At 44.8% G+C, this 232,890-nt stretch overlaps 1 protein-coding gene and 1 non-coding gene across 2 annotated transcripts; both read right to left on the bottom strand.

Annotated features, from left to right (window-relative positions):
- Positions 1 to 19,363: 19,363 nt before the first annotated feature.
- On the bottom strand, positions 19,364 to 181,319 carry MICU1 (mitochondrial calcium uptake 1). The gene is made up of 11 exons (XM_056849440.1): positions 181,159 to 181,319; positions 146,744 to 146,927; positions 135,869 to 136,031; positions 121,477 to 121,520; positions 105,345 to 105,459; positions 94,238 to 94,320; positions 89,096 to 89,293; positions 67,424 to 67,561; positions 53,919 to 54,027; positions 29,475 to 29,564; positions 19,364 to 19,637 (listed from the first exon to the last, which is right to left on the bottom strand). Exons 1-11 carry the CDS (start codon positions 181,317 to 181,319, stop codon positions 19,477 to 19,479), a joined length of 1,446 nt encoding a protein of 481 aa, XP_056705418.1. The 3' UTR covers positions 19,364 to 19,476.
- On the bottom strand, positions 180,329 to 180,400 carry TRNAA-UGC (transfer RNA alanine (anticodon UGC)). Its single transcript has one exon. It is a non-coding gene; the product is annotated as a tRNA-Ala (tRNA).
- Positions 181,320 to 232,890: the final 51,571 nt, after the last annotated feature.

The raw sequence follows: 232,890 nt of genomic DNA, 5'->3' as shown, positions 1-232,890 counted from the left end.
AGCTCAAACATAAGGACACTAAAATGAACGTTATGTTGTTGACATTTCATACCTACCGTGCACATCCCTTTCGGTCTCAGACAGAGCTTGTGCTTTCTATGTTCCAAATACTGCTGTGGAAATAAAGAGCCATCTCTCCTGTGGGTTGGATTTTGTTAGAAAGTTCCCATTTCAAATGTGAAAGGCCTTTGTATGCATTCATTTGTAGGGTTGCCAACTGCCAGGTAGTAGCAGGAAATCTCTGGCTAATTCAACTGATCTCCAGCTGATAGAGATCAGATCACCTGGAGAAAAATGGCAACTTTGGCAATTGAACTCTATGGCCTTTAAGTCCCTCTCCTCCCCAAACCCCGCTCTCCTGAGGCTCCACCCCCAAAATCTCCCGCCAGTGGCGAAGAGGGACCTGGCAACCCTACCTGTGTGGCTACAATATGGCCTTTTAATCATCATTGTGTAACCTACAGAAACATTGTATAGCATTCTAATAAAGGCAGTACACAGATTTTATTCTTGTTTTTGGATTTTGTGTGGACCAATGTGGCTGTACAACTTTTTTTCGACAGCAGTCAAAGCATTTCATTCCGTGCCTAGCCAATGTGCGTAGCCTCCAAGGGATGTCAGATATGATAATAAATTCACTTCTGTACCTTGCCTGGTCCACCTGTGTTATTGGCACTTGTACTGAGGCTTTAAAGGAGTGCTATATTTTTCTTCATTCTTTTCCTTAGAAGAGCTCTGTGAGTACCATTAAGAGGCTTAGAGACCGATTAGACCAAGTTTTGTCTTTTGTTTTGCTTTTCCAAAGGGAGACTCTTCCATTTGCTTCTCTGCTCCAGCATACCTCTAGATCTGTTCATCCAGTGACTTTTCATCCTGGGCAGTTTGCAAGGGCTTTCTTCATTGCCACCTTGACAACCAAAACAAACATCAGGGTGTGCTGGCTAGCTGCCAATGCTCAGGTCTCCACTTGCAGTGTCTCTGAGATACTGCTCCAGGCGGTTGGCAACAGCAGGGAGAGGGTAAAGCAGCGTCCAAAAAACAAGTCCTTTTGTCAAAGCCAAAAATCAGAGTCCAGTACTTGCCACATCAGAGTTACAGTTTGTAGTCCAGGTAGCCGGACCAAGATCAAGGGTCACAGAGAATCAGAGGTCCAAACAGCCAGTCCAAGGTCTAATGGCACAGAGAGTTCATTGGTTCTTGTAGGTTATCCGGGCTGTGTAACCATGGTCTTGGTATTTTCTTTCCTGACGTTTCGCCAGCAGCTGTGGCCGGCATCTTCAGAGGAGTAACACTGAAGGACAGTGTCTCTCAGTGTCAAATGTGTAGGAAGAGTAATATATAGTCAGAAAGGGTTTGGGTTTGAGATGAATCATTGTCCTGCAAAAAGTATCAAAGGTAATGTGCTAACCATTGTCCTGTAAGTATCAAGATAATGTGCTAATGAGGGTGTGGTATGTTAATATGGACCCATTGTATCCTGAAGTGATCTGTTAATGTGTGAAATCCAAAGCTAATCCGCATTGCTATTGTTGACTGTAGTCTTTGTTAGTCTGGAGGTTTTCAGGACAGGAAGCCAAGCCTTATTCATTCTTAAACTCTCTTCTTTTCTGTTAAAGTTGTGCTGATGTTTATGAATTTCGATGGCTTCTCTGTACAATCTGACAAAATCTTGACAATCTTGACACTGAGAGACACTGTCTTTCAGTGTTACTTCTCTGAAGATGCCTGCCATAGCTGCTGGCGAAACGTCAGGAAAGAAAATACCAAGACCACGGTTACACAGCCCAGATAACCTACAAGAACCAATGAACTCTGCCCGTGAAAGCCTTCGACAATATTTTGCACAGTTCAGGCGTGGGAGGCAGCAGGTTGCTCAGGTATGCACTGTGTCGCTTCCTCAACCCTGGGCTGTTCAGCGGAGGCTTTTCTGGCATCTGACTTCTCTGTCAGTCTTTCTCCTGCGAGGACTCACTGATCTGCTGCTGTTCCAGCACACGCCTGTAGGCTTCCAGCCGGGCACTATGTCTTTTAGCCACCAGTGCCTTTCTCTGCTGCTGCCTCCACCTGTCAGCCTTTGCTGCCTTAGGAGCTTGAGGGCTCCCAGCTGGGCCACTGGGTCCAGGCTCTGAGCAGGACGGGGTTGGTTCTGCCATGACTTCTGACTGCAAGTCTCGTGCCTGCTCTGGAAAGTCACCAGCCTCAGGGCTGCCAGCCTCCTCGCCAGGCTGTGCTGAATCAGGCCCCACTTCAGGCTGTGAGGTCAGAGGCAGCTCCATTGGGGCTGAATTCTCCTGGTAGAGTTCCTCGGAGGAGGAGGACCCATTCTCCAGGGACTGCCCCATGGCACAGAGAGAGAGAGTCATACAACTATGCCCTCTCCTCAGAACGTCTTTCAGCTTTTGTTCACATCCAGTCGGAAGAGACTGGTGTGTAATTGAAAAGCCTGTCCTGACAGAAGGTAAACGTTTCACCCCACTGAGCAGGAGCAGTTTGCAGCTGGTACTAGTCAAACACATTTGAATGATGGCTGCAGTCGTGGAATGGAAGCAAACACTGCAAAGACCTGTGCCTTGAAGCCAATATGGAAAGCAAGAAGGATGCCAGCGCACGTGTTTGCGGTGGGAATAAAGAAGATCATAATATTAAGAACAGAATATTAACAGGAGTTCAGAATACCTCTCCACATATGACCTTGGTTCCCCACCCTTGCAATTGCAGGAAAATTACCTTTGCAAAATAAGCCCTGTTAATATGATGCTATCATATTGCCTACCAGAAAGCGACTGCTAACACTAGTCAAGGCAAGAGGGAGGTTTTTATTTTCATAGCATATTGCATGGTACTGCCACTGGATGTCTACTGTTGCTTTCTTTTTATCAGTAAATACGAATTATCCAGATATGGAAACCAATTTTAGCTCTGGTAAGGATGCTTCCTAGTAATGGAGCCAATATAGATAAATCTCAGCAACAGAAAATATCTGGCAATACATAATTCCTATGAAGGGTCTTATTTCCTGCAGAGAGGGAACCTCTGGACAAGCTGGATGATGCATGGGAGTGCACAAGCACGATATTGGTTTAACTGCAAAAAAGAAGGGTAGGAGAGCTCTGGGAATTCAGTTTTGCAGTGATCGTGTTCAGGCTGTGGTTTAAGGAGCTTGAGCCGGAAGTCGGGTTGCCAACCTCCAGGTACTAGCTGGAGATCTCCCGCTATTACAACTGATCTCCAGCCAATCAGTTCACCTGGAGAAAATGGGCGCTTTGGCAACTGGACTCTATGGCACTGAAGTTCCCTCCCCAAACCCCGCCCTCCTCAGGCTCCATCCAAAAACCTCCCGCTGGTGGCGAAGAGGGACCTGATAACCCTAGCCAGAAGCCTCTGGACATGGATGTTATCGTTGCCCTCTTTCAATATGATGCAGTCACAAAGAGTCCAGCTGGTAGGTGTGTCCGCATCACCAGACATGTTGAGGAGCTGCGTTGTGAGGGTGGTGTAGAAAAACCAGCAGTAGCTGCTCCCCTCAAAGCTCTTCCGGGAGCACTACTGAAGAGCAGCTTGCTGCTGACAGTGACAGAAATGTTAGGGAAAAAACGAGACTGAGCTTATACAAATCTTGCCACCCACTGATTTTGGGGAGGATACTTGCACAGTGTTGTCAGTTTTAAGAACCTTGGCTCTCCAGTGCTGAGTCCTGGGCATCCAGGAATAAGTTTTACCTTAGTAGAAAAGAGCAAGAGTCCAGTAGCACCTTAAAGACCAACAAAAATATTTTACCTTGGTTTTTTTCCCCCTGGCTTGCATGCTTTCTGCTCGCCACACCAGGGCTTTCCTTTTAACCCATTTCCTATTTGTCTTGCTGGCATTTTGACATGCAATTAAGACATTTTTCGGTCTCCTAGTACCAGTGCATTGGCAGTAGTTGAATGAGCTCCGGCAGGGAAACTTTGTCTGGCGGTGACAGGTTTTGTTATGTTCTGTTGGGAGAAGGAGGAGGAAAATGTAGGTGGCACACAGCAGCCCCTGCCTATCCAGGTTTTCATAAGGGGAGGGGGCCCTTAGGCTGACTTACAGTCCGCCAGTGGTGGCTGGTGCCTGCCCAAAGGGGTGGTGTTCAAAACTCCTTTACCCCATCCTCTCCAGCTCTTTCCACCTGTTCCCCAGGCTCTCCCTCCAGCATTAACAGTGACTGAAGGAAAGTGATGCTTCCCAAGCCAAACCGAGTTTATGTGACAGATATGACCTTACTCTTACTTCTTTGTGTGGTAATATGGGGTCCACAGGCTCTCTTTTCTGCTCGAGTGAGGAAAGGTCCAGACCTCAATGAAGAGATTGCCCCCTTTGCCAATCTTTTATTCTAATACCCAGCCAAAACATTTCTGCTGCCCCTCCTAGAAAGAAAGGGCAGAACTACACATTTCGTGCTCCTGTCTAGTAGACAAAATCAGGGGTTCCCAACTTTGTTGAGCCTGTAGGCACTACTGGAATTTGGACAACAGGTAGCTGTCACCGCTGCAAAATGGGGGTTCAGTCAATCAGAAAATGGCTCCCGTGGGTATAGAGGGCGAGTCATAAAATGTAGGGAGGTTCCAAGCGAAGCATCCTCCGACGAGGTTGCTCTTTCTAAACGGGTGCACCATGGAGAGGGAAAAGTGCCGCCAACGAGAGTTTTCTGTATTTGAAGTCCACCTGTTCATGATCAAGGAAAACCCTCTCCCTGGAGGCCTCTCATCTGATTTATTTGCAATGCTCCTTTTCACGTATGCAGAATGAAAAAGAATTTTCATATAGCCACAAAATGAATGGGAGACATTTTGGAATCTTTGTTTTCGATTTATTTTTTAAAACCAAGGGTTGGATTTCTCCCCCCGCCCTTTCAAATTGCTCCGATTTTTGTTTTTTAAAATGCTTTTTTATGCTGCAATTGGTTTTTTGGGTGGGGGGGGTTTCTCACAGGGGCGGGACTTGATCTGAGCTTGGAGACTGGTGCAGAGATTCCCAACTGGAAAGTGTGGATCCAGCACTAACAAACCTCAGGTTAAAGTCCCATGCGTAAATAACCAAAGTGACCATGCATAAAAGCCTTTTGTCTTCCAATACATCTGTTTCCCCTTTCTTGTAGGCCTGGGCTAAATGTGCCCCAGAATACGCAGGGAGGTGACAGAGTGTGAAGTCGGTACAATGGACAGCACCAGTTCAGACTGCAGGTGCGGAATTACATTTTTCAAGATTCTCCTGCATTACCTGTAAGTGGGAAAACAGCACAGAATATGAAGGCTAGGCCTTCTCTGTCTGATGTGCTAGTTTTTTAATTTGCAAAAAATGTTTTACATGGGGAAAGCTTTCAGATTAGAGTCTCTCCACCTGCAGTCTAAACAGGCACCGCATGACTCACTGTGCCACCTCCGGATTCTGCCCCTGGTCTCTGAGTGGTTATGGAGCTTCCCTTGACTTTGTGACGGCTTCATCTTTACATGGCTTCAACTGTTCCTTCAGCAGGTTGAGCAGGAGGGACACAAACACAATTACACGTCCTTGCCCTCAACACTTAAACAGGCCACACATTAAGATGCAATTTGTGTGTGTGTGTGCACGTGTGGGCATGCATGAGTATCTGGGGTGAGAGAAAAGTTTACATCTCTCCCATCGTCCTCATTCCTGCTTCTTAGCTATACTTTCATTTTCCTCAGAGCTAGCTGTGCTTGATCAACACTCTTCAATTGCATTTTTGTACACACAGGAGACAGGAAGGGGGGGAGTATTACTTTTAAACAATTATACGGGCAGCACCAGCTCCCTGAGTGGGCTGGGATTTGTTCTGCCATTCCCTTTTCATACCAGGAAGTGAATTTGCAGAAGTGAATTTGCCTGGGCAATGCATGAGGGGCTCTGCAGAACCGGCCAAATAAACTTAACATTTAAAAGGTTGGTCACTCAGTGTTTCAGTCGCATAATACATTCGACAAGTCTAGAGTCATACTAAATAGCTTTTAATGGGAATTTGCTGACACTAATCCTGAAAGACATGATTGTTGGATTGCGGTTTCCGGATCTGACACTGTGCCAAAGCACTCTTCTTTGGGGGAATAAAATGGCAAACTGAAAAGGTTCCTGCTCCGATACAAAAGAGGGGAGGCTTGCTTTCCCCTTTCCCCAGTCAGCTGTAATTTTTTAAAAGCCCTACTTCCTCGCTGTTTCCACCCACCCCTCTCCAGCCCTACAAGTGCACTGTGATGTACTTTGGAGGTCACCAGGAGAAGCATTACAATATCACCCGTGTTTTCCTCCCATGAGGTAAAAAGAGTTCTGCCCTCTTGCAATAGCTCAAGCGTTACGGCAGCACAAGTTGTTGCTACCACAACTAAAACAGTTGCTGAGGAATGAGCCACCCCTTTTTTTTTTACTTCACTAAAATGCCAACATGTGGTGGATTTCAAAATAAAAATATTGGCTGCCAGAGATATACCAACGCAGCTAACTCATAGACGTCCTAACCTTTATCCACAAGACATCACTGCTGTCTTTGAGGTAGAGCTTTATCTTTGGGACGTAAATTCTGTTGGGACTAAGTCCCCTATATCTTTCCACATATGTCACATAGCCTGGCTTTGACTGGCAGATAAAATAGGACGCTCTCATTTGTACCCTTCTGACATTTCCAGCACCAAAAAGGAACGGGCTCCCAGGAAAAATGGCCTGGAAACCATCCCTTTAGAAAGCCCAATCTAAAGCTTGTCCGTTTTGGGGGAGTGGCAACATCTCAGAAGCCAAATTGCCTGCAGCTGCTTTTGCCCTCTTTCATCCTGTACTACCGACAGTTCTCACATCCTCGCAGGGCAATGGTTCTGGAGACCCTATTTCCACCGTCACCAATTCTCCACCGGAGTCGGTTGCTGCAACTCAGTTTAGCCAGTAGATGGCAGGGTTGTCCCTTTAGCTATTAAGGGCTACCTTTTGATCATTTTAGTAGCTATAATGTCCTGAGGCAGGCTGGGGGAAGAAGGCCTGTAGCTGCAGTGCAGGCAGATCTGCTATGGATAGCTCCCATTTTTATTTTTTGCCCAGGATTTCGCTTCTTATGTAATCTGCACCTGGCTCTGCACAAACCATACGTCGCATGAGCTAGACTTACAGTTGCGAAACGGAGTAACCATCACGTGTAGCCCTAGTCTATATACGCTTACAAAGGCCGTTAACACATGGCTAAGTCATAATTTGTTTGCCCCTGTTCTGTCGCACGCTTTCCAATCTCACGTTAAAAACATTGAACGCATGGGGCGGAAGAAGGGGCGCCCGAAGGATGGGTGGAAGTGGGTGGAGGCAGTGGCTGGAAGTGTGTGGCATTGGCACTGCCGCTCCACCTCTGATGGTGGGGCTCTGTGCTCTGGGCTGCAGGCTGCTGGGCTGAAACCCCAGCTGGTGCTGGGAGGAGTGGAGAGGGGGGAGGCGGAGAAGGGCATGGGAACAGGGGGAGAGAGAGGCGCGGGGTCCAGGGGAAGAAACGTGCCGCTGCCACCACCATTGGGGCCGGGCAGTGGCTTCTCCTGGTGGGGAATTGACCCGAGCGCTTAAATGCACCAGCGCTGAAACCTACCGGCAAGTACTCGCAACTGCTGCAAGACTTAATTTAAAATCGGGACAAAGCAGGAATTGGAAAACCCGGGGAATAGGGCTGTCGATTCGGTTCCATCAGAACTGAAAAACAGCCGAATTTCCCCCGATTCGGCGGTTTTCAGTTCGGATGGAACCAAACTAAAAAAAAAGGCAGGAAAACGATGCGCCGAATTCGGCGAGGTCTGGCGATCGTCGGATAAATTCGGCGAATCCAGGGGCTTTGAAGCAGCAGCATAACGGTAACTTAGTAAGCAGCATTCTATCGTGGCCAATGGTGGCCAAGCTGGGTCTTCTCCTGGCCAATCAGAGCAAGGATTCTCACTTTTGAAATGGCCAGGAGAAGAGTCTAAAAACTCCCGTCCCTCCCCTCCCGTCCTGACTGTATTCATTGCCTTCCATTTTGGTGCTGCTGTTGCGGAGACTCTGATTCCTGATTGAGCAGAGCGGCTGCTGCTTACTGGAATAGGATTGGATTTACTTGTCCTCCGTGCTCTTGCGTGAAGAAGACATCACACGGTTTGATTTGTGGGGTTTTCCTCTATACCTTTTCTCATGTGTGTGTGGGGGAAGCAGAGGCTGTATGTGTATGTGGGTGGGGGAGCAGTTTCTGTGGGTGGGGGGGAAGCCAAAGGGGGGCTTTCGCCCATTCTGCCGAGGGGGTTGTGTGTCCGCTTGCCTCTGTTTTGTGCCCCTGGCCTGGGGTTGAGTGCGACGGCGCGGAGGTTTTTTGCCCTGGCCACCCTCGCCTGGAGTTGAGAGTGGGTTTTCTTCCCCATTTGGGGGCAAGAGCAGCGGTGCGCCTTGCATGAGTCTCTCCGTCCGCTTTGCAAACACGTCTCATGCGCTTTGGATTCCCCCCCCATTTGGGGTGCGGCGCAGCGCCGTACTGGTTGGAGAGGTGGGGGAGTGAGACTTGCGTGAGTCTCTCCATTTGCTTTGCAAGTGGCAAGCGCACCTTGTGCGCTTTGGATTTTTTTCCCGTTTGGGGTGCGGCGCAGCACCGTATTGGAGATGTGGGGGGGGGGTGAGACTTGCCTGAGTCTCTTCATCGGCTTTGCAAGTGGCAAGCGTGTGCTTTGGATTTTTTTCCCCGTTTGGGGTGCGGCGCAGCGCCGTATTGGTTGAAGAGGTGGTGGTGGTGGTGAGACTTGCTTAAGTCTCCCGCTGCTTGGCAAGTGGCAAGCGCGCCACATGTTGCTTTGCATGGTTTTGCAAACTCCGAGACCACTCCAAACGGTCTTTTTCTATTCATTCCAATGGGCAGACAGGTGGGGTGACCCCTTCCGGGCCCCATAACTCGCCCCCCCTGCCCCAATCATCACCAAACTTGGGGGCTCTTGCAAGAAGGGCCCCCTCAAGCTACGCTGAAAGTTTGGGACCTCAAACCCCAAAAATGCCCCCCCCCGGAGCCGCGGAAAGGCACGAATGTGTTTTTTATGGCTTTATTCGGCAGAATTTCCCTCTGAACTCAAATCTCGCGCCGAATTCCACTGAACCAAAGCAGGGGAGTTTGGACTGCGGCATTTTCCAGATCAAAACGGGCCGGATTTTTCCGGATCCGAATTTTTCTGAATTTTTTTTTCAACAGCCCCACTGGGGAATTTTTGAAAGTAGGTGGGTTGATCCCGCAGGCCGGAGACAACCATGTGTGTTGACTGGGGAGATTTGCTACATTCGCTGGAGAATCGCAGGATGAAACAGCCATGCGTTTTCAACCTTTGGTCAGTCAGTCCAAGTTTAATGAGACTTATTCCCAGATATATGCATGAAGCAGGCAGCCTTAAACTATAAAATGGGGTGGGGGGTTCTCGCATGTGTATGCATGTACATGAATGTTCATGGCAGTAGCCAGCTTTGCATATTAAAATATGCTGTATAAGGAGAATAAATTCTAAGGCCATGGAAACTGCTCTGCTCACTCTCCCCCATTCTCTCTTGTTATAGCTTGAAAGCTTTTAGATAGGGTCACCAATGGAAATCCTGTTCAATGACATTTACTGCTTCTCTTGCTGCATCCGGGAGGTAACCACATGTGACTGAAAGCCAATCTACACTTGAAAATAGATTGCCTGTTCCAGCCTCGCTGGGGCTGTGGATAGAGGATTGCCTGTTCAAATGCTCCCCTGGGGAGGAGAATACGCTTCCATATAGAAAAATAGCCTCTCAAGAAGAAGGCTAGCCTAGAATGCTTTCCCTTGGGTGTTAGTTTTACACAAAGAAACGTGAAACTGTGTATTGGCCAGACCTGCAGTCTGAACTGATATAATGGGGGGGGGGGGAATCCCACAATTTATTGCCATATATAGATTAACCCTGGAGGTTTCTCTTATAGTAAAATAAATGTCTGGAATACGTTTTCAGGCTCCTAAGTGGTTTGACACCCGTTATACTAGAAATGTCAAAAGGTAGTGATAGGTCTGAAGCAGTAGATCTCAAAAGTTGCAGGCTCACATACATTCAACAATAGAAGATAGTCTGTTACAAGAGCTATATCTAAACATTCTAAGATCAACATTCTAAGTATATCTATAGTAATTGTGTGCATGTTAAGTGCCATCAAGTCATTTCCGACTCATGGTGACCCTATGAATCAATGTCCTCCAAAGTGTCCTATCCTTAACAGCCTTGCTCAGATTTTGCAAACTGAGGGCTGTGGCTTCCTTTATAGTCAATCCATCTCTTGTTGGGTCTTCCTCTTTTTCTGCTGCCTTCAACTTTTCCTAGCATGATTGTCTTTTCCAGTGACTCTTGTCTTCTCATAATATGTCCAAAGTACAACAGCCTCAGTTTAGTCATTTTAGCTTCTAGGGTCAGTTCAGGCTTGATTTGATCTAAAACCTATTGATTTGTTTTTTTTGGCGGTCCAGGGTATCCATAACACTCTCCTTCAACACCACATTTCAAAGGCATCTACTTTCTTCCTATCAGCTTTCTTAATTGTCCAGCTCTCTATAGTATGTGTGTAAAGTGCTGTCAAGTCGCAGCCGACTTATGGTGACCCCTTATGGGGTTTTCATGGCAAGAGACTAACAGAGGTGGTTTGCCAGTGCCTTCCTCTGCATAGCAACCCTGGTATTCCTTGGTGGTCTCCCATCCAAATACTAACCAGGGCTGACCCTGCTTAGCTTCTGAGATCTGACGAGATTGGGCTGTACCATGCTTCCTCCCCTCCTCTCTATAGTATACACATCAATAAATATTTGTCATTCAAAAAACTGGAGATTTGCTTGAGCAATCAATCCTAACTTAATTTTTTTTAAAGAAACCTTCCACCAATTTCAGTGCTACTTCCCACTAGGCATGCTTAGAATTGCAGTCCCCCAATGTTGTTTTTTATATGCTGGTTATATATCGAGCATTTAGAATTTGGATAGGGTTAGTTATTTTAGCACACGTGTAAAAGAGATGGACTAAATGTAAGGAAGTGTCACTGGAGTCCAAAAGCGAGATAATTCATACTATGGTATTCCCTATTACTATGTATGGGTGTGAAAGCAGGACAATGAAGAAAGCTGGCAGGAAGGAAATTTATTCATTTGAAATGTGGTGATGGAGGACACTTTTTATGGATACTGTAGACTGCCAAAAAGACAAATCAGTGGGTTCTAGATCAAGTCAAGTCTGAATTCTCCCTAGAAGCTAAAATGACTAAACTTAGGCTACTGTACTTAAGACCTGAGCAAGGCTGTTAACGATGGGACATTTTGAAGGTAATTAATTCACAGGGTTAACATAAATTGGAAGTGACATGTAACACATAAATTGGAAGGCATGTAACACACACAAACAACAACAGAAGTCAGGATTTGGGATGATGCATAATATATTGTTCTCAGAATTAAGTTCCCAGTAAGGGAACATTTTAACCTTCCAGGACATTCAGTTGCTAATTTATGTGTAGTTCTCTTACGAAGGAATTTCAAAGGGAGATTAGAAAGAGAGACTGCTGAATTACAACTAATAATGAAGCTCAAGACTATACATTCTCCTGGATTGAATAGAGATCTGGGATTCCTATCTCATTACCAATGCTGATTTCTCCACACCTACTACCCGTCTGCCTATCACACCTAATCCAATCACGACTGCTAATGTCATTTACTTGCTTTTGACATTTACATGCTATTGCCAACGAGTGTCCTAATTCAATCTTCTCTACTTAAGGATAGATGGACCCACATTCTAGCTATATCTGAAGAAGTGAGCTGTGAGTCACAAAAGCTCATACCCTGCCAGAAATTTTGTTAGTCTTTAAGGTGGTATTGGACTCTTGCTCTTTTCTACTGCTACAGACAGACAAACAAACACGGCTACCAATCGTGATCTATCAGGATTAAGTGCTGTGAGTTGTCTCACTATGCTATGTGCATTAATCCAGTATTTTACCAATAGAACTGTCTGGGATCGATTTTTGCCAAGCGTGTTCTTCGTTTTCTCTATTTAAAAGGCAATGACAGCAGGAGTGGGGCAATTTCAGACTTGTGTGGTCTACCTTTTCATTTTCTAACCAGAATCCCTGCGGTCCAGTGATGTGGCTACACACTCTAAGCCTTTGACTCTCACAGAGAGGCACAAATAAGATCATTGTATACTGACGAGTCCAGACTGTCCCCCACCCTTTACTATAATTAGTAACTGGCAGTATTCTCTGCTACTAGAGTTGGGGGTTTCATCCTTGCTTCTTTCCTATTGAATTTAATCAATCATGCGGCTGTTCCAACTGAACTAAAAGAAATTTCTTCATGCTACAGCAGTCAGAAGGAAACTGTCAGTTTTCCTTAAACCAGATATTCCCTCCCTCCCATGCACAAATAGATTGGTGGCAATGAAGTACCATTGGCAGTGTCTGCAAATTCACACAGCTATGCATTAATTACGGTAAAACAAAGGTGGTTGGTTGTCATGAGTCAGCCTGTGGAGACCTCCTCTAAGAGGAAATACAAGCCAGAACAGAGGGACATCTGCAGGCAGAAGTCACACAGGAACAACCACAGGGTCTACAGCCTGCCAGAACAGAGGAACAGCCAAAGTCAGGAGATGACTCACCATGCCTGCAGTGTGCTGGCTCGGGGACTCCAGCGGGACCTGCACAAGATGCAGTGTCCCCAGAGGCCTCGCCAAGGCCACTGGATCAGAGAAGGAGACGGGTTCGTCTGGCAATGGAGCAGCGATGGTAAAGTGTGAGATTGAAGGCCCAACGTAGAGGCCTCCTTGGAAGCAGTGATGAGGAAGAGCAGAGCTGAAGCACCACCTGTGAAATCAGCCTAATTGGCAACAGCTGGCTCTGCTGCAGCAGCAGAAGGGATTTAAGCCATCGGTTAGGCTTGGCTGTTGTGCAAGCAACTTGTCACCATCCTCCTTGTGTATCGGCCTTGTCTCCCTGCTATACTTTGGATTCCTGGTATCCTGACTTCTTGGCCTGCCCTTGCCTGTATTGATATCTTGGACTCTGCCTGAACTGTGAATGACCTTGGACTGCTTCAGGCTCTCACTCCTTGCCTGCAACATAACACTGGTTTTTGCAGGAGGTAATCTACTCATGTCTGGCATCTTGGGGTGCATCAACAGAGGCATAACATCCAAATCACAAGATGTCATAGTTCCGCTGTACACTGCATTTGGTCAGGCTGCACCTGGAGTATTGTGTGCAGTTCTGGAGACCTCACTTCAAAAAGGATGCGGACAGAATCGAACAGCAATATTCTGCGAAAAAGCTCAGAAGTCGGCCTAGAACCACTAGGGTTCTAGAAAGTAACAATGGCTGTTACCGCAATAGGTATTCCCAGCAATGTATCAAGAGTTCGGAAATGTTATAAAAAACATCGCTTTAAAAGGGTTTTTGGATGCCACGGCTAAAAAATGGTTGGAAGACGTCTTCACAGCTAAAGGGGCCAAACGAAGTGCGAACAGTATTTTTTATAACAGTTTCAAACTCTTAATACATCAGTGGGAATACATAGGATGTGTGAACAGTATTTTTTATAACATTTTCAAACTCTTAATACATCGCTGGGAATACCTAGTGGGATAACAGCTAATGTGTTGTCAGAGTACAGTAAGGTTGAAATATGAGTTTGTGCCAATACCGGGGGATGGAACTGTTGGTTATTTAATCTGAGGGCCATGTCATTAATATAGAGGTTAAACAGAATGGGAGCAAGCAAACACCCCTGTCTTATTCCCTTCTGTAAAGAACAGGAATCGGACAGTTGCCCTTCAGAACTACAGCAAACCTGGGCAGCCAAGGGTTCACAAATTTGCATTAGCCACAAAAGTCTCTGATCGATTGAGGTCTTCCCTCGTTTTTTCTCATAGGTACTTCTTTGGTACTGAATTGAAGACTGTAGATCTATAATGGCCACAGAAAGGCACCCTTTTGTAATGGCTGTATATTTCTTAGCCAAATGATATAATAAGATACAACGATCAACTGTTGATCATCCTTTAATGAAGCCTGCCTGCTCGGGACGAATAATATTCTCTAGGGAAATCCAATCAAGTAAATGACGTAACAGGACAGAGGCATATATTTTCCCCAATACAGATCTTAAACAAATAGGACAATAGTTACTTGGATCATTTTTATCCCCTTTCTTATGGATCAGGACAATTATTGCCCTTTGCCATATATTATGGACTTGACCTCTCTGGTTAATGGCAGTAAAAATGGGTGCTAATATATCACACCCAGTTGATTAAGATTAAACATTATTAATTCTTGATTATTTATGCATTTAGTTGTTATACCCATATATCTTAATATATATACCTTAATCAACACCCAGTTGATTAAGATTAAAAATTATTATCTCTTGATTGTTTATGCATATATATCTCTTTTCTTTTAGTCTTATTCTGACACTGTTCAGAGCTGAACTGGCTGTATGAGCATTATCATTAAAGTAAAGCCAAACTAGACTGTGGGAGGTCTTTGTGCAATGAAGCTTATCCCGGCCATCAAATACAATTTTCATATTTCAGTGTTGTGGGACAAAATATGATCAGAACTATGAATTGTGTATCTGATATGAGAAGGCTGAACTTCAGCACAGGATGATTAATAGACCAGCCTGCATGATTCTGATATGCCAATTCATTCTGAAGAAGCAGCCCTACAAGAGTAATAAACATTTTTTTGAAGGGGAGACAAAGGCCAGTTTGAGGTGGCATCTTGGGCTAAGAGCTGTCCCAGGTCTTTCCCTGTGTGACCCAGTGTTATGTGTGTGTTTGTTTGTATAAAGTGCCATCAAGTCACAGCTGACTTATGGTGACCCTGTAGGGTTTTCAGGGCAAGAGACTTACAGAGGTGGTTTGGCATTGCCTTCCTCTGCATAGCGATCCTGGAGTTCCTTGGTGGTCTCCCATCCAAGTACTAACCAGGGCCGACCCTGCTTAGCTTCTGAGATCCGACAAGATCAGGCTAACCTGGACCATCCCAATCAGGGCTAAGTTATGTACTAGTGTGCCTTTAAGTAGGCCATACTGTGGCCTATGTGTCACAATTAAGTGCACCATCAGATTCATGTTGTTCTCTATTTATTGATTTTATAGGGCAGATTTTAATCAGTGTTTTAATAAGTTTATATTTTGTTTTATTGTATAATCTATGTTATTGTGTGAGCCGTCCTGAGCCCAGCTTTTGCTGGGGAGGGCAGGATATAAGCTTAACTAATAAAAAAAATAAAAAAAATAAGTAGGGCTTGCTGTCTGTTACTCCCCCCCCCCTCCTTTCACAGTGCCACTGACAGACACAGCAGTGATTTGAAAGATGTTCGGTCTCTCTAGTCCCTTTCTCTATGCTTCAAGGGGGACGTCTCCCTTTTAATATTTTGAAAGCACAATACATTTACACATTAGTGTGGATTCAACCTTAAGTTGGGACAGGTTCCTAAGGGGCTCTTTCATTGGGGGAAGGCTCCTAGTTTTGCTTGGTGGAGAGAGAGGATCCACATCATTCCTTTTTTGGGGTAGGAAAGACCAAAAAACAATTTAAGTAGATACAAAAGTACTTCAAGGATGGGAAGCTGGGTTTGCAACATTACAACCAATAGCCAGTGACTACCACGCACAGCTGGTGATACCATTCATAGCATGCAATGCAACTATAAACTGGTTTCTCCTGAGCTTAGTCTCGGAGGGAGTTGCCTGTCTAGCAGTGTATGCACTTCTGCAACAGCTTGACTACTCACATAATCTCCATCTAGTAATTTTTTAATCTCATTCTTCCTCCAGAGAGTGCCATGCATGGTCCTCCCTTCCCTATTTTATCTTCACCACAACCCTGGAAGGGAGGCTGGTTCGCCTAGTCAGCTTCATGGCAGAGTGGGGTTTTTGAACCTGGGTCTCCCAGATCCTACACAACACTGGCTATATAATATATGTTAGTATATGTCCTGAGCTACCTAGAACTGGGTTGTCTGCTGCTCAATCCATGCCATTGGTCAGTGTCCTCCAGACTATGTACCACGTTACAGGCTTGCAGCTTTCTGGGGAAAGGACATTATGGGCAGATGCTGCTACACCACATGGTAAGTGTTTCCTCAAATTCATGGTTGCCATAGTGAACCTCTCACAGTTCCTACCATCTTTTCTGAAAATGCTGATGTGAAGAACTGCTAAATTCCAGGCTGTTCTGGCCTTGGAGCCACCTGATTGACAGCTGTGGAAATCTGGGAGTGGCCATTGGAACCGTAGCAGTTTAGAACTGGGAGTGTGAGCTGAGAGTCAGTTAGGCACAGACAGAGCTTGAAGCAGCTTAGGTAGAGGTGTGAGCCCCCTGGAGAGGATTTTCTCCTCAGGTGTTTAAATCAAAGGAACACGGAGTCGTGTGATCCAGATAGGGTCAGCAACTGGTTATTAATAAGGACAATATCTCTAAGCGTGGAGAGTGAGTCCTAATAAAGTGGGAACCAGCTCTGGAGGAAAGAGTGATCTCTAAACTGGAGAGAGGGAAATCACTCTGGTGAAGTGAGTGATCCCAAAAGGGTTTAGGAGAAATGTTTCTGGGGTCAAGAGTGATCCCAGTGCAGGTTAAGGAATAAACTGGTAAAGTGTTTTTTTGCTATTTCTAACTCCTAAAAACTGAAGGAACATTGTGTTTAAGTACATTGCGAGTGAAAACCAAACAGAAACTGTCAATCAAAAGCGTCAAGCTGTTATAAGTGAAACTTAGTAGTACAATCTGAGACAACAAAATATCTCACGTGTATGTGTATATATACTTCAACTCTATATATAGATATATATAGATATATCTATATCTATATATAGATACTCTATAGATATACTCTCTATATAGATAGACATAGATATATAGATATGAAGTGCCTACTCTTTGTCTGTGACCAGCTAAATACCTTTTCTGAAACCTAGATTGCCTGTTCTCAACCTCGTCCTCTGTTGCTGTTGAAAATAAAATCTGCTGTTTAAAATTTTTACCTCACAAAGCCTCTCGTGTGCCATCAATTTCTGACGGTCTTATTATTTTTGGAAAATCAATCTCTCCCTCGATCCGTGACGGCTGACTATAAACTCTCTTTCAGGTGATACAGACCTATTTCTTTTACTTTGCTACCTCATTGGGGTGAGATGACATTGACAAGAATGAGCTTTGTGTAGCTGGGCTTCCCCACTTTAGGTCCCAACTTGAAAGGAAGCAAGTAGCCAGCAGGCCAAGAACTTGCACCTGCAATCCCCATCTTGTTCTGGAACTTGGCAGGAGGAGGCAGGGGATGGTCTCCCATCCCATATCTAGGGGCCTGATTTCATTCATCTGGGTGTCCAGTACATCCATTTCAAACATACCCACTTTCAAAACCTAGAGAATGACTGAGGGCATGAAGATTCTTTGGGAATACGCAACAAATACTGCTGCTTTGAAAGGATGGTCAACAATGAACCTCCTTTTAGCATCTAAGATTCTTTGAAAGTCAGGGGTAATCGGGAGCCCTATCTGGTATTTTTGCCTCTTGTCTTCAAATCATCCCCTCTAAAACATATGCAAAAGTTCAGGGCTAACTAGATTTGTATTTGCGGTAGAATGAGTAAAAAGTCACGCACCCTCAGGAAAGGAATACTTGCCCTATTCCTTGGGTTCTCTCTGAGATCACTCTTTGTGTAGAGGCAACGGTCTATGGCAGTGAAGCTGAAGAAATCCACACCTGTGCTCTACACAAATATGTTATTTTCCCCAGCACTGTTTGTGCCTGCATTTATCAGAGCTTCTGCAACAGGACAGGAGTGCTGGCTGGCAAACCTCTGTGGGTAATGATAGAGGAGGCAGAGGCTGCGTTGAGCTTTTCACACTTCCAAAGAAGTGATCATGGAGCAGGCCTCTGGATCTGACAGTCTTTCAAACAGATCTGGAAGTGACAGACAGGTTATTAGTGAGCAGGAAGATTTAAGATTACAGAAACGGATGAAACCCTGGGAAGGAGCGACCAGCATTCTACACCGGATTCACAAAAGAAACCCCTGATTTAATGAGGGAAACATACTGCGCTCGTTAGCAGAACTTGCCTCTGAGCCTATACACTCAAACGACTGCAAATACTCCGAATTCTGGCTAGCTCTGAACTTCTAAAAGTGTTTGTTGAGGGAAGATGTGAAGAGCCAAAACAAAAATAAAGAGTTTCAAGGATTTTTGCATGCAAAAAGCAAGTTCAATATCTATGGTCCTTTCTCCAAGCAGCAAGAAAGCCAGGCTATTAGTGGCTGAGAACAGAAAACCTTCCGTTGTTTTCCCAACAGCCCGTAATCCTTGCCCCTACCACCTTCCCAGTGAGACGCAGCAGAATTTTATGGACTTGCTGCCAGGACAAAGTCAAACCTAGTTAAGTTCGTGAGGCTTCCCAGGAAGACAGAGATGACATAACAGCCCTTGCTTTTTGTTGGGAACTATTATAATTAAAGTAATATTTTACAAGTGCACAAAAGCTCTGTGAAGAGCAACTTCAAGACAATATGGAAAAACAAATCAGGATGAGTAAATGGGCTCATTAACAGGGACAATTACAGATAGGTGCATATACACTTGGGTTACATACAGAAGTCAAGACTGTGGGGAAGGCGTGGTGGGAGAAAACGACCAGCGCCTTCCCAATCTCTTTGAACTCTTTTACAAAATGGAACAAGAGCCTTCCCATTCCTGAGCATTCACAACCTTTCCTTGTAGCACATGCCGAAACTGCTGAGGAAAGGGAGAGATTTGGGGAGGGGGAATGAACCTCTTCAGGCAACATTTTCATCATCACCCTTCCATCTTGCCTTGAAAGTACTGGACAACTTAGAGAAGAGTACAAATTCTGACATTTATCACAGATGTAAGGTTCCCTTCAGGACATTTTTTTTGTTTTTGGTGTAACTTCAAAACAAATTCCAGATCGGGCCAAGATAGCATCAGTGGCATTCCTGCCCCAACGACGCATCAAGTTCTGTCTAAAGCTGATACAAGCAGTATTGTTCTTCCGAGCTCCACCGCACTCAGCCTTTTATTGGATGCAGGACTTTATTGCAGAGATCATGCGGGCAGCTGCAATGTTCAAAGCTAATTGCTGTGGTGGTCCATTTGTTTTTCTTCCTGAGAGATAAAGACAGAAAGGAAGTGGGAAGCACTGTCGAGATAAAAGCCGAAGAAGACGCCATGTGCTCAGATTTCTGCTTAGTTCTTTTAAAGGCATTTGTAGTTAACAGGGCTTGCTGGCAAGACCCCCCTTTCTTTTGTTGCAGCAATAGATGGTTGTAACTCCCTAGGAAGAGGCCTTCACCTACTGAGCATCAAAAAAGATGGCCCTCGGCATGCAGAGGCAGCTCAGCGGTATCCGTGCTTCCCCTCTGCAGGTCGCCTTCCCTCCTGGCTTGTGGTTATTGTTTGGGCATAGCAAAATCCCACGCAGTCTCCTGTGCGCATTTCCACATGGCTCTCATGAGTCGTGTGAAGCCCATGTCCTTGGGCTTCTCCAAGCCCCTCATGAGCCGCTGCTTCATAATGGCGACAAACTCCTTGTTGCTCAGCTCTCCATTCCCTAAGGGAAGAAGGAGGAGGAGGGGGAAACATGGTTAATAAGTCCGCCTTAAACATATATATTTGTTTCCGAAATCTTGGAAGGCTGCAGCCCAAAAACTTTAGGGTAGAATTAGAAAGGAGTTTGGCTTTTGTTTTGGAGCTTGTCTTTGTTGTCGCTCGGCCAGGCATTCATCCCACTTTGATATGAATGTAGTGCGCATCTTACTTATAACACCCAAAAACCACAGCAGGGCAACTGGTGGAGCTCCTAAATCACTGTGCCCCAACCTTCTGCGACTTGATGAAGAGGGTTAAAAATCGGAAGCAACAAGCAAAGCAAAGCACCAAGCAACTGCTGTTGTGTCATAGGGAAACAGAGTCTATCCTACTGTTCCCCCCCTCCCCCACCATTCACAATACCCCTCTCTGGTACAAAAGAGGTCCTTTCCAACTATCCTGTAGCCTTTTTATTCTCTGATGCAGGATTAACATTTTGAATGCACAGCAAGCATGCAAGTCTTATAACATATATCAAGAGGAAAAGCAGATAACAGGGTGATCAGACACGTGACCGAGGCTTCTCAAAGAGACAACCCAATAATCCTCAAAGAGTTGAACATATGCACGCTCCACGGAAGAGATGAGATGCAGGCATTGCAAGGTGACCTTTAAGAAAAAACCCCCATAAATTCTGTAACTTCACCAACTGAACTATAGAAAAGCCCTTTAAATCAAAGGAATAGGATGTAAATATGGAACAAGAATCACTCTACACAAAAGTTGTCTTATATGAGGCTGGGAACAGGGTCTAAGTGTTCATGCACTCTCCATCCATTTAGTTTCTTTCCATGTATCCTGCACTATTCCCTGAAGACCCGGTCTCCTTGCTATTCAGTTTATCACGCTTTGTAGTGTGTTATTCATAGCGTCTCAATACTGTAAACTCGATCAAAATCACAGAATCAACATGGAGGAACCAACTCTGATGGTGGCAAAAAAGGAACTGAGGGAAGGGGGCGCATCTCCCTTGGAACGCACGGCAGTTTTGGTGGGAAAACAAGTTGCTGAGGCTCCAAGGAGAAGGGGCGCCCCTGTGACCTTTTTAAGCTGAAGAAAACCTTCTCTGCAGCAGGCTTGATCGTGAGCAGTCCCAATGTCGGACGCGGAGGAGACCAAAGATGAAGCCTTAATCCACCATCATCAGTCTGCTGATGGTGTTTTGGATCCAATCCTGTATCAAGTACTGTATTGGGGTTACCCCCTGCTTGTTACCTTCTTCTTCATTGGCTAGTGCTCCTCAGGAAGAAGTAACTTCTAACTGGGTTGAACTTGGCAGGTGACTTAACTCACCTACACCACCTTTACTGCCTATATTTCAAGCATTCACACAGAAACTAAAGGCAGCATCCTCTTTCCATTTTTATTCTAGTGACTTCCACTCTTAGCATACAAATAAGAAATACCCTGCTTGCAATCCCGGTCTATGAAAACATTTTTATAGAGAAGGGCGGGGGAAGATACTTGTCTATTTCTATTGCAACTGAAGCACATGAAGGAGCAGGTGGCAAACACGTTATAAATATAAAGTATCAACACTGCATGTATCACCACTGGCAAGTTCTGCCCTAGCCTGACTCCTGGAAGGAAGGGCAGAGAGAGGCATCAACAGGCAGTACTACTCATACAGACGTTTGATGATCCACAGCTGCTACACAGCTGCCGCCGCCACAGCATCATACCTCTCAGCAGGGTGGTGATGGGAAGCACTACGCCTGGAAATCACGCTGCAAAATAACTTCTCCCCTTCTCCTTATACATGCATAATTCAGTTTATGGATGTGGACCAAAACAACTGCAGATTTCTTTTGCAGCATTTGTTACTCGTCAGATGTGGCAATCTCAGACCTGCTTTCGAACAAGCCCTGTTTCCTCTTTTAACAAGTCGACTTGGCTCATTGAGTTAGTTAACTCAGCTATCTTCACTGCAAATACACTTAGGTGAGAAACCGTCATGCATTCTGTGAACAGCAGGTTTCCTAATGGCCCAATCCAAAAGGCCGCTTCCTACTACCCTGAACTGGGTGTTAAAACACACAGCAACCACACGTGAAGGTCAACTCATATGCCAGAGCTGGTTCGGTGCCAACACATTTGAACAGTGTGGACTAGCACATCCTGACCGCAGAGGGAGAAACATGGGCTTATGTATACATCCTTGGTGATACCAGGCCTATCTGAACAAGCTCCAACCAACTTCCCAATACCTAAGGGCATTCAGATTACAAAGGAAGTATATACTGCCAGTGGAGCTCAGGGGTTGAACAACTTGTCAGGCAGCTCATAGTCAGCTGGGATCTGAGAAGAGACCTGCTGGAGAGCTGATTGAACTTAATTGCGGAAGGTGATTGTGGAAGCTGATTGTTGTAGATTGGGGAGGGACTGCTTTGCCTGGGGCTGACTGCTGGCTCCACCCTCTGCTGGGTGAACCTTGAACTGTGTAGGGCTTCTCCTTGCCAGGGCTCTTGCCCTGTGGCTCTTAGCCTGGGGGTCAGGTCTGGGGGACCTGAAAAAAGCTGAGAAGTTTGTACATCCTATATGTGTTAAGCTTTTTGCTTCTGCGAGCAGAGAGTCTAGTGAGGCAGTTTGTCAGGGGAGTTGTCAGGGAAGTGCAAAAAAAACCCCCTGAACTACTTCTGCAGCGGATTGCAGCAGCATGGCTGGTGAGGGAGCTGAAGCAGTGACATGCAAGGTCTATGGCATGTTTGTATTCTTACCTGAGGGTAACAGCAATTACACTTGTAGCAAGTGTAAGTTGGTAGCCCTAGTTGGGGAGAAGATTCAGGGACTGGAGGCACGCTTGGCCACACTCCATTTTGTAAGGGAGGGGGAAGAGTTCATGGACAGAACACATGAAGCACTCTTGAGAGGGCAACAGGAGGAGGAGAGAAAGGTATCTCATCTTATGGAGGAGCACCCAACACAGGAGGAGGGCTCATGGAAGACAGTAACCCACAGGATCAGGAAACTCAGGAGATATCCTGAGCCTCTAGTGCTAAGCAATCAGTTCCAGGATCTCCCCATAGATATTGATTCTGGCCTCCGGAACAAGGGCTACTCCCCCAGCCTCCCAAAGCTTGAAGGACATTTCTCCGGCCCCTGTGGATGAGAGGAATTGAGCTTCCACTCCCCAAAATAGGAGGGGTGTGCTGGTAATTGGGGATTCCCTACTGACAGGGGTAGAGGCTAAAGTGTGCCGACCTGACTTGTTGTCTCGAGAGGTATGTGGTCTACTGCGTGCAGACATCCAGGTTGTGACGGAAAAGGTAGAAAGACTCAGCAAGACCACAGATTATTATCCTTTCTTGCTAATCCATGTGGGAACAAATGATATTGCCCGGAAAAGCACAGAACGTATTAAAAGAGACTATGCGGCTCTGGGTAAAAAGGTGAAGGATCTGGGTACACAGGTTGTGTTTTTATCAATTCTTCCTGTTGAAGGTTGTGGCTTAGGAAGGGAAAGAATACCATCGAGGAGCTGGCCACAGATAGCAAAGAACACTCTTATTTCCAGTTGTTATTAACTTTCCATAATAGAGAATCTTGAAAAAGAATACCTAGAGAAATGGGGACACTTGCTCAACTGGCTGATTATTCAATTTCAAGGAATGCTGCTTGGGCCGAGAAGATCTCTAAAAGACCATAACCTTAGATTTTTCACAATTTATCACCAAGCCCTCTGTGGCACATCAGTTCTGAAATGCCTTTATCAATCCACACAGACCCACTGGTGATCTAGATACACGTACAGCATCATCTGAACAGAGTAACAATGGGATCTGACTGGTAACTAGAACAGGGCATGGGAATTCACTGCCAAGGCCCCTGGAAGATCACAGATATAGAGATTAAACAGGAGGAGATGTCCTTTGTCAGTTGCCCCTCAAGGTCTTAACCAACACGAGCAGTGGGGTTATTATATAATTGCTGAATTAAGTACAGAAGTCTGTGATTAATGGAGGACTCAAAGTTTGGCCCACAAATGTTCTCTACGTAAAAAATCAAATGCAGCCTTTAAGTCCATAAAGGCTACACAAAGCATGCCCTTTGGGTGGGCTATATACTTCTCTGCCAGGTGAGGAAGAACCAAGCAATGATCCAATGTTGAATGCCCTCTTTGGAATCCAATCTGCTCTCTCCTCAAAACACCCTCAGTCTCCAGCCATGAAACCAATTTCAGGTATAAATAAGAAGCGTAAAGTTTCCCAGTGGAGAAAAGCAAACCAATGGGACAGTAACTGCATGGATCAGACCTACATGCTTTCTTGTAAATGGGTACAATAATAGCCTGGTGCCAGGGCTCTGGAATTACACCTGTGTCATTGCTTGCAGTAAACAAGGTTGCTAATAGAAGTGCCAACTCTTCTTCTTCCACCAGCTCAGTCGAAGTGGCTGGAGGAGGTGACATGTTGTCTAATCCAGCTGGGTCTCGAAAAGAATCAACTGCAGGAGGATGAGCCCTTAAATGCTTGCTATTCAGCCTAAGCTGGCCTTGCTGAGGCCTTAACGGGGGTGGGGGCAGTCACCAATGTATTCCTGAAAACCCGTGCCATTGTAATCTGAAAATTCCCCAAGATCTCTGATTGCTGAAACTTACCTGGAACTCTTTTGGAAGAGAAGTACAAACAGACCCTCTGACAAAAAAAAAAAGGGCCACTAGGTAAGATCTCTACCCTTAACAAGTCAACCAGCAGCTCAGGAATACCTAGTAGATGAAAACTTCCAAGCTACCCTCATATCTCAAAAAGGCACGTCTCCTCTAAAGGGCTGGATTTTCAAAGTTATCACCAAATGGTCCAAAACCAACCTAGTTGGAATACATAACTTCTTAGGTGGATTCGGTCCCCCCCTTAAAAGAGGAGAACTTCAGAGCGGATTAGCACTAGCAGGTGGTTGGGGAATGGCTACCACAGAGTAGGAGGGTTTCAATGCTTTAGGATTACTAGAACAGAAGTCCCCTTCGGTTTTTTGCTTGGCTGTGGAATCAAGCTGGCAAGAAATTCTGTACAAAGGTCTGATAATGAGATCCATTTGGTCTGCCAGAATTCGAAAATATCCAAGGCCCAGAATCAAACATGAATTAATCCTCTCCAGGTGCTGGGCAGCCAAGTGAACTCCCCGCACCGAAATTAGGAGCTGACTCTGTGTCTCTGGCATCGAGGGAGCAAACGTGTTTGTAAGCATGACTGGGGAAAGAAATGATTCCATACTAATCTGTTTTGGGCTAGGATACTGCCCAACATGGCTAACTCTAGCCTGCTGGAAGAAAAAAGAGGGGAATAAAACCCAACCTGAAAACAGAAGCTGGGTACCCAAGGCTGAAACATTAAAATAGCACAATGGCATTTCCTAGGGTTGATATCTGTAACCACATACCAAACGCGTTTTGGCCTATTGGGCCTTCATCAGTGGTTAATTAAAACTCATGTTAAGCCTGCACACATTTACAGAAATAAATAAATACATATACAAACAGTTCAAACCCAACCAGGCATGTGTATAGGTTGTAAAATATATTACCAATTACTCAAACATCTGGTCAGATTGGTTCTAGTTGTAATACTAGTTAGTATATGTCATATATTATCTGTGCAGGTATCAACCTAGTAGAGCAACCTAGTCCTCCTCAGTAGTCCCAGAGTAAATAAAAATGAAGTCACAGAATCATAGAGTTGGAAGGGAGCTCCAGGGTCATCTAGCCCAACCGCCTGCACAGTGCAGGAAATTAGTCAATTCAGTTCTTTCTGTTCACTCAAAACGGAGTCACGGGTCCAGGTCAAAAAGAGCTCCTCATTTTCTCTTGTTTATCTTCCTCTTCTTCCAATGATCCACCAGGTCTCAGTCTTCCACAACAGCCTGCAGTCACCAAATACCGAGGGGCACAGAAATGACCAGGCTGAGACTGGCTTGGGCAGAACCTGGGCCCCCCTCCCCCCAATTTCAAAGTGTTAAACCGAGTGTGTGGCCGTGGTCCTTAAGATACTCTTTCTGGCAGCTTATCTGGTCCTTTTCCATGCATGGTATGGAAACCAAAGAAATACTGATTCTTACTGGTTCAGCCTCTCAAAACTACTGGTACGAATCAGCTGCAGCTGGTGGTACCTCAAGCTCCTACAGCTCTTATCAACGCCAGTACGGAGGCCGCAAGGCCAGAATGGCCTCCGACCCCAATATGTTAAAAGAAATGAAGATAAAAACTGCAGTTCACTGTAAAACAAGCAGATAAAAACATTATAGTCAGGCACAAATGTGCTTTCCTGATAAAAATAAGGCTAAAAGATAGTCCAGAGAAGGAGAAAAAAACACTTTAAAATTGAGCCAACACTCAGAATGCGCCCACCAGGTACGAAGCACCGGAAGCTCCCTGTCATTAGTTTCTAAAACTTCAATAGAGTTGTGCTATCTAACAACGACAATTTTGAACGCCTTCCCCACCGTACAAGCAGCCTTTTGAGAATTTGGATGGACTTAAATTTGAAAAGCGATTACTGCGAGTTTGAATGAAGGCTACTCGCACAATGATGTCTCAGGTTCTTTCAGAAACTGTAATCTTTGCCTCCCTACTGTCCCTATGTAAATATATCATGTGCGGCTCTCTCTACCTCTTGGAAATGGAAGAATTAACAAGATGGAAATCAGAACCTATGGGTGAGCTTTCACCAAAGAAAAGTGTCACAGGACAACAATGATGTGCGTTTATTAAAATTGAAGGTAGGAAATGGCACACACACAAGCAGGGGAGACTCTACCGGTACCCAAGTAACTGAATACGAAGCCATCTTAAAAACCTCTACTAAATATGTTAATTTCTCTATTCTCCTATGCTGGAAATCATTCTTTGGATAAGTTTTACCTGGAGACAGTTTCCAGGGGAAAGATAGAATGCAAAACACTGACGCACCAAAGGGGATGTTACCAACAAGACAGGCCCGTTATACGTTGTTTTTGTTTTCCAGTTGATCTGCTCAGGAGCCAGGGGGGCTTTGAAGTCCCACTCCAATTTACTAGCAATTGTGCAGGTATGTTTGCTCCCCCCCCAAAAAAACCTCTTGACAGGGAAAGAAGAGGCAATTTGTGCCAACCCCAATCCCAGTGCTTTTTGCTCGACAATTGGAGCTTCACCTAAGAGGCAACCTGTCTTTTCCAAATTACTTCTTTGTGGTAAATGGTCCCTTGCTCATTCCCTAGACACAAATCAAAGAATGCATGATGGAAGTGAGAAATGCAAAAACCATTCTGAGAAGCTTAGCCAACACTGTGCCCTTTAAGACCAACTCTCCAGTATTTTATTTGCCCACATTTATACTCTGCCCTTCTACCTAAGTATCCAGGGCAGATTGCAAAGGTTTAAATGTTTAATATGCAAAATTAAATAACTAGACAACTCTCTGCAGCTTCTGCTTAAACCAAGACACTGTAATGCTTACTCTGTTCTATTAACAAGGCAGATTTAATACAATCCATTTCCTCTGACTGCATAAGAATTTGAATCTTCTCTCAACAACTTTCAGGCCTTTTATGCATGGCTGTTGCCCCCACAGTCACCCCTCCACGACTTCGGGTCTTCGTTTTGATTATGCATGCCGTTTCCGACCATCAGAGGTTGCCTCGCTCTCCCCCTGCGTTTCCCTGCATTTTCAAATTCGAAATAAAACAGGTCCCTGAAAATGCGGGAAAAACGCGGGGAAAAGCAGAGGAAGTGCGAGGCGACCTCTGATGGTCGGAAACGGCATGCATAATCAAATAAACGACCCAAAGTCGTCGGAGGGGTGACAGCGAGGGTAACAGCCGTGCATAAAAGGTCCCAGTCACGTGCAAGTAAAATGCTGTGTTTCTTTCAGAGGATGATATTGCAAAGTCCTCACATAAGGATCTTTCCCACTCCCTCTCTCCCAGCACCCCTTGCCTTAGCTCTTTAACATGTCAGAATTAAGAAACACTTCCAGATTCAAACTGTAAAAAAGCAAGACATCAGAAATGTCTTTATAATGACGAAGCAGGTTACAGGTTCCTCTAAGAACACTGTCTCTACTTGAGGTGAGACTGCTACAAAGCTTGCAAAGCCACCATGACCTGAAAAATATGCTTAAAAATCTCCCCCCCCTCCTTTATACTTTGTAATAGCTGGCCTGATAAAGAATTCTGGGGAACTTGGAAGACGGCACACTTCTGCGTATCACTGAGTTGGTCCTAATAAACGTATTACATAGATTGTAGTCCTGGCTTTCAGGAAGGAAACAGACATCCCCGTTTGTCTTAAGCATCTGATAATAAGTGACGTATTGTTTCCTCAGCATCGACATTCTCTTGCCAGCTGCTGATCAATCAAAACAAAAACTATAAACTAGAAAGCCTTCCACAATATTATAAACTAGACCTTTCCAATTTCCTAGTGTTCCTCAGGTATTTCTCTAGTTGACCCCTGGAGCTTGTTGACAGAACCAACATTTATTACTTCTGCGGTACAAAATCTAGAAGCGAAAAACACCTTAGCAGGGCATTAAGTGATTGGAGCCCTTCTAGCTACCTCTGCCCATCTCCTAAGTATATCTGGCTAAGTGAAGCTGAATAACATTATCTGCTTCAGGCATACCGTTCAGATTGCAGAGCAATTTCTTTGCACAAACCGCCAAGAATCTCCCAAGCTGGCAAATTGAAAGCACTTCTCTTCACCTTAAGCAGAAAAGGTTTGGAGTGCTGGGGAGGAAATTATGCAGGCATTAAACTAAGGGCATATGATTGGATGAAGCATGAGGGGGCATATTTTGTGTAGAGACACATGCCTTGAGTCATTGCTGTCACTGGCTAGGCTAAGCTGATGATGCAGACAGGTGAGCAGGAGAGACCTTAGCTACAAAGAGTGTAGAAGGAAAGGGAGAAGACGGTGAAGCGACTAACAGGAAGGCAGTGGAAGTGGTGAGAGCCCAGAGAGAAAAGGGCAATGGGCGATGGGGGAAGGGCTATTACAGGGATGGAAACAGTCCAGGAGATGCAAAGAAGCCTAAGAAAGATGGCAGCCAAGCTTTAGCCTAGGATTCTGGAAAGCTTAGGTAAGCCAAAACTTCTGACTCTCTACAGACGGAACAACTTAATCTGCCTTTATAAGCTTCACAGGAAAGCTAGAACAATATTTATTATACAGCTTTTGATCTCTCCCTCCACTCCCAACTTTGACGTTGGGAAGCAGTCTTATAAATAACTGAAACAATATGGCAGTATAAAGCATTTCAGGAGATAATGCAAGCAAGGAAGTGGGTAAACGTTGATCCTGATATCCCCAATGCTAGGGGGCAGAGGAAACACCTGCTCTTCACATGAGCCAGGTGATGGGGTGAGTGCTTGGTTGCTAGGATAGCGACTGGCAGGGAAAACTATACTTAAATGGCATCATTAGACAGCAATAGTACATGACCAAAGTCCCCCCCCCCACATGGGAAAGGGAACTATGGAACTAACGGAAGGGGACACAAGTCTTTTTCTAGGCAGGCCGCAAGGAGTACTTGGCATGCCACCCATATTACCCGCTCTAAATGGTGCAACGGTGAAACAAAATGCAAACTGAAGCATTACTGAGTTTCACACGAAATCACCAGCAGGGTCATTGGGGTGCTCTAACGGACATAGTGCTTCCACAGGGACACAAGTGAAGAAAGTTTGTATTCTGATTCTGAATGCTTAATATCAGGAATGCAGTCGCTGTAGACAAACCAAGTGACTACTTTGCTTTATCTTTTTTTTTTATAAGAGCTACAAGGTGAGAAAAAAGGGACAATATTACGTGGAAACTGACAGCACTTACCATCGCAGTCAAAAAGAGCAAAAACCACGTCACACACGTGGTCTGACAGCTCCACTTTCGCCACTGTCTTGGCAACCTGCTGCATAGTGTCTGAAAGAAAAATGAGGATTCAGTGTAAGTCCGATGTCAATATGGTGCGGGAGATTAAAGAACACACTCCTGATACCTGTGGCCAGCATCGCAGGCTGGATCTCCTGCCTACGGCTCGCCCACCTGCCATTTCCCCCTGAAGCAAGAATTGCTTCTAATTTTAAACTCTCCGAGCTATCAGCCATGCAAAGGGTGCTTGAAACCAGCATGTAATTTCTCACTCTCCTGTGGGCCAACCTCTCAGAGAAATTAATGGAGATTCAGTGATGTATCCACCGTTACTCCCATTTGTTTTACTGGAGGTTGAACAAGAGATTATCACAATGGCTTGTGTGCTTTAACAGTTTTTTAAACATGCAGTTACCATAGAAGGAACAATACATTATAATCCACCTCAGCAATACGCAGCTATGTATGAAGGAGGAACAGAACATAATAAATCCCTATTAATTATCAGCAAAGACACCCGTTCTAAATCAACATTTTTACACACACACACACACACACACACACACACACACACACACACACACATGTAGTTGCTCTGCTTCTCACAAGACAGACTTCTTTTTTATGGAAAATTTTAGAGCCTGATGCCAGCGGAGAGAATTTCACCCCAAGCATTCAACGTACAATAACGAAAGTGAGAAACGATGGCCGTTTCCGTACCAACTTTAAAAAATGTTTAATGAAACAGTATATTTATTCTTGGCCGCACCATTTCCCCTCCGTTTGGGATTGGAGCCGTCTCGCAATCGTTATATCCCCGTTGTATCAACAGTTATTCAGCCGAGTTTTCCTTTACTTTGTTTCCAACACAACTCCCCCCGAGGTGCGGACCTGTTTGGGACCGCATTTGTTTCTCCACCCTTCCCTTGTGCATGCCCACTTCTCCCTCCTGTTTCCCCTCCCCTCCAGTCAGCCATTTCCAAGCGTTGCCCAGCATTTTAATTTTTGGGGGAAATGCATTAGAACTAATGATGCAACGGAATAACGAAGTAAAGAAATAAAAAAATTAGAGTGTTTGAGCATTTGAATCCCCCTCCTGTTTATTTGCACATTGCTTTGTGTATTATTATGTGTGTGTAGAGCATCAAAGGGGTGGGGTAGGGTACAAGGCACACACACGGTGCCTCATCCAGATTGTGTGTGTGTGTGGGGGGGGAGATAGCATCCCCCCCTTTATATTCCTTTTAAGGCTCAGGGGAGCTGAGGTGAGAGCAAGGAAGAGGAGGAGGACCGTGTGCTGACTCGGCTCCCCCACTGGCCTCTGCTGCCATTACGACGGCGCTGAAGTCAGCCTGCCTGCCAGCCCACCCAGCTAGGTAGTTAACGGCTGCTAGTCTCCACAGCTGAGGCAGGCAGGCGGGGTAGACAGGCACGCGCACTCCCTCTAACATCTCTCTCCTCTCGCTCTTTTTTACATTTGCACAATCACAAACACACTTCAGAAAAGGATCTGAGTGTGCATGGGCCTCGAGCATGCATGCGCTAGGGGGGATTTAAGCTGGGGAGAGCCGGATCCTCTCTATTAAAAATTATTGCTGGCTTGCTTGCTTGATGAACTTAAAAAAAAAAGGAAGCCAGGCCCGGCAACCAATCAGAGGGCACCATTGCTGCAACGCATGCTCATAAACCAAAAAAACTGGGCAGGGGGAAGCAACCACAACGTAATGAATGACGCCACGCTCCCACACGTTCTTTTTTGGAAAAGTGCAGACAGACTACCAAAGTCTTTGGGTAGAATGCATACAACATCATGCAGACAGAAATTTTGAAAATGCAGCCAAACCTCTCAGGTTGACCACAAGGATACATTGCTGTAGGGGAGCGGTGCGGAAACAGCCTACATTAAACTATATTAAAGGATATACATTCAGTTCTTGCTGGACCCCACTGAGAAGGAATCAAAGCATTCTCTAAAGAAAAGAATGCAACAAAGAAACCGAATTCATAATAATATTTGGCACTAAGCATGATCTTTCCCCTACAGGGGAGAGATTTCTAATAACCAGAGAGCTAACATATCCAAAGATGGACAAGTATCTTCACAAACAAATGTTCCAGGGAAAATTGATGGAGAAAGAAAGTTAGGGTAAATGTTCAGTCAGGGGCATTAAACATTTCAAGTCATTTCTCTTCATCATCTACAAAACAAGATGGCCTATCTAAAGCCCTGCCTGTGCCTCCATTCTGAATCTACCCTACACTAATTTGCCACTAACGCTGACTTCAGACAATGGGACCTAAGACCTTAGAGAGTTCTGCTCTAGAATTCTACCTAGGCAGGAACAAGGAGATGCCTGATAAGCTTCCCCTTGCCTTTTCCAAGAGGAAAGAAGTTAATTAATTGACAGATTCTCATGCTGTAGCACCCTGACCTGGATGGCCCAGGCTAGCCTGATCTCGTCAGATCTCAGAAGCTAAGCAGGGTTGGACCTGGTTAGTATTTGGATGGGAGGCCACCAAGGAAGTCCAGGGTTGCTATGCAGAGGAAGGCACTGGCAAACCACCTCTGTTAGTCTCTTGCCATGAAAACCCCAAAAAGGGGTCGCCATAAGTCGGCTGCGACTTGACGGCACTTTACACACACACGCACACGCTGTAGAATCAGGGAGATGTTCACACGATGTGTGGTTTTCTCTAGTGCTGTGAGATGGGGTCTTCCTGATTAATTTGTTCTCTTCTTCCTGCCGTGAGAAAAACAGAAGGAATGCCGTGCGGGATTCCCTTTGGAAATGCTTATTAAGGGTTATAGTTACTCCATTTGCTCTCCTATGACTGTCATTAGTTTCCTTCCACCCACACCTGCGCTAAAGAGGCCGATGGAAATACTGCAGATCTCATCAAAATGAAAGGCAAAGTCCTGCAGAGCCAACTGTCACCTATTCCCTTGGATTCCTTCCTGTTCAGTGGTGCAAAGCAGGCCAATGTCTTGCTAGAGGTTAACGACCTGAAGAATGGCCCCCTTCATTAGCAAAGAGACAAAGCAACTTGGCAATCAACGTAACTGAGCCCCCCTTGACTGGCTAAGACATTGACCTGTGAACATTTCAAAGCACAGAAACTGAAAAGCAATACACAACACCACGTAGGTTTTATCCCAGATTTTGTTTTCCTGGTAGAACTGCTGATCTCTCAAAACGTAAGAAAAATTATAATGACTCTGAAGATATGGTTCAGCGTGTAACACGTAAGAACATAAGAAAAGCCATGCTGGATCAGACCAAGGCCCATCAAGTCCAGCAGTCTGTTCACACAGTGGCCAACCAGGTGCCTCTAGGAAGCCCACAGACAAGACAATTGCAGCAGCATTATCCAATCCCCCTCACTACTCCCTCCCCATGTTCCTTTCTTATTCCAGTAATCTTGTGGATGAGAGCATGAAATTATACATCTCCCCTGTCTGTATGTGGAGGGAGAACATGGCCTTGTCTCTTTTTAGGGGGAGAGATCATTCTAAAGTTGTGAGTGAGGCACCCATTAAGAGTACTTTGTATGTACTTTAGCAACCTCAGTTTGGTTTACTATACCTATTTGTCTTCCCAATCTTTGTAGTCTTTAGAATTTTCCTGTATGTTCTGTATCTTATATATAGATTTGTATTTTATGTATCTATCATTATGTATTAAAATAAAAATATACGCCAAAAATAGTATTTTTCTATGTACCCTAAGAGAGCATTCTTTGACAAGGGCTAAAAAGGCACTGTACTACTGTTTTGGATATACCCAACTGAAGCCACATGGGACTTTGAATCCTACCCAGACAACAATAGAGTGCCAGTACACTGCATACACACCTGCAAGGATGAGATGGAGCAAGAGAGGTGGCCAACAAATGGTCAGCCCATGAGCTGAGGAGCACTGATTGCCATTAACAATGCACTGCGAAGCGGTAAGCTATGGAAAGAGCTGGGCAACTGCCAGGTTGCCAGGATAGCATTTGCACAATTAGCAAGACTGCCAGTGAGGGGGAGCTCACCACCTCCCTAGGTAGCTGATTCCACTGTTGAACAACTCTTACTGTAAAAAAGTTGTTCCTAATATCCAGCCGTTATCTTTCCGCCGTTACGTTAAACCCATTATTGCGAGTCTTTTCCTCTGCTGCCAACAGGAACGGCTCCCTGCCCTCCTCTAAGTGACAGCCCTTCAAATACTTAGAGAGAGCAATCATGCTCCCCCAACCTTCTCTTCTCCAGACCAAACATTCCCGACTCCCTCAGCTTTTCCTCATAGGGCTTGGTCTCCAGGCCCCGATCATCCTCGTAGCTCTCCTCTGCACCCGCTCAGTTCTGTTCACATCTGTTTTGAAGTGAGGCCTCCAGAACTGCACACAATACTCCAGATGCGGCCTGACCAATGCAGTGTACAGCGGAGCTATGACATCTTGTGATTTGAATGTTAAGCCTCTGTTGATGTCATCCTCCTCCCAAGCCACTTCCATGGTTCCCATCCCCCCTTTTGCTCTGATGTTTCTGGGACCTGCTTTGATCTGCTGCTTCTGGAGAAATATTGTGGTCAAGGCAGGATTTCCCGCAGTGTAGACAGGAAGGTGCAGAACCTTCCCACACACATCCAACACCACTTTCCTCTTGTCATTCCCTCAGGCCTGCCTTTTCTGTTGCATTTGCAAGCAACAATAAGCCCACAATGTGGAAAAGTCCCCATCTGGATCAGCGTGGTACCTGAACATTTTTTTTTATACGATGGGACCTTCTCTTGGAACACTCATGCACATTTGAGAAGTAATAATAATAATATATGCTGATTTTCTCTACTAGTTAAGGAAGAAGCAGACCGGCTTACAACCACCTTCCCTTCCCCTCCCCACAACAGACACCCTGTGAGGTAGGTGGGGATGAGAAAGCTGTGACTAGCCCAAGGTCACCCAACTGGGTTCATGTGTAGGAGTGGGGAAACCAATCCCGTTCACCAAATTAGCCTCTGCAGCTCGTGTGTAGGAGTGGGGAATCAAACCCAGTTCTCCAGATCAGACTCCACCGCTCCAAACCACTAAACCACGCTGGCTCTCTAAATCCTGAGAGCCCTACTCTGTGACCCTGTAAAGCTTCCCCAGTGCTTCAGAAGAAGGTAAATGAGCAGCATTCCTGCGACCCGCTATGAAACAGCAGCGTTTTTCTTGTTTAGCTGAAAGCTGGGGAAAGCCCAAAGGTACTCGGAAGGCTGCGTTTTACCAGATTGTAGCCTTTTTGTTTTTAATCTACAGAGGCGCACAATCTTAATGCTCTAAATATTTCCTCTGCAAGCACAGGCAAAGCACAGAAAACGTTCCGCAGCACATCTCCTGCACTCTCTGCACCATATGCCTGATGTATCTATGAATGCCTTCTAATCGCGCTGGGAGCCCTGAGTGGGCAGGGAGTGTCGAAATTTATTCTAAGAAGTGAGAAGAAAAAAACCCCCAACCCTAGTTCCCAAGTAGTTTCTGTGGAAAATCTGGCTCAGTTGGGCTAAACAATTCTGAATCATTATTTTGCCAAGCGAACAGCAGGGGGACCTCATTATGTGTAACCAACGCTCACACAAAGACACATGGCAAATTATACCGCATCGCTCAAAGTTTCAAGGAGAAAACAAGCATAGATGCATCGAGGGAAAACACCAAGTCCATTTATGGCATGCTAGTGCTTTAAGCTTTTAAAGATTATAAAACTTGCACACCTGTTGTAGTCAGGGGGGAATCCCCCCCCCCAACAACAGGCGGTTCATTCGAATGATTCCCTCTAGGCATAAATTACACTTGGGGAGATGCAAGGCATTTGACTTGATAATAAACAGTAATTCCAGCTAATGGGATGTGCTGGATGAAGGCAACCATTAGCCCCACACGAAAAAGGTCCCCCCACCCCCCCAAAAGCCTTTTGTGGCAGTGGAGTTGGGTTTCCCACCTCCAACTTTTAAAGGGGAGGCAAGCCAATCAAGCGCAGGGTTTTTGCATCTATCACCATGCCACACTGTATTAGCCACGGTTCACCTTCCTATTCAAGTTGGTAAGGACATGCTTAATGAACGACACATGCAAAACGTGTTGATGTTGCGCCTTCCAAAACTACCTCTAGAGAACCCAGGCCAAAAAAACAACACACACACCGTGCGGCTGTCTTGCTGTTAATGAATCTTGGGTCAAATTGACCCAAAACAGATGGGACGAGCCCACCTCTGAATAATGCTGTTGATTATCCATAATCCACAGCTAATAACCTGGCACAGAATTGCTACTGCCTCTCTTGAAATGGCTTTCACAGCCATCCTCTGTAAGACCTAGCAATTCAGTTTTAATGTGCCAAGAAGTCGTCACCTTGATGAAAACCAGGCTGAACAAACTGATCAGAATCACAAGAACTTCATTTACCAAATGATGATGGATTCTCGTTTGTTGAAGCTTGTGCACCAGTCAAACTGTTAACGTTTAAAGGTGCCATTCTTTAAGAATCTCACTGTCTTTCTTCTACACAAGCAGCTGACACTCAAGCACCAAAGAAAGTATAGGGAAATTGCAGTGTCCATTATATGGGCTAGCATCATAGGCTCACACAAAGGACTTCAGCTGGTCCAGCAGAATTTTCGACGCTTTACTTGGAGCAAGTGGACTCTCATGTCATGTCATAAACTGCTTTTGAGACACCCCTTGGTTTCACAGGAATAATTTACTTCATTTGTACCCCTGCTTTAATCTCCCAAGATCTCCTGGGATTACAACTGATGTCCAGGTGACAAAAAACAGTTCTCCTGGAGAAAATGGCTGCTTTGGAGGGTGGAGTCTATGGCAATATACCTTGCTAAGGTCCCTCCCCAGGATTCACCCCCAGATCTCCCGGTATTTCCTAACCCAGAGCTGGCAATCTTACCTAGCTGTGAGACAGGTTAGGCCAGTGATGGCGAACCTTTTACAGACCTAGTGCCCAAACTGCAACCCAAAACCCACTTATTTATCGCAAAGTGCCAACACGGCAATTTAACCTGAATATGGTTTCCAGGCCAGGAAATTCCTGGAGATCTGGGGGACAGTGGAGTTTGGGGAGGGATTTCAGCGGGGTATAATGCCATAGAGTCCACCCACCAAAGCTGCCATTTTCTCCAGGGGAACTGATCTGTGTAGAGCGGCGGTCGGTTGTAATCCCGGGAGATTCCCAGGCCCCAACTGGAGGTTGGTAATCGTGTGTGTGTGTGTTAATCAAAGTCCTCCAAAAAGTCCTATCTTTGGCAATCATACCAGCGGAGGAATCCCTGCAATAGCGGGAAAGGTGACGTCGCAGTGTTACCTCAGGATCGCCCACTTACTGCAACCTCGGGGAAGTTGGCCAGGCCGCACAAGCAGCAGCAGTTCTGGGTGAGAAGCGAGGGCGGAGGTTGCCCCGGCGGGACTCCTCCTCCGAGGGCAGGGCTGGGGGCCGTGCAGGCAGTTGGAGCCAGCTCCAGTCCCGCCTCCGCTCGCGCCGTGCGGGACAGACGCTGGCGGCTCAAAGCAGGAGCGGCGCAGCGGCTCCCACTCGAGGAGAGCCCGGACCCGCCGCCAGCCATCCCGGCCAGTCCCGGCGCCTGGGGGGCGGCCGCAGCAAGGTCGCCCTGCACTGCAGAGGGGGAGAGAGAGGGAAGCTCACAGGTGCCCTGGCATTGGCGAGAGGACCCGGGGAGCTCAACTTTCTCCCCCCCACCCCTCCCCTCGTGGCTCCCAAAAGGAGAGAGGCTGCCCGGTGCAACAGCCGGGGCTGTGGGTAGGGTTCGCCACCATGAGGCGGCTTGGGGGATCTCTCCCACCACCTCTCCTGCTGCTGCTTTTCTGTGCTGGGGCAACGGCACGCGTGCCCACAGAGAGGGCTCTGAGTGCTCCCTCTGGCACGCGTGCCATAGGTTCGCCACCACTGGCTTAGGCTGAGCGTGTGTGACTGGCCCAAGGTCACCCAGCAAGCTTCCAGGTGGAGGTTTAAACCTGCGTTTTCCAGAGCTAGTATGACCCTCCAACCATTACATGCTGTTTGAGAGAAAATAGCCTAAAACCTCTCCGGGTTCTTTATTTAAAACATTTCTACCCCACTGTTTTGGAAACTCAATATGACTTACAAGGCAGCAATTATGACATATTACAAAAACAAGTCTAAAGAGATGTCCAATTTGGCCATATTCAGAATTCACCAAATCCTGCTATATTCAGAGTACTTCCTAATTCAATGTTATAATTCTGGATATTTGGAATTCTACAAAAAGCAGGCTGGGCTGCCAAGGAAATGAAAATTAAATATGTTCTCCAGACAGCCTGGCACCAAGAGTGGTTTGGGCAAGGAGCCAAGTGCCCTCTGATGGATGTTGGTGTGGTTTTGCTGGGGGTAAAAGCACATCCTTTGATTTATGCCTGCCTGCACTTAGGGAATCCTGAAGCAGGCACAGACAACAGAAAGTACTTCCACATTGATCCTTGTCCATGGAGAAAAAGGCCTTGCTGCTTTGCAGTTCCTCTGCTGTCCTGGGACTACTTTCTCTTGATGAAATAGCTGCCTGCTGAATCTGGCCTTTCGATGTCCCATTCAAAGCACCTCATCCTTCACTGGCTTCCCACTGTTCAACCCCTTAATGCTCTATATCTAGGAATCAGATTTAGGATTTTTGGATTCACAGATTAATTAGACTGTAGATCAAAATAAAAAAATATATATATATATATATTTCGCTTAGGCCTCTTTTCCCCTGACCTGGATGGCTCAGGCTAGCCTGATCTCGTCAGATCTCAGAGGCTAAGCAGGGTAGGCCTTGGTTAGTAATTGGATGGGAGACCACCAAGGAATACCAGGGTTGCTGTGCAGAGGAAGGCACTGGCAAACCACCCCTGTTAGTCTCTTGCCATGAAAACCCCACAAAAGGGGTCGCCATAAGTCGGCTGCGACTTGACGGCACTTCACACACACACACAGGTCTCTTTTCACAGTATTTTAAGGCATAAGAATAAGGTTTAGATAGTAGGTATATAGCCAATGTGGTGTAGTGGTTAAGAGTGGCGGACTCTAATCTAGAGAACCGGGTTCAATTATCCACTCCACATGAACTCTAATCTGGTGAACCGAGTTCGATTCCCCATGCCTGCACATGAGGGGCGGACTCTAATCTGGAGAACCGGGTTGGTTTCCCTACTGCTACACAAGAAGCCAGCTGCGTGACCTTGGGTTAGTCACAGTTATCTCTGAACTCTCTCAGCCCCACCTACCTCACAAGGTGCCTGTTGTGTGTGTGTGTGTGTGTGTGTGGGATGGGGGGAGGCGATTGCAAGCCGCTTTGTGACTCCTTCCAGTACAGAAAAGAAGGGTATAAAAACCAACTCTTCTTCTTCAGGCTGATGAAGACTTATAGGTAACTCAAAAGTTGAGCATGGTTTTGCAATGCACATGAGTTTGTGATATTTTGGTAGGCTCTAATAAAATGAATGGTTTGGGGAACAAAACTGAGAGTTGCCCTCCCCACTTATGAAATATACTTGTTGCTACTAATGGGCAAGGTGCCCCCAACACCAACCTAACAAGCCTGTTGTGCAAATGAGTGCAAAGGTGTTTTTTTTTAAAGCTATTTCTGATCTATGAACAGACTAAGGATAACTTGTACAGAACATGTGCACAATATTAAATAATATTAAAACGTAGAAACCAACCCCGTCATGGCAGAGTAGTCCCCATCCAAAAAAGTGAGAGCCATAGCTGAGATACCATGGTGAGATCACAAGAACAGAGAGAGAAAACACTCGAAGAGCAGGCAAGTCACTTGAAGAGACCATGCATTTGCATAGATAGACTGTATCAAACACAACAGACCTTTTGGGCTTGACTATAGGTTGATTCAGACACACAAAGATTCCAAGGCACAAGCTTTGCTCCATGGTCGTGACTTGGGTTGCTGGGTCAAGGGAACTGCCAATCACTTGTCTTCTAGTGCAATTCACTCAGGGTTCTTTTGCAGGTCCTGAACGGGGGACTGAAAGAGTTCACCTTGTGCATCTCCAGTGAGCTCTGGCCCAATGAGGCAACCCAGGCATATCCAAAAAGGAAGCCTTTTAAGAAACAATCAGCCAAAGCCTGACCCTTATTAAAAGCTCCGTCCAGGTTAGGGTTGCTCAATAGCACAGAGAGGCAGAGACAGTGTGCGTGCGTGTCTCTCTGCTCCTCCCAGTGAGACAGCATATTTGCCTTGCCTTTAACACAGCTCTTGCCAAATTCAGCGGCGGCAGCAGCGCATTACCTCGAAATACACCTGGTTTCATCCCCTGCTGATTTATTTCATATTAATGGAAATGTGTGGGAGGGAATAAAACACACTGAACTCTTATGCAGCCAAGGAAACTTCACTGCTATGGGGCATATTTTAGTAGCTCTACATTTCTGCAGGCATAAAATTAAAATCTCTAATGTATAAGCAAAACGAGCAGTGAAATGAATTGCTGAAGTGACGAATGGAGGCAGCAGCCCTTGGAGTATAGCCGTGTTACTGCCTTGATGCAAAAACCCTTTCCTAAGCAGTTATGTCAAGGGTGATCCAATCTAGACCATCATTCTTTCTACTAAAATATATGTAAAAAAAGAAAGGGGGGTAGGCTGAGAATTGAAATAGTTCCAACTGTGCAACAGTCCTAAATAATGGGCTTAAGATCATTCTAAAAACAGTTAATGAATTTTTTACAATTGCAAAGCTCTCTTCAAGGTCAAAGAGGCAGGTAGGCAGGGAAACGCTCAATATTATACTGTACACAGTTTTGTATAAGATGATAATATTTGAATATATTTAAATACCCTTCCCCCTACTAGCTTTATTCTAAAATTTTAGGAAGTGTGCCATGCATACCGATTAGCCAAGGTATTCTGGGTAGCTAAAAGCTTTCAGCCAAGGTCACTGTCTGAACTCTCTCGGTATAAAAATTAAATTACCTCCAATACCTGAGAAAGATCCTATTCATATAAGTGATGCTCAGTAGTCAAAGAAATATAGTTCTTATTCAGAAGTGTAATTCAAAAGGATAATAGAGGCAAAATGCAGATGTTAATGGCATACATCTCTCTCTTGTAATACACATGGCATAATGGCATTATCCTATCAGCACCCTAGAATTATTGTGCATATAAAAAGGAGAGGATTATAATGTCAGCTGATTTGGTCACCACTGTGGAGAAAGGCATAAATGAAATAAATAAGTAAAAAATATGGCTGAAGATGGGAGGCAGATAAAAGGTAGGTTGGTAAATGGCTGAGGTGAGAATGAGGCAGGAAAAGGGGAGAGGATATAGGGGTTGCCAGGAGGAGGGAAAGAGGAAATAGTGTGGGGAGGGGGATTCAGGGGAAAAGGAGGTGCCACCCCACACACCATTGAGGGCTCCTTTCCATGCAAGTGGGCCTGGCTCAGTGGCTGGCACCCCACAACTGGGCCACAGTTTTCCTAGTTAAAGACTGCCCGGGGAGGGGGGAGCTTAAAACAGCAGGGCAGATAAAAGTAGGTTGGCTGTTGGGTGGGAAAGAGATAAGAATTACCAACTCCAGGTTAGGAAATACCTGGAGATTTGGGGGTGGAACATGGGGAGGGTGGAGTTTGAGGAGGGGAGAGGTCTCAGTAGGGTATAATGCCACAGACTCCACCCTCCAAAGCAGCATTTCCTCCATGGGAAAAACAGAGTTGCACTTACCTGTAACTTACCTGTTCATTGAGTGGTTTTCTGTGCAGGCACACATGGGAATGTGCATGTGCAGACCAGCCATGGAGAAAGATTTTCTAGCTTCCAGAACTATTGGCTCCTCAGAGTGCTTCCCTCCCCCTAGCTTAGTGCTGCATTTCCCTGCCCAAACAGATACCTGACTAGGGGGGAGAGAGCGCTCTTCCCTCAGTTCTCCTACTTGCCGCCGTGGAGAAATCGATCGACCAAAAGGAAACCTTAGCATCCCACAGCGGGGAAGGAGGGAGGGATGTGTGCCTGCACAGAAGACAACTCGATAAACAACAGTTACAGGTAAGTGCAACTCTGTTTTTCACCTCTGTGTCTTCTGTGCACTCCCACATGGGAGAGTAGCAAGCTCTCTTACTGAGGTGTATGTGGGACCTTTCAGTGAAAAAGTTACTATAGCCCTGCTCTCCCCACAGCTGCTTCTCTTTCAGAGTCCACATCCATTGAGTAGTTTGGTGGAGTAGACCCTGTTGCCGCCCTACAGATATCCCGAAGGATGACCCTGGAATGGAAGGCAGCAGAGGCAGCCTGCAACCTGGTGGGATGGGCCTTGTCCCGAAGAGGGCACTCTACCCTCGCCCTCTCATACACCAACTCAGAATTAGAACTGATCCCTAGATGACACAGACCAATACCCCAGGAGAATATGACCGCTCTGGAGGTTGGATTCTATGGCATTGCACCCTGCAGAGGTCACTTCATTCCCCAAACCTCACCCCCCCCCAGGCTACACCTCCCAAATCTCCAGGAATTTCCCTACCTGGCAACCCTGATCTCTGTGGCTGGGAGATCTGTTGTGATTCCAGGAGATCTCCAGGCCCCACCTAGAGTTTGGCAACCCTAGAAGGAGAGAAGGGCTGCTCTGTCTGGAGATGTCTCTTGGAAAGAGGAGCTAAAGGATCCAAAGTTTGGAAAGGTATCAGGGTTCTCTGCTTACTAAAGGGAGATGAGATGGGTGGTGAATTGTGACTGCCCTGACCTGCCAGCGGACCTAAAACCCACGTGCGGAAAAGTGAACGGTGGGAGGCAGAGTAGTTTGGTCAAAGGGCCCTTCATTCCCATCCCCAGCACAAGGCCCCCAGCACAGGAACGCCTGCAGTTTCCCCGTCCTTCACTCCCTCTAACAAGAGGTGGTTTGAGGGGGGAGGGAACCACCTGCCAACTGCAAGCCCTACCGGGCAACGGCCTTGCTCGTCTTCATGGAACATGGGGTGAGCATCACACTGAGGAATGATGCCTGGAAGAGCCACACGTGCCTCCCGAGCCGCTGAGTAAGTATCAAATTCAAATACCTTTATTGGCATAGTATAGTTTGTAAAAATAGATAAAGGAATAAAAGAAATATATATTTTTTAAAAATAGAGTCTAAGTATAATTCAATCCTTGGTGATGTGGTCCTTCTTCAGACTGAGTTCCCATTGATTGGCCGCTATCATCAGGAATCTTGCCACGTTTTCAGTGATCTGTGAATCACGATCGGCTAATAGTTTGTAAAGCGTTTTTCTGCTGTTTAGAGAAGAGTACGGGACTAGAGGTTTTATAAGGTTTGAGTAAGTGTCACTCCTCTAGCCACCCAGGCTCTCAGTGGCAATCCAATTACGTTGTTAATGGAGTAAGTTTTCACTAATTATTTGGACTTATTCTGCTGAGGCTTCACTTCCCTCCCTAGGCTTCCGCGTTGTGTCATTTGACTTATCCTTGTTTTTAGCACACGCATGTTTATTTGCTTTCCGTGGCCGTGGCTTTTATAGCTTTAATTAGCACTTACCTTAGTCAATTACAAGCCTCTCTCCCTAATCCTGCCCTATGGTATTGCCTTTGCTTGCTTTTAATATTAATTGATTGACACACTTCTGTACTGAGCCGTAGGACAGCCAGAAATCCCTCTGCCCTCATCCAAAGTTACAATCATTTCCTTTCCCAGTCTATTTCTGTTCCTTTGACAGCTTTATTATTTTTTGTCCTGAACAGCAATAATGAATCCCACCGCAATTTGATTTTTCTTTTTGTGCATGCTCCCCCAAATCACACCACTTGCTTGATGGCAAAGATAACATCCAAGATAGCCTGTGAGTCAGAGAGAGAGAGACGTTTAAGGAGTTGAGAAAGCTCCTCATAAAACAAATGTCGTAACACTCAAGTTTGCTTTCAGGACAATGTCAATCTTTTCATATCAAAGCTAGCTTATCTGAAGCTATTTACATTTTGTTCCAAAGCATGTATTTTTTAGTGCTCACATTACATTCCAGACTGAAAATGTTGTCAATACATGGAGTGTCTTTTTTTTAAATCTTGTGTGCACCGTGGACAGAAGTACTCTCCAGCACGGACAGAGCTTCCCCGCCTTCAAACTCCTATAGCGGTTTTGAAGCTAATGCTTCAAATCTGCTCTGTAAATGCTACACCCTCCCCAAAGAGTCTCAGAAGATTCTAGCCTGATCTTAATCAATGGAAATGGCAACACAAAAGCTGCGACTTACAGAAAGGCTTTATCTCTCAGGGTCAGGGAGAAGCGCCCCACGAGTCTGGGAAAGGCTCGGCAACACTCATTCCTCTCTTTGACACGCTTTCACGCATTCATCCTTCCTGTGTGACATTTTCAGATACAAAGAGTGACTTATGATAGCATTTCCATGGAATGTGAATGTAGCACCGTGACGAGCTTGCTGGATTTGGATCAGAAAGACCAGAGAACAGAAATCCCGCTCAGCCACGTGCGGAGAAAATGGTTACCGACCATTCACACTAACCACAGCTGCTTGCTTTAACCCTGATTAAAAATCACAGAGCCCCGTGGCGCAGAGTGGTAAGCTGCAGTGCTGCAGTCAAAAGCTCTGCTCACGACCTGAGTTCAATCCCGACGGAAGTGGGTTTCAGGTAGCCGGCTTGAGGTTGACTCAGCCTTCCATCTTTCCGAGGTGGGTAAAACGAGTACCCAGCTTGCTGGGGGTAAAGGGAAGATGACTGGGGAAGGCACTGGCAAACCACCCCGTAAACAAAAGTCTGCCTAGGAAACGTCGGGATGTGACGTCACCCCATGGGTCAGGAATGACCCGGTGCTTGCACAGGGGACCTTTACCTTTTACCTTTTTAAAAATCACAGACACACAATGACTTCATAGAGTTTAGCTTGCCTAGTGTGACGGAAAAGGTTTAATCTGCAACAAGAGCTGACAGACAAAGAGTGATTGAGAGAGAGAAAAGCATTCGAAGCTTGGGACCAGCCAGAGAAGGCTGTGATAGATTCAGAGCTGGGTGAAGAGACAAAGAAGAAGCGAGATTATACTCTGTGAACCTGAGGGTTCAGTGAAAGCCAAAGCTATTGACACACACAACCTGTGGTAGTGACAGGAGTGAGAATTGGGTTGGAGAGGGCCCATTCTCAAGTCACAAGGGGGATTAGTCTCTGAGGTTGAGCTATTCCAGTAGCAGGGAGGTGTGGAGGATTACAGCCACTAAGGTGAGGTAGTCAGAGAGAGCTAGGCTAGGGACAGAGTCTGAGAGTCTGAACGTCTGAATAATAGTTCTTAGATATTGTCGAAGGCTTTCACGGTCAGAGTACATTGGTTCTCGTAGGTTATCCGGGCTGTGTAACCGTGGTCTTGGTATTTTCTTTCCTGACGTTTCGCCAGCAGCTGTGGCCAGCATCTTCAGAGGAGTAACACTGAAGGACAGTGTCTCTCAGTGTCAAATGTGTAGGAAGAATAATATATAGTCAGAAAGGGGTTGGGTTTGAGCTGAATCATTGTCCTGCAAAAAGTAACAAAGGTAATGTGCTAACCATTGTCCTGTAAGTATCAAGATAATGTGCTAATGAGGGTGTGGTATGTTAATATGGAACCATTGTATCCTGAAGTGATCTGTTAATGTGTGAAATCCAAAGCTAATCTGCATGGCTATTGTTGACTGTAGTCTTTGTTAGTTTGGAGGTTTTCAAGACAGGAAGCCAAGCCTTATTCATTCTTAAACTCTCTTCTTTTCTGTTAAAGTTGTGCTGATGTTTATGAATTTCAATGGCTTCTCTGTGAAATCTGACAAAATAGTTGGTAGAATTGTCCAGTCTTTCAGTGTCTTGGAATAAGACCCTGTGTCCTGTTTGGGTCAGTCCATGTTCAGCCACTGCTGATTTCTCAGGTTGGCCCAGTCTGCAGTATCTTTCATGTTCTTTTATCCTTGTTTGTATGCTGCGTTTTGTTGTCCCGATGTAAACTTGTCCACAGCTGCAAGGTATATGATATCCTCCTGCAGAGGTGAGGGGGTCTCTTTTGTCTTTTGCTGATCGTAGCATTTGTTGTATTTTCTTGGTGGGTTTAAACACTGTTTGTAGGTTATGTTTTTTCAAAAGTTTCTCCACCCTATCAGTGACTCCTTTAATAAATGGCAAGAATACCTTTCCTATGGGAGACTGTTTTTCCTGAGTTTTCTGATTTTTGTTTGGTTTAATGGCCCTTCTGATTTCATTCTTGGAATAGCCATTTGCTAGCAGTGCGTGATTTAAATGATTAGTTTCTTCCTTGAGAAACTGTGGTTCACAGATCCGTCTTGCACGGTCCATTAACGTTTTGATTATTCCTCTTTTCTGTCGGGGGTGGTGGTTGGAGTTTTTGTGTAAGTAGCGATCTGTGTGAGTTGGTTTCCGGTAGACCTTGTGACCTAAAAACAAACTTCTGCCTTTTCTTAAAAACCAATCTCTGGAAGTTCTCTTTAATAAACTTCCCTCTTTTGTCTGTTTACGTTGAAAAGCCTCTTGTCTCCTATTTCTCACTGAGGTAAATATGGGTGTGGGACTGGAGGAGAAAGAAATAATTCTCCTCACAAATATACTCAGGCCAACACTTTTTCCCTCAGCATATACGGCCGGGCTGAGTGAGTGGGATACTGAAGTGGTTGAAACGGGGGTGCGTCATACCTAGGTTAACTCCAGCCCCTCAGAGGTTGGGTCTAGGGAAGAGATCTCCAAAATGGTACTTATTTGCATCACAGTGCCTACTGGTGTGTCTCCTGGCGCACATGTGCCTTTCGCCCTTAAAGCAGAGTCTTCCATTTAACTAGAGCGAAAGGTGCTTCAGCAGGCCTTTGGAGGAACCCATTTTGAAACAGCTGCATTCATCATAGGAGGATGCCTGGCATGGAACCTCCTACCATTTTGTGGAACTTCCCAGTAGTTTGTGATTATATCTAGACTTCATGGCAGCCATTTTGTCATTGGTCCCACACCACCCCCGTGGCAGCCATTTTGTTGCAGTGCCCACTGCCTGTTCACGAAATTCTGAAATTGCCCACAAGTTCAAAAAGTTTGGGAACAGCTGGTCGAGAGACATGCTCAAGCAGGAGGGCCTGGCGGGGGAGAAGCTGGATCATCTAAAACTAGCAGGATTAAATATACAACTTCATACAGTGGGAAAGGAAAAATATGACCCACTTTCCTAAACACCTGAGAGAACAAATATGTCTTCGTCCAGTGATGGAAAGATAACAAATACAGAACCAGGCAAGTATCTGGAAATGGGTATTTTAAAGCTAAGGCCCTGTGATTAGAGAGGCCCTGCTTCTACCAGTTATACACCTCACCTCTGAACAGGTTGAAGGTGGAACAGGGCCTTGGAGCTGGAGATCTCTTGAAATTACAGCTGACCTCCTGATGACAGAGACCACGTCCCCTGGAGACTGTGGCAGGAGGGGGAAAATGTCTGCTTTGATACAAGCTAGCTATGTGTGTGTTAAGGTAGTAGGGGAAAAGTCATGGAAAGTCATGGTGAACGATAACGGAACTGGATGGAACCGCTGAGCGCTTAGGCTCCAGACTATGTAAAACAACTAGATGAGCACGGAAAGTTGACGAGCCCCGTCAGAGCATGGATTTGGGATAAATGTCTCTTCCCCAGTACAATCGGGGCTCAGTGATATTTCACTTGCTAAAGTAAGCTGAGCCGCAGCTGCGAATAAAACGGTTTTTCTTGATAACGGTCTTGGGTCACTCTCTCCCCCACGAACCCCCGTTTTCTGCAACAAGACAATAACTGCTTGGAGCATGGACTCTATGGTATTATACCCAACTGAGGTCCCTCCCCTCCCCAAATCCTGCCTTCCCCGTGTTCTACCTGAAATCTCCAGGAATTTCCAAACCCAGAGTTGGCAACCTATGATGACCTTAGACTTCCAATCGCTCAGAATGGGATAAGAAGGGGCTTGCTTCATCTGATTCTGTCTCAGGACGGACAACAGCTCTTCCCAAGCCCAAAACTATGCCTTTCCATCCTCTTTAGCCTCTTACAGGAGCCTGTTTCAGGAGCCCTTTTTAAAAGAGGTTTCCTAGCCCCACCATTCACCACCTGCTAATTCCCACCTTCCCAGCCGCACCTGGCATATGCCTGGGATGTGGTGATCGAGCTCTCCTCCTCCTTTTGCCCTGCAAGACTGCCTCCTCCAACCAACCCTGGCTGTGCCTGGGGCTGGCTGGGATAGGACGTAGGCCCTCTGGACTCCAGCCGGCACTGACTGCAGAGGCAGCCTTGCTGGCGGAGGCGGCATGGAGTCTGGTGCTGTCTCTGGACAATATATAAAATCAGAGCATGGGACCATTTAGACTGGAAATGGCCACAATGGCTCTGACAGAGGGTTAGATGCACCCAGAGGACTTTTAAGTTAGAAGATCTTTCCATGGCAGGCTTGCTCATGAACAGTCCTGATGTGGGACACCCCAGAAAATCAAAGACGAAGAAGAGTGCTCATGTTAGTTTGTGATCACTCCGTGCCAAAAAACAAACAAACAAAAAAACAGTTGGAGTGGCTTCAGCTACATGTGTGACATGCTCAAGGGACATCATCAAACTTCTCTACGGCAAAAAAGGTGAAACCAGATGTTTTTAAAAGCCCCGAGGAGATACAGTTTCAAACCAGGGACTGCATCAGTTATTCGACTCCAAAGGAGATGCTGGGAATAGAACAGATAATTCTTTCCAATAGAAATAATCTCCGGAATTCTCTACAACCAACTAATTAGCAAGAATCTTCTTCAAGGTCACTTGTTGGTGTTTAAAACACATTACAGAGACGGGGTTTTGCCCATCAATCACCCATCTTTATCTCTCGCACTTTTTGGTCCCCTGAAGCTCCAGTCCAGACCTGACATCTTCCCTCTCTAAAGGAGCTGTATGAACATGAGTTATGACTACTGCCGCACTGATGTTTTCAGCAGACTTGTTAAATCGTCCTGTCAAGTAATGATGTGTTGAGCCTATAATTCTACATTCAGCAGAGATCCCACAATGCTTTGTTAGTATCCAGCAACTGTGCGTGTGTGGAAAAACATTATTCATGTTCAATGCCAACGATGAGAATGGTTCTCCGAATAGCTAACACAACCAAATAAACAGCAACAATGACTATGGGTCTCTGTGGAGTACCGCATTTATGTTTGTGCATAGCCGGGCTTAGCCTAGGAGCAGGGCTGGATCTACCAGTTTTTTGAAGGGGGGCAAAAGTAAAAAATGACTCACCCCCATGTATTACATACATTTTTTTCCTTTATATATACCTATATAATTAACGTATATGATGTACATATATAATCAACAGTTCTTTTAAATGATAGAATAAATTGTGTTGGCCTCTATGAACTGTTGTCCTTTTGAATTGTTGGGATTTTTTTTTCTTTTACAAAACTTTAATCAGAAAAGGATATGCATTGAATTGGGAATGCAAACGCTATGAAGTTGTCATGGGGCCTTTGCGTCCCTGTTGCGTCTGAACTAACACAGCCAACGACGCTGATGGGCAGTAGATTCAGGATGGACAAAAGGAAATACTTCTTTACACAGCTAGTGACTAAAATGTAGAATTCGCTGCCAGAGGATGTGGTGATGACCACAGGCATAGACAGCTTTAAAACGAGATTGGACAGATACATGGAGGAGTGGTCTATCAGTAGCTACTAGCCGTGGTAACTAAAGGGAACCTCCATGTTTGGAGGCAGTCAACCTCTGAATCCCAGTGCCAATCTTGAAAGGGAAAATTCAACTGGAGTTCTCCCAAAGATTTCATCAGAAATCAAGCCCACCCAACCCAATGCCTTCTCAAACATGCAACAAGCACACATCTTCTCCCTGAAACATCTCAGCGGCTTCAGTGAATTTTCAACAGGTGGAGCCGCCGCCCCTTTCCCTAGGAACGCTGTGTGCCCTTTTTGCAAGGCCTTCACCACGCCATGACCCTCCTTCTTGCCAGAGCCTCTCCCTTGCAGGCTCCCCTCATCTTGAGACAGGTCTTTCCTGGGCAGCCTCCCTTTCCTTCGCCCTAGATGGGAAGCGCCAAGAGGCCGGTTTGTGCTCAGTACTCCAGAGCCCGGCTGGTGAGCTGAGTCCTACCCATCCCTCTGGCGCTCTGCCACCCAGGAGCTGGCTTGGTCCCCAGAGCCCTGGAGGTTTAATGCCAGTTCCCACAACCCAAGTCCAGCATCAAGTCTTCCACTATTCTGGTTTTCCAATTGCACTCAGGAGGCTACTGAATGACCACCTCAGTGGACTGTGTTTTCATACATAATGGTTTCGAGTGCAGCTCTCTTTCAAAAGAGCAGTCCCTTTAGAGTTTGAGCCTGCAGTTTCATGCCGATTCTCAGCATGTGCCTTTTCTTCTGAGTTCTTATAACAGAGTCTAATGATTGCTAGAGACCATTGAGGGCTCTGGCAAACATTGAAGGTTGGGCAGAATTGGCCACAAGTCCCTCTCTTGCCACTGGTGGAAGAGGGACAGTTCCCCATCTCACTGCAGCCCCCGTCCCACATGGCATTTCGTCCTCAGGCCTCCCCTCCCCAACATCAGCTTTGGAGCAATTTCAGGAAACTGCTAAAGGAAGGGGGAAATGGGAAAGATCTGCATCTATGAATTGTTCATAGGATCTAACCCATAACTTTAACGTGAAACGAGGCTGCAGTTAGAAAAGAGGGTTTCGTAACAAGACGACTGCCTAGGATTCATAGTCAAATTACACAAGACATTGGAAGATCTGTGGATGGATCTCCTTCATGTTTGTTCCCCTGTTCAGACTGGAGCAGCAGCCTGGGGTGGGTTAACACTTCTCCCCCTGCTCTTTGCACAGTCCCCTGCAAAAGGGGTGCCATATTTGCCCCACTGCAGGAAGCCCTGGTGCAATCGGTGTGCTTGTATGTTTCCTCCCAAGGGGCAAACAGCAAGTTGGGTGTGTGTGTTTGAGATTATGAAAACAGCACGGGGAGCCATTAAGAAACCCTTTCTCCCATGCTATGGCTCTGACGGATAAAAACCACAAGGAGGAGCCATTCATAGATTTCCTAGCATCTCATCTTATTTGACTGGCAGAATGCATACTCAGTTCTGAATTTTTCTAGCCATTTTTCTGTGGGAAGTTGTTTCACAGACTGCTTTTAAAAATAAAAACAAATTAAGGATTTGGTACAAATGTGTAAAGAGAAAGTGTGAGTGTGTGCGCGTGCATGTGCAAATGGGAGAATTAACAAACAACAAAGGCACTGGCAGCATGATGCCTTTTGCAGGGAATGTGTGTGTGTGTGTGTGTTAAGGGCCGACAAGTCGCTTCTGGCTCATGGCGACGCTATGAATCAAAGTCCTCCAAAGTGTCCTATCCTTAACAGCCTTGCTTAGATCTTGCAAATTGAGGGCCGTGGCTTCCTTCAGAGTCAATCCATCTCTTGTTGGGTCTTCCTCTTTTCCTACTGCCTTCAACTTTTCCTAGCATGATTGTCTTTTCCAGTGACTCCTGTCTTCCCATAATGTGACCAAAATACGATAGCCTCAGTTTAGTCATTTTAGCTTCTAGGGTCAGTTCAGGCTTGATTTGATCTAGAACCCACGGAGGGGAATAGGGTGAGCTTAAAGAGCAATGTGGGGATTTTGCAGTGAAAGAGCCTCTCTCAGAAAAAGTGTAGGTGTGTTTGCATCCCTGATACTCAACACAGGCTTATACAACTTGGAAAGCAAGATGGTTCCACAGATGTTAAACTGGATATGGTATCGCAAGAGTCTGTGAAAGATGGTTGCTTTGGCTTGCTTTGATTTTTAAATGATGTGCTGCTAACTCCATTGTCAGAAATGATATCTTGAGTTCGGAAAACTTAACTCTTCCAAACCTGCACTTCCTACTGTATTATTTTTCAGAAACAATTTTTACAATACGATCCTAATATTGTAAGAGCTACATCCTGCTAAGCCCTTAGACCTCAACAGATTTACAAGGGTGTACCTTAATCCCTATTAAGGGTTGTACTGTTAACGTCTGCCACTGCAAAAAAAATGGGATGCAAGCAATTCCCACCCCTACCCACTCCTTTCAGTTTGCAACACCGTGGAAGTCTTATAAACAGAATATGCTGCAGTGAAGCAAGGAATGATCTAGGTTGAATACATAGGTTATATTTAATGTTCAAATAAAGGCGTTTTTTCAATAAACAATTCATTTCCAATTCAGTGCATTACCAGAGGGAAGATTAACCTTCCTCTGTTATTTAGTTACTAATGCGAAAAACAGCAAAGATAGCCTTGACTTCATTTAGTGAAGCTGCTGATTTGGCTAGGAGCATATACTGTATAAAATAGGATAAATGCACTCTGTCAGCAAACCGAAAAGAAACTGCCTCAATAATGGTATTCTAAATCATCCTCTGAAATAGGTAACTGTCCCCAATTCTGGCACACCCGCCAACGTTTCGCAGATGAACAACAGGGCTTGCATGTACCACCTGCACCCTCCTACTAAGGATCACTGCCCCCAACACATGTGCCACTGGACGGTCTATTCTGTGTGCTGCAGAGCTGTTTTCATTTATTCCGCAACAGCCAGTCTGGCAGCATTTAAAAAAAACAAGAGGGTGGCTAAGCGAAAGGTATGCCGGGGGGGGGGGGCAGCGGGCGGAATTACCCTAATGTTTATGTCAACAGTCAGAGGTGGTCTTAGTGATTCTGGGGCCCTGGGCAGGACTCCGGGATAAGACCCCAGAATCACTGAGGGAGGGGGCTCCTGCCCCATCGATGGCGGGAGGGGGAGAGAAAGAAACAGCCAGCCCCCCGGCCTGGTGGTGTGCATCTTCGGCATCGACTAGCTGGGTGCTTCTTCCCTCCCCACCCTACAGCTGATTTCCTCCCCGCTTCCCAAGTCTCGGGCAGTGCAGGGGGTCACCAGCTGCTGCCTGAGTAAAGCCACAGTGGTGGGGTGTGCCCCCCCAACACAGGGCCCACAGCAGCTGCCCCACTTCTAAGACTGCCCCTGTCAGCAGTCCAACGTGCATCTCACCGCCGTGTGAAAAGACAGACAGTGTCCTGCACAACATCCCAATGTTCACACATCCAGCCACACAGAGATTTAACCTCTGGAGACCCCAGAGAAGGAGCTAAACCCGGGCCACTTGTGCAGCTTGGGCTAACAGTGTTTTCACAAAGCACCACCAAAAGTATGTGTGTGTGTGTGTGTGTGTGTGTGGGGAGGGAATCTGACAGAATTGGGATGGTGATACCTGATGGATAGGTACCAGAACACAGAAACTGCCCCAGCTGAAGAGGGGAGAATTGCTGCAGGAGTCCTACTAAAAGAACAAACATTAAATTGCCTTTCCAAAGCTGCACCCCAAACCCTGCCCAATATGCTCAAAATGCAGTCTTCCTTCATTTTTAAACGCTTCAACTTTCCACCATTAAGTTCACACTTACTAAAGACATGGCACCCTCACAGAATTGGGACAGTGTAAAAAATTCATGTTTACCTCAGCATCAAGTATGCAAATATCATTCTTATATTATTTATAAATCTGTCTCTTTTCCAGTCCTGCTAGTATTCCTCACTGTCTGGAAAATCTTTTTGCTACTTTGGGAAGTATTAAGTCAGCTGCACCAGATCTGAGAACAGGTAACAAAGCTGTGCAGTAAAACAGAGACTGATCTGCAAATGACTTTAGCAATTAACTAAGTTGACTTCAAATGCCATCTGCATCTTAGATACTGATATGCCGTGCTGAACATATGAACACATGAAGCTGCCTTATACAGTATCAAAGTCCCTTGGTCCATCAAAGTCAGTATTGTCTACTCAGACCGGAAGCGGCTCTCTCACGTGGTGGTCTTTCACATCATCTCCTTGCCTAGTCCCTTTAACTGGAGATGCCGGGGATTGAACCTGGGACCTTCTGCATGCCAAGCAGATGCTCTACCACTGAGCCACTGCCTGAGGATGGGTTATCAGGACAAAGGGCTTTTTCTAAGAAGCGTTGCAATGAAAAGGTACATCTTCCCCAAGTGGCATCCTCGCAAACAGGGTGATGAGAACGCAGAGAAAGGAAGAAAATTCTTCTTGCCATTATTCCAGTTTCTGGAGCAAGGCCAGAGGTCACAGCTAAGCTAGCCGCAAATATTTAAGAAATTCGAAAGTAGGCGAAAAACAGTTATGACATAATTCTGGCAAATCAACCCCACCAGGGCATTGAAGTCCCTCCCCTCCCCAAACCCCACCCTCCTAGGGCTCTGCCCCCAAAATTCCAGGTATTTCCCAACCTGGATCTGGCAAACCTAGCTAAAGCAGACATGCGAGATTCATATGAATGGCCCTTGCCTTTAAAAAAAAAAAGTACAATATAGCATTAAATGCATGCACTGTTCAGTACCTTTATCAAGAGAGGCTCCAGCCATGTGATAAAAACTTAAAGCTGTATCCACATCATTGATATTTTTCAGGAATGTGAAGAAGTTCTCTACTTCCTCAAATGTCAGGCCCTGTAATGGAATACAAAATGCCTTCAGTTTAGGACTAAAACAAAGAAATCTTACAGGAAACTCAAATAACCAAGAAAAAAAAGTTATGTGCAGTCTTGTATGGTCTATTTTAAATAAGCCATCGGAATATTTACATTTGGGCTTGAGATTCACTTGCACGCCTGCCTATACATTCCATCTGCTACCACTATTTTTACAATAAGCAAACCACCTGCTTCAGCCTTGTTCAAAAAGAACAGTCAGTTTTCCCCGCTCACAGGGTCACCCAGGAACAACCAAAATGGGGAGGTGGGGAACAGCAGTTCAAGTCAACGGACTACTTAGATGGTAACGCTCACTTTCTGAGCTCACACAAGACCAGTGTCTCAAGGAGCCAACAAGCACTTGGAGGTGGGGAAACTTTTTCCCCACCAAGGGCCATTTGGATATTTCTAACATCATTCGCGGGCCATACAAAATTATCAACTTAAAAATTAGCCGACCAAGCCCCAAGCAGGCAGCTGCCTGCAGGGGTGAAATGAGGATACACTGGCTAAGAACTCTCCCCCCCCCATGCATTCCGGCTCTGCCCCCTTTAACCCTTCCATTGTCTCCACTTCCGCCCCCAGCCCTCTTGTAGTACAGAGGGAATACATTTCTCCACGGCCCAGGTGGGAAAGGGTTAACACAGTTTCTTGGGCAGTCCTAGCAGCTCCATAGCTAATGACTCCTTTGCAAAGGGGAAAAAAGGTTCCTTTTCTCAGCAAAACAAACTCACATCCACCTCGAATGGTGGCTATACCGGTCTTCGGGAGCATCCCCAGTCTTAGATCCTTCTGAACTAGAGATCTGCCAGGACCCACGAAGGACCAGACCAAATGACTTTGCGGGCCTTAAACAGCCCCCGGGCTTGACATTCCCCACCCCTGAGCTAGAGGAATGTGCTCTGCAGGTGCTTTGGTTTTTTGCTGTCGAGTCGCAGCCGACTTACGATGACGCCATACGGTTTTCAAGGCCCAGAGATGTTCAGAGGTGGTTTGCCATTGCATGCCTCTGCACAGTGACCCTGGTATTTCTTGGTGGTCTCCCATCCACATACTGACCAGGACCAACCCTGCTTAGCTTCTGAGATCTGACGAGATTGGGCTAGCCTGGGCTATGAAGTAGAGGTCCACAATCACAATGAGTATGGAACAGCTCAAGCAGAAGCAAGGCTGAGGATTCCCCCCCCCCCCCCAAAAAGGTAAAAACCAAAACAGTGGAATCAACTTCCTAGGAAGGGGGCGAGCTCCCCCTCACTGGCAGTCTTTAAACAGAGGCTGGACAATCACTTGTCAGGGATGCTCTAGGCTGATCCTGCATTAAGAAGGGGGTTGGACTAGATGGTCTATATGGCCCCTTCCAATGCTATGATTCTATGACCTCTGAGGAAGAATGTGTGGTTGTAAGCATTATAGGTTAGATCCTGGGGAACTTCTCCGCTAGAGATGCCCTTTCCTCCATCCAAAGCAGCCTCCCCTGGTGGTGGCAGGTCTGCACCATCTAACCCTTCGCTTCTCTACCCTCGTTTTGACTGGTTCATTCGCCAGTATTCACCTGCTCTACCTGGGGTCTGATTTTCATTTGCAACACTATCCTACCATGGACAAGTTAAGCACTGAACATACATGAAATATGCCTGGTTCTTATCACAGCCTTAAATCGGATACTTGGAGAAGAACACAAAAGACAAATAATTGCATAACAAAGCCCACAGATTTATGCATGCCTCCACATAGACATGGCATAGTAAGTTGGAAGAAAAGGCTCCCATCGCTCATAATTTTGCTGTTCTCTGTGCATTTGATCTCTTTCGCACAAAAATCAATATACAGATCAAAACTCATTTGCTGAAATCCCTCTCCGGCAGCAAGTGTCAAAATAGTGGAAATGGAGTGGTAAGTGGAAACACTGAATGGCAAAAAGAGCATGTCATTTTACATTTTCATATTAATTGCAAAATCTGCTATTACATGGCCTGATACTTGCCCATAGCATTAAGTACATTTAGGGCCAGAGGCAGTCGTACTGAAGGTAACATTAACACCCCCTCACCCCACCACACTAATAACCTGCAAAACCCTTTTTACACACCAAAGAAATGATTTGGTAAATAAAAAACCTTATTTTTCAAAGACCTGTTAATGATCTCTTGCTTAGAAGTCAATGGGCTACGTAATTGGGGGGGGAAGTCTACAAGTTCATTCTGATCTAACGATATACCATTTAAAATGAAACTCTCTTTTTATATTGAAGGTCATACAGCATATTGTTGTAAAATCAATTTCATTAGCAAGTTCAAGGGAGAAGATTAGAGGTGTGCAAACCAAGGGCAGCCTAGACAAGATACTGAGAGATTTTCTGAATGGTTCTCCCAATGGGTCTTTATTGGTAAGTAACTGTGGCAGCACGGGTGGGTGGCCTGTACACCTCCCCCAGGAGGGCAAACAGCAACTCAGGGGAGTCCTTTGTAATCTGCTGGAGCTTTGCTTTCACAGGAAGCCAAGGAGGGCCCCAAGAGGCAAAGAAGGAATGAGAAAACCATTGAAATAAAGAAGACACTGTCCAGCTATTGGGGTGGTGGTGGTTGAGGAGTGCTTCAAGCAAATATCCCCCAATCAATAGCACAAATAAAGAATCTCGTTAAAAAAAAAAGTAGAGACATGACATTTCTAATAAAATTTATTGCTCCATCAGAGCTGTGGGGAATGAGGTGTGGAACAGCCTCCCCTTGAATGGATTTCAAATTAAAGTTTAATTTCTCACATGCAATTTTTTCCTTTAGAAAAAGTTACCTGGATACATTTGACCCATTAAAAGCATGGCACGTTTCAAATGGAAAAGGTACTTGCAGCTAGCCAGTGAGCAGACGTGGGAGATGAACCCCTACCCAGAGGCTAGGGGGGGATTTGTCTTATCCGAGGGAAACCCAACCTGCCCTGTGAGAATCCCTCACTGCTCCCCAAAGAACTTGGGAGGGGGGCTTCTTCTTTGGTAGTCACAACCACCCCCTCCTGAGTCACAGCCCTCTCATGCCAAGAGGGGTCAGGTTGGTTAGCCCCACTCCCAAAAAGTATCTAATGGTACTTGGAGAATGCGCAATGATATTTTCTTAAATTCAGAGGTGAAAAGAAAAATTCAAAATGAATTAGAAATGTATTTTAAATAAATATGGATAATAGAACCTCAGACTTTCTGTATGGGAAGTTAGTAAAGCTTTCATATGGGGCAAAGAGATCAGGTATTCTGCTTTCCAAAGCAGACGAGAAAGTAAAAATAGAATGTATTGAAAAAGCCAGAAAGCTAGCAGCGCAGCATTAAAAAAAGATGGAAATTAGACAAAATAGATATTGCAAGAATATACAAGGATGTTACACGTACAACAAAAGCATTTTGAAGCTGGCATTAAAACAGGGAAGTGACTAACTTCTAAATCATATAAAATCTTATATCTGTATACCTTAGCACAGCCAAACGATCTACATATAGATAACTGTTTGAAAAAAAGAATAGTTACTGGATGACAATAAATTATACCAAGATTGATAAGGCCCTTTGCACAGTGTGCCTAGAGTGTCAGACTAGGATCCGTGAGATCCAGGTTTGAATGCCCACCCAGCCACATAAGCTGGAGGGATAGACTAAATGACCCTTCTTGACTCAAAGAGGTGCATCTAAATCAGAGGAAATCAATGGTCTGGATGAAGAGGTGAATACTACCATAAAGATAATCTAGCGAGCTGCAAAAGGAAGATCTTTAACCTCAGCATTTCTTCCCAAGAATTCTCCTTTTCTCTTGCTTTGGCTGGTCACAAAACTTCACTGGCATCAATTTACTGCAGTGTTATGCTGCGAGATGGATGAGTGGCTTTAACGCCGTAACAATCTGGACCACATAACAATCCCTCCTGGGCTCCTCTCACTCTCTGCACTTGCAGCTAGCCAGCGAGCAGCCCAGAGGCTAGGGGACAGGGTTTGTTTTGTCTGAGGGAAACCCAACCTGGCCTGTGAGAATCCCTCGCTGCTCCCCAAAGAACTTGGGAGGGGGGCTTCTTCTCTGGTAGTCACACCCTTCTCATGCCAAGAGAAACATCAAACAGGCCAGTTTGATAACATGGGCACGACAAGGCTCATAAGCAGGAATCAATGCAGTCTCTTTTTTCCATAAAGAACACAAAGATTTATTCCGCCATTAACATCTCTTGAAGATATACAGGATACAGGATTAGGGTGCAGGTTCTAAGGAAAAATAAAAGAGAGAAGGCTTTCCAGCCTAATTTGAAAACCAGAGCTACCTGGCATTTACCTTCTCTCCCCACCCCATACTGTGGACTAGAGCAAATGGGTTAGGGCCGCCAACCTCCAGGCGGGGCCTGGAGTTCTCCCAGAATTATAGCTGTTCTCCAGGCCACAAAGATCAGCTCCCCTGGAGAAAATGACTGCTTTGGAAGGTGAACTCTCCTCCCCAATCCCCCAACCTCTCCAAGTTTCACCCTCAAATCTCCAGAGATTTCCCAACCTGGAGTTGCCAACCCTAAAACAGGTGTCTACGTGTGGAGAAAGTTCCCTGGCACTCTCTCTCTCACACACAAAGCAAACAGCTCCTTTTCGGTTTCCCCTCTCTAGATGTGTCTTGGGTCAGTCAGGACTGGATGGCGGTGAGGACTCATCAGAGGAAGAGGGGCCCTGTGTAGCCAGCCCAGAACCAACAGAAGGCGGCCAGCAAGTGACTGAGGCTTAGACAGAGCTGGGCGAGGAAGCATGCCCTCCCCCCAGTCCTGAGTCAGCAGACGAGTCGTGCCCGGGCCCCAGCCCTGAGCCTGCAGACGAAGGGCAAGCAGGAGTGCCCAGCCCTCCCAGCTCACCTACACCTTTGGAGCGACGTATGAGGAGATTACATTACTGCGAGAGGGAAGGTGCAGCGCTCACCTCCAAAGCCGAAAGCAGCCGTTTTCTAATAGTGGAGACGAGTTGTTGCAGGATGTTGACTAAAGCAGTGGGAGCAAAGGATAAAAGGCTCTCGGGGGAATCGGTACCTACCTGTCCCGCAACTACAGCGACACCCTGGTTGTGGTGCTGGCTTCAGGGGTGGTGTTGCTGGGGCCATTCTGCTGCCTGAAACTGAAACTCTGACCTTAGTTGGATTAATAGTGCGTGCTGAACCTCTGGCAATTAACACCAGGAATAAAAAAAACTCTTTCTCCCGGAAGCATTCTTGCTCTCTGCTTCCAAGACGCTGCAACCCGACTCCGGTAGCCTGCTAATCAGTACAGATGCGTTGGAAGTGCTGGGTCAACCCAGCTCCTAGACCCAGGAGCCGACAAGAATGTAGCAGCCCATAATGGACTGATGTTGCTGACATCAGAAAGATTAATTATTTTCACCCCAGGAAGTGACAATATATTTTTCTGGGGGCCAATGAGAGCTTCCCAGCCTAGCTGTCTCCATCCCATTAGCTCACCACCATAAACGTTAGCCCTTCCTAAGATGAAACCATCTTCTCTGCTCTCGTTCATAACAAACGTCACTTTCTGGAGATCAACGGAAGGGACCATCTCCAGCCCCCGCTAGAGCTTTAACACAATGACTCTTAACTTTTGCTTGGTGGGGAAGGAGATGGGAAAGGAAGCTGGTTTCTTCCTCCCTGCAGATCTGGTCAGCTATAGATAAGAAACAGGATGCTTCAAGGCAAGATTATGGAATCAACAGGAAGAGAAGATCCTTGTGACAGTCCCCTGAAGCCTACTGTGTGCTTGGTACCGAAACCCAACACAAAGAAAGCAAAATAGCTCTGTGTATTCAATCGTAGGCAGAATGATTTAAGTGAGTATTATTTTGTTCCGTAAAGTATCAGAGCTGTACACAGGTTCGTGCACTGAGAGGTATTATTTTAGAAGACTTCCTGTACCCACTTTGTCATAACTCCGGTGATACACTGTAGTTGTTTCTGTTAGGTTAATTTCAGTGGTGTCAGGTTGTTTCATCCACAGCTTTAGAGATGATAAATAAGACTGTGATTTAATAGGCACAAGTCCCAGAATCCAAAGCAATAAACATTTACTTCTGCCAGTGCCACCCTCACTATATTATTTCAGAAGAGGAGTGCTGCTAATCTGTGGCAGTTTAAATAAAACAAAACAGGGAGCTGCTAACTAGTTTATTAGAAGATGAATTTTCATAGGAGGGAACTGGCTGTAGACATTGAGGCAGTTCCAAGCCAACCGAGCTTAACAGGTGAAGAGGAGGAGAAAAACAAGTGTTGGTGGGGGGGAGTCTCCCTTACCGGAAGCTCTCGAGCAGTAGATGGAGCCCCATCTGCCAATATTCTCGCTTGGATTTACTGCATGAAGGAAAAACTACACTAGATGGCCTAGGGAGAGCCAGTGTGGCGTAGTGGTTAGGAGCGGCGGAGGCTAATCTGGTGAACTGGGTTGGTTTCGCCACTCCTCCACGTTAAGCCAGCTGAATAACCTTGGGCTAGCCACAGTTCTCTTAGAGCTCTCTCAGCCCCACCTACCTCACAAGGTGTCTGTTGTGGGGACAGGAAGGGAAGGAAATAGTAAGACGGTTTGATTCTCCTTAAAAGGTAGAGAAAGTCGGCATATAAAAACCAACCCCTTCTTCTTCTATAAGCCCTTTCCAACTCTATGAGTTTATGAATGGGTTCCAAGTGGTATATGGGTGATATACTGAAGCACAAGGGGAGGAATAAGGCAAAATTAGACAGCGAGAACTACAGAATTCCCAGAATGCAAATGGAGGCTGCTTAACTCCCCCCTCCCATTGCTTTCCACTAGTAGGCCCATGCCACACCTGGGTGCAGCCAACTGCACAACTTGGGGTGCAGCCAGCTGAATACCTCCTCTCTCCCTGTCACACAGTTCATAGGACTGCGGGGTAGGATGGGGGGGAGAAGTGGCTGGGGGCAGAGATTTGAGAGGAAAGGTGGTGCCAGTGGAATGGGTTAAGCACCCTTCCATTTACCTACAAACCTCCCACCCATTGCTGTGCCACTGTAAATGCTAATTGCCCCCTTTGCAGCCTTTTATCTCTGCTCAAGTCCATTTCAAAAACAAAACAAAAACACAACAACCCCAATTTGTTCCCGAGGTTACTAATGAAGTGGTCTCATCCAAGAGGAAAGAAACACCTTGAGATTTTCATGGCTCTGCAGCCTCATGCCATTTATAAGAGATTTCTTGCAAAGGAGGCACATTTGAATTATTCCCCCATTTCTAAAACCTTGGCGTTGATGAAGAGCTGTAGTGGACCTATTCATTAAAGTCTAAAGTAATTTAACAGACTGGCAGGACGGTCATCTTTAAAACGTCAAGTGAAAAACCTGGCTCTGGGCATCGGATTTCTTTTCTCTTTTCCTCCAGCAAGGGGAAAAAACTTGCCAGAGTTAAGGCAGTAGATGCCACCTGCTGAGGGTCCAAGCTGAGCCCCGGTGGCACCAGCAGCGTCACAGGGGATTGCTTTGGACCCAGGCAGGTGGCCTGATCTGGTGAAGCATTTATCTTCCCATGCCGCAGCTGTTTCAGAGGACGTAAGAACACAAGAAAAGCCACACTGGATCGGACCAAGGCCCAGCAAGTCCAGCAAGGAGAGGCGGTCTCGTAGATATGAAGGTCCCAGACTATGCAAGGCTTTAAAGGTCAAAATCAGCACCTTGAAACTGATCCAGTACTCAGCTGGGGCCAGTGCAGTTGGAGGAGCACTAGCTGAACATGGGATCACAGCGGAGCCCCCATAAGGAGCTTTGCTGCGGTGTGCTGTACCAGCTGGAGTTTCCAGGTCAGTCTTGAGGGCAGCCCTACTTAGAGCGAGTTGCAGTAATCTAGCCTAGAAGTGACCGCTGCATAGATCACAGTGGCTATGTCCGGGCGGGATTGCCACCAATTGCCGGGCCCGGCGGAGAAGGAAAAAAGCCGTCCGGGCCAAGGCTGTGACCTGAGCCTCCATTGACAAGGAGGCATCAAGAGTCATGGCCAGGCTCCTGACGGCGGGCAAAGGTGTTAGCTACATGCCATCAACAGCTGGGAGTCAGCACCCCACCCCAGGGCTGCCCTGGCTGAGCCACAAGACTTCCGTTTTTGATAGATACTTCTGCTTTTGATAGATTTAATTTCAGCCGGCTCTTCTTCAACCAATCAGTCACAGCACCCAAGCACCTGGCCAGTGTGTCCGGAGCAGAGTCCGGATGGCCGTCCACCAACAGGTAAAGCTGGGTATCATCAGCGTACTGATGAAATTGCAGCCTGGAACTCTCGACAAGCTGGGTGAGGGGTTGCATATAGATGTTAAACAACACAGGGGAGAGGATTGCTCCTTCCGGCTCACCAAAGGGTGCCACTGAGGTTCCTCTTCCCCAAGCGCTGCTCTCTGTCCCCGACACTGGAGGAAGGAGTGCAGCTGTTGAAGGGCTGAACCGCAGATCCCAGTGTTGGCGAGGTGGTGGTCGAGAAGATCGTGATTGACCATGTCGAAGGCTGCTGACAGTTCTAGAAGAATCAGCAGCCCCAACCTGCCACGATCCAGCTGTCATAGGAGGTCATATGTGAGGGTGACCAGAGCCGTCTCTACCCCATGACCAGGGTGGAAGTCAGACTGAAATGGGTCTAAAACCCATTATAAAGAGCTGCAAAGTGCTGCAAACTATGCTAACGGCACATGTAACTTAGTTTTTGCCATCTGAGAGACAAAAAGTAAAAGTTGAAAATAAAAATCAAATTCTATGGTAAGGATAAGTGGCAGTATTTGGACAGAAAGTCTCACTCAGTCATAAAAAGGATATCTGGGTACTGAGTTAAGCTTTATAGCACTGAAAACATTCAACTTTTCAACAGTGAATCATCATCACACACATTATAGTATATTATTTGTGGACAAAGATTAGTCAACATTTAAAGAATAAACATATGCTGGAAAATATGTTTAATAGCTCTACAATATACACAAGAATTATTGTTCTCTGCAGCCTGTCTTATGTAAAAAACCTTCGTACCACACATTCCACATAACTTCCCTTTATTCCAAAAGATAAAATAATTCACAGGAAATCTGTTCCTGAATTTTTCCTCCCAGTCCTTCACATCTCTAACAGACAAGGACTATGTAGCCTTCATGAAGAAGAGTTGGTTTTACCCCCCACTTTTTTGCTGCCTTTAAAGAGTGTCGAAGCGGATTGCAATCACCTTCCCTGCCCCCCACCACATCAGACACCTTGTGAGGTAGGTGGGGCTGAGAGTGACTTGCCCAAGGTCACCCAGCTGGCTTCATGCGTAGGAATAGGAAAACCAACCCAATTCACCAGATTAGCCTCCACTGCTCTTAACTCTACACCACATTGGCTGAGGTTGTTCTCTTCTCTCTATGCTGTTCTCTTATCCTCAATTTTATCCTCACAACAACCTTGTGGCTAAGACAGAGTGTGACAGCAAGCTTCCATGACAGAGTGGAGATTCAAACCTGGGTCCCCAGATCCTAATCTAACACTCTAACCACACTAAAGACAGAGAACATTCACATGCAAGGTGGGGAGCATGTGTGCCTGGGAGGCACCACATATTCTAGGGACTGGCTTCTATCCTCCTAACCCTAGCAAATGGACCTGAGGAGCCCAGATGAGCATGCCAGACACCAAAATATCAGATATGTAAAAGCAGCAGTAAAAAGAAAAGTTAAATTGCAACAAAGTGAGAACTGTATTTTTTGCTATGTAAGCAATTGTCCCAAGGATTAAAACCCTTTTCAGGGTAAGTACAATGAAGAGCCCCTTCTAATGCAAAGCAAGCAAGCAGACCGTATTAGGAGATTTACTAGTGGAGAAGACATTAGCTGATAATGAATGAGATCACACATGCTTCCGCAGCAAAAGGACACAGGGCCTCTGCCAATTCTGAAAATACCGTGACCAGGTTGCTCCGGAGGAGGCCGTCTTTCCTACAAACTATTAATGAATCACCATTCCAACACAGAGTTGGCAACCAGAGCATTACTAGTGAAATATGTCATTGGCGCCATAGAGCTAAATTGATCTCCTGAAGAACTGAAATCATCCCTGGCTCGAAGAGATTCTTCCAAAGGGGTCAGGTTGGTTAGCCCCACTGCAGTGAATTACACTTATGCTTTGTGGGTTTCCTTACAAAAACAAAAGTTCATGCTTGGAACTGCCAGGAAGCATACATTTCAAGCATCGTCTGCCTCCACAATCTTCACGGGATGACACCAGAGCCATTTGGCTAATCTCTGTGTTAGTCCACAGCTTTTGCTGGCCAGAGTCATTGATGGCCACGGAGCCATAATAATGAAGAATTCCAATGGCACCTTCAAGACTAGCAACATTTATTCCAACGTGTAGCCAGAAGCCTATATTTCAATTATACCAACATTACATAGAATCATAGAGTTGGAAGGGGCCATTCAGGCCATCTAGTCCAACACCCTGCTCAAGGTAGGATCAGCCTAGAGCATCCCTGACAAAGTGTTTGTCCAGCTGCTGCTTGAAGACTGCCAGTGAGGGGGAGCTCACCACCTCCCTAGGCAGCTGATTCCACTGCTGAACAATTCTTACTATAATTCCCCCCCCCCTTAATATCCAGCTGGTACCTTTCCGCCAGCAATTCAAACCCATTATTGCGAGTCCTATCCTCTGCTACCAACAGGAACAATTCCCTGACCTCCTCTGTGACAGCCTTTCCAATATTTAAAGAAAGCAATCATGTCCCCTCTCATCATCAAGCTTGCCAGGGGTCATCTGATTTTTGCTGCCTCTTATGGGTGGTACGGCTCACTTACTTGAGTGATCTGAGTTGTTCTTCTGAGCTAGCATTTTCTGCACTACCATTTTCAGAATTAAACCTGCATCATCATCTAGAGGGACGATTTAATGTGTGGTGCAGATATGGCAAGCTGAGACTGATGTTGTGAGCATCATGAGAAGTCAGGTTGTCCTGAACCTGCAGAAAGAACCAAACATGGCTAATTTGCTCATTTTTAGGCCTGGCCAGCTGAAGATTGAGTTAAGGGAACTAACCTTGGATCAGTTGTCTACACTGATCAGTCTTCAGTTTCTTTAAACTTAAGTAGTAAAAAAGTATCTAATGGTGTTTGGAGAATGAGCAATGATATTTTCTTAAATTCAGAGGTGAAAAGAAAAATTCAAAATGAGTTAGAAATGTATTTTTAAATAAAGATGGATAATAGAACCTCAGACTTTCTGTATGGGAAGCTAGCAAAACTTTCATATGGGGAATAGAAATCGGGTGTTCTGCTTTTCAAAGCAGATGAGGAAAGAAAAAATAGAATGTATTGAAAAAGCCAGAAAGCTAGCAGCGCAGCATTAAAAAAAGATGGAAATTAGACAAAATACGGTAGGTATTGCAAGAATATACAAGGATGTTTCATGTTTAACAAAAACTCTATGAAGCTGGCATTAAAACAGGGAAGTGACTGACTTCTAGATCAAATAAAATTTTACATCCATACACCTTAGCACAGCCAAAGGATCTACATATAGATAACTTTTTGAAAAAAATAATAGTTATTGGATGTCAGGAAGTTAGACAAAGATGATGATAAGGATCCCACCCTTTACACAGTGTGGCTGGAGTGTCAGACTAGGATCCGTGAGACCCAGGTTTGAATGCCCACCCAGCCATAGAAGCTTGCTGGGTGACTTTGGGCCAGTCACACGTTCAGCCTAACCTCCCTCACAGGGTTCTTGTGAGGATAAAACAGAGAACAAAGTAAGTTCTTCTGGGTTCTCATTGCGGAGAAAGGGAGGGGTACGAAGCAAATAAATAAATATTACCTGGCAGGAAGGCCAAATGCTCACAGCTGGGCTGATTCCTCAGTAACCACGCAAGGGTGGGTTTCTTAGCTGAAGAATATTGTAATTTCTGTTCCCACTAATTTATTACAACAAACTCCATTCATTTGTTCAGCTGACAATTCTGTCTCCATATATTATTTATTACTGGCCTATCCGCATTGCTATTACTCCTGACTTGGAATTCTCATTTTGAATGTATTGGAAACTGTGCTGGGCCTTAACAATAAACTTTTGCGGGACAGAACTCCCTCCCTCAGATGCATGAAGTGCTTCGCGCAGCAGACAGGCACAAACACACCCGTGAGTGAAAACAGAGGGAAGGGGGCAGGGAGACAACGTCACAAAATGAAACCAGCAATCCAGGTGTGCCCCACTCCTGTGTAGGGCCAAACCAGATCAGTAAAAAAAAACCCGAAACCATCCAGAAATCAGAGTGGGAACAGACTATTCCCAGCTGGTTTTGAGTTGGCAAAATAAAACTGTGCATTTAAATCTCTGGACAATTTCACTGATATCACTCCCAGGTCCTACTGAGCCCCAGTTTGAGAGTGTCAAGTCCACATATGAATTATGCTGCAGCCATAGAGACTCCAGTGAGAAGCTGTTGAGCTGGAATTCACAAGCAGATCTGACACTACCAGACCAGGAGGGGGCGCTCTAGGGATCTATCTGCTCAAAGCTGGATTCAAGCACTTAAAGAAATGAGGTATCGTTGGCCAGAAGTCACGCTTACTAATTCTAGAAACAGAATTCCTTCATTGGTTCTCAATTGGGTTTAATGGCTATGTTCAGATAATAGCTAATCAGAAAAAGGAGTGCTATCCATCTTCAAAAGGAACAGATGTGAAATTGTTACAAATTCTTACTTTCCTTAGCAGATCAAAAGATGTCCTTCCACTACCAGTGTTTCATTCAAGGCCTCTTACTATGCATTAAGTACTGCAGCAGCAGCAACCTCTTTCCCCCTTTAAAATTATGCGCCTAGTTTCCATAATTTATCTTTCTTCACCTGAGTTCATAGTATAATGATAAATTATCCAGCCATAATGGACAATTAAGCCAAGGTCACAACAGTGGGGTAATACATCTTTCTTTGGTTTATTTATTTTTTTTAAAAAAGACCCAGAGAGCAGGCTACCATAAGCACAAACCGTTAATGCTTATAACTGTCTGTAGTAATGCATCTTCTAAACTGTACGTAAGGTCAGTTTCACAAATCCCCAAGTGACAGTAATGCAGAGGACAAACCCTAGGGTTGCCAACATCCAGGCGGTGGCTGGAGATCTCCTGTTTTAACAAATGATCTCCAGCTGACAGAGGTCAGTTCACCTGGAAAAAATGGCTGCTTTGGCAATTGGACTCTATGGCATTGAAGTCCCTCCCCTCCTCAGGCTCCGCCCCAAAATTCTCCCACTGGTGGCGGGACCTGGCAACCCTAACGAGCCCTTCTATAACCATCACTTTATAGTCCAGCCAAACATAATGATTGCAGCGAAATCGTAACAGCCTCTCTCCGTTTCACACTGTCTCAAGGCCACTAACCTCTCCATCTTGGAAATGCTTCTTGAGTTGCTTCAGCATGAGGGTGAGCTTTTTGGATTGCACTCCGCTGTAAGCCAGCAACATGCTGCCAAACTGGCGCTCCGTGATCCGACCGTTTACAGGGTCATGTCTTTCAAACTGAAAGAGAAAGGAACAGTTCATCACACACACATACAAAACCATTAAAATGTTTATTTGGAATTCCTCGTTCAACCTGTATGACAATGATGCATCAATCAGGAATCTAGGCTGGTAAACAAACAGGTTTGAGCAGAAGAAATTCTAATGATAGTGGAACAGCATTTTTGACATCATCCTAATTTCATGTGCAGTACTCATAAAAAAGCTATTGTATTATGTGTTCTATTCGTCTGTTCCATACATCTTGGTGATGTTATTTTTATGGACATAAAACCTTTATTTATCACTGCTATCTGGATTAAAGTAGGCTGTTCAGAATCATCTTCAGTTCCAAGAAAATGCTACACCTGCTTTTTTCAAGTTTCTCATCATACTACGAGGGTAGTATTAACAACTTCATTTGTTAACATGATGACAAAATTCTTTAACACTGTTGCAGAATGAGTCACATTCAACAATCCCCAAGCAAATAACTAACTTTATCACAAAGAATTTTAGCATTTCACTTGAAATATCAAAAGGCAACAACCTAAGGATGCCATTTTTTCATTCAGCGCCTGACTTGAACAAAAACGCAGAGCCGATATGTTTATTTGGGACTAGAGAAAAAGGATACTTCTTTACCAAAGTCGCTGCCAGTAATCCAGGCAGCTACCAATTTGGGGTTTTTTTTTTTTTTTGGTGTCTAATACAAGTAGCTTTCCACAGTTAACACACACATGCTGTAAGTGGAGCACACAATATCACTGCTGTCTGAGCAATGGTTGGGAAAGTATGTGTCATTTACCTATATGACTAATTAAGCAAAGTATCTATACTTCTTTTTCATGGCAAAAACCTTCACTTTCCCTGACTCAGAAACAATGTACCAGCAATTACAATTCAAAAGAAGAATCCACATTTCTCAAATATCCTGAAAATGAGCAATGTGTTCACAATTCCCAGAAGCCTCCCAAAAGGCGATTTCCATTTTATATCCAGATTTTCTAAGGAAGAATCTCCATTAGCTCCCTTGATTAGCCATACACACACACCTTTTCATTTCCTACTAACGGCCTATATTCTTTTCAGGAAGCAAGGCATTAGCTTTTATTAGCATACCACAAAGGGCTTTAAAACCACTGTGCTTGACTTATAACAGGTGAAGGCGGGTTTATAATCAGCTTCTGAATTGCTTACGGTTTTTCCCACCCTCTACATATAAAAAATATATAAATCTGAATGCATATGAGCATGAAAGCTTATGCTGGGAGTACTTTTTTAAACCTTTAAGATGTCACTGGACCCCTGTTTTGTTCTGCACATAAGCAAGATTCTTTTGCCTTTTGACAAAACTCTACGCAAACCTGAGAAGCAGGGGATTACACTAATGCATAATGCTAGACTGCATTGACCTAGAAGCTTAATGGGGTAAAAAGTTAACTTTTCAGACCTCTTTGCATGCATGGAAGTTTTCAGAACTGTTGATAAACAATCCAGGCATCACAGTCAATCAATCAAGTTTTATTTCGATACAATATCAGCTCTGAATAAAAATCAAAGTTAGGTTAAAATAATAAAATAAAATAATAAAAAGTTGATGATTCTGGGAAAGATGATTTGAAGAGGAGGAAAGATCTTCTATGGGGAAAGGTTTTCAATTATCAGTTTACGAATCCCACTAGACCGGAGGCAGAATTTGGCTACTTGAATGGTTATCTCCTGAGAGGAGTCTGCTAAGAGAAGGGAAACTTTAACTTCTTCTGATCTCCCAGGAAAGGATGACAATATGGGGAGAATGTACTGTGATCTTATGTCGTTGTAGAAGGGACATTGCAGCAGAACATGTTCTATTGTTTCCACTTTCTCTGTTTTGCATGGGCATAGTAGTTGGTGAAAGGGAGTACGAAGATACCTGCCTTCCAGGAGAGCTGAAGGTAAGGCATTGAAACGCACAAGAGTAAAGGCCCTTCAATGTTTGGATACTTCCAGGAATCCAAGGTAGTCTGCAGGGTGGAAAGGTTTGATGTATTGCAAGATGGGTGAATATTTATTAATCTGAGCCCTATCTGATTGAAGGGCATGGTCCAAGAGTCTCAGTCATGCCAATGGTTCGACTGCTAGGAACATGGCAGTGATCTGAGTGCTTAAATCCTCCAACTGCACGCCCCATTCCCTCATCTTGCTAATTGTACTACTGTGATATATTCATTCATTCATTTATTCAAGGAAGTCTATATACCACATAAAAGTTTAGACAAAATAATACAACATTAAAGAAGGAACATTTATCGCTTTGGGGGGAAATCATTACATATATATTTTAGATAGCAAATTAAAAGTGCAGTTAAAATATTCACAGAATCACAGGATATTTAGATAAACACTGTTAATAGCAGTCATTCAAATTTTTAGTGCAGACGAGATACATTTGGCAACTGCCAGAGATATGTGATATTCATTTCCAGACAAAAGATTAAGTGATAATCCTTCGAAAGGCCGGGAAAAGTTGTGAGAAGGGGGGGTTATCAGAGAAGCTCTTAAATGGCCACTAGAATTTGCACGAGAGAAGAAAATGTGGCAGGGTTTCAGGCACTTCGAGACCACAGGAGCAAATTCTTTGTCCACGTGGTATGTTAGAAAATCTCTAGGGACCAGGGAATGCTGATGAATCTGATATGAGAAGTGGATTCAAGATGGCGCCTGGAAACCTTACTACATTTATTCTTCTCAAAATTTGGTTTGTGAAGGTGGGACCTGAGAGAAATATGTTTGTTGAGATGAAATTTTAGATTAATTAAGATTGTTTTGTATCATGTCTGGATATCACAAATAAGATATTACAAATAAGAGGCAGTTTAGGATCATATAATAGATATAAACTAACTAAAACATTTGCATTATTGTACTTTGGATATAGATTATCTAGACATTAATGGTATAATGGGATGGAGTCAAATACAGAAATGACAGCAGAGATACAATGGTCCTGAAATGATATATTTTCTAATGCTGTAACTTGGGTCTATCAATGACTGGATACTTGGCGGTTGTTAGAGATCTTGCCTTAAGCATGTCAGATCAATTTTATGTGTAGTAGCAGTCTCGGTGTTATTTATATTTTCTGTTTATTCTTTTACTTTCTGTATTTTTCTATTACTATTTTTTTTAAAAAAGATGATGCCTGGTGCAGACGCACCGAGATCTTGCGCCTCCTAATCTATTTTATTTGTTTTCACTTGTGCAAAAAGTTTTCCTTTCCAGGAAGCAAGAGACAGAACTTGGAAGACTGGATGATTCCTGATCAGAAGGATATTACATCTGGTTTACCATTCATGTTTATCTCTGGAGGTCCAGTGGAATATTAATTGAACACCAAGATATGGAACCTACTACCGTTTGTTACTGTGATATATGAATCAGGCAAGCGCTGTTTATTGCCTCCAAATCAAAATCAGAAACCTATTTCGAACCATGCTGCCAATTACGGTTAACAATGAATAGCAATGTCATTGTTTTATATATTTTTATGCAAACAAGGCCCTCTTGCCTAAAGCATTCAGAAGCAACACAGCACCCTGTTCAGAGGCTGCCGACATTCATACTTAGTAGCTTAAATAAGTTCTCATTAGTTTCCAAAGAAGCTTTATTTATTTTAAGATAATGCTGTTAAAAGTTATATTACCCAAGCCAATGAAAAAAGGAAGGACATTTTAAATCTATTGGTTTAACACTGCATGCCAGATTTCAAACTTTAATCAGAATAAAACTCTTTGATATTGCCAATATATGGGTTTATACAAGATGCCAAAGGATGGGATTTGGAACAATAAAAAATAAAAAGCAAAAGACTACTCCCTGGGTGTTTTTACAACAGGAGATTTTAAAAAATAAGGAAAGGTATTTCTAGCAGGAAACTTGCCTCTCCTTGATGCCCCCCTTTTTCAATCAGAATCCTAATATTGAGACCAGCAATCTGCAGTCACCTTAAAACTGTAGTATAATGTGGTCATTTGTACTTATGGAAGAGAACTGCCATCCCAAAGTACCCTGCAAAATCAAAGAATGTAAACAAAAGCATATTTGGTTTTTGCAGAGTTTCCTTATTCCTGGGAAAGAAAACATGCCAATGAAGATGTGAGCCACAGAAATACAACAGCCTTCCACTAACCTGACAAGCTGTTCTTCAAACAGGTCCCTTTGCCTTCATGCTGTCAGAACCTCTCTGGAATACCATCATTTCATTTAGACAGGGCTGCGTAATAACCCAAACCCATTCAACCAGATGCAGTTTGTCACTCCATCTGACAGCACTTAAGGTTCTCCAGATTTCCCAGAGTTTCACCAGAATCGGACAAGTGAATCCCTGCCGTGCTCATCAAACTGGAAAAAGACGGTGGTAAGCATTACGCCTTCCGGCGCTGGTGAACCCCACACGCTCTACGCAAATGTCAAAAGATGTGTTCTTTGTATTTGACAGGGGAAAGCCAGAAAATCCCTAGATGCATAAAAAGATATGTACTTTGCTGATGCAAGAAAGCACGGACAAGGAGGAAATTTAGAATTTAAAGGGAATGTCTTGTTGTATAAAGACACCTAATACTTCCAGTTAGCTCCAAAGGACAAAATGCTAGGAAAGGGAATTCCTCCCACTTTCCTAATAGAGCTCTGCTGTAGTAAAAGGAGAGCTGCCATAAGGTGTGCCTGCTGTGTTCTCTGTTCTTAATGTCCCACTCTAGCAGGGAGTGGAAGGGATGCAAACACCTCCTAATGCACAAACTGCACTTTGTGATCCTCTCTGGTGAGCAGATATTTGAACTCATCCCTTGCCCTCTTTAAAGAGGATCTGAAGTTGGTTTATGATACACAGTTTCTCTCAACTATGGTTCAAGGAGAAAACAAAAAGAGAGCCAGTGTGGTGTAGGGGTTAAGAGCGGTGGTTTGGAGCAGTGGACTCTGATCTGGCGAACCGGGTTTGATTCCCCACTCCCCCACATGAGCAATGGAGGCTAATTTGGTGAACTGGGTTGGTTTCTCCACTCCTCCACATGAAGCCAGCTGAGTGGCCTTGGGTTAGTCACAGCTAGAGCTCTCTCAGCCCCACCTACCTCACAGGGTGTCTGTTGTTGGGAGGGGAAGGGAAGGTGATTGTAAGCCGGTTTGATTCTCCCTTAAGTGGTAGAGAAAGTCAGCATATAAAAACCAACTTCTTCTACTAAAAAGGCTGCACCAGTCACTATGAGATTGAAAATAAGGCCAAGGCGCAAGTCAAGTAAGAATTACTACTGAAAGACTAACAGACTCCTCTGAAGAGACCTGTTGATGAAACGAGTGGGGGATTTTAAAAAATACCCTACGCATTTCATCAATAGTCTTCTTCAGAGGAGTCTGTTAGTCTTTCAGTGTCGCTTCAGCAAAGTACAAGATCGCTAGCTTGACTAATAAGACTAACAGAACCTGCTCTTGCTTTGCACCGCATCTTGCCAGCAGTGCATGCTGGCCCGAGACATCCCACCCTGTTGCCCCTGCCCATCAGCACCAAGGACAGCACCTCTGCTGCCCAGCTTGGAGCGCGGGGGGGTACACATCTTCTCCTGCCTTCTTTGATGCTGCCACAAACTAACTACAATTAAAATAAGCCAGGGCTTGGGATCTGGTCTGAACTGGCTCAGGATGAAAAAATATGGATATTTTTGTCCATATTGTATGCAGAAGCGGCTCAGCAACTGCAGTAGCTATCACACCACTACGGGGTTTGACTTAAGGGAGGTGTTGTAGTTCCGTGGTAGTGCACATGCTTGGCAAGCAGAGAGTTACAAACTCAGTCTTTGGTATCCTCAGTTAAAAGGACTGTAGGCAGCAGAGCTGAGAAAGAAGTCTGAAAGCTTGGAGAAGTTGGTTTTTATATGCTGACTTGCTCTACCACTTAAGGCAGAATCAAACTGGCTTACAATCACCTTCCCTTCCCCCTCCCCACAACAGACACCTTGTGAGGTAGGTGGGGCTGAGAGAGTGTGACTAGCCCAAGGTCACCCAGCTGGCTTCATGTGTAGGAGTGGGGAAACAAATCCAGTTCACCAGATTAGCATCGGCCACTCATGTGTAGGAGGGGGAAATGAAACCCGGTTCTTCAGATCAGAGTCCACTGCTCCAAACCACCACTCTTAACCACTGCACCACACTGCTGCCAAACTAGATTATAATGGGCTAGATACACCAATGCTGTCTGCATATAGTGGCTTCATATTATTTGATTTCCAGTACACAGCTGATGTCCATTAAAATGTAGAAAATGCTAAATTTCCCCTTCCTAGTAAACTCTAGGCTACCGAACCCTATTGTCTTAACTGGCAATGCCAGGGATTTAACCCAAGACCTTTTGCATACAAAGCAGATGCTCTACCACTGAGCCATGGTGCCTCCGAGATGCTTGTCTTCCCATGTGAGAAACTGCATTAACCCCAGAGTTCATCATCCATGTGCATGCATCTTTCCTGCCATGTGTACACTGAAGGGCCATTTACAGATTCACATAAATTCTTGCACAGCAACATAAAAAATTTATCTCGGATGAAGGCAACAACCTCTAAATACACTTGCTGGAGAAAAGGCCACAGAATTCCACACCATTTACTTCTGAATAAATATGCTTACGATTGCATTTCACACCATCCCGAAAAGCTATGAAAAAGGAAGAGCAGCATACAAGAAAACATTCTTTAAACATCCACTTCAAGGAGGCTTGCCTGAAGTTCAAAATTAATCTATCCAAACAAGTTGTTTCAATATGCAATATGCAAATACACTATAAGAGCACTTAAATATGTAATAAAAATGGCTAATATAGCTTCCCCAAGGAAAACACTCCTCCATGAATAATCAACCGCTATTTGTTTTCCAAGATAATATCGCTTATTTCAACTCCCTCTTCGGCTGTACCCTTGTTAGAATATTGTTTTTAAAAGGGGGTTGAACAGAATTGCCTCCACTGAGAATTTGAAATATAACAAATTTGAGATCAGGGATAATGACTTTTCACTGAAAGTTAAAGACACCAGCTTCTGTTGGATGAAAGACACATGGGCTCAGTGCAAACCTAATGTGAAATCACTGAATAAAGAAACTGTAGTTAATGTGACTGTCTGAACATGGGCTTCTCCATAGTTAGTTGGGGTGCCAAGATCTGAAGCTAAGGTTTAAAGCTGGTTTATCAACCACAGCCTTAAATAAAATTTTGCACAATGTGTGAGCATGGATATCATGAGTTCATCGTGACTTGTTCCCCAGTGCTGCCTTCACACAATCCTTGGCTACAGAGAAGCCTGGCCAAAGCAACAGTAACAAAACCGATTTTCATTGTGCAAACCGAGATTTGAGTCTGCGAGCTGAATTCTGGTTTCACAAACCAACCACAGTTAAAATAAACCATTGTATTGCATTGTGTCTTATCTTACCTGAGGAGTTCTCCAGTTTGCAATATCATGGTAAAATTGATTCCCCCCCCCCCAAGATTTGCTGATTGATCTTTGGGCCTGTTGTTGACCTGCACAGACACAGGCATGTACAAGTGCAAACATTCATGCACTTAAGACTCACTCCAATGACATAAGCAAATACCGTTGAAGAAAGCACAGCCTATTTTACTGCAAAGCCGTGTCTCGAATAACCTGACTATACCTGCTGGTGTCAGAGGAAGTGGGGCTTGACGTGCGATGTAAGCAAACGCACCAAGAATGATGGATTCTGTTGGTTGCACAAATGTCAACATTTTCCCCCTGTTCTAATTATTATAAAGCAGCACAAACAGGAAAGCACTTCACAGCTTGGACTAGAACTGGCCTACAAAACAAAGCAGATCTGCATCTGTTGCTAGTATTTGAAATGAGAATCACAGAATTTCCTGGCAACTGGCTGCTATGCATACAATGACGAAATCCAATGTAGCACCCGGGGCCTGACATTTAATTTACTTTATATTCCACTCTGTCAATCAAAAAACAAGAAAAGCACAAAGTTTCCCCATGAGTGGCTTGAAGAGGCATCAAGCCAGCAACCAGCTTCTGCACTTCACAAATCTCAATCGCAGTCAAGAATTCTGGGGCCAGGCTGCGCAAGAAAAGCAAGCCGTTCTGATGACACTCGTGGGAACAGTTTCCCACACTGCCGCCACTTATACTGTGCCCACAGCATCGAATAAATGAAACCACTGTAATTATCTCTGAGAAAAGCAAGGGAAAAAAGGCATCAGTATTTCCAGCTAGGCCAGAACATGAGAAATAAAGTTAGGACCAAAAAAAAATGTTCAGATGAAAAACACTCAATATTTCAGAGGCATAGATTACCATAGCAAACAATTCTACTAAAAGCAAGAGGAGTACTAATGCAAAGTATTTGTAGGAAGAAAGAGGTGATATAAGAAGAGTGTGATGCTATTACTGGTTTAAGTACTGTTGTATCAGCATGGCTGCCTCTTTTCCGTAGCCCGTGAATCTTTAGAGCTTGGCTCAGACCACTGTCATCCATGTCATTCGCACTGATGTGTGGGATGCTGCCATTGGCCTAAGGCAGAAGACACAAGGCTCCATAGGCTGTGCAGCCACCTACCTTCCACACCTTTCAACTGACCGATTGGAAGACTACACATCCCCAAAGATGAATACACGAAGCTGCGTATCCCATGTTGCAACAGCTCTCCAGAGACCCCAGCAAAGGTCCTTCCCAGCCCTACTTTGCAAGATTCTTTAAAGTGAAATGTCAAGATGAATCTGGAGCTTTGCACGTGCAAAGCATGTGTTTCAGCTGTGGACACTCACACCTAATTTTAAATCCTGCTAAACTTCAGCCAGCAGGACTGTCGGGTGTGCATCCAACACCCCAGAGGTGTTGGTCTAAGATGTAGTTTAGACTATACAGTCATCATGGGGATATTACTGCTTTCGTGTGACATATTTGTTCACTATCATGTGCTTTTTGGAGTCTTTAGAAGGTAGAGTGTCACCTCAGGAATTCACCTTAACAATTCTGTTTCTTGTGAACTTTCTGGTCCATAGCAATTACAATGTTTCCATTATACTAAAAGTCTCCTTCCTTTGGAGTATCAGCGGGCTCCACAGAGTTCTGATTCAACACCATCTTAAATAAATAAAGCCTATCTAGCTGCTTTTATGTCTATGGTTCTTCTTTCAAGTTTATATCTATGGTTCTTCTTCCCTTAGGAAGCCTACAATGACTTATAGGATATGGAATCTTTGACACTCGTCAGCCATCACAGCATCACTTGAAACATGATGTGCACAATAAGGTAGTAGAATGGGCTGTACCCACCACACTGTAGCTAGTGAGATTTAGCTTCACTTACTTAAAAATCCCTAGCAAACAAAAAGTTCTCCCTTAGCGCCCTTTGCATGCTGTTCTAGTTTTCCACTTAACAGGATTATTAAGCCAAGGGGACACTGAAAGATGTAACCCCTCACCTGCAAGCTAAAGTGGCACAGTCCATTTTACCACCTCAACACTTTACTACCTCATTCTCTCTCAACTGTAAACCAGATCTATGTGCGTGTACCAGGCCCTAGCCACCAAGCCAAAATTCTTGTTCTTCTGAAGGCCCAGAACTGGGCTCAGCACCTTCCCACCATCCATCTACATACAGGACGCACCCTCTCAGCAGCTCTTAGCTGAGGGTTCTGTGCTGCCGTCTGTCGCTCTACCCCAACTCCTGGTCACTGGGTATGGTTTGGGGGGGGGGGCAGGACCAGGAGACTTCCCTCAGGTCCATGCTGGTCCTTCGAAGGAGGATGGTGGCTCATCCTCTTGGCCAGCACAAGATCAGTTTCTGATAGCGTATGCCTGAAAGCTTCATACAGAGATTACCCCAGCTCTTTGTACATTCAGAAAACTTGGAAAATGTCAGTGGAACAACAACAAAAGAATCTTGTTAAAGGCTCAGATTTATCATGGCATAAGCTTTTGTGAGCCTTTGACAGATGCATGAATGAATCTGATGTATGAGCTTTAGCTCATGAAAGCTTATGCCATAATAAATTGGCAAGTCTTTAAAGTGCCACAAGACACTTTTGTTATTTTGACTCCTTAAACACAGCTACCTCTCAAGAATAGGTCCTAATGGAAAGATACTCTCAATCAAACTGACACAGGAACATAGTCTAAATGTTCCTTAAGAAGCAGAGAAACCTTGTGGCGCTCAAGATCAAGAACGTACTGTCATGGGACAGAGTCCACTTTGTCAGATGCTTGGAGTTGGCAAGGGGACAGAAGAAAGAAAGGGAAAGTTACTCCCAAGTTATTTTTAAGTACATTGCCCCATCTTCACATCACCCTATTTGTCTTTGTACCCATATTTTACTCTTATCTGCCAATGGAGGGCAATACCTCATGCAGCTGGCCAGTGGAATCTGGACCATGAAACCCTGCACCCATACACATGTTTTGGCCTTTCAAGTCCCTCAAGACTCAGGTTTTGGATGCAACAGACCAATGCAGCTATTACTCTAGAATGATTTTAGAAGGTCTGTGCAAATAATACATGCTGTGAGGTCTGTTACTTTGCAAATGGGCAACTGGAAGGTTAAAAATGTGGTTTATATGTGGTTACTGAATCTTGGGTTAATTGACATTATATAAATTGCTTTTTATTAGTTTTAATAGTGTATCATATGTTCTATGTGTATCATTGTATTTATACTGATTTTATATGCTGATTAAATTGATGTAAACCACCTTGAGCCCGACTTGTCGGGGAGAAGCGAGATATAAGTTCAATAATAAATAAATAAAAATCAATGTTATATTGTTAATCAAACAACACAGTTTATTTGTGAAAGCGCTCTGGTGTTTCTTCCACCATCTAGCAAGTATAAAAGACTGAAACTTTGGCTTTTAATGCAGACCTAAGGGTTGTTTAAATTAGCTGTAGCCTAAAAAATGAAGCATAAGCTGTACAGACTCCTTTCCTGTATGTCAATGATGGGCTAGCCAAGGCTATATGATAGCATTTCACTGGTACAGATATGCACAGAAAATCTGTGTGTACCCCTTCTCTGTTCTAACCAAAAGTCAACATGGATGCACATGCACCAAGCCGGGGATAATAAGCAGTCCAGGAGAGATGGCTTTTGTTCTGTTAAACTCAAGTGGGTGCATACCATTCTGGTCTTAATCACCTGGTCCTGAAAGAAGCACATGCTCAAAGAGCTGTTCAGAAACCACTGAAAGTACTTGCATGAAAACTGCTATGGAGATGGCTCTTCTTTTTTAAAAAAAATTTTTTTATTGGTTTTTTATAATAAATCAAAAAAAAGAAAAAAAGAAAAATATATATAAAATACATAAAAAAAGAAAAAGAAAATAATACATACAATTATAGAGCGTACAATTCCATTAGTACATTGTTATTCATCTAAAAATATATATTACGCCCTAATTCAAACTCCCACCCCCCACCATAGTGCCCATCACCCATGGACTTCCGATGGAGTGTCTTGACAATAAAGAAAAATCACATTATTTTACATTAATTAAAATCACAATATACTATAATTCGTTAACTATATTTTTAAATTCTGTTTTTGCCAATTTATCCCAATATGCAGCGGCCTTTAACCATGTAATTTTAAATTCATCCATGTCTTTACCATGTAAAGATACTGTAATTTTGGCCATCCGCATATACATCCATAATTTTTCTCTCCACTCTTTAACTGAAGGTTTATTTGTTTGCTTCCATTTTTTAGCAATAGCAATCCTTGCTGCTGCAAAACTATATTGACATATAACTCTGTCACCTTTATCCAAATCTTTTTGTGGTATACCCAATAAACAAAAAGCGGGATCTCTCTTAATTTTAACTTTAATCAAGTTATTGGTCTCGTTTATAACAAATTGCCAAAATCTCCTAGTTTTTTCACAAAACCACCAGGTATGCATAAATGTACCTATCTCAGTGCCACATTTCCAACAAAGCGCTTTATCATCTTTCTTCATTTTGCTTAATAAGACCGGAGTTATGTACCATCTGTAAAACATTTTATATAAGTTTTCCCTTATTTCATTTGAAATAGTAAACCTAAATTCATTTTTCCATAACTTTTCCCAAATTTCCAAATCAATATTATAACCTAAATCTCTCATCCATTTCAACATAACCGGTTTGATCCTTTCCTGTTCTAAATTCAATTCTATAAGTATTTTATAAATTCTTCCGATCAAACCTTTATTACCCTTTAAAAGTATTGTCTCAAAGTTAGATTTGGTACAATTGAAACCCAACCTATTGTCTTTAATAAAAACATCTTTTAACTTGTAGTACATAAACCAGTCTTTTATTTGAAGTTGTTCACGTGTTTTCAATATCCATTCCCTATCTCTATAATCTAACATTTCTCTATAATTTTCGCAATCCAAATTTAAATGTGCACCTCTTCTCATGAATGCTTCTATTGGATTTAACCACCAGGGAGTTTTACTTTCTAAAACATCTTTATACTTATTCCATATTTGTAATAATTTTTTCCTAATTATATGTAAGTTAAATTCTTTGTTCACTTTCTGTTTCTCATACCATAAATAAGCATGCCACCCAAATCGAAGCTTATATCCTTCTAATTCTAGTAACTTTGGATTCTCCAATAGAATCCAATCCTTAATCCAGGTGAAACATGCCGCTTGATAGTACATTTTTAAGTCCGGTAATCCCAATCCTCCCGTTTCCTTTAATTCTATTAGGTTATTATATGCTATCCTATGTCTTTCTTTACCCCAAAGAAATCCCATAATATCTTTTTTCCAGTTTTCAAATATCTGTGCACCTGTCACTATTGGTAAATTTTGAAACAAAATAAGCATTTTGGGTAAAACCATCATTTTAATTACTGATATTCTTCCCCAAAGTGATAGGGGTAGTTTTCCCCAACTTATCAAATCTTTTTTAATTTGTTGCCATTGAATTGCATAATTATCCTGAAATAAATTAAGATTATTATTCGATATCCATATGCCCAAATATTTGACTTTGTTTTCAATACTGAGTCCCGTCTTTTTGAGTAATATTTGTTGCTGTGCAAGAGTCATATTTTAACCAATATTTTAGTTTTTGCTTTATTAATTTTAAAACCTGAAAGCTTTCCATAAACCTCCAAAATTTTATTCCATCTATCAAATTGTTCAATCGGATCAGTCAAAAAACATACTAAATCATCAGCATATGCCTTAAGTTTATAATGATTTCTCCCAATTCGTAGCCCTACTACCGTGTTGGCGAACCTATGGCACGCGTGCCATTTCAGGCACGCGTCGCCCTCTCTGCTGGCACGCACGGCTCAGCTGGGTGGCGGGGCCCCTGCCCTCCCAGCCGCCAGCTTTGAACTGCTCTGCGCTGCCTGCAGGCAGCGCGGAGCAGTTCAAAGGCCCTGCCCCCTTCCCTGGACTCTCCGCCGCCCAGCCTTTCCCCTCTCCCCCCCTCCCCGGCCGAAAACTCCTTTGCAGAGCGCAGAGGCGGCTGCCGCCCTCCAGCCCCCTTCTCCCTCTCCCTCCCCCGGGCAAAAAACTGTTTGCGGGCGCACGAGGCAGCTGTCCCCCTCCAGCCCCCTTCTCCCTTTCCCTCCCCTCCTCCCCAGCCAAAAACCGCTTTGCAGAGCGCAGAGGCGGCTGCCGCCCTCCAGCCCCCTTCTTCCTCTCCCCCTCCCTGGCCAAAAACCCCTTTGCAGGGCACACGAGGTGGCTGCCGTCTTCCAGCCTCCCTCTCCCTCCCCCAGCCAAAAACCCTCTTGCAGGGCACACGAGGCGGCGGCTGTCTTCCAGCCCCCTTCTCTCCCTCCCCCCCTCCCTGGCCAAAAACCCCTTTGCAGGGCGCACGAGGCGGCTGCCGCCCTCCAGCCCCCTCCCCCCTCTCCCTCCCCCTTCCCTCCTCCCCAGCCAAAAAACCCTTTGCAGGGCGCACGAGGCGGCTGTCGTCCTCCCTCCCCTCCTCCCTCCCCCTCCCCTCCTCCCCAACCAAAAACCCTTTGCAGGGCGCACGAGGCGGCTGTCGTCCTCCAGCCCCCTTCTCCCTCTCCCTCCCCCCCTTCCCGGCCAAAAAACCCTTTGCAGGGCGCACGAGGCGGCTGCCGCCTCGCGAGCCGGCCCTCCAGCCCCCTTCCCTTTCTCCCTCGGTGCCTTCCATGGGCAAAAACCCTTTTCCTGGGTCGCAAGGCAGCTGCCCTGCAGCCCCCTTTCCCCTCTCCCTTCAAAACCCCTTTCCTGGGCGCGCAAGGTGGCAGCGCGCCGGCCCAGAAGCCTCATTCTCCCCCCCCCCACCAGAAGCCCCTTTCCTCAGCTTGCAAGGCTGCAGCTGCCTCTCATGCTGGCCCAGAAGCCCCCTTCCCCACCAAAACCCCCTTTCCTTGGCGCACGAGGTGGCTGCCGCCCTACTCACCAGCCCAGAAGCCCCCTTCCTTCCCTGGCCAGAAAGCTCTTCCTTCCTTTCTTCCTTTCCTTTTCCTCCCTCCGTCCCTCCCTGAAAACTTTCCTGATTCCATCAAATGCCTGCTAGGTCTCTCCAGGACTTCCTCAAGAATGGAGAATACAGCCCTCCCACAACTGGTAGACTGCCTCTGAATGTGAAGGTACCACTATGGATGTCTGGTTCCCATCTATATTAGGTCTAATGCAGTTTTTGTTCTAATGCAGTTTTTGCAGGCAGCGTGGAGCAGTTCAAAGGCCCTGCCCCCTTCCCTGGACTCCCCGCTGCCCAGCAGGGAGTCCAGGGAAGTTGTTTTTTCTAAGCTAAAACCTCAGTATTCAGGTTAAATTGCCGTGTTGGCACTTTGCAATAAATAAGTGGGTTTGGGGTTGCAGTTTGGGCACTCGGTCTCTAAAAGGTTCGCCAGCACTGCCCTACTACATCATTAGACTTTCTAAGATTATTCAGTAAAATCTCTAAAACTAAAATAAAAAGTAAAGGGGAAAGAGGACAGCCCTGTCTCGTTCCCCTTTGAATTTCAATCTTTGGTGATAATAGTCCATTTACAATCAAGTTAGCTGTTTGATGTGTATATATGGCTTTTATAGCAGTTTTAAAACTTTCGCCAAAATCCATGAAATCCAATATCTTAATCATAAACTGCCAATTAAAATTATCGAAAGCTTCTTCAGCATCCAAAAATATTAAAGCTATTGGTGTTGTGTCTTGCTCCGCATATTCTAAAAGATCTATTACCACCCTTACGTTCTGACTAATCAACCTTCCTGGTAGAAATCCAGCCTGATCATCATGTATTAATTGATTCAATACTCTTTTTAATCTATTGGCTAAAATTGCTACATATAGTTTATAATCAATGTTTAATAGTGAAATTGGTCTGTAATTTTTAACTTCCAATATGGAGATGGCTCTTCTTACAGTTCTGAAAAAGTCCGTCAGTGCAGTCACTAAAATGTTGTGTCCACCGCTGACAGGAAAAGTTTTACTCCGTTCTAGGATGCATTGATTTTCCAGAAAGGCTGTGAAGTACTAATGCTGTGGGATGAGGTTGGTGAGCCCTTATTTGGATGAGTGCCTAGTTTTGATCATTCATATGGCAAAAGAACAGATTCTGGCTTGGATGCAACAGGGCATTTCTGTGGAAGGAGGATTTCTGCCAGCACAGGATGAATTTCTTGCCAGCCCTCTCCTTCTGCAGGCCAAAATGATCCCCAGGAACAGCATTTTGGGAGCACATTTTGGGGAAGTGATGATGCAATTAGGAAGCTTACTGGAGGAATCATAAGAACCTGCCTTAAAAGGCTGGAGACGCTAGGCTATTTTTAGCCCTGACCTGGATAGCTCAGATTTCCCTGATATCGTCAGATCTCAGAAGCTAAGCAGGGTTGGCACTGGTTAGTATTTGGATGGGAGACCACCAAGGAAGTGCAGGGCTGCTACGCAGAGGCAGGCAATGGCAAAACCACCTCTGAATGTCTCTTGCTTTGAAAACCCCACGGGGTCGCCATAAGTTGGCTGCGACTTGACGGCAAAAAAAGGAGGATGGGTGGCGCTGTGACTTACAACAGAAGAACAGTATAGGCTAAGGTTACCAGTGGGTGCAGGAGAAAATGAATTGGACATCACTTGAGCTGTTGGTAGCATGTTTTCTTGAAATACCTTGGTCAGTATAAGACTTTAGCTAACTTTTAAGAATATTTGTTGCCTGCCAGTCATCCATGTGTATAACACTTATAAACACATCAAAAATATGTCGGTTCCACTATTATGTTTCCAATCGCTGAAGCAAAGCAAAAAAGCTCCCGTTGTTCCCAGCAGCTTGTATATTGCTCTTGGAAATGGTGATTCTACTTAGCATGACTAATGCTATAGAAATTCTTAACTGGCAAATTCATGGGGGGAAGATTTACCTGATTTTTCCCTCTACTTGGCATGCAGAAGGTCCCAGTTTCAATCCCTGTTATTTCCAGTTAAAGGGACTAGGCAAGTAGGTGATGTGGAAGACCTCTGCCTGAGACCCTGGAGAGCTGCTACTGGTCTGAGTAGACAATACTGACTTTGATGGACCAAGGGTCTGATTCAGTATAAGGCAGTTTCATGTGCTCATATGTCTTCCCCCCCCCCCCCAACTTCTGCTGCTTTGGACTTCCTGTTGGCAGCACAAGTATTAGGATTCATGTTGGGGTAATGGGCAGGGAAGGCAGAGTTAAAAAGCAGTAGAAGCAATTTACATAGGGTCGCCAACCTCCAGATACTAGCTGGAGATCTGCTGTTACAACTGTCTAGAAGATGAGGTCCCTCAATTTCTTGGATTGCAGGATTTCTTTGGGTTCAGGCCTAGAAGCCTATGAATCCTAAAGGTCATTTTACACTTCTTTTGTGCTGAAGTGGCAAGCGTGTTTGTTATTTTGTGAGGTGCTAGTTAGGATTATTTTCTTTGGAAATGGCAAAGGAAAGACTGTCTTTTGAAAGGAGAGGCAGCAGCAGTTTTGTAACGATGGATGTGACTGGCTCCCAGGACGCTTGGTCTAGGAGGGAGAGAGAAGAATTCCTGAGAGGAAAAGATAAGCTCCAGCGGTCTTCAGCCGTCCTGGTCATGCCCCGAGCGAAGGAATTTGTAAGCAGACAGGAGGAATGGGAGAGCGTTGTTGAGAGGAGACGAAAGGAGCTGGAGGCTTATATTGACTGGGATGACCGGTTTTATGACCTGCCAAAAGGACCGAGATGTCAAGGCTACAGCCAAGAAGCCTACACGGGTGAGAAATGGAGGGGGAGGAAGGAGATTCCCCAAGAAATTTCCCCGGGAGAATGGCACTGGAGTTTTGTGGAGGGGGGAAAGTCCAGCCATAGAGACTATGCCAGACAATGGGAGAGAGAGCGGAGCCCCCCCCCCCCACTATGGAGAAAGTAGAATGCCCCGGTCCAGAGACTGCCTGACTCTTGAGGAGGAACAGTACCATGCCTGGGCCCGAGCAGAGCGGAGCAGGGCTGGACGGAGAGATGAGTGGGCAGACTGGGAGGATTATAATTCCATGAGACGTTTGAGGCCAAGGAGGGTCCAATGGAGAGATGATTTGGTGTCTGAAGGTGAGGAAGATTTCTCCCCATATAGAGCCAGAAGCCAGAGGGACCCCCTTGCCACCTGGAAAGCTAACAAAGATCTTTTGCCCTCATATGAGGATGGTATGGATATTGTGGCCTATTTTGTGCTTTTTGAGAGGGCTTGTGTGGACTTTTCAATCCCTACCAAGCACTGGATGTGGGTGCTAAGAGCTCAAATATCTGGACGACTACTGGACCTTATGGGAAATCTGCCCCCAAGTAAAACAAGGGACTATGGGGCATTTAAAAAGCTAGCCCAACAACATTTTGGTTTGTCAGCTGAGTCCTACCGCAAAGCATTTCGGAAGGTGGACTGCTCTGAAAGTAAGAGTTACCCGGCAACAGCAGCCCAGTTATCTAGGAACTTTGACAGTTGGCTGGCGGCAGAAGGGGTGCAGACTTTTCAGGATCTGAAGGATATTTTGTTACTGGAACAGTTTTTCCATCTGCTCCCAGGGGAACTTGGAGCTTATGGCATTGAAGTCCCTCCCCGCCCCAAAAGCTGCCTTCCTCAGGCTCTGCCCCCAAAACCTCCCACTGGTAGTGAAGAGGGACCTGGCTACCCTATCTTCAGGCGATAGAAATCAGTTTCCCTGGAGAAAATGGCCGCTTTAGAAATTGGACTCAATGACATTGAGGTCCCTCCCCTCTCCAAACCCTGCCCTCCTCAGACTCCACCCCCAAAATCTCCAGGTATTTCCCAACCTAGAGCTGACAACCCTAGTGAGGACCAATAGAGACTAAAACACAAAGAATAGGCCTAGTCAAAGGTATTCTCTCTTACTGCAAAGGGAATAATGGGAGCCAGAAAAACCCTTCCTGTATTTGGGACAAGACTAGGGTTCCCAGCTCTAGGTTGAAAAATACCTGGAGATTTTGGAGGTGGAGCTTGAGGAATGTGGGGTTTGGAGGGAGGAACCTCAGCAGGGTATAATATAGGGTTGCCAACCTCCAGGTACTAGCTGGAGATCTCCTGCTCTTACAACTGATCTCCGGCCGGTAGAGATAAGTTCACCTGGAGAAAATGGTCATTTTGGCAATTGGACTCAATGGCATTGAAGTCCCTCCCCTCCCCAAACCCCGCCCTCCTCAGGCTCTGCCCCAAAAACCTCCCGCCTGTGGCGAAGAGGGACCTGGCAATCCTAAATTTACACGGTAGGCTTGAGGCTTTTGGATCCAGTGTTGCCGTTGAGGCCCTGCTTTCCATTGCTTCTCCTGATCCCAAGTCTCAGGCATCTGCAAACTATAGTTCTGCATTTTGGGGGCTCCAAAGCACCAATAGAGATCCACATGTTTCTTTGGCAAGATTTTTAAGCACAAAAGGAATGTCTGAAGCGGGAGGTGGTTGAGCAGGTTTTCATAGAAATCTATATTAGTCCTGTGTATCCTGTGGTTTATGTCTAAATCAATAGTCACTTAATGCAATCATAAGTCTCACCAGGCCAAAGACGAATATGCTAATCAGATTTCAGGCTGTATATAAGGGTTGTAATTTAGTGCTATTTTTGTTAATTAAAATGGGTTGTCATACTCAGCAGTCATCTGAAATTAATCTGCTTCTTCTGAGAAATGTAATCAAGTATATAATAATGCTGCTTTAAACGCAATGTGAAAAACCATCTGAGAGATTATGTTGCCACAAATTGTATTTGTCAGGGCCAAAAGTACTTCCATACATTAGTGAATGTGATCACTTCAAGTCTGGGCCATTATTCTGCCCTGAATTCATTTTCATTGGAGTCTTGTGTTCAATTTTTGCTTCCCGTGGAGAAGAGTTGGCATTGTGGGTAGAATGAAGTGGGAAGTCTTGCAAACAGACCAAACCTAAGAATGGGAGAATTTTATCGATAATCTATGTATAATCTGATTTAATTTCCTTCCTAGGGTTTTAAAAGCCCTGTAGACACCCCACCATGCCTTTGGCAGAAGATCCTTTTAAAATGTGAAACCAAATCAATGTCTTTCAAGGGGAAGGGTACCATTTTTCAATTCCCACTTACTATTACTTTCCCCTTGGAGCAAAAATGCTAGTTTCAAAAGAAATAGTGTAGAAATGAAGCATTAAAATAAATACTTTTACTTTTGATTGATTTAGTGCTAGCTGTTTACATGCTTGGGTATTGTATCTTAAACTTATCAATAATTGAACTTTGAATAGGATGCCAGAATCTTGTTCCTTTATGTAAAATAACTATGCCCACACTACTGATTCAGCATTTGAAGTTGTACATCTGTTAATTTTACAGTGGCACATAGGAGACCACTGGAACTTTAAAAGCACTCGGTTTTCACTTGTGTACCTTCCTTCCTAGTCCTTTCTCCCTTGCTCTTGCTGTCCCAAGGAATTCTTCCCCTGCCTGTCTCTGGGACTGGAAGGGAAAAAAGCTTGCCCGGAGTGGTGGGGATCTGCAGAACAACTTCTTGCAGACTAAGCTACTTTAATGCATGACTTGAAAGCTAAAGGTTCAGTGCTTCTTTACATAACCTTTTTAATTGCTCATTAAAGTGTTGGAAACTGCTAGAGGCTGTTATTAATTCCATCATTCTGTTCCAGACTGCAGTGGATTTGCAAGGTCAATGGTATGTCAGAAATATCGCTCAAACACCTGGCATCCATGAGGATCTTGTTGCCACCAGGAGGTATATTTTTAACCTAGTTACTGCCTGTTGGTTTTTTAAAAAGGGGGGGGGTCTAAAGCAGCAGGAGAAAATGTGAAAACAATGGGGCCAGGGGTTTCTCACAAGTAATTTTTCTCTCTCAACCCAAATCTGCTTTTTGTGGAAAGTTTTCACTGGGCCAGAGTAGACGAATTATTTGAGAAGACCTGAAGTTGTTCTGCTACTAGTCTCTTAATTACTTTGCCCCTGGAAGGGCAGATTAAAGACTAGGCGATAATTGGCCACATCGGTTTTCTCTGTGTGTGTGTTAAGTGCCATCAAGCAGCTTCCTACTCATGGCGACCTTATGAATCAATGTCCTCCAAAATGTCCTATCTTTAACAGCCTTGCTCAGGTCTTGCAAATTGAAGGCTGTGGCTTCCTTTATAGAGTCAACCCATTTCTTGTTGGGTCTTCCTCTTTTCCTGCTGCCCTCAACTTTTCCTAGCATGATTGTCTTTTCTAGTGACTCTTGTCTTCTCATAATGTGACCAAAGTACGATAGCCTCAGTTTAGTCATTTTAGCTTCTAGGGTCAGTTCAGGCTTGATTTGATATAGATCAGTTTCCTGTAGAAATGTTTTTTAAGTAGTGGATGGATAACTGCCTTTCTCCCCAACAGGGAACCCAAAGTTGCTTACATCCTTCTTCTCTTCCCACTTTATCCGCACAACCACTTTGTGAGGTAGGTTAAACTGCAAATGTGTGACTGGTCCAGTGTGACCCAGTAAACTTCCACGGCAGAGTCTCTCAAATCCTAGTCCAACACTCCCGGGTCTCTCAAATCCTAGTCCAACACTCTACCCACTACACCAAAGGCTGAAATTCTAGAGAAACTAGCCTAACACCTCTTCAGGTTCTTTATTTAAAATGTTTCTACCCCACCTTTTTGGGAAAACTCAAGGTGACTTACAAGTCAGCAATTATGACACATTATAAAAACCAGTCTATAGAGATGCGCTGGCTGAGATTCACTCATTGCTCTTAAATGAAAGCACTGCATTTTCAAGGTAACCTTTTAAGAGCCAATTAACCACATGTCAAGTACCAGCAATATTCGAATCAGATGCGGGCTAGGAAATGAGTTCATCATTCCTTCTTTTGATTTCAACAGTTTGGCATTTTGGTCCCTTCATTCAACATGAAGTATACTGATATAATCTGTAGAACTGCTCATTAATTACCAATGGCCTCAAAATTCTCATGAGTTCCAAAGGCTCGTCTTTCCCAAAGCTAAGAGATAGTTGATGGAATCAAAGCCTAGCACAAGAGTAAGCGGCTGAGCCCCCAAATCTTAATGTGTCAGACACTAACCTCAAGCTTCAAGATGTCATGCTGAAGTTTGCGCTGGAACTCCAAGAAGTGAGAGATGGTCAGTTTCCCCTTCAAATCAGCTCCAAAAAAGTAAGTGGTCAGTGCAGAGTTGAAGCCAGTCTTCAGGGTGTTCCCTGTAGTGGAACGGTCCCTGTGACGCATGCCCATGCTCGTCTGGGAGCGAATGATGCTCTGAACCTGAGAGATTGTGGAAGTCAAGAAAAACAGTTATGGCAACGGAAGCTGCATGGTGGACCTGTAAATCGGCAGCCTTGCTGTGCAAATCACCTTACTGCAGGCAACAGTGTTTGGAACATTCCAATTTCTTAACACTTGGGGAAAAGGTTCTTTTTCTTGTGAATGAACATATGAATAAATGCTTTACCTTCCCAACTTGATTAGAACTTCCATAAAGTCACCAGAGGGCAAACAGCATTGCTTCAGGGGCATCCACCAGCTGGCTACTCCCTCCCATCATGCATGAGCTCACCAATGTTGTCCTGGGCCACCTAATAAATAGGGGAGGGGCTGTGGCTCAGTGGTAGAGTATCTGCTCGGCATGCAGAAGGTCCCAGGTACATTCCCTGCCATCTCCAGTTAAAGGGACTAGGTAAGTAGGTGATGTGAAAGACCTCTGCCTGAGACCCGGGAGAGCCGCTGCTGGTCTGAGCAGACAATACTGACTTTGATGGACCAAGGGTCTGATTCAGTATAAGGCAGCTTCATGTGTTCACGTGGGGGGGGGGCGCTTTGATTCTCCTAAGAATTACTGAAGACCAAGTAAGAGGAGCTCAGCAATCTGTACTCATACTTGTGAACCTGGCCAACTTAAAGAAAAGGGTAGAAACGAATCGCACCATACAACCTCACAACATGCTTGGAAAAGTCTGGAAAAGCCAAAAACATGTAAAAATTCAGCACAGCTCATGGGCTCACAACACCAAGTTACTCAAGTGGAGGTGGCCACTAGGTTATAGGCCCCATCCAAATTTCCAAAGGGGTGGCTCCATCAGCTACAATAAAACACAGGAGTCTTAGTAGCATTTGGTGTCTTAAAAGTCTTAGCCTACAAACAGTAGAATCTAAAGTTTATGACTTGATCACTCTGTTTAAATAATGGCATAACATTTAGATCCTACCTATTCAAAGACGTGTATAAAGCCTGGGTAGGTAAAGCAGATCAAGGAAGGAGATCAAATCTCCCAAAGAATATTATTGTGTGTTCCTTGAGGATTCCTGTCTCTAATGTTCAGAACGATCAGTCTATTGTAGTGAAATCAAAGCCACATCACAAGAATATAAAAATCACACAGAATAAATTAATACTAAGCAAGTACACTAACGTGTACTATTGTCAAACAAGTAGACACACAGAGAAACCAAGTTTCTGTGGCAGAATTCCACAATTCCTGTAGCAATCTTCCAAAATTATCCCAGGCCTGAGATTTAAGTGTATAACCAGAGAATAGGCTCTAGCACACATTAATAACTGGCCTTATGTTTCAACACACAAAAGGTCAAAATCAAATTCCAGCAGCTGCCCAGCTGCAATGAATCTTGACAGCCGCCACCATAAAATGTCATCAGCAAATATTAGGAATGCAATCTGCCAAAACCCAGCAACAATGTATTTGCACATGTAAATGTGAATATATGCAGATAAAAATTATCTAGTATCTAGCAGCGAGGCAATACAAATACAAAAAAAGAGGAGCGGGTGAGTGGTGGGGTAGAGAAGCAGTGAGGCTAAAAACAAAAGTAATCAACAGAAAACCCTAGCAGGTCTGATGCCTCACGTCTTGGCAGCTTTCCTACATTTATTCTGGGATTCAATAGGGGATTGCTTCAGAGATTTACTCATTTTTATGCTGCAGTATTTAAATGCTATCTATCATGAGCTGTTGCAAAAGAAAAATAAAACCTCAAATCTTACCATGGAAACATGCCCAAAGACTGTAGACCAGGGGTGTCAGACATATGGCCTGGGGGGCGGATCCAGTCCCCTAAGAGCTTTTGTCCAGCCCACGAGCCAGCCAAAGCAAAACACCCCCCCTCACTCTTGATCTGGGCTGGGAAACTTGCTGTGGGAGGCAGCCACCCCCAGTCCTGATATGGTCTGGTGAGGCATAGCATGGCTCACCAAGTGACATTTATGTCATATCCGGCCCTCATAACAAATGAGTTGGACGCCCCTGCTGTATGTTCCTATGAAGGAAAGGATAACTTTCCATTTTAGTCACAGGCCTATCCACTCTAAATATTCAAATTCCAGGAAGTTGATTTTCTTTTAAGTAAGCACAATATGCTACATTGCCAGGATGCTTCGGCCTGGCCCTTGACACAGGTGTGACGGGTGGTGGTGGGGGAGAAATCTCTCCCTTGTCACCTACTTCGCTTTACCTCAGACAATTGAGACACCTGAGGCTTTACTCACTTTAACAATAAAACAACAGAATTTTATTATATTCCACAGGGAAAGGTACGCGAGGGAAAACTAGTATTAAGGAAAGGTGCAAAGTTTCTATACATATAATGAGTTGCTCAACACTTATTGCACAGATGATATTTTATCTAATTTAGGTTTCCAACACTTTAAGGCAGCTTAGTCCCATAACCTGCACACAGAGGTTCATGTGTATACTCTGTTGCCTCAAACTAGGAAATGTGGAGATTCTCCCTTCTCCTTTCTCTCTGTGGAATTACTTCACAGCACTTAGTCATTTTCACGCAATGTTTGGGCCAGGAATACTTCCCCAGAGACTATTCCTCCCCTCAGTGACTAGAGTAGGGACCTTTCTCCCCAAACTCTCTTTCGTCACCCTTCAGGTTTTTGCCCCAGTCACACCAGGCACAACCTATCACACCCGAACCCAGAGTAGAAGACCTCTTCTCTCCCAGCAGCTCAGAGTCTCTTCCCTTAAGCTCCGCCCACTTACAGTTATTGACAGATATTAACCCTTAATCTGTCACAACAGGCTTTAAGCCAAACCCGCATAAAAGGTTCTCAGCACACCAGTCATGAATCAGGGCTTCTTGGGTACTTGTTGAGGCCTCAGGTAGGAGCCCTTAACGGGGGACATAAACATTTCCTTACGTAAGTACATAAGAAAGGCCCCGCTGGATCAGACCAAGGCCCATCAAGTCCAGCAGTCTGTTCACACAGTGGCCAACCAGGTGCCTCTAGGAAGCCCCCAAACAAGACGACTGCAGCAGCACCATCCTGCCTGTGTTCCACAGCACCTAATATAATAGGCATGCTCCTCTGATACTAGAGAGAATAGGTATGCAGCATGACTAGTATCCATTTTAACTAATAGCCATGAATACCCCTTTCCTCCCTTCAATTTTATGCCACACACAGATGGGTAAGGCCTGTTTTTAGAACAATATACACATGTTTTTAGTGATATTCCCCTTTTACCCTCTGCCTAGTTTCATGGTTGACAGAAGACCACAGAGACCTCACTAGAGTACAACATGCTGGCAATTGTTTAAAGATACCAGGTCAAACCAATGCTTTTGAATACGTTGTGTTTTCAAGCAAGAGATGCTGATTGGATCTTCAACCCACATAAGCGATGAGCGACAGAATGTGGCGCTGTTAGAAGCTGCTGTTTTGTGCCAGGATGACTTAGTGGTAATTGAAACAACTGGTAAACAACTTGTTTATTTCTCCCTTTCTGAATGTGTTCCTTAGGGTCCTGCTTGGCATGCATCCAGCTTAATTGTGCTCCATCTGGAAATGCTTTCACCTTTCCTCCCCACCCACACCCGCTGTTGTTCTGACTCTGCAGCAGTTCTCTCAATTTACAAGTAAAGGTATTTTAGCATTCTCAGAGCAGTAAAAGCCTTTCTGACACAGAAATAACAGGTTAGAAGAAACTAAAACATTCTGAATGTAAAGCAAAATAAATTAATTACATGTCAACACATACGAGAAGCTAGCTTTGGGATTTTCTGTTGGTGATGTGTTGCATCATTGGAAAGTGGGTTGTTTTCCCAATACTTGGATCAACTGTTTTCCTAAAATCAACTTGTCTTGTTCTAATTTTCCTGAATATGAGATATTAACAAATATGGCAGAAGCTAATACTTTTTGGAAAGGAAACAGACAACTCCACAAATGCATCCAGTCGAAGACCAATGCTTTTCTGAATTTTGCCAAAGTTGTATCCTTGCTAGACACTCTCACTGCTTACTTGCAAGCATCCTACCTTGGGATTCAAGTGTGTACAGTGGAAAGGAAAACAAACTTTCAAGTAGACCTGGGGCTAATTCACACAACTTTTTCTACCAAGAGGAGACTTGGCCCCTAAATGGAGATCACACAAATCCTATTCTTGTGAACCAATTCTTGAACTTAGACTGTACATTCCATCGTACATAGATCATGCCCTCATTTTGAGTCTTGGCCCCCCAAAAAAGGCATGGTGGAAAAATGGCTCTAAATTAGAGAATGGAGACGTTCAGGATACATTATGCAGAGAAAAGTGTGACAAGTCAAGTTTATTGTATAAGGCCATAGGCCGTTACAATCTAAAACAGTATAACAATATAACAGGTCAAAATGTACAGAACCAGAATCATTAAAAAAATACAAAATTAAGAAATTAAAATGCGCCCATTTGGCTCTATCCAGCTTTACTACCTGTTGTGATTTGCTTTGCCCTGATTTTCTTGGCCACCAGGCCATACAGTGCCATTTTTTGGGAAATATAAGGGTCCATATCTGATAACAAATAGTTTAATCTGTCAACATCAGATGATAATTGTGACGCTGAAAGTATGTTTGCCAAAAACTTGTTCCGGGGCTCAGTGTATAAAGGACAGGCCAGGTGCGACAAGTCAACAGCCAGTCCTCTATTATAAGGCACACTACCAACAAGTGATGCACATACCTTTCATCTCAAGATCTCTTACAGAGAGAGACAGAGAGATGCTACAGTCAGGACTTTAAAGATGATATATTTGCTCACACAACCAGAGAATAAAAGGGTGCTACATTTAGCAATCAGAAGCAGAGGAAACATAATTCTTGACTTCAGCGCAGCTACAAAGGTGTAGCATTGGGTTTTTTTAAAGTGTGCTATAACTTAGCACAAGGAAAGACATTTCACAGGCTGAAGCGCCCAGAAAATTTACCTGTTCAAACTCTTCCATATCCACTTCTCCATCACCATTCAAATCAAACATCTTGAAGGCAATTTCAAAGTTCCTCTGAGGAGCTAAAAGGAAATACAGACAATCACAACCACGAAGAAACAGAACAGCAGAAATCTGTACCAAGGCTACACACATTGGTGTTATTTCATAAACTGAGGGAGAAACATCTGTTTCCTTCTTTGGCGTAGTTTTTAAATCTGCTGCATATTTTGCTTTAGCTAGTGTCCTTGTAGTAGTCTTTTGAATGGTTTTTATACATTTGTGTTCCCCTCTCTGAACTACAGGCCTCCCTTGTCCCCCGCTATGACTATCATATTTGAATAATTGTATCTGTACATCCATTCACAGTAGAAATAACTGAGATGACACTGATAAGTTACTGGGCGCATCCAGGGCGGGTGCTACCATTAGGCGAAGTAGGCGGTCACCTAGGGCGCGGACCTCAAAGGGGCGCAGAACTGACCTGAGGGGCAATTTCGAGTTTTGTGCTTTTTTTCCTACAAGACATTTGTTTTTGAAAATTGGTTTGCAATGGGGGGAGCATATAGTTAGCCTTGCCTAGGGTGCAAAAAAGCCTGGCACTGGCCCTGGGTACATCGTCTGCTAAAATCGAATTTACTGACCCAACACAAGGATGAAAATGAATCAGTACAAACAAACAGGCTGTGATAATTGGGGATGTGAGAGTGGGGGACAGCACGGCTGGAAAAAGACAGGGCAAGATATTTCCCAAGACCACACGCAGGAATGCTGGCAACCTCTTAAGACAGGAACAAGCTTTTGCATGGGGGAACAGGTTATAGCCCAGGTAATGTTTCCTTGGAAGTAAGTACCAGTGAACTCAGTACAGAAAAGAACAATAAAGTCCTTTACCAGCACTACCAGGGGGGGAAAAACTTGTGCAAAACCAATGTACTGAAGCACCTGCCTGTGCCACCAGGTAACTGCTACTATTCTATAAAGATAAAGGCAAAATTGTCCAAACATCTGTTCGGTTACTCTTTGTGTCATGGACCATCTTGAAGGGGGGAAATTAGGGCCCAACAGCATTCCATTCGCTGGCCAAACTTGGATGGAAGCTCTGTTTATAGACCCACAACTGCCACCATTAAACTGCAAGCCCCAATACAGGGTTCCACAATGAACTCAAAATGAAACAAACAGACAAAACATGACTGCAGTAGCCCGGCCTTCACGCTGCCATCTGGCTGTCTCCAGCCCAAACCAACCAGGGATTTTTTTAGCTTGTCCATACAAGCCATTTTAAAATTTCGAACACATTTCAGTGGAATGTTTTTAATCGTTTCTTCCCTCCAGAAAAGCATCATGTCCATTTTTGCCTCTGGCACAATCAGCCTAAATGAACATGGACAACTGAGCCATAGTCCCAGAGTATTATTTCACCTCTCTTCAGAAGTAACCCAACATCAACTGCAAGAATAAGGATCACCAAAGACGATTTCTAATGCTAAAAGTGGAGTCCGGCACTTGGAAGGAGGGGTTCACAGTGTTAAGCTACAATGATTCCACCTCCCTCTGGTAATATTAAAATTTATCTCTGCTTTTAAATGAAGCATGAAAACAGCAAAGTAGAATGTAAATAAGCAGCAATAACCATGTCTTTTTCCTTTGGGGTCAGATGCCCTGGCAATAACTTAATTTTCTATACATCGTGAAACTGTGCAGAGGCACTGCACTCTCTGCCCCACACAACATTTTCCAGCCTGAACTGGAAAGAGACCTAAACAGGAATTGGGCAACTATGCTGAAATGGTGAAGGTGTTCCCCTTTCTGATAGATTGTGCCCTTGCTCCAATGAAGAGGCTGAAACTATCCAACATGTTTTCTTCCGGTGCTCCTTCTATCAAACGTTACGTTTTAAATCCTATCTTGACTCAGATTGAGGAATTTCCTAATTATTCAATGGCTCTCACTCTTCTTAACAATCAGGACCCTAATATTATTGAAACCGTGGCTAACTTTCTTGTTGGTATGATTACAATTTGTTCTGCCTTATAACAGCTTTTCTGTGTTCTACTGTATTTAGCGAAATGTTTGTTATGCCAATAAAGGTACCTGAACTGAACTGAAATTTTAAAAAATCGAATCTTCGGTTTGAACTGCTTCACAGACATCTTGTCCTCTCTTTTATGCTACAGCCAGCATGGTTTGATTGTCAGAGTGTCAGACTAGGAGACCCAGGGTTGAAAACCCGCTCTGCCATAGAAGCTCACTAGGCGGGTCATTTTCCCTGAGCCTAAACTATCTCATATACAATGGCGATTGAGAGAATAAAATGGAGGAGGGAAGTATGATCATGTAAACTGCTTTAGGTCCCCAGTGTAGGTTTGCCAGCCTCCAGGTGGGGCCTGGAGTTTTCCCAGAAATGCAGAAAAAGCCCTCATCAGTATACTTTCTTGTTCCGGCTAGGGATGCCAGCCTCCAGATAGGAACTGGGGTTCCTCGGGAGTTACATCTCATCTCCAGACCACAGAGATCAGTTCCTGTGGAGAAAATGGCAGCTTCGGAGGGTGGAGTCTATGGCATTCTACCCCACTGAGACCCCTCCCTCAAACCTTGGCCTCCCCAAGCTCCACCCCCAAATCTGCAGGGATTTTCCAACCAGGAGTTGGTAAATCTATCCCAGTGGGGAGAAAAGTCAGGCATAAATATCTAAACGAATAAATAACGTTGCAGGGATTTAGGAATCCTAAAGCCTGCCCTCTTGCCCCCAAACTCTGGTAGGTAATGGAATAGAAATTGTTTTATTAAATATTACTTAAATCACAATTCAGAAGACTCTTTTCTGGCACATCCCTTACTAACCACACACATTTAATTACGTTGGAAGAGTTACTCAGCTATGAAACCCTAGCAAACAACTTCACTTGATCTCTTCCAATTCTAGAGCAGCTGAAAATTATCCCAGAGGTAACACAAGGTAAATGAGGAGAAACAAAAATCCAATTAAAGGATGCTAGAATAATGAAGATTATTAGACATCCTGGATTCTCCTTTGGCCCCTCTTATAAGGAAGAGTGGGACAGTATTTCAGTATGGAATATATATTTTTTGCCCTAGTTAAAGGAGGAAGCAGACACACTGGAATAACTTCAGTTAGCCTTCCATAACAGCTGCATAGCTCTCCCCTAACTTTATTGCTACATGACAGCAACCAAATCTTTGCCACAGGTCCCAAAATGGTTTTCCAGAGCCCTGGAAGCTTTGGTTCATTTTGAGAAAGCAGTGCCTTGCTCTTTCCTGTTCGCTTTGGTCCCCTATGCCATTATGACATATCGTGGTGCTGGGATAGTTAGGGGGCCTAACACCCAGGCTTCCCTGGAATTATCAAACCAGTACTGTACTGTGCTTATGTCTTTCTGGACAGTGAGAAGAAGGATGCCCTCCAATTTACCTGAAACCCCCAAACAAGTGACCTCTCACATCTTTTATGAAATACATCACCCAAGAAGTGGCTTTCTATTCCTCTAAAACTGTTACCAAACTATATAAAATGAACAGCATAAACCATTAGAAACAATAGCTCTGAATTATACTTGTGTCTCAATACCATCTCTAAACAGAAGCACTGCGGGGCTCTGATATCAGTCTTGGTATAAACTCCACACAAGACTTGAGGAAAGAAATAAGGCTCTGTTAGGAATAATTTTCTTTCCCTAAGTCAGATCCACAATTATTAGCACCCATGCCTTAATGTTTACTATTGATGAAATCTAGAAGAAACTCCAGACTTCACTAAAACCAGAATCCTCATTGTTGGTGGTAGAAAGTGCCGTCAATTCTCAGCCAACTTATGGCAACCCCATAGGGTTTTCAAGGCAAGAGACATTCAAAGGTTGTTTATCATTGCCTGCCTCTACATAGTAACCCTGGACTTCCTTGGTGGTCTCCCATCCATATATTAACCAGGGCTGACCCTACTTAGCTTCCGAAAACTGACAAGTTCAGGCTAGCCTGGGCCATCCAGATCAGGGCATCAGGCATCTAGTTACTCCAAGCTATTTTCTGCCTGCCAAGTTTGGTTCTTCAGCAAAACATTCTCCTCCTTTAAACAGTGAAAGGGTAAGGAGGGGAACAATGACCTAGTTTTCTATTCAGGTAAATAGGGTACCTAGGCTCACATTATTTTATCATTACTATTTAAGCAGCACTTCTGAAAGGCGAGGCACTCTAAACTGTATCAGCTCTAACAATTCTGCAGCAGATGGGAAATGGAAAAAGTGACTTGCCCAAAGCCACCAAATGAGACCACAGAAAGGCTTCCAAGCAGTTCTCCAAGATCCAGTCTAGCGATTTGTCTCCATTGGACTACAGTTCACTGATACGCTCAGGATTCACTGATTAGCATAATGTGGAGTCCAAACCACATATATAATCCATATTTACATTTGCTCTCTACACAGTGGCATGTTTTATCAACTACGTGTACAGTGTATGTTCTTTAAAAAACAACAACCAAGATTCTCCAATAAATTCTTTACATAAATCATGTGGTTTGCAAGTTGACTATTTCTGGCACCTACTGAAAATGCCAAAGTGATATGGGGGGCACTGAACCCTACTCTCTGGCTACAGAGAAGCCTGCTCAGTCATTAGTCAGGCTCATTTTCATTTTACTGATGGAGAACACAGCCTCAGAGATCATGATTCACTTTATAGTAGACAACAAACTCAATACACAGACATGATCTGAATCGAGATCAAGTGACTTATACCAACCAACTATCCATCCGTCAACACTAATGCTTTGCTGCTATGCCACTATGAAATCATCCTCCAACTATCAGCTATTTCTTTAATTGACAGCCATAGGAAAAGTATATTGCACTTCCAAATGATGTTCAGGGTACCTTACAACCAAGCAGAAGTACATTCTTTGCACATTTAACATCTGGAGACAAAGCAAACAGAAGCCCCATATTAACGAAATTTTACTATTTGGTATAGTATTGATTCAGAGGTTAAGAGTACTCCCTGAACATGAAAAATGATTGCCCCATGATCAAAACTTCTAAGGAGACATGAATATATATTACGAAAAAATAGGATGTTCAGGCCGAGTCTTCTCTGAAAAGGATTTAGGCCACAGCAGAGTTAATATACCATGCTCATAATTTATATATATTGGAGGCATAGATTGCTTTCCTATCACAACTCTACATTAAGCCATGAAAGTTGTTACTTGAACAGGATTAGCTGAACACCTTTTTGGTAGAGCTATGCTAATTCTCAAAAGACTGCATTCATTTTCAGTAGAAATGCACAGCATTGAGGATTTATCCCTCCCTTCAATGTTTGCATAACAAGAAGATTAAATGCAGACATTTCTTGCCAAGAATCTCTACAAGGTCACATTCAAAAAATCCATATACAACAGAAAAGAAACTAAAGATCCAGCTTACTCTTAGTGTATTTATTCACTTTTCTTCCTGAACTGGCCCAAAGCAGCTTACAACAACAATAAAAATACGAACAAAACACAATAGACGGAAAAAACCCACTATTTAAATAAAACAAACAAAAAATAATCTATAAAAACATAAGAAAAGCCCTGCTGGATCAGACCAAGGTCCATCAAGTCCAGCAGTCTGTTCACACAGTGGCCAACCAGGTGCCTCTAGAAAGCCCACAAACAAGATGACTGCAGCAGCACCATTTTGCCTGTGTTCCACAGCACCCAATATATTCGGCATGCTCCTCTATATCTTGGGCCAGTCCCAGAGCCAATGATCATCCATAGCTATAGGGTGGGCCTACCCTGTGGTGTAGTGGTTAAGAGCAGCGGTTTGGAGCAGTAGAGTTTGATCTGGAGAACTGGGTTTGATTCTGCACTCCTCCACATGAGCGGCGGAGGCTAATCTGGTGAACTGGATTTGTTTCCCTGCTCCTACGAAGCCAGCTGGGTGACCTTGGGCTAGTCACAGTTCTATTAAGAGCTCTGTCAGCCCCACCTACCTCACAGGGTGTCTTCTGTGGGGAGGGGAAGGGAAGGAGATTGTAAGCCAGTTTGATTCTCCCATAAGTGGTAGAGAAAGTTGGCATATAAAAACCAACTCTTCTTCATTATCAGAAGGTGGCTCAGGCACGAGTCGTCTCATGCTGCTTCAGGCCCAGATGATTTCCCAGCCTTGCTTCGTAAGCCATCATGGCGGCTGAGCAAGAGGACGCTGGGAGGCTGGCTGCAGAGGCTAGAAGGCACTGCTGTCTCCTGTGCCTGTACCACTTTCCTCCACCATGCCAAAAGGAGGCCAGGCTGGAGGTTTATACATGATTTATAGTTGACCTCGCATGTACACTGTTAAGCATGGAAAACCTCCCCGTGCCTTCTAATGTAGCGGGTACATGCCCGAAGCCAACCTTACAGACTCAAGAATGTGAAATTCTATTTGTTTAAAACTGAAAGACAAGCAGTTCTGCCTGAATCCCATCGTCAATGGTATGGTTAACTGCCAGGGACTTCTTGATAATGCCTCTATATGAGGTGGTACTGAAGACACCCTTGAAGATTTTTCAGTGATCACCAGCCAGCTATGGGGCTGCCATCTCCTGGAGATCGTGGAGATAAAATAGGTCATTTTTACTGGGGCAAACATTCAGTAGCACAGGAAATACAGGGGGTGAGTTCAAGCTGTATTCTTAAATAGCGTTTCTACTCCTGGGTGGAGGGGGATAGATAATCTCCTGAGCATATGAAGATTTACCAGGTTAAATTAATTAACTTGGTTAAATACAGTTATACTTTATCTCTTCCAGCTGCAGAACAGAGATAAGAGACAATGTCCTAGACAAGCATTATCTTTTAGTAATGCTACTTCAGTTACTGGATGACCTTCAGGGGTCTATTAAAATAAATAAATTTAAGAAGAATACTTCCACAGCAAATACTGGACAAAGCAAGGTAGGAAGTGCCTGCCACAGTCGACAACCCTTTGCCTAGCCAAAAGTCTAAAAACTCTTAGGACTACATGGTGAGCAGTCACGTGATCTTCACCTGAATTCAAAAGTTATCAATACTATCATGAATTTATACATTCTTACCCCCAGTTATTTTTGGTCCTAAATCTGCCACAGATTTGACAGACTCTTCTGTTTCTGTTTCAGAAAGCACAAATTGTTGATGGTGGATAGTGGCCAAGGGGCACAAGAATCCTGCTCAGGCACATGTATAAGTAAAGAGTGTTTTACCCACACACACACCGGTTTTGCTCATCAGCTGTTACCAGATTCTCAGTAATGCACTAAAGAAGTATGCCCTTTACTGTAGTCTCACCAGTTAGTTAACTCAGTGGCCCAGGAGCCAAAATGGCTCTTCTAAGCACCCATGGCTCTTCTAAGCACCATTCCCCTGATGTGACACAGGTCTCATGTTCCAGGGAAGTGGGCAAGGTCGTTGCTCAGTAGGGCTTGGAGCTGGCAGGCAGTCTGCACCTTAAAACAGATGCCGACCGGGAAGCTTGAGAGCCCTCTCTAAGCTGTGAGCCACATGCCAGGGATGGAAGCAGAGCACCCATCTTCCCCAACAGCTGCCCACCCTCCCTTGCAGCCTCTCCACTCTCATCTCAGCACCTGGAGAGCTACAGGGAGGAGAGCAAGTTTGGTGCAGGTAAAAGAGAGTAAAAACACCACCATCACCACCACTTGGGAAAAGATCCGGCTGGCCACAGTGGCGTGGTGATGTTTTCATTCATCTTACTTTATCCCCAGCTTGCTCTCTGCTGGGTACCTTGGCCTTCTCATCCTCTAGCCTGAGATGCTGTGCCAGTTCAACAGATTCGCCTCTGCTGCTCATGTGGAGGAGTGGGGAACAAACTCGGTTCTCCAGATCAAAGTCCACTGCTGCAAACCACCACTCTTAACCACTACACCAAGCTGGCTCTCAATGATGAAATCCATTCAAGGCCCCTAATATGGTCAGAAATGTTACCAATACCACTAAAGCTACTTGATTGCACATGGTCAAACTGCTCCTTAATTTATCCTCATAAATGGGTTAAGGGAAGCTTCCAGGAAATGCACATATCTAGACCCCACCCCCCAAAAAAGCTACTGCTTTTCACTTTGCAGTCAAAATGATCTGTTCATTCATCTTAGTTATTTTCACTACTGTAACCACATGATTACAAAATTAAAATAATAAGACTAAAGATAAAGGACCATCAATCATGGTGGCTATATGGAGCAGAACAGTAACCAAAGCCCAGCCCACCTCCTCGCCCCAGAAAAAGAACCAATTAAGGATCCATTTAGGAGTGGCTTTAACTTTGGGGAATTAACAGGAAATAACTGAGCACAGAGCAGCAGATGTGCTCCCACTGTGAAACAGAGAGGGAAGTAATGAAATTTAAAGGGACAATTGCGGTAATAAGCAAGACCTTTGCAGGGCAGAATTTACATACCGTACATAAATTCAGCATAAACACACAGGAGGACCTTACTCTGCTACATTGCTGGATTTCTAGGGGGAATTTTGTACTGTATCCATTCCTGTGCGGAACCAGGGTTTACAATTCCATTTATAGCTGCTTGTGAAAAGAAATCAATTCGCAGTGCAGAACGGTTTTAGTGAGGAAGTTGCCCAGCATGGTTGGCATCTTTTGGATAAATATGCTTAAGGATTGGGCTGCAAACGCAAGGGGAAAACAACAACCACAACAATCCTGTCCTACTACTGTCATTCCAAACTCTCACTAAAATGGGTAAAATGCCATTTCTTACACCCCATGTTTAAGGATGTAAAAAGGAAATTTTCACCTTGCACCTCATTCACCGAGGAAATTCACGCCAATAAAAATTCACATTGGGAAGCAACTAAAGCAAAGAAACCAGCATGCTGTCTTCCAAGCCATTTTGCTAGAGCAGCCCTTAACAGAAGTACTGAAGATTTTATAACGTTGCTTTATTACATTTCGGGGGGGGATTATTTTTCCACTGAAGCACACCTCAGACTAGGAAAAAAACAGGCCACAGGAGAGGAGAAAATTACTCATAAATAAAATATGATGACAGGCCTCATTTTCTATGCATCACGCACACAGTTCCATGCCTGTAAAATGCAAATGAGTTTTATTTAAGCATTGGACAGCTGATGAGAGCGGCTGTTAACGGCCGGAAGAATAACTAGAACCAATTTCCTCAGGCTTATTGCACTTATTCCTCATAACCTTACCCTTGGGATTATGCAGGAGGCCCATATAGAGGGGGGAACGCCACCGTTTTTCAGAAGGAGCACCACAAGGGGGCCACCAAGGATGGGCTGATACAACGAAGCATGAGGGGAGGGCGCTGGCGGAACAACAGTGGCAGATAGCATCAAATATCTTAATTTTTGGCATTCAAATTCTCCTCGCTTGTAATTAGGTTCCAAAGCAGAGTTGGGCTGAGTGGTGTAAAAGCGGTAATTTAAAAGGATTAAAACCAGAATGTGAATATAGCAGCAGCTGACTCAATTTGCCACACTCAGGGTTTTCACACCCCTGCTGTATTAGCTCTGGCAGTCTGCCACCTGTGGAGGAACCTATTGGTAAGGGAACAAAAGTTGAGGATGCCACCGTCTTCCAAGTATGTTCTTGAACTAATTTGGGTTCTTTAAAGAAAACTAAACCACAATTCCGAATAAGCAGGTCATTAACATTTCATTACTCAATACTGCATTAATTAACATTCTATTTATTTTGCTACTAACAGCTTACTATACTACAAGCGGTAACTAATTGTTTTATTACAAGCAGTAACTAATTGGGTTATTAGTTCAGAACAAATTAACAAGGGCTATAGGAGCCCCGTGGCGCAGAGTGGTAAGCTTCAGTACTACAGTCCAAGCTCTGCTCACGACCTGAGTTCGATCCCAATGGAAGTCAGTTTCAGGTAGCCGGCTCAAGGCTGACTCAGCCTTCCATCTTCTGAGGTCGGTAAAATGAGTGCCCAGCTTGCTGAGGGTAAAGGGAAGATGACTGGAGAAGGCACTGGCAAATCATTCCATAAACATAGTCTGCCTAGTAAACGTCAGGATGTGACATCACCCCATGGGTCAGGAATGACCCAGTGCTTGCACAGGGGACCTTTACCTTTTTTTAAGTAGGAGCAAACATAAACAGCTCCATTTGTAACATCATGCTAAACCAGAAGTCTTCAGTCTTTCCAGACATGGGGACCACCATTAACAGACGGAGTTGCATGCATGTGACCAAACAAAGAAATCGCATAACAGGAAAAGGGGCTCCAAAGTTATACCTCATTAACATCAAGGCCAGGGCTGTAGGCAGCTGGGTACAGGAAATACAAACCAAGCACCAGACGTATGTAGTGATAATGAACAAGCCAGGGAAGAATTGTTTCCACCACTGAACAACCTTGCCCTGTCATCCTGCATGAGTGCAAAGAGGGGCAGGAGGCATGGCTTTCTACATATGCGCACCAGCAGTATGTCCTGCCAAAACATAGCAAACACAATATGGAGGCTCTGTGGGGTCACGTGGCCCTGCAGGTGAGGCTTCACAACCCACCTGAGCATCCTAACATTCATGGGTTGAAGACCACTACCTTCATGGCCCAATCCAAGGCCCCGGCACAATTGATGAGCCTCCAGCAAATAGCCCTGACCTCGGTCGGATGGGAAGGTATATGGTTCTTTCCTAGCAGGCACTTTTCCCAACCAGGAAGTTAAGGTTAATCTCATTTCCAATTGGGAAGTGCTTTTCCCCCTTCGAAGCTTCCGTCATTCACCTTTTGATCTTCAAATGCAAATTGTGACAATGTTCACTGTGGAAATGTTACATCCAAATGTTCATCTGTGGATACTGTCATAATCTCTCCCAGATAAATCCAATGCAACATTCTGTACATTTCCCATTACCATTATTCATGTTATGCTGGAATTATGGTATTCGTGGTATCATGGAGAGCAATGGAGCCTACTGAACTGATTGTGGAGCATCGAACAGGAGTGCGGAATACAGCGGCCTTTCCTGAGTTAAGAGGCAGCTGTGCATCATGTTATATCCGTTCACAACCAACAACCAAACAGAACAGCTGTAAGGAAAAAAAAGCAAAGAATCCATGTACTTACTAGAAAGGACTGTAGTGAGGAAGATATAATCTGAAAAGGAAATCAGACCGCATTCTCCAAGGGCGTAGAATATGCTGTCCTCATCTGCAAACTTCTCTCTTTCCTGGGAGATTTTCTGTTTCAAAAAAAAAAATCCAAGGCACCACATTCCCAAGAGGAAAGAAAAAAATAAATTCAGTCAAACAACCAGAAGTGAAAATCGGACCGCAGTTTTTAATACAACTAGTACCGTTGCCTCTAACCATTTTCATCAATACGTCCCTCCTATTATCATACAAGATACCTTTCCAGCCTTTAAATCCGGCAGATGTCCCTTGATCATCAGAAGTTTAGAATCAAGAGTCTTATTCTGTGTCTTGCAATGCATCCGCCCCCTAAGAACAGTCAAGACTGTGCCTTCAGGTGCCTTGCAGAGAATAGGGGGGCTATTCAAGAGGGCTCTCTGTGGCTATTTCCTACAAGGAATTTAACTCACAGGTTGGTGCATCTAATTAAAACAAAGCACCTAAGTTTTGAATAAGCTCAGCAAAGCAGTTGCTCCTGTTGCGCTACGGGTTGAAACGCAGACGTAATACTGCCCATCTCTTAAGCACGGTTAAGACTGGAAGTGGGCTGCGGCGGCTGGTGTTGACCATGGTTTTGCGTTACACCGATTCAAACCATGGTTAATGTGAAACACGGCCCCCCTCCTGAAATCAGTAACTGTAACGGAGGCACAGCCTCCTCAGCTGCACCTCCCCAACTCCCTTCAGAGCACCCTGTGTGTGGCAGACACCTACAGGCTATCCCCTAAACCCCAGGCAGACCCCTGGATGGCGATCCAATAGTGCCCGTGTACCATGGAGCAAGACTCTATTACCCCTCACAGTGCAGGGGCAGAGGTGGTCACATGGCCCAGGAAAACAAGAAAGGCCCAGAACCAAGGAGAAAAGGGGTAAAACATACACCCTGCATTTCACGGGATCGTTTCTTCTCGGATCAGCATGGAGCAAAAGGCAGCACTAGGCAGCCTCCAAATGAGGAGAACGAAGAAGCAGAGGAAAGATTAAGAGCTAGGCATTCTTTTCTTTCTCTCCTTAAAGACAAGCCTTTTATTAAGTGGAAGGTATCGAAGCCAAAAGTGTGAGAGCAGGAGGAAGAAATGGCTCCCTGGAAAAGCAGCGGTTTCCAAGGAGACCTCAATGAGGGAAAAGGGCTTCTTCCATTTCAAAGTCTCCCTTTCTCTAAAGGCTTCCCTTGCCCATCATGCCCTACATACATAAAGGGAAGGGCAAAGGTCCCTGCTGCCTGACAAGGCCAGGCACATAGGAGCCTACAGCACCCCACCCACACAAAAGGCCATCAAAGCATTCGGCTGTGGTTCCCGCCTTCCTTTGCGTACTGAGCCAGTGACAAACATGGTTAGTAGGTTTGCAGGCCATGGTTTCAAGGGGACCTGGTTAGCATTAACCATGCGTATCAGTGCATATATAAAGCAATTCTGTCATTAAGCACACCAGACACAAAAGACATGGAAGAAATTTCTTCCGTGAGGGGAGAGTCTGAGCCTATGGCCCACGGCCTGATGTTTTTACCTTGGTTAAAAGATTGACACCATTACATCTGCAGAAGGCCAGAGAGACCAAACCCGCTTCTAGCGATTTTAACACAGACTCAGCCCCTTTGATTAGGACAGCCACCCCCATGTTTCCCCACCCACTGGATTAATCGCTAAACAGACACACCAAATGATTTTTCACCTCTGCAGCTTTAAAGACTGAAAAGGGTATATGCAGCGGGTTAGAGGGTGGGGTCTACATTTCCAAACTGGCACTACTTCAGAAGTATTAGACAATGTCACACACACACACAGGCACAAGGGAAAGAAAAAAACATTAAAGGGTTAAGTCTAGTTGTGGTTAATGTACATGAAAACATGCAAGCACAGAAGCACAGAAACCGCAAGCATAAGTTGAGGAGCAGTATTGGGGAACAAGAGACACCACCAACAGCACACCAGGGTCCAATTATACAACTGTCCCCCATCGGTTACCTCTGTCTAGCGAGGATCCCATCATATTCAAGATAAAGGAAAGACAATTTGTTAAGCAGTGACACTTGAAACATATTGAAAATATTACAGCATTAATCACAGTTGAAGAGCAAGGAAAACTGGGAGGAGTTTCTGGTACCATAAGTTATTGTAGGTGTTAATGGGGAGCGCTCCAGAAACCTATCAAGGCTTATATCTGCTTTCTGTCTAGTTGTGCTGACTGTACTTAGTGAATTGGAGACAATCTACCAAATAATTTAAGGTAAAAAAGAGACCAATTCCCAAAGCCACTATGGAAAACAGTAGACCAAATATGCAATTTGTAATAAAACCCCAATTTACCCACCAGTGTGGACACAGTTCTTATTTTTGTCAGTGAGAGATGGTATAAAAAGAAGAAGAGTTGGTTTAAACGTGGCCTTTCTCTACCACTTAAGGAAGAATCAAACTGGCTTACAATCACCTTCCCTTCCCCACAACAGACACCCTGTAGGGTAGGTGGGGCTGAGAGAGTTCAGAGAGAACCTGTGGCTAGCCCAAGGTCACCCAGCTGGCTTCATGTGCAAGAGTGGGTAAACCAACCCAGTTCACCAGATTAGATTCCGCCGTTCATGTGGAGGAGTGGGGAATCAAACCCGGTTCTCCAGATTAGAGTCCACTGCTCCTAACCACTATGCCACGCTGGCTGGTTGAGAGAGACAAACATCAATCATAATAATGCTTTTTGGGGAACCAGGAATGCATCCAAATGATAGGTAGAGAGCATTTTTGCAAAGCAGTGTTTCTCTCTCACCACCCGCTGCCTTTTGAAGTTCTTCCCAATAAAGCACTTCCTAAGGAAACACTGAAGAAGCCCCCACCCCCCTCAAAATAACCACAAGCTACACCAATCACGCTAAACGTTAAAAGCTCTCTTAATGCAAGCAACCTACGGCAATATCTCTATGATCCTGCAAAATATGTCTCCCGATTATGTTATGACAATATATATCCTCTAGAAGCTCGTGCACTGTGCTCAACATGTTTGATCCTATTAAGATCAAAGAAAGCAGATTTGAGAACTGAAAGCAGATGAAGACTGCACAACCAACACTCCTATTCCCTATCAGCTATATTTAGAAACATACACACTATGACACAATAGGGCTATGAGAATTGTGCTCCCAAGATCAGAAGGCTGATATTTACAGTTCTGAATTATTCATCATTCTCAGAAGCCAGGATGCAATGTGCTTGGGAATTCTTGACTCCCCACCCCATTTTAATGTACAATCGACGTGTTATCACAAACTCTCCGAGTTTCAAATAAAGAGTACATTGTGCAGCATGGGAAGGGGTTATTCAAGCAAAACATCCTAGGATATTCCCAAGGTAGTCACAAAATTCTGTGGATTACAAAATTCCTCAAGATTACAGTAAGCTTGGAAACTCTCTCTAAAGCATGATCATAGATTTGGTGCCAAAAATCTGAGCAAGGACTACTTGGAAGACCCTTAGCATGAGGCAACATAAAGGACCTTGGAAGCTCTCCTGGCAGGGTTGCCAGATCCAGCTTGGGGAATACCTGGAGATTTTGAGGGTGGAGCCTGAGGTGGCGGGGTTTGGCGAGGGGAGGGACTTCAGTGGGCTATAATGCCATAAAGTCCACCTTCCAAAGTGGCCATTTTCTCCAGGTGAACAGATCTCTATTGCCTGGAGACCAGAGAACTCCAGCCACTACCTGTAGATTGGCAACCCTATCTCATGGGGGTTCCAAAATCTGAACAGATTTCATATAATGCTGTTCTATTCCTATTCATCTCCCACTGTAAACTTATAAAGGCACATAGAAAATTAACTTTCTTTTGTACTTAGGATCCTAAACACACTTAATTTGCAAGTTTTCATTTCCGTGGGATTCCTCCCCCCCAGTGCATTTTTACTGGGTTAGCAATACAATTTTTCCCCAGAGCATATTTGAAATTAAAAATCACTAGAACGCTGTGTTTCAAATGAGCACCCTGCTGAGTGAAAGACAGCAAGAAGCCCCCATCAATAATCAGGGTGTACTTTCTTGTTCCAGCTAATTTTTAAAGATACTATAAGCGAGGGTAAACCATGACCATCAGACCAAGAAAACAGAAGTGATTACAGCTAACTATTATTTGATTAGAAAAATTCTTATGTTTGAATTTATTTTTTTGCTAGAGTTGATTATCTAGTTTTCCTTGCACCGAGCGACATAGCAATACAAAATCAGTAGTCGAACCAGATCAGAACACAACAATGCAGGCGGGCGCTGGAAGCCCTGCACGCCGCACTCCGAGCGAACACCTTCCCACTCCTCCTGCAATTCTACCAACTCTATTAATTTTACAGACATAAAGTCAATTGCTTGAGAACTCCCTATTAAAATTCATTTTCTCTTGTGCATAAAACTGAATTAAGGAGCTCAATACCATCTTCGCCTGATTATCCTTCCTGCCATGTCACCTTGATGCACAATGCATTTTCGTATTTGAAATCTGATGCAAGGTGGTGTTTTTGAAAAACCAAATTAACATGCAAACAGGGATAAACAGAGCTCTAAAATGCACACTGTTGGTGTTCAATACACCTGCTCCTCAAATGTTATCTTTTATCATCAGTATTATTCATAGCATGCACGGTCACCCAGGGCAGGGGCCTGGGGCAATTTAGCATGTGTGTAAAGTGCCGTCAAGTCACAGCAGAATTATGGCGACCCTGCAGGGTTTTCAAGGCAAGAGATGTTTGCAGGTGGTTTGCCGTTGCCTGCCACCACTCTTAACCACTGCACCATGCTGGCTCTTCCCCGACACAGGCCCTGACAAAGCAAGGGCACCCCTGCGTCAGCTCCTCTGGATACCACTGACCCCTGCCATAGCCCTGCCGCATTCTTCATCAGAATGCTTGGTATTTTGTTTAAACAATTCTCACATGCGACTCCCCCAGCCACACGTGGGTTTTTGCAGGGGGGAGCAGCAGCAGCCCCAACACCACATCTGCCCGCAAGCCCCATAAAACCTGAGGATGGTCCCAGCAGTTAGTAAAGGAACTTCAGCGCCATCTTTCTGTTGCAGGCCCTTTTCGCATCCGAACGCCAAAACAATTCTGAGCACCCAATTATTAGTTCGTCAAATTAAGAAAGAGAATTAATAACTTTGCTTTCTAAAGTTTGCCCAAAGTGGAAATATTAATCTTAGCAGGGCTGTGGCAGTGATCCCTAAAAGCAGTTCAGCTTATTGAATTTTTTTTGCATTTTCAAATCACCAGGGACTGCTCAGAGTATTGTCTGACGTTCACAATATATTTAGGTATACAAAAAAACACAATCAATTAGTATGGAGCGTATATACATTTTTCTTGGAGCATTAAAATGCTGTTAGGCTCAAGCATACAAGCAAGCATACAGAGACATACTTCCGTTAAACATCCATTCATTGTATATACACCAATGCAAGCAAGAATATGCATAGACAGGAGGGGAGAATTCAGTCTCCGTCAAATGGATTCAGACCATCAGCTAAGTGAAACAAATCAAAGCAATGCTTCTTGCAAGCTGTGGCTGTACATGAACCATGCAAGAAGAGTGAACAGCTATTTCTAAGAGGGGGGGAAACAATAGCCTGTAAGTAAAAAAACAACAGCAAATCAGCTTTTGAACCTCATTTTTTTGTCTAATGGGTTAAATTAAATTCACCCAAGGCAATGCTTCCAAGTGAATGGTTGCTTTCCAAGGCTCTGCTGTTACCACTAATAACAACAAGGGGGGAGGTAGAATCCACATTTATGTGTACTGACTGATTTCAGAAAGACTGACATAACTTTGAAAGCATTCCCTGTACTAAGAAGGAAATGCTTCAGGATTTCAAAACTGGCGTTAGGTCTCTGCAAGTTAGAGTCCGGTCCTTTACCTCGCCCATGATGCAGAAGGACTTGGGCCTCAATGCAATCAAAGTTTCTAGTCATACTATTTCAATTAATTGAGTTGTGAAGTACTGAAAAATATGTCACCCCCATGCCTAATGGTGAGTGAGAGTGTGTGTGTGTGTGTGTGTGTGTGTGTTAAGTGCCGTCATGTCGCCTCCGATTCATGGCGACCCTATGAATCAATGTCCTCCAAAATGTCCTATCTTTGGCAGCCTTGCTCAGATCTTGCAAATTGAAGGCTGTGGCTTCCTTTATTGAGTCCATCCATCTCTTGTTGGGTCTTCCTCTTTTCCTGCTGCCCTCAACTTTTCCTAGCACGACTGTCTTTTCTAGTGACTCTTGTCTTCTCATAAAGTGACCAAAATACGATAGCCTCAGTTTAGTCATTTTAGCTTCTAGGGTCAGATCAGGCTTGATTTGATCTATAACCCACTGATTTGGTTTTTTGGCAGTCCACAATATCCGTAAGACTCTCCTCCAACACCACATTTCAAAGGAATCTACTTTCTTCCTATCAGCTTTCTTCAATGTCCAGCTTTCACACCCATACATAGTATGGCGAGTACAGCCTCTTTTTTCCCCGAATCGGCAATTTAATTTTTCAGAGGAATATGACTAACAAAACAGCAATATGTGCCCCATAGGTGTCTAATATTTGCCCTTATCAGATCATGTGTTGGTCTTTTTATAAGCAGACTTGGTAGTGCTGTTGCAGAAGACCTTCTTCAACCCATATTTTTTTAAAAAAAGGCATAACTGACTGAAGGTGGTTTGGATGCGCAAATCTGCGTTCAGAGAACACATGCACAAAACCCCATCCATAATGCATTTTCCACTGCTTATGGGCAGTGCTCCCCAAACACCAATACGTAAGCCATCCTAGTTCAAAGTCGTTAGTGCATGAATTTTTAAGAGCATAACAAAATCTCACAGTATGTTATTTTACCTTTTTAAAAACCCTACTTGGATATTAATAATCAGCATTTGTGCACCTCAAACAGTTTCACGAACAATAATGTAAAACTGACCACTCGAACTGAAACATGAAGGAAGGAGGTGAATGTTCAGTGACGTTCTCCATGCCGTTAATGTTTATGCTTCAATACTTCAACACCATTTTTAAAACATGTGATAATCTTAAGCAATCATTGAACGATTTCCTTCACCCAAGCGAAATAAATCATGTGGGGGGGAGGCTGAGCCCGTAGCATTATTTATTGCCGTACATTGACCCAAATAGGTATTTTTCACCAAAGTTGAATAGTTAAACTTAGGACAGCCTCTTCTTTTGTGTTCTGGAGCTGTGCACTACCTGAAAAATGAGTGCTTAAGATTGTGCATATATTTCAGTTTGCCGTAATGCCATTCTCTTTCAGTCCCCACTGACCACGTTCAACTTGGCAAGACACCTAGATCTTTCTCACTGACAACTACTGCTACAGTCCTATGGGAGTAAGTGACATTCAGCTCAGTGAGACTTCTTTCCCAGTAAACATGTACAGGACAGAAAAGGCAGGAAATATTGAGATGCAAAACATACATTTTAAAAGTTGGATACTCAGCTGACTCAGGACTCCCAACCCTCATTGATGTCAGAACAAGTTCTGGTTTTAACACAGGAATTGCAGAGTCTACTCAACCTATATTTCTTTAATCAGAAAGGCACTATCGATCTCTCTTTTCTATTGTGAAGACATCACATGTAGACACAGTATAAAGTTATCCTTTTCCAAGACATTATATAGCACATTTTATTACCATTTACCTCCCACAGATAAGGAGAGACAGATCGGCCTTTAAAAATCTTCTTTCACTCATCAGCTCAGTGAAGTGATATCTTAATGGGTATTAATTAAAAAAACCCGTGTGAGCGAAACATTTTAAAGTATCACTCATCTTCCTGGTCTAGACGTTAAAGTGAAAAAAGGCACACAACATTTTTTTATAAATGTCTACTCAAAAGTGCCTCATCAAAATTGACTAGATCAGCTGGAGGAAAACGAAGCCTTTTTAACCATGGATTTGAAGCTCTATAAAAATGTACCTGTTGGCCTGCAAAAGGGCAGATAAAGCCTATCTGCTCCCGCAGACAACTGTGGGGAGTGGCCTAGGTTCACACTTTTTGCTAAAGAACAATTGATAAAAAGTTACATTTCTACATGTTTTATGCTTTTAATGACTGTACACAGCCTCAATATTTTTTCCCAGAGATAAAAGATAAGTGAACTAAATAAGTAAAAGTATACCGATTATCGAGGTAGCTCTTAAAATGCATCTTTAGGCATAAGATTACATTGCTCGTTCATTAATGGCAAGGATCTGTCTTAAGAAGTTCTATGAAATTATGTATTACTTTTTATCAATGGTTCTATAAGCTCAATATTTTGTTTTCCTCAAGGTGTCAGAGGTGGAATTATCTCAAGTAAGATATCATTGCATGTGTGTGTTAAGTGCCGTCAAGTCGCCTCCATTAGACCAAAAAAATGAGGTTCATGGCGACCCTATGAATCAATGTCCTCAAAAATGTCCTCTCTTTGACAGCCTTGCTCAGATCTTGCAAATTGAGGGCTGTGGCTTCCTTTATTGAATCAATCCATCTCTTGTTGGGTCTTCCTCTTTTCCTGCTGCCCTCACCTTTTCCTAGCATGACTGTCTTTTCTAGTGACTCTTGTCTTCTCATGTGACCAAAATATGATAGCCTCAGTTTAGTCATTTTAGCTTCTAGCTTCCTTGCATATAACTGTAAAAACTATAACCTCCAGAAACGTTGAATGTAACCCCACCACGTCACATTACACTACCTTTCCGTCAGTTTAAACCAGGAGGCTTTACGTATATTATCAATCAATATTTCACACTGAAACCAACAGCCCGGTAGGGTGATATTAGGATCCTTTCCTGCTTTATTTTGACAATATGGTCCCTTTTTCTTGGATCCAGGTTTGGATCCAAAATCTTTTCTTGTTCCAGTAGAATCATGCTCCACTGATTTCCCCTTCTTGTCTGCAGATCCTGTGCCTCATTCCATCCTCAGCAACGGCAAGGGACCTGCTTTCTATGGGCACCAAGAGGGATATCTGCTGGGGGCAGGAAGGAAGAGGCAGAAAAGCCACATTCCACCAATAGAGCTCTCTGCATGCTTTTTGTTGGATTCAAACCACAGGACATTTCCACACCGGTTATCTGCCCCAGTTGGGTTCAATGCTGTTGGGAAGTGGGCTTTTTTCTTGCTTCCCAACAGCATCAGGGCGCATTGGTGCACCTCGTGGGGTTTCCCCAGCTTTTCTCCAGTCTTCATCAAACCTACTTTGCTGCAAAGTTTTGAGAAAGACTGCAGTAAAGTCTGGAGGGCTGCTATGTGGGTGGGAAAGTTTGGATTTTCCTACCTACATGGCAGCCATTTTCCCTAACACTGGTTCGGTGGCAGCCGTTTCCTCCCCACCACTGGGGGCTTTTTTTGTTTTTAACTAGCAATTTAATATCATTATAATGTTAGAACCTGTTGACACATATTGTTATATCGATATAATGATATTCAATTGCTAATATTTTTAAAAATTGAAAATCCCCAGTGGCCCAAGAGATGGGGGGATGGCCTCTGCTAGGGGACTGCGGCAGAGAAATTGTGGGGCAACCTGCCATGTGGAAGCCGTGTTGCCTCTGTGCTTTATCAGCAGTTATCTGCCCCCCCATGTAAACCATCTCAGACTTTAAATGTACAGCCTAATCAGTCTCTTATTACTGATCATTATCAAGACAATTTCCCAACACCTTGAGAGGCACTAGAATGTCGAACAATTCTATAACACTCTGGATACTGTTTATTATTTTAAGCCAGAAAGTTTTGCTTATCCTACGGGCAAAATTAAAAAAAAAAAATTATTCCCGAAGTTATCTTGTTGATTGACACCCTCCCGCCCAGCAAATCATCATCTTGAAATCTATCCTATCTTCCTTTTCAAATCAAGTTCAGCAAAGGTTGAGCAGAAGAGCTGCTACAGGTGGTCTTCGGAGGCTAGAAAGAGAAATGTACATGTACCCCCTTTCAAAGCGGCAGAATAACTATCCATCACCATTTTTAAAAGCTGCACCTGAAATGCAAGGGTAGCATTCTATAATCAATAGGGGGAAAAACAAAACAAAAACAAGACACCAATGTCCCAAGACCCTTCAACAGGCAGCAGGAACTGAGCATGCAAGGGAGAAAACCCTTGCAAGGAAAGCAAGAGGGAAATGCCTCTTTAAAAGGGACAGAATATATTGCATTCCCCATTAGTAGAACCTCCGAAGTTTACAGATGGTTCCTGCACATCTGCTCAAATGTTGTTTTCTTTAGAGGATAACTTGCATTTTCACATCCTTTCATTCTTTCAAAAAAAGCCAGGTTTAGTTACTTTAAACCTAAAGCGTTTTACATTTTTAGCAAAGGGGACAGAAGACACTGTAAATGTGGGCTCCTTCTGAAATTAATGAATTTGTATGCATCAGAGACCGGAAGAACAATGGCTGAAGTTGTGGATGAACTGTAAACTGCCTCGGCCTAAATAAATATAATTAAAAATGTACTTATTGGGTTAAGGTACAATTTACAGAAGATAGGCAGAACTGCCTTCCACAATGCAAGCCTACTGAAAGTCCACATTATATCACAGTGGAAATACTACAGATTTTATTAGGGAGGTCTGCGATAATCCTCACAGGTGCCCTGAGCAAAATCAGGTATGCGCACCACAGCACACTTGAGAGATCAAGGATTGCATGTGCAGGTTCAGCACTTGCCCAGGGAATCAGCAAGCGCCATTCTACTAGCGAATGGCAGCCACTACAACGGTCGAAGCTAAAATGCTTCTCTCTTCTCCCACAACAGCAGGTCTTTTGACAAAGTTACTGGTTGGATGGAAACTAAGGCTGCCAGCTCCGGGTTGGGAAATACCTGGAGATTTTGTGGGGTGGAGCCAGAGGAGGGCAGGGTTTGAGGAGGGGAGAGACTTCAAAAGGGTATAAAGCCATCGAGTCCACCTTCCAAAGTTCTCCAGGTGAACTGATCTCTGTTGCCTGGAGATCAGTTGCAATAGCGGGAGATCTCCAGCGACCACCTGGCAGTTGGCAACCCTAATGGACACTCAGAACCGTCTTTTGCTCCTGCTTCTTGACAGTTATGTTCTAGCAGACAACAAAAGAACGAACTTATAGGTTGTGGTTAGCTTTTAGATATGAAGAGACAAATCTGAAACTTGAGGGTTTTTGTTTCATTCTGAAAAAGCAAGTAGCTCCTCCTCTCCTAACTTCAACAACATTTGTGGTCTTCAACATATTTTCTCCAGTTTTTCATGGGATGCCAACTTGTGGGAGTATAGGAAAAGCTCTTGGATTTTTCAAAAGCAAAAAATAAAATTCTTATGGTAGATCCTCATTTCAGCAAATGGTCTTTGCTGAAATTTGTGCTGAGGGTTTACCAACACTTCCAAAAGATTTGGGATTTTCCTTTCTAAGAAACAAGAACAAAATTTACCAGTATTTAAAAATGCCTCACAAACAGATTGTGATTACAAGGGTTAAAACTGCCTTCAGGAAAAGTCTTTCCCAAAAATCTAAAACTGCAATTACAGTCTAGTGCCGGACAATACAGTTATCAGAGGATGATATCTCCCCTGAAAAAAGCTTTTTGAAGAGTTCAAATTCTACTGAAGTAATGCCCGTTTGCTTAGGCCATAATCCTTCCTATCAAAAAGGAAGTTCCTTATAGGAACATTAAGTCACTGCTTCTTCCACAAACATACAAATTTATCAACTCAGCACAGGACTGCGGCAATCTGAATTTATGCATCCTTATTTAAGAGAAATAATCAGTATGCAGGTCTTTTCTCTCTTGAAAATACCCCCAAGGCAGTACAAGAGCCCTCCAGACATAAACATCTGCAAATGTAAGAACCTAAGAGTCTTAGAAAAGATCACTGCATTTAATTAGACACATTTTTTGTCATTATCCTGCTTTTCCTTTAATTCCCTTAGTATCTTTCAGTTAAAATCCTGAGGTGAGAAAGCACAGGCAATGCATTTTAATAAGGCAAAACCTTAACAGGGTAGCTAGGCTGGCTTTGGCAGTCTCTCATTTTCCTCAAAAAATGTCTGTCCCTGGACATCTGACACAACAATTACACAAAATAAGGGATACGGAAAAGTTAAGACGGTTTTTACCCGATGAAAGTAATCCAATCAATGCAGGAAATGCAAATTCTCAGATTACACATAATTTAACGGTTTGGATCCTGCCTAGAGTTTCGAGGGCATGGGGTGTGTGTGTGATTTTTGCCAACTGCTCCATCCCGTGGCAGTCCAAAACGCACCCCAAACTGCTGTTCCTGGGAGATGGGGATTCTCAGGAATAGCTTTGCAGGGGGGACGGGGGACAGAGGTCTCCCATGGGAGCGGCAGAATTGCAAAAATCACCCCCACCCAATGCCTGTGGAAATCTTAGCTGGATTTAAGCCATTCTCTTCAAGATTCAAAAGAATTCCACTCTGTTAGATTAATTCTACTTAACTGAAAGTTTGTATACTCCTACATCATCAACTCTGCTCAAAGTTTCATGTAAATTTCTACCCAGAGACAACCTTTAATGTCCTACACAGCAGGTCTGTGGCAATGGCATGACCTCACTTCCCAGTTTTCCTTGGAAGTGATGTCATGCTGCTAGCCTAATGAATTTTTTTTTCTCCCACCACCACTCTGAGCAGCAGCAGGAAGAGCCAGCAGGAGGTCTCCCAATATAGGGGGGAAACCCAGCAATTCTAGTACTAAATCTATTATAAGACTTGTTTACACAAAACTCAAGACTCTGAAGAAAAGTCAAATAACAAAAATAAGAAAAAGGCAACTAGCATCTAGGTGCTTGCGATTTTACCAAAAGTTCTCTGAGTGAAATAGCTTAAACTAAATTCTTGGTTCTTATTTTGGGGGGGGGGGGGCATCAAGTCACAGCTGGCTTAAGGTGACCCTGTGGGGTTTTCAAGGCAAGAGATGTTCAGAGGCGGTTTGCCATTGCTTGCATCTGCATCGTGACCCTGGTATTCCTTGGTGGTCTCCCATCTAAATACTGACCAGGGCTGACCCTGCTTAGCTTCTGAGATCTAATAAGATCAGGTCTACTGTGTGGTTGTTTTTTAAATTAAAATTTTTTTCTGTTCCATATTTTAAAATAAAGCCATTTTTTTATTTCTAATAAAGAAAACCAATTTTTAAGGTAATGGGGAAGATGGTAAATATAGACTGTCCCTTTTCAAAGAAGGCGCACATGGGATTTGAAGCACAAATTGGTTGAATGAAGCACATGCTGACAAGTCAGTACCTGCCAAAAATCCTGATGAGAGGGGGAAAAGTTAGGAAGAAAGGGAAGAAATTGAGCAAAGGTTTGGTTACAGGAACAAAAAAGTAAAACAAATTAAAGAATTACCAATATTACATCATGAAAAAGGAATCACAGCACAAAATCTGTCTCAGGAACAAGAAGCTGACACACACTTAAAAATTAAGTTGTAAAGAGGGATACGGGAAAAAATTAGTGACATAAAACAGTTACCTGCCAACATGTAAAAATTAAAAGTAGTAATTACTTTACAAAAACAATTTTCACTTTATGGCAACAGAACAGTCATGCCACAAGGCTTAGACAAGGGTTGGCCAGTGGCCCAGAGTAACCTGTTCATGGGCATAAACTAATCGGCACAAGAACGGGGTGGATTTCTTTCCATTAACCCCTCCATTAACACAGCATGTAAGCTAATGCAGCACTGTTGTAATCATTCACACCCTTGGTTTCTGAGCAGAAAGGAAAATCCAGGAAGCAACTCCTTACAAAAACATAATACCAATGATGTGAGGGTCCAGGGCCAGAATACAAAGGCTTTTACAAAGACATTTTCTTACATTTACAAGAGTCGTCCTCGATGGGCAATACTGATATTCGAACTGAACCACAAACTCATTCACCATTGCCATTATGAATGAATGACTAATCCCAGGTTAATAAACAAGCAGCCTTCAGAATCCTCCTCCATGTGGAATACACTGGAATTCTTCACACTTGATCTTCAAGTGTGATGAAAAGGGCACTGCTGTGTGTGTAAATAATGGGTTAAATCGATGGATTCGTGGGCACAAGGATCACAAAACTTCCCCATAATCCCCTCCATACCGCAGTCCTTTCACACCCTGGCAAAGTCGATGCCCGGGGCCACGGGACCCACGCTAACAGCCAAGCAAGCAGGGAACAGTCCCGAAGAAGAGGTCGGGGGCAAAAATCCCCTTGGCTTGTTCTTTTTTTTTCACAACTCCACCGATGGGAGAATCAGCAAGGGGCATTTCATCCCCTTGCCTCTCCACACTGGAGCCCCCCTGACCTATTAGTCCACATGGGTCCTCCAACTCACAAATCAACTTTCCCAGGGATAGGGAAGGACTGCTAAGAAGGGGAGAGGGGAAAGCTGCAATTGTCAATGCCTGCTGCTGACAGAACACTGGATCCAACTCAATCATTTATCTCTTTAAGGCAGACACAAACAAGATGTCACACTATATCCTTTTCCAGGCACTATACATTCTAAGGGCAAAGCAACAATCCATACATACACATATGTGCCCTTCAAAACTAATGAAGGCATGTGAATTTTGGATTCAAGTTTTGCATACTGAAACACAAAACACAGCATGAGAAATCATCCTAAAAAGAGAAATGAACAATCTACTGAAGCCAACAAGTTAAGGGAGCAAAAGACAAGCAACTGTTAAGTGACAGATTTGATTGACTGTTAAGTGACAGATTTGATTGAGAGAGGCTGAGCAAGCGAATGTACAATATTCACTGTACATTCTTTTGTGTCAAATATATTCTTGTATCTGTGCAATGAAATCTCTCTCAGGCTAGGTTTCTGACAGTTTGAATTTCTTCTGTTTAGTCAACAGAAGAGCAGAATGATAAACATGTAAAAAACCTTCCTACAGAAAGAACAGTTCATAAAAAGATCATCATCATAAAAAAAAAAAAAAAAAAAAGACCTGGAAACATTGTGCACAAAAAATCAAATTATCTGGATGGATTCAGACATTTCTCCTTACGTGATGATATGACAGGCTGGCCCAGTACAAGTTCAACAAAATGTATTTATCACATGATGGACGGTCAGTATGAAACCTTTGAAGACAGGCCATACTGAGGATTTTTTGAAAAGCCTAAAATGTAGCACATGATATCGGTCTCAGTGGATTCCTGTGTCAAAGCAAATCCTTTCTCCCAAAAGTTAAATCTTGTATTTTTCATTTATTTAGTTATTTATTTTCATTTATTATTGATTGGGTATGATTGCTGCGTGCTCAAGAAACACAGCAGTGCTGTGAGGGCAGAATTGGTGTCTTGTTCTCCAGGCCCACCAGGAACATTGTAGTTCAATTAAAAATTAAAGGCCAGCCAATAAGAACGAAGGGACAAAACAAGTCAGCAAGCAAACTCTTTCATTGGCTTGTGAATGTTACTGAACTACTGCTTTAGAGGACAAGGCAGAAATCACCGCTGGGGGGATTCTGCATGTCCCTTCTTAACATGTAGCTTTCGTAGAGTAGCAATTCTGAAAGAAGGATGGAGGTAAAGCTGGTTATGGGTGTCCAGAGAGAGAACAGTTAAAATGACAAACAAGCTATTTTCCCCCTTCTGAAATCTTAAGGAAGAAGGGCTGTTTCACATATTGCACTACTCCTACACAGAAACTGTTCCAAGTAATGGGGAAAAATATGTATCCACTTATGAAAGAGAACTGCCAGCATTAACTCTGCTACAATTTCACATTTGGAAGCTGCCCAGGGGTGGAGTGTAAAGTAGCCCAAAGAGTGATAGAAAGAGACCTGTATATATATGTGTGTGTGTGTGTGTGTGTGTGTGTGTGTGTGTGAGTGTATTCCCCCGCCCCCAAGCAGAACACCGCTTCTTCAGATTCAAGCCTTGTGGGTTTGGATGCATCTACCCTAGTAAGGCCTGGGGGGGACGACCCTGCTTTGATAGCCTTCAAAACCAAACACAACTTTGCTTGTTGCTACAGGGTATCATTTAGAACAGTAGGAGCAGCCAACCCTTTGTTTAAAATGTTAACTAACCCCCACCCCCAGGTTTAGGAAGCTCACCTTCCCATCGTAGCGTTTCACCACATACTGATCCAGGCCGAGGTCTGAAAGAAAAAAAAGAAGAAGCACAGAACGGATGTAATATTGTTTGAGTATTATGAGGATCTTTTCCACACCAATTTTATAAACGTTGCCTTAAAGCTGTAACCGACTAACCACAGAAAGCAGGGGAAGCACCATCTTAGGTTAATAGTTTATTTTACAGCTTATGAAATATTTACAGGCCTGGGTAAAAGCCTTCTCTCTCCATCTCTGAAAAACAAAGCGGTTATCATGGGAGGACCACCCGCTACACTCCACTTCAGCAGAAGTCTAAAGCACAAGCTCTTTCTGAGCTATGTAGACTGATCACAATGAATCATTTTACTGTTCAGTAACACATATTTTCTATGTGTTAAAAGTTGTTTTTAATGCTCCCCCAACTAAAGGTACAGGTAGTCCTCTGTGCAAGCACCGGGTCATTACTGACCCATGAGGTGACATCACATCACAATGTTTACTAGGCAGACTATGTTTATGGGGTAGTTTGCCATTGCCTTCTCCAGTTGTCAACACTTGACCCCCAGCAAGATGGGTACTCATTTTATCAACCTGGGAAGGATGGAAGGCTGAGAGCGAAAATGCATGGTCGCTTTAGCCTCCTTTATTCCCTGTTTCAGCCAGGATTCAGCCAGGATCGACCACATGCGTTTCACCGAATGTGCATTCGATCCTGGCTGAATCCTGGCTGAAACAGGGAATAAAGGAGGATAAAGCAACCATGCATTTTCGCCCTGAGTCTACCTTGAGCTGGCTACCTGAAACCGACTTCTTCATGAGCAGAGCTTTTGACTGCAGTACTGCAGCTTACAGCGAGGGGAAAAAGTATTTGATCCCCTGCTGAATTTGCCCGTTTGCCCTCTGACGAAGAAATGACCAGTCCATAATTTTAATGATAGGTTTATTGTAGCTGTGAGAGACAGAATAACAACAGGAAAAACCCCAGAAACCCAGAAGACAAAAGTCAGAGATTGATGTGCATTATAATGAGTGAAATAAGTATTTGATCCCTTTGCAAAAGATGACTTAGTACTTGGTGGCAAAACCCTTGCTGGCAATTACAGAGGTCAGACGTTTCTTGTAGGTGGCCACCAGGTTTGCACACATCTCAGGAGGTATTTTGTCCCACTCCTCTTTGCAGATCCTCTCCAAGTCAGTAAGATTTCGAGGCTGATGTGTAGCTACTTGAACCTTCAGCTCCCTCCACAGATTTTCGATGGGATTAAGGTCTGGAGACTGGCTTGGCCACTCCAGGACCTTAATGTGCTTATTCTTGAGCCACTCCTTTGTTGCCTTGGCCGTGTGTTTTGGGTCATTGTCATGCTGGAATACCCATCCTCGACCCATTTTCAATGCCCTGGCTGAGGGAAGGAGGCGCTCACCCAAGATTTGACGATACATGGTCCCGTCCATTGTCCCTTCGATGCGGTGAAGGTGTCCTGTCCCCTTAGCAGAAAAACACCCCCAAAGCATTATATGTCCCCCTCCGTGTTTGACGGTGGGGATGGTGTTCTTGGGGTCATAGGCAGCATTCCTCCTCCTCCAAACACGGCGAGTTGAGTTGATGCCAAAGAGCTCGATTTTGGTCTCATCTGACCACAACACTTTCACCCAGTTCTCCTCTGGGTCATTCAGATGTGCATTGGTAAACTGCAGATGGGCCTGTACATGTGCTGTCTTGAGCAAGGGGACCTTGCGGGCTCTGCAAGATCTCAGTCCTTCATGGCGTAGTATGTTACCAACTGTTTTCATGGTGACTATGGTATCAGCTGCCCTGAGATCACTGACAAGTTCCCCCCGTGTAGTTCTGGGCTGCTTCATCACCGTTCTCATGATCATTGCAACTCCACGAGATGAGATCTCGCATGGAGCCCCAGACCGAGGGAGGTTGACAGTTAGGGTTAGGGTTGTCACCTTCTCACCAAGCTGCTTGGCAATAGTCTTGTAGCCCAGTCCAGCCTTGTGCAGGTCTACAATCTTGTCCCTGACATCCTTGGACAGCTCTTTGGTCTTGGTCATGGTGGCTAGTTTGGAATCTGATGGATTGATTGCTTCTGTCGACAGAAGAATCCTAACCCTAACCCTAATCTGGCTGGTTGATAGGGGATCAAATACTTATTTCACTCATTATAACGCACATCAATCTCTGACTTTTGTCTTCTGGGTTTCTAGGGGGTTTCCTGTTGTTATTCTGTCTCTCACAGCTACAATAAACCTATCATTAAAATTATGGACTGGTCATTTCTTCGTCAGAGGGCAAACGGGCAAATTTAGCAGGGGATCAAATACTTTTCCCCCTCACTGTACCACTCTGTGCCTTGCGTAGGGTTGCCAGCTCTGGGTTATGAAATACCAGGAGATTTTGAATGTGAAGTCTGAGGAGGGCAGGGTTTGGAGAGGGGAGGGACTTCAATGCCATAGAGTCCAATGGCCAAAGCAGTCATTTTGCCTAGAGGAACTGATTTCTATCACCTGGAGATCAGCTGTAATAGCAGGAGATCTCTAGCCACCACCCTGGAGGTTGGCAACCTTAGCCACGGGGGCTCCTACGCTACAAAAGATAAATTTGCAGTGTATTACACAGAGGGGGAAAACAGCAATTGAAATTGGGTCTAGAATGAGAGGATGTTAGTTAAGAATCTAAAATTTGGGAGAACTTCGACAGAAAATCTATATAAATCAATGAAATAAAGCAAAAAGGGTTAGCAAGGCCAAAGACAATTGTATTCACAACTGCTTCTAGTACAACCAAACATAGTATCCACTGTAAACAAGCCAGGGGAAGCAACCTGTAAAAAGCAAACACTACTGTGATGTCCCAATGCATGCTTAGGTAAGCTCCACAGTATATTATAAATGGTTCCATTTGTTTCTGTCAACCCACAAATGTAGCGGGTGAATGTATGCCTCAAACGTGCAGGGGCAAGAGATAGCTGAGCATCCCCAGATGAATAATTAGAGAGTATCCTTAATATTACGGAAGAAGAGAGTCATATTTCTGGATACAAAATTAATAAGGATAAATTTACTAGGGCTGAAACTTAATTAGGAACAGAGGCAAGAATTAAACAGAAAACCTTTGAACAGCATGAATTGAGCATGCAATGAAATATTTGGGACTATCAGACAATCTCAGGAAGTGATTCATGTTCAATTAAGAGCCAGTTATTTTAAAAAAAAAAAATAAAGGGCTTAAAAGGATGTGAAAATCTAAAATGGTCCTATTTTGGCTGTGCCAAGATGAATATTTCACTATTTGTGTTCAAAACATTTTCTTCCAAAGGCCCAAGATTAATCTAAAGAGCTGGCTAAAAAATACAAAAAGGTATCCAATTCTGTTTGGGGGAATGAGCTTATAAGGATCAAACTTGCTCTATATACTAGCTATGGCAATGTACTCACTTAAACTCATTACGCAAGGACAGGATACTGATTAACAACAAGGAACCCTGATGCCACTGAAAGCTTCACTAAGACTCTCCGGGCAAGACAGTTAATTGTATTTCACAGTGTATTCTAATACATGATGAGACACTCAAAGTGGAAACCTATAGAAGAACATACAGTTAGAAGATCTCCTTTTGAATCAATCATAAATTTTAAGAACTTCAGTTTACAAATCAGAAGCCTGGTCTATTTACCATGGGAGAAGAAAAGCCATCTCTATACATATATTGACTAGACCAGGGCTTCTTAAACTTTTTCCACTCGCAACCCCTTTTCGCCCGAGAAATTTTCATGTGACCCCAGGTATATAGGTATATAAAATAGGTATACAAATCAAACATTTACTGATAATAAATTATTTTAAAAATTACTGTTGCCAAATTTGGGGTCGCGACCCACAGTTTAAGAAGCTTTGGACCAAAAACAATCCCAGCATATGACGAAGTAGTCCAAAAGAGGCATAGTAATAAATAACCTTTTATCAATAGAGTCAGGTCAGGCATTTAATTACTCAGAAAATAGGCAGGAAAACAGACTTGTGGGAATTAACGAAGGGTGGAAAAATGCCCATCAGTGACCATTTGACAATAAAGGATTATGTTTAAACTCTATAATCTTATTAATGAAGGGGAAAGTAGAAACCAATGAAGAGCTTTTTAGGCAAACTATACAAGTCCAGAAATTGCACAAACAACCCAACTTGAAGTGTTACCAGTGTCAAATCATTCATCAATAGAATATACTATTTTCAAAAATTAAAAGATACATAGAATGAAAGTGGTAGAATTTTATAAATGTTTGGGTTAATCCATTCCCTATTATGGTGGCTGTCCCCAAAAACTGGGGGGAAATATTGGGAGAAGCTAGTGTGGTATAGAGGTTAGAGTGATAGGACTAGAATATGAGAGACCCCAGGCTCAAATCCCCACCCCACCATGGAAGCCTGATGGATGACCTTAGGCCACTCAGATACTCTCAGATTAACCTACCACACAGGATTGTTATTTAGATAAAACGGGAGAAGTGAATGATGTATGCCACTTTGGATCCATTAGGAAGAAAGACGGGGTATCAGTGAAGTAAATACATAAATCAATAGGTCTTGGAAGTGATTAGCAGACCTAAAAAAAGTACAAACTAGGGGTTTCTACTGGGGTAGTTGGAAATGAATGGTTTGATTCAGATGCACCAGCAACCTATAGACAAACCAAGGGGATCTTTTCTATGTACGCCATTGGTTTGGAAGAGGATGAATAAGCCATCGCTTACCTTTCCTCTTGGCTTCCTTCCCATCATGCATAGTCCCTTTTCAACTTCCTGCCAAGTACCTGAATTGGTGAACTACACTTAGTGCTTGACCTCCAAACCAGAATCAACTGCAAAGACTGTTTTAGCCAAACAACAGAAATTAATATTACCTCCTATCAGGAAAGAATGGTGTGTGTGTGTGGGGGGGGAGTCTGGTGCAGAGCTGAAGTGGAGAAACTGTAGACATCGGGTCTTTCCGTAACCGCTGGATGAAATCTGTGTTATTCTTGAAGAATTACAATAGCATTGGACAGATTCCAAGTTATTTTTTCAATATTATGTTGTTTTATTTGTTTTTCAGACTTTTCACTTCTTTAATAAATAAAATACAGCTATATGCAAATGAAGTTATTAGACAAGATTTCCTACAATTACTATTATCATCACTGCGTTATTCAGACTAACAAAAGTGAACAAATTAAAAAGGAGGAGGCATGGGGAAGGAGTGGGGGAAAACAGCCCTTGATCAGAAAGGTAGAGAATATATCACTGCTGCCTGTTTATGAGAGAAAGTGATAAAATGCTTCCTATATACCCAAAACTTCGTAATGGTCATGGGGCAGAAAATGGAGTTATTAATCAGCTCGGAATCTTTTAGATTCTTCTAAGCTAGGGCAATAAAAATGCCTCTTTCATCAGTTTCCCAGACTGAGAAGTTATAAGATTGTCAAACAGCATTCTGGATTTATGGGTTTTACATTGAAGAACTATCGCCTGTGCGTTCCCCCCTTTGCTTGCTTAAAGACAAGCACGTGCTTTTAATTCTCTCTAAGATCAATGGGAAAGTTAAGCAGCTGCTTAAATGTCTTCCAGAAAACCCAATGAGAAATAAGTGTGGCTGGATCACACCCTGTGTATTTACTCTGTAAACTTTATGGCTAACACTATCTCAGGGGTTACAAAAATGGAACCTCCATGTACAGAAGTAGGATCTCTCTGAATACCAAAAGGCAGAGACCAACAAGGGAAGACCATCATCTTCATGCCCATTTGTGACCACTTGGAAAACATGGCAAGGTAATTCTTGCGTGTGCACAATAGCCTCTTCCAAGCCATATTTAACAAATTTGCCTGGCTATTGTTGGCTTGGATCTGAGATGCTTACCCAACAAGGCCATTAAAATGATAAATGACAAAGTACCATAAATTGCTTCATACCTCAAGAAATGCTACGGACATGAGGAATTGCATATAGCCTGTCAAAAAGGTTCTTAGGAACATTTTTCAAAACACCTACTCCTGACAAAAGAATACAGTCATTAAAACAAGCACATACACTAGACTAAACAAACAAATCAGACTGAAATCTTCATTGAAATGAATTACTAAATATTTTCCTCTTTACAACAAATTAAAAAAGCTACTCTTCAAAAATCCCCCCGATGATATCAGAAAGAATAGAAAAGAGACTGCTGGGCAATAAGAGTCCGTCACAAGGTTATTAAAAACCTATCAGACAGTAACCCAGGTCACTAACAACCAACATTTAATATAATGAAGAGCCTCTCACAATTCTTAATCATTTTCCATAAGCATCCCTCTACGCCTATTGCCCATCCCAAAAACATTCTCTCAGTAAAATCTGCCATTATATCCAAATGTTACATAGCTGTCCACAGCAACTATATGGTCCTGTGACAATACTAATGTTAAAATAATATCTGACCAACAATTGCTGAACTTTCCTCATTTTTTCCTCATCCCTTCACTACTGCAGCCCTCTAAACATGGTCCGCCATTAATGCGTCTTCCTATACAGGCTGCAAGAGCAGAGCACAGAAATGATCAAATAGCTACAGATGAGTTAAGATAAATGTAAACTTTGGGGGAATCTTTTAAAATCCCAAAGCGTGAGACAGGATTAACTAGAATGCAACATCACATAATTCATGGCAGGCTAGTGTAGAATAGAGGCAAGAGATTAGAAGAAGAAAAGTTGGTTTTTGTATGCCGACTTTCTCTACCACTTAAAGAAGAATCAAACCGGCTTACAATCACCTTCCCCTCCCCACAAGAGACACCCTGAAAGGTAGGTGGGACTGAGAGAGTGTGCCTAGCCCAAGGTCACCCAGTTGGCTTTGTGTGTAGGAGTGGGGAAACAAATCCAGTTCATCAGATTAGCATCCTCCTCTCATGTGGAGGAGTGGGGAATCAAACCTGGTTTTCCAGATCAGAGTCTACTGCTCCAAACCACCACTCTTAACCACTCCACTACGCTGGTACTCCATTCATTATAAATTATTACGTTACAAGTTCACACCTCAAATCTCACCTCTGCTTGTAAACACCATTCTAGGAAAGCCTCTTCCCATTTCCAGCCTCAACCCTCCTATATGCAATATGGGAATAGTAAGCGATCAGTGTTGCAGGGGTGTAGTAAGTCTTACAACTGTATCAGTGGTACTCACTTGGTGGCTCACAGAGAGCCACTTTAGCAATTACCATCAACCAAAAGAGCCACATCCCTGGCATGAGGCCTGCACCTCAGGGAGGCTCGCAGCTTACCCACTCCTCAGCAGTGGCTGTTTCCAGGTGGGAACCACCTGCCAACCACAAGCCCAACCGGGCAAGAGCCTTGCCCACTTTCCTGAAACATGGGGCAGGTGCCACATTGGGGAACCGTGCTCTGAAGAACCGCGTGTGGCTCCCAAGCTGCTCAGTGAGATTAACTGAACTAGACAATGGCATAAAAAGAACTTTGGCCATTCCAAAGCAGCATATGAACGCTAGCAATTAGCACCCAGCACCCTAGAGGAAGAGGAGGAGGAAGAAGAAGAGTTGGTTTTTATATGCTGACTTCTCTACCACTTAAGGGAGAATCAAGCCGGCTTACAATCAACTTCCCTTCCCCTCCCCACAACAGACACCCTGTGAGTTGGGTGAGGCTGAGAGAGTGTGACTTGCTCAAGGTCACCCAGCTGGCTTCATGTGTAGGAGTGGGGGAACAAATCCAGTTCACCAGATTAGCCTCCGCCGCTCATGTGGAGGAGTGGGGAATCAAACCTGACTCTCCAGATCAGACTCCACCGCTCCAAACCACTGCTCTTAACCACTACACCACGCTGGCTCTCCCTACCTTTAGCTGTGGCAGTTCCCAGTGCTCCAAAGAAAGGGGAAACCCCTTCCATTGAGAAGAGAGGGGTGACCAAAACAGTTATTGTTTTGCATCAGAATTGAAGGTCATTTCACCCATTATATAACAAGCCTGTGTATGCTACAGTGTACATTCAATTGGAAGCCACAGTTAGTACAAACTCTCTGGCGAATATACCTATTTGATGTACAAAACATAAAAACAAGTTTACTGGCCCCTTAAAGGCTAACAAAATTTTATAGTGCTATTTTAATGTTTTTAAATATTTTAACCTTTACATAGTGTTTCTAATAAATTATATTTTCAGTATTTATATACATATATATATATTTTTCTTTCTACCCAAACTTGGGTACCGAGCTAACAAAATTTTATGCCATCATAAGCTTTCATGAGCTAGAGCATACTACTTCAGATGCAATGTAGTGGCTCCTCACAGGCAGACCTTTTCTGCAAGCGATACATCATGATTTCAGATGCTTATTGCTACTTTACATGCTTAGGTGTAAAACCTAAAATTGTACTGTCCGAAGAGTCCCAAAGACCTTCCCTTCCCTCAATACAAGCCTATTAACTAGTTTTACAGCACCCACAGAGAACTTCTGAGTTTAATTTTTTTCCCCAGAGAATGGGTACATTAAGGCATTTTAATTTTTGTTTAACGATTATCTTGGCAAACATCACATACTTGCCATGATTAGTGACTAAAATCCACCAGAAATGTACATTTTGAATCTGTTTATAAAAGAGATTTCCAGTCGTAACTCATGATCTCTGTAAGCTGAACCACAATTAAAATTATGAGTGAACACTCATACATATAAGCTTTGAACTTCTTGTATGCCAAGCCCCGCCTTTAGATAGGAATTAGTTTGTTTATTACTATTTTATTATTATTACGGGGCTGTCCCACCACAGCACATTAAAGCCACATGGATACCCCTGAAGGTAACCACTGAAGTAGGGGTTAGCCATCCCCCAACACTACCTTTCAAGGAGATGAGTAAACATCTCCTTCCCTAAAATGGGTGCTGTCAAAGAGTTCCCTCCTTCAAAGCCTAGCCCCGAGGAGGGAGCTCTTTATCGGGGACTAAAATGCAAACAACCTTGCCCCCTGCAGGGCACCTCGCCAGTTTCCACCAGGCAAAGGTCCCTAATATGCAAACCGGCAAGAGTTGCTGCCAACACAAAACGCTTCGCTCAGAGAGCTTCCCCTCTGAGCTTAGCGGGTAGAACTGCCACCAGCCCTTCAAAAGGTTTTCCAGCCGGCAGAGCCTAAGGGCAAAGCTTCTGCCAGCTCCTTAGCAACACAAAGCAAGCTCACCCTGCAAGGTAGAGACCCAGCAGGGGGAGATTTTACCTTCACGCAGGGTTACAAAACTGCGGTAGCAAACCTTAAGGCCTCAGGCACTCAGATTTAGCTTGGAACCACCAAAACAAAAGTCACAAAAGCCAATTTAGAGGCTAACAAGTTTTATTCCCAAATGCTGCAATTCCACAGCCAAGTTTCAGAGAAGCAAACAAGCAAGAAAATAATAAAACTTATTCTTACTACACATTTCAAAATTAGGCAAATTTTGGCAAGGCATACAATACCAGGTTCACAAGACGTTTTTGTCAGCAACAAGTTGATTGTATCAGGATGCAAAAATCATTCCAGCAGAGGTTCCCCCTCAGATGATAAGAATACCAAGCGTTTGGTGATCTCAGGGAATGGACCAGCCATTCCCCAAAGACACACAATCTTTATGGCCCCATGGTCTGTTTTATGTTAAAAACCTCCAAGGCCTGGCCAATACCATTAAAGGTCAAAAACAATTATTCTAAACCATGAGGTTGCTAAATTGTAAATCCCATTCAGCTGACCACGCCAGAAGTGCAAGTCGACTCTGTAGTATCGACAGCACCTGGCCTGGCAGCTGAACTAAAAGTATTTTGTTGCTAGGAGACAAATGGCCCCCAGATGTCTCCAAAGCAAGGCAAAAAGGGAGTTACCGACCTTCTTCAAGCGAGAGCCTTCTATACTCCCTAAATACCTCTTGCAAAAGTGAAACCCTTACAGTTACCACACGGTGTAACTTGCCAAATTAGCTGAGGCCTGATGATCTGCCTCTCACTATTAAGCCTAAACTATTGTTTCCAGGACCCCAAGAAACATGATAGTCCTGTTTCTTGACAGGTGCAACCTTGCCCAGATGTACAGAAGGCAAACCAAGACTCCCCGCTTCTTCAAACGAGAGAAAAACAGCAGCAGGGCATGTACTCCCATTTTACCACAGAGAAGATGTAGAGAAATGCTGAACCACCGAGCCCACATGGTCTACATCTGCAGAGCCACCCACCTCACTTTTCACAGGGGGTCATGTCCACAGCCAGCTATTTTCAGGCTAGATGAAACCTCATGCCAACAAGATTCAAGTTATTTTGACTACAACAGCAGGTAGACCCAAACAAACAATAGTAATAATACATTGGGGATGTTGGGAGGAATTGCAGGGTTGGGAAATAAACCAATTGGGAATTCCTTCTTCCATGAGACTGCTGAGCTCCAGGAATGCAGAAACATCTTCCCGCTACCCTGGTCTTGAACCTCAGTAGCCTAGCACCACAGTGCAATTACCCTATAACATGGGAGGTTTGGGGCAGATTAAGCTTCTGCTTATCTACCCTGAAACCTAAGTAGTCCAGCACACAAGAAGGGAATTTTTACCATCTTCTCCCTCTACTTTATGGGAATGCAGGGAGGGGGGGGAGGGACAACTCAACCCAAACAGGCCAATTTTCTCTCTTCTAGGCCTGCGTGGTGTAGTGGTCAAGAGCGGTGGACTCTGATCGGGAGAACCAGGTATGATTCCCCACTCCTCCACATGAGCTGTGGAGGCTGATCTGGTGAACTGGATTTGTTTCCCCGCTCCTACACATGAAGCCAGCTGCGTGACCTTGGGCTAGTCACACTCTCCCAGCTCCACCTACCTCACAGGGTGTCTGTTGTGAGGAGGGGAAGGAAAGGTGATCGTAAGCCGGTTTTATTCTTTAAGTGGTAGAGAAAGTCGTCATATAAAAACCAACTCTTCTCCTTCTTCTTCCATTTTTGGATAGACTATCAACTTATTTCAACAATTTTTGCATCATGGAGAGTGGGAAGCTGGCTCAGACCTCTTCTGGGATGGGGGGGATTCTGCTGCTTTTAATTTATGAAGCAATGATTCATCCATCCATCCATGCACTCGACAAAACCAATACCTTTGAATTTTTGCATATCGCACTAGACAACTTAATGTGAGCTTTCACCCTTAAAAAAAGAAACCAGAACAATTTACTGAAGCAAAGAAGTTAAACCAGCAAGGGAAAGTGACAGCCTTGACTGAGAGAGGCTGAGCAAGGGAATATATAATGCTCTCCATAAATTCCTTTACAGTTTTTGGTCAGTGCAGTGCAATCTCTGGTATTCCTTGACAAGTTTGATTTTCTGTTAGTCAACAGCATGTGCCTGTATTTATACACCAGAGAGGGTAAAAACTGACCGGGACAGGTATTTTGCTGTGGGAAAGCAGCAGCTCAGGAAAGGGCTAAAGCTCCTCCTCCTTCCTGGTTTTCCTTCTTGGAAAAAAAAAGCCTCAACTTGAAAAAAATGGGAAAAGTCCTTAAAATGATCACAGAACTAAGCATAATGCATATTTCTGCCCTAACAGCAGCCATTTCCGCACAAATTTTTTACAACGTTAATTGAATTGTGTTATTATTTCGTGTCTGCACTCCCCCCCCTCCATTTGGGATTGGAAACGTTGTGCAGTCGTTTAATCCTCGTGTCATCTGCAACTACTAATACCACAACGCTTCCTTTAACCCTGTTTTAAGGACGACTTCCCCCAAGGTGTGGACATGCTAGGGACGCAACTCATTTCCCTGCCCCTGCATTGACCCTGTCCACTGTGCAACCCATCTCCGCTCCCATTCCCACTTTCCTCTCCCCTCCTCCTGGCAGCTATTTTCTGAGCTTTTTTTTTTTTTTTTAATGAACTTGGTCTACCAAAGGGAAGTTGGTGTGTTGGAAGAACACCCCCCCCCGTTTTAACTAGGAGAGGGTTTTCAGCCTCTGAGGAGCCCAAACAAGGCTCCTAAACTTAATTACGACACTTAAAATAAGCTCCCTCCCCACCACACAGACACCAGGCACCGGCACTACTATCTGTATCCATCGATGCAGATCAACTCAGCAAAGATGGCCCCTGTTGGAATGTTTTTAAACTGAACAGAAGGGGCAGATGGGGGGAGGACCACAGAGGGAGCTTTAAAAGTAGATCCTATGTTAGGCTGCCATGCCCCTTCTCCCTCCCCACTTCCCCCAAAAATCCACTTCCTTCTTGCAGTTTGATGGATCACCTCAAGTTCCACATTGTTGGAGGGGGACATGCATTTGAAAGAGCAAAATAAAACCAAGAGCCAAGCAAACTTTGCGTGGCCAAGGAGAATCTGCTTTCCGCCCCCACCTCCAAGCCAAAGTGAAAACGGAGGGCTCTGACAAACCCACATCCCCACCGAGACACTATTAGGGACATAACAATATCCACTCAAAAAAAAAAAAAAAAACCTTCAACAATAGCGCCCGAGCACCTGAAAAGAAGGTCCGGTTCAACCAGCCCCACTCTTGAGAAAGCAACTAAAGGGTTAACACTCGGGCTCAGGATGTTGGGCACATGGGCAGTCCAGGAGGGGAAGGCCAGTTTCCACATTGAGGGGAAAACAGAATGGACCACTGGAGCAGGATGTTTTGGGAAAGTGCAAAAAGGGTGTAAACAGAAGGAATGCTACAGTGAAGGAGGCTACAAGCGAACAAAAACTTAGAATTCACTGCCAAAACTATAGTATCAAACACGAGGATATGTGGTAAGTTACTGTGCAGAAACAGCCAGTAACAAGGCCTGCGCTTTGCTCTCATGCTGTCACAGCATGCCATAGCACATGAAGGCTGTATGCACACATGTGGCTCCCACTTCCCTACTGAATGGCAGTAACTGCTGCTACCAGAGGGTACCATGATCTGAACGATCCACAGGAGCCCGGTCTTCAGGCTGGGGAGGGTGGGGTAGAAATGTAATACAATAAAATTTAGATAACTGCTTTGCAGCGTTCAGATGTGTTTCACTGTAGGTGAAAGGATATCAGGGAGAGAGATGGCAGCTTGCATGAGACCCCCTCAAAAGGGACTGGAAATGGGGTTTCCCTGCTTCATGGGCAGTCTCTTAGCCACTATGCTAGAATGAATGCACACACCGTTTAACATAAGGAGGAATCCTACGAAGGACCAGTGTTCATAGAATGTTGTGGCTACAAGAGGCGGAGATCCAAAACCTGGCTCAGCCCAAGTCCTCAAGGGCAAGTTAGTTTCTCTCTGCCAACCTCCTTTATGGGGTACTTAGCAGGAACACACAAGAACTGCGAAGCCCATTATACATTAAGGAGTCTGGTACCAATGATTAATTGCAACCTTCATTACCAATAAAGGCCCAGATCAAGCATGCAGCATGAGCTCAGATGCTTAGTGACATCTTTTGATGGCAGGAGACGGCTGGCAAGGAAAACCCTCCCGCTGCAAAAGCTCCCTTTCAGAACAAGGAACAGACTCGGGGCTGCTGTCTGCCAACTGTCTAGTCTGGGGTTACCAGAATACTGAGAATCAAGGATTCCACAAGGAGGTCCCCGTCTGTCTTTACTAGTCAGGCTATTTCAGCTGCATGAGCAATACAACCACCTTGTTATGATTTTGAAAAGCCAAGCAGGGGACTTCAAGGGTGGACACCGAGGCAGACTTAATGGCCACCTCATAGCTGTTGGGTACCTTTCCGCCCCCAAATTTCTCCCCAAGCTCAAAGGCCAAATCTTAAATGTCTTCTGGAAGCACTGCAAGATATTTTAAATTGAAGTTGGAATTTAGTAACATAGTGAAAAACGGGGGGGGGGGACTCTTTCTTTCACGCTTGTTGATGTTATACACATCCTGAGAAGCTTGACATCATATACAGGGTGTGAGCTGGCAGCCATGTTTCAATACACATGGGCTAAACATTTCTACATAAAGCCACACAAAACAAAAAGCTTTTATATATCTTTTACCTTGTATAATGTGTATATAGATGTCAGGATGCGTATTATAAAATTGTTTTATGTATGACCACTGAGGAAGGCCTACATAAGGCCGAAACGCGTTTGGTCATTTTATGTATTGACATCAACTGAGTATGTACGGTTACAATTTGTTCATGCTTTTTAGGTAGCCTACATTGTAGGCCCAGTGTTTTTAACATATATTTGTGCACAATATAATAAAAATAGATTTATTTGTTTATATTTTACGTAGTATCTAGCTCAACTTCTTTGGTTTTCTCATTTAGTAAGTTTAGTTTAGTAAGTCAATTCAAGTTTTTAGAGAGGAAAAATTAGACAATGCCTTTGGTACAAGTTACCAATGGTACAAGTGTGCATAGCATTTACATAGTCACTTACTTTCTGGTTGCTTCTCATTTGGAGTTATCGAACGCACAAAATCTTGTGGAGTCATAAAGACTTCTGACTCTCCGTGCTCGTTTATGACTTTCAATGTAGCAAAATATCGGAAGATTTTGTCTGGAGTGGAGTAGGCTCGGATTCGGTTTTCATACTCCATCACCTAAAAGAATTTGAAAAGTGAAATTTCCACCGTCAACATTTCTAGTCCTATCAGTGTTTCGACACACATCACTGAATACACACCTCTGCAAAACGCAGTCTCTCAGCCTGTTTACCATATACAGAAAAGAAAATTACTTCTACTACTATTAAATACTACCGCTTCTGCACACTGGGATTTTTACGCTTCAATTTTCTTTGTATTCATTTACCACCATTATAGCCTTTGAAAGCTCTAAAAGACACTAATTACAACAAGATCGTACAGAATACTTTACTTTTAAAAGTTTGTGTGTATTCCAGTAAGGCGTTTACTTCAATTACTACCAAAATGTCTATCGTTACGGCAGGCAGGGTACGTGTGGTGCAGGGATCTGTATCTTCCAAGGACTCTGGAGAAGAATTACATTTCAGTACTACGATCAAGTGTACACTGTGCATATATATCCCCCCCCCCAAAAAAAAGTCTCTGTTAGTGAGCAGTTCACTCACTGGCTTGGGGCAAGTAGGGAACAGTTTTGCCAGGGCTGCCACAAGGTACTTAAGTATGGCTACTCCCCATACTAGGACCAAATGGCATTGCTTCATTTACTCAGAAGCAAATAAAGGCATGTGCTTTGGCATGCTGCAGGGGTAGGGGCTATTCATGGTCCATAACTGCAGTGCCTAGGACAAAGGGCAGGCTCCGACCCGACCCCACCCCCATTAGTGTGACCCAGAAATACAAAGTATGACCACATATTTGGCACTGGCTTAATAGGTATTAACTTATGATTTAGACCAGCAAATGTTGCCATTCTTACAACAAATCCCATAAAGGTGGCTCAGTGTTATTACCCTTATATTTTTGGAGGGGAGGGGCAATTAGCTTGGCTAAGGCCACCCAGTGAGTTTGTGGCTTACATGAAATTGCAACCAGATACCCAAGAGATGTCCTCTCTTAATTCTTCTTCCAAATTGCCCCTGAACATGCTGGCACTTTTAATGCCCATCAAATCTTAAGTTCGTGCAGGAGTTCATAAGCATTTTTTATGAGGCAGGGTAGTTGGTGCTTGAATGTTTTATGGGAAGGGTGTGTGGAAGGCAAAAACAGATCACCAGAAGTGTTCCTCTCATCAATACTACATTTCAACGGATCTCAATTCAAAGCACATAGCAGGAGAGCAAAACAACTTGAAAGCTTTCGCTCATGTCAGCATGCTAAACACCGCATTCCTAATAAGCTGCGGTTTGAGGTCAAAGAAAAATAAGTAAGCACTAGAATACTTGTCCAACTGTCCCCCCTCCCTCAATTTAGAATGGGTCACAAAAGCTGACATGGCAATTTCTTGATCTGAATCTCTCTGTAGCTTGAGTGCATCCGCTGCTTAAAATCTTCTAATTCTACAGGGTGCTTAATACACACTTATGCAATAACAGATAGAGGGCACTTTCACACATGCTGAATAATACACTTTCAATCCACTGTAATGATAGTTAGCAAGTGGGTTTTGCCATTTCACACAATAAAAACCAGCTACAAAGTGCATTGAAAGTGGATTATTTGGCATGTGTGAAAGCACTGTAAGAGTGCTGCTGAAGCATAGGGTAAAGGTGCCTTCTTGTTGTTAGGAACCGCTTTTTCCAGATTTTTTCCTTGCTCTGATGAAGTAGGGGCACCATTAAATGTGCCCCCCCCCACAACTGCACTGAGAGGTAAGTTTCTGCCAATACAAATAAGGAGTGCATCCAACTGGAATAAGATGCGGGTCTAGGGCTAGGTAGTTCATCAATTGAGAATGGACTCAAGATCAGGGGTTTGAGAGAATGCAAAACTGAAGGAACAGCAGGGGAAAAGGATATGAACTTTTCTTTTTAAATCCACCGAGATTTGAAAAATTACAGCAGAATCCTCCCCAGCATCTTGGAAGTCCTCATAGTTGAACTTCGTCTTCTTTTGCCTCATGGGGAGACAAGAGGCCTTGGGCTGGCAACACTGTGGTATCTAAACAGCTTCCACCTAAGCTTTCTGCTTCCTTCACTCCTGGGGTTCTGGATGTGACCATGGAGTACCTGGCAACGTAGATCAGCTCAGTGGGTTCCTTAGCAGCCCTAGTCTTTGAGCTGGACTTCCAACGATGGGCTACCTGGGTCTCCAGCCTGGCAGCCACGGCTGGCTGTGTTTCCCCTGATGGCAGGCCCTGCCAGTGTTTCAACCTCCACAAGATCGGCCACCACAGTACCCTTGCCTTCTGGATGAGGTCTCATTAGACCCAACCGTGGCCACTTTGATCTTAACTAGATACGTGGTATGACAAATCAGAGAAACAGGCTTAGACAAATCAGCGAACAGTGACAGAAAAGAATATATAGACTTGGAAGGTTCAAAACTTGGCAATAATTTGGATTACGGTACGCCACGCAGGACAAGTTTCAAAGGCCTTCCTTTCAGGACTTTATAGTGAACAATATTCATGTTGATACAACAGAGAAACCTTTGTCCACTGCTTCTGAAATAAGAATACTTTCTTAATATGCTGTATGTTAGAGGGCGTATGACTTTTCCTTCTGAGGGAATTTGATTTGGTGGCCTTTTTAAAAATGAAGAAACCAGAACAGATAATGGTTCCACATCTGAAATGGCCTAATTTGGCTGAAGAACATCAAACATGCTCATGCTTGTATCACTAAAAGAGCAGTCATCAGACATCTAAAGCAGGGGTCCCCAACCTTTTTGAGCCTGTGGGCACATTTGGAATTTTGACACAGCTTGGTGGGTGCAGCAACAAAATGGCTGCCGCAGGAGGCAAAGCCAGCCACAAAATGGTTGCCACAGCTTAACTTAATTCACACAGTGAAGATCCTTGTGCTGTGGTGGCAGTAATGCCAAAGCATCATTTTAAAAAAAAATCTGTACAGCCAATCAAATATCCAATGGTCAGTTTCTGATTGACCACTGGTGATTTGATTTTGCACACTCTTGCTGTGCAAAAGCCCTACCTAGCCCCACCCACTTCCTAAAAACACTTGGCGGGCGCAATGGTGCCCACAGGCACCGCGTTGGGGACCCTTGATCTGTGGTGCACTAGAGAGCAGCCTGCTCGTTTCAGCACCAATCTAAGCGCAACAGTTAGACTTCAACGTAAAGAAATCTTTGGCCCCTCTGCTGGATTAGCAAGGCTGAAACAGAGCAAGCGAATACACTGCCACCATCTACTTACTTTGCCATTTCAACTCAAACAATACTAGATTGGTTTATAAGAGATCCTGAGCTTGCAATAATATATCCTTCCACCATCATGTTTTTATTTCAATACAGAATAATATTTGATTGACAGATCACACAGAGGCAAGAGTACAAGAGAGCAGGAAGGAGCCAAATAAAATGTCAGAGATACAGACAAGACTCCATAGCTACAGTCTGGGGTTTGCCTGGCTACAACAGTGCTCAGTTTTAATCACTGAGATCAGTTGAGGTAGGATCAACCTTTCATCCTAGCTTGCAACACTGAACCCATTTTTATTATCTCTATATATATTTAGGTCTTACATTATGTGCTCCTCCTTTCATTTGTTTTTATCCTCAAGAGAAAAATTGGAAGCGGTACCATTTGATACAACTCATCTGTAGCTAGGATGCAATCCACCTGAGTCTCACATCAACCGCTGAAGACAAAGAGATAACTGCACACATCAAGAGGTTCAACCAAACCTGGAGATTCTTTAAAAAGCTTTGGCGGGTTTAATTTCCTCAGCATATTTAGGGCCTGGCTAATCAGGTGTACTTCCAGGAGATTCATTTACACTTGCCAATTAAAGCAGGGTGAAAGTGAGGGAGTGGGCAGGGTTTTATTTCCTCCACTCGTGCGCTACTTTAGTTTAAAAACAGATTCTTGCACACAAGTCATCACCTGATTTCATTATAAGCGGTTTCCTGTCCTTCTCCCTAAGGGATCTAGTAACAGCTGGGGGGGGGGGGGGAGATTCTTCTCAGAGAAATGGTGCAACTGCTTTAAAGGACATTAATGAGATTTTAGATCCCATTATCAACACTGCATCTGATCAGTTTTGGCTCTGGTTGGTCTGTCTCCTACCGAACACAGTGCATACAGTTTAAGATGTCGTGCAAGATGGTTCCTATTGCTGGGGAAGGGGTGCATTTGCTTCCCCTCTGTAGTGCAGGCTAGCCACTGGGCGGTAAGGCAACCAAGCTCACCTGGGATTTGGCAAAGAGCTAAAAAGAGCTGTATTAGATAAAAATAGAAAAAGATATTAAAACAAGGAATACAGTTCAGTGATGGCAGGATGCATAGCGAAACAACCAAGCTAACTCAATGTCTGTTTACTGAAGTCCTAACACACCATAGTTGGTTCTTGAGGCATAAAGTTTCCAGAGCTTAATACAAGTGTCTTCCCGGTAGCAAGGAAGGAGAAAAGGGATAAGAGACTACTCTTTTTACTAGCTACACTTATGGAAAAAGCTGGCCCCAACCTCCTGACTTCCACAACCAATCTTGGAACCTTCCAGGGAATGAGAAAATGGCCCCCTCCCAAATGAGATTCACAGTTGAAACGCATGATCCAAGTGAGCCTGCCTGGGAACCTGTCCTTGAGAGAAAAACTGCAATGGGGTGTGTGCACTCTGCACCTGCAAGAGGCAGGAAACTAGTTCAGGCTGGAAAACTCCTCCGAGATGGACACTCTCTTGACACCCTCCCCCAGCCTTCTACATCACTGCTTTCCTATATGCCAACATGTGCAAGGAGAACATTTCCCCCTGTGTCTGCAGCAGGCGCAAGCAAGAAGAAGCGCAGGAGCCAGTGAGCTTATCAAATCAAAGCCCTTCCCACAATGGTGACTGGTATAAGCAACTTGTTGGAAAGACAGACCTATCTGCATAATCCTCTTCACTGACAGCACCTGTGTAACTCTACTGATTGGCCAAAGCCAAATCCCAGAACAAAAGCCACGTAATACCTTTTATTAGGACCCACTGAAGTGACACAACACAGTTGACATGGTTTTGTGTTGTTCTGGTGAGTCCTAATAAAAGGTATTGCACAGTTTTTGTTTTGGTATTTGGCTTTGAACCAATGCAGCTACCTGCAATCTCTTTCTACTTTGGGAATACCTAAACTCAGCTGCTGGAGGGATTTGTCAACTGGAGAAAAGTGAACCGGTTTCTCCTCGGCACAAGGTAATACTACCCAGTTTGGTTTTCACTGAAAATTTACCTTGTGCACCAACTAAAATTAATTTCCAGTACTGTTAATGCAGTGACTACCCTGTTCTCACTGTCATCAGCCTTTTAAGGGATCTGTGTGTCCTGTCTGGTGTTAAGAGACATTTGATCAACTGTTGTTGTTTTTTGCTTTTTTTTTCAGCGGGATAATTCCTTTGTCTGCTTCTTCCCAGAAAAGCTGACACCAATACCATGTTCAATCTGCATACCTGCTCAGAATTTTCCCAAAAAGCATTTAGGATCCTGGCTTTTAAATACTTCTTTTCACTTCAGTTCTTCAGTTCTGGAGAATGAGAACTGAAAAGCTTGCACTCTGATTTGCACCATGTTGGTTAGTCCTAATAAAAGGTATGATGTGACTTTTGGTTTTGGAATTCAATTTCAACCAGTACAGCTACCTGCGATCTTTCTTTACACATCTGTCAAGAGACTTTCTTGTCACTAATTTTCCTCCAAGCCAAACAGCCAGGTACGAGAAGAGCCAACAGATTCAAATGCTCTCTAATATTACTGAAGTCACCGTTTCTCTAATTCAGATTGAAGAACAGGGTTGAGCCAGACTGAGTTACGAATAGTTATCACTTTACTGCATGTTCCTAGAAAACATGAGATCAAAGAAGTATGTGTAACAAGTAACTCGTAACGGTCTTGTCTAGGTGAAACAGAAACAAAGAGTCCTGGTACTGCAGAGAAAATACCAAAATATAACAAAAATAGAGGGATTCTTCAACCAGCACCTATACAGAAGCCTTAGCACTCTTCATGCTCACTGTGCAGTAATGTTACAAGATCTGGTAACTTTTTCCTAGACACTGCAGAAGAGACTTCTCATGGGATAGGCATAAGCATTTGGAAAAAGTAGTACTAATACTATTGACATTTCACTTTATTAATCATTAAAACACTCAGCCCTTAATCACTTGTGCTCTTTTTATTGAGCTCGAGCCAGGGCTGGATCTGGGGGGAGCAGCTGCTCCAGGCAGCGGGCAGAGAGGGGGGGGCGGCCCACCTGGATGCTGCATTTGCAGCGCCCCATGTATTGCATTTGGGCCGGGTGGCAGATTTTCCTCTGGGATCAGTTGGAAGGGAGGAGAGCAGAGCTCAGGATGGGGCAGGTAGTTCCAGGGGAAGCTGCGGTGGGGCAGGCAAGTAAATTTCAGGGGGGAGCAGCCTAAGGGCCAAGCGGGAGGGAGGGCTCTGCCTTAGGCAGGCAGAGAAAGGGCAACGGCCCACTAGGCTGCTGAGTGCACAATGGCTGCACGGCCCCCGGAGCCTCCTCTTCCTCCCCTTCCACTGACCCTGGAGGAAAGTCCGTGCCCAACCTGAACGCCATATATGGGGTGCAGCGCCCCATACATAGCATTCACGCCGCACACCAGACTTTCTTCCAGGGTCAGTTGGAAGGGAGGCAAGGAGGAGGCAGCTCCGGGGGCCAGGCAGCCTTCGCACACTACAATTGGGCAAACCAGGTAAAGAGGAAGGCGCATCGCTAGCCCTGCCGCCTCCTTGCTCTTCCAGCCAGCAGTTGCATACCCGGGTCCCTCCCTGGCAGTGAATAGTGGTGGGGGGGCGAGCCAGAGCATCCCTGGGGCAGCCTCGTCCAGGGAGAGTGAGAGGAAGAGAGGTGAGCCTGGATGGCAACAGACCCCCCCCCCAGCAATAATGACCACCAAAAAGGGGGGGTGTTCTGAGAAAAGAAAAGAATATGAGGCAATATAAATTTGCAAAACAGAAATGGGATTTTCTGTTCTGCAGCTGTGAACTATTACCAGCTCCAGTAAACCATTCTAGGGTTGCTCTTAAAAGTGCAACCAATGGCCCAGTGGGAATAAGTTTGGGATTTTTTGCAACTCATCATTTTTGCTTGAAAGTCAGAGAGCTTCCTTGCCCAAATTAAAAGATTATTTGAAATACACAAGTCAACGTCAAATGATTAAGAAGTCCACACAGTATTTAATCTCAATAAGCCATATGGATCCTATGTTGTTGGTTATTGTTGGGTTTTTTGTTTGTTTGCTTAATTTGAGAGCAAGCTTTGCAGTATTAACCTACCCCAAACTTCATAGTGAACACAAACTGGGAATGAACAAACATTACCTATAACATTTCTATTTAAATGTTAGTTTTTGGCAACAATTTTGGTCCTCCACTTTTCCCTTCCAGTTGTGTAGATCTGTTTGTATTTTGTATACATTTTCTGTATAAAAACTGTACAATGTTCACAGAAGTTAATTCTTCAAAATAAAGCAAAGTTGCAGGCCTTAATTATAGAACTCTGAACAAAGCAAAATTCATGCTCCAGAAGATAAGGAAATTGATTTTAATAAAATGACAGGATTCGAATTATGTCGAGGTAATTCTGAATGCCTGAGAAAAGACATTTTTTAAGGCCAATAAGCACATCATTAACAGCTATCACTTATAAACTGCCAACAGTAAAACTGGGATAAAATTAAATCATCCTTACTTCTTTGCAACGCTCCATTTTCAAATCACTAGATGCAGAGCATTATTTTTCCTTCTTGAGGGTAAGAGAAAGAATTCTCCCCCACAAACGAACATAAGGCAGGATTTTGTCATTTTTGTTAATTTTAGGAGGAATCATATATGGCCATTCTTATGGGAGTTAAAGAAAATGGGAGTTAATTGAGCAAAGAAGTTACGAGAATGAGCTGTGTTCCAGGAGGTGGCCAGTTCAAATCTCATTTCTGCCTCAAACCCAGGCAAGCCATTGTCTCTGTGTTTGCAGTATGGGAATAATACTGGTCTGCCTTACAAGGCTGTTGTGAAGATTTCTGTGATATTGCAGGCAAAACACTTTGAACAATGAAAGTACAATATGTATTTCATTCACCAAAATTCCTTGCAGGTTTTGCCCCAAGTACGTGTACCTTTAAAATCCATATTATACAAATTTAGTGGCAAATTGATGTAAGAAATTTTCCAAGTAAAAACTCTTCCTCTTTTTTGTTTTTTTAATTCTGCAAAAGTTATTCTTGAGCAGGACTAAAGAGCATTTTATAATCTAGCATAAGCTTTCATGGACTAGACAAAGCCATTTCCCCAGATGCAAGTGGGTTCTTGTCTATGAAAAAAAAATCTTTTTGTCTTTAGGACACCCCAAGATTCCTGTTTATTTTGCTGCCACAACACACCAACCCTTTAGGAATCTGAGCAGGTCTCTTTTGAAATTTCACATTCAGCAAAAGCTTGGTAGCAACTCTAGTCAGCACCAGAGCTGATTCAGTTACACTTCTCTGATTTTCTGTAAAAGAAACAACCCACATAATCTCCAAGATCAGCATACGGGTATCTTCTACACTTTCATACCCAGAAGTAGGTGAGGAACACAGAAATCATGTAAGTTATTCCTACGGTTAAAATAGTTGTTGATTATATATGTATATTATATACGTGGATTATATATGTATGCATAAAGAAAAATATGTATATAATATATGGGGGGTGTTATTTTGTCCTCTTTCCCCCCTTCAAAAAAAATGTAGATCTGGCCCTGGCTCGAGCATTGTTCAGCAAACAAATACTCTTCTCCTCAGCTAGACATGTACAAGGATTTATCTGACAAAGCACTATTATATTCTTGTTTCCTTTTATACCAGTTCTCACTCCAGCATGGCTTGTGTGTCGGCCCTGATTTACTAGGCTGTTTTTAATTGCCTTCTTTAATGGTACCAAGACACGACTGGCTTCCAAGCCTGAAAGCTTAAACAGAGCTCATCTGCCCACACCTGCCTTTTTAATTCGGTCAATTATAAAACGGTTTGCAGTAGATTGCTCTGCATATAAATTTATTAGCCTATGGAGATTGCCCGAACAAGAAGCTTCCCTGCCTAGACAAGAGCATACATATTGACTAGGACCCAAAAAAGCCCACAAAATCAATAGTGTATGCTCAAGCAGCTTTCAATTTGTGCTCGTCCAACAGTAGCACAGCTCACCCACCGACATGGCAGGACTCTCTTGAACCTAAGAGTAGTTTCAAAAGTATTATGGGATACAGCATGAGAAACCACTATTCTTCAAGTAAAAACTGAACAAAGGGGAGATAGCTTTTGCAGATCAGGTTAAGAACCTGGGGTATTGTTTGAAAAGCAGGTTGGTATAGTAGCCAAAAGAGCCTTCTATCAGCTGTATTTTATTCACCAACTCCCCCTTCCCCCATTTTTCAGCTCAGTTGACCTGGCCACACTGATCCAATCTTTTACAAACGTGTGGTTGGATGACCATAAATCATACTACACGAGGCTATCCTTGAAGGCAAAACAGAAAGCTCAACAGGTTCTGAATGCAGAAGAATGGTTACAATTGGAGCTGTCCAGCAGGAACATCACTTTCTTATTTTAAAACAACTGTGCTGGTTGCCAGTTTGTTTCCAAGTTCAATTCAAGACTCTGGTTATAACCACTGAAGCCCTTCACAGCCTGAGACCTCCATGTCCTCATCTACCAACCATGCTCTTCTGATCACCACCTTTGGACAGTTCCCCCACCCAAGGTTGCCCACTTGGCAACTTACAGAGCCCATTCCTTTGTTACAATGGCTCCAGCTTTATTATTAAAGAAGCCCCCTAAAGACATCTTTGTGTGTGGGGAATCTCCATGGAGGAGTTTAAAAAGCACTGTTAGGCTGTTTTATTTGTGACAGTTTTTGGGAATTGAGCTATTTTGTGTGTGAGAAAGGGGTTTTATGGATCGTATGTTTTAGTTAAGTAAATTGTAAGCCACAATTTTAGCCTGAAGAGGAGAAGACTGAGAGGTGATATGATAACCATCTTTAAGTACTTGAAGGGCTGTCATATAGAGGATGGTGCTGAGTTGTTTTCTGTTGCCCCAGAAGGTTGGACCAGAACCAATGGGTTGAAATTAAATCCAAAGGGTTTCCGTCTAGACATCAGGAATAATTTTCTAACAGTTAGAGCGGTTCCTCAGTGGAACAGGCTTTCTTGGGAGGTGGTAAGCTCTCCTTCCCTGGAGGTTTTTAAACAGAGGCTAGATGGCCATCTGTCAGCAGTGCTGAGTCCATGACCTTAGGCAGATCATGAGAAGAAGGGTATCTTGGTCATATTCTGGGCATGGAGCAGGGGTCACAGGGGGTGTGGGAGAGGTAGTTGTGAATTCCCTGCACTGTGCAGGGGGTTGGACTAGATGACTCTGGTGGTCCCTTCCAACTCTATGATTCTATGAATAAATCTGTCACCAGTTCACAAGCCATCTTTTGGATCCTCACCATTGTTTTCTATTGCTCTGAGATGGTGGAAACAATTGAAGACACATCTACCACAGGACACAGCTTCCTATTCATGTCTTCCTTAAGAGGGTTTTGAGAAGGGACATGCAAGAGAGAAGAGCTGCACTTAGAAGGATATACACAGCTTGCACTTGTAAAACCCATTTCAACTATCGAAGTATCCTTTGGCTGTTTAAACTGCTGTAGTTTAACAAAGAATATTCCACAGCGACCAAGATACATACTTTACGGTCCCGAAATCCAGAACGTTTCTTCTTCTTCCCTTCTCCCTGAGCATCCTCGTCACTTGATTCTACGGCCTGCCTGTCGTCACAATCTTGATTCGCTGGATCTTCTCTGTTCTTTGCCTTCTCGCCAGGTTCTGCTCGTATATCATGTTTCACTGATGACGCTGCTTCTGCATGCACTCTGAGATACAACACAAAGACAAGGTGAGCCATCTAGTGCCTCCTCTCATTTCAAATTCCCATGAGGAAATTTGTTCACGGACACTTAAATTCAACTGGAAACATTCAAAGCCATTAGCACCGTTAGACTCCTTCTATAGAGAAGGCAAAACTTCTACAATCATCTCCAAGAACACTAGGACTTCTGTCTGGAACTGATAGCACATTCCCAAGCAGAATCATTATATAACTAATTCTGAACCCAGCTCATGGAGTGCAGATAAAAAAATCCCACCTCCATATCTTTTGGAGGGCTTTTTTATATATAAATATCTTCAGCTGACATGAGCTAATTTTCCCAATCTCCTACTAAGTGGTTGAATTGTACTAAGTACTAGTTTAAGTTGCCAACTCTGAGTAGGGAAATTCCTGGAGATTTGGGGGTGGACACTAGGGACTCATAGAATTGAGAGGGGTCACCAGGGTCATTTAGTCCAACCCCCTGCACAATAAACCCCCTTTAAAACATGGCTCATACCTTGTATATTTTAACATAAAGCCACACAGAATAAAAGGCCGAAATGCATCTGGTCAGATTTTGGTCATTTTATGTACTAACATCAACTGTTATGTGTTGGTAAAAATCCCACACCCTGGTGCCAGGTACAGATTAGGACAGGGGTCCCTAACCTTTTTGAGCCTATTGGCACATTTGACATTCTGACACAGGGTGGTGAATGCAACTATAAAATGCCTGCCACAAAAGAAGGAGCCAAACACAATATGTCAAGGAGTGAGGTCATGCATAACTCTTAATAGCAACACTACCATTTCAGGCATAAGCTCTGTTTAACAGAAAGGATTTTTAAATGAACATATTATTTTAAAATATTTTCTTGCATATACACAGTTTATATTCAGTGAAGATTATGCTGTGGTGACAGCTGCTGCTGAAGCAACTTTTGAAAAATCTGCACAGCCAATCAGATCCTCAATGGCCAATCAGAAGCCATGTAGGGTTTCCTGGTGTGTGCCAGGAAAGGTGTCCTTAGCTTCCCTGGTGCCCCACAGACACCACACTGGGGACCCTTGTTCTATGGGAATGTTTGTAAAAACTTGGGGTAGACCCTAGATTCGCACACAAATCCAAACATGAAAAAGAATACTGGAATTTTTAAAACTTTAAAAAAGTTAACTTGGCAACCCCATCAGCAAAATGGTCAAAACCAGCACACGCAGCTGAGGGCACCGCTTCCAGGTTCTCCAGAAGAAGGAACCACTGCAACATTCGAGATAACAGGGGGGATAGGCAATGGTGGCAGCAGGGTTGCCTTCCCAGTGGAGACGGGGGGGGGGGGGGTCCTCTGCCCCGTTTACTGCCACCACTCAGAGTGGAGGAAATTTTGTTCTGAAAATGGCTGCTGGGCCAAAAAGCATGACATCACTTCTAGGGAAAACCCAGAAATGAAATTACACCTCCCTAGGAATCGCCAGAAGCTCTACAGTAAAGCATGTAGTTTCCAGTGATTCCGAGAGAGGCGTGACTTCATCACTGAGCTTTCCCAAGAAGTTATGCCACGCAGCTGCCAATGGCTACCCCCCATATCCCCACGCTCCCAGTTTCCCATTGAAAGTACCTGGCAACACTAGGTGGCAGAGAGGGTGCTAGGGGAGAGCCGGGCAGGCAGAGGAGGCAGTGGGGAAGGAAGGAAGAACTTGTTAGCCGAATTGCTCCTTTATATGGGGAAATTAGCTGAGCAATCGGTAACTATGTATTTTTATAGCGATCTCGCACTCAACTATACCAGAATCCGTTTAATGAGACGTTTGAATAGGAGTTCCAAATTAAACAGTGTTTATGTATTCACGCATTCAAATGGTGCATTACAAGCATACAAGAAGCTAGTAAATAAAGGCAGTAGTACAGATAAATTTGCCAATTTGGCAGGATATCGCTGACCCAATATATTTACCTTATCTGGATGAGGTGTTGTCCAACTCACGTAGACTATAAACAGATTGAAAAGGAAGACCGAGATGGGGGTAGGGGTTCCCGTGGGCTTGACCAGCAAGGCGGGAGGGAGCGTGGTAAGGCTGCGCAGACCAAACCAACAGAGTAACGGCAAAGGTGCCAGGAAAGACCTAAGGTGAGATGAATGGGCCAGGGGTATCCTAAATATACTGTTTTCTGGGGGCGGGAAGAGGGGTTTGACCCCTCCCAGGTTCCCAGGTGACAAAAAGGTGGACAAAAGGATTAAGCTGTGTCTACCGGGGCAGGGTAGTGAGAATTTGGAAATCTATTATAATTCCAATGGCTTTCACAACCCGAGATGGTCAAGAATCTTTCTGCTGATGGGATTTACATTCCGGAACAATAGGTGCGATCTGTGCAAATGTCCTGGGGTCTCTGCAGCTGGACAGGAGGGATGACTCATCTGGATATCAGGATTACTGCTAACGACTCATTGAGCAACGGAGGAAGTTGGGAGGGGGAGCAGCTCGCATTGGGTACGTGGCTGTCAGCTCTCTGCGAAATGGCTGCTTCTAAAACAGAGATGCACAGGAACATGGCTCCTCTCAGGTTCACAAGAGACAGCCCTTTGCATCTGGTTCCTAGTAGCTGGTTGCCCGGGCTGGCAAGAGCAGCTGTGTCAGTTTCAAATGAGCCGCGCCGCGACTGCCCAGTAGCGTTTGAGGCAGGCGTGCGGCTAGAAAGCAGTCTGTGCGCTTGCATACCGGGTTGCCAGGTCCAGTCCTGGAGATTTAGGCAGGCCCGTATGCTATCAATTCCCCTCCTTGCCGCCTGAAGACAACGTCTGAAATGGCGGCACACCTAACACGTGTTGATTGAAGTCTTGATTGGAGACACCGGGGTCGGGTTGCATTGGCCAATGGAGGTTTGGGAACCATTTGTCCTATACTAAAACCTTAGATTAAAAACGGGGCCGCCTAGTGAAGTTGGACAACCTCTCAAGAAGTGTGCATTGTTAAATTTGCAAGCATATTTCAGGGCGGATGCATTGCATGTATCAAAGCATCCGGTTCATCTTACAGTACAAAATAAAACATTGTTTTCTAAACTCAAGCTTACATTGCTAAACTAACAAACTGAAAACATATACATTGAGTCATAACAGTATACATAGGATACAAAGAAAAAACCTTAGGCAAAACTGCCGGATGTAAAAAGGAAAAACTTTGTACCCTTTTTAAAGTTACAGATAGACAAAGATAGAAAGACATACCGCTGGTTTACAAGCATTCGTTTTAGGATCTGGAAAATCTCGTTCCCCTCCTAGTAGAAGGGTGAAGGTACACATAAACACAATGGTTTCCAGTTCGCTCCTCCCCATGGTAGAGAGAGGGGGGGGGGAGCTAATTAAAAAAAAAATCTTCTTTGCCTCTTCCGTTGGCAATCGGCTGGGCTCGGCTATCTTCGTGCTTCTTCGGTAGCACTCTTCGGGGCCTCGCCTGTCTCGGGGGTTGGTATGGGATGGCCTGACTAAGGGGGCGTGGGGTGATTTACATACAGCCTTGCAAGGCATTCTGGTTAGATCTAGGGCCATGCTAGGGGCACAATAAGATTACTATACCATTTTACTCTGGCACCTCTGCCTGTCATTAAGGGGTCTAGTTGTCCGGGACCCTTCCTACGCACTGGTTTTGTGTCCACTATATCCTTTTAGGGTTGATCTACTGTAGTGGATGCCCTCGCCTTCCATAGCCATCCATCAATCATGAAGACTCGCGCTTGCGCGGTCTTCACTATGGTACCTCTCGGGGGTGGCGCCTATCCGGCGGGTCACCAAAGGTGACCTTGCTGGCTTACACTCGCGCCATTCTGGTTTCGGGCCGGATGATCCCGCCGGGCGAACCGTCGAGGCTCTGACTAATGAAGCAATTCCATTTGGTCAGGCTGGAATCGCTTCCTCGGGAAGGGCCTCAATACTCTTGGTAAAAGATAGATCAAACAAAATATATACACAACACACGCAGTAAAACATATATGCATAACTAGAGCCTTAGGGTTGGAGGGGCGGTCGTATGCAAATGGCGGGCATGCTGGCATGTTGGGTAGGGGCACCTGTGGGGGCCCCTAGCGCGGCTACACACCGGGTGCTCCGTTTGGAGACCTGTAGGGGCATGTGCGGGGGATTAGGTCTGTCTTTGACCTTCCTAGTATGGGCTTTTTGCAATTTTGAATCGGTCGCCATGCTAGGTGCGTCTACAGCTGTCGTGGACCCGGAGGACTTTCTAGCCCCTGCTCTTTACCGAGCCGGCCTAGTGCTGGCCGTGGGCTGGTGGTCCAAAACCGGCCCGACAATAACTGGCATTGGCTTCCAAGGCATAGGCCAGATCAGACAGTTCCATTCCCGCGAGTACCATAGTGAAACTGCCATCAAATTCCTGACTGTTCCCAGCCAATTTTTCCAAAGGGGCAAGCCGAAAAGGGTAGGCCCGCCTATGAAGGTCAAAGAACAGACTTAACAGAGGAGGGAAAAGGGCCCGGATGCGGTCCTATCGGCAAAGGCCGGCCTTTCTCGGATTTCTCCGTAAGGGAGAGGTGTCAATCATTCCTAGTCTCGCGGCCTTTCGAGCTGCGGACCTTTGCTTTACTGATATCACGTTGGAGGCGATTTTGGGGGAGGAGAGGCATTTGCATAAGGCGCAGGGTATTATGGTACACAATACATTTACACATTTCCTAATAAAACCTTTGCAATAACATTTCTATATCCAGGTGTCTGTAAGGCCTTTCCTGGTTTCCTATTCTTATACATATGAGAAAAATACTAGATGAGAGGTTTAGCTGGACACAGTTTGCAGAAGGTAACCGGGGCTAGGGGACCAAGTTAGACCGAGACGCAATCCATTAGCTCTAAGCTAATTTTCCCTGGTGGCATGTCCCCACACCCACCAGTAAATGCGGTCCTCTACCACTAGGCCCAGGTGGGCCTTCTGGATTGCACGCGGATCATTCTGGTTTTGGATAGTCAGCCCACTGAGCGGGCTAACTATGTAACCAGGACCTTGAGGTCTCTTCCTAACAGGGCGATTCTACAGGAGCCGGAATCGCCTTCTCGGGGGGAGACCTCTCCCATACTGGTAAAAGATAGAATTCTAACTAAACAAAGCAGCATATACAACAACATTTCCTATACTTGACTTGGTATGCTCCAAGGGGAGGGGGCGAGGGGACTTCATGCTAAAACTGCGCAGACTCGGTCTGCACCAAAGGGTCCGGCTTATGCAAATTTTTGAGTCCAGGGGCTTGATGGGTAACTGACTGCTCCTGGTGTTCAGACAGGTATTCAGCCTAGGTGCTGTCCGTTAAAGAGACAGCGGCAGATTTTTGACACAGAGAAGGGTGCTGGCTTTCCAGGGGAATGTTTGTTTTTCGGTGTGAGGGGGCCCCTGTGATTTCAAGGCGGGTGTCTTTAGGAGACCATGCGGTGGCAGTGGAGGCCTTCCTGCATTGGTGGGTGGGCCGTCCAAAACCAGGATGGCCCGAGTGTTCGCACCCCCGCCCACCGCAGCAAGGCCCTCCTCTCCGGCAATCAATATGCCCGCCCTGCACGGGCGTCCCTCAACAGCCTGAAATCGGTCGTTGCACCGAGGCTCCCGCCTTTACGGTGGGTGTGAGGACGCGCCACCAGCGGACTCAATTCCGGAGAGAAGGAAAAAAAAAACCTTTTAATTTTGGTGCCCGGGGTTTGGCCAATAACAACCCCACTTTGGATGTTAAAGAATAAATATTGAATTCATGGAAGGGGGAGTGTTCCCTCCTTCCCAACTAGAGGGGGCTTTGGAATGCTGGGGGGCCCCTTTTTTTTGGGGGGTGGGGGCTGTCTGACCTTAAGAACAATTCATAAAAATACACATAATGCATACAACAATATGCGCGCGCAGCCTGTATTGATCGTGGCAGACCTCCGGAGGTGGGGAGGCCTCTGCACTTAGCACTAGGCATTACAATCATTCATATTTACACCTTTGCAAAATTAAAACCTTTAAAACTTAATTCATCACCTTTTCCATTTGAGTGGCATATCTGTGTTACACACTTTTACTTGCCACAATAATAATAATAAAATTGCTAGACGAGCCAGAGAGAGAGAGAAGAGAGAGGGGGGGGAGTGGAGAAAGGGAGGGTTCCATCTCCTCCCCTCCTCCCTTTCTTTTAGAGCGGCTTATATGCTAGTTGGGTGGTGCGATTGACAATCTTCAGCTTGCTGAGCTGCCGTTTTACCCAGCACCCAAGAAAAATAATCAGCACAGTTAAGCAGGCTTGTGCTGCCAGGATCACAACTATGGGGTGGAGAATCAAATTCAAAAATCCGGTGGCGGAGGGGCTCCATCCCAAAAGGGTTTCCCACCATGAGTGCTCTCCTGCTTTCTTTATTTTGGCAGAGATATCTGCAATCTCCTTGTTATTATGGGAGACGACTAGAGAGCTGGTGTCTCCGGACTGCTTTATTTTCTGGAGGGTTGAATGGAGTTTGGGATGTTTAAACAGCTGACTTATGGCTTCTAAGCCCATCCCTAAAAAGAGGGGTTGAATGTAGGTGAAGAGTTCTGGGGACAAAATCATTTCTTCTCGGGTCCATACAGGGATGGTGTACTGGAAATCACACCCCTGTACAGATGTGAGGTTGCAAAAGCATCTGTTCATAAACGGGAGCATTGGTTGTAATAAAAAGGAATTCAGGATGAGAAAAGGGCAGGGGGATCTTACACAGGCACATCCTTTCCTCAGATATACCAGCGCAGATCCATTCTCCTGCTTCAGGTCATATTTACAGATGCTGACCTGATCTATTTGGGGGGTTAAACAGGGGTGGTGAGGTTCTAACGCATAGTCCTCACAAATGAAACCGAGGCGGTCTCTGTGAACACAACCCTTGGTATTCAGAAAAATTATGCCTTGAGAGGAGAGTCGTGCCCAGTGGGAGGGGTTGTTAGCGTAGAGCACGTCTGACTCTCCTGCTTGCAAGCCTAGGGGAACGATAGGAAAAATGGGAAAAGATTCTCGGCTGCTAGCCGTTAATAAATACAGTAAAAGTTCCTGAGATTGGGGGTGGAAGGTGGAATTCATTAAGGTCCACCATGATTCTAACTGCAGCTCGGTGGCTGTTAGTTTTGGGGCTATGAGGTGTCTGATTTCCAGGGGGAGGTGCCCCGCTGAAGCTTCTTTAATTATTCCCATGGCCACGGCCGTGTTTAAACTATGGGCTTGGGTACAAGCTATGGCAATGGACAGATTGGCTTGTAGAGACTGGGTCCCTTTTAAAAGGAGAGCAAAGTCTCTTTCAATTTGGCTTTCCCAATTCACTAAGATTTCACTGATGGAGTGCTGTACTTCAGACATGGATTGCATGGAGTTGGAGATGGGCTTGCCTAGGTCTGAGATCGTGGCTGTAGCATAAGCAAACTTATTAGCCAGGACCTCTATATTTGCCGCATCTATAAGGGCTGCTCCTCCCGCTGCGGGGGCAATCCAATCGGCTGCTGCTCTTTTCCTTCTGTTGGGAGAGGGAGAGGCGTCTGTCCACAACCTGAGCCAAGCTTTCCATCCTTCCTGGCCCGGTTTTAGATAGGGGGCGCATTGGGGTAATCTATTCGTGGTGTTGAGACCCGAGAGCTGAACTCGGATCTCCTTTAGAGACATTTGGGGCTGGATCAGAACGGTTTCCCTTATATCTGTTTTGATCACATGGGAGCCAGCGACTTTAGTAAAATTGTCCATGAGTTTTTGTGGGTCCGAAATTAGGGGGTCAAATGTTAAATTAAAGGAATCCCCTGCTTCCACTTCTAAGTGATATTGACCCACTGAATGAGTCAAACGGATTTCTATCACTCCCAGGTGGTGAAACCTGATAGAGTGGGCTTGACTGGGGCATTTGGGGTCCGTGGACCTTATGAGCCAGTCTGGAGGTCCTTGCTTTGCCAAGTCCTCGTTGCTAACTGTCCAAGGGGTATTTGTCCAGTTTCCCACTTGGTTTGTGATGACCTCCCCGGTAGGGGTGGTTAATTTAGTGGACACTTCCATTTTGGTCCGGGTGCCTATTAGGATAATAATTTTTAGGGGTTCCCCTGCCTTCCAACTTGCGGCCGACAACATGCAAACTGCGCAAGCTGGAGCCCAACAGGAGGAGTGGGGGTACGGACAGAGGTGGTCGCTGGCTTTGGGGTAGTTTTCTTTTTACACTGGGTTTTGAGCTTAGGTTGTGGTAGAGTTACTTGGGACCAGTCTTTGAGATTGGGGTCTCCCTCTTGTTTCCAAATGCAAGTAGCTTCAACCAGTGGAATTTGTCTGTCTTCATGGGAATAGCACATGAGGACCTGAGCGCTGGTCTTAACTTCTATACACATGAGAATCAAGTTTGGGGTTTCATCCCATTGTTCTTCGCAACTTCTAAATCTGTTACTTGGGGAAAAGTAGGGATATTCTGTGCGTGTATAACTACTCTTAAGAATGTCACAGACCATGGGCTCATGTTCTTCTCTTGTGCCCTTACATGTCCAGTGCGGTTTTCCCGATATGCTGCGAATTGCATTGTGCAAAGATTGGCCATTGCTAAGTTGCAGGGTAACGAGGAAGCACAAGGTCCTGATCCATATTTTCCATTCCATTTTGGGGACCCTGCAAGTACAGAGAGGGATCGGATTCAGGATATGCGGGGGGGGGGGTTTCAACAGAAAAATTTGTGAGGAGGTTGTCTTTCTCTTTCCCCTCCTTGCTTATTCTGGGGCTTTTAACCCAGAAGAAGCAAACTAATAGAAACTATATACAGTCTGTTTCAGATCTCCATGAAGGTGCCTTCCAGAGAGACTGTTGGAAGGTGTGATATACTCATGACTGAGATCTGCTTAGTTCTGACTTCTGAGATTGGGGGCAGCGAGGGGGGTCTCGCGGCTGGTTGAATTTGTGGCTGGACTTCTGGCGGCTTGCCTTTCCACTCCTTTAGCTGGGAGCAGTGGAAGAATTTGTACCAGGTGTCTCCCTTCTGTCGGGGGATGGCGACCTGATAGACGGCAGGGCTCACTCTTTTAGTGATGGACACAGGTCCCTGCCATTTAACGGACAGGGGATGTCCGTCTTTGGAAAATTTTCTGTAAAGGACCAACTGTCCTTCTTCCCACTGTTGGGGGTTTTTGACCCAGCCTAGCTTTTTGTCTATCTTTTGCTGGGTGACTCCTAGGTTCCGTGCCACTTGAAGGTGTACTTCTGAGATGGTTTTGACCAGGCTGCGGACCCATTCCTCGTTAATAACTACAGTCTCCATGTCATTGGGTAGCTGTGAGTCAATCCAGAGGGATTCAGGGAGGCGCATTTTCCTGCCTGTCATAACCATATGGGGAGTATAGCCGTGGGTGGCAACGGTGCCTCTGAGGGCCATTAGTATGATAGGAAGTTTCTCGTCCCAATCTCTCCCTGAGGACTTCACCATTTTGCGAAGTGCCTCCTTGAGGGTTCGGTTTGTCCTTTCAATGGTCCCCGCTGACTGGGGGTGGCCAGCGATGTGGAATTTCTGTTTTATGCCCAGCGCCTTGCACAGCTCCTGGGTGATCTGCCCAGTGAAATGTGTCCCGAGGTCGCTGTCTACTGCGCATATTCCAAAGCGGCTAAAAATATTATTAAATAAAAGGCGGGCTGTGGTGGCTGCATCGTTCCTTTTACATGGAAAAGCCTCGACCCACTTGCTGAACGGATCTATGACAGTCAGGCAGTGCTTATTTCCTCTGGTAGTGGTTGGGAGAGGACCGATAAAATCGATTTGGATTTGTGCCCAGGGACCTTTAACTCTTTGGTGCTGGAGGGGGGCTTTGGGGCCGGATGAGTCCGCATTCACCATAGCGCAGGAGAGACAGTTGTCTACCCACTGAGCTACTTCCTGGCGCATGTGTGGCCACCACCCAACTTCCTGGACCCGGGAGAGCGTGTGCTCTTTGCCCCGGTGCCCCTGTTCATGGACAAACTGAATAAGATCCCCTCTGACATCAGTGGGCACAATCCAATGGAACTCGCCCTCTGAGTCTACTGCCCAGATTATCGAGTCTTTCTCTTGGATGGAGAATCTGCCTGTGGTATCTTTGCCTGCTCGGGCCAGCTCTTGAATAGTCTGGTCTGAACTTTGCATTGTGGCCAAGTCTAAGACTTCTGAGGTTTTCATTTGGGCAGCAGCCCTTCGGGTAGTTACTGATCTGATCTCATTGATGTAGTGGGGTGGGGAGGGTTTGTCATAAGCGGCTGCTGCTTTTGCTTCCTGGTCTGCTGCATTATTCCAGTAGGCAGTGGCAGAGTCATCTTTTTGATGCCCTTTTACGTGTGTTATCTGGGTTATGGCTATGCGCCTCTGAATTAAGGCTGCAGCATCCATCCAGCGTTGCTGGTATGTGACTACCTTGCCATCCTGCGTTTTCCAGTCGTTCTTTTGCCACACTGGGAGCCAGATGGTGGCAGCTCTGACTGCCCAATCTGAGTCTGAATATATGGCAATTGGGGTTCTGGGGTCTTCCCAGTCTAAGACGGCTAAAAGCGCATCTATTTCCGCCGCTTGGCTGGAGTGGGGGCGAGTTATTCCTTTCAGGACATGGTGATCCCTAACTCTGACGGCCGCAAAACCGGTGCGAGGAGAGCCATCAACGTAGAAGGAGGACCCGTCGCAGAACCAGCACTCGAAGCCAAGTGCTTCTGCTTCTGCTAGGGGGACTCCCTCTCTTGCTGGCCAGGGATCGTGCTCAATTACTGGGAGAGGGCACTCATGTTCCTCTCCTGTAACTATGAGGCCGTAAGGGGAAGATGGCTCACTGGATGCTCTCTGAAACTCCACTCCCTTGTTTACCAGGGCTAGGGTCCATTGAGCGATCCGAGCGTTGGACACTTGTCCATCTTGGATCTTTCCAGAGAGGATGTATTTAAGCGGAGTATGGGTGGTGTGAACTACCACTCGGGATCCTCCGATTATAAACTCCCAGTGGGTCAGGCTCCAAATCAGCGCCAGGCAGATCTTTTCACATGGGCTGAAGCGCATCTCTACGGGGGTCAGGTTTCTGGAGGCATAAGCCACTACTCGGGGAGCACCCGCATGTTCTTGGGACAGCGTGGCCCCTAAGCTACGTTCTGAGGTGGCAAGCTGAATTTGAAAAGGCTTGGCTGGGTCTGGATGAGCCAGCGCAGGGGCTTGCATGAGACTGGTTTTCAGGGCAGCAAAAGCTTCCTGTTGTTCCGAGTCCCACTTCCAAGGGGCGTTCTTTTTCAGTAAGGCATACAGGGGTCTGGCCTTATCGGAGAACGACTCAATAAAGTCGCGCGAGAAATTAAAGGTCCCTAGCAAGGCTCTGAGGGAGGGAACATCAGTGGGAGCGGGGAGTTTTGAAATTGCTTCCACCCGCTGACCGTCTGGTGTTCTCCCGTCAGGTCCTAGTGCTAGTCCTAGGTATTTGACGCTGGTTTTGACTAGCTGAGCTTTCTCGCGGCTCGCCTTGAAGCCGGTTTCTCCGATAAGTCTCAGAACTTCTTTTGTGATGTCGGCAGTCTTTTCTGCTGACTCAGAATGTACGAGGATGTCGTCCACGTAACTCAGCACGTGTGGACGCGAGTCAGGCTGGAGTCTTTCCCACATCTGAACCACGTGTGCATGGCAGATGCTCGGGGAAGAATGAAATCCTTGGGGCGTGCGTTTAAACGCATACTGTTGGCCCCTGAAGGTAAAAGCGAACTTGTACCAACAGGATGGGTGGAGCTCAATGCTGTGAAAAGCATTGGCCAAGTCAATAACAGAGTAGAACTTTGATCCAGCCGCGATGGCGGCAAGGATCTCATTATATTTGGCCACTACTGGGGCGACCGGGGGAGTGACTGCATTAAGGGCTCTGAAGTCGACCGTCATTCTCCATGTGACTCCATCTGCTTTTAAGACTGGCCACAAGGGGGCATTGCAGATGGACTGCATTGGGAGAATGACATCCCACTCCAAAAGTCCCTTAATGGTTTTCCCTATACCTTCCTCCGCATCCGCGGGGTATTTGTATTGTCTCTGGGGTGGGGGGTCTTTTCCTTCTATGAGCACACAGGCTCCATGGACCAAGCCGCATTCTGCCTTGTCTGTGACCCACACCTCTGGAAACTCCTGAACCCAGGAATCTTCCTTAAGAGGGGCCAGAGGCAAGGGAGCCTTCAGCGCAGCGCATCTGTGTACTGCGTTCACAAAATCGGGTCCTCCTGGGATACGCCACAGGAAGCCATTGGCGAGGTCAATGGTGATCTGTAGCCCCTTCAGAAAAGGCACCCCCAGGATCCCGTCGTCTTCCCCCCTGTTCTCACATGCAGTGAGGAGAGAGCGAGTGGATCCTACTTGGCAGGGGATGTCTGTCCAAGTTTTTGCAGTCTGATTGCCTCCTGCAAAGCCTGCAAGGCAGACCTCGTGGGGAGTGCTATGTCCCTGTCTGGCGAGCCTGGGATGCAGCACGTTGAGTGCTGCTCCCGTGTCTATAAGGAGTTTGGCGGATTCTGTGTGTCCCGGAGTCCCAATGTCCGCCTTTACAGTGGGCCTCCCCCATGAGTCAGGAGCCAACTTGGCTATGATCTGCCCTGGGGGTGCTATGGACTCCGGGCACCTCTACCACAGGTCTGGTGACGGATCACCGGTGCCCGCTGGGCTTTCTTTGGGCTGCACCTTGGAAATGGCGCTTGCGGAGTTTGGCTGTGGGTCTTTCCCTTGCGGGGCTTCCCAGTTTGCCAGGGCTTGCATTAGGAACTTTGTGGGTTGCCTATGGAATTCCTCCATATTGGCTCCCAGTTCCTTGAGTTTTCCCCAGGTGTACCATCTCAAAGGATCTTGTCCTGGTGGAGGGGGGGGGCGTGTGGTTTTTCGAGCCTGAGAGTCCCATCTCGGAGAAGGGGGGGGCAGAGGGGGCCGTGTGGTGTTCCGGTCGGTCGTTCAGAGGTCGCTGAGAGAAGGAACCACTTCTTTGCATGGTGTCTCTCCCTCCTCGCCCCCTAAACGAGCCTCGGAATCCACCTCGGTCATGGCCTCGGGGTTGATAGTCATTTCCATTCCCCTGCTTAGAGGAGTGCGTGCCCTCCTGGTAAGGTGCATGCTTGGAATGGGGTCCATTGTTAGAGTAAGTCACCGGCTGAATTGGCTCCCGTGTGACCCTCTCCTTTCTGTTACCCATCTTTGAGTTTCGCCCTGCATCTAAGGTTTCTCTCATGACATTAGCCGCCTCTCTTATGCGCCGCTCAATGTCATCCCATTCGGTGTCGCCTGCAGCCATCAACCCGGCAGCGAGTTTTGTTTGGGAGTTGAGTCCCCGTACTAAAGGTTCCTTAAAGTCCCTGATATTATAGTCGGTCTGGTCTACTCCCTCGGGAGTCACAGCACCTGCTTGGACAATGCCTGCTAGCAGGGCTAGGAGTTGTTTCCTTGATACATAGGTGTCGGGGTCGTCCCCTGGACCTTGCTGTTCCAGCACAAAAAGTGTCTGGACGCTCTGGCCTCCCCATAAATATTGCAGCATTTCCACCATCCAATCCTTGCATGTTTTATATGCAAGTCTCCTTGAAGCCATAATGGCATTCAAACTGAGTTGCTCGCTTGGGGGAGCGCAGCGGAGGGCTAGTGCTGTTAGGTCGGCTCCGGTGGCCGTGGGATGGGTTAAAGCTACAGTGGCCATCCAGGACACAGCGGTGTCCCTTGTAAAAGGACCTACTTGGGACGCTATAGCTTTAAGTTCGTCTGGGTGCCAGCTCCTGCTTTCACTGACCACCTTCCGAGTGAGCACCGGGTCGGCGGTGCCTTCTCGAGCACTGGTGTTTATAACCTTAGCCAGGACTGGGTTAACTGGTTGATTTACAGTCTCTTGGCATTTAGTGGCTCCTTGGGTTAATATTGGGTACAGCGGGGCGGGGGTAGCTGGCAACTCAATTGCAGCCTCTGGGTGGACTGTAGAGATGAGTGCGTGTTGCAGCCCCAACTGTTGCTTTAAAGAGTTAATTTCTGCCTGACATGCATCATGGGATGCAGCTTCCATTTCTTTCTTAGTCTTTTCAGCTAGGTACTGTGCAGCTTGGGTTGCCTTAGAGGATTGTGCCACTGCCGCCTCTAATTGTTTTTCCAAATGTTTTATTTGAAGCACTAGGGCTTCATTTTTTCTTGTTACTTCTTCTAGGGAGGAGGCTAAACCTCGCTTTTCCAGAGTCAGATCCGTTTTTTCCAGAGCGAGTTCGGTTGTTCTCGTCTCCAGGAAATGCATGTCTTCCTCTGCTTCCCTTATCCTGCCTAGATATGCTTCCTCGGTGGCTGCTAATTTATTATTGAGGTCTTCTACCTTTTCTAGTGCCTTTTTCTGAAGGGAAAGGCTATCTTTAATGGCGGAGTATAGACCCCAGGCTATGTGGCGGTCTTTTTGCTTGGATGACGGTTTCTTTTTCTGGCAATGCTCCTCGATCGATTCTCTGAGCATTGTTAGGGGGTCAGAGGTTCCCTGAAAGGCTCCGTCCTCCCAAGGACACTCCCCTTTCTTCGCCAGCCACTTCTCAAGTTTGGGAAGGTCGGACTGCTTCTTGTACCTTGTTTCTAATGTGGTCATAGTGGGCCTAACCCTAACCTCTTGGCAGGTATCCTAAGGGAACCTGCTTGTTTTAGAACCGGGAAACGCTCTTGGCTGCTCCTTTAAGGAAGGAGAGCACGTTTCTGTGCTTACAGGAGACGGTTCCGGCTCGCTTCACAAGGGAAGCGGGCTCGCCTCAGCACATTTGCTTGGTGCTTGCGGGAGACAGTTCAGGCTCGCTCCTAAGGGAAACGGGCTCGTCTCAGCACATGGGGACAACCTTTATCAGAGGAATGTCCTTCAGTCGCGGCAGCGTTCCTGGCACTCTCCTAAGGGATGGGTGCACGCTCCACTCGGGAACCCTTCTGTCGTGGGAACGCTCTTGGCACACTCCTAAAGGACGGGTGCACGTTCCACTTGGGGACCCTGTATTAGTGGCAACGCTCCTGGCACGCTCCTAAGGGACTGGTGCGCGTTCCACTTGGGGATACTCCTGGCAGAACTCCTAAGGGAAAACTGCGTATCCCAGCCTAGCGGGAGTGGCCACTCCTCCGTCCTAGGTCTTTCTGGGTGATTTTAACCCTATGCTGGGGCGCTTCTACTCGCCCAATAACCTCACTCCGCGTCCGGGGTGAGTGAAATAAGATTCAGCAGGCAAAGCCTGGTAATGGTGATGTGGGAGAGGAGAGGAGAGATCGTTTCCTCTCGGGGGATTTATCAAGGAGGGGGGGGGATATACTGGCCTACGTGTAGGTACAGATGTCTACGTGCAACCCTACTCTGCAACACCCAACCCAGACAGCCGTTCAAATGGGGAGTCTCCGAAGAGAGGTGGTTCCCAGGGCAAAGCCGTTCAGTCTCCTTGCTTTGCTGAGAAGATAGCTCAGCTGGCGGCTAGACTTAGGGCTGAAAGAATGAAGGGGGGGAGAAGCCAACCCACAAGATAGCGCTCACTAGAGCCACACACTCAGGCACACACACACTGTCGTTTTACGTGACAATTGATTTTTTGTGAAAAACTGGTCGAAATTCAAAGCGTCTCAAAAACTTTTTCCTACGTCTACACGCTAAATACACACGTGCCGACTCGCATGTATTCAGACGTGCAGGAGTGCCCGCATTCCTCCACCAGTAATCTGTTAGCCGAATTGCTCCTTTATATGGGGAAATTAGCTGAGCAATCGGTAACTATGTATTTTTATAGCGATCTCGCACTCAACTATACCAGAATCCGTTTAATGAGACGTTTGAATAAAGACAGAGACTAGGAGTTCCAAATTAAACAGTGTTTATGTATTCACGCATTCAAATGGTGCATTACAAGCATACAAGAAGCTAGTAAATAAAGGCAGTAGTACAGAGAAATTTGCCAATTTGGCAGGATATCGCTGACCCAATATATTTACCTTATCTGGATGAGGTGTTGTCCAACTCACGTAGACTATAAACAGATTGAAAAGGAAGACCGAGATGGGGGTAGGGGTTCCCGTGGGCTTGACCAGCAAGGCGGGAGGGAGCGTGGTAAGGCTGCGCAGACCAAACCAACAGAGTAACGGCAAAGGTGCCAGGAAAGACCTAAGGTGAGATGAATGGGCCAGGGGTATCCTAAATATACTGTTTTCTGGGGGCGGGAAGAGGGGTTTGACCCCTCCCAGGTTCCCAGGTGGCAAAAAGGTGGACAAAAGGATTAAGCTGTGTCTACCGGGGCAGGGTAGTGAGAATTTGGAAATCTATTATAATTCCAATGGCTTTCACAACCCGAGATGGTCAAGAATCTTTCTGCTGATGGGATTTACATTCCGGAACAATAGGTGCGATCTGTGCAAATGTCCTGGGGTCTCTGCAGCTGGACAGGAGGGATGACTCATCTGGATATCAGGATTACTGCTAACGACTCATTGAGCAACGGAGGAAGTTGGGAGGGGGAGCAGCTCGCATTGGGTACGTGGCTGTCAGCTCTCTGCGAAATGGCTGCTTCTAAAACAGAGATGCACAGGAACATGGCTCCTCTCAGGTTCACAAGAGACAGCCCTTTGCATCTGGTTCCTAGTAGCTGGTTGCCCGGGCTGGCAAGAGCAGCTGTGTCAGTTTCAAATGAGCCGCGCCGCGACTGCCCAGTAGCGTTTGAGGCAGGCGTGCGGCTAGAAAGCAGTCTGTGCGCTTGCATACCGGGTTGCCAGGTCCAGTCCTGGAGATTTAGGCAGGCCCGTATGCTATCAAACTGATAGGTAGGGTGAAAGAGGCGCCACTGCTAGGCGAGCTTGACAGTAGCAAGCAGTGACAGGAACAACGTAAGGCCGTTAACACATGTTTTGGAGTTCCTTGTTTTGTCCCCGCAAGTTCCTGCATTTTTTGATACCGCTTTCTTGAAAACCAAAGCATGGTGCGAAGGAGCAGTGGGGCAAGGCGGCGGTGGATGGAGGCGCGGGGCAAGGTGGCAGCGGGTGGAGGATGCGGGGCGAGTTGGAGTCGGCGGCGGGTGGAGGACTTGATTTGAACATGGGAGACTGCTTTTCTGTATTCATGCTTCCATTAGCACACAGTTTCGTCCCTGATCATTCCAGCCAATGCATACAGTTTCCCCCAACCCGAGTTACTTTGATCCTGGCTGAAACGGGGAATAAAGGAGGTTAAAGCGACCATGCATAAATGACCATACTCACATGCTCTACCCTACTGAATGATGATAGGGAGCTGATACTTACCCCAGAAAATATTGATCATAGAATGCTGAAAATTCTTTAATTTCTCCCCAGCACCCAAAAAATGAGCAGCTAAAGCAATAAAGGAGGAACCATAAAATTGGTTTTGCCTTTAAAACTGCCCTCCTGGCCTCTGCTCGGTTGATTTATTTTTGATCCCCAACCAGTGATTAACTGGGCAGAATTCCTTTCCCTTGCGAATCCAGCAAACCTATAGTACCAAGGATTTATGATAATGGAAAGTGAAGTTGTTTATCCATAAGCTACGAAGCTAGGTCCCAGATGGTTGGCACAGGCTGCCTTCCTTTTTGTTGTGGAAATACAATCCCTAATACCAGCTCTGGAGAAGAAAATTAAGCATCCATCTCTTTCAGTTAAGATCTTTCTGAACACTGGATATGTATTACTGCCTATATATCAAAGGGTAATGCAGTATAACGGTCAGTTTTAGAACTGGGATATAGATACAATACTGAAGTTGCACTCCTATTGAACACATGAAGCTGCCTTATATTGAATCAGACCCTTCGTCCATCAAAGTCAGTATTGTCTACTCAGACCGGCAGCGGCTCTCCAGGGTCTCAGGCTGGGGTCTTTCACATCACCTACTTGCCTAGTCCCTTTAACTGGAGGTGCCAGGGACTGAACCTGGGACCTTCTGCATGCCAAGCAGATGCTCTACCACTGAGCCACAGCCCCTCCCCTACTGGTGAAAAGATATTGGGAAAAATACCAACAGATATAGCTTTTCTCCAGCATATATATTTAAAAAGTCAAAGCCCCTAACACCTGGAATTAAGGCACACATGGGAACTGTGCGTGCATACGCCAGCTTGAGCATGCGCAGTTCCCATGTGGGACTGCAAGGAGGCCACGAAGGTGAAAACAGTATTGCTTACCTGTAACTGTTGTTCATCGAGTGGTCCTCCTTGCCTGCACATGCGCAGTTCCCATGTGGGAATGCAAGGAGGCCACAAAGATGAACAAGGGATTCAGAAAAAAACGCCAAGGATGGGCTGGGTATTGAGGAGGCTTTTAAAAGAAGGTTAAGGGGATTCCACACAGGTGGGTCCGGTAGGAATTCCAGGTGAGAGGTATGAGAGTGGTCATTTAGGGAAGCAAAAGACCTTCAGGTGGCTGAGGAGGACAGTTCATCTTGTTGCTGCTCTATCAGTCTGAGGGGATAATACCACAAACAGCAAATATATTTATGTTGTAAAGACGAGTCAGTAGGAAGCCAATATAGGATATAAATACAGGCATCTCTCTTCCTTAGTAATAATATGATCATTATTTAGGCAAATGTTTGGAGACCTTCTGCTGTGTTCAATTCAGGTTTTAAAATTGTCCACAAAATAGGTAAGAAGAAACCACAAAGAATGTGCTCCCCCGACAGAGATCCTTGCTATTAAAATATGGCAGGTGGAGGAGATAATCAATAAGATATCTGAATTGGAGGGATCATCAGATAATGGAAAGGACAAGCTGGTCATTTCATAACAACACCGGACTTAAATCCAGCTCTTTATTTCCCAGTAGAAAAATAGGGATTTTAAACAAATTTAAAGTTGACGAATCAAGAAACTGGGGCATGTGCTCCTTCAAAAATGAATGAAGAACACCCACGCACCATTTTCTTCTCCCTAGTCCCTGATCAGCCTCCGACAGCTACTGTATGTGACAGACTTGAAAGTACTAATAAATTCAGGCACGCCACCTGACACCAGGGACATACCACGTTCCCTGAAATGGCTGCCAGTGCCCTTTAAACAGTCGCTGTTATAAATGCAAATTAACATATGCCCAAGATGAACTAGTAAAGCATTTACAATAATGTACATTATAGAAACTGAAGAGGCTCCTGCTGAGAAGTTGCGTCATCGACTCAGTCTCCTAGATGGCTCAGTAGCGTAAGAAAACAAAGGTTTAATCACTTTTGTTATTTTTAACCTCACCCAGTTGTCTGAAATGTGGGGCAATAACACTTGTGACAACTATTATTTAAGAACATGTGCTTGGAGCTGCGTGCTTTGGAATTAGGGTTGCCAACCTCCAGGTACTAGTTGGAGATCTCCTGCTATTACAACTGATCTCCAGCCTATAGAGATCAGTTCACCTGGAGAAAATGGCCACTTTGGCAATTGGACTTTAGGGCATTGAAGTCCCTCCCCTCCCCAAACCCTGCCCTCCTCAAGCACCACCCCAAAAACCTCCTGCCGGTGGCGAAGAGGGACCTGGCAACCCTATTTGTTATAAAAAGCCAATACAGAAAGTTAACTAAAACTGTAGTTCAACACATGGGCTGAACCCTCAATTTCAAACAAAAGACACACGGTTGCCAAATATTAAACTGAAAGGATATATTAAGAATATATGCAACACAAAATATATTACTGAAAATTGCTAAAAGATGACTGTGCAACAATTCATAGTGCTGCTTCAACAAGGTACAACCAAAGCATTTGTTCTAGAAACAAACGTTAACACTGGACCAACCAAATAATGGCACATCAACTGTGACTGCACCATTTCAATCTGGCTATAGTGGACTTGATTTATCGTCACCTCATTAGGACAGGCAACAACACACTGTAGGATGGTCTTTACAAGGTTATCTGTTCTTTCACTGGAGACACTGTTAATGATATATTTCTGCCATGTCATAAGACTTTTGCCCTAGGGATAATGACATCCAAGATGTCTCCTCTCCTTCACAGTCCTATAAAATTTGCTTTTTGTGGTAGATACACAACACCTCGCCAGACCAAGAACCGCTTCCCACGTACCTCGGGAGCAGAAGATGCTGGCTGCCGGCAGGAGGAAGCCCGGAGAAACCGCAGAATGTCCTGGTGATAGCAGCAGGGATAATGTCATCAGCGGGCGCCCCTGCAGAATCTGCTGTTTGCCATCCTGAGTGGGAGAATGGTCAGGAAGGCCCGGCACACCTGTCCCTCATTGCAGCTTCATTCCCAAAAGGGAGAGCCCAGACAGGGAGAAAGTGCAGCCAAGCCAGTAAGTATCTGGCAGGGAGTGGGGGCTAGGGTTGCCAACCTCCAGGTACTAGCTATTACAACTGATCTCTAGCCGACAGAGATCAGTTCCCCTGGAGAAAATGGCTGCTTTGGCCATTGGACTCTATGGCATTTAAGTCCCTCCCCTCCCCAAACCCTGACCTCCTCAGGCTCTGAGGGGGGGAACCGGCTAATGCAACAAGCCCCAGCCCGAACAGAAGCATCTACCCATAGACTATGAGTCAACTTCAGAGGAGGAGTTTGCTGATTTCTCAGAGGCCACTATGGACAACATGGATTTTCCTCAGTGGATGGTTGAGCACCAAGCACAGCTGTTGAGGGAAGTGACCCAATAGCACAGGGAGGCAAAGGCTGCCTTCTTGCACAAAATGTGGTAGATGGTGGCTGGTGTCCAAGTGGTCACCAAGCTAGGTGCCTCAGGAGCCGAGGGAAACCCCCATGGGGTCAGCCCAGCACAGAGGTACTGAGGCCCCATGTTCAGTTTGACTAAGCTCAGGCCAGACAACGAGGTCAACACATTTCTAGAGACTTTTGAGAGAACGGCAGAGGCCTCCCAGTGGCCCAAGAGCCACTAGCCACAACCCTAGCCACAGTGGGCGTTCATCATCGGCCCCTACCTGATGGGGGAAGCCCAGGCGGCCCTGAAGGCCTTCGAAGGGGAACACTATCAACTATGAAAAGCTGAAAGCAGCCATCCTGGACCACATGGCTATCTCCCCAGAGACCTACAGGCTCAAATGCCAGTCTCTGGGATGGAATCGGTCCATGAGGCTCCAAACCACTGTATCTGCCCTACAGGATGCAGTGGAGTAGTGGTTGGATCCAGCAACAAATTATGGAAACAGGATCGTGGAACAGGTTGTCCTGGAACACCTGCTGCAGGTCCTACCACCCTGCGCTTGCCATTTAAAGGAGGCTACCAAGCTGTGAGAGCATTTTGCCTTGGCAGAGGCATGGGAAGCAGGACGGGATGCTGAAAGTAGCCCCAACGACCGAACCAAGCCTGCCCTATGGGGTGGCCTCAATGTTGGACGAGGCATATGCACTTGCCCCCCTGCTGCATCCTTCTATGTCCAGCAATGTTTGCCAAGGGGCACCTCCAACAGGGATGCAGAGCCCCCAGGGGCTGGTCCCCAACCCAACCCCATCAGGGGGAAAAAGCACAGGAAACCAGAAGGGGGAGTTAGAGAAAGGTCCCTGTTATACCTGCAGCCAACGGGTCACTTCAAATGCTGGCTGGGAGCTCACAATGCATGTGACAACACCAACACCATGCCCTTGTACCCTGATGATTGGGGTACAGCTTGTCAGCTTCAATGTGGCAGCGCTATTGGATAGCGGCAGCTCCATTTCAATGGTCCAGACCTGGCTGCTACCCCCAGATCTGCCGGTCATACAGACAGCTGTGATAGCCTGTTTCCATGGACACGTGGAGCAATGTCCTGTGGTCAAAGTTTCCCACCAAGGACAATGCCGTGAGATACTCCTGGCTTGGGTAAAGATGCTCCCATACCCTCTAAGGTGAAATGCCACAGACTTTTAAGACGTGCCGCATGTTGCAACCACCCCAGAAGAGGCCTTCCCTGCAGATGTCTCTAAGACTTCCACTCCTGGGCCTAGCATAACCAGCCCAAGAGGGCAACCTCCCAAACAATAGCCCGACTGTTCCCAGCAGCGCAGGAAGCAGACAAGACCTTGAAACTGGCCCGAGAAAACCTAGCGGTGAGCAATGGGGTGGTGAGGGATGCCCAGAGGAGCCAGCGGCTACCCCAGATTGTTAAGGAACGGGGTGTCTGGTACTGGCTGGTTGCAGGGCAGGTGGAAGTAGTTCAACAGCTCCTGATCCCTGCCTCCTATAGGCAAGAGGTTCTCTCAGTGGCCCATGAGCACTCCTGGGCAGGCCACCAGGGGGTGAAGGGGACTCTCGCATGGGTCCTGGCCCAGTTTTTCTGGCCCTCAGTGGCTCAAGAGGTGTGGGAATTTTGCCAGTCCTATCCCAGTCCCTTTGCTAGTACAATTTCTTGACATTCTGACAACACTTGATAAGTTCGCTAACAGGCATTCCCGCAAAACAGCACAGGTGAGTCAAGAACACTGAGTATTAAACTAACAATCAGGCCTCTCCACTCTTCTTTTAATGAGGCTTTAAAATACATTGTAAAACGAAGATAAAGAAAATGAGTGAGGTGACTGTGGAGGTTCCCTAGGAGCCATGCCAGGGGTTAAATAGGAGCACTGCACAGCTTTCCACTGGGAGACAATAAATTCTTTCTCTTGCACCAAGCAATAAAGCCAAGCAGTACATTACATTTCGTAGTACACGAAAGCTGTGTCCAAGCTTGTAGCATTCATTCTTCCAACCAAAACAGAGTGGCACTTGGCCATCTTTGCCAAGCCAGTTTCAAAAGGGAGCATAATGGACCCAACTGCCCCACAAATGGGCAAGCAAAAGGGGGGGGTGACTGTGCATCCATAGGGCTCATGAAGGGAAAAGCTCCTATTCAATGGTGTTTGGTCTTCTGGTGAGTGTGTTTAAGCTTACTTTGGAGGAACTTTCCAACTTGAGTTTCCTCTACGTCCAATATGTGAAATTCACTATACAAAATAGTTGCTGGTTAGGAAGATTCTCTAGAGAACATTTACCACCAACACGAAATGCTTTTAAAAACAGAGAAGTTGTGTTTATCTCCCTCCCAAACTGACCTTCAGCCATCTGCTCTGGTAGCTGCCTATGGCATTAAATCTCATCCTAGACCAATAGCTCAGAATAATATTCTTTAAAGGATAGTCACCACTATAGTTTGGATCTTCCTCCTTAATTTTATTATCTATGTGGCTGTATCAAATAGCAGTTTAAGTCAGAGAACTATGCATACAACTTCAACAATGAGTATTTTCTATGGAACTTTTATGAACTGCTGGAAATTCTGGGGCACAACCTAGACTGCGCATATGAGGCACATTTTGTCTACACTCAGGCCTTTTAAGACCTCATGGCTGCTCTATATGAACTAGGAAAGTGTATTCTAGAACACATCCAACTACGTTCTTCAGCTGGAAGAAAAAAAATGGGAAGATGAGCATATGAAGATGATTGGTCTATCTACCTTAACTAGCAGCAGCTTTCAAGGGTCTCAGATAGGAAAAGTCTTCTCCAAATCCAGCTACTCAGACTGTTCAACTAGAGATGCCAGAGACAGAACCTGAAACCTTTGGCAATGTGAACAATGTGTAATACTGCTGACAGAACCCTTTTCTTTCAGCCAGTACTATGCAGAGGTTGAGATCTCATACAGGAAAACTTGTCCACAACTACTGACCTACTCACTGAGGCTTCCAAGGACCCACAAACTTTCAATGAAAGCAGTCTGAAAACCCTTAAGTTATGACATTTATCCTTCTTCCTACCAATTGCCCCAAACATTACATCAATTCCTTACCAGGCCTATCAGTTTTTTGCCCAGATGCACCCACCTGACCCATCACACACCTAGCAGAATTCCTCTTCCTAACATCAACATCCATGTATATGCTGAAGAGGATCAAAGACAGGCACCAAAGCGGTGGATGCAAGGTAGCTGATTAGTCCCCTGATGGGAGAAGATTTGTACCATATGACTTTAAATAGGATATCCTTTCTAGGTACGTAGGATGCGGTAATCGTGCTGTACCTGCATTTCCAGAGTGTGTCAAAGAAGCCTAATCTTGCTAATATGCAGAAATGGGTCATTATGCACAGCTTTCCTGGTCCAAATGCTCACAAGTTAGCAAAAAAAAAAAAAAAAAAAGCCTGCCTATCTGGAAATCTAGCAATAAAGGTTTTTATTCACCTCTGCTGTATCCTTATTCCCAGACAACAGGCATTTTGCATCACCTCCGCTCTGCACTCCTCAATTTCCAAGCAATCCATTAAAAAAGCTCAGCCCCTAGGACTGACTTCTCACGTAGGACTCCGCTGGACTCAGAGAATATCATTACAAAACAGTGCAGCCTCCGACTACAAATTACAGTTTGCATTCACAATAAACTGCAGTTTGTTCAACCAGTTTGCTGCACAAGCCCCTCGTTAACCTATCAGAAAAGCATAATCACAATTCAGTGGTGAACTCCGCTGCTTGCGTCCTTCCCTGCCTCCCAGAGGAATCCCTGGATGCTTCCACAAGCTCTATTATGTATGCAGCAGGCATACGCTGTCGTAGGGCTGCAACAATTCTGAGAACAAGAGGGCAAGCTAAGCATCCTCTCCTCCTCATGCTTCACCAAGGGATTGTCAGTCACCCTCCCTCCCCTCTCTCCTTTTCTGTCTACCACCTCTTTTCCTGTAATTTTTACTTTAGTGGATATAAGTTGCATACTGGAAGCAACTCTTTTTAAAAGGGGATGTTTATTAAAACTGAATTTTCCATGTTAAGGGCAGATTTGCAGAGGAGAGGGAAGAGGCAGCAGAGGCAGTTATAATAGCTCCCTTAGTAGTGTTTAAGCAAAGAGACTTTGGCTGTTACCGCACTAGGTATTCCCAGCGATGTATTAAGAGTTTGAAAATGTTATAAAAAAACATCGCTTTAAAAGGGGTTTTGGATGCCACGGCTAAAAAGTGGTTGGAAGACGTCTTCACAGCTAAAGGGGCCAAAGTGCGAACAGTATTTTTTATAACATTTTCAGACTCTTAATACATCGCTGGGAATACCTAGTGCGGTAACAGCCAATGTCTTTCACTGCTTAGGAGGTTCCATTTACCCTTTCAAGGTACCCTAGCCAATGATGTCCAGAATTCCAGAGTCAGACCTTATCACCCCATATGGATTAAAACAGACTTTCAGATTAAGTTTCTTTATTAATATGAAAATTGCACGTCGTTACAAGTATAGATTTTACTGGCTAGTGAAAACTTTTATTCCCTTGTGTGTAACTGCGCAGCACTGGCCGTGTCTGGCACCTATTCAGTGAGTTTTCACCTCCCAGGGCAAGCAATTAGCTGTGAGAATGTATTAAACACTAGATAGTTAAAACGCAAGGGAGAGATGAAATAAGGGTAACAATCCACTCCTTGAGATAGGGTGTGACAATATGAACCCCAGAGATTTTAAAAGTATTAGAGGCAATTGAAGAACAAATGAGTGAGAATGCATGCCTCTACCTACTCAGGACATGCTCACTAGGTCCAAGACTGCATTCCTGAGGACAGGAGGTTTTCACAACTAAAGGCAAATTCTAGAAGTTTCTAAATAATAGATTTTGCCCATAGAGGTTCACCAAACTTACCATGTTGTAAGTCAGAGGAACTTGCTGGAACTGTTAAGATTGCAACAAGTAAGAATGTTTAAAAGCTTTTTGGACAACTGAAATATGTTAGCCACTCAAGTATAATGAAGTATTAAGGTAAAGGTAAAAGTCCCCTGTGCAAGCACCGGGTCATTCCTGACCCATGGGGTGACGTCACATCCCGACGTTTCCTAGGCAGACTTTGTTCACGGGGTGGTTTGCCAGTGCTTTCCCTAGTCATGTTCCCTTTACCCCCAGCAAGCTGGGTACTCATTTTACCAATCTCGGAAGGATGGAAGGATGAGTCAACCTTGAGCCGGCTACCAAACCAACTTCTGTTGGGATTGAACTCAGGTTAGAGTCAACCAAAACAGAATGAGGGGAAACCCTGCAATAAACACCTGAATTGCAGAGTAAGTAGGTACGTAAGAACATAAAGAGCCATGATGGATCAGACCAAGGCACATCAAGTCCAGCAGTCTGTTCACACAGTGGCCAACCAGGTGCCTCTAGGAAGCCCAAAAACAAGACGACTGCAGCAGCACCATCCTGCCTGTGTTCCACAGCACCTAAGATAATAGGCATGCTCCTCTGATCCTGGAGAGAATAGGTATGCATCATGACTAGTATCCATTTTGACTAGTAGCCATGGATAGCCCTCTGCCCCATGAACATGTTCACTCCCCTCTCAAAGCCTTCCAAGTTGGCAGCCATCACCACATCCTGGGGCAGGGAGTTCCACAATTTAACTATGCAAACTATGTTTGCGTGAACCCCCCCCCCCCGATAGTAAATAGTTGTATACTATAGTAAATAGGTAAATAGTTGTCTATTCATATTCAAACAACACAATTTTCCACGGATATAAAACATACACCCTAGAGAAACTGCACATTTGGCTATCAGAATGCACCACTCCCACACCTCCAACATGGCATTTCAATATGACACAAAAGGTGGACTGAATGACAACACCGTTTACAATGCCAACTTGGTGGGACAGTAAAATATGAGGCTGTCTTAACCTTACGCCACTTCCTGAACAGAAAAGAATGCAAGAAATACCGCTGAGAGGAAAACCCAGCTGCCAGAAACTACGCATGCATTTAACAGTGGGAGGCAGCAGAGAAGCAAATGGGGAATGCCTCAGTTTAAAAAAAGGGAAGGACGGAGATCCCTTCTTCTGGGGTTATCAGTACAAAAGCAAGTAAGAGGCAGAGGGCTGATAGATCAGAAGAGGACATTCCAAGCAGGCGCAGGGCGAGTGCTATGGTAAGGTTGTCAGAAAACACGGTGTCGGCACCAAGCTAAATAGGCTAAACAAGAGCTTAGTATTAGAACTGTAATCACTGGCTCTCTTCATCATCATTTCAGCCTCCCTTTCCTCCAGGCAAGAAGAGCGTCTGCCAAAGCAAAGTAGTTAATGATACGTTATAGATATTTCCCCGATTATTCTGGATGAATGAAATTACACTCACAGGACCAGAAACGAAAGCCACCGGACCAAACCATTCAATGCAGTGGGCGGTAGTTGAAATACTTCATTCTGCTGATTGTGGATTCGGTTGAGCAGAACAGATGCTAGATGCCAGTGCCCACTGATAGATCTAACTTGTGTTTATGCTCATTTGCTTATGCCGTATATGCAAAGATTAGAATCTTAAGAGGGGAAATGACAACAGTATGTGAGGTTTTACTGGGAAATCGATCTACAACACGTTCTTGCTATCACATGAGAGATTGCTAATAAAGCCACTCCGAGAATAAATTAGCCAGTTTCCAGGAGGCTTTATGCAAACGTTAGCAGCTATGCAGACAAAATGAATGCCAGCCACATGCAGAATGGTAAGGATGCACAGATATTGGCTGTAAACCCCGAGAATGGCTGCAAGCACTTTAGATCTGCTGAAATCAATGCCATTTTAGCGCATGCAACGGCCAGCTCGCAGCTATGGCGTCCTAGTTATGCTGTGATCAATCTGGAGCTTTGTTTTCGAGTCTTGCAGCCATTAGCTCTTTGGCAATGAGGAAAGTATTTACTTCTTCTAATAGACAGGGGGGAGGTGAGAATGTTTCCTCCAAGGCTTTAAACAGGCACTCTCAGGAGAATTGCAGTACAATTTCCATTTGATATAGACTATAAGAACATTTTCTTGTAGGCCAGACCGCAGCAAGCCCATTCAACAACGTCTTATGACGTACATGGGGGGAGAGGGGAAATCAGCAGCTCGTTCAGCACTCCTAACGACAGGGAAGACGCAGGTGAGGAGGCAGCACTGCAAGGGAAAGGAAGCCAATTTCCAGTTTTGATTCCCAAAAGTCAATAGAAGAGGAAGAGTTGGTTTCTATATGCTGACTTTCTCTAACACTTAAGGAAGAATCAAACTGGCTTACAATCACCCTCCCTTCCCCTCCCCACAACCAACACCCTGTCAGGTAGGTGGGGCTGAGAGAGCTCTTAATAGAACTGTGACTAGCCCAAGGTCACCAAGCTTGCTTCGTGTGTAGGAGCAGGGAAGCAAATTCAGTTCACCAGGCTGGGAAGCCAGGCTGGGAAATTATCTGGGCCTGAAGCGGCATGAGATGACTCGTGCCTGAGCCACCTTCTGATGATGAAGAAGAGTTGGTTTTTATATGCCAATGTTCTCCACCACTTAAGGGAGAATCAAACTGGCTTACAATCACCCTCCCTTCCCCTCCCAACAACAGACACCCTGTGAGGCAGGTGGGGCTGAGAGTGTGTGACTAGCCCAAGGTCATCCCAGCTGGCTTCATGTGGAGGAGTGGGGAAACCAACCTGGTTCACCAGATCAGAGTTCACTACTCCAAACCACCGCTCTTAACCACTACCATCAAGTCTTCTAGAATGACTAATTGCCTGTTTAAGTACAGGTGCTTATATTATGACTCAAATGTAAGACTAGGTTTTTTTCCAGGTATCCCATGGTGGTGGGGGCTGGTGTCATCTTAAATTCACATACAAGTTGCAGTTATGACCAATACTAAAAACACTTTTTTTGTATAACTTTTTTGAGGGGTCTTATATTCAGGGCTGTTTTCCTGTCGAGTAATTACAGTATTTTATTAGCATTCTTTCATCTCCTTACAATAAGTTACCATAATACTTCATTAGGGAAGTTCGATACCAAGTCAGCCACCAGAGGGTGCCAATGTTGCTCTATAAAGCCAAACCCAACGGATTGAACGTCACATTTAAGAGCAGAGAAGTTCAGGAGTAAATGCAAATGTATGGGAAAAAATTCTTGGAGTTACTCGCAGTGCTTTCCTGCTTCAGGTGAAGAATCTGCCACAGCACAATTACCACAACTAACAGCATAGCTCCTTCTAATAATAAAACACCCATTATGCTTTTTGAGTTCAGAATGAGTCACCAAACCATGCACATAAATATGTGCACACGCAATAGAATTCTTCCCCCTGGTATGGGCTGAGCAGATTGAAGTTGGGTGCCTCCAAATGATTCCACCCCATCTTTGTTTTCCCACGGTCACCTACTAATATGGCCTATTAGTCCGTAACTGACATTATAAATCCCCCGCAGCCAATCAACAGAAAGAAGAGCTGCTACTATATATTAAAGCAGATTTTGAACCCAGTCTTGTCAATTTTCTGTATGTCTGGAGAAATGCCAGATTTTAACATTTACTCAAGGTTCTTCCTTGTGACGGACCCCGGAGGAGTAAGAGATGAAGCCCCAGGTTGACAGCTCAGTGCAGGGTCAGAGGAACAAGCGTGCCAGAACTGCGCATGCATAGGGCGGCATTCTAATGGGGAGGTTGTGGCTCAGTGGTTTGTGAGGGCTGGCAGCGAGGTCATCTCTAATGGATGGAAAACTCATGCATAAACCCAAGGAACAACCAAGACAGACCGGGGGTGAACGTGAGTGAAAGTACCCATGCATAAATGACCTCAGTTCAAAGAGTACAAACAACAGTTGCCTGAAGTGCTTGCTATTGACAAGGGAAACACAAAGCAGAGACTGGAGAAAATCAAGAGGATGATGGAAGAGCAAGGCAAAGGAATTATTCAAAGTAGGGCAAAGGAAGTAAGGAAAAGGAATTATGAAAACGTCCCACAACAAGCACTACACTGAAGCAAGGAGAAACACCTTCTAAAGTGCAATTCTGGAAACTAGAATACAACACTGGCCGGCTGTAAGCTTATACAAGTCCCAGAAGGAGAGGCTGCAGTTCATTATGGAGCTCGTGTTTTGCATATAGAAGGAACCAGGTTCAATCCTGACATCCACAATTAATAGACCCATCCCTCCATGGATTTGTCTTATTCACAGCCTTCATTGAGTTACAAAAACTTTAACAACTGTAGAAGATTAATTGCGCTCGTCTTATTGTCTTAGATAAATGAAAATAATTGAGTTTGGACTGAGCCCACTCCTCTTTCAATACCCAAAACGTCCATTTCTATCACCCCCAGTGAAAAGAGGAAAACAAAGCAAAACATAAAAGTTCTTCTCTCAGAAAAAGAAACATAATTCATTGTGAAACCTCCATTAATCCATTTCCCTTACAGAAATACAAGTCCCATTTCGGCAAGCTGAAGTAGTACAAGCCTTTCTTCTAGATGGGCTAAGCGCCACAAGGCGAGAACGTTGTGAGCGATTTCTGCGCCTTGAAAATGCGCTGCTGGCAACCATCTGGTATCGCACTTCAACATCAACAGCCAAGCTATTTAGGAAGCTCTTCTAGCACGTGACGTTTGATCTTGCTCTTCTTCCCTACTACCGTTTCCAGGTGACCTTCTCTGGAGCCAGGCTGCTCCCCCTCCTCCCAGAACACCTTGTTAAGCCACAGCAGGGCCAAGGATTTGTCAGTTTTGCTGATGCATAAAAGGCTTTGAACCCAAGCCCTGCTTAGAAAACCACGCCTGGTCCCCCCTAAACTGCTAAATTAGTGCAACCGCCTGCAGAGTACTGGCTGGATTGTTGTAGAAGCCCAAGAGATTTCTTTTAACTACAAAAGAACTCAAAAGAACTCCACCTTCAAGTTAATTAAGAGAGCTGTTGTACCAAAATGAGCAACATAATGTGCTCCGAGGAGGAAGGTCCATGCTCACATCCCATGTGCTCACTCCGCATTAGACAAGCCACTTCCCCTTGAGTTGGGAGCCTTGGCCAAAACTACAATATCTAGCACTATACTTTACTTGTCTAACTGCACCGCAACAGCGTAGAGCATATATGCTTGCCAGGCTAAATGCACTACCCCTCCGCCTTGTTATACGGAAGATTTCATAAAATCCCATTTACCGACAGAGTTTGCCCTTGTGGGAATGGTGAACCAGAATCACTCGAGCATGTCCTTTTTAATTGTTCCTTCTATGCTTGTAGTCGATCCCAATTTATTGACCTGCTGTTTATATACAGGAAATGGCTTTCTGATGAAATCAGGACATCCTATATTATGACTACACAAAACCCAAAAATAATTGAATCAGATGCAAGGTTTTTGCAGTTAGCAATCAGATATCATGAATGGTATGTAGTACTCCTTAATGGCTGATATTATCCAATTTTATTTATTTGTACTCAGATTTATGTATGTATTATATGCCAATAAAGGCATGTGTTTGTGTGACAAGCCACTGCCTTTTCAGCTTTAGCTGCCCAGTTTTAATGCGAGGATAAAAATACCACCTACCTTACAGGGTTGTAGTCAAGATTTGGGTAGAATTTCGAGAAGATTTGGGTAGAATTTTGAGGATTTTGTAAAAAGCATTATAAATTCTAAGCCCTGCAGCCAACTAGCAGCCTTCGCCATTCATCTGAATACCTGGCCACCTGAATTTGAATACCTGGCTATGTATCTTGTATCAAAAACAAACAAACAGAACACTGAAGGCACATTTACCCCTGCTGAGATTGTAAAACTACTTGAAATAAGACTGCCATTTACGAAATCAAACAGTTTAAAGAGCGTCATATCCGTTGCTGTACTCCTTACAACCAGCCTGTAACATGGGCCAATATAACCAACTCTGTATTGCAGATGCAGGAGCTGAGGCCTGTTGGCTTGTCTGAGACCACCTAGTGAATTCATGGGAGAAGCAAGACTCACACCAGGGGCTGGGTCCTATTCTCAGCTCCGTCTCTAACAGCTGTGCTATATTAGCCCCAGAGAGCAGCCATTGCAGCCTTTCGCACTACACAAAATGCAACGCACGCACTTCTTCCAAGTTGTTAATATTTTAGGGCAGTTATCTGGCCAGCCAGACAAGCACTCACTCGGAAGATGCACTGAGGCTCCATTCTCAAGAACCACAAGAGTTTGTTCACACATGATGCTTTATCGCCAGGTCAGAAAACACAAATCTTAACATGGGAAGATGCTCGAAGGGCTCGAGATCAGCTCTGTTGTTAATCCGGATCAGAAATTCAATTTAGCAGCGCAAATTAATCGTAAGTAGCCCATTGAAAAAGTCACAAATATAGAGAGCATCTTGCAGTGTAGTTAAAAGATGGGTTTTCCCCAAGAAGCCGTTTAGAAGTGCTGTAGAAAAACTTGCCAACCTAATTCATCTTCAGGCACAAAGGAAAGGGGCTCCCTGCTGCTGATGAGGATTACTATAATGGGGCTGCTCATTGAACTCTTGATGAAGGGCCCCAACGGCAGAAATAGACTATTCAAGGTTAACCATAATACTGGAAGCCACACACGCCTTTATTAGAGTCACATATCATCACAGGCAGCGTGCCTTCTGCAGAAAGCACGGAAACCTCCGCGGGGGTGGGGGGGGGGAGAGAAAGACAGCGATCCTGCCTCCCACCCCTCCGGAGACTGCGGCTCTGAGCACAGCAAGGATTCCTATACCAATGAAAATATATTTGCTTAACGGAGAGAAAACAAGCATCGTGTTATGTCATCTCTGCAGTGGGCGAACTTCCCCAATAGAATATTTATACAAAGACTCACTCTGAATTAACTATTGTTCTCAATTATAAAAAATCCCTCCTGGAAGTTTTCAATAACCTTGAGATGCAGACTTTACATTTGAGTGCATCGACAAGTATTTAGGAATCCTTCTTTTGTTTCCATTTTAAAGTTCGGACCTTTTGTTCAGAAAGTGGGCGTCTGACCCTAAGATCAACTAGGCATGGCCTCTCCGTTTTACTATCTGTGCACCAAGGAAGGACCACAAGGCCTAGAGAGATATTTTTGCTTGGCTGCCTAACTATGGAATTCCCCGCCTGTGGAAACTCACCAAAATCCAAGTCAGTGTATCTTCCAGAAAAAATAAGTAAGATGTACTTATTCAAGCTTTTGTGTGATTGTAAATATACAGGCCACTGAAGAAGCAAGGAAGGGATAATGAACCTCTGTCCTGCATAAAAGCATCCTGCCTGCAAGCTCTGTTGCTACAGACTCCATTATTCCAAACCCTCTTTCATTTATACCTTAAAAAATGGGGTGACAGGCAGCAAGATTCAGGGATGCAAGCTTGGCCTAAAGCCTCGCATTGCTCAGCCTTTTGACACACACATTATTGTTTGCCCAAACTCCAGAAGGAACTACTTTCAATACTATAAACACAAAAGCATTTTGCTGACATAAAGATCCAAAAGCCTATTGTTGGAGGGGGCGGGGAGGACTCCCAGAACACTATGAAAACCACTGAAGTATATTTGACTTAAGAGGTGCCTGGGCCATTTTCAAAAACACATTCAACAATGGACTGCAGGAAATGACACGCTAGGGCTACACACATGAACACATGAAGCTGCCTTATACTGAATCAGACCCGTGGTCTATTAAAGTCAGTACTGTCTACTCAGACAGGCAGCGGCTCTCCAGGGTCTCAGGCAGAGGTCTTTTACATCACCTGGTCCCTTTAACTGGAGATGCCAGGGATTGAACCTGGGACCTTCTGCATGCAAAGCAGATGCTCTACCATTGAGCCACAGCCCCTCCCCAAATACTGCTATTGGTTAACCATAGCCGTATCACTGCTAGACCGTACATGGGGTGGGCTTCCCAAATAGTCTTAATTTGCTTCACAGAAGGGGAAAGTTGAGCAGGAATTATCTTTCTGGTAAAAGAGTGTCACGATGCAGGAAGCTTTACAATTAATGCACTCCTGACCTGCCATTCATGCAGCATAGCAAGCTTGAAAGGTGACAATCATTCAGAGAAAAGTTATGACAGTACTATCGTTTTGTTTAGATTCTAAATGTTTGAACTATAACAGGATGTTTTAATTCACAGTGGGTAGACGTGTTAGTCTGTTTGCAGTAGTCAAAAAGGGCAACAGTCCAGTAGCACCTTAAAGACTAACAAAAATATTTTCTGGTAGGGTATGAGCTTTCGTGAGCCACAGCTCACTTCTTCAGATACTTCAGATTCTTCAGAAAGCTCATACCCTACCAGAAAATATTTTTGTTAGTCTTTAAGGATGTTTTAAGACTGTGTAACAAAAAGACCAAGTTTAAGAGAGCAACCATACAACTAGATTGAAAGGGAGAACTGAAGGAGATGTCGAGACAAGCCAGGATAGCCACTCAACAGTTCCTAGTTGCAGCAGAACAACAAGACCCACAACTGCAAAGAGGAAATGAAATTCATTCTCAATCTGTTTCCCTACCGATGCAAACAACTCGATTCAAGCAGCAGACTGACGTTTTATTCAAAAGCCAAAGAAAGGTGCAATAGCAGCTCAGAGAACCCACCTCTTCAACAGGAGTCCAGTGGTTGATGCCACCGCGGCTGTTCCTACCAAGGCCACCATCATCAGCCTGCGGCGGCTGCGGGTAGAATGTGCTGTTCCATAGTATCGCCTAGAAATGGCAGCTAAACCCGTCACAGCAGGGAGAAGACGAAAGCGCAACATTCTGTGAAGGAAAACAAAAGAGTATGGTAATGAAGGCATCACGGAAACAGTTGACATTCTCATTACAGTCTCTCCGGTCAGGTACTTTCACACAAAGTAGCAGCAGAAAACTGGCAGGCAGAGATTATCTACCAGTGACCCTCTTAAACCAATATCAGCAAGCAAAAAGCAAGTGCCCTAACGCTGGGCTGCTGGAAGCCAAGCACCGAGTCAAGTGCAGACGGAGGCATGGGTCATCATCTGAAGGGTGAGAGTTGTAATGAAGATTTAGGTAAGTGTATACAGATACTGGTAGACTGGAAGGGGGAAAGGCAGGCAGGCTGACTGGTACAAGGCTATGGAGCCACACCAGAAAAGTAAGATTTTGTCTGTTACCCACACTAAGACCAAGCTGGAGCTGGAAAGAATTTACAGCCAGGCCAGGCAAAACAAATGGGCTGGCTGTAGGAGAGAAGTAAAACTAGGCCTTGGGAGAACCAGCCATCGACCTAGGGTTGCCCGGTCCCTATTCGCCACCGGTGGGAGGTTTTTGGGGTGGAGCCTGAGGAGGGCGGGGTTTGGGGAGGGGAGGGACTTCATTGCCACAGAGTCCAATTGCCAAAGCGGCCATTTTCTCCAGGTGAACTGATCTCTATCGGCTGGAGATCAGTTGTAATAGTGGAAGATCTCCAGCCACCACCTGGAGGTTAGCAACCCTACCTCTACACCACAGCCTCAAGGGATTGACTTCCAAGAAAACCAGGAAGCTCTTGATTCAAAGCCCAACTGATCGACTATGTGAAGCCTCTTGCTATGATTACACAAGTACTGTGCTACGCAACCAGAACTCTCGGCCTAAACCCAACACTGATATCACAAGACAAATGTTTCATGATGACACCACTGTCAAAGTGGTGATGTCAAGCACAAGGCAAACAGTAATTCAAACATTCTTCTCTCTCTCAGGACAATGAGATCAGAAGGTAATGTGCAACTGCTAAATTTGTGCAGAATCCTGATGGCTAAGTTTTGACAGCCCTACAAGGGCCCCATGAGCGCGCTAGCATCTGTGGCACTTCCCTGGTTAGTATTGAGATGGCGGAACACCAGCACAGTGATGCGGAGGCAGCCCATAACAAACCACCTGTGAACGTCTCTTGCCTCGAAAACCCTACAGGGCCGCCACAACAAGCTCGCAAATGGAAAAATAACAGAAGCACCTAATGTAAATTAAGGCAGCTACTCAAGCACCATTTCGCTTCATAAGGTCTCTCTGTAGATTTAAATCTAATAAGTCTGTCTAATTCTGTGTATGAAGATTCATCTGTAATTAAGATGTTCTGCATCTCAAAGCTCACTGTTTATAACCAGCAACGTTTCACCTGCTGGACCAATGACTGTATACAAAGGAAAGTGAAAAGTTGGCTACTGATCCCAGTGTTATTAAAGGCTTTTCACTGCAAGCCTTTAAAGCGGAAAAATTGCTTCCAAACAAGCTATTTCCGAGGCACCTGTGGGAACTGCAGAAATGGAAACATCTGAAACAACGGCTGCAATATATGCAAGCACCTTTACTATGAGATGCAGTGTTTCCATTATGACAAACAGCCACAAGCGTTTGCCTTTGTAACCGCAAAGTCACCACTAACTGCCAGCACAGCTTACAGAAATTCTTCAGATGGAAATGTGCTAGGGAATTGTATTGGCTTTTTGGGAATTAAGCTTCACATACATTCACCATCATTCTAACACGAAGTTGCAGCCCTACCTTGGGCCTGGTGGAGATATAACAATGCTCCCACAGTGCATTCGTAAGCAGAGTTACACCGTTCTAAGCCCACTGTCTTCTGTGGACTTGGAAGGGTGTAATTCTGCTTAGGACTGTGTTGACAGTCTCTTGACCAAGGTTAAGAGACCGGGAGCCCCCCGGCAGGCTCACTCACTTCCTCTCGCTCCTTCTGAATTAGCAAACCAACATCTAGCCCAGATTCCAAATTTTGTTTTCAAGATAGCTATTGTCAGCATGAAGCGTGATGCAAACATAATATTAAAAAGGTAAAGGTAGTCCCCCTGTGCAAGCACTGACCCATGGGGTGACGTCACATCCTGACGTTTCCTAGGCAGTCTATGTTTACAAGGTGGTTTGCCACTGCCTTCCCCAGTCGTCTACAATTTACCCAGCAAGCTGGATACTCCTTTTACTGACCTCAGAAGGATGGAAGGCTGAGTCAACCTCGAGCTGGCTGCCTGAAACCGACTTCCATCGGGATCGAACTCAGGTTGTGAGCAGAGCTTGTACTGCAGCTTACCGCTCTGCGTCACGGTTACAGCATGGTTAATGCTGGGAAGGAATAGAGGGAGCACAAGAGCTCACTGGGCACTTCTCAGATATTGCATCCACGCATGGCACATCTTTGCTTACCAGAAATACTCCAACCAAACCCAAGGATAACTTTAAAGACTAGGTCTAGAATACAAATCTCCACCAGCAAAAACCTACAAACCACAAGTGGCACTTTAACCAAAAATGTGTTTCTCGCCATTAACCTTTACATCAAGAGACTAATGCTAGCTTTTACTTCAAAAAAAAATCACAAATACTTAAAATGGATTATGGTTGAGTATCCCTTATCCAAACTGCTTGGAACCAGAAGTAGTCCGTATTTTGGATCTTTCCCTATTTTGGAATATTTTGGATTTCTTGCATATACATAATGAGGTATCTTGGGGGATGGGACCCAAGTCTAAACACGAAATTCATTTATGCATTATATATACTTTATGCCCTGACCTGGATGGCCCAGGCTAGCCTGATCTCGTCAGATCTCAGAAGCTAAGCAGGGTCAGCCCTGGTTAGTATTTGGATGGGAGACCACCAAGGAATACCAGGGTTGCTGTTCAGAGGAAGGCACTCTGTTAGTCTCTTGCCATGAAAACCCCCCAAAAGGGGTCGCCATAAGTCGGCTGTGACTTGACGGCACTTTACACACACACACTTATATACTTTATGCACATAGCCTGAATGTAATTTTAAACAATATTTTAAATAATTTTGTGTGCATCGAACTATCAGTGGCACTGCTGAGGGCCTGTGAGTAATGCTATCATGCCAGCTCAAAAGGTCCATTTTTTCGGATCAGTACAGATAAGGGATACTCAACCTGTACTGCAATTAGGTATTACAACCTGCCTGATGGTACAAATTATGCACGGCAGACCGTTTTAAAACTATCACCCCTTGCCACACACACACACACATTAAAAGAAAGAAAAGTCAAAGGCAGCTGTAAAAGCAAGAATAATTATTGTGATTGGGTCAAATAAAAACAGAGGCACGTAACTGGATTTCAACAGAAAGCACCTTACCTATATATCAGCTAATCCATAAACATAGTATAAGAAATTAGACAACATAACTAGTTATATGAAAATGTAAAATGCTTTTGAATACATTTGACCAACAAGAATGCTCATTTACTGTAGTACAAAAATGTAAAATGTTTCTGAATATATTAGACCAATAAGAATGCTCGTCTATTGCAGACGGATTGCTCTTACCCCTCCCTTTTCCCCCTTGTTTGTATCCTATATCTATAATAAATAAAAAACTATTAAAAAACAAACAGAAAGCGCCTTCAGGAAAGGGGAACTTGCAGGAATTGAATGAAGGTCCTTGTGGTGCCCAATTAATGGAAGAAATTTTAAAAGTTAGAAAGTTCGTGGACTTCTAGCATAAGGAAATAACAGGTGATAAATCTGCAATCTGGCTGTTCAACACCTTTCAAGCTCTTTTTCACGTTAATATCTGGAAACCTATGCCTTTTTCTTGTGCATCCAGAGACTCTCTCAGCCGGTCGTCCCAATCCTGCTCTTCTCCTGACTTTTATGTTTGAAGAGGTAGGAAGGAGTACAATCTTGACGTATGCGCTCTCTGGTTTAATGAAACCTGCCATCCACAATATTTTATTACTCTTAAAGGAAAGTTAAGATGTTTAAAAGAGATACCACACTTTTTGTGCAGGAAGGGGTAGAAATTAAATATTTGGGGGGCATTAGGCCAGTGAGCTTAGTCAGTAACATGCTATTTTTAAAAGCAGTTCTATGCACAAGAATTTATCCACACGCAGCATTTTTCAGTAGGTCTCTGTCCAATTTGCTCAGTGTTCATCACAGGCCTGACAATACATTATGCACTCCTGGCCTCTTTAGCACAGTTTCTTGGCAAGCAGCGCTGCACTTTATAAGATTACTGCTTAAGACTTCCAATAACACCAAAGCCCATATTGCCTTTGAAGTCAACACTGGCAATCTATGTCAACAAAAGCTTAAAAATACAGACTACCACCCACTTCAACAAAAGTTTCCAGTATGTGTTTCTTAACTGACATGTACAGATGAAGTTTCCCATTTCTCGAAATGTGCCAGTAATGTGTATGTGTTTACACATACAGGCAAGAAGGCTACACAAAAGTATATATAGTTAATTCTGCTGACATTAGCCACAAATACATTAAACCTGGAGAACATGATATAGTATAGTTCAAGATGCTCCATGGCAACGCTGTTGATTTGTTTACCAGGTATTCATGCTAAGCTGAGTCAGGAATAGAATCAGAGTTGCAAGGGGCCATACAGGCCATCTAGTCCAGCCCCCTGCTTAATGCAGGATCAGCCTAGACTCTAGGCCCTAGAGCAGGGGTCCTCAAACTACGGCCCGCGGGCCGGATCCGGCCCGTCAGGGTCCTGAACCCGGCCCCTTTAAAAGAGTGCAGCCGCAAGGTAATGCTGGGAGGAAGTGACCACCAGTCACTTCCTCCCAGCTCCCTACACACGGGAGGGAAGAGGGAAGAGAGACAAGCCGCGAGGATGCAGGTCCAGCCGCCCCCCTGCTCTGTGCCGCCCCGGGGCTGCTGGGCCGCCACTCCCGGTGGGCGGGATGCAGGCGGGCGCTTGCCAGGTGCTGCGGCGCCAGGTTGGGGCATGCCAGCAGCGGCGGCTGCTGATGGGCGTGGGCGAGCACGGCGGCAGAGGGCCGGGCGGGCTGGGGTGCGCTGCACAAAAGCTTCAGCTTCCACCTGCGGCAGGGCCAGGAGCTGCCACGTTTGGGCTCGGGGCTCCTGCGCATTGCCACACCTGCAGCGAGGGAGCCGCTGCTGCCACCGCCTGCCTGCACGCCTTCCCCAGCAAGCGCGACCTGCTCTGCCCGATGGCCCAGACGCCGGGCCCCAGCGGCAGGGTGGCCTCTAGTGACTGCTGGCCGGCCGGCTCCGGCACCAGGAGCGCACCTCGCCCAAGGCCTTCGTCCTTGCCGAGCCCCGCAAAGCCCGCCGAGCGCTCCCCCCCAGGGGGGAAAACACTTTTCAGGTCAGGAAAGGCCTCGCCCTGCGGAGCTTTCCCCCTCTCGGCCTGTTGGGGGGGGGGAACACTTTTCAGACTCCCGTTTCCAGCCCTCAACGTGCCTGGGGAGCGGTTTTGCGAGGGGGTGGGGTGGGCTGGAGCATTCGGATCTTTGAGGAGAGGGAGGGAGAGTTGTGTTCGTGCGCATGCATGCGGACTGTGTTTTGACGATGCTTCCTGGCGTGCCTTCACAACTGCCTTGCAGGGTTGGTTATATGGTTTCTGAAAAGGGAGCTGAAGTTGCAGGGGAAGACCGACTTGCCCAGAATCCTGAGGTGGAATTCACCCCCTCCCCTTGGTCTGAGTTCACACCCATCTTCAGATGCGAACCTCAGAGGGCAGCCTGTGTGCCCGCTTCCTGCTTGTCCCATGCCATGCCATGGGAGGCATCTGAAGGAACTCCTTTCTGTGCCAGTCCTGCCCCAGGCCCCTTGTGCCAGAAAGAGCGACCTCGCCCCCTCCTCCTACTCCAGGATCGGTGCCAGGGCAAAGGGGCCGCCATGAGCAGCTTGTTGTTAACTGACTTCTCGCGGTCCTCAGGAACTCCCTGCCTTCTTTCTGGGAAAGCAGGATGGGGGGGGCAGCTGGTGTCTTGGACTGACCCCTTGGATAACCGCTCTGACCGCCATGCTGGGCCTGGGGGTTGCCCTCCTGGAGCAGGGGTCGTGCAAGCCGGAGGGTCGCGTTACGCCGCCTTCTCTGGGATGGTCCGTCAGAGTCAGCCTCGTCCACTCAGACTGGCAGCTGCTCTCTGGGGTCTCAGGCCTCAGAGGTCTTTCTTGTCACCTCCTCCCTGCCCTTTTAGCCAAAGATGCTGCCAGGGGTTAGCCCTGGGACCCTCAGCACGCCCAGCCGAAACTCCTCCGCTAAGCCTCTGCGGAGATTTCAGAGATTGGTATCTGAAGAAGGGAGCTGTGACTCACGAAAGCTCATTCCCTGCCAGAAATTCTGTTGGTCTCTCAGGTACTGCTGGATTTTTGCTCTTTTATAGGGCTACAGAGATTTCAGGGTGGCGCCCCTGGTCCCCCTCAGTACTGCCTACTCAGGCTGGCGGTGGCTCTCCAGGGTCTTGGGCAGAGGTCTTCCACATCAAAGATTCAAAACACATTCAAAGATTCCACATTCAAAGATTCAAAACAGATAAAAGGAAGTATTTTTTCGCACAATGCATAGTTAAATGGTGGAACTCCCTGCCCCAGGATGTGATGATGGCTGCCAGCTTGGAGGGCTTTAAGAGGGGAGTGGACATATTCATGGAGGAGAGGGGTATTCATGGCTATTAGTTAGAATGGACTTGTATCACTTGCTATGACTAGCAGTGACAAATATGGAACCGGATATTGACCATCTCATTATCCAAAAGCAGGCTCATACTTCCCATTGAAATATTATAAGTTTATGTTGATTAAAATGGTTCTTCATTTTAAATATTACATTGTTTCTCTTATTTTTTGTGCACTACAAATAAAATATGTGCAGTGTGAATAGGAATTTGTTCATATTTTTTTCAAACTATAGTCCGGCCCTCAACAGTGTTTGAGGGACAGTGAACTGGCCCCCTGCTTAAAAAGTTTGAGGACCCCTGCCCTAGAGCATCCCTGGCAAGTGTTTGTCCAGCCTCTGCTTAAAGACTGCCAGTAAGGGGGAGCTCACCACCTCCCTGGGTAGCAGATTCCACTGTCAAACAACTCTTACTGTAAAAAAAAAAATTCCTAATATCCAGCCGGTACCTAATATTCAGCCTGCAATTAAACCCATTATTGCTAGTCCTTTCCTCTGCTGCCAACAGCTCCCTGCCCTCCTCTAAGTAACAACCCTTCAAATACTTAGAGAGAGCAATCATGCCCCCCCCCCAACCTCCTCTTCTCCAGACTATACATTCCCAACTCCCTCAGCCTTTCCTCATAGGGCTTGGTCTCCAGGCCCCGGATCATCCTTGTCACTCTCGTCTGCACCCGCTTGAGTCTGTCCACATCCTTTCTGAAGTGAGGCCTCTAGAATTGCACATAATACTCCAGGTGTGGATTAAACCAAACCAAGCTTATATTTAAACTTGGATCAGAAACCAGCTGTGGTTTCAAACCACTAGTTAAGCTGGAGCGCGAGTTATCTAACTGCAGTTCACATCAGTAGCAATTTAACAGCTCACTGCCAGTAGTCTGTGGGGTGATCTTCTACTCCAGAACCGAAGAGGGGCAGAGTGCGCAATCCTGAGCATGCACCCCATTTGCTCAACCATCATTAATACCTTTCTTTGCAGAAGCCACCTCCCCAAGGATGTGGTGGTTGGTGCGCAGAGGAATGGCCGCTTTGGCAACAGGACTCTATGGCATTGAAGTCCCGCCCCAAACCCTGCCCTCCTTAGTCTCCACCCTAAAAATCTCCCACCGGTAGCAAAGAGGGACCTGGCAACCCTAGATCTAACCCAGCTGATCTGTTTCACTGGCTGCTTGGTCCTGCCGCCTGGACCCTGATGCTCATTTTCTCCAGGTGAACTGATCTCTATAGGCAGGAGATCAGTTGTAATAGCAGAAGAATTCCAGCTAGTACCTGGAGGTTGGCAACCCTGGCTAGATCCTAGTTCTATATGCTTAGATTAGACCCAGGCAGCGCTTCTTTCTGGGGAACAGGCTCCATAGACTCAGGCAGGCTCTGGCTCTACAGAACAAAGAAGCGTCTTCACAAAGGGCCTACACTTGTGCTTGGAGCCAAGCATTCCAGATGTCTCCTGACTCATCTTACAGCATTTCTGGCAAGCAAAACTTGGTGACTGGTCTCTGACACAGTTCTTCCAGGAACTCTGGGGGCAGTCTGTTGATTCTTGGGTTTAACTGCAGCAGCTCAAGCAAGAATTTTAGTTTATTTGCAAATGAGAAACCAAATGACTACAGCCTATGAAATCATGCAAGCTCAGCACAAATAGAATTAGGTAAGTTTCATAAACCCAATTTGATTCAGATCACATTTTTGCTCTCCATCAGCAGCAGGACGACCCTGCATATATGCATAGATATAATTCTCTGTATCAAATGTAAAACAGTGTAAGGGCTGGGAAGCGGGGGTTGGGAGCCACTGCTCTAGAGGAGAAAGGCAGAAATCCCAACCAGCAAGCCCTACACAGCTCCAGGTCCCAGCAACATCTCAGTCAGTTATGGAGAAATGGCTAAGCTTAGCTTAAGCGGCCTTCCTATGGAGGAAGGCAGCCAAGAAAAGAGCATAGCAAAATAGGTGATCAAGCCAAGTGTTTCTGAACCGGGAAGCCTCCGGAAAGGCTGCATTAGTACCATTACCTTTCCGGGATTCGTGAAACAAACATAAGCACCCTCTAAGCAGCCAGCTCCTAAAGAGAGGGAAAACAACCAAAGGGAATCCCTCCCTGCCCATCGAGCAGCTGTTCAGTTCTTTTGCAGCAATGTGACTTGTGCCTCTGCACTGCAGCTTCTGCGGGCAGGACTCATTCAGTCTGCCTCAGAGATCAGAACAAAAATACTAGTCACAGTCATAGCTGCGCTCAGACAGGAGGGTATCCAGATACATCCATACCTGGACGACATTCTGATTTGTAAACAGTCACAACAACAGTCCCTTCTACACACAGCAAGGGTAATTCAGACCCTTCAGAATCATGGCTATTTAATCAATTTCCACAAAAGTTCCATAACACCATCCCAGTCCATGGTCCACTTGGGGGGTCAGGATAGACTCTATCCACAACACCCTGTCCCTTCCTCGGGATCGGATCCTGAAAATAACATCTCTGGCTTCCTCTATAGCAAAATCAAGAAAAGCCAAACTTATGTCCTTGGCAAGGCTGTTAGGTCTCATGGTGGCCTGCACAGCGGTGGTACCTTGGGCCCGCTTCCATTCCAGACCACTCCAGTGGCAGATCCATCCCTTTCAGAGGGACATTGCCAAGAAAAGAGACAGGTTAATTCCCATCTCCTCAGAAACAAGGAGGAGTCTCCTCTGGTGGTCACAGAACTCAAACCTCTGCCGCCCCACTCAATACATTCACGAGGAACAGGCTCAAATATTCACAGATGCCAGTCTGGGGGGATGGGGAGCCACATTTTTGACTCATACAACACAGGGCAGATGGTCTTCACAGGAAACTACCCTACACATCAATGTCTTGGAATTGAGGACAGTAAAACTAGCGCTGAGAGCCTTTGCCCCTCTCCTTCAGGGACTACATGTCCTGGTGAGAACCGACAACATTGCAACCAAGGCCCATCTAAACAAACAGGGACGGTCCCGCTCCTCTTCCCTACATCGGGAAGCAGTGCAAATTCTTGCATGGGTGCAGAACAACTTCAAGTCTATTCAAGCAGAGCACATAAAGGGGGTACTAAATGTTCAAGCGGACCGGTTAAGCCGCCAGTTCGCAGACGAAGGGGAGTGGTCCTTGGACCAGGAGGTCTTCTGGCAAATTACCACCAAATTCGGCGTTCCCTTAGTAGACTTATTCGCCTCCGTAGAAAACTCCAAGGTTCCAAGATTCTTTTCAAGATACCACCACCCGGCAGCAGAGGGCGTCAACGTTCTCCTCAGTCAGTGGCCCCCGGGATTGCTCTACGCCTTCCCGCCCCTGCCTATATTGCCAAATGTACTAAGAAAGATTAGGAAAGAGCGGGCCAACGTCATTCTAGTAGCACCATTCTGGCCCCCCGACCCTGGTTTACAACCCTGCGACAGATGTTGTGCCAGGAACCCTGGAGAATTCCATCACAGTGGGGAACTCTCCACCAAGGTCACCTAGTCCACGCAGACGCCCAATGGTTTTGCCTGACCGCCTGGTGCTTGAGAGGAGATCCCTAATAGACAGAGGATACTCAGAGGCCGTCATTGCTACTATACTAGAAGCACAACGTCCTGCCACTAGACGCAATATAATGCCTCATGGAAGGCCTTTTTCCGCAGGGCTAGAAGAAAAAAGGTTGACCCCATACAACCAGGGGTTCACAAGGTCCTCGAGTTTCTACAGGAGGGTCTGCAGCTCAAACTCTCCGCTTCCACATCGCGGAGACAGGTTGCTGCACTTTCCACTGTTATCCCACAATTAGATGGGGTCCCTATGTCCAGGCATCAACACATCGTTGCCTTTCTAAAAGGGGTGACTCAGACTCAGCCCCCAATCACCCATCGTTTTCCCTCTTGGAGCCTTAATCTGGTGCTCAACGCACTCACCAAACCGCCGTTTGAGTCCCTCCGAGAGGTTTCCCTAAAATACCTTCTTATGAAGGTATTATTTCTGATCTCCATCACTTCAGCAAGACGTGTTTCTGAAATCAGGGCCCTGTCCATACTTAAAGGTCTCTGCATCTTTCACAAGGACAAGGTGGTTCTGTTTCCTGACCCTACCTTCACCCCAAAGGTCAATTCTAGATTCCATAGATCACAAGAGATTAACTTACCATCCTTTTGCCCAAGACCGTCCTGTCCCAAGGAAAGATCCTGGCATACACTTGACCTGCATAGGGCAATCCGTATTTTTATTGACAGAACTTCTGACCTTAGGCAGGACCAATTTTTGAGCTTCCTGTCTCCCCTTGGCGGGAAATAGCCTGCAAAGCCTAGTTCCATCCTGCCTCAGAAAGGGGAAGCAGGTCGCAGGAACAGCTCCGTGCTTTTTCTGCCTAAGGCATTAGCTAACTAGCACTTGTGATTGTCTTTTTGTTTTAGTTTATCTGTAGTAAGGGAAGACAATCTCCTGTCGGTCTCCGATTACCAACTAGGGCTGGTCCAATCCGCCCAAAAGGAGACCGACTCTCCCAACGGACGCTCTGCTGACTGCTTATGTTCATTGGGATAAACGATCCTAACAAGGGAAAGAGGATGTCAACCGCGGCAATTAGCCGCACCCTTAGGCTCTGCATCCAAGAGGCTTATAGGGCCTCCGGGGTTCCCGCTTCTGAAGGCATCATTGCTCACTCTTTGCGCAGTGCAGCCACCACAGCGGCATTTGACAGACAGGCTCCGCTAGAGGAAATTTGCCGGGCTGTCACATGGGCGTCTGTCTCAACATTTATCAAACATTACAGAGTAAATACGTGGGTCTCTGCCCAAGCTGCCATCGGACGAAGGGTATTACAGCAGGTGGCAGAGGAGGACACATAACCCACCCACATGGGAGCTCTTATAGGTCCCACAGCTCAAGACGCCTGAGCCTCAGAGGAGAATGGAGCCTTGATTACGTACCGTGAAGGCTCCTTTTCTCTTGAGGCGAAGGCATCTTGCCTGCCCGAGATACATATGCTCTGAACCGTTCTTGAGCTGCCATTGCAGTCTCAAGGGTAGTTATCATATATCCTCTGGTTAATTGTTCCATAGTTGATGTTATCTGTGTTTCTTAATTGTTTCTATTGAGTGAGTGTCATTCTGTTGTAGTAGCTAAGCAAGACTGTAACTGAGGCTCTGCAGGCTATTTCCCGCCAAGGGGAGACAGGAAGCTCAAAAATTGGTCCTGCCTACCCTGATGATGCAAGGAAATAACCCACAGCTCAAGACGCCAAGTTCAAATCCTGACTGCCACAGAAGCTTGCTAGATGACCTTGGTAATTCCAGCAGGGTAGCCATACTAAGTCTAGAGTAGCAAAATAGGCTAATCACATTTATTCCAGTGCACACACCGAAACCCCACATGCAAGTAGCCCTGTTCACAAGTTACAGGGAACGCAGGTACAATCTGTGAACAGTTGATTTTTCTTTAACATGTGTGTTCAGCAACTCTCATGTTACATTCATCACAGGTATAGATAGCTGAATGTGCGATTGAAACCACAAATACATCCAGGTACTACTATCTGGTGGCCGGTCCTGGTGTCCTGGCTCTGCCAAATATCATATATTAATTATATGACCAACTGCCATCCTCCTAACCTGGCAGGCTGAACGCCAGCTAGATAAACTTGGTCAGCAGCCTTTGTCCAGCTGAGAAGCCTATGTTAAGCTAGCCTCTGTGCATCAGCAGAGAGCAAATTAAAAATGTCTCTTCCCAGAACATTCTACAGAAGTTGCTAGCAACATGAGGCACCATTTCACTTTATACCACACTGGTATTTGATTGGTCAATTGACCAAATTCATTTTTGGCCCACTGCATGGCCAACCCAAATGCCAACAAGTTATAGTCCCTCCCCTTAAGTTCCCTAAACCTGTATATAGTATTACTTTGATTTATCCACTAGGTTTTAATTTGGCTTCAATTGCTTTAGAAAGCATCCTTTTTGCAGGCTCAAAGCATGACTGATCAGGGAGGATGATCACTGTACTACAGCTGCACAAAGAGGAGCTAATCAGCAAAATAGCTCCACTGAGCTAGATACCGTGTACAATAAATAGAGTTCTGGAATGACACTGCACTGGTCTGGGTTAGAATTTTCTAATTAGTTTTAGCAGATAGATGAGTAGGATGCATATGATGTTATTAAAAAGATCTATTTTTTATGCCAAACACTGCAAAAGAAGAGAAAATGTTCCGCGTATCTGGAAAACTCGAGCTCCTTAATAGACATCTGAAAGCACCCTTTTGTGAAAATATGTTTTAGAAGCTCATCCTCTTCAATACAGGCCAACTTTGAGTGCAGCAAGATGGGACCATATCCATGTTTGGTTGGCCACCACAGGGAAGAGATACATTAAATGAAATCTGCATCAAGGCGTAAAGGTTGCAGAACACAGAAACCGAGATATTTGAAGGCTGTTTTACTGTATTATGTTTTTTTTTAAAAAAAAAAACTAGAGCAAAAAAAGATTGAAAATTACTGGAAATGGCTTATTTTCCTAACATTTTTTACCTCTGCTTCTTGCCATTTACTTAGCTCACATCCTGGGCAGTGATTTGCTTGAACATCTAGTTATGGGACTCAAAAATGTCTTTCCCAAGACTGCCTCACTGCCACTTTCACTCAAGTTGAGTCCCCTCCCCCCCGGGCATTACCAGATAAAAGATCTCCTGCCTCATCCCTGTTATTAATTTAAATTAGATTTTTGGATGAAGATGAAATTTCGTACCAGAGTAATCCCTTGGACAGAGCTCGGGCTAATCTATCATGGAATTAATTCCTGCCAAGTGGGAAATTCCATTTGCTTAAGCACAGGATTTGAGCCAACATCGCCTGAAAACCATCGCTCCGCCTCAGCACAACACCTGATCTCCATCAGAAACCCAGGCTCCTGCTACCGCAGGGCAATTCTTTTTCCAGCTCTTGTGCGCTTCGACTCACTTCCTATCATCAGCCTCAGCCCCAGGCATGAGACTCAAGAGGCAGAAGAAAAGATTTTCATTTATCTTTTCAGTCAGGCCAACTTATTTCCCTACAGTCCATCAGAGCCTTGTGGGCAAAGCATCTCCCAATGTGGAACAGCAACACCAAACACAACACAAAATTAAAGAAGAAGAAGAAGAAGAAGAAGAGTTGGTTTTTATACGCCGACTTTCTCTACCACTTAAGGGAGACTCAAACCGGTTTACAATCACCTTCCCTTCCCCACAACAGACACCCTGTGAGGTAGGTGGGACTGAGAGAGCTCTAACAGAGCTGTGACTGGCCCAAGGTCACCCAGCTGGCTTCGTGTGGAGGAGTGGGGAAACCAACCCAGTTCACCAGATTAGCCTCCACCACTCATGTGGAAGAGTGGGGAATCAAACCCGGTTCTCCAGATCAGACTCCACTGCTCCAAACCACAGCTCTTAACCACTATACCATGCTGGCTCCCTGAAACTGAAACAAAACTAAAATGGCAGAAGACGAACGAGATCCCAAGTGCTACTTCAATATTTTTACTATAAAGCACTGAACTAGGCAGACAACTTTTCATGCAACCGGGAGAGAGCAAATCTTTGCCACTTGTCTCCATCACCAACAGGAGAGGCGGGTCCATCAAGTGATCAGGTCATCATGGACTGCCTACCTTCTGTGCTGATGGGAACCAACCCTTGGCTAGAACCAACAACATGTACCCAAGGGCTTCAGGTACATGATACACCCAAGACATGTCAGGTCACATATACACAACTGGACTCACAGTCAAGCACACATTGGGGGAATGAACCTTAAACAGCACTTGTTTGCTTGGCACTGGGGGTGGGGGGAGAAGGAGCTGTAACATTTCCCCTTGGTATCTGCCAGAAAGCTCTTACTCCCTACTTGTATAAAGCAGCACACAAGCAAGACCCAGCCCCACTGAGAAGCTGGAGGGAAGAGGGGTTTTTTGCCATGGGAAACCCAACATTCACAGTACATAGGGGGAGGTGTTCCCTTTAGTTGGACAGCAGTTGCTATGCAGATGAAGGCAACGGCCTCTGCTCATCTCTTGCCTAGAATGCCCGGTGGATGGGGTCACCATGAGTTGATTGTGGCTCGACCACATGTTCCTCTTTTTCCCTTGGGTAGCTGCCACCATTTCCTGAGTTCTTCACCCCATTTCCAGTTTGATGCCAGGTGAAGCATCAAACAGGGCTGCTTCGGTAATGTCAACCGCAGCAAGGTGCATAGGAATTCAGCCAGACTGTTTATATTAAACAAATACAGGCTTTATTCTACTGTCAGCATCACTAAAGAGTACACAAACTACAGAAATTATGGTGCAGGGCACTAACAAAATACATGAACACATGGAAAGATTTCTAACCTCATATGGAAACTGCAGCATCTGTCATCTGCTTTCCCCCCCACATGCAGATAGGTATATGTGTGAAATGAGGATGCTCTCCATGCTGTCATTCCCAGGACTTGCTCCTCCCACAGTCATACATGCCCTGGCAAAGAAAGAACAGCTCCTTTTCAATCGCCTCTCCCCATGTGTAGAAAGATCCTAGTCAATGTGGGTTCATGAGCCTTCCAGAACCCACCAGCCAATAGACACCAGATCGATTTCATCTCTTCCCTGCAGGATATGAAAATATTCTCTGGGAGAAATTACGGTTTCCCAGCCTCCCTGCCATCTCCATGTAATTGTCAGTCCTTTCTGAGACGAAAGGTCTTGTACTATTCTCAGCCCATGACAGGAGGTTCCGGTTTCACTCCCGCCTCGTTTTCACCAGTGGAAACAGCGGTTCGAGGGACTTTTTGCCACTTTTCTCTGTTTCCACATGTCCTTCCTAGGGCACACATGTCCTTCCTAGGGCAAACATCCCCCCACTGTTTCCACAGGCAAAACAGGACGGGAGAGAAACTGAAGGCTTCTTCTCATTGTCGGGAAAACTAGCCACTGTTTTGCCCCCTCCTTTCAGTCGCTGCCACCACTTTGGGTAAAATCAAGCCCCCCTCTTCCTTGCGTGGTTGCTCAAAGTCAACCTTGCAGGGGGGATCACTCAGTAGCTTGCCAAGGAGCCAGGCAGGAGGGTAGGGACTTGGGCAGGCTCTGTCAAGTTTAACAAAACTTTATTTCGACAAGGCACAAACTCTTGTTTTGTCTTGTGGCGTCTAACAAAAGAAGCTTTGACTCTCAGAAGCTTATAACCAGAAACTCTCATTGGTTTCTAAGATGAAACTGGATTCAAATTTAACTGTTCTACTGCAGACCAACATGGCTACCCTCTGAAACTATATCCTCTCTTGCAGCGCTCCCTCTCAGCGGCAAGCAAACAGGTGCTGTTTAAGGCAAGTCCCTTGATGGATATCTGACTGTGAGTCCATTCACGCACCCATAACCCAATGCATGTCATGGGTATCGTCTATTTGAGACCCAGAATTTAAGAGCTGTAGACCATAGCTTGTAGCCCACAAGCCACCAATCCACCTCATGAACCGCGGCAGAAGTTTGTACTGCTGAAATAATTCTCTGCTGTCCTCTAAGCCCAGGTCCATCACGGCTGACTTTAACAATCCCTTCTGAATCAAAGACTTGAATGCAAGCTCAGAATACAGGTGTAACTGCATACAGTTTTACCTCCTGTGAGTGTCTTAAATAAATTTTTCCCATGTATAAAAAGCAATTGGGGGGGTCACATTTCTGCACATCCCATTCGAGGTTCAATTAAGATAAAGTTGCAATCCTATGCATATTTACCTGGAATAAGCCCTACGCAACATGCTTGCAAGTAAATACGCAACGGATTACACTTCAAGGTGCTTGACCAAGTCTTCACATCTTCAACACTCCATTCACTTCCTTTGCACCAAGTTGCCATTTCATTATGGCTCTTTACGCAGAAACGGGCAGTCCCTGCCAGTTGCATTTCTCCTTAAAGCACAAAGAAGTCTTATCACAGCTAAAACTGGTAGTAGAACCATGAGCCACTGTTTCTGGCATTGCCCAGTGTCAGCCGTAAGACAGGATTCCTTTTGCATTATTCCTTCTAAACTTTCAGCCTCCGTAGGAGCACTGAACGAACAGACAGATGTGATCCATGCCGCTAACTTTCTGCATTTAAGCAGATTGATTTGTTATAATTATTTACTTGAGAATCACCCCACAAATTTTACTCCAGCGTTTAAGGAACTAATTTAGTATTAAATTGAGCCATTTGGCATTAAGACAATTAGTATGAATATAAAATGGCAAAGCTTTGCAATGATCAATCTAGACTATAAAACATATCTAGAGAAACCTTAGCATATGGTTTTTTTCCACATTTAACAATTGCATCAAATTTAATATTTTTTTAATGTTTATATCTCTGGAAATAAATGGCTTGTTGCATATGCTCCATTCTCCTAACACCCCAAAATCAGCCAGATTTTTTTAAATTTCATGAAGGCAGACCATACTACGCAAAACTGAATTACTGATCAGGGAAGATGGGCAATATACAGAATCTATAGTCCATTTTCTAAGTCTGACAAATAACAGATGCCAAACTGGTGAATAAATCTACTTATTCACAAAAATACTTTACCATTTGAGGAAGCAAGATTTGTTTTACAGAACTAAGCACACACCAAAAGACAATCTCCACTGATTTCAACCTTTATAGTGTGGCATAAAACTTAATTAGTAGCTAAACTTGCATAAAACACTTCAGACCAGTGTAATGGCTTCAGATGACTTCTGTGTAAACATGGAGTGGGCTGCTGAGTGTCTAACTCTGAATTGCTCCTTATATGAACACTTCATTTATTAATTATTTAGCTACCCAGGCTACAGCTTCCAATTCATAAAGTTTGAAATGTTGCTGTTTACTGAAATTTTTTTGGGGGTGGGGCGTGAAACACTTTGAAGAAGCTTAAAAACAGAGGTTAAAAACCAAGGTTAATGCTTGGGTGCTATCTAGTGCAAGTGAATGAGGACTCTTTAGGAGTCCAATGACTCCTAAGAACAACAGTGGAGATATACCATGGGGAAGCAGCAAAAACTCACATATGCCGTTTTCCCACTGGCGGAAATATCTTCTGCCAGCAGAAAACATAGTTCAGATCCACCCTTTAGATAAGGGTAGAAAGTCTCATGCTATGCTGAGTTTATTAGTGAGTTAAAAGTAGCGACAGTATCAAACCTACTGAAGAGTGCCCTTCTGTGATGTCATCCTGGTCTACCCATGCAGGAGAACAAGGTGAAAAAAGGAGGATGAGGAGGAGGAGTTTGTTTTTATATGCCGACTTTCTCTACCTCTTAAGAATCAAACCAGCTTACAATCACCTTCCCTTCCCCACCCCACTAGGTAGGTGGGGCTGAGAGAGTGTGACTAGCCCAAGGTCACCCAGGTGGCTTCATGCGTAGGAGTGGGGAAACAAATCCAGTTCACCAGATTAGCCTCCACCGCTTGTGCGGACGAGTGGGGAAACCAAACCCGGTTCTCGAGATCAGAGTCCACCGCTCCAACCCACTGCTCTTAACCACTATACCACGCTGGCTCTCAATTCTGGAGTGTGCTGCTTCAAGACATCAGATTGGAAAACCAATTTTGAAAGTCCCGCCATGCAACTAACTCCCCACAAATTCTAGCCCAGCAACCTCTTGCCATGTGCTAGTTTCCTGCTCTGCTTCACTTCACTGCATGAGAGAGGCAATACTTAGTCCTGTGTCAGAGTTGCACCGTTTCCTAAGATAGTGACTGGAAGACTCAAAGAACGGGCCTCTGCTTTAAAATGCCCAAAGAATGTTTTGCCAGTTCAACAATCCACCTTGTAACATCCTCACCCCTACAAGCCCATTCCTCCTGGTCCCCCCTCAAGAATCTCCCATCTCCTCCCATATAGGAGAGATGAGGTGGGGGAGTTTCCATAAATGGCATCACTACGGGAATATTTCACTACAGTGAAGGGTCACAGATTTAAATTGCCATCCTCTATGTAGTTGACCAAATTCCCACCTAACAGAGTCTGAAACTTTAACGTTTAAAGCTTCAAGATACAAATGGATGGTAGACCTAGCACTATGAAATGGGCAGGAGAGATACACAGGCACTTCAAGCTAATTTCTGCAGATACTATTTCAATTTGGGGTGGTCTATTGGAGGTTGAGTGTTAGGATAAATGTGCTTTTACAATAACACAGGCTTATCTGCTGAAATGGAGCAGTTAAATCGCAAATTACATTCCAGGAAAGGAGAGACAGGTACAGGCTGATCAACTGAGTCAGAGCAATGTCACCATCTGGCTAAATTGTCAAGTGCCCTTAATGGATTGTTGCTGGCTTTTTTGTTTCTTTTTCTTCTTCTTCTTTTTCTTCTCTTTTTTTTTGCAAGCTAAACTCCTTTAATCCATATTTTTTCCAGTGATTAGTCAAGAATCAGCTTGGAGGAAATCTTTGAATTTGCACCTTAAATTCTGTTGGCTCCAGGAATGAAATCCTAGGCTACAGAAAAGTCTGCAAGTATGTTAGCCCAGGGTTGCAGTCAAGACTTGGGACGTAAGACACAGAGCCTGTCAGTATTTGGAACGGGGGGGGGGGGACAAGATCTGTGTCTCCTCCATCTTGGGCCCATTCCATTCCCAGGAAGGGAAATGTAGAAGTGATAAGGAATGGTAAGCTAGGGGAAAAAATCTGTTTCTTTGTGATATTTTAAAAAAGAAAGGCCATGCTGGATCAGACCAAGGTCCATCAAGTCCAGCAGTCTGTTCACACAGTGGCCAAACAGGTGCCCTAAAACCTACATGTTCATGTATTTTTGTCAAGTATCTGTGCTTTTCAAGTATCTGTGCTTTTATGTGAAGTTACTTTAGTTCTTTATACCCACAATCTTTATGTCGGTTACTGAAGACTACTTGGAAGAATCTCACTCACATTTCACCAAATGCCAGTCTTTTACGCTATCTACAGGGAGCTGGTGCTGATGAGGAGCTCTGACAGAAATAAATAGAGACATGAGGAGTGGAGCCCAAACGCCCCTCTCTCCCTCTAACACAAAACACGTAGAAACTTCTGGTTTGCAAAGGAGCCAGAATCACAGCTAAAGAAATAAACCACCTTACTGGTGGCAGCTGATTTGGTGGAAGCATCCCAGGCAGAGAAGGAAAGAATTCCTTGTTCTCTGGTAGATTTAAGGAGTTTTTCGAACACCAGACCGTCTAATTCTTTGCCAACTGAGATTGCGGGGCTGAGCCCCAAGTAGCTGAACAGAGCGGGACAGCCGGGGCGCTGGGAGCCAGGTGGGTCTGCGACAGCATCCAATCCTGCCGCCATTTTGCTGACTCACTCTGCCCACCATCATGCTGGGCCCAGTGATGGTGATCCACATTCTAGCTGTATCTGAAGAAGTGAGCTGTGACTCACGAAAGCTCATTCCACCCTGCCAGAACTGTTGTTAGTCTTTAAGGTGCTACTGGACTCTTGCTCTTTTCTATGGCTACAGACTGACTAACTTGGCTACCCATCGTGATCTGCCTAAACACAGCCAACCTTCTAGAAACAAATATGAGAAAAGGCCTTCTGCTGCCCGAGACTCTGGAGAACCCACTGCCAATCAGAGAAGACTGAGCTAGATGGGCTCACAGCTTGCATCAATACAAAGCAGCTTCATGTTCATAATCAGGTTGTCAGCCAGTTTAGAGACCTGCTTCAAGTAGAAAGGCAAGATGCAATTGCTTCATTAAGAAGAAGAGTTGGTTTTTATATGCTGACTTTCTCCACTACTTAAGGAAGAATCAAACCGGCTTACAATCACCTTCCCTTCCCCTCCCCTCAACAGACACCCTGTGAGGTAGGTGGGGCTGAGAGAGCTCCAAGAGCTGTGTCTAGGCCCAGGTCACCCAGCTGGCTTCATGTGCAGGAGTGAGGAAACCAACCTGGTTCACCAGATTAGTATCTGCCGCTCATGTGGAGGAGTGGGGAATCAAACCCGGTTCTCCAGATTAAAGTCCACAGCTCCAAATCACCGCTCTTAACCACTACACTATGCTGGCTCTGTCATAAATACAAGCACAACACACACACTAGTCTGCTCTGTCATATACCAGCCCTTGCCAAAAATGTCTCTCAATAGTTTGCACTGTATATCTTCTTCGTAAGGCAATCAGTGAGTACGGAACAAAAATTAAAAAGGAGCAACATACAAAAATCAGCGAGGAACACTCATTCTCCTCGGACACTGTTCTTAACTGTTGGGGGTGATACATGTAACCATAAACCATTTCAAAAAGGATAGCCAGACCAGATCCGTTGAATTGACTAAACATACCTAGACAGGACAATGGAAGCTCCGTGAATAGCTCTCCACCATGGTTTGCTTGTTTTTCTTGGTAAACATAGTCAGTAACCTCCTCTATCACCAAAGATTTTCACTCTTTCCCCACAAATGCACAGGTGTCCAGTCTTCAAAGCGCTGACCTTCCCCGAGCTGCTACCCATCCCATTGGAGGAAATATACCAGCTGCATGTATGCTTTCTCCCAGGGGCAAACAGTAGCTCCAAAGGACATGCAAGGTTAGGAAAATGGCATAAGCTGTGGTCCAAATCAAGACCTTTTGAGGCCGCCTTTTACCAAGAAGAAATGTACTGGAGAGGCACCAATAGATCTTCTAGCATGCTGTTTAAGTCCTGTATTCCCGAGGGTTTGAATAATGATTAGGGATGGAATGACTACAAAATATTGCTCTGGGGGCCAGTGTGATGTAATGGTTAAGAACGGTGGACTCTAATCTGGAGAACCGGGTTTGATTCTCCTCTCCTCCACATGAGCAGTGGACTCTAATCTGATGAATCAGGTTGGTTTCCCCAATCCTACACATGAAGCCAGTGGGTGACCTTGGTCTAGTCACAGTTCTCTCTGAACTCTCTCACCCACCTCACAAGGTGTCTGTTGTGGAGAGAAGAAGGGAAGGAGATTGTAAGCCAGTTTGATTCTCCTTAAAAGGTAGAGAAAGTCAGCATATAAAAACCAACTCTTCTTCTTCTGGTGGGTTGAAATACAGTGAAAATGTAAAAGATGAAGCATAGGTTGTCTCCTACTTAGTTATATAGTTGTGCTTAGAGCTCCGAACAGTTTTTTTTAGGACTGCTTGACATTTAAACTGTAATTTTAAAAGAAAAGCAGTCTGTTTTTAGATGATGCATTCAGCAGGCACCACCTCAGAAACATTCCCTTTTGGGTATGAAAAAGAAATGCCTCTATTTAGAAGGCACCTTCCATCCAAGGATTTACAAGAGCTTACATTAAGAGCAATTAGCAATTCTTAAAAGAATCTGCTTTTCGACTAAGGGAGGGGACACCAACATAACTAATAACACAGACAATAAAAATACAATTTAAACTTTTAAAATACTGCAGTTAAAATAACACAACCTTTAACATCGCAACACAAACCAAATCTAGTTGTGCCCCCTGGAGTGGTTCATGTGGCTTTGTCCTTAACCACATGTCCTCAACCAAGTCTTTGTGCTCAACCACACGAAGTGGAGCCACCATATCCACTCTGACAGCACAATCGTGGCTCTAACACCAGCCATACCATCTCAGTTCCTTCACTTGTTCATCCTCCAATGTGATATATGTTACCAAATGTTAGCAATGCCCTTGCACTATCTATATCGGACAAACAGGTCAGTCGCTATGAAAAATAATAAATGGATATAAATCCGACATTAAAAATCATAAGACGCAAAAAAAAAAAACAAAAAAAAAAAACACCCTGTCAGAGAACATTTTAATCTTCCAGGACATTCTATTGCCTATGTAAGAATGGCAGCCCTCAAACACAGAAACTTCAAGGGGAGGTTACAAGGTGAGATTGCTGAACTTGAGTTCAAACAATGGACCTCCCAGGGCTGAATAGGGACCTAGGATCCTTTTCTAACTACAGGTGCTAATTTTCTGCCCCCAACCATTTCCCCTATGATCTAATCAGGCTGATTACAATATGCACTGTACCTTTGCATCCCGAATTCCTTCTTTACAATACCCCTCCCACCTTCTGACAGGGATATAAGGACTCAAGAGATCTCCATTCCAACTTGTACGTTTGATGAAGGGAGATCTGACTCTCAAAACCTTATACTCTGAAAATCTTGTTGGTCTCTAAGGCTCTACTGGACACTAACCTGACCACTGCAGTCCAACATGGCTACAGTATCTTATGTCTGCCTTGCCACCTCCAGGCTAAATATACCCAGTTTCTTTAAGCTTCTCTCTGAAACCTTTACTTTTTCAAACATTCCTGCTAATCTTTGAATCTGAGATGGTTAACCTGCCCTATACACAAGGGTTGGCAGCCATATACTCACTCATTGCCTTTTCAGTCCTCTTTCAAACAAACGGATAAAGTATAAAACTACAAAAATGCATCCTCCCTGGACACCATCAGTGAAGTACAACAGCATTTTGCACCTTCCTGTCTTATGCTCCTTTATCATTGTTATTATTTATATAGAACCATCAATGTGTCTAGCGCTTTGTTAAGACAGATTCGAGCAAGAGGAGTTCACAATCTAAAATCTGACACAGGGGAACGTAGCGTGAAGGCAGGGAGGCAAAAACCAAGATTAACCAACAAGAATAAGAGTTCATTTCAGTTACAGGGCCACATACTAGGGTCAAGAATTAAGGTGATGTGCCAAAGGTGTCTTCAAAGTGTGTTCCTGATTATTTATCCCAATGATAATGCTGGTGCTAGCAATACAGCAGGAACACAGCCTAAGCTAACAAGTCTCCTGTCCTTACTGCAAAGGAAACCTGGTCATTTTTGCTATCATCCATCCATCCTATTTCATCCTACACCTTTCCTTTAAGGAGCTATTTATACTGCAACACAGCTATAAAAACACAGGAAAGGCAGACCTGCCAAAATTCCCATGAATTGTACCGAAGTTGAGTCAGTGCTTTCAAACAGCAAACAAACAGTGCAGTATCATAGGCTAAAGAGCTTATTTCTAATAAACAAGAAACAAAAGTCTGAACATTATTTTGAGAAAAAGAGAGGGCCCTTATTACAGTAAAGCTCTGAACAATTAAGGATCCAATCCTGAGCACACTTACGAGGGAGTACAGAGCACAAACGAACATGAATAAGCATAGAATGAGACTTTAAGCACTTCTTTCAGAACTATCAGTAGAGACCACTGGCTTAAGCAAGCTTCCAGGAGAGAGTTGTAGCAAGCCTGAAAGAGTTGTGAGCAAATACAGGTCTTTTAGTTGCTCCATCAAGAAAAGAGAGAATCCTGTCTTCCTGTAAGGCTGCCTTCCAATGGCAAATGACCAGCTTGATCATTATGAAATAACAGGCTTTAGTTACTGAAGTTTAGTACAACTGAAGGACAGGGCAGAACTGGTATAAAGGAAACATGCTTGATCCTTCTCCCATTTCCATGAGGTGCACACTACATAAAATACGGTAGTAGACCCAGAATGGGAAAGCTACACAGATAAAGTAGACTGCACATGACAGAAGATACTAGCCACCACACTCGTGTCATTATGCATGTCTGTAGCACATCACAATATAAAGGGTAGTTTACAAATCGACTCTTGTTTTGGTCCCAGATTAACTGCAATCCTCCTGCCACAGTTTCACCCTTTGAGATTTGATACTGTCTACCAAGGCAGAGAAAAGAGGGTAGCAAAACTGTGATAGGAGGGAGGATTTGGCATTCACTGAAATGGGGCTAAACAGGACATCTGAGGACGGGAGGTTTTGTTGTTCTGAATGAGTGGGACACACTCCTTCATGGACAAGCCATTGAAGCAAAATAATTAATATAGCCATCAACACGCAGGAGGGAAGTTGCAGAGAAGGAAGGAAGGAGTAAAAAAAAAAAAAACAACTTGGGGGAACAGAGAAAGCAGCTGCTCAGGGTTTAATTTTGAGCCAGGCCTCTCAGCAGGAGAGGACCGGCGGCTGTCTTATGACACCATTTAGTCCTTACTTACTTTAATGATACTGCTCCGACAGCCAACTCTGAACAGCGTCACAGTAAGACAATTCACAGTGGGTAGCCGTGTTAGTCTGTCTGCAGTAGTAGAAAAGGGCAAGAGTCCAGTAGCACCTTAAAGACTAACAAAAATATTTCCTGGCAGGGGTGAGCTTTCGTGAGCCCCAGCTCACTTCGAAGAACTCCAGCTCATACCCTACCAGAAAGGGCAAGAGTCCAGTAGCACCTTAAAGACTAACAAAAATATTTTCTGGTAGGGTATGAGCTCACGAAAGCTCATACCCTACCAGAAAATATTTTTGTTAGTCTTTAAGGCGCTACTGGACTCTTGCCCTTTTCTACTACAGTAAGACAATTTAGTCCTTACTAGATTGTGTGTGTGTGTGAAGTGCCATCAAGCCGCAGCCGACTTATGGCGACCCCTTTTTGGGGTTTTCATGGCAAGAGACTCACAGAGGTGGTTTGCCAGGGCCTTCCTCCGCACAGCAACCCTGGCCTTCCTTGGTGGCCTCCCATCCCAATACTAACCAGGGCCGACCCTGCTTCGCTTCCGAGATCTGGCGAGATCAGGCTAGCCTGGGCCATCCAGGTCAGGAGGAAAAGAGATCATGTCCAGAGCGCCACGAAGGAGGCTCCCACAAACACTGAACTGAGGCAGCCGGGGGGGGGGGGGGAGCTTCTAAACAAGACTTCCAGCTGTGACCCTTTCAACGGGGATAATTCACAGTGGGTATCTGAAGAAGTGAGCTGTGGCTCACGAAAGCTCACACCCTACCAGAAAATATTCTTGTGAGTCTTTAAGGTGCTCCTGGACTCTGGCCCTTTCTGGTAGGGTATGAGCTGGAGTTCTTCGAAGAAGTGAACTGTGGCTCACGAAAGCTCCTACCCTACCAGAAAATATTTTTGTGAGTCTTTAAGGTGCCACTGGACTCTTGCCCTTTTCTGAAGAATCAGATCTGAAGAAGTGAGCTGTGGCTCATGAAAGCTCACACCCTACCAGAAAATATTCTTGTGAGTCTTTAAGGTGCTACTGGACTCTTGCCCTTTCTGGTAGGGTATGAGCTAGAGTTCTTCGAAGAAGTGAGCTGTGGCTCACGAAAGCTCATACCCTACCAGAAAATATTCTTGTTAGTCTTTAAGGTGCTACTCGACTCTGGCCCTTTTCTACTCCTTTCAATGGGGGGCTGCCAAGGCTAACAGGGGGGGCTGAGCCCTCTCGCCTAGTTACAATATCTCTCCCTTTGGAGATTCCCCCCCCCCCCCGGCCTCAGTCTTACCTGGGTCCCCGTAGGGCGGGCAGGCAGGCAGGAGAGCGCACCCGGGTCCCACCTTGCAACTCCAGGTAAAGCGAGGCGAAAGCGCGGAGGGACCAGCGAGAGGACCGTCGGGCGCTCCTCGACATCAAGCACACTCCCAGGCCAGGCCCCGCCCCCTGCCAACCCCGCCCCTCCCCTCTCGCCAGGCGCGGCGCGATGACGCCATCGCGCCCCCCCGCCCCGCGACTCCCTGCCCGGTCTCCACGGCAACCGGCGCGGACCGGCCTCCTGCTCGGCGTCGGCCGCGCGCGGGATCGGGCGGGCGTGGCGCGGCCCGTGGAAGTCGCGAGTCTCTCCTGCCGCTCGGCGGGGTGTGCTGAAGAGAGGGGCGCGGTGGGCGGCCATGCCCGTGCAGTGCTGAGCGGGGTTGGTGAGAGGGTGGACTCCAACGGGTTAATTCACAGTGGGCAGCCGTGTTTAGTCTGTCTGCAGTAGTAGAAAAGGGCAAGAGTCCAGTAGCACCTTAAACTGCTGAATTACAGTTGGTATTGTGACAGCAGGTAGACTTCCCCTGACTATGGAAGATCCACTGATTTAGCAATTTGTAATAATCTCTTTTCCTTTCTGTAAATGTATTAGGGCAGCAAGGGAATAGCTTGTTGCTGGGCAGGATATCTCTGTGTGTGTATGCCTGTGTGCTAAGGAATTGGGGCAAGAGTCGTGGAGGGTTACAGTGAGTAAACCATAACAAGAACTGGGTGAAAGTATTACTCCACTGCCGCCTCGATGTCTGGAGTGTTATCAGCGCTACCCTGAATGTTGATGGGTTGTCATATCTTGAATTTGGATAAATATCCCTTCCTCAGTATGATCGGGGCTCAGAGATTTCTGCCCATTAGGGCCTCTGAGTCAGCAGCTGCAAATAAACTGTTTTCTTGAAATAACGATTTCAGGTCTCTCTCTCCCCCCACGAACCCTTGTTTACCATATCAGTATTCAAACTAAAGCCAATGCATTTACCTGGGCTGAATAAAGACCTTGCATTCATGGCTCATGACCAATGCAGATTTCTGCACACCCATCTCTCCCCTGGGCATCACAGGCTCTTCTGCATACCACACCTAATCCCATCACGCCTGCTATTCACATTTACAGACTGTTAACATTTACATACGAATGCTTGTCTGAATTCACCCTCCTCTACTTAAAGACAGATGGATTCACATTCTAGCTGAATCTGAAGAAGTGAGCTGTGGCTCACAAAAGCTCATACCCTGCCAGAAAATATTCTTATTAGTCTTTAAGGTACTACTGGACTCTTGCCCTTTTCTACATCTGTCTTTAAGTATAGGAGAGTACTTATATACTATGCTTATATACTATACTTAAAGACAGATGGATTCACATTCTAGCTGTATCTGAAGAAGTGAGCTGTGGCCCACGAAAGCTCATACCTTGCCAGAAAATATTCTTGTTAGTCTTTAAGGTGCTACTGGACTCGTGCCCTTTTCTAGATTTATGATAGTGTAACTCTCCCATTGGGAAGGGAAAAAAAAGCTGCATTCTCTTTTTTTGGCAACACCCCACCACTAGCCGAACAGCAGAAAATCCAAACAGTCCCTCTTCACTGATCTCTTACCCCTTTCAAATTGATATTCAAACTAAAGCCAATGCATTTACCTGGGCTGAATAAAGACCTTGCATTCATGGCTCATGACCAATGCTGATTTCTCCACACCCATCTCTCCCCTGGACATCACAGACTCTTCTGCACACCACACCTAATCCCATCCCGCCTGCTATTCACATTTACAGACTGTTAACATTTACATACTAATGCTTGTCTGAATTCACTCTACTTAAAGACAGATGGATTCACATTCTAGCTGTATCTGAAGAAGGGAGCTGTGGCTCACAAAAGCTCATACCCTGCCAGAAAATATTTTTGTTAGTCTTTAAGGTGCTTCTGGACTCTTGCCCTTTTCTACTCCAACGGATTAAGTCAGCTGAGCATGCATAACTGTGCATGGTTACCACTGAGCTCACTAGGGCGTGTCCTCAAGTAAATCTGTGTAGGTTTGCAACCCTATTGCGTTTGCCCGCTGCCTCCCGAGAGTCAATGCATGCTGGAGAAGGTGTTTTTCTGCCTTATCTATTTCTTTTTTATTATTATTATTATTTATTTATTTATAAAAATTATTTTCTTATTTAGTCACATTCAATTTCAATATTGTCATCTTCAGAGTTACATAAAATAAAACAATTTCAAACTAATCGGCCTAATCAGTATTGATTTTTCTGATTTGCCCTCTCCCCTCCTCTATCAAATTAATATCTATATAATCCCCTCTGTATTTGTTTTCTAATTCATTATAATTCATTATATCATTTCTATAAACTACATCTAATCATCCTATATACTTTATTGAATACTTCATCCTTTCAACATTGATCAGTTGAATTATAGCCTTTAACATTTCCCATATTTAATTCGCTTTCACAATATGTTATCCATGCCTCCCATTCTCTCACATATTCTTCATTGTCTTTTTGATTTACTAAAGCAGTAAGTTTAGCCATTTCTGCTAGTTCATCTATTTCTTTTTCATTTGGAAGGTACAGCTTTAAAGCCATGTTTTTTATATATGACTCAAGCTGTTACCGCACTTGTATTCCCAGCGATGTATTAAGAGTTTGAAAACGTTATAAAAAATACTGTTCGCACTTTGTTTGACCCCTTTAGCTGTGAAGACGTCTTCCAACCATTTATAAGCCATGGTATCCACAAACCTTTTTAAAGCGATGTTTTTTACAACATTTTCAAACTCTTAATACATCGCTGGGAATACAAAGTGTGGTAACCCCCGATAATGCATGCCTAGAAACGGCGCTAAAAGTGCTTTCGCACAGCCCAAATAATTCACTTTCAATCCACTTTCAGTGCACCTTAATGATCGTTTGCAGGTGGATTTTGCCAGTTCACACAGTAAAACCCAGCTTTAAAGTGGATTGAAAGTGCATTATTTGGGCTGTGTGAAAGTGGACCTAAGAAAGCAAAACCAATGTGGCACACAAACTAATTTCAGTTCTGAGCGCTGGGGTTTCCCGTACATCCCGATCGTATTCTCATTGCGTTCAATGGACCTTGCTCTTAAGTAAGCGTGCATGGATTGCAGCTTAAACACCCGATCCTATGTATGTGCAGCGCAAAGGGGGACTGGAAAGGCAACAGCACGATAGATCGTGAGCATGTTTACTCAGACACAATCTACCACTGAGTTCAGTGGACCTAATGCCAACTAAATGCACTACTATTGCAGGCTATTCAATTTGAGTGATGTTAATGTAGGATAGCACAAGAAAGAAGAAAGCCAAATGTAGGTCAGTTATGTTCAGCTAGTGCCATGATCCATGGTATTATTGAGGGGGTTACAAAAGGGGCACCATGTAATTGTGGGAGGGTGAAAAAGGTGTGTGAAAGAGAATTACAGGGGGGAAATGAGAGGGAAAATATAAATAAAATAGTGTGTTTGATCCTGACAGAAGTCGGTTTCAGGTAGCCGGCTCAAGGTTGACTTCAGCCTTCCATCCTTCCGAGGTCGGTAAAATGAGTGTCCAGCTTGCTGGGGATAAAATCAACCCGTAAACATAGACTGGCTTGTAAACGTCATGATGTCACCTCATGGGTCAGTAATGACCCGGTGCTTGCACAGGGGCTACTTTACCTTTTTAAAGTGGGTGTCATATTCTGGACTTCTTGAGTATGGAAACATTGAATGCCACTGTTCTAGGCAAGGTCATTATCGCCAGCAGTCAGTAGTGGGTGTTACCGCATTATGTATTCCCACCAATGTATTAAGAGTTTGAAACTCTTATAAAAAATACTGTTCACACTTTGTTTGGCCCCTTTAGCTGTGAAGACGTCTTCCAGCCATTTTTTAGCCATGGCATCCAAAAACCCTTTTAAAGCGATGTTTTTTATAACATCATCAAACTCTTAATACATCGCTGGGAATACATAATGTGGTAACTCCCTATGATTTCCCTCTTCCTTTCTTTCCACCAAGAGTCATAGTTTGATCTGTGCAATGACATCTTGCAAAGGGGCAGCCCTGTTAGTGTGTTGTGGGAAAGTTTTTAAAACCTTTGTCCTTTCCTTAATTTCTCTTTCTCTTTTCCATGCATTTTCCCCCCTCCTTCATTTTGCTCTCTTCATTTCATGATCTGCCTTCATTCTTCTCCCCCCCTTCTAATTCCTCCTCCTTATTTTTCAGTCTTGGTCTCAACTCCTGATCTACCCTGGTTGGCAACTTTGAACATATTTAATAGTATAGCAGCAAACCTTTGTTAATATTATGAACAGAAGGGGGAGCTAATATTTCCCCATGATCTATCAAAGTAGTAAAAAGATGCTTCCTCCCCCCACGATAATAGAATGTTGATCTGTTTTAGTGATTATAAATGAGGAACTGAAGTTAGAACTTTGCTTCCATTGCAAATTGCACCAGGGAGGGGATGTGGGTGGGGAAACCTGGGCCAGGACAGTCTGTTCCCTTTCATTTTTTGGCCCTGGAACTCCCACAATCATCCTGAAGCTAGTGGCTATTTTTTGAGATTTCTAGACGAATGGACATGTGGATTCTTTTATTATGTTAAATGCATGGTAACAGCCAGCCAAATGATTTGTTACAATATTTGATTTGGGTCAGGATCATATGTCATACCTGGCATACCCCCCAGAGAGCTTTGCGCTCAAGGAACAACAATTTGCTGGTGGTCCCCAACCCGCGGAGAGTGCAGCTGTCCTCGACAAGGGCCAGGGCTTTGTTGGTGGAACAGTCTACTAAGTAACATCAGGGCCCTGAGGGACCTAAATGAGTTCCGCAGGACCTGCAAAACAGAACTGTTCTGCCACGCCTACACCTGAGGGCAGCCGCAAGTCTTTCCATTATCACCAATTGCTGGCCTCCCATCCCCCCCAACTTGGTTTGGGGCCCACTGCTGATCAGTACTGCCCAGTAGCTGAAATTAACACCATCTTGTTTATTATAATGTGAAATATGAATTTTAAAGTATGTTTTAATAGATTTTAATGGATGTTTTTATAATTATGTTGTGACCTACTCTGAGCCCGGCTTGCCGGGAATGAGGGCGGGATATAAATGCAAATAATAAATAAATGAATAAATATGGGCCAGGGGAGATGGAATATTTGTCCAGGGGCTCATAGTGGCTCTGAGCAGCCCTTATTGTCACACTGCTTTTTATCGCTCTCACACATAAACCGTATTTTGAATATATGTCATTTGGAAAAGCAAAATGGGAATTTTCACTAAGTTAACAAAGATTTTAATCTAGTGAAAAAAAGTGCACATATCCAGGCAGACAGGCAAGACATTTTAATGCGGTGAAAATCCCATCATCTGTTTTCCTCCGGAGTATGAAATTAACATTGCTTGCATTTTGTTCTTGTATTTGTTTATGAAGACTAATGATCATTACACAACGTCTACCAGATGCTGCATTTAAAAAGCAAGCCACAAGAACATATAAAGGCACTGGCTTTGCATTATTATATCAGATGTTGCTGAACACATCATTCAAAGAACTCGTGGCAGAAACGGGACAAAGATACTGGAAGAAAGATATTACATGACGTCAGCTTTATATATCATAATGTGCATTTAGTTTCAGCCCAATTAAAATGCATGTGTACAGGCAGTTGTTGGCAGGAATGGCCTCGCCGCCAGCGTAAGTACGTGTAAACACACAATTACACGCCGCCTCCTACGGAGTTCTGGCCCCATTCTCAGGAATGGGCTGTTACTTACTTATATGCTATTCTAGATATTGGGAATTAAAATACTTTTAACTAACTCAGATCTTATTTACTGAACAAGGTACTTGTAACTATTTTTACAGATTTCTGTAACTGTTGTGTTTTCTAAATGAAATATTATTACTGTTTTAAGGTTTGAAACTGATATAGAGATTTAAAATAGAGATTACTATAGAGATTGCTTGTAACATGAAAGACTTATAATGTCTGATGTCTAAACTTAATGTCATACTGTTTAGACTCTTTTGTAACATTTTATAGACTTTGTATCCATCTACATACATACTTTATATGTTAAAGACTTTACATACATTTATATATATATATTCTCCTACTGAGGCTCCGGCGTCTTGATTTGTGGTTATTTCCTTCCATCATCAGGGTAGGCAGGACTAAAAACTTTGACTTCCTGTCTTCCCTTGGCGGGAAATAGCCTGCAAATTCTCAGTTCCGTCCTGCCTCGGAAGGGAAAGCAGGTCGTGAGCACAGCTCTGTGCTTGCTTACAGTAGGGTTAGTCTTACCGCATTAATTCAGCTCCTCCTGTTTTTTTCTGTTTACTGTTCTCGGTGGTGTCTGGTCTTGGTGTTTGTTTTCCCCCGGTCTCCCTGTGTTTTTTTTCCCTGCGTGTGGGATCAGATCTAAATTCCCGACCCTATTTTGGCCGGTGATTATAATGGCCGATGCCTTAGTGGAGAGGGAGGATGACCTCCTATCGGTCACTGATTATCAGCTGGGGCTAGTACAGTCTGCCCCGAAGGAGACTGATTCTCCCAATGCCCGCGATTGTGGTGCCTTAGGGAGCAAGGAGCAGGAGAGCTCCTTACTAAAAGTCGATGTCAACCCAAAAGGAAAAAAGGCGCGAAAAGCCGCGTTGTTGCTCAAAAAAGCGGCGGCGACTCTGCAGGGTATTAAAAAGAGAAAGCGTGGACACAGAGTTGGCTTGACAGCAAGAGCCGGGAAAAGGACTCCCGCCTACTCAGAGCCGGCAGATAACGCAGTCTTACCAAGCGTCCCCACTAGCGGAGTTTTCATCCGTGCTGCCGAGACCCGGTAATGTTCTCCCTCTCTTTCTGGCAACGGGCAGCTATTTTACGGGTGGCCATTTTGCCTCAGCGGGAGAAGGGCAGTTTTCCCCAGCCTTCCCAATGACGGGCGGCCATTTTAATACCTCAGTCCCAAGTATGAGCGAACAATTACCCCCCACCTTTTTGGCGGTGGGTTTACAGCCTACAACCTTTAATCAGTCAACAGGAGGGCAGATTCCCCACCCCTCGGGGAGTCATATGCTTACTCGGGCGGCGGCAGATGAATGGATTAATTTAGCCTTGCTGAGACAGTGGCAGGCTTTTCATGCCTACCAGATGAGAATCCCTCCTGTTGCTGGCCAGAGGCAAGTGGAGTCACCTGTCTCTGCTTCTAGCAAATCTCAATCCTCGGAGAGGGTGGTTATAGCCCAGGGGGAGGGTCCCTCTACTAGTGCACAGTGGCCCACTAAGGCGGCTTTGAAGTCCCAGAATGTGGATCGCAGCCTTCAGGGCACAGGCTCTCAGACCTCTTCCCTCGATTCTGACGAGGAGAAAGATGAGGGGGAGTTCGACACAGATGAGGAGGGGGTCCCCGGGGAAGAACCTCAGGTGCGGCTGTTTAATGGCGAAGACTATCAGTCACTATTAGCCAAGGCCATTTTGGCTTTGGACCTTAATGAGGATAACGTTGAGTCTACTGATGCTAAGTCTAGCCTGAAGCAGGGTGTGGCAGAGTGCTTCCCACGTCAGAAAGCACGGCACAATTTGGTTCTATTCCCTGTAGTCGTCTTAAGAGCCATTCAGGACGAGTGGAGCAATCCAGCCTCTAATAGGCAGACTTCCCCATCTATCAAAAAACTATATACCCTTGCCCCTCACGCAGTGAACCTGCTAAAGGTTCCACTGGTGGATGCTCCTGTGATTGATCTGCAAAACCCAGGTCTAGTACCTGAGGACAGTTTAGGTTCGCTCAGAGATCAGTTGGATAGGAAAGCTGAGTCTCTGACTAGAAAAGCACATGAGAATGCAGCCCTAGCCATTCAGGCCAGTGCTATGACTTCTGTCTTTGCCAGGGCATCATATCTGTGGGTGAAGAAACTAATCCAGTTAGTTCCCCCTGAGCAACGCAGGATATTGGGTGGCCTGGAAAGGGTCTAGTCTATCACCCTCATGACTGATGCATCGCTAGATACCATGGCATTTACAGCTCAATCCATGGCCTCTGTGACGTCAGTGAGGCTCGCCTTATAGCTTAGAGCTTGGCCTGCGGACTTCAAGGCCAAAACGACCTTGATGGCCTATCCTATTCAGCAGGGCTGTCTATTTGGAGACAAATTAGACAAAATTTTAGTTGAGACAAAGGACAAAAAACATGTCTTACCAAAGCAATTTAAGAAAGAGTCACGGATGCCCTCTTACCAGTCCTTTCGTCCCTCAAGGTCTACAAACAAGTATCGATCGGACTTTAGATGGGGTTCCTGGAACACCTCACGCCCCTTTCGGAGAGGAGGAAAGTTCTCCAGGCCTCAGGGTCAGCAGCAGCCCCGTGTCGACAGAGGGGATAGGTTTCCCAAGTCAAATCCCCAGTGATGCCGATCAGATTCCAGTGGGGGGAAGGCTTCTATTTTTCAATTCCAGGTGGACCGCCTCAGAGCCGGATCATTGGGTCTCCCAAATCATTTCCAGCAGGTACCTGCTGGAATTCACCACTCCTCCAAAGGACCGGTTTTTGCGCTCTCCTGTACCACTCAGGGCAGACAAACACAACACGACACTCAGGGCTATACAACATCTCCTGACCATCAAAGCCATAGAACAAGTCCCCGCTCTCGAGAGGGGCCTGGGAGTTTACTCCATATTTTTCACAGTCCCCAAAAAGAATGGGGACTGGAGAGCCATCCTGAACCTAAAATATCTGAACAGACAGATGGCTCGAAAGCATTTTCGTCTGGAACAGTAAAATCAATAGTGCAGTCCCTTCTCCCAGGCACCTTCATGACAGTGGTGGATTTGACGGAGGCTTATTTACATGTGCCCATTCACACTTCACACAGACGTTTCCTACGCTTCACCTTTGGACAGTCCCATTTCCAATTCCGGGCTCTCCCCTTCGGGTTGGCCTCCGCTCCGAAGGTCTTCACAAAGATCCTGGTAACAGTCATAGCTTCGCTCAGACAGGAGGGCATCCAGGTGCACCCGTACCTGGACGACATCCTGATCTATGCGCAGTCGGTGTTGCGTACAGGCAGGTCTGAGTCTCTGCTTCCCACACAGCAACTTATCAATGCTGAAGGAAGCAAGAGCCTGACGCGTATTTTACTCTTGCCGGGAGGGGCCGGCAGCTCTTTAACACAATACAGGAACAAGATCACAGACAGATACAAGTTCCTTACCCTTAAGGTCTTGGCTGCAGCCACGGCTTTCTTCCAAGTTCAACACCACGGCAAACTGGACTCCTAAATGAAGCTTCTCAAGATAAGAGACAGGCAGCATGCAATAACATTTGCTCCCACGAGGCTCCCCTTCGTGACTCTCCACGTGTTTCAACTCAACTGTCGGCTTCAGACTCTGATTCCTCCTGCGCCAACTTACGTCTTTTGTCCAAAAGCCGGGCTGACTTTCTCCTTTGCTGCAATGCCATTCTGCCTTTTATTCTTCTTCTCTCCACTGGTGGAGGAGACCCTGAAGGTGAAAGGCTTTCTCTTCCCTGTTCTCTTGTTTCAGCCGGCCGATCCTCTGGCTCCGAGGCCCCGTCTTGCTGTTCCAGTGTTATCTCTTCAGAGGGAGTGAGGGCTTGTTCTGTCGCCACTTCTTCTTCTGAAGAGTAATTCTCAGGCTGACTCACGACAGTCGGAGCAACAATCCAGACAACACACAGCCAGAGTGGTACAGATCCTGCAAGAACATGGTTATCTAATAAACGTCCTCAAGAGTTCCCTTTCTCCTTCACAGTCAGTGATACATCTAGGGGTGCGAATAGATTCAGTGAAGAATGCAGTATCACTACCACAGGAGCACATTCAGAAACTGATAAAGGCTGCATCTTCCACAGCCAGATCCAGAACCGCCAGACTCATGTTTTTAGCTCAACTGTTAGGACTAATGATCGCCTACATAGCAATCGTTCCCTGGGCACGTTTCCACTCCAGGCCCCTACAATGGCAGGTGCGTCCTTTTCAGAGGGATATTGCCAGGAAAAAGGACAAGGCAATTTCCCTATCTACAGAAACACGGAAAAGCCTTCGCTGGTGGTCAGATCGAAGGAACCTCTCCAGACACACACTATACATTCACGAAGAGCCAGTGCAGTTAGTCACGGATGCCAGTCTTCAGGGCTGGGGCACAACACTTTTGACACACAGCACACAGGGCCGATGGTCCACAGAGGAGACGTCCCTGCATATCAATATCTTGGAACTCAGAGCCGTAAAGCTAGCTCTCCGAGCCTTTGCCCCTCTTATCAGGGGGTTGCACGTCTTAGAAGGACGGACAACATTGCAACCAAGGCTCATCTAAACAAGCAGGGGGGTCCCGTTCCTCATCCCTGCATCAGGAGGCAATTCAGATCTTTTCCTGGGCACGGGTCAACCTTCAATCCATTCGGGCCGAGCATATAAGGGGAACCTTAAATGTGCAGGCAGACGGCTTAAGCAGACAGTTTGCAGACGAAGGGGAATGGTCTTTGGACCATGCGGCCTTCTATCAGGTTACAACCATCTTCGGAGTGCCTTCAGTAGACTTGTTTGCCTCCGCAGAAAAGTTCAAAGTAAGCAGGTTTTTCTCAAGGTTTTACCATCCAGCAGCTGAGAGCATAGATGCCCTCCTCAGCCCCTGGCCTCGAGGACTGCTTTACGCATTTCCTCCCTTGCCTATTCTACCCAAGGTATTGAGAAAAATCAGACAGGAACGGGCCAAAGTGATTCTAATAGCCCCATTCTGGCCTCGTCGCCCCTGATTCACGACCCTGCGACACATGTCGTGTCAGGATCCATGGCCAATTCCAACCCAGTGGGGGACCCTTCGTCAGGGGTCACTGGTGCACGCAGACCCTCAGTGGTTCTCCTTGACCGCCTGGCGCTTGAGCGGGAAGCCCTGTTAAATAGAGGTTCCTCTACGGAGGTAGTGGATACCATCCTTGAGGCACGAAGGCCTTCCACAAGATGCATTTACAATACCTTGTTGAAAGCTTTTGTACGTTGGGCCAAGCGTAAGAAGGTAGACCCTTTGAAGCCAGGCATACAGAAAATTCTGGAATTTTTGCAAGAAGGCTTAAGGCTTAAGCTTTCAGTTTCCACCTTAAGGAGACAAATAGCAGCTCAGGCCACAGTTATTCCAAGCTTGGACGGGGTCCCCACATCCAGACACCAGCATATACTTGCCTTCCTAAAGGGAGTCTCCCAAATTCAGCCTCCAGTCACTCATAGGTTTCCATCGTGAAACCTTAATTTGGTACCTAATGCCCTCACTAAGGCTCCTTTTGAGCCACTCCTTTTGAGCACCATGGCCATGAACTTCCTTTGTATGAAGATTCTGTTTTTGATTTCAATCACGTTGACTCGACGAGTATCAGAGATCAGAGCCCTGTCCCTACGTAAGGGTCTCTGTACTTTTCATAAAGACAAAGTGGTCCTCATCCCAGATCCTACTTTTACCCCAAAGATTAATTCCTCATTCCACAGGTCACAAGAAATAAACATACCTTTCTTTTGTCCACATCCGTCAGGTTCCAAGGAAAGATTGTGGCATACACTCGATTTACGTAGGGCCCTACGTATTTTCATTAACAGAACAACTGAGATTCGTCAAACGGATTTCATGTTTATAAACATTAGCAATCCCAGAAAGGGACAGAGAATGTCGGTGGCAGCCATCAGTCGCACTCTCAGGCTCTGTATTCTACAGGCCTATAAGGCATCGGTGGGGGGCCCACTCCGAAGGGTATCACAGCCCACTCGTTGCGTAGCGCAGCCACCTCTGCGGCCTTTGATAGACAAGTGCCTGTAGAGGAGATCTGCAGAGCAGCTACCTGGGCATCGGTATCTACCTTTATAAAACACTATAAGGTAAATACTTGGGCATCGGCCCAGGCGGCTTTTGGCCGCAGAATTCTTCAGCACATGATGGAATAGGGTGCACTTCCCACCCATTTGGGAGCTCTTGGAGGTCCCACAAATCAAGACGCCGGAGCCTCAGTAGGAGAATGGAGCATTGTTTACTCACCGTGAATGCTCCTTCTCTCCTGAGGCGAAGGCGTCTTGCCCACCCGGCACAGGTTAGAAGGTATTAACAGTTGTGATAATGGTTCATGTTCGTTTTACCTTGTCAAGGGCATCTTTTTTGTTGTTTTGTTATGCATGTATTCATCGAAGGAGCTTCATTCCTGTTTTTAGTAGCTTAGCAAGTCTTTACCTGAGAATTTGCAGGCTATTTCCCACCAAGGGAAGACGGGAAGTCAAAGTTTTTAGTCCTGCCTACCCTGATGATGGAAGGAAATAACCCACAAATCAAGACGCCTTCGCCTCAGAAGAGAAGGAGCATCCACGGTGAGTAAACAATGCTCCATTTTGACTGAAGCTATTCAATAAAATGTAAGTTATGTCCTACTAATTAGGTGACTAACTGAATAAGATACTTCTTCTCAGGAAGGGGTAGATTGTAAGAGCATTGTCATGGAAAGGCACTGACTTGCTTCAGCTTGAAGTAACCAATAGTCTTTTTTCATTAACCCATTAATGTAAGTCTGGGTTTTTTGTTTGTTTGTTTGTTTTGCTTTAGCTACTAAAACAAAGAGCAAGATTCCTTATAAAACTTGTGGTGGGGAAAATGCCCTATATTTAGCTTCTCCCTATTATAAGCATCAGCACCTGTGCTTTTTGCAGTGTGGCAGTAACACAGAGGGACAGGTGGTCTCTCAGAGCTATATGCAGCGGGGAGAAGAGCTGTGTTTATGTTTAAAACATGACTTCATCTGTTCTGGTGCAAATCAGAATTCTTCTTGGTCCAAAGTACAGAAGGATGGTGATAGAAAGAAGAATTCTTCTGCAGAAACAATAATCAATGGGTACTTCGCTGAAAAAAATGGCCCAGGGGAAGCAGTGATATGGTTTAGAAGTTGGCATTATAAAGCCAAATGTACCATACAGTGGTTGTCAAAATTGTCAAAGCCGTGGGACAAACCGGTCTAAATACTTCCATTTTTTCCCTCCCCAAAGCTGTCAGGGGAAGAGTTTACAGCTTACATACTAACACTGTAAACTGCAAGGAGGGTACAAAATCATCTGTTGGAGAAGCATTTTCTGTTTATGGATTCTAAATCCACCCCTACAGTATTTTTGCGTTAATCTGATCTCCTAGCTGTCCACATGGAGTTGACAATTTACATTTGCCCTCTATGCCTACTTCTCCCCTCCCAAAAAAAAATTATGTGGAAGATGAGAGATCCTACCCTTATTGGAGAAAAGGTAATAATGTTACAGAAAACTTTGTGTTGGCTATTGCTGGGGTGGGGAACCAACCCTACACCACAGTTCTCTGACCATGATTTTCAGGAAAATGGACTTTTGGAGACCTGAACAATCTGTTTCTTCTCTCCTTCTTATCCACCGGCCAACCTACTTTTATCTGCCTCACTGCTTTCAGCAATCCCTCCCAGCCCAATGGCAGAACTCAACCAAATGCACACGTGCTCTTTTCCCTATCAAAATGTAAAATTCAAAATCACACCGAATGCTGAGGTAGGGGACATGTTAGTCTATCTTATCTCGATCACAGGGAGTTTGTGGACAGCACAGATGACTGTGTCATTTTGTTTGAAGCAACTTCCAGCCCTGGAAGAGCTCTTCATGTCTGAAAGCGCTGCTTGTCTGAAAACTTTTCATTTTGGCAAGTAGTTTGGTGTAGTGGTTAAGAGTGGTGGTTTGGAGCTGTGGACTCTAACCTGGAGAGCCAGGTTTGATTCCCCCCACTCCTCCACATGAGCGGCGGAGGCTAATCTGGTGAACTGGGTTGGTTTCCCCACTCCTACACATGAAGCCAGCTGGATGACCTTGGGCCAGTCACAGCTCTCTTAGAGCTCTCTTGGCCCCACCTACCTCACAGGGTGTCTGTTGTGGGGAAGGGAAGGTGATTGTAAGCCAGTTTGATTCTTCCTTAAGTGGTAGAGAAAGTCGACATATAAAAACCAACTCTTCTTCTTCACGACCACCAAGTAGATAATTCCTCTTCGTAGATGAAGAAAAAGGGAAATGGAGCCATAGCGTTTATTTGGAAACAGGTGCTAAACGTCTGCAATACAGATGACTATGGCGGGTTTGGCAATATTTCATGGTTGCTCTTTTTCCACCCCTACTTGCTGATTCTTTCTGTTGCTGTGGAATAAAGACATTATTTCTAGTCAGCTATATGTTGCTGCAATGCTTTGTTCCCACCTCTTGTTCTTGCTTTACAGGGGGGAGAAGGCTGAATGGGAAGATACAACAGTTCTCTCTTGTGCAGGAGTCCAGGAGCAGCTTAAAAACTAACACATTTATTACAGCATAGGCTTTCCAGAGTTAGAGCTCACTTCATTGGATGCATGTAGTGTCTATTCATTATGCAGATACATTTATACTTAAAATAAGGGGAGGAAATCTCCCCCTGAGCTCACTTTACTCATTAACATGAAATTGTGTGTGTGTGTGTATATATATACGACCACTTTTTTGTACAAAACATGAACAAAATTTCTGAAATATGGGCAAAGCAATCCTAAGAACACTCTCCTGAAAGTAAGTCCGTTGAATAGACCTTGTTAGACTTTGGAGTAGACCTGCTTAGAAAATTGCTGTCTGAGGCACAATTTTTAAGTTTAAAAAACACCCCTAAACCTTGCCAGTATGTACCGGTACATGAAATTGAAAAATAAGGGGGGGAAACCCACACTGCTGGGGAGTCCAGGTGGCTTCCCAACTGGCAGCATTTGTGGGAGGGGAACCAACCTGCACCCATGGCCAGGTGAGATAATTGGGCTCACAGAGGCTTCCCTGGAGCTTTGGCAGATATTTCAAATGCCCCAGGCCAGATAACGGATGCCAGCTTACCCCTGCATTGTTAAATAATTTATAAACATGAATGATTCAGAATTAGTCCAAGGCACTGTTCTATATTTTAATCGCTCTTTTCTTTGACACAATAGACTATTCTGTGCCTTGGGACACATTTTTACACAACCTTTCAATATTCAGTGTGCTTATTTCCCCCCTTTGGTACAACTGTTGCATAAAAGCTGAACTTGGAAGTCTTATGAGCCAAAGTTAAAGTCACCGCCAACCCCCCCCCCCACCTAAGAAAACGTAAGAATAATTTCAAAGGAATGCTGAACAACCCTGTAGGACAAGTCTGAATATCTCCTTCTAGTGTACAGAGTGAGTCAGATGTTTAAAAACATTTAAATCATTATATTCATGCTCTTACTCGCTAAGTAAGGAAGCTGCCCTGGGCAGGGATAACATTTCAATTAAATAAACAAGCCCATTTAGATAGCATTTGTGTGTCTATTAATTTACACTATTTATTCTCTAGCAGAGGTCATGCTAAGTTATCTTGAAAATGGGATCTGGAATTCATTTTCCTCACTGTACGCTTGAGACATAAACCTGAGAATATTTATATACCCATGCGTTAGTGGTATCATGCATATAACACCATAAATTCAATGGGACTTTCTGAATATGTCCAAGGAACACTGCATTTTCAGCCTGCGCTGGTTTCTGCTTTGCCTGCACTACATATTGCTGTGTCGTTGAAGGAGCAGAGTGCGGGAAAGGGGGTGGGGGGGATATTGGTTCCGTCAGATGTATGGCGTGCTGGGTGTGGTTTCTTCACAGTGAAGGAGGCCTTTTTTTTTTTACATGATTATTTCATCTTCCAGGCATAGGGCTAGCTCTACCATTAGGGTTGCCAACCTCCAGGTGGTAGCTGGAGATCTGTTATTACAACTGATCTCCAGCCGATGGAGATCAGTTCACCTAGAGAAAATGGCTGCTTTGGCAATTGGACTCTATGGCATTGAAGTCCCTCCCCTCCCCAACCGCCGTCCTCCTCAGGCTCTGCCCCAAAAACCTCCCGCTGGCAGCAAAGAGGGACCCGGCAACCCTGTTTACCATGGGGCAAAATGAGGAGAGCCAATTTAGGAATAATTTAAATTTTCCACTTCTGGCATCTGTCTTGTGTAGAATCTGTCTATGGCTGAGGCCTGGCACTAAAACAGGTTTCTGGGCTAAGATACCAAGTCTGATTCATGGATGGTATAAGTGTTAAATTGCTTAACATAACTAGTGAAAAACCTTTTGCACAGGTATGTCACAGATTTTACCCCTTTGTATTTCATTCTCTCTTAAACCCACTGGTGATATTAAAATAGTCTAAACATAAAAATAAGAGTGAGGGGAGAGGACTGGTTAATCACAGTGGGTCTCAAAATTTTGGAACAGAAATTTACTCCTAAATTTACTCTACCTTTTGAGACATGCCGGCAAAATAATTCCATGCTACTTCCCAATTTGCCAAGGTCAAAATGAGCCAAATGCAAATGTAGGAAAAGACAGAGGTTGAGGATTTGTGTAGTTGATGATGATGATGTCACAATGATTCAAACATTCAAGTACAGGAAAAGACAAGGGGGGAGCATTCATTTTGTGAAGGCTCACAGCGGTCCAGATATGCAAAGAGTGAAAAGTGCAGAGAAAGAAGGTTGTTTTACTGGCTGCGATATCACAATAGTCTGCATATGCAACATGTAAATACAGGAGATGGCAGAGAAAGAGGATTGGTATTGTCTAGTGGATGAGGATTAGGGTTGCTGGGTCCCTCTTCACCACCTGCGGGAAATTTGGGGGTGGAGCATAGGAGGGCAGGGTTTGGGGAGGGGAGGGACTTCAATGCCATAGAGTCCAATTGCCAAAGTGGCCATTTTCTCCAGGTGAATTGATCTCTATCGGCTGGAGATCAGTTGTAATAGCAGGAGATCTCCAGCTAGTACCTGGAGGTTGGCAACCCTAACTGGAGTAGGCCGTAGGGACCATATAATGCCAGTCTTGTTCCACCTACACTGGCTTCCAATTTGCTTCTGGTACCTGGAGGTTGCCAACCCTAATGACGATGTCATAATTGCTCAGAAATGCAAAAAGCAAGTGTAGCAGGGTATCAGCCTTAACATGGCTAATGATTCAATGGTCCAAACATGCAAATAAGAGAAAGTGCAGAGGAAGAGGATCGGTCTACAATGCAGCGATAGCACAATGGTCAAAACATACAAATATAAGGAAAATTCTACACATTCCTCCTTGCAGACAGCTCCAATAACACCACCTGTAAAGTGGCAAAATTCTGTGCTGAAACGTTGTCCACAAGAAAGCAGATATTCCAAACATTTTAATAACGTTTATGTATAATTAATTGACGCACAATACAGTTATGAATTTTAATGTCTGTATATTAATTTTATATTTGAATGTAAATTGTGCTGTTACATTGATGTTGGCTGATCTTTTGATCGTAATAAATGTTGATTGATTGACAAATATAAGGTAGAGGGCAGAGCAAGAGCTGTCTCTAGGTCGAGTGATGCCTAGAGGGTTTATGGGGCCTGAGGCATGTATGATGTTGGGGCCCTGCCATCACCCTTTACGAGAATTGCATGCAGCTCCTCCTTGAGTTTGGAATATCTCATTTTACCAACTTCGGAAGGATGGACCGCTGAGTCAACCTTGAGCCAGCTACCTGAAATTGACTTTTGTTGGGATCGAACTCAGGTTGTGAGCAGAGCTTTGATGGCAGCACTGCAGTTTACCACTCTGCGCCACGGGGCTCTGATCGTGGCAGCTATAGAAGACCAGATATAACAGATATGTAGATTCTATAAGCAAGTTAACATAAGGTTTCTCTTCAAGTCAGTAGAGGAGGCTCTCTTCACCTTTTTGGTGCCCCTCATAACCTGATGCCCTAGGCGAGTGGTTCTCAACTGGTGGACCGTGGACTACTGGTGGAACTCCGAACTTTTGTGACAATTGCTAAGAATTTACTCCCCCGTAACCCTCATGACCACCTACAAGTGTGTGTGCTATCACCTGCTGGTGCTACCTGCAGATTATTCACCTGTGAGCTTTTGGCATGCTAGTAGTAACTGCTCTTTCTCCTAATCCCCCATTCCCCCTGCTAACCAGCGGTGTTTTTGATGTGCTACTTCCTGCTGCTCAACCTGCCAGGGATTATCCACATTATGCTTCAACAATGTTTTATGTCCTGAAAACCTACTGCGAATGATAAATATAAATAAAAGAATGACAGTAAACATATAAGCATCTTCTTTTTTTTAAATGCCCCCTTTCCACCATATCTGGGTCTACAAGGCGGCAAACATTTTAAAAAATCAAAACATTCAAGCAATTAAAAATAAAGTTAAATGTATAAAATAATTTAGTTAAAACACATAAACAACAACACTAGAAGGAGGGCCAATAACAGTTTTTGGGGGTGTGCCAGATGAAACAAAAAAAGTCTTCACCTGCTGGTGAAAAACACTTGATAGAGGGAGACAGATGAATCGCCCCCAAAACCCTCCACTGGTGGCAAAGAGGGACCTGGCAACCCTAACTCTAGCCAGCACTCTGACGGTAGCATTCGGCGCCAACCAGCTTCAAGGGCAACCCCTTGGGGAAAGTGCTCTTTTGTTTCTCTCACAGTGGGACCAGGTTCATTGATAGAGAAATTGGTAGGACACAATATATGAAAAGTTGAGAAACACTGCTCTCGGCAATTGTCTAGGTTTGTTGCTGAGTGGTTGGGCCAGCTCTGACTGGATGTATAAAAGCTGTCCCAAGACAGCAGCTTGAAAAGCATTGTAAAATACTACAATAGGCTGAGGGTTTTCTAAAACCTAGGGTTGCCAACCTACCGGTACTATTTGGAGATCTCCTGCTGTTACAACTGATCTCCAGCCAACAGAGATCAGTTCACCTGGAGAAAATGGCCACTTTGACAATTGGATACAATGGCATTGAAGTCCCTCCCCTCCCCAAACCCCACTCTCAGGCTCCACCCCAAAAACCTCCTGCTGGTGGCAAAGAGGGACCTGGCAACCCTACTAAAACCATAGGTAAAACCTCATCTGAACAATCCAGATTGCGGTGTCCTGTAACTATATTAAAACATGAAACACAGACTTCTGAATATTATAGGCATCTGGGGACTGTGACAATCATTTTATTTGTCCATGTAGATATTTCTCGGCTCATCAGTTTATATGCCAAAAACTGCTTATTATGGTCTTATTTTATGCATGCTACACATTATTTCCCTTTTCAACATTCTTTGGCTCATAAACAAGAGCTCAGTTTCTCTCTCTCTTTTCTCCTCCTATAGCAAATGCTCCATCTTCAAAGATCACCATATTTTATCTCAATGGCAGTCAATTTTACATTGATTTTAAGTACATTTTGTTTCCTTTCATTTGACTCGTGGCCTGTTTTAAATAAGTCTGCTAAAATCTTTGGACTTCATATAGCAATGCTGTAAATGTTTTTTTATTAAACACTCACATGGTATGAAGAATATTTATAAACCTTGATATATTCAATTTTTATAGTAAAACGAAATGTAAACTTGTTCCTGGATCTCAGACCCAGCAAAGTCAGTTTCTATTCAATGAGAAATCATGCTGCCTCATTTATAGATGTTTCTGCATAGCCTGAAATAGCCTTTAAAGACAATTGACAGTAAGATAAGAACAATTTAGTATTCAATTGATCAGTTGTCAGTAAACCCCTATCTTCTTATTCCTCACCAGTTAACTTAATTATTGATGCTCTCTGGTCCTTCTGTTTCTCATTATTCTTTCATCCCTTAGATTTATTATGATTTTCTTTCTCAATCAAGTTAATTTTAAGAATGTGGTTTTTTTTAACTGCTTCACTAAAAATTGGAATATGTATCATTACAATATATTGTGAAGAGCTTGGGTGTTCCTTGGGATTTGAAAATGGTTCTATCTTAAATGCTGGGCTGCTGACCTCTGGGACTAGGGTTGCCAGGTCCCTCTTCACCACCAGCAGAAGGTTTTTGGGGCAGAGCCTGAGAAGAGCAGGGTTTGGGGAGGGGAGGGACTTCAACACCATAGAGTCCAATTGCCAAAGTGGCCATTTTCTCCAGGTGAACTGATCTCTATCAGCTGGAGATCAGTTGTAATAGCGGGAGATCTCCAGCTAGTACCTGGAGGTTGGTAACCCTATCTGGGATACACAATGCATTCCTAAGCAAAGTAGCCTTTCTAAATCCAGTCAAGTCAATGGACTTAGGAAATTGTTTAGGATTGCACTGTCAGAGTATATTACATGGCAAAAGGGATGGGAATGCTTGTTAATGCTTCTTGATAGCTGTTGCTATCCTGTCTCTATGTGTCTTTAAGGGCCCTGGCCCCCAAACTATATGATCTAGAACAGAATTACTCCAGTAAAGATTGAGGAGGCAGACATGTCTATGTTTATAGGAGGAAGGCCCAGCATGTGGAATGAAAAGGAAACACGTCGAGAGGAGACAACATCCGTTGCTTAGGAGTGAGGTGAAGCAGATGGTAGATACAAAATCTCTCTATCTCTGAGGATCTGATGTGGAGTAGTGGATCTGTTGGCCTGTAGGGATACTTTTGTGCCTCCAGCAATGCTCTGTCTATATATCTGTAAATAAGGCAAGCACTACAAAAATGCCATAAGGGTCCAGAGGTCACTTCTCCAAGGGAACCAACCCCCATAAGCATTAGCTTCTGAAACTTGTCACTGCTTGAAGAATTGTGATGAGCATAACAGTATTAAAACAAACACATGGTTAAGTTAGGGAAGCCAGGTTTCACCTTTTTGAAATTATATAATTTATCACATTCAGTTGCATAGTGGTATTTTTTCTGTATATATGTGCTTTGGGTACCATTCCCCTATTGGGATATTGCATTGTACTCAGCTGGAATGGCAGGAAGGGGAAATACTGGGGAAATGGGGGAGTGATTGGCATCATGCCAATGCAATGATGTTACTTCTAGGCCCAGCGCAACCCGGAAGTGACTTCATTGCACTCAGCATTGCTCTAGCATTCGCTCAAAACTCTATGGTTAAAGGAAATGTGGTAGTTGGCATATTAAAATTACTGTTCATTAATTTTAGATGATGCACTTGGTAAACTAAACTAGATAGCATTTCCTAGTGATGGGAGGGCAAGAAACCCCCGTAAGCAGAGCTCCTTCTGACATCCTTTTCCTCCAGTTGAAGAAACCCTCCAGGTGGTGGCTGGAGATCTCCTGCTATTGCAACTGATCTCCAGGCGACAGAGCTCAGTTCACCTGGAGAAAATGGCTGCTTTGGCAATTGGACTCTACGGCATATTCCATTGAAGTCCCTTCCCTCCCCAAACCCCGCACTCCTCAGTTTCCACCCCCAAAATCTTTCCCAACCCTAGGTATTTCAGCAACCCTAGGGCAAACCACCTCTGTTAGTCTCTTGCCATGAAAACCCCAAAAAGGGGTCGCCATAAGTCAGCTGCGACTTGACGGCAGTTTACACATATGCAGGTGCCGCCAATCCTGGACAATTATGAACTGCTTGTGTTGTTATCCTGTTTTGTAATCCACCTGGGGTGCTTGGGCAGAAAGAAATATAATACAGGAACATGATATGCATGTGGCCTTAAAATATCTCCTCTTGAGTTTTATAAAGAGGATTATAATGCAAGTGGAGAAAGGGTTCAACAAATTTCCCTCTTCCAAAAGCAACATTTCCCCTCTGGAAAGGAGGCAGCATAGATAATGTGTGTGGTTCTGCCCTCAGCCTCACAGAGCTTTAATGAATGTACCTACAGGCATGCTGGATTGGGGCCCTCATCTTGTCACTCCTCTCCCAGCGACAGTGCCAATTAATAACTCTAATGCTCTGATCAGTAAGCAATTAATTAAAGCCTGCAAAGATCCACTGAGGCATTTGTTATTCAGTTCCCCACACAAGGGGAAACTGAACTACAGAAAGGGGTCAGAGCCTTGGCAGAGGTCAGAGAAGAAGCCCAGGAAGAAACGGGAGTGAAATGTAGGGCTTATTAGATGACAGGCATCTGCTCTGATCATAAGTCTAGCACAAGGCTTGGCTCTCGAAAGCATGCAGCAGCTGAGATCGGAAGAGCTCTTATTAGAGAAGGCAGCACACACATTTTATGCTCCGGTGCGGCTATGACAGCCCATCCCTCATTGCGGTTATCATCGCTCTTCTCCCAATTTCTCCCCTTCCCCTTAAAGACTCTGAATGTGCACCAATAAAAAAAAAAAAGTCTAAAGTGAGAGCAGGGTAAAGGCATGGAAAGCAGTTCATTTTAAGAGCACTTATATCCATCTCAGACATCTGGATGCAAAGATTCAAGAGTCTCTCTGGCATGCCAAGCTCTTTAATGCCTCCCCCTAAGAATCCGGGTCAGAATTCTCAGTGGTTTCTTTGCCACAAGGCAAAGAGGAGCAAAATGGCAGCTTTTTATTCCTGGTTTGATATCCTTCATTCATTGTACTCTACTTTTTAGGGAGTTCCAAGCAAATGCAATAGGCCAGATCCACTCACAACTGAACACAGTGACCTTTCAGAAGGCGGAGGGCAACATTCTCAGCTGGGCTTAAATCTCCAGAGTAAATTGCAAACAGACAGACTCTCCTAAGTGGGCAGTAAGAGCATTTACAGTGCCATTCTATTTTTTAGAACATTTATCAAAAATACCAATACTATATATAATAAATACAGTGCCAGCCTATCTAAGCTGGCCAATGGCTGTAAATAAAAGTATCTAGTGCCAACCTACGCACGTCTACTCAGAAATAAGTCCAACTGTCAGAAATGGGGTTTATTTCCATATAACTAGACACAGGATTGCAACCTTAGTGTTTTATGCAACACTGTCAATACAAGATACATTTAGGAGGGTAGCTGTGTTAGTCTGCAATAGAAGAGTGAGAACGGAGTCCAGTAGCACCTTAGAGACCAACAAGATTTTTAGGGGTATAAGCTTTTGAGAGCCAAAGCCTCTGTCATCAGCTACCAGCTATCTGACAAAGAGAGCTTTGATTCTTGAAAGCTGTGGCTCAGTGGTAGAGCATCTGCTCGGCATGCAGAAGGTCCCAGGTTCAATCCCCGGCATCTCCAGTTAAAGGGACAAGGCAAGTAGGTGATGTGAAAGACCTCTACCTGAGACCTTGGAGAGCCGCTGCCGGTCTGAGTAGACAATACTGACTTTGATGGACCAAGGGTCTGATTCAGTACAAGGCAGCTTCATGTGTTCATGTGTATTCCCCCTAAAACCTTGGTCTCTAAGGTGCGACACTGTCAATACAAGTAATCCCCCCTTTTTTTAAGCCAGTGGATTTGTATGGGTCACATGTGTGGTTGGCGCATTGGCCCATTTAGTAGTTCATAACCAGTAAAAAAGTAAAAAAGGTAAAGGTCCCTTGTGCAACCACCAGGTCATTCCTGACCCATGGGGTGATGTCACATCCCGACGTTTACAAGGCAGACTTTGTTTGCGGGGTGGTTTGCCAGGGCCTTTCCCAATCGTCTTCCCTTTACCCCCAGCAAGTTGGCTACTCATTTCACCGACCTCGGAAGGATGGAAGGTTGAGTCAACCTTGAGCCGGCTACATGAAACCGACTTCCATTGGGATCAAACTCAGGTCATGAGCAGAGCTTGGACTTCAGTACTGCAGCTTACCACTATGCACCACAGGGCTCTTTTATCAGTAAACTGCCCAGTAAAAGGATAATCATAAATGTCTTAAGAATTGCCTCCTTCTAATTGATACCTGTGCAAGAGGGGCACCACCAATTTGAGGGGAAGGAGGGAAAAGAGATGGCAAAATCATTATTAGGGAAGGAAGGATTTTGCTCTACATTTTAAATGCACTACAGAATGAACTAAACTTTTAGCGTAGACTGTAAAACCTTGTATGACGGACTGCTCTTTTCCCACAAATATAAGGGTCAGGAATATTTGGCACACAAGAGGCTTTTTGAAGTAAAACGTACAATGGTTTTATTTGTCTGAGGGGAATGTAAAAGTCAAGTTGTTTCACAACATGAATGGGGCTTGTAACAGAACAGCAGGAATGAGGAACTTATGATGGTTATGTACAAGAGATATTTTGTAATTTAAGATGTATCTAAGATGGTTCACAGACAAGTGTTGATACTTTTATTACGTACTGAGATGGATTTCTCTTGGCAGTCACTGCTTAGTTTCATAAACATAAGCTTCTTCAGTAGTTCTTCGGTTAAAGGAGAGAAATATATACATAATTTCCCAGTTTTCTTCATAAAATTAGCCAGGGATTACTCCTTTTCCTTTAGAGCTATTTCCCTTTAAGCACATAGGGATCACCCTGTCATCACTTGAGCTATTTCCCTTTATAACTGGTTATGGATACTACTTGATCTTAAACCTCAACTGTCAACATCATCCATAGTGTGGGATCCTTTTCAGGAGGAGGCAAATGCAAGGATAGAATTGGGTTTCCTGGCCGACCTGTTTTGCCTTCCTGTCCGATGCTTATCTCTTGATACATTGAAAATGGTTTCCAAACCATGTAAAAAAAAAAACTGTTAAAATTATAAATAATAAATTGTCCAAAGAGGCCCATAAATGCAAGGATTACTGAAAAAATATGGTTAGTGGACTTGCGCAAACATAAAATATTCTTTGAAGGAGCATTACTTGTTGGATTGTAAAAACAAAAGGATTGTATAATAGCTTGCTATTAAATTTTATATTCAATTTGTAAAAGCGTAGTGATTAAATACACATTTATTTACCACGGCAATTATTGGACTAGTGCACCAAGAAATTTAATTTTTGCAATCAGAATTTTAAAATGAGTCATATAGTTAAGAGACAGTGCAGTCCAATACTGCTGTGATAGAAGCAGAGGCTTTCGCCTCTTCAGCTACAGCAGCTGGGCATCTTGGCTCCACTTGCATTCACAAAGTCCGTAAACAGTGTGATCCAAGCTGTATTTTGCATCAGCAATAAACATGGCAGAGCTATTCCAACAACTCTTTAGAATGGCACATAAGGAACTAGAACTGCAATCCTTTGTTGAGTTACTCCAGTGCAGTCTGAATTAATATTTGCCTGGACCAATCAGTTAAAACCTCATTCTGGCAGGAAACCAGGGCCATTTATGCATGGCTGTTTCTGCACAGTCACCCTGCGGACTGCTTTGGGGCTTTGCTTTGATTATGCTTGCATTTTCTGACCGTCAGAGGTTGCCTCGCTCTCCCTGCGCATTTTTGTGCATTTTGCCCTCATTTTCTGGATTTGTGTTTAGCCAGCACCCAGAAAATGCAAGGAAACGCACGGGGAGAGTGAGGCGACCTCTGATGGTTGGAAAATGCAAGCATAATCAAAGCAAAGCCCCGAAGCAGTCCGCGGGGTGACCGTGAGGAAACAGCCATGCATAAACGGCCCAGGATTCAGGTCTGAAAAGTTCAGAGCTAGCTCAACAAAGATTTGTTGCTCCATAGGAGCTGCTTTTCCATGTGGTGAGATCCCACGTTGCTGCGATGAAAGTCTTCAAAAAGGGACTTGCCTTAAGGGGAAGAGAATCAGTGTGGTATAGCAGCTAGAGGAGTGTGTGTAAAGTGCCGTCAAGACGCAGCTGACTTATGGGAACCCAGTAGGGTTTTCAAGGCAAGAGACTAACAGAGGTGGTTTGCCAGTGCCTTCCTCTGCACAGCAACCCTGGTATTCCTTGGTGGTCTCCCATCCAAGTACTAACTAGGGAC

Source organism: Euleptes europaea, chromosome 5 (genome assembly GCF_029931775.1).
Source record: "Euleptes europaea isolate rEulEur1 chromosome 5, rEulEur1.hap1, whole genome shotgun sequence".
Taxonomy (NCBI): domain Eukaryota; kingdom Metazoa; phylum Chordata; class Lepidosauria; order Squamata; family Sphaerodactylidae; genus Euleptes; species Euleptes europaea.
The sequence above is the reverse complement of the archived record's forward strand: the minus strand, read 5'-3'. Positions and strand labels throughout refer to the sequence as shown.

Coding starts and splice junctions, on each gene's coding strand:
- MICU1 (XM_056849440.1), bottom strand. CDS start 181,319: ATGTTGCGCTTTCGTCTTCTCCCTGCTGTGACGGGTTTAGCTGCCATT. Junction 136,032..146,743: donor CTGGATTTCGGGACCGTAAA/GTATGTATCTTG, acceptor AAATTCTTTTAG/GTGATGGAGTATGAAAACCG. Junction 67,562..89,095: donor ATGACATCTTGAAGCTTGAG/GTTAGTGTCTGA, acceptor TTTCTCTTTCAG/TTTGAAAGACATGACCCTGT.